This window comes from Mustela lutreola, chromosome 6, assembly GCF_030435805.1.
Source record: "Mustela lutreola isolate mMusLut2 chromosome 6, mMusLut2.pri, whole genome shotgun sequence".
Taxonomy (NCBI): Eukaryota; Metazoa; Chordata; class Mammalia; order Carnivora; family Mustelidae; genus Mustela; species Mustela lutreola.
Window position 1 is genome coordinate 138,960,802 of NC_081295.1, and position 245,524 is coordinate 139,206,325.

The 245,524-nt window shown below is 47.2% G+C and overlaps 1 protein-coding gene and 1 long non-coding RNA gene across 12 annotated transcripts; one reads left to right on the forward strand and one right to left on the reverse strand.

Moving 5' to 3' along the window:
• The first annotated feature begins 67,592 nt into the window (after positions 1-67,592).
• Positions 67,593-242,813, forward strand: RREB1 (ras responsive element binding protein 1). Of its 11 annotated transcripts, none has more exons than XM_059179186.1 (13): positions 67,593-67,742; positions 173,769-173,888; positions 176,928-177,054; positions 177,688-177,900; positions 183,190-183,279; positions 184,561-184,724; positions 205,702-205,846; positions 206,374-206,507; positions 220,442-220,631; positions 221,662-224,557; positions 231,900-232,064; positions 236,938-237,768; positions 239,331-242,813. In XM_059179186.1, exons 4-13 carry the CDS (start codon positions 177,730-177,732, stop codon positions 239,846-239,848), a joined length of 5,304 nt encoding a protein of 1,767 aa, XP_059035169.1. In that variant the 5' UTR covers positions 67,593-67,742; positions 173,769-173,888; positions 176,928-177,054; positions 177,688-177,729; the 3' UTR covers positions 239,849-242,813. The 11 variants fall into 11 exon arrangements, with proteins under 11 accessions (XP_059035169.1, XP_059035172.1, XP_059035168.1 ...); XM_059179189.1 differs by lacking the exon at positions 67,593-67,742 and adding an exon at positions 114,359-114,661; XM_059179185.1 differs by lacking the exon at positions 67,593-67,742 and adding an exon at positions 114,359-114,657.
• LOC131834497 (uncharacterized) lies at positions 157,672-167,560 on the reverse strand. The gene is made up of 4 exons (XR_009354917.1): positions 167,447-167,560; positions 160,651-166,516; positions 159,636-160,173; positions 157,672-158,001 (listed from the first exon to the last, which is right to left on the reverse strand). It is a non-coding gene; the product is annotated as an uncharacterized LOC131834497 (long non-coding RNA).
• Positions 242,814-245,524: the final 2,711 nt, after the last annotated feature.

Sequence of the window (245,524 nt, forward strand, 5' to 3'; positions counted from 1 at the left end):
AGGGCAAAGAATTTGCCTTCTTCTTCTTATGCCGCTGGAACGTAATAGGACAGCAGGGTCTCAGGGAATGACAGGCAAAGGGAGACCTGAGTCTGATCCAGGCCATGAAGTATTGTATAATGCACTGAGAATAATATCTATCCCACCTCCCCCAAGAGTCCTATCATCTCTTCTTTATGCCACCATTAGTGGTATTTGACATATAAATAGCACAGTGTGCTAAGTATCACGGAGAAGTAGAATGTAGACATGGGTTTTTTGTTTTGTTTTGTTTCTGCTTCAGCTTACACAATAAAATTTGCTGGCAAACCAGTGCATCAAGGTCAAGAGAGTATTTTAAACACCAACAATTACTCTCAAGCAATCACAAAAATATATACATGTGCACTCTGGGTCCATGGGCTGCCTTCTGGAAAGTGAAGAAGTAGAAGAGGGAACATCAGTCGGAAGAATAAAGTCCTGGAGAGATCGTAAAAAAAAAAAAAAAAAAAAAAAAGGCCTTAGAACCCCAGGAGTTACGACCCTTCTTCTGGGCCACAGAGCTGTGCCCACTTAGGTCTAAAATGTGTGGAAAGAAAAAGGCAAAATCTCCTTCGAGCAGAGTTTCTCCACACAGCTAACTCACCCAGATTCCAGAGAGCTAATCAAAGGCAGTTGGTAGAAAAGCAAGTATGTGAAAAAGCAAGGAAAACATTCTTAAAAATCTGCTCTGGGCCCACCCAGCTCAACCAAGCGTCTTCAGGGTGCCAAGCTCAAGGTTGCCCAAGATGTGGGCCTCCATGTACCCCCATCACAGATACAGTCAGTGTCAGAAGGTTGTTTTTCCAAGAGTTGGGCGACCGTTCCGCCCACTGGAGGAATGGGGCTCACAATAAGAAAATATATTAATATCAAATGTGAAAAAGAAAAAGAAACCAGATTCAATGCCAGAGAAACTCATTGGAGACCATGGACCCCTCAACGTCACCACACATGGATTGCCTGTTCTGTTTGCAAAGGGGTCAAGAAAGGGGTCCATGCCGTAAGTGTGTGTGTCGAGAGCCTCAGGGTCTCTGCTGACCCCGAGCAGCCCACTTGGCAGCACAGAGAAGGGCAATGAGTGGAGACATATGCTCTCCTCCCTGAGGAAGGCAGCTTCATCACAGAACTCTGCTCCTATGGTAACTGCCAGAGGCTACCAGGAGTCCCTCCTAGATGAGTGGATGTGTTAGCAAGAGATTGATGTTGTGCTGGGACTATTGTGTGGGTTAGGGTCACACAGGAAGACTGTGTCAGATAAGAATATGCCCTGTGGATTAAGATCGTAAAGGAGCAGGGCTGCACCCAGCATCAGGGTTGCATGGAGAACAAGCCCAGTGCCCAGTGCCCGGGGAGGGGGGCAGCAGGTGTGGGGAAGGGTCTCCCCTGCTCCTTCTCCCCAGCAAGCCCAGGGTTAGTGTTTGCTCCTCGTCCCCTCCTGCTGGCTTCTAGACTATCTTGTCAGGGTACAGAAGGGACCCTCTTAGGAGCTGGGCCTCCCAGAACCTCCCCACCCTCAGCCAGACAGGACCTGTCAATCTCCAGCAAGTCCAGGAGGAAAGTCAGCTGCTGCTTGGACCATAAACACAGTCCACGCTGTGGGCAAAGCATGGACAAGTGTTCTGCTTCTCCCTGGCAAGTATGACAGCAACCACACTTCAAAATCTAAAACAACACACGAAAGTAAAGTCTCCCACCCCACACTCTGCCTGGAGTTTTAGGGGGAGAGAGTAGCTGATACGCCAGTGGTTGTCAAACGTACCTGGAATACATCTGTTTCATTCCAGAAAACACTTACCAAGCATCTTCTACACGCTACTCTCCAAATGTCTGCACAGTTTATAGAATTTTAAGCCAAAGAAAAAGGATATACTTATTTGATTCTAAGTACGAAGAGAAAAAAAAAAACTTAGGATTGAGGAAGAATTTTCCCTAATAGGCTCCACAAACTCTTGTGGAATAAGTCAGGAAATAACAGATTTTGTTCCTGGATGTGTAAATGGAATATCATGCTTGGGCCTAAGAACGCGGTCCTTCCTTACCGGAAGAGAAGCTCACTTCCACAGAGCTTGAAGAGGGTGGTTGTCTTTGATCAAAATTTTTTCATTTAAACTCAATTCGCCAACGTATAGGACATCACGAGTGTCAGGTGTAGTGTGCGATGATACATTAGTTGCGTATAACACCCAGTGCTCCTCACATCATGGGGTCTCCTTGATGCCCATCCCCCATTACCCCATCCCCCAACCCACCTCCCTTTCTGCAGCTCTCAGTTTGTTTTCCAGAGTTAAGAGTCTCTTATGGTTTGTCTCCCTCTCTTACTTCCTCCCATTCAGCTTTCCCTCCCTTCCCCTATGGTCCTCTGCACCATTCCTTATGTTCCACATATGAGTGAAACTAGATGGTAATCGTCTTTCTCTGTGGATATATTTCACCTAACACAATCCCTTCCAGTTCCATCCGTGTCAATGTAAATATATATAAGGATATATAAATATAGATATAGAATTATAAAGATCTATATAGATATAAAGATATATCTATATAAAAATATGGATATAAAGATGTATATATTCACATATGTATATCATTTATGCATTTGACTTCCTAAACCCAAAACTATTTTACTTCCTATCAGGTTGGATGTGAAAACATGAAGAAAATACCTCTTTCAGGGCTCCTGGGTGGCTCAGTGGTTAAGCATCTGCCTTCAGCTCAGGTCATGATCCCAGGGTCTAGGGATCCAGTCCTGAGTTGGGCTCCCTGCTCAGCGGGGAGCATGCTTCTCCCTCTCCCTCTGTCTGCTACTCCCCCTGCTTGTGTGCTCTCTCTCTCTCTCTCTCTCTCTCTCTCTCTCCTGTCAAATAAATAAACAAAATCTTTTTTTTAAAAAATCACTCTAGATAGGTGACAGGTCGATGCTCAAAAGAGGGTGAGATCTTACCCCAGCTCGTCCAGATTAACATATTTCATAATGGAAAGAGAAAAAAACAGAAGAGGGCTCATTTTCCACCACTGAATTAATAACCCCAGCAGCGCTGGTAGAAGCCAAAGGGCTTGAATACCTAGTAGAGACAACCTCCAGGACAAAGGGGATGCTCTCCTCATGTCTTCTCAAGGCCTTTCCAGGTTAAAAAAACAGGAGACAGTCCCTCTTGACGCCAATTGTTAAAATTACTGGGGAGAGGCGGGGGTGTTGGTGTGGGGCTGGGAGAGAAAAGCGGTTAGCAGAGAGCAAAGAGGAGAGGCAGAAGGACAGATAAACCCATATCAACCCCTAAGAACAACAAACTAAAAGCAGACCATAGCCATTGTGTCCATGACTCACTGCTCCAAGAAGTCAGGGATGCAGGAAGGAAGGAGAGCATTCGTGTTTCTTCGAATCCTTTCCACAAAATTGTAACCTCTTATCTTCCACCAGCATTGTATACCACTTATCACAGCTGGGAGGGAAAAAAAAGTTTATATTGGCTCTAAAGGCTATAACAACATATAGGGAGAAAGGAGGGGGAAGTTTAGTATGAGAAGTGCAAGAAGTTTTTTCCAAGGAATACCTATTGTTCTGCACTTGTAGCCGTTCTACTGAACTGTCAGACATTCCCACCTGCTTCCAGAATGCAAAGCAGCAGGAAGACAAGACCCAAGCTTATTCTCTACATTTGATGACACAAACAAATGCATGCACTTAATTAAAACCAATGTCCTCACACTGCTTGGGAGTGTTTTTACTCCTTCAACAAAAAATAAAAATGTGAAACAAGAAGATGCCCAAGAAAGCGTTCTCTAAATTGCATACTGCCATGGAAACCTTGATTTTTTGTATTGGTCTGCTACGGCTGCTGTAACAAAATACCGCAGACCAGATAACTTACACAACAGACATTCCTTTTTTCTGCAGTTCTGGAAGGCAAACAGCAAGGAGTCAGCAGGTTTGGTTTCCCATGAGGGCTCTCTTCCTGGCTTGCAGACGGTCACCTTCTCGCTCTGTGCTTCCCAAGGCTTTTCTTCATGCTCGTGCAGAGTGGGAGAGAGGTCTCTGATGGCTCTCCCTCTTCTTATAAGGACTAGTCCTATGGAATTAGGGCCCACCCTGATGACCCCATTTGATGTTGATGACCTCCTTAAAGGACGTATGTCCCAATACAGTCACACTGGGGGTTAGGGCTTCAACATCTGAATTGTCGAACATAATTCAGTCCAAAACCTCTTGCTACCCCACGTGCACAGAAGTCCACCACTTTCAAAGCACTTTTGTGTACATCCTCATGTTTAACCCTCACCGCAAACCTGGAGATAGGCAAGGCAGGTGTCACCCCATGGTACAGTGGAGGAAGCTGGGTGTTGGGGGTTCCACACCTCACCTGGGGACACAAAACTGCTAATGGCAGAGCTAGAATTCAAGACCAGGCCTGCAGAACTCCGGAGTCCTTAACAGAAGTGAAGAATTTCTCTGGTTCAGTTAAAAACATATATATTTAGTGCTTTCTATGACACTTTGTTGGGGCAAAGTCCCAACACAAGAGGCCCCTCATAGAGAGAAAAGCACATGGCCTTGGAAGACAGAAATGTGCACCTGTGCACGTCATCCAAGGTGTATTTCACTTTCCTGCCCAGTTACCTCCATTCATATATTACTTTTCCTTCTGTACCTCATTTAGGTAACTTCCCCCCAAAGCCTTGAGCCCACACTGAACTTACTCTCCTCTCAGACATTGGTCTCTAACACTCTTTGGAGAACAAATCCCTTTCTGTGTAGAAAGGGATTCTAATTTTCATATCTTTATAGCCCATTTCCCCAGCCTCAGCCATTTCCGCCTGTATGTAAGCCTGACTTTGCTCCACAGCTTGCCAGATCACAACAGTTCAGATTTGTTTTTAAAAGTTTTCTCTGAGGGCACGAGGATGGCTCCATGGGTTAAGCACCTGCCTTCAGTTCAGGCCATGATCCCAGGGTCCTGGCATCCATTTACCGGGGCCATGCTAATCTTCTCTACATCTTTTCAATTTTTTTTAAGATTTTTATTTATTTATTTGACAGACAGAGATCACAAGTAGGCAGAGAGGCAGGCAAAGAGAGAGAGGAGAAAGCAGGATCCTTGCGGAGCAGAGAGCCTGATGCGGGGCTCGAACCCAGGACCCTGGATCATGACCCGAGCCGAAGGCAGAGGCTTTAACCACTGAGCAACCCAGGTGCCCCCATCATTCCAATTTTAATATATGTTCTGCCGAAGTGAGCACGGGGGTCCTGGGATCCAATCCAGCATCAGGCTCCTTGCTCAGTAGGGAGCCTACTTCTCCCTCTCCCTCTGTGTGCTCACTCTCTCTCTCTCAAATAAATAAATCTTTCAAAAAATCCCCCCCCCGAATCTCAGATATTTGCTGAGAATAAATTATTTTATTGCAAACAGCCTAAATCTCAGTGACATAACAATGTCCTTCTCCCAAGGTCATAAAAATGCAAAACAAAGAGCTATAAATCCCCACTGTCCCTGAGTCGGGATGCCACCTCCTCCACTGTCCATGACATGCACTCCCGTATGAGAAGGGCCGAGAGCGTTCCTTCTCCTTGTTTTTGTTTTCTTCTAAGAGCTTTTCCAGAATGAAGAGTTCCTGTAAGCTGGCAGCCCTTGAGTGGCAGGAGGCAGGGTCAATGTCCCCTCCCATAGTGCATCACTGTGTGATTTTATACAGTCCAGGAACAGAGTGTCTGAGCATTAGTGATCTGACAGTGTGTTCAATCCAGAGTATGCAAATCCCTGCTCTCCTCCAGGGAGGTAAGCCCTGTGTGTGTGTCCTCATTCTAGCCTCTACCAAACACTGGAGGACTGAAGAAACAGATGTGCAGTTAGCGAATACTGGAGATTGGCACGCTCTGTCAAAACTATCTCTAAAAGTTTATCTCCTTTGGGTTAATAAATGCTCTTGGAGATTAAGACATTGTCAGGTAAATGAAAGGCAACAGGTCCTTCTGATTAAGTATTAGATAAAGCAACTCTCCTGATGGGCCTACAACCGTGGAGCACCCAGGATGCAGGAATTCCAGTGTTAAAACTTGGGAGAGGGAATGCCTGGGTGGCTCAGTCAGTTAAGCAACTGCCTTCAGCTCAGGTCATGATCCCAGCGTCCTGGGATCAAGTCCCACATCAGGCTCCTTGCTCAGTGGAGAGTCTGCATCTCCTTCTGCTCTGCCTGCCATTCCCCCTACTTGTGCTCTGACCCATAAATAAATAAAATCTTAAAAAAAAAAAAAAAAAAAAAAACTTGGGAGAGTCCTGGGCAAATCGGAATTGTGGATCACCCTGCTAAATCATATGAGGCCGGGAACCTATTATGGAAAGCATAATCTTTGTGTGTGGTCGGCAGGAGTAGGGGGAGTCCTTTGTGGTTATTTCATTTTTCTGTACTCATTCCTATGTTCATCCTAAGACAGGGACAGTATCACCGGCTTCAAAGCTCTGTAATGAGAGTTTAAGGATTCAGTGTGAGTGTATAGTCAATGCAGTATTAAGAGGGACAACAGGCAGGTGTGATGAATAAGTGAATAAGGGTGCCCTTGGCTGTTCCCAGTGTTCATAACCTGGCACCTCTGTAGTTTCTATGTGAAAGGTGTCAATGGCAAGCGGGTCTATGTAATATGATAAGCAATAAAGGCAAAGCTGAGGTCAGGGTCCATGACACAAAGCTGGGCTCAGAGACACACATACAAGTTGCAGGTAAGAGGTTGGGGTCAGTGTTGAGCATTCTAAGCAAGAGGGTCATAGGCCGTTCATTATAAGCATACAGGCTGGGACTAGTACATAGAGATGCAAGCCAGACAGAGAGCACAAGATCCTATGGTTAGAGCAGAGAGAAATCTGGAGCCCAGAGACCCAAACTTTGCCAGAGAGTACAAGCCAGGAGCAACTCCACCATCTGGAACATAACTGAGAAGCTAGAAATATGGAGGGAAATAAAAGACCTCAGGGAAGCCAAAATCAGTATCACAGTCCCGCATGAGAGAGCTCCCGCCAGACCCTTCCTTAGAAATGATTCCAAGACAATTGGTTTATCTATGTTCCACTGCAACACAGAACCCAAAATCAGCAACAGAAATGCCACAGGCAGGCACAAAGTTAGCAGAAAGATGGGTCAACCATCAGTCCAATGGCAATAGAGAGAACGAAACAACAAAGAGAAAGGATCAGTCTGGTGTCATGTACCATAAGTAACACCTAGACCTTGTGGATCCCTGATAAGAGCCCAATATTCTGCTCTCACAGATACCACCCTCCAAGGTCACAGGACGCTATAATGTCTCTCAGATTTTCAAGGTCACTCACTCATACTTAGAGAATGGTTGTATGAATTGTCCTGTATTGGAATACTTCTGAGCCACGAAAGGAACAATCCATTGCTAAGTGGGTCAATCTCAAAAACATTATGATATGAGGGCGAAGGCAGCTACTGAAGAATTCATACTGTATGATTTCTTTTATATGAACTTCTAGAACAGGCAAACTTAACCCATGATGATAAAAATCACAAAGTGGGTCATCCTTAAAGGCAATGGGTCTTTCTTTGACTGGAAAGAAGACATGAAGACTCTTTCTGAGGTGGCAGAAATATTCTGTCTTGGTTGGAGAGGTGGTTACACAGGTGTATACCAATGGTCTAATGTATCAACCTAAACATTTCAGACCTGCACATTTTATAGCTTATTAAGTATACACCATTTAAAAATAGTTTGTAAAACACATTTATTGGTAGTACTTTTTTCTAAATCAAAAGTAACACATAACATGTCAATTATCTGTTTAAAAAGTCAAAAATCAAAATAGTTTTTTAAAACAGTACATTGGGGCGCCTGGGTGGCTCAATCGGTTAAGTGTTCGACTCTTGATTTCAGCTCAGGTCACGATCTCAGGGTTGTGACATCAGCCCCCACATCAGGCTCCATGCTGAGTGTGGAGCCCGCTTGAGATTTTCTCTCTCCTTCTCCCTCTGACCCTCTCCCCACTTGTTCTTTCTCTCTCTCTCTCTTTCCTTGAAAAAAAATAAACAAAGATAATACCATCACTCAAGGTTTATTCCCACACACACAGTATGTCTCATTCCCTCCTACATGCCTGGCATTGGGCTTGTCCCTGGGATACAAAGAGGAATAAATATTGCTCCTGCCTTCCTACTACTGACAGGCCAATGCATGGCCAAATGCTCCCAATATAGCATGATAAGGTGTGAATAAGAAGAGAGAGATCGGGAAAGGAGTAGCTGGAGTCTGGGAAGACTTACTAGCACCAGCGACACTGGAGCCACAGTGTAGAGAATGCAGGTACCACGAAGAGGATGGGGAAGGGCGGGGTGAAGAATTGCAGGCAGAAACAGCATTTGCAAGAAGAGTCACAAAGGGTCGTGGTTTTTTTGGAGAACAGAGAGCCCAGAGCAGCTGGTGCATGGAGTACAGGAGAGAAACAAAAGATGAAATTGAGAAGACACAAGGGGGCCAGACCGTGAGAGGGGTTAGGACTTTATCCGATGGCCACCAGGGAGCCTGTGACAGCGCATGATCGGGATGGTTTTATCATTAGGTAACTCTCTGCGGCAATGTGGAAACTCGTCTGGAAGGGGCCAATGATAAGGTAAAGAGACCAGTCGCCCTGTGCCAGGTGACAGATATTAACTAGAGTAATTACTGCAATCATTCCAGGTGTAGACAATATTGACTCGTTATGTTGTACACCTGAAACTAATATAATATCACATGTCAATTTTACCTCAATTAAAAATAAAGATAAGATGATAAAGGTCCCCCCTTTTTAACACACCAATTAAACTTCATAAATATGACTATGAGAGTGTTACTAACTGAAAATGACAGAGACACAGAGAGGGTGAGTGTGTGTGTGTGCCCAGTTAGCGCAGCTCTAAACTCCCGGAGAGAGAACTGAGGAACACACCAGGGCAGTAGTTAAGGGGATGGGCCTTTTCTGGCAGAAAACAAAAACCCATAGGATTTAGTGGCATCGAGAATACGAAAAGGGAAAGAGCTGGTGACAACTTCAAGACACTCAGCTAGGGTGTTTAGCCCAGAGGTGACTTCTTTTTTTTTTTTTTTTTTAAGATTTTATATATTATTTATCAGAGAGAGAGAAAGAGATTGAGCACAAGCAGGGGGGCAGCAGAGGGACAAGCAGGCTCCCCAATGAGCAGGAAGCCTGATGCAGGGCTTGATCCCACGACCTGGAGATCATGACCTGAGCCAAAGGCAGATTGTTAACTGAGTCAGCCAGGCACCCCAGCCAGTGATCATGACTGTGAACAGAAAGGTACTCCGTGAGAGTGAGGAGGGCTTGAAGTGCCTGCCGGACTCTAGCTGCCCCTGTCTGGCTGGTGTCCAGAATAACCATCGGAAGGCAGTCACGGACCAGACAGAGAAGCTGGAGATTCATCCCCGAAATGCCACCTAGTCCAGCCGGAACTCAAAATGTTGATGGGAGTGGGGTGAGTCTGGCCTCATCAAAGTCAGTCTGGGGGCACCTGGGTGGCTCAGTGGGTTAAGCATCCGCCTTCTGCTCAGGTCATGATCCCAGGGTCCTGGGATCGAGTCCTGCATCGGGCTCCCTGCTCAGTGGGGAGCCTGCTTCCCCCTCTGTCTTGTCTCCCCCAGCTTGTGTGGTCACTCTCTCTCTCTCTCTCTGACAAATACATAAACAAAATCTTTTTAAAAAAGAAAAAGAAAACAACTTGCTGAAGTATTTGGAACTGAGAAGGACACTTGTACCATGAAGGCTAGCAGAATGGGGGAGGAAGGGAAGAACAGACAGAAGAAAGGAGAGGGGGTAAAGCCAGCCCCAGGAGCAAAGCTCCTTCCACTGCCTTCCTCCACCTGTAGTCACTCCTCCGGATCCAGGAAACACAGCAGAGCTGCCCGGAGCTTGGTGAGCACTAGGGGAGTGGAGGGCAGCCATGGGCCCAATAAAAAGAGACACAGGCATTTCATAAGTCCAAGCAACTGCACAGACTACACACCCATGAACTTGGACAGTTTAATCTCTCTGAACTTTAAAACCCCCCCTCTCTACAGCAAAGATAATAGCACTCACTGCGCTATGTGCTTGGGGGATTCAACGTCAACTATGTGTGTGAGACACACCTGACCCAGTCAGCGCTCAGTTCTTTTATGTATTTTGGTCATTTGCCCTAGTAGGATTTTTCACACCCTTGCTCGGTTCCATTTGCCCTCAGATGTAACAGTGGTCTCTAGTCAGCAGGCTTCCTCGGGCAGTTACCCAACAGCTCCTTAGAAAGTAGCCAGTGGTAGTCCTGGCTGGTCTGGGGGAAAAAAAGTTTTCAGACAAGGGCCTCATTAAATGATACGCTTCAGACACTCTTTGCAAATATAGCTGCAAAAACAGGAAACAAGGCAATGTTCAGGGAAGCTTCCCTCCCCGAGGAGACACCTCCTTTTGCCATGTTTCATCGCCCACACTGTATTGCCAGGTCCTTGTATGTCATGCTATAAATAACATATTCTACCAGGAACCCTTGGCTGAGACAGAAATGAGGAGCCCGTTTACCGAGAAGAGCAGTCAGGTGCCGTCCACCGCGAATTGTCCCCTTCTGCTGATTTAACTCCCGTGGGACCTGGGCCATTGCAGCTAGAGAATGAAAAAGAACGGTGTTGTTTTTTTAGGTTTGTTTATGTTTATCATCTAGAAGTTTTATTGTCTTGTCTTTAACACTTGGGATTTTTTTTGTATGGCAAAGCGGGGATGTAAATTACATTTTTTCTGCGTAGATATCTTGCAGACCCAACCCTATTGATTAAAAAGATGGTCTTCCCCTGCCCGGCAGGAATCCCAGTTTTCTAAATTTGAGTATTAACTGAACCCTGAGTTTGATGTGCTAATATATTTTTCTCCTGGGAACTTCCAGGAGTTTTATAGTTTCCCATTTCACATTTAGTCTGTGATCCATTTAGAGTTCATTTTGGGGAAAGGGTATAAGATGAAGTCTGTGTCTACATTCATTTTTTCTTTCTTTCTTTCTTTTTCTTTCTTTTTTGTATGTGGATGTTCAGTTGCTTCAGCACCATTTGTTGAAGCTAATTTGTTTTTGTAATATATGTTAAAATAAACATATTCTTGTGGAAACAAGACACTTTCAATCAGCATTAAGCCACCAAAAATCATGTCACATTCCAGGCTTTCGGATCCCCATAGTGGTACAGCAAGGGAACAGCAGTGGATAAGGGAGGTTTTTCTGAAGGAGTGAGTTTTCTTTAAAAATCTTCAAGAATTTATTGTATAAGAAGTTTATAGGGGCGCCTGGGTGGCTCAGTCAGTTAGGTGTCTTCCTTCAGCTCAGGTCATGATCCCAGGATCCTGAAATTGACCCCCGTATCAGGTGCCCTGCTCAGCGGAGAGTCTGCTTCTCCATCTTCTTCTGCCTCTCTCTCTCTCTCTCTCTCTCTGTCTCTCATGAATAAATAAATTCCTTTAAAAAAAGATTTATTAAAAAATAAAATAAAATAGGGGCGCCTGGGTGGCTCAGTGGGTTAAAGCCTCTGCCTTCGGCTCAGGTCGTGATCCCAGGGTCCTGGGATCCAGCCCCGCATCGGGCTCTCTGCTCAGCGGGGAGCCTGCTTTCTCCTCTCTCTCTGCCTGCCTCTCTGTCTACTTGTGATCTCTGCCAAATAAATAAATAAAATCTTTTAAAAGTAAATAAATAAATAAATAAAATAAAATAATAATTCTGTTTTGTACTTTTAATTCTTACTTGGTATGTTCCTAACAGTTCTTCATGTCAATAAGTCGTATTTTTGTATAATCCTCTTGAGGGAGTGCGACCCATGATATGCTAACTGGCTTGCACCTTCTTCCCTTCCTGAACATAGATTCTCTCCACCTCTTCAAGCTTCTGCCTTCCAGCTTCCTGTTTCAATGGTACTCCCCACTGTGGCTTAAGAAATAAGTCCAAAGTCCTCCCTCCGTGTTTCTTTTCCTAATCCCATTTCCTTTCCTACCTCTGAGTAACCATTACTCTAAAGTTAGTGCTTCTCACTCCCCATGGAATCTACCCCCATGACTCTCCCAACTGTATCCATTTAACAATGTCTCATACATACCTACTTTGTGGGCTTTAAATCTATCCTACCATATACATTCTTCTGCAGGTTGCTTCTTCACTCACAATGATGTTGCTAAATTTTATCCATGCTGTTATACGTAACTTTCATTAATTCATTTTTAACCTTTCTTCGGTATTTCATTATGAGTACACCACAATTGACTCATCCCTTTCTTACTGATAGTAAGAATAAAGAATGATGTTGTCTTCTGGTGTAACCTGTAAGAATTCCTCTAAAGTCCATACCCAGGACCAGAATTGCAGGGTTGAGCCGTATATGGATCTTTTTCATTATTCAATTTAAACTAAAACTAAGACAGGGATGCCTGGGTGGCTCAGTTGGTTAAGCAGCTGCCTTCGGCTCAGGTCATGATCCCAGAGTCCTGGGATCGAGTATCGCATCGGGCTCCTTGCTCAGCAGGGAGCCTGCTTTTCCCTCTGCCTCTCTACCTGCCATTCTGTCTGCCTGTGCTCACGCTCTCCCCTTCTCTCTCTCTGATAAATAAATAAAATCTTTAAAAAAAATTAAAAAATAAACTAAAACTAAAACAAAACAAAACCAGTTCACCCATTTCTCCCACCCCAATCTTGTGCCTCTGACAACCACTCATCTGTTCTCTGTTAATCTATGAGCTTAGTTTCTACAGACATATTTTTTTCTAGATTCCACATAAAAGAGAGATATATGGTATTTGTCTTTTTCTGTGTGAGTTATTTCACTTAGCATAATGCCCTTAAGGTCTATCCATGTTGTCACAAATGTTGTCACAAGATTCCAGCTTTGTTTTATGGCTGAATAACATTTCATTACATATAGATATGCCACAAATTGTTTTATCAATTCATTAATCAGTAGACACTTGGGCTGGGGTGGGGGGGCCGCCTGGGTGGCTCAGTCTGACTCTTGATTTCAGCTTAGGTCATGATCTCAGAGTCATGAGATGGAGCCCTGCATTGGGCTCCGTGCTCAGCGGGGAGTTTGCTTGAGACTATCTCACTCCTTCTGCACCTCTCCTATTCGCTAAAGTAAATAAATAAATCTTTAAACAAATGGATACTTAGGCTGTTTGCACATCTTGGCTACTCTAAGTAAGGCTGCAGTGAACATGGGGGGAGCATATACCTTTTGGAGTCAGCATTTTCCTTTTCTTTGGATAAATACCCAATGGTGGAATTTTTGGATCATATGGTAGTTCTATTTTTAATTTTTTGAGGAAGCTCCATACTGTTTTTCATAGTGTCTGCCCCAATTTACCTTCCCACCAACGGTGCACAAGGGTTCCCTTTATTCCATACCCCCTCCAGCATTTGTGATTATTCTAGACTTTCTGATTCTAGCCATTCTGAGAGATGTGTGGCGATATCTCTCACTGTGGTTGATTTGCATTTCCCTCATAATTCGTGATGCTGAGCATCTTTTCATAGCCTACTGGCCGTCTGTATTCTTCTTTGGGAAAATGTTTATTTAGATCTTCCACCCACTCTTTAATCAGATTGGCTTTTTGTCAGGGGGTTGCATGAGTTCTTTTATTTATTTATTTATTTATTTATTTAGGTTATTTGCCCTTTATGAGATATACAAGTCACAAATATTTTCTCTCATTCAGTATGTTGCCTTTTCATTTTGCCAATGGTTTTCTTTACTGTGCAGAAGGCTTCCAGTCTGATACAGTCCCACCTGTGGACTTCTGCTTTTGTTGCTTTTACTTTTGGTGTCAGATTCAAAAAATCATTGCCTAGAACTATGTCAAGGAGTTTAATTGTCTATGTTTTCTTCTAGGGATTATATGGATTTGGGCCTTGCTCTCAAACCTTTAACAATTTTCAGTTAATTTTGTGTAGGTGGTGTAAGAGTGTGGATTACATACTAACCCACTATACTTTCTCTTGCAAGCAGCTGTCCCAATTTTCCCAACACTATTAAAGAGACTGTCTTTTCCCCATAGCTGTAAATTAACTGGCCTTCTTTGGGCTTCTTTGTTGTAAGTTAATTGGCCATATATGTGTGGGCTTAGTTCTGGGCTCTCTGTTCTATTCCATTGATCTATGTATCTGTTTCTATGCCAGTATCACACTGTTTAAATGCTATAGTTTTGCAATGTAGTTAGAAATCAGAAAGCATGATAGTTCCAGTTTTGTTCTTCTTTTTCAAGATTGCTTTGGCTATTCAGAATCTTTTATGGTTCTGTACATATTTGGGAATTGCTTCTTCTATTTCTTTGAAGAAATGCCACTGGAATTTTTATAGAGATTTCACTGAACCTGTATATATTGCTTCAGGTAGTATGGAACATTTTAACAATATTAATTCTTCCAACCATGACCGTGGAATATCTTTCCATGTATTTGTGTCTTCTTCAGTTTCTTTCAATAATGTCTTATAGTTTTCAATATACAAGCCTTTTACCCTCTTGGTTAAATTTTTCCTACATATGTTATTCCTTCTGATGCAATTGTAAATGGGATTGTTTTCTTAATTTCTCTTCCTGATAGTTCATTTCTACTCTGTAGAAATGCAAGAGATTTGGTTTATTGATTTATTGATTTTGTATCCTGTAACTTCACTGAATTTATTAGTTTCAACAGTTTTTTATAGAATATTTAGGATTTTTTTGTATATAATATAATGACATTTGCAAATAGTGATAGTTTTATTCCTTCCTTTCTCATTTGGATGACTTTTATTTCTTTTTCTTGTCTAATTGCTTTGGCTAAGACTTCCAATACTATGAATAAAAGTGATAGGAGTGGGCATCCTTGTCTTGCACAAGGAAAGCTTTCATTGAGTATAATGTTAGCTGTGGACTTATCATATATGGTCTTTATTATATTGAGGTATGTTCCCTCTATACCTGCTTTATTGAGAGTTTTATCATAAATTGATGGAGACAGGCACCTGGGTGACTCAGTCAGTTGAGTGTCTGGCTCTTTATTTTGGCTCAAGTCATGATCTCAGGGTCATAATATCAAATCCCACATTGGGCTCTACACTGGACATGGAATATGCTTGAGATTCTCTCTCTCTTCCTCTGCTATTCTTCCCACTCACTCTCTCTCTCTCTCTCTAAAGTAAATAGATCTTTTTAAAAAATTGGTGTTAAGTTTTGTAAAATGCTTTTTCTGAATCTATTGAGATGATCATAGATTTTTGTCCTCCATTTTGTTTATGTGATGTATCACATTGACTGATTTGCAAATATTGAATCATCCCTGAATCCCCAGAATAAACCCCACTTGATCATGGTGTATGATCCTTTAATGTATTGTTGAATTCAGCTTGCTAATATTTTGCTAAGGAACTATATTATTTAATTAAAGGGCAGACATTTAAAGATTTTAAAGCTGACTTGTTTTGTTTTGTTTTTTCCCCAAATGCCTTGGTTTACAAGCTGTAAGAGTTTCCTCCAAAGCATGCATCCTCTGTTGCAGCCATGAAAGAAGGTAAACAAGTTGGGATATGCCAGAAAAGGGTCAAAATCAATTGAACTGTAGTCATACCACAAAAAATGGTGCTCGACAGCATAATACATAACACACTAAGGAAGGTAGCAACAAGTATTCTTCTCACTCTATAAACATATCCAAATGGCTCAACAGTAAATTTGGGGTGCTTCTGCTGAGCTCTTGAATCAAAAGCTCTACGCACACACACTGCCAGTTCATGATGATTAAATGAATCCAGAAAAATCAGTCATTCAAATGACTGGTTTGTGAGATAAAACAACCAGTTGTCCAGTTCTCTGATCAGATAAATCAAACTAAAACTGCAGCGTGTCAGAATTTTATGGTTAAAATGAAATTTGGAGTCTTTAATAAACAATATCTTTATCTTAAAAGTAACTCTAATGCCCCTCAATTCTGGCAAGTCATTATGATAAATATTTCAGGCTGTTGAGACCTTTGAAGCCCTTGAAATGACATTGCAAAGGCATCAGCCTGGCTTATCTGTGTAAAAGCCAGGCTTTAGCATGGAGATCCGTGATGGGTATAGTTCATGCATTTTCAACATCCTTCCTGTGTTAGGGCATTTGCAATCTTACAAGTTTGACGTCCCCAGATGGAAGTCAGCAACTACTTTCCCAGCCTCTTCTGCAACGTGTGACTTAACCCCAACCAATCATGTACAGCTGCATGAGATTGTTTTTTTCAATTGTGCTAGGAAAAGTCTCAAAAAAGAGTATGTGTAGAGGGAATTCTAGAAAGATGGAGGCAGGGGCCTAGTTCTTTAATCCCTCTGAATTCTCATGTAAAAAGACAAAGGGATGAGACCGCAAAACCAAATTGTCATGGACGTTTAAATAAAACTCGGTGACAAATACAAGATCATCAACTGTCTGTGTGGTCTCAACACCTATGCAGGAGGAAGCAGATTGAAGCAAAAGGGTGTCTGCTGGACTTGAGAGTTGGAAAATTCCCCAATACCCAACACGTATGCAAAGGAGAGCGCGGTGGGACAACTTGAGAACAGCAGCTGAAACCAGAAGGGTTTTGCCCCATCCAATAGTGAGTGAGTACAAGAGGCTTTTGGTAAGGACTAATGGGTCTGGAGAAGGCAAGCTCCTGTGAATTCCTGAAGCCATTAAGGTGGGGCTTCCTTTCAGACAGGCCTCCCCACTGAGGAGAAGCTTCTGGAAAATGAATCAAAATTGAGGTGGATAGAGAAAAAGGGAAGAGACAGTCCAGTTAAAAGTGAGAGTCAGGAACATTACATGAAAACAACAGAAGATAAAAATTAGAAGCAACACTGTCAACCATGCCTCCTTCTAAAAGTTCAGCAGAATTGATTTTTCAAATCGACAACATAAAAATATCAAGATTAAATCCGACATGAAGCTATTATAAGAAAAAAGAGATAAAGAACCTGAAAAAAGCCTCTATAAAGAATGAACACCCACCAGAAGGCATGTGTAAAACTTCTAACCTTCTATTTAATAAAATAAAATAAGTTTTTAAAGGATACAAGCCATAAAAGAACAACATACATCAAAACTAAGAAAAACTCAGAATGAAATACCAGAACTCTGGAAAAACTATATAGAGAGGAAAACATCATTTCAAAATTTGGAAATAAAGAGAAAATTAAAATGAATAAATACAATAGCTAATGCCTTAAGAGAAATAGAAAATGTCTTAAAAGGAAATTTTAAAATAAAAAAGAAAAGAGGCATCCAGGTGGCTCAGTAAGTTGAGTGTCTGACTCTTGATTTGGCTCAGGTCATGATTTCAGGGTCCTGAGATTGAGCCGTGCATCAGGCTCTGCATTCAGCAGGGAGTTTGCTTGAGGATTCCCTCTCCTGCTCCTTCCACTCCTCCCCCCACTCTCTCTCTCTCTCTCTCTCTCTCTCTCTCTAAAAATTAATTAATTAAAAAGGAATGAAGAAAAATAAAGAGTATATGAAAGTACTTAACAAATATGGACAATAGGCAAAGTAGATCCAACACAAAATAAGGAGAAAACCAGAGCAAACACTAAGAACTTTATTTCAAAAACTATTCAAGAAAGAGGAAAAAGTCGTGTAAATAGCATACTGAAAAAGCACACAGAGTAGCTAAAAACACCAACCCAGGGGACACCTGGTTGGCTCAGTGTGTTAAAGCCTCTGCCTTCGGCTCAGATCATGATCCCAGGGTCCTCGGATGGAGCCCCTCATGGGACTCTCTGCTCAGCAGGGAGCCTGCTTCCCCCTGCCTCTCTGCCTACTTGTGATCTCTCTCTGTCAAATAAATAAATAAAATCTTTTTAAAAAGTAAAAATAGGGGCGCCTGGGTGGCTCAGTGGGTTAAAGCCTCTGCCTTCGGCTCAGGTCATGATCCCAGGGTCCTGGGATCGAGCCCCGCGTCGGGCTGTCTGCTCTGCAGGGAGCCTGCTTCCTCCTCTCTCTCTCTCTGCCTGTCTCTCTGCCTACTTGTGATCTCTGTCTGTCAAATAAATAAATAAAATCTTTAAAAAAAAAAAATAAATAAATAAAAATAAAATAAAAAGTAAAAATAAAAATAAAATAAAAAATAAAAACACCATCCCAGAATGACCAACACCAAAATAAATGCTAGAAAAAGTTACTGAAGATGAATGAGTGTTGATCTTTATGATAAGGAAATTAACTTCTCATCAGACTTTTTGACAGCAAGACATTATTCCAGAAGAAAATAAAATCATGTATTAATAATATAATAATTAATGTATTTAAAACTGACTTTAAGGTAAAGAGGCCAAAAACTCTCAACATGCCAGAAATCGGGGAATATCATTGCCATCCATAGCCCTTTCCAAAGAATCTGTTAGAGAACAAGTTTCAGACAATCAAAAGACAGAGACATTGGCCTAAGGATTGGTGAAGGGCATCTGACATACTGATATTTGTAGAACTAAAACTAAGGGAAGAGAGTAGACTATTCAATGGGAATTCTTACTAAAGGGAAGAGAGTAGACTATTCGATGACTAGATGCTCGGGTCAAGTGGATAGCACAGCACAACTATTTAAATGGGGCAATGAGCACATCTGAGAAAGTAGTTGCCCTTGTTCACAGTAATTCCATTTGTGGTGGTAGTAGTAGTAATGTCAGTCTGAGACTTTATGTGAGATAAAAGAAACAGGTAACTATAAGATATTCTGATTATTTAATCCAGTGTATTTAAGGATTAAGATCATCAGTAGGAAAGAAAGGACCTACAGATTTAACAAACAAAAGGTTAAGTTTAAGAAAAGCCTAGTCAGGGGCACCTGGATGGCTCAGTAAGTTGGGCTTCTGCCTTTGGCTCACGTCATGATCCCAGGGTCCTGGGATGGAGCCTCACCTCCGGCTCTCTGCTCAGTGGTGAATCTACTTCTCCCTCTCCCTCTGCCCAGCACTCTGCCTACTTGAGATCCCTCTCTCTCTCTCTCTCTGTTAAATAAATAAATCTTAAAAAAAAAAAAAAAAAAAAAGAGAGAGAGAGAGAGAGAGAGAGGCACCTGGGTGGCTCACGGGGGTAAGCCTCTGCCTTCGGCTCAGGTCATGATCTCAGGGTCCTGGGATTGAGCCCCACATCCAGCCAACTCTCTGCTCAGTGGGGAACCTGCTCCCGCCCAACGCCTTCTTCTTCCCCTCTGCCTACTTGTGATCTCTCTCTGTCAAATAAATAAAGTCTTAAAGAAAGAAAAAAAGAAAGAAAGCCAGCCAGCCTAGTCAGAAATTTGAATTGAAAGTACCAGTTATAAATTCATGAAGTACTTTTTCTCATTTGTCTTAAAAACACATATAATAGTACATAAATATTTATATATATATATATATATATATATATATATATATATATATCCTAGTTCTATCCACTGACAAGACCTAGAAACAGTGGCTGACACAGTAGCAACAAACACCATTAGTGGCCAGATTCTTGTCTTGAAATGCCATTTCACACTAAAAGAAGCCAAGGCTTCTTGGAGACATGACAGATTCTGGTCTGAGGCACAAAATGCACAAATGAGCCTGACATACCGGCCATTGAGGAAATTATTAAAGACCACAAGGCTCATGTCAAAGGACTCAGGGACCAAACCAAAGAGACTTCCACTAGCAAAAGACAGAACAATTTGAGCTTTGAAAATGGTGTCTGCAAATGACTGAAACAACATTCATGTTTTAATCAAATATGTTTTGATCCAGGAAATCATGATAATATATACATTTTATAACTAATGGGTCACCTTTAAAGAATGATAGAGTAACAGGAATTAGTTTATGGTCTTGAAAACTACTAAATAAAGGGAAAGGAAAATATCAAGCAGTTATCTTGTCTTTCTGATGTGAGCATTTAAGGGTAACCCAGAAGTAGATAAGGGAAAGAGTATATCTTGATTAAATTATTCCAACTAAACATTTTTAGAGAAACAGTAAAATGAGAAAAATCACCATTTTCCATCCCCAGTGAATTGATCTAGGCAATAACTACTAATAGCTGCTATCATCTCAGAAATAAAGACACTTAGACAATATGTGCATCCCAATAAAAGAATTATCTCATAGATGACATGGTGTATGTCATAAGGTATCCCATGTTACAACAAACCTTTCACTATTGGGATCCAAAATTCGATCACTTGGTGAAGAGGTGTAGGCATGAGATTTTGATTTGGAAAATAAGGTTTAAAAAAAATTAAAATTAAGAAAGAGGAGGAAGTCACCCGGTATTCACTGAGGCAAGGGGGCAGAGCACAGAGAAGCATCTAGCCTTTATGAGCAACTTGGCGGGGGTTCTAGGAACCAGACCTCAAACCGCATGTTGGCAGCAGTCAATTTCCTACTGGAACCATCCAGCAACATAATCAAGGCAATTCAGCCATCTTTTCTCAGTGCAAAACTCTTCTTGGAATCCTCTGAACTATCTAATTGCCATGACTAGAATCCCCAACCCCCTGAATGGATTTTGTTGTTTACAATTAAAGGGCTCTGACTGATACAGGAGCCAAAGGGTTGACAATAGTGTGTTGTGTGTGTGTGTGTGTGTGTGTGTGTTTCAATTAATGAGGCTCCATGCATAGCCATTAATTTCTCAAAATTCATTTTAAAAGCCTAGAGTGGCTGACAAAAAGGAGCTATTTGCTTTGATCAGTGTTTGCCTCTAAAAGCCTTCAAGAAGATAAGCAGAGCCTTGGCTTTCATAGAACTCTGTGTATTTGACAGCTGTTGGGAGTGTATGTACAGTAATCTTGGGTTTTATATAAACCTGACAAGAGAGTGACAATGACAAGCCTTTCTCAGAAAATTCTGAAAGAATCGTTTATGCTAGAAGCAATTAAGCCTGAAAGCACACCCCGTGTTCATGTTTATTCAACATCTACGTGTCTTTTCCGTACCACACTTTCTGGTGCTTCCAAAGGTTATTTTGCATATGTATTGTGGTAAACTGTAATAGAGTTCAGAAATTCTCCCTGCCCCTGTCTAGCAGAGAATAAGAGTTTCTCTTCCTAATCATGTTGGGCTTGGCCAGGCGACCTGATTTGGCCAACAGGAGGTGACAAGTAATGTAGGTCAGGTCCAGCTCAAAGAGCCAGTGTGGGTTTTGCCAAGCTCTCTTTTTCTTCTGCCCCAGTGTTCCAGATAGAAGCTTCTCGAAGTCATCCTGAGTCCCAGGGAAAGACAACAGGGCACTGAGCCACAGCTCACCCACCAGGAACACAGCACATAGATACGTGAAGACTAAGTGTTAAGACTCTGAGACCAGGAGCCCTTTTGCTCCAGTGGAAGCTGGCTTTTGTATTAATTGCTTTATTATTGATTCCAGGTATGATTTCTCTGCCCTGTTGGCAGGCTAGACACCTGCATTCTCAAATCATTATGAGGTAGGTACTCATTTCTCCACTTGGCAGATGAGGAGACAAGACCTGTGGCGGTTAGATAACCTGACACCTGACTAGAGCCAGCCTTGAGATCTAGGGCTGAGTCGGGTTAATGTCAGAGGCTTCTGCTCTTTTTTTTTCTTTTTTTTTTTAAGGATATATTTATTTATTTTGGAGAGGCAAGAGTTGCAGAAGGAGAGAGAGAGAATCTCAAGCAGACTCCCCACTGAGTTGTAGAGCCAGACTCAGGGCTCAATCTCATGACCAATGAGATCATGACCTGAGCGGGAATCAAAGTCACACTTGACCAAGTGAGCTACCCTCGCACCCCCGGGGGCTCCCTGCTCTTAAAACTACCCCCAAACTGGGTTAAGGAGTGTACTATTGTGATGAGCACCAGGTGTTCTGTGGAAGTGTTGAATCCCTGTATTGTACACCTGAAACTCATTACACTGTATATTAACTAAAGGAAATGTAAACAAAAACTTAAAGCAAAAGAAAAAAAAAGTGTTCCCATGTTGAAAATCTCCTGTCAGGGGCACCTGGGTGGCTCAGTGGGTTAAGCCTCTGCCTTCAGCTCAGATCATGATCCCAGGGTCCTGGGATTGAGCCCCACATTGGGCTCTCTGCTCAGCAGGGAGCCTGCTTCCCTCTCCCTCTGCTTGCCTCTCTATTTGTGATCTCTGTCTGTCAAATAAATAAACAAATCTTTAAAAAAAAAGAAAATCTCATGTCAGACACAGCCATCCGCATCCTCCATAGCATTTTTGGCATCATCCCTGGGCTCATGGAAGCATTTGGCAAATGCTAATAGCAGGCTGACTAAGGGTAGCCATGAGCGACAGTTTCTGAATTGTCTGACCAAAGGAATCAAAATTTATTGAAGGCCAATTGATGAATTGCATTGCAAAAAGTTGGTCAGGATCACTCACAGAACTGAAAAAAGTGCAGACTGTGGTTTCAGCACATACATGATGAAGGAGCCAAGTGGACACAATGTAAGATTTATTTTTTTAAAGATTTTATTTATTTATTTGAGAGAGAGATAGAGGGAAAGAGAGGGGAGGGTCAGAGAGAGAAGCAGACTCCCCGCTGAGTGGGGACCCCCCCCCCACATCCCTGCTCAATATGGAACTCAATGCCAGGACCTTGCAGTCATGACCTGAGCCTAAGGCAGACATTTCACTGACTGAGCCACCCAGGCATCCCCAAATTTAAAATTTAGAAGCAGTGTTGGAAGTCGTCTGTGCAGCAGACAGAGCACGAGACCTGGAGTCCAGGGGTGTACATCCCAGTTTCCCTGCCATCATCTGTGTCGTTGGCCATCACCTCAACCTCTCTGAGCCCAGATCCTTGTATAAAGAGATACTAATAAAACTGGTCCTGGGTGTCAAATGAAAGAAACCATGTAAATCACTTTGAATTCTAGAACAAGTTAAAATGTCCAAGCATGGGACCTGGCTGGACAGGGATGTGAGTGAGCCCGGAAGTCTAGAAAGATGTCTCATCCCAGGGCCGCAGCCCCTGGACTTTCGTGGCGGGCATTTGGAGATCATAGGATTTTTGAGTCATTGAAATGTCTTGTACAGAATATATAAAATGGTCTACAAATTTCTGAATGGCTAAGGAGTTACTAAATGGAGACATTCTGTGTACAACCTAAAATTCAGGACCTCTCATAGATAGACATGGTGAGTGGTAACAGTCTCCCTGTTGTCATGGAGAGGCATGGAACCCTCTGTGAGCATAAAAGCCCTATGCACACCTATGTACATTTGCAATTAGGGCAAAGACAATGCTGAAGTTGGCCTGAAAGTTTTCATGACAGAATTGAACTTTGCTCTCTGGGTTAGTGAATTCCAGTCTTGGAAAGATCCTTAAGGGAAAGACAAACAGACTAACACATATTGAGTGCCCTTTGCATGTCGGAAACTTTACATATGTTATCTCTAATTTTCACAACACTGCTAGATCTGAAGTTGAAGAGGGTTGTATAACCTGACCAGTTCACACAGCCAGCCAGTGACAAAAGGAGCTCCAGCTCTTATCTGTCTGACCCCAGAGTTCAGTCTCTTTCCACTGGACCCATGGGCCAAAGCCAGCCTGCCATTTTTATTTTTGTACTACCTGTGCATCAAGAGGCTTTTTATATTTTTAAATTGCTAAAAATATAATAATAATAATAAAATCTGTGACACGAAAAAACAATATGGACTTCAAATTTTAGTGTCCATAAATAAAAGTGTTACTGAACCATAACCACACCTATTTATTTACATGTTGTCTGTCTATGGCCCCCCTCATGCTCGATGGCAGAGTTAAGTGGTTGTGAAGAAACTGTATGGCCCCCGAAGTCTAGAATATTTACTTCCCAGCCTTTTACAGAGAAGGTTTGCCCACCCCTGCCTAGACCATAGCCTTGTAGATGCTCCAGCCTTCTCCTTTTATACATGAGAAAGCAGAAGTCCATAAAGATTATATAAATGTGCCCAAAGCAACAATATTAAGAGAAACACAGATCTGGAAAATAAGAAATGCCAAGTGGTTAGTGTGGCAGGTGAAGAGGAACAGCAGACTGATCAGTCCGTATGACTTGCCATGACAGGGAGGGGACACAGGGAGAGCACAGAGGAGCCAGCCATCTCAAGAGGATGTGAAGTTACACTGGACATTTAGATCCTGGTGAAGAAAGATAGAATCATTTTGGGAAAACAGAATGACAAGGAGGCAGGATATTCAGGAGAGACAATGTCATCTATAGCAAGGAGATTGGACTGAAGGAGGTAGCTAAGGGCAGGGAGAATCACCAAACAGGGCAGAGAAATTAGCTTTCACTCTGTGAGATTATAATAGGGGCACCTGGGTGGCTCAGTGGGTTTGGCCTCTGCCTACAGCTCGGGTCATGATCTCAGGGTCCTGGGATCAAGCCCTGCTCAGTGGGGGACCTGCTTCCCCCCCCTCTCTCTGCCTGCCTCTGTGCCTACTTGTGATCTCTCTTTCTGTCAAATAAATAAATAAAGTCTTTAAAAAAATAAAATATTTTTAAAAATAAGATGATAATAAATGAAAATGTGTTATGGCCACTGAGTGATGTTTATAACATATTAATGAGAAAAAAATGGTTTATAAAATATGATTTTCTAAAGAAGTTACATATTATGGTTGTATATAAATTTAGTATATGTATATGGATACATATTCATTTTTTTTCTTTTCTTTTTTTAATACTTTATTTATTTATTGGAGAAAGAGAGAGAGAGCACAAGCAGATGGGAGGGGCAGAGACAGAAGGAAAAGCAGACTCTCCACTGGGCAAGGAGCCCAATGTGGGGCTTGATCCCAAGACCCTGGGATCATGACCCAACCTGAAGGCAGATGTTTAACCATCTCAGGTGCCCCTGGATACATATTCAACATAAAGAACGTAAAGAAAGAATCATGTCAAACTTCTAACAGTAAGTACTTCTGTGTGAGAGAGGCTTTCATACCCTGCACAACTATCCATAATTTTCTTGCCTGAATTTCTATCTTAAGAATATGATAATTACAAAAACATCAAAATAAAATGAAAGCCTTATCATCTATAAGGTAAATAGATCCTAAGAGCTTGCTAAATGTGTAACCATGGAAATAATTAGGAATAGCCCCCAAAAGCTATTACATTGGTAAAATTCAAGTATGGCCTGTAAACTAGTCAGCGGTGTGCTGCCAATATCAATTTTCTCGTTTTAACAGTGAGCACTGTGATATAAGATGCCAGCCCCAGGAGAAGCTGGACAATAAATACAGGAGACCTCTATTTTTGCAACTTCTTGATTGTCTATAACTAAATTTCAAAGTTGAAAAACCTATTAGATTGAACTACACGAATTTGCCGATACTGGACTGTTTTTGACCCAAAAAAACAATTGATAGAACTTAACTGTGTTATTAATCCAAAGAAAAAATTTACCTAATCAAATGTACTTGAGCCTATCCAAAAAACCCTAGTCACAGATACTGGGAGGTGTGAGCATATGAGGACTCAGGGTCTCTGTGGGGCAGGAGTGGTCAACAGGCTTTGTCCAAGACACCAGCTCCCTCTGGTCTGACTCCACCCTCACAAAGCAGAGCTAGGAACATAGAGACCCTGATTACCAGAAAGATACACCGCTCTTGACAGGCAGGCTTACCCATCACTCCTCTAAGAGTTTCATTCTCACAAAGCAATCAGAACAGTTCTGGGTGAGGAGACAAAATTAAGTTTCAGGCTCTACAAAGGTATGGATAGCCCTTATGTGTGATGGGCTCATGCTGGTCCACCCCTTTGAGGACATGGCTGCTGAGGGGACAGCTCAACTCTCTCTGTGACACAGCTTCTGAGTGACCAAGGACAAAGTAGGAGAGCAGACTTCAAAGGGATCCACAACAAGAAAGGGGACTTTTTAGTAACCATGCCACAGAACAAAGGATTCTGGTGCTCAGGTCACCCTTCTGACATTGTTAGGAAGTGTGGGCAAGATTTAGGCCAAGGAAAAACAGCATATTCTCTGCTAGGTAGCATTTGACACAAATCTCACAAACAGCATAAAGTCTGGGACTGGAGTGAGGGTTAAATGCTCCCAAGTTAGTAGCCTAAACAGTAGAATGCCTATCAAGTCCTTGAGAAAAACTGTCAAATTATTTTAGAAAGTGTTTGTTCATTTTGTGTCCAAAAACAAACAAACAAAAAGCAGCAAACCAGCAACAACATCAACAAAAGCCCCACCGAACTAAAAATCTTAAAATTAAATAGGGTACTTACTTTTTCCTTAACATTTTTCCCTGTTACCACACTCTCTACAGTACTAAAAAAAAACAAAACAAAACAAAACAAAAAAACAACAAAGAAATTGCTTTAGAGAATATTAAGTTGTGTTAAGAGAACACAATGTGTTCAACACAATGTGTTGAGAGAAAAAAACTGGCAAAAGCCAATGGTAGACACCAGCAAGGGGTCACCTGAGAGGACACGAAGAGGAAGATATGTATCAGTCAGCTACAGCTGCCATAACAAAGTGCTCCAGTGAGCTTCAACCACAGAAATTTATTTCCTCACAGTTCTGGAGGCCAGAGGTCCAAAACTGAGGTGTCAGCCGGGTTATTTCCTTCTGAGGACTGGAAGGGAGAATCTGCCCCAGGCCTCTCTCCAAGCTTCTGGTGGTTTGCCAGCAATCTCTGCCTTCATTGTCACATGACGTTCTCCTGTATCTGTGTGTCTACATCTGTGTTTGTCTTCTCTTCTTAAAGGACACCAATAATGTTGAATTAAGGGCCACCCCCAGTCCAATATGACCTCATCAGAGCCAATCCCATCTACCATGACCCTCTTTCTAAACAAGGTCATATTCTGAGGGGCTGGGGAGTGAAGACTTCAGGATACGAATGGTGGGGGACACAAGTCAGCCTCTAAGAAAATTCACACTGAAATCTCCTGAAATCCCTCTCTGGTTTTTGCTCTTTTTGCAGTTGCCCCAGTGGTGCCTCTTTCATTCCATATGAAATAATGCCTGACACACCAGGAAAGCCACCAAAAGAGTAGAGAAAATTTGAGAGAGAATCCCCAAAATCAAGTGATTTTGAGTAATAGGAGGTGGCCTGGCCTGGACATCGAAACACGTGGCTCTGATTCCAATTAGCAGGAGAAATGTCAGCAAGCACGTGGTGGCTAGTCTGCGGTTTCCCGCACTGTGCGACAGAGGGGCTCCGCACCAGCTACACGGAGCCCCCCACACCCAGACACTAGCTGTGTCCGAACCAGAACCAGAGCCCAGGGCTCTTTTTGCCTGGATTCTTCTCCATGTTCTCTCTCTCTCTCCCTCCTCTCAGACTCCAGGCTCTGTCTATCTTCTTAACTCTAACTACATGCTTTAAATCTAACCTTCCCTCAAAACCCCTGACCCACCTAAAGATCAGTAAGTCACCCCATAATCTTTTTAGAGGGCCTGGTAACTGGGCAGCCTATAATTTCCTGGACTCGCATCACCCAGCCCCACAGAGCACAGCACTGTTCCCGGTGGGACAATTGCTGGTATTGAGTAGACTCTGGATTGGCTCATCTCAGCCGATGGTTTGCCACAGCCACAGTCCACACAAGGCTGTCTGGACATCTCACACTGAAACCAAGGTTAGACAGTATTACAGGTTTGCATGAAATCAGATCCAGCACACCAAATTTGGTTTCCTCCCACTCCCGGGCCTAGCAAAGACCTCCACCGGGGAGCCACACGTCTAAAAATGGAAAAAGCACTAAAACCTTCACCATTTACCTTTCCTCCAACTGTCTGCCATTTTCCATTCACGAAGAGCGTACATAAGAAGTCCTTTCTCTTCCTGCCTGTGAGAAGAGTCTGAAAGTGGCTAACACAGATTGCTAGGTAGCATGAACCACAGTGAGGCGAAGATGTAAGAGAGTAATGTCACTTTTTTATACGGCAGCATGAGCGTTTCAGGGTAATAATAAAGTCTTGTTTACGGGGTCAAACACCACAATATGTACATATCAGTCACATGTGTTTGCCAACAGGCCATGACAGCTCTAAATATTCCGTCTCAGAGTGACTAATAAATAATGAGCATCTTGTCTTCAAAATTAACAACAGAAAAGAAACGTGTTATTTGGGGCCGCGAAGGCAGGAGGAGCCTCCCCCGGGCAGGATGGAGGCTGCAGCAGGTGCGCCAGACTCAGTTCTTGTCCTCACGTTCCTTCCGGTGCAGCAAGGTGGCAGGGTCACCGAAAACAGTGGCAAGAGCCAGAGCGGCAGGGTCAACATGGCTTGAGGAAGTGACATCAGAAAACTTCAGAATCTAGACCTGCAAAGAAGTTTTGTGCCCCTCACACTCCAGCCTGCCTGGTCCTCTGTGTTCAATAGCTTGCCCAAGTTCACGCAAGGAAATACCCACAGAATCTTCTCGTCTGAGGCCCTTCTGATCTCGGGGGTTGGTACACATACACTTCAGCCCCTGTGCTGCTTTGTGTGACCAGGGACAAAGCACTGAAACCTCATGGGACACCATGTTCCTCTGTATTAGAAGGGGCAGCGGCTAGTTCATGGGGAAGCTGAAGGGATTAAATGAGATAGCGTATATACCAGAAGTGTGTAAATGAAAAGATGTAGATGAAATGCATCCAGCAACAGTATGAGTAAGAAATGCTGTATTTCTTAAAACAAGACTATATGACAATAATAAACTCTGAGGGAGCCGGTTGCTTTCAAAGTTGACAAACGCCGCCATCTTTGCAACACTACAGTTTACCCCTGGACTAATAATAACACCGGGTATTTATTTATTCAGATCTTTAGTGGTTTCCAAATCCCCTTAATACAGTCATTTGAATTGATTCTCACTGAGGAAACCAATATGGAAACCAAAGTTCAGAGATGCCAGAAACTTCCCCAAGGTCATGGAGTCAATGAATGGTAGAGCTAGACTTCCAGTGCTACATGACGTCCTCCATCAATAAAACCACATTGCCTCTGGACAGAAACTGGCTAGTGGGCAGACCAGTATTGCCCATTGTTGACAAAGACTCATCAGGACCAGGAGTGTTGTTGGGCTTGTTTGTAACATCAGATGGAGAGTTCTGGAGGGTAGGGCAGGTGCCCAGGCTTCTCCCCATGAAGAGCACACTTCACACCAATCACCCAAGTGGGAGACACTCCATTTCAACTTCACTCTCAAGGCAACAGGAAGTGAGGTTAGACCCAGCCCGTGTGATGTCCCAGATCTCACATCCCCCCTCTGCCTGTCATCACTTCATGTAATTCAGTACAAATCCCAGAGTCCTTCCTTGTCTCTGATCCCAGATCCCACCCAGACCTGCACATAAAAACAGTAATTTTATGCCTGGATAAAGAGAAATGTTCATGGAACCAAATCTCTCATAGATCATAGGGTAAAGTAATCAATCAAGTATCTAGATATTTTATTTGTTTGGTACTAATTGTAGGCATGTGAGAAATTACTTATTTGAATGTGTAAATTTGTTATTTTTTTTTTAATCAGAATATTTTTCACTTTAGAGAGAGCCACAGACGCAAAGGAAGGCTTTCTGCTCCTCAGTCTCCTCGTGTTTAAATTACAGTTACTTCTAGAAAGCGTTTCGGTATTATCCATCAAGCACTTTAAAAAAGTGTCCGCCCACTGACCCCGCGATTGCCTTTCTAAGAAACATTATCAGAAATTCAGACAGAGGGTACCTGGGTGGTTCAGTGGGTTGAGCCTCTGCCCTTGGCTCAGGTCATGATCTCAGGGTCCTGGGATCGAGCCTCACATTGGGCTCTCTGCTCAGCGGGAAGCCTGCTTCCTCTCTCTCTCTGCCTGCCTCTCTGCCTACGTGATTTCTCTGTCAAATAAATAAATAGAATCTTTAAAAAGAAAGAAAGAAACAAAGAAAGAAATTCAGACAGAGAGACCTGCTTGAAGATATCGTCCCTTACAACTGGGAAGAGTTTATCATAAATGTCAGTGTTCACCACTAAGAGGAAATGTGCCGAATGTTAATAATGACTGCCTGGGGTGCCTGGTTAGCTCAGTGGGTTAAGCCTCTGCCTTCGGCTCAGGTCATGATCTCAGGGTCTCTGCTCAGCAGGGAGCCTGCTTCCCTCTCTCTCTGCTGCCTCTCTGCCTGCTTGTGATCTCTGTCTGTCAAAAAGGAAATAAAATCTTAAAAAAAAATAATGACTGCCTCTTGGCAATGGGATTGTGAGAGAATTTTATTTACTTTGAATATGTCTCTGTACTTTCCCAAATTATCTCTAATGAGAAACAACTCAAATATCCATGAAAAGAGGAGTGGATAAACGAAATATGGTCAATGCATACAATGGAATAGGACTCAGCCTTAAAAAGGAAGGACATTCTAACATGTGCTACAACATGGATGAACCTGGAGGACATTGATGCATATTTTACCAAAACTGTAATTTTTAAAGAAAAAAACCATAATAAGAATGTGTTTTACTCTGATACTTGGTGGGGTTGGGTAGGGGGAGGGGAGTAAAGGGAAAATTAAATTAAATACTGATTTTCACTAGATGATCTCCCTTCCAGCTTTACCCATCCATGACTTGATGCCACGTTCAACATTCAGTCTCAGTATCAATGTGGTGAATGCTCAGAAGAGATCTCCAGACTCAAAACCCAGATGCATGGAGAGGGCTTGTTTAGGCAGAAGGAATTAAGCCTAGTTATTTCCTTTTAATCAGTGGCTTTGTGTTTTATATGCAGTATAAACCAGAGAGAGAGAGAGAGAAGCAGGAGGAGGAAGAGTGGAGAAGGCCAGGAGGACGTGGAGGGGCAGGAGGAAGAGGTGAGGAGAAAAGAGAAGAAAGTCCAAATGGAAACTCAGCATTTTGCAGTTACAAGATATACTTGCCTTTGGGGGGGGGGTTGTTTTCCATAATCACAAGAAACAGAATTGAGGCTAGTGTCCCATTACCTGTAAATTTCTTGTGTTTTGTCACCTTTGTTCCATTTAGATGAGAGATAATACTTGGCAAACTGTGCTACACCTTCCTATTCAATGAGCTTCAAAACAGAGATGTGCTAGAGTCCTGACTGTGTTTCTAGCCATGTCTTTCTTAAATCAACCATGGCTAGAGTCGTGGTTGTTTACAAACTAACCAGGGAGCTGTGGTATTGTCATTCACCTCCTGTTAGCAGGTAGGATCCAATAGAGTAAAAATAAAATGACTACAAATTGAGGTATGATGCACATGTTCAAGTGCGGATACATTATCCAGCGCTGTGTCCTCTAAGTGCCATGCAAATTTTTTATTGTGGTCCGATACATAACATAAAATGTATCACTGTAATCATTTTTAAGTGTACAGTTCACTCCATTGTGCAACCATCACCACCATCAACTTCCAGAATTTTCTGTCTTCCTAAACTGAAACTCTCTACCCATTACGTAACTCCCCATTGCTCCCCTTCTCCTCAGCCCCTGGCAACTACCATTCTACTTTCTGTTTCTCTGAATTTGGCTACTCTAGGGACCTCTTATAAGTGGAATCATGCAGTGTCCTTTATGACTGGCTTATTTCACCAAGCATAATGTCCTCAACGGTTGTCCATGTTGCAGCCTGGGTTAGAAGCTCCTCCTTTCTAAGGCTGAATAGCAGTCCATTATATGTTTGGACCACATTTTGTGTATCCATTTCTCTGCCCATGGTGGGTGCTTCCACCTCTTGGCTATTCCAAATAATGCTGCTGTGAACAGGGTTGTACAAATATTCAACTCAAGTTTTAAGAATTGGTGAGGAAAACGTGTCCAGGAAAGTTAAGTAGGTGACCTCTATCTCACTGGCGCCCGGAAATCACTCATTTCGTAGAATCAGAAAATGGTAGAGCAGGAAACACTACAAAATCATCATTGATGTCTATTTATAGATGAGGAAATGGACACGAAATGACTTAACGGGGATGGTTTATAAAAAACTGTACAGTTCCTACATTTGGGGAGGAGCAGTACCCTTCTCCCAGGCAAAAATATCTACCCAACTTGTCATGCCACATACCTCAAATTCCCAACACCAGAGATTTATTTAGTTAGATGAAGGCGCTGGTACTTTTACCAGGAATCTCCTAGTAAAATTAAAATAGCTCTGAGGGAGAGTCACTATTGACCCACAGCCCTTGTCTCAAAAACTGGTTTTCCGCAGGACAAGAAGCTCACGGTGGGGTTCTTAGGGATAGGAGATGGCTGCAGGGTCCTGAGGAATTTAAGCACAGATACTCCACAGGGAGAGAATCATCTCTTGAGGAGCTCTGGGCACCCAGGGGTAGGCAATACGGGTGTTGAGAGTCTGAAGACCCAGAAAACTCAAGTTAGAGAGTATAAAGACCAACTCAAGCAACATGCAATTTTTTCTCTCTGGCTAGCTGGTCACTGCATCTTGTCCTTCGTGCCAAAGTTGAGGTCGTCTATAAATGACTTGAAGACATGACTCAGTTCTGGATATTAATGAAATATTTTGCTAGGTTTTTCTCAGCCATATAAGGAAAGAGTCCTCTTCTTTTCAGCAAGAATGGAAAATGCCCAAATGTATCACCCACCGAGGAAGTCAATTTGTATCAACAGGTTTCAATCTCTCCAGCTGTCAGATGTGTTTCTTGATAGAGTTGAGGTAGTTCCGTCAGTAAAGGTGGTGTTTGAAGACTGGGAGTACTCCATTACAACTCAGCTCATTAGCACAAGCATCTGAACATTCCAGGGGTCAGAAAGTGTCTTCTAGAAACACAGTAACTCTACTGGCCCCATAATAACCAGGTTGATTCTTAAGGGGAGTGTTACTTCTCCCTCTACTTCCAACACGGCAATGGGATTCCACTATGTCAGTGGAAGAATGATGAGGTTTGAAAGAGAATTATGGACCCAAGGAAAACATACACTTATAAATGTATTTGACAATAAACCCAAATAATGTATAGGGCTTTCTGTAGTCCTAAACATCAAGGCCAATGACACCAGAAAGCCTTCTATTTATTAAAATAACAACAACTAACTAAGCAATAAGGCATGAAATTTACTAATATATCTGCAAAGATGTCCAGAGGATGTGGAAATTGAGTACTTAAAACAGAGCCAGGTATCAGTAATTAAGGAAGTTTACACATATTTTATACAGTTTATGAAACCAGGAATCCATCATGCTCTGGGGAAAATCCAGAAGACCATGTTTCCAGGATCCTGCCACTGTGATGTGCCCAGCATCTGATAAGTCAAGTCCACAAGAACAAAAGAAGTTCACACCAAATTAACCCAAACAATAAAAATAAAACAGGAACGCTAATCCAGTTCCCACTGTGGTGATGTTTGGTTTGCTTCGCTGGCAAGTTAACTGAGTCAACATCTGTTTTATTCCCTCAGGTGTCTCAGGAGGCCAAGCTCACATTATGTATTAAATCCTTCCCAGAGGTCTTCTCATCCTCAGACTCACACAGCCCAAGGAAGCACCCCTCACGGACAGGGCCCAGAGTGCAACTCGCTACGGATCCCGTCATGGTGGTTATGGTCACCAAGAACTGTCAGCCCACTGGTGGGCTGGGTTGTATTTTTCCACTTAAGAAAAAATAATGTACTGGATGTGGCGCATAAACAATGAAGTTTGGAACACTGAAAAAAATAAAATAAAATAAAATTTCAAAAAAAAAGAAAAAAGAATGCATGCAAAACACGTTCTTTTAGTACATTGTTGTTTTAAAAAACTAGAAAAAAGAGCTGGGGAGCCTGGGCAGCTCAGTCATTAAGCGTCTGCCTTCGGCTCTGGTCATGATCCCAGGGTCCTGAGATCAAGCCCCACATTGGGCTCCCAGCTCAGTGGGAAGCCTGTATCTCCCTTTCCCACTCCTCCTGCTTGTGTTCCCTCTCTTGCTGGTGCTTTCTATCAAGTAAGTAAATAAAAATCATTTAAAAACAAAAAATAAAAAATAAATAAAAGTCTAGAAAAAAGCATAGAGTAAGTCCTTTTATCAGTTTGGGATATATTCTAGCTCCTTTTCTAAACATTTATACATGTCTTACTCACTGCTCACCGTGTAGTGTGTTTTGTTTAACAAATAGGGCTCGGATCATAGGTCTCCGGTAGTTTCCCTGTAGGCTTTTTAGCAGAAATGTGAGAGGGGGGGTTGGCCTCTGTGGTGCCCTTGAGCACCTGTTCTTTCAATCTGGCTCCTCTCACTTGAGGAAGTCACATAAAAGTGAAGGAACTGTCTTTCTCTACAAAAGGCTGTGCCAGGACGAATGCACTCTGGCCAGACCAGAAACCATGCTGGAGGCCAGAAATCAATATAAAAGTAGCAAGTGGGAGCCAGTGCCACATCTAGGGATGCTGGAGGGGGTAGGTGGTGTAGACCAAGCTGGAGGACAATGCCAAGGGCTCAGAACCAAAAGGAGAGATGGAATCCAAACATACAAGCAGGGGTACGATGCGTGAGCTGCTCTGCCAGATGGGGTCCAGGATGGGGCAGACCCATGAGCCAGCCCCGGAAAGCTGAAGATGGGGGTCCCTGAGCGATAAAGCAGAGAAGTGAGGAAAGAAGACAGGTGTGAGAAACGATCTCCTGGAGCTGTCCCAGTGGGCTCCAGGGCAGTGAGGGTGGCAGAGTCCCAGCTGACCCACAGCACAGAGGAAGGGATGCAGTTACAGAGATGGGAGGGGGGGCCGAGAGATGGGTTTGGGGCGATGGGGGAGATGAACACACCGGATGGGGAAGATCATGGTAGATTTTTCCTTCTCATTCCTTCTCCCTCCTCGATTTTATTTATTATAATGAGTCCATGAAGGCAAGTGGTGTCTAAGTGAGAAAGTAAGTCACTTGTACCTCTTTAAATCACCTTGATCCTTCAACCCCTTTCTTTGGGGTATCACCCTTGCTTAACTTTCCATATCCCAAAAGGGCTCTGTGCTCCCTAAGGGAAACCCACTCTCTTCGTCACCCCCATAGCTCTTTACAGAGTACCCACAGGGATTTCAGTTTTGGGGAAACAGCCAGCAACATCTTCCCTACTTCACTTTCAGAGTCTCGGCATGGTTGAGGTCAGAAGACCACAGGCTCTGAAGCCAACCTAAGCATTCCATGGGCCACTCACTCAGGAAAGGTAAGTGGCAGGCTGCTGGGAGATGTAGCTAGCAATGATCAGAGTGGTGGAATCTGTCCACGATGTCCTGGTGACAGTTGAGCCCCAGGAGGGAAGAGGGAACAAAAGAGAAAAGATGGGAGAAAGCTACATACAAGAGACAGAAATAGGAAATCCTAGGCCATCTTCATGGACTTACAAACATCTTGCATTTGTCTCTTACGAAGAAAAGAAATGAGGAACAAAACCCCAGAGCTTAGAAGTATTAGAAGCCACATGAAAACATTTGGGAACACCATGTCTTCTTTTTGGCATGGGAGCAAATATGAGAGTAGGTAGAGTAAATTAGGATCATGAGTGCCATGATGCATACACAACTCTGAAAGAATCTTCTACAGTGTCCCTCAAGGTCAACCAGGTGACCCATCTGACTAGTTGGGGTCATTTCCCAGCAGAAGTCAGGGAGGACATCCATTTCAGCCAAGATCTGGGACAGAAATAATCAGAAGCAAAGATGAACTCAGTTGGTTAAGCATCTGCCTTCAGTTCAGGTCATGATTCCAGAGACCCCGGATGGAACCCTGGGTCAGGCACCCTGCTCAGCAGGAAATCTGCTTCTCCCTCTGCCCCTCATCCCATTCAGGCTCTCTCTCAAATAAATAAATAAAATCTTTAAAAAAAAAAAAATGCTTGTCCAGGAAAAAGCAGGCTCTGCCAGGGGTGGGGATTAAGTCCTCCGAGAACCCTGGTCTAACCCAATCTTTCAAAAAAAAAAAAAAAAGATACTAAAGCAAGTTTCTCAAAAACAAACAAGTAAAACATAAAGGGGGGAGGGGCAATGTTGGAAGTACTTCATGATGTAAAAATAATAAAATAATAATCATCACAAGGATACTTCTGATGCCTACACTTTGGGAAATGCGTTGAGGAGTCATCCCAGGACGACCTTTAGGGGACCAGCAGCCAGTCCCCTGGAGTTCTGGGACACCCTGTCCCTCCCGCACTTCAGCCAAATGCGATGGCGGAGGGCCTTCTCGGCTGGAGGGTTAGCTGGTCCCCGGCCAGTTGTTTGCTTGTACACAGTACTAGATAAATAAGAAGCCTATCTTATTTCATGGTGGTTCTCTCTCCCCGCCCCTGCGCACCGCAGACTTTTTTTTCCCCTTGCTTCTGTCACAGTGCGACTCACAACCTGAATTCCAGCTTCCCGAGGCCATGCCCCTGGCACTAATTTTGAACAAGGAAGTGTAACTTGGAATCCAGCTCTTCGGGAGGCTTTGGAGGTGAAGCAGGGGTGGAGGAGGGTTAGGACAAGGGATAGAGAAGTTCAGAAATGAGCGTGTAAGGACAGTGCAAGGACAAAGGCACAGGGACATTCATTTAATTGGATCAACTTTTCCTAATTTCCTATGCTCCTCTTAATCGCATTTCCCCTTAGTAATAAAAACCCAGTATCTCCCACCCCACCATTATTTAATTAATTTCTCCCTCCGGATTTTAGCACATTTATAAAAACACAATGGAGTTTATGACAAGAGTGCTTAAAAAAAATTTTCCCTAGACAGCAAAATTTTAGTGACATTTATTCACAATGTTTGGTGCTTAAATCAAAGGTTGTTTTTCTTTTTCTTAATTTTCATGATTACTTCACCAAAATCAAGTGGAGTGAAAACTGCTTTTCTTTAAGGGACCCCTGGGTGGCTCAGTCGGTTAAGCAGCTGCTTCAGCTCAGGTCAGGATCTCAGGGTCTTAGAATCGAGCCCTGCATTGGGCTCCCTGCTCATCGAGGAGCCTGGCTCTCCCTCTCCCTTTGTCTCTCCCTCCTACTCGTGCTCTCGCTAGCTCTCACTGTCTCTCTCAAATAAATAAAAAATCTTTAAAAATAAGTAAAATACCAAAATGAAGCCAGCGAGGGAGACAAGCCCTAAGAGGCTCTTAATCTCAGGAAACAAACTGAGAGTTGCTAGGGAGTTGTAGGGAAGGACTGGGTGATGGACACAGGGGAGGGTATGTGTTGTGGGGAAAGTTGTGAATTGTGTTAGACCGATGAATCACAGACCTGTACCCTGGAAACAGATAATACATTATACTTTAATAATAATAAAACAGGGGGTGCCTGGGTGGCTCCGTGGGTTAAGCTTTTGCCTTCGGCTCAGGTCATGGACTCAGGGTCCTGGGATGGAGCCCCGCATCGGGCTCTCTGCTCAGCGGGGAGCCTGCTTCCCCCCCCCCCTCTCTCTGCCTGTCTCTCTGCCTACTTGTGATCTCTCTCTGTCAAATAAGGAAATAAAAATCTTTCAATATAAAATAATAAAAATAACAATAATAATAATAAAGATAATGCACATTAAAAAATAAATAAAGTAAAATAGTTTCACAGATAGTGATCAATTAAGCAACTGAATGGTTACATTTTGTACTACACAATATCACCAAAAAGCAGATGGATAGAAAATCAGCTAGGCCAGTATCTGGACATCTATTTCTTTCTTCTAAGCTTCCAGAGTAATCTCACTCTTTCAGCTTCTCCCCGCAGGCACACTCCAGCTACCCTGAAGATTCACGGGCATTTGCCTGGAGCAGATAAACCAGGACATATCCACGGGTGCAGGCGGGGCCTTCACTTTGGAAGAACGGCTGCCTCCTGCTTCAGCGGGACCAAACTTTCCCGGAGTCGCAGGGAGAAGGGACTCCTCTCTGAGCTGCTCTCACTTCCCCTTCCTCCTTCAATCAACGTCCAGCAAACATCCGCTGCAGGTCTGTTCCAGGCGAAGAGTTCTGCTGCACGCTGGGAATACCAACCAGCAGGAAGGCAGTTACAACCCGGTGTAGAAAGTGCTGGACCCAAGAGAAGCCCAGATTCCACGTGAGCACATCTGATCAGAGCCTAAGCCGGGCTGGGTGAGGCAGGAGTCAGGGAAGTCTGCCTGGAGGAGGTGACCTACCGCTTCCACCCATTGAACTGATACTGAGTGCTTATCACATGCTTCCACTGCTCTGAGTGCTAACGTCGAGCCGTGGACCAACACATGCGGTCTTCCTCACCAGAAGCTCACATTCTGGGAGGAAGGAACCGCTAACGGGCAGAGGCCTGTGACAGAGTGAGCACATGACCAGGGAGGCCTGAGGAAGTCATGTTTAAGCTGAGACCTTAATGATAACATGGAGGGGAGAGTTTTTCAAGCAGAGGAAATGGCCTGCAGTAACAGGCTTAGTAGGCTGCTGGAGGAGGGGGGAAAGACCCGTGTGGCTAGAATTGAGTCGGCAAGAGATAGAGTGAAGGGACTGAAGTGAGAGAGATAAGCAAAGACCAGATCCCACATGGCCTTTTAGATTACGGTTACGAGTTTGCATTCTGTGGTAGGCATCCCGGGAAATCACTAAAGGGTTTCAAGCTGGAAAATGATATGCACGCCCAGCCTGCTTGGGCAGGTGAGGAAGAGGGGAGGAGAGAAGGCGGGAAAGAAGCAGGACACGCAAAAGCCGCTGCAGAGCTGGCCTCCTGCGTGGCGGGGCACAGAGCGCCACGCAGGATGTAAGGAGGTGAGGCTGGAAAGGCAGGCCCTCACCAGACTGCCATGGCTCCCGCGTGCCCCTGGACGCCTCCCAGCAGGACTGATGTCATCTGGACTCACGAACCTCGACGCAGTGGCTTTTGGACTGGTCGGTGGTGTTCAAGCCCTGCGTTCCCCTCCCCAGACAACAAGGACCCAATTCTCTCTTCAAAAACCCAAAACACACAGTCTGTCCAAGTTATGAAAATGCATTGCTAATCTTCCTAGTCTTACACACGACACAATGGTTTTCTCATCCTCCAAATTCCACGGGGGAAGTAGAGGAGCATCGATCTACGCATCTCACACTGATCACTCACTTTCTTCCTCCAGCTCGAGACTCCCCTGATTGTCCCACTTCTCCCTTGGCTGCTCCTTTCCAGACTGTTGTCCTGCTGCTGCTGCTGCTGCTGCTTCCTCCCCACATACTCCTTCCAGTTTCTCAAAGGACTGGCCGTTCCTTGCCTCGGCAGCCCCACCCCTGTGGCTGTGTCTGGCTATTACTTCTCTATGGAGAAGTCCCGAAGCCTCTTCCGTGCTTCTGTCTGTGTGCTGAGCTCCACACACCCCTGCTCCATTAGATGTCACACCCGCGTCCCACACTCCACGGGGTCACACTGCTCATCATCATCCCCAAAGGCTTTCCTGCTTCTAAAGTTCTCCTACAAAATGCAGTCCCTGTTCACCTTAACTAGTGTCCTGAGTCCTTCTCAACTCCTCCCTCTGCCTCATTCTCCATACGCTATTGACCAATCAAGGCTCTTCTGTGTTGTTTCCTCCATGTCCTTGGAATATATCGCCTCCTTTCCTCTTGTAAGAACGCCTTCCTTGTGACAGTGATCATTTGGCTAGACCACTGCAAGGAATGCACAGCTGATTTCTTCCTTCCTGTCTGCAGTGGCTCTTGACTTTCTCTGGGTGCTCTCCTCAGGGCCCAGACGCCATCTTTAAAACTGGCTTTATACTGTTCAGAGTACAAAGAGGCCACTAGATTTCAATTTCCTCAGCTTCCCATGAAAACAAAACATGACAAGCAGAGATGAAAATGTGGAGTATGAGAAACAGTGGCATGCAAAACAATAGTAAACATAGAGTCTGGGTTTTGTAACTTGTAATTATATGTAAACATAAAGTCCAAGTATGCACTGTCCAACAGAGTGGACAACAGCCACCTGAAGCCATTAAGCACTGGGCTTGTTACTATTCTAGGGGTGCCTGGGTGGCTCAGTGGGTTAAGCCTCTGCCTTCGGTTCAGGTCATGATCTCAGGGTCCTGGGATCGAGTCCCGCATCGGGCTCTCTGCTCAGCAGGGAGTCTGCTTCCCCCCTCCTCTCTCTCTGCCTGCTTCTCTGTCTACTCGTGATCTCTGTCTGTAAAATAAATAAATAAAATCTAAAAAAAAAAAAATTGGTATGATTCTAAACTGAGATGTGCTACAAATGTAAAAATACACCCTTAGAAGTCTTTCTACCAAGAAAAAAGGAATGTAATGAATTTTGGTATAGAGTACACATAAGAAATGATACTACTCTGGGTGTTTTAGGTTAAATAATATATTTTGTCAAGCAAAACCTACCATTAAAATAAATTTCATTTGTTTCTTCTTGCTGATTTTAATGTGGCTATGAGAAAACTTTAAATTACATATGGATTCTATAGCAGTGTATTTCAACAGTGCTGGCCTAAATAAGTAGGACAGTGGCAGTGAAATTTAATGCAACTGGCAAGATAGTCTTCCTTAAGAAGGCAACAGAATGCAACAATGAAAAGACAAATAACTCCATGGAAAAATGGGCACAGAATCTGGATGTACATTTCTCCAAAGATACACAAATGATCAGTGCTCAACAACATAAAATGTAAATCAAAATCACAGTTTTATCCCACTTCATTCCCACCAGGAATGCCATAATTTTTAAACTGGGACATTACAAGTGTTGGTGAAGAGGTGAAGAAATTGGCACCCTTGACATTGGTGGTAGGAATTCACAACAGTGCAGCCACTGTGGAAAACAATTGGCAGGTCCTCAAAATGTTAAACATGGAGCTACCACAGGACCCAGCCATTCCATTCCCAGGGAAATGAAAACATACTCACGCAAAAAGTTGTTCACGGCAGCATTGTTCATAATAGCTGAAAAGTGGAAACAACCAAATATCCATCCATTGACAAAGGGGTAGAGGCGCCTGGGTGGCTCAGTCGGTTAAGTGCCTGCCTTTGGCTCAGGTCATGAACTGGGATCGAGACCCACATCAGGCTCCCTGCTCAGTGAGGAGTGTGTTTCTCCTTCTGCCTCTGTCCCTGCCCCTGGCTCATTCTTTCTCTTTCTCTCTCTGTCTCTCAAATAAATAAAAATATATATTTTTTAATTGACAAATGGGCAAACACAATGCGGTACATCCACACAATGGAATAGTATTGGACAATTTTTAAAAAAAAAGTACTGGGGTGCCTGGTAGCTCAGTTGGTTAAGCCTTTGGCTCAGGTCATGATCCCGGAGTCCTAGGATCAAGTCCCCCATCAGGCTTCACTTCTCTATGGGGAGACTCTTCTCCCTCTGACCTTCTTCCCTCTCATGCTCTCTCTCACTCTCTCTGTCTCCTGCAAATAAATAAATAAAATCTTTAAAAAAAAAAAAAAAAGTACTGATATGTCCTCCAATACAGATGAAACGTTGAAAACATTACACTAAGTAAAAAAGGCCAATCCCCAAAGACCACATAATCATGATACCTTTTATATAAAATGTGCCCAAGGGACAAATCAGGAAACAGAAAGTAGACTGATGGTTGCCTCGGGCTGGAGGGGGCTAGAGGGAAATGGGGAGTGACAGCTGAGGGGCACCAGGGGTTCTTTGTGGGATGATGAAAATGTTCTAAAATCAATTGTGGTAGAGGTTGCACAAGAAACAGATTACAGTTGTTTCTGGGAAGGGAACTTGACAGCTGGGGGACAAGGGTGTCCCTGTATATATGTTTTTTTACTATATATCCTACGTGTCTACTGAATTTTGTATCCCATGTATCATAACCTTTCCATCAACAAATAAATAAAATAAATAAATTTTATTTATGATATTTATTTATTTATGATATTAAGAATGACAATAGAGTTATAGGTACTGGTTCAATAAAAATTCAAAATGTATTAAGAAACTCACTTAAATGTTTATACCAATACATATGCAAATCTAAATGAAAATCTAGATGTTTATGAAAACATAAAGGTCAAAATTGATTTTGAAAAAGGTAGAAAAGAGGCCCAGGCTAATCACCAGATAAGAAATTTAAAAGACAGCCATAAACATACCTTTCCCCTTTAAAAAAAAAAAAGTGTCAAATTCAGATAGACTTATAAGTCAGTTCTTCCAATTCTTCAAAGGTAATTCTTACCTATAAAACTTTTTGCAGACATAGGAAAATGGCCAAGACGTCCCCACTCATTTAATAGGGATCAATGTCAATGTACTAAGAAAGGAATAAGGGTAACGTAATGGACAAGAGAGGCTTCACACTAGGGGTTTTCTGGGACGCACACTACTGCGTCAACCTACGGATTTTATTTTTTTTTTTTAAAGATTTTATTTATTTATTTGACAGACAGAGATCACAAGCAGGCAGAGAGGCAGGCAGAGAGAGAGGAGGAAGCAGGCTCCCTGCTGAGCAGAGAGCCCGATGCGGGACTCGATCCCAGGACCCTGAGATCACGACCTGAGCCGAAGGCAGCGGCTTAACCCTCTGAGCCATCCAGGTGCCCCAACCTATGGATTTTAATTGGTAGGATTTGTTGTCAACATTTAAAAACTGGGGCATTTTGTGGGCGGGATGGTGCTTGGGTTGCTCAGTTGTTTGAGCTTTCAACTCCTAATCTCAGCTCAGATCTTCATCTCAGGGTGGTGAGTTCAAGCCCCGCATTGGGCTTCATGATGGGTGTGGAGCCTATTTAAAAAAAAAAATTGGGGGGGGGGGCACCTGGGTGGCTCAGTGGATTAAGCCTCTGCCTTCGGCTCAGGTCACGATCTCAGGGTCCTGGGATCGAGCCCTACATCGGGCTCTCTGCTCAGCGGGGAGCCCACTTCTTCCTCTCTCTTTCTCTCTGCCTGCCTCTCTGCTTACTTGTGATCTCTGTCTGTCAAATAAATAAATAAAATCTTTAAAAAAAAAAAAATTGGGGGGGCGCCTGGGTGGCTCAGTGGGTTAAGCCTCTGACTTTGGCTCAGGTCATGATCTCAGGCTCCTGGGATCGAGTCCCACATCGGGCTCTCTGCTCAGCAGGGTGCCTGCTTCCTCCTCTCTCTCTGCCTGCCTCTCTGCCTACTTGTGATCTCTCTCTGTCAAATAAATAAAATCTTTAAAAAAAAAAAATTGGGATTTTTTTTTTAGAAAAATTGGATTGACATAAAACATATGCCACAGTTCTAATACAGATGTGTTGAATGGTTATGTGTTTAATTCCTTTAAATCACTCATGATCACTAACATTTATCAAGGCACTTAACACATACCAGGAAATTTTCAAACTTTTTATTTTCACAGAAGAAACACACAAACTTAACAGGGTATAAAGCAAGAGATATGAGTAGCCAAATATAAAGGTAGATGGACAGATTGATAGACACCCAAAAGATGCACTTTCTAACAAAGATGGAATATCATTTTTACCTATCAGACAGCCAAAATGTAAAACACTGATAATCAGTGACAGCATAAGAAAACAAATACTTTTATTTTCCACTGGTGGGAATATAAAGTTGGTACAACCCTTTTGGAAACAATTTGAAAATACTTATTAAAATTTTAAATGAGGGGTGCCTGGGTCGCTCAGGCAGTTAAGCATTTGACTCTTGATTTCAGCTCAGGTCATGATCTCATGGTGGTGAGATCAACCCCCATATGGGACTCCACACCCAGCGTGGAATCTGGAGATTTTCTCTCTCTCCCTCTGCCCTTCCTCTCACCTGTGTGCCCATGTGCACACCTCTCCCTAAGATAAATAAAAATAAGGGGCACCTGGGTGACTCAGTCATTAAGCGTCTGCCTTCAGCTCAGGTCATGATCCCAGGGTCCTGGGATCGAGCCCCACATCGGGCTCCCTGCTCAGCGATGAGCCTGCTTCTTCATTTCCTACTCCCCCTGCTTGTGTTCCCTCTCTTGCTGTCTCTCTCTTTCTCTCTCATTCGCTCTGTCAAATAAATAAATAAATAAATAAAATAGGTAGGTAAATAAAATTTTTTTTTAATTTAAATGAGCACACCTTCAAACTCCAGGCAATTCATTTTTCTATGTCTATCCTATAAAAACACTGGAAAATGCATTCAGATAGTCATGATACTGGTTTCCTATTGAGCCAAACAAGTTCCCACGAACCAAACACGTTAACCCAGCACAAAATTGTTATCTCAGTTTCTGAGGGCCAGGGGTCAGGTCCATTTTTGTTGGGTCCTCGACTCTCGATCTCCCAAGATTAGTCAAGATGTTTCCCCTTGTGTTTTCATCTGGAGGTTCAGCTCAGGCAAGATCTGCTTCCAGGCTCCCTCGGGGTGTTAACAGAACTCAGTTCCTTGGAATTGTAGGAGGGAGGTCCTGTTTTCTCCCTAGCTGTCAGAGACGACCCACTCCCAACAACTAGAGGTCATTCTCAGATCCTTGGGGGGAGGGGGTCATGTGACTTTGCCACCCCACCCTCCATCAGCACCCTCACATTTCAAATCTCTCCCTTCAGACATCCCCTGTTAAGGGGATGCTTAGACAGGCCCACCGGAATATTCCAAATCCATTAGGTCAGTCGCAGGAGTTTTAGCCCATCCTCTTCACGGGTCTCGCCCACACTGCAGGGGAGGGGATCCCAACAGAGCTCGCCCAACAGGGGTGGGAATCTTGGGACTATCTCAGCATTCCACCTGCCACACCCAAGCTCAAGGACGTTCCTACCAGTAGTTAGTGAAAATGAAAGCGGAGAAGCAATTTAGAAATAAACTATGAATCATGACATAGCCTATCCATCTGTACTACGAAATACTGGGCTGGCTGCATTGTTCAGTTGAATGAGAGAGATCAGGGTGACATAAGTTTAAAAAAAAAAAAAAAAAAAAAAAGCCAAGTTACAGAACAATACATACAATAGGATCCCATGATGTATAAATAAATAAATACTGATTTCCTGTCTCTATATTTGTTCTCTCTAATCCTCTCTTCTACTGCCAGAGAGGCCTTTTCAAAATTCAGATCTGATCCTGTCACCAGCCTTGCGCCCACCCTGCCCCCTGGTTAAAACCCGACCTGGGACTCCAATCGAACTGAGGCTAAAGGCTCCATAAATCCTCACCCGTCCTTCCTGCATCTCCCCCTCCAGCTGTGCTCTGAGACCCACCGCTTCTGCACCAGATGTCTCAGTGGCCAATTTCACCTGGCTAACTCGGGTCCGTTGTTCAAAACCAAGTCAAAGGACACTGTCCTTGCCTCAGTCCTCTTCCACACCCCCCACACCCCCCACACCCCCACACACCCCCAGAGCAGCCAGGTGGCTTGTTACAAGCTTTCTTCATGCTCCCTCATTCTTCCCACCGTTTGTAAGTATGCATTCATTGTTGTGCTTATTTGATCGGTAACTCTCTCCCCCAACAGACACTAAACCACGCAAAGGCAGGACCTACGAGGGTGTTGCTTATCACCGTACGGCCCCAGCGCCTGGTACACTGCCTGGCATGAAGTAGCAGCCCAACCAATCTGGGCATCAAGAAACAGCCAATGAACTCCCTTCTCAATCCTCCAGATGCCTCTTCGAGAAGCTTCGCCTTCTGTGTGTGTCCCTCTGACATCTCCTCCCCTGTGTGCATCTGTCTCCTAGCGCTCCGCGTCCTGTAGCAGACGGTTGCTCACAGACCAAGCTTCCCTCCCAGACTGTGAGCTCCTCCCCATGGCAACCAGCCCAGAGACGAGCCCAGTAACCTAGCGATGGGTGAATGGGAGGATGACAGCTCTGCCTCTCTCTTCTCTCCATTACTCCTCCACGGGTGTCCTGTTTGGGGGTGGCCTGGGTTGGTGAGGCTCAGTGAAGCCGGCCGGCACCCTTCCAGCAGGGGGCTGGCGCTCTTCAGCAGGGCTCTGGGAGAGGCAGGCTCTGTGGTGGCTGGGGGGAGGGGGAGCGAGTCCCACTCGAGAGGAAGAAGATGGTCAGTGGCAAGTGTGGCAACAGGCAATGGGAAGTGTAGTCAGCCTGGAGGAGGCCCAGTGCAAAGGGCAGAGCATCTCACCAGGCAAGAAGGGGCCTGAGAGCAGACCCTGCTCTGAGTAAGAGATCAGAGAGGGACTGCCACGGCACCCATTTCAAGACAGGGCCCTGCCCCGCTGCCCAGCTGGATCACAGGCCAAAACCCAATCCCCCCCAGCGCCACCTGGACAAACACGGAAGTGTCCTCTGCTTCTGAAACGGTGCTCCACATACCCAAATGGGTGACCTTCAGGAAAGGGTTCTGGGGTCCAGTCCACTGAGGAGTCTTGTTTTCCCAAGATAGTCAGAGGGAGGAGAAGCCTACTCCAGCTAAACAGAAGACCAACATCGGTCCCCACACGCTGAGTTATCCTGTCCCGAGGATTAGGCTGCAATGCTGAGCTAGAAACAAGGAAAGGGTAGAGTGGGGCACCTGGGTGGCTCAGTCGGCTAAGCGTCTGCCTTTGGCTCAGGTCATGATTCCAGACGCCATGTTCCCAGGGTCCTGGGACTGAGCCCGACACTGGGCTCCCTGCTTAGTGGGGAGCCTGCTTCTCCTTCTGCCTCTGCCTGCTGGCCCCCCTGCTTGTGTTCTTTCTCTCTCTCAAATAAATAAATAAAATCAAAAGAAGAAGGAGGAGGAGGAGGAGGAAGGAAGGTAGGTAGAAAAGGGTAGAGCCAGAAATCCAGGGGGCATACTTAAGGACCGGACCTTCTGCCATGGTGGGCAGCCTCCCTTCTATTAAGCCTCCCCGATTCCCAGCAAGAAACCTCTCCCTCCTGTCTGCTCTAACCAGGTCAAACCATATGAAACTGCCAACAGTCCGCTGTGTTTGTCCGACAAGAATGGCAATTTCATATGATTCGATGTAACAGAACACGGGCTTTTAGCAGCAGAACCTCTGTTGTTTCCCTGCAAGTTTTGCTGTGTGGTAGATAAAATATATATGAACAGAAAACGTTGTGGGTTATGTATTTGATTTTTCTCTGCCATGTAAGTAAGTCACTGGTAATTCCTTAGAGAGAAAGCCTAAAGCCCTTAAAAGAAAATCAGTGTGTATACAGCCCTTCATTGTGTACAGTGGGGCGCACCTGCAGTCAGGTATAATCAACACAAAGAGAAAGAGAACTGAGATCAGCTAAGAACCTGTTAGTGCTTCTCACTGTCCTTTTATTCCACCATTGATACACAATGGTGATCTTGAAAAGGAGATTGTTGGTCCCATTTCAAAATTAGGGAATGAGTCTTACTGACCCATCTTTTTTTTAATACTTTATTTGAGAGAGAGAAGGAGAGTGAGTGAGTGAGAAACACAGGGCAAGAGGGAGCACAAGCAGGAGGAGTGGGAGAAAGAGAGGCAGACTCCCGCTGAGCAGGAGCCCCAGGTGGGGCTCGATCCCAAGACCCTGGGATCATGACCTGAGCCAAGACAGATACTTAACTAACTGAACCAGCCACCCAGGCACCCTGTGAAAGCAATTTTAAATATATAAATAAATAAATAAACACATGCCATTTAAAAAAACAGGGACCACGGGATGCCTGGGTGGCTCAGTGGGTTAAGCCTCTGCCTTTGGCTCAGGTCATGATCTCAGCGCTCGGGATCGAGCCCCGAATCAGGCTCTCCACTCAGCAGGAGCCTGCTTCTCCCTCTCTCTCTGCCTGCCTCTCTGCCTACTTGTGATTTCTCTCTCTCTCTCTGTCAAATAAATAAATAATCTTAAATAAAAAATCTTAAATCTTAATAATAAGGACCCAAGTGTCCCAAATGTCAAAGAAATGTATCAGACATCACATAACTAGTATAAATGATGGCTCTAACTCTGGTCTACATGGCTCTAAGGCAAAGAGATGATCTTCCCACCTTGCCACTTAAGGAAATTTTCTTACAAAGCATTTTATTCATAGGCAGTGAATGAACACACCCTGAAAAAGAGGAGCTCTTGTGGGGGGAAACAAACACACAAACACAAAGCTGGCAGTGAAGAAATTACAGAAAAGTTACAAGATGCCTCTTCAAAGCTTCTCAGGTATTACAGTTTCTTTACTTTTGTAAAAATAGCCCATTCGGATGTAAAACGTGCCTGACCCCCATGTACCTCTGTCAAGGTGTCGTTCCTCCACACCTGTCCTATGGGCTCCAATTTCATTTCCCTTGCCTTTCTTTCTCTGGTCCTTGGGAATCACAGTCTTGTCATCTTTCTTTGGAAAGGAGGCACCTTTCGGGGCACGTCTAATAACGCCATATGGATTAAGGTGCTAGAAACACTACTGATGAGTTTCCACAAGGGCCTTGTGTCTGAGATAGTCCACATTTCTGCACAGATTAATGGTAAAAAATATTCTTTCCTACCCCCTGCACCCAGCAAACAGCGCTCTTGTGCTAGATATCGCCTGTCTGGGAAGGAATCCGGACCCTGACTCTCAGCCCCGGAGGCCAGTGTTTTCTGAGCAGTTTCCCCTGCTCCTGCCTGGTTTTGCATCCTTGTCCTCCTCGGCTGCCGGAGTCTGAAACTGAAGAGCTGTGGTCATGATGTGGGGCAGGAACGAAAAGGAAAAATGAGCAGTTGCAGAGCAGAAAAGTCAAGAAATGAAAAGCTCGAGGATAGGCAATGACTCATGTCACGCAAACTGCTGAGACCCACCCCGGACCCTCCAGTAAGGACAGGCAGGTCAGGGGAGTCGTCATACCCAAGTGACTTCAAACATTCAATGGGCACCATGTGCCACGTCCACCAGCCCAAATTCTAGGCATCTGATCATGCTGTTCCTCTCTTAAAATCCATTCTTCTCCATTGTACTTTCATTCCAGTAGATCAGACTCCTGGAATCTAGACCCAGAGTTCACAAGATGAAGGCAAAAACGCTAAGAAAACACAACTAAGATTATGCAAAGGAACTTTCAAAGTAAGAACGCCTCCTTAGGAAGCCCATGGGGGTTTTCAAGAACATGAGCCTTGCCCTTACTGCCCTTACTGGACGAAAGGGATGTGATCTTCCCACCTTGCCACTTAAGGAAATTTTCTTAAAATTGAGGTTGACTAAGAATAATTTTATTTGAGGGGCTCCTTGGTCGGAATTGTTGACTGGTATTGTGGCTCTCTCCTCGGACGCTGATATCCACCTAGAAAAATTCCCTTCTCCCTTCTCTCCTTATCCAAAGAGTTCAGGAGAACATGCCCCATCGGGGAGGCACTGCGAGTGGCGAGGCTCCCCAGGATTGCAAAAGAAAAGTTACTGCCAAGTGATAAAGGGGAAGGAGAGGGGAAAAGAGCATTTCAGCACTTTAAAAGAAGAAAAACAAAGCCCTGTCCCCACCCTCCTTGCTCCGTCTCTCAATTTCCTGGTAAATATTGGTATTACCGTTGGTACCAAAAAACCAATAAAACAAAAGTGGAATTGGAATTAAATACAGCCACCCAAGTTCCTCCTGGGACTCAGTCTATGCCACAAATAATCTATTTGCTGTCTGGGACCTTATCTGAAGTTTCTGTCTTCAGTTATCTGAGCACGGATAAGAGAATCAAAGAAGTTTTCCTTACCTGTTTCAGCCACTGGGCTCAGGTAGAGAGTTGGGACTCCATTTCAGCAGAATAAAAGAGCTACTTTATTTTCTAAGGGGAAATTTCCCTTTGGAATAATTAGAAGTTGGGGGGGGGGGGAGGTGGCAGCAGGGGGAACCACCAAGGCTTTAGAAAATCACAAAGCACAAGAAAGAACATGGGGACTGCAGGGTGACAGGTGAGTCCATGAGGGTGCCTATCTCTGCCCCAAGGGAGATAACACACGCAGAGAAAGTTGCCCAGGGATTCCTGCGTCTCATTCAAATAAATCTCAGTATTTCAATCATCATCTTAGAGAACTGTAAGCTAGTTCTATCCTCAAATAAAATTATTCTTCCATTACCGTCTCTTTTTTTCTTTTTTAACTAAGCTCCCACCCAACGCAAAGCCCAACAAGGGGCCTGAACTCACGACCCTGAGATCAAGACCACAGCTTAGATCGAAAGTCAGACACTTAACCGACCAAGGAGCACCTCAAATAAAATTATTCTTAGTCAACCTCAATTTTAAGAAGATACCAGCAGAGACAAAGTCATTAATTAAACAGAGAGCAAGGTGAGAAAGAAACCTCAGAAAATTTGGAAATTGTTGACTGGTTTTGTGGCTCTCTCCTCGGACGCTGATATCCACCTAGAAAAATTCCCTTCTCCCTTCTCTCCTTATCCAAAGAGTTCAGGAGAACATGCCCCATTCTTTCACCTTTCACTCTCCATGACTCATGCAACAAATATCCAATCTCTGTCCCAGCCTAAGTTCTTTGCCAGTGCCAGACAAAATCTAAAAGAATCCACCTCTCTTTGTCTCTGTCTCCCTATATCTCAGTTGTCTTAGGTATGGGCCAGGAGCCTCCCTCCCGTCAGCCCAACCTCATGGAATAGCTTCCCCAACACAGTCTTACTACTAAACACTTCCAGGAAGGAGCTTTCTGCAAAATATCAAGTAAATAGTACACACCACACACACACACCCCATAATCTCAAACTGTCGGAACTGCTCCTAGCAAGCGTTCTACTTCCAGGAAACAAACAATTGAATTCTGTAGGATAGGAGAAGCGGCTGGCCTTATCTGGTTGTTGAAGACGTTGGATACTGGAGAAACACCTTCTGAGATCCAAGTGTCAAAATAACACCTCATCAGAACCACCACATTCATTGTTCAGCTGTATTGTGACTTAATTTTTAAAACTGTTAGAACCTTAAGTGCATTGCGTGGCCTAATGCATATAAACACCACTTTATCTACTTAAAGCAAAAGTTTCCTTTCCTGGGGGTGCCCAAGTGGCTCAATGGGTTAAGCCTCTGCCTTCAGCTCAAGTTATGGTCTCAGGGTCCTGGGATCAAGCCCCACACTGGGCTTTCTGCTCAGCTGGGAGCCTGCTTCCCCCTCTCTCTCTGCCTACTTGTGATCTCTCTCTCTCTCTGTGTCAATAAATAAGTAAAATCTTAAAAAAAAAAAAAAAAAGTTTCCATTCCTGGATGACTTTTTCCTTGAGGTGGATTTTTGGTAAGAACTTGGAAAAATGTGCTTTTAGACATCTTGCTGATGATCAGGAGCAACGGTTATCCACAAAAAGTTATTGCAAACGAAGATGAGGTCTTTAGCACTGTAGCGCAGGGGACCTGTTTTTGTTGAAAAGTTACAGGCTACTGTAAATTGAGAATCTAGTTTCCTTAAGAATTTGCCATACTGTACCAGAAAACAAACAAACATTTAAAGTTGCTGATTTAGGATACAAGAATGAGGAAACGCAGATCCACACGGACATGGCTAATAAGGAATCTTTTCTATTTGCCTTCCCCACACTCAATAAAATGTAGGCAAGGATAGTGTCATAATTGCTAATATTTATGAAGCACTTGTCATAATGCAAACACTATGTGGACTGTTTCTTTTAGACCTCACAATGATCCTACGAGGTCAGTACCATTATTATTCCCATTTTACAGATGATCCGATGAGGCTTACAGTGTCTAGGAGGGGGCAGCATGCTGTCTTCCCACAGGACCCATATTCTTTTTTTTTTTTTTTAAGATTTTATGTATTTATTAGGGAGAAAGAGAGAGAGAGAGAGAGAGAGCATGTGCCCGTGCACACACGCATGAGTAGGGGGAGGGGCAGAGGGAGAAGCAGACTCCCTAATGAGCTGGGAGACAGATGTAGGGCTCAATCCCAGGACCCTGGGATCATGACCCGAGCTGAAAACAGATGCTTAACTAACTGAGCCAACCAGGTGGCCCCAAGACCCATATTCATTTTTTCAAATTTTTAATTATTAACCTAAAATATATTATTCATTTCAGGGGTATAAGTCTGTGTTTCATCAGTTTTACACAATACACAATGGTCCCCACAACACATGTCCTCCCCCATATCCATCCCCCAGCCACCCCATTCCTCCAACCACCCTCCACTCCAGCAACCCTCAGTTTGTTTCTTGAGATTAAGTCTCATGACTTGTCTCCCTACCTGGTTTCATCTTGTTTCATTTTTCCTCACTTCACTTATGATTCTCTGCCTTGTTTCTCAAATTCCTCATATCCGTGAGATCATATGATAATTGTCTTTCTCTGATTGACTTATTTTGCTTAGCATAATACCCTCTAGGTCCAACCAGTCATTGCAAATGGCAAGATTTCATTTTTTGATGGCTGCATAATATTCCATTGTGTATATATATATATATATATATATATATATATATATCTTCTTTTTCCATTCATCTGTTGGTGGACATCTGGGCTCCTTCCACAGTTTAGCTATTGTGGACATTGTGCTATAAACATTGGGGTACGGGTGCCCCTTCAGATCACTACATTTGTATCTTTGGGGTAAATACCATACTAATGCAATTGCTGGGTCATAGGGTAGTTCTATACTATTTTCCAGAGTGGCTGCACCAGCTTGCATTCCCACCGACAGGATAGGAGGGCTCCCCTTTCTCTGCCTCCTCGCCAACATCTGTCATTTCCTGACTTGTTAATTTTAGTCATTCTGACTAGTGTGAGGTGGTATCTCATTGTGATTTTGATTTGTATTTCCCTGATGCCGAGTGATGTTGAGGACTTTTTCATGTCCCAGGACCCATATTCTTAACCTCTAAGTTCTAATGTCCCCTGTTGACTGGCAGGGACAGAGCACAGGCTAGGACTCAGGAGACTGACCTGGCCTCAAGTCTTACTTGTTAGTTACCTTGTTACAACTACATTGTTGTATGACATTGAGCAAAATGGAGGAGAATTTGAAGACGTTTGGCCACATGATTTTTGTTCCACTGATAGTTTCTAGCCCTTCCATTCAGATTTTGCAGAAACTCAAGTCAGACTTCACTGAGTCTTCAGGATTGCTGAAGGAGGGTTAAAAAGTAGAAGAGGAGGGAGGGGTGGGCAAAATAGTTGAGGAGGAGTGGAGATACAGTCTTCCAGTTACGGCTGACTATGTCATGGGAATAAAAGGTCCAACACAGAGAATGTCGTCGTGATGGTATAATAGCTTTATATCGTGAAGATGGGAGCTACCCTTGGGGTGAGCACAGCATGGTGTCAAGATGTCAAATCGCTGTGTTGTGCACCCAAAACTAAGGTAACATTGTGTGTCAGCTATGCTCAAATTGATTTAAAATTTAAAAAAAAAAGACTCAGGGGAAAAGGTACCATAATGGTGACAAGGACAGACTTCAATTCAAAGTGCCTGTGTTAGAATCTGACATGCATATTTATTAGCTGTACAGGAGTGGGCAAGTTTCTTTACTTGTCCACACATTATTTTTCTCATCTATCATGTTAGAGTTGCTCTGAGACAAAACACTGACATGTTTAAAATTAGCAACTGGGAAATAATAAGCGTTCAGTAAATGTCAGATATTAGCTACACTAATGTTGTTCCCATTTTTTTGTTAATATATCCTTTGAAAGACTTTTCAAAAACTTCCTCTTTGCAAATATTTTAACTGGCAAAAAATGTTTGACGGTATTTAATTTGTCATGACATGCAGAAACAGAGAAAAATTTAAATTACCTGGATTATTAGAAATAGTAACATTTCAAAAATTGTAATGGGGAAAAAGGTAGAAAAAGCTATGTCAGGGGCATCTGGATGGCTCAGTGAAGCGTCTGCCTCAGCTCAGGTCATGACCCCAAGGTCCTGGGATCGAGCCTCACACGGGGCTCCCCACTCAACAATGGTGTCTCCTGCACCCTCTTCCTCTGCTCCTCTTCCTGCTTGTGCTCTCTCTCTCTCAAATAAATAAATAAAATCTTTAAAAATAACAACAACAACAGAAGGGCTATGCAGAAGTGGACAAGCTTTCAAAGCACGAAGTCAAGGTTCTGACACTTCACACAAGGCTTGAGGAACCGGAGTAGGGATGGGAGAAGGACCATGGGGGGTTTCCTCAACTCTCCCACCAACGAGAACAGCGGCAGATAGGTACTGAAGATACTCCTCAGGGCACCTGCTCGTGCCTGATGTGTGAGGCACACACACTCATGCATGACAGGTTGCACCTATACAGTCTGAGAAAGCTTTATTCCAAGACCAAGGTGCACAAGTTCGTGCTAAAGACGATACGCTTCAGCTTTGTCTCCCAAAAGCTGATGATCTATGGAGACATGAGATAAATAATCATGAAAAGGGCTCCAAAAAACACATTAGAAAAGAAAAACAAGGAAGAGCTGGTATTCAAAGCTCAGGGATAATGGGCAGGAGACGGGGGAGGTGGGTGAAGCCACTAGGGTTTGGGGTACCCTTGAAGCAGCAGTGACAGGTCTCCTGGGGTAGAGCGGCCTTTCAGTCTTTGTCCCACGCATGTTTGAGGGATGAAGCGGCAGTGCCACCTCTGTTTTTATGCTTTCCACTCTCGTGGGGGGAATTTTCAGCCGCGTTCTACCCAAGGCAAGTCCCATAGGAATAGGTGTCCAGTAAACAGCTGACTGAATCAATAAATGGGAAAGGCTTAGGTTGGTGCATTTATTCCAAATGCTTTTGTTTATTCAATAAGCCCTGTGGTGGTTTTAAAGTATGTCCATAAATTCTCTTATGCTCTTCGCTTCAGAGAATGGAGCCTAATTCCCCTCCCCATTAAGTGTGACTACATTTAATCACTTCTAATGAATACGATGCAGCCGATATAGCTGAAAGAATGGCCCTCCTGAGATTAGGACATATAAGCCATAGCAGTTTCCTTGCTCTTTCTCCTGAATTACCTTCTCTGAGGGAAATCAGCTGCCATGTCGTGAGGGTAGCCAAACAGGCATCTGGGGATGTTCATGTGGGGTGAGCAGCAAAGGCCTCCCACCAACAGCAATGGAAGGGAGCCATCTTGGAAGAAGAACCTCTACCCAGTCAAGCCTTCAGATAACTGGGTGACATATGGCCTGCAACCTCACAAGAGAAGCAGCCAGCTAAGCTATTCCAGATTTCCTGACCCACAAAAACTGTAACATAAAAATGTTTATTGCCTTGGGGCACCTGGGTGGCTCAGTTGGTTAAGTGTCCAACTCAGTTGGTTAAGTGTCCATGATCTCAGGGTCCTAGGATCGAGCCCTACATCGGGAGTCTGCTTGTCCCTCTCCTCTGCTCTTCCCCACCCAACCCGGCTCTCTCCCTCTCCCTTGAATAAATAAAAATAAAATCTTTCCAAACAGTGTTTGTTGTCTTAAGCTATTAAGTTGTGGGGCCATTTGTTATGCAGCAATGGATACCTAATACAGGACTCTACCCGACTAGGTGTAAGACACAATGATATGTAAGGTGTGTCTGTCCCACCCTTATAGAGCTCTACCTATCAGGCAGCACAGACAAAAAACAATTAATACAGAGTGACACATGCTCTCATAGAAAGAATGAGGGGCTGATGAGCAGGAGATTCAGGGAAGCACACAAGAAGGTCATCCAGCCCAGTCTAGGAGGGCAGGGTTAGGTGATACCTAGGCTTTAGACTAAAAGATAAGCAGGAATTATCCAGCTATATCAGTCTTCTAGGGCTACCATAACCAAATACAACAGACCGGGTGGCTCAAACAATGGAAATTTATTGTCTCTCAGTTCTGGAGCCAGTAAGTGCAAGATCAAGGTGTCGACAGAATTGTGAGGCTAGGAGGTTGTAAGGCTGTGAGGTAGGGATCTGTTCCAGGCCTTTCTCCTTGGTTTATAGATGGCCATCTCCTCCCTGTGTGTCTTCATATCATCTTCTCTTTATGGATCTCTGTGTCCAAATTTTCCCTTTGTATAAGGACACTAGTCATAAGCTCATCCCAATGACCTCACCTTAACTTGACTACCTTTGTAAAGACCTGATCTCCAAATAAGCTCACACTCTGAAGTACTAGGGGTTAAGAATTCAACATATGGGTTGGGGGACACAGTTCAGCCCATAACACCAGGTAAAAGCATACGAGGCCATGGGAGAACAGTCTGAGCAGATGAATTAGCATGTTGTAAAGACTCCAGAGGCAAGACATAGCATGTTAAGTTGGGGAATTATGAGTGTAAAGTGAGGAAATCTAGCAAAAGCTGGGGTCAGATCATATAGGGTCTTACAAACCATATGAAAGCATTTACATTCTATCCTAAGAGCAGTAGCCACCATTGAAGAGTTTTATGTAATCGAGTCATATCACCAGATTTGTGTCCAAGGAAATTCATTCTTGCTGCCTGGCTGAGAACAGATTAGCAGGAGCAGGAATCCCCACAGGGAAGAGCAGTTAGGTTACTGCAGGCAGCTGGCAAATGGGGATGGTGGCAGTGGTGGCGGAAAAGGTAGAAGATTCAAACAATTGCCGAGTGAAAGACGACAGCACTTATTGAATGAAGACCTGTGGTGGCAGTGGGGCAGGGAAGAATCAGGGATGATGCCAAGTCCCCTGGCTGGGGCAAATGGATGGCTGGCCCACGGTAGCCTTCCCAGAGAGGGGATGCAAGAAGAGGGTTTGGGATAAAGAGGACAAGTTCAATGTTAGACCTTTTGGGTTTCAGGTTACTGTGAGCCCCACAAACCAGCTGGGTTCCAAATCGTAGAAGAAAGAGCTGGTCTGGAGATAGATACTTGGGAGCCATTCACATCAAGCCAGTAACTGAAGCTCTAATAATGAGTGATAGCTGTGAAAATGAGAGTGCTTGGGTGAAAGAATCTATCTTTGGAGAGCACCAACACGGAAAGACATAGCCCAAAGGGATAGGAAGGAAACCAGGTAATCAAGAGAATAGGTTCTTTCAAAAGATGGCAGTCAGCAGCAAATTATGCCAAAAGTCAAATAGTAAGAACTGAGATGTGCCCCTTGAATACACTGACCAGTGACAAGGACATTGTTGATGACCTTGGCAAGCACATCAACCTCAGTGATGCTCATCTGGGGTCTATAATCTTAATAGTCTTAAATGTATTAGAAAGATCCTTCCTTCTTTATATAGATACAAGGGAAGCTTCTCGGCCACCAGTATCAGCCCCCAAATCCCTCTCCAAGCAGGTACCCCACAATGGAGTGGCAGAATGGCTCCAGTTTTTCCTAAATCCAATGGAAAGCTCACAAAGACAGCCCTGAGGAAGGACTATATTAAAAGGAACCTACTACTAAAGGCAAAGGCGAGCTTAACTCCTCCCAATGTCCTCCTAGAACACAAGGAACAAATCCTTTTTCAGGGAAATGTGGGGAGAGGACTTAATGTCTAGTGCTGTCCCAGTATAGGCAGGAGGACCCTGCCAAAAGGGGCCTGGCAAGCTTCTAAAGAGAAGCTTGGACAGCAAATAGCCAGCAAGCTTCAAGACAGCTTGAAATTTCTGACAACCCTGTCCTCACTGCTTAGCCTCTCCTGTGTCTCATCCCTCATCTGGAAAATAAGGGTGTTAAGACAACTCAGCACAAAGGGCAAAGCAAGGATCAAATGAGGTTACTTAGCACAGTGCGCGGTTCATAGTAAGAGCTCGGGGAAATATTTTTGTTGTAACAAATAATATACTGTGGAGAGTATAAATATTATTAGTCCTAGATCCCAGGGACCCTCAGAAATCCTCCTTTTTTGCATTGCAACTTTTTAGCCTGTGGATCATTCTCACCCTCCCCTTCACCACCTGCACCTCTGCCACCCTGCCCTGCCTACACACTGCTCTCCAAGAACAGGAACTCAGTCTCCCAATTCCTATCACACACCCAGCGTCCCGTGTGCCTGGCACATGGCGGTAAGTAAATAATGCTTATGGAATGAGTTAATAAATTCCAAGTGTATCTACTAAAATGTACTTATGGGAGTGGAGAAACACTGCTTCCAGGAATGGAAAAAAGTCATATATGAGAAGTCTCGGAAAGGCTGGCAAGTCTGAAGGGGAAAAGCTCTGGGGCTCGCACCATATCCTGGATGAGAGGCATGGAGATCCACTCTTCAGCAAAGTTCAGATAATGAGCAAAGCAAGAGAGCAACCTGACCGCACAGCAGGAAGAAAAGATAACAGCAGTGTGGGGTTTTGTTGGTTTTTTGCCCTGGCGGGGGAACTCCCTTTGTAGGCAACAGAACTAAGAGAGCAGTTACAGACAAATGCGTATCTGTTGGTAAATGCCGAGGCGGGGGGAGTGGTGCAAATTTCTACCACATCATTAATCAGGAGGTAGAAGTGGCAAGGGTCTGGTGAAACAGTGACGATTTGGGAACACCAAAAAAACAAACAAACCCCCAACATAAGCTAGCAAAACCCAACAAATGACATGACATTTCAGACCCAGCAGGAGACAAAACACAGACCCCCAAAGAGGAAGTGATGTATTCACCCTAGCCAAACAATGAAGTCAACACTTTGAAAGGAGAAAAGAAAATCAAGCACAAAGGGACAGCTCAAACTCCTTAAAAGAACATGGAGGGCTGTGTCTGAAAAGGCTGCTGTTCACAGAATCCTCTCTCTCTCTCTCTCTCTCTCCCTCCCATCAGCCCTTGTTGGTAGACATTTAAGGGAAGGAGCAGAAAGAAGTTAAAGTCTCCCTCCCTTTACTAACCGAAGGTCAGGCAAGTGACACAACCCGAGGTAAATGTGGAAAACAATGGAAGGAGAGAGGGAGGGATGTCGCAGAGCGCGACAGCGGAACGATGGCCCAACGACTCCGAATGCTAGTCATTCAGTGGACGCCTCAAGTTGACGCTAAGATGTAATCTTCCACGTAATGATGCTTTGCCGTAATAGTACCTCTTAATTCCAGTTATCTCAGAGAAACATAAACATTAATTAGGTGTTCCCAACGCCTCAAGGGGAATTCCATTTTCATCTTTCATTTAACTGAGAAACTGAGGTACAGAGAGATGAAGGAGATGGCCCGAAGGATGGCTGTGTGAGTCAGCCGCCGGACCAGGAAGCCGGGGCTGTGACTCCTCACTTCCTGCTTTCCTCTCTAAATATGAGAGCACATTCCCTTCTAGAGGCAGCTTTCCAGGACAGAAGGCAAAGGAGATTCAGGTCATCCTGGGGAGGGGCAAGGAGCCTGACAGCAGGCAGGTCAGCAGATCCTGCAAGTTTTTCTTCCAAGATGGGGCTTTCCCTTCCCTTTCCCAGTATTGCTCAGCCTGGATCGTCCATTTATGCCACGTCCTGACTTTGGGCTCCTTCAACAGGCCGGGTCGCGGAGCACCATTCTCAAGCAGCAGCCGCACAAATTAGCGGTGCTCTTTGTCCCTAGAGCCCCAGAACCTAACTGTGCCCCAGGGTGTCCTGAAAGCTCCCCGTGTGTGCTGTGCATTGCAAAACACTGGCTCGTACTTCGGTCAAGGATCTTGTCCTTCTGAACGGCCACCGAAAGTTTGTTTGGCGATCTGTCCCTCTAAAGCAAAAAAGGGAAAGAAGGCAAAGAAAAGGCTCTAACTGCTTCTTACAAGTCTCCGAAGCTGAGTGGAAGTTGAACTGTCTTCAAGGGAGGTACACACACGCTGCAACCCTCACAGTTTGAGGACTTTCCGCTTTGTAAGGCACCAGAGCAAATTCTCGAAGCTGTACCATTGACGGTGTAACATTACCTTCTGCCCAATGGGCTCTCTCATCAGCCATGTGTGCCTGGTCTATTTTGAGACCCATCTGAGCCCGCTACCTGGGGCAGGGGTGGTGGTAACAAAACAACGTTCAGCTGACCCAGGTTTAACCCACCTCCTCTGGTCAAGAACAACAGTAAGAGCAAACCATCTCGGCAGCTGACTTTGTGGTTTGAAAGGTGGCTTTTCCTGCAACAGAAAACTTAAAAGGCAAGTGTAAACTACAACTGTAACTGAAATCAACCAACTCTGGGGAGAAAAACACAGACACACCTTTTACTTGGATTTCTTTGTGATTCAGAGGAGAGGGTAAACAGTATCAGAAAGCTGAACTCTTTCCCAAAGGCAGGGCTGAGAGCCAGAGTCCCAGGCAGGCGAGTATAACAGGTCCCGGGTGTGCAAAAGCCCTGTTCATTGTCTTGGATTTACATATGGGAGATGCGGGCCACTGGAAGGTGACTAGTTCTTTCTTTTTTTTTTTTTTTAAGATTATTTATTTATTTATTTGACAGACAGAGATCACAAGTAGGTAGAGAAACAGGCAGAGAGAGAGGAGGAAGCAGTCTCCTTGTTGCGGAGAGAGCCTGATGCGGGGCTCGATCCCAGGACCCTGAGATCATGACGTGAGCCGAAGGCAGAGGCTTTAACCCACTGAGCCACCCAGGCACACAAGTGATTAGTTCTTAAGGCCTAACGTCACACTCTATCTTCAGCTATTTCTACAAAGTAGACAGCTCCCTGGTCTCCCTGGGGGGTGGTAGCTGCTTGAAAAGGCAGTGCTCTAGTCGTCTCGCTGTCCTATCCCCCACTGCCCACGGCCAGCCACGGTGCTTGCTATCTGCCCTTAGCGTGCTACCTCACTGCATTGGACCCTGAAACCACTGTTTCCAGCTCTGCTAACACATACCCCTTCCTCCCAACTCCCAAATGGAAGTGGCTCCCTCTCACTTCTGTACCAAGGGAGTGCTGAGGACTTACGCAGGGCCTGAGGGATATTTTCAGAGATCAGCGCATCTGACTGCCTACATTTGGTTTTTGTCTTCCTAATAAGAGAGGGGGAAGTGTTTATCTCTGGCAGACCATCCTCTTATATTTTAAGGAGGGGTGATTGGAAAGGCCTCATCTCCTTCTATCTCAAAATGAGAGGGACACTGAGGAAGATGACCAGGTAAGTCCCCAGCTAATGGCAAAATGGGCAGAGGTCCCAAAAAGAGTTTACTGATGAGAGTGAATCCAGATCCAAGCACTCAAGAGAGGCTAGTGGTGAAATCAAACCAAGAAGATGCCCCATTTTTTCTTAGCTGCCATGTGTATCCAATAGTGAAATCTTTCAGCTTCCATATGTCATTACTGACTTAATAGCTATTGTGTGCAATATCCTCTTAATTAACTTCTACTTAGACAAATAATAAATCATCTCCCTTTCTATAGGAAAGCTAGGACTCATTTGCCTCAAAAATAATTTCTCCTCTTCTTTAAGGTAGTAAGATCTAAATAAGTCTTTCAAAATCTCCCCCATTATTTTTGATGCCTATCTCTAGAAGGAAAAAGATAGAAAGTCAGAATAATTAGGGTAAGTTATAACTAGCCCAGTGCCATCTGTACGTTAAATGTGTGCACGATCTTGGTAACAGTTAAGCCACTTACTAACCTAGTACTCACTGGGAAGCCATAAAGGAAAAAGTGACTAATGATGGATGGTCTGAGGAAACAGCTGTCATTATTTTGGTTCAGTTTACACAATTCTCGCCTTTCCAAAGATAAGAATAGGCAGGTGCTTAAGTCATTAGACCCTAGGGCTGCTCTCCGAGAAGTCTCTGCTGGTGGAGGATTTAGAGTCAACCCTGGGTTCAAATCCCCATTCTGTTGCTTCCCGGCTACAGGACCTTAGGTAAACTTAACCTCTTAAAGCATCAAGTTCCTTGAAATTCTTCATAGGTCAAATGGAAGAATAATAAGTATTCACCTCATAGGACTGTTGGAAGATTAGCATAACATGCCAGGTGCAGGGGGCGCCTGGGTGGCTCAGTGCGTTAAAGCCTCTGCCTTCAGCTGAGGTCATAATCTTAGGGTCCTGGGATCAAACCCCACATAGGACTCTCTGCTCAGCAGGGAGCCTGCTTCCTCCTCTCTCTCTCTGCCTGCCTCTCTGCCAACTTGTGATCTCTGTCCGTCAAGTAAATAAATTTTAAAAATCTTTAAAAAAAAAAAAAACATGCCAGGTGCAGAATAAGGGCTTAATTAGTGGCAAATAATTACTGGAGAGCAAATAAAGTGAAGAGGATTTGTTAATGAACACGACTCTTCCGACTAATCCCATCTCCAATTATGATTTGAGAGCTCAGCGTCGTCCCTCACCCAGAACCCCACTTCAGCAATGATACCATATGCTTGCTTATTTGCTGTAAGAATCCAAGACCAGCATCCCTTAAAACAAAACAAAACAAAACAAAACACCCTGCTGAAGGGAGAGTGTATAGAGAGCAAGTAGAGAAACTTCAGGAAGCAAAATGTACTCTGTATGAAGAGCCTTCTGAGACATTTTGAACCATATTTGCATTTCTGACAAGGTTCACCCAATTTTAAGTTTCCGTTGTGGTAAAAAAAAAAAAAAAAAAAAAGTTCCCGAAGAGGTTTCTATCCTGGATATTACAGGTCTGATAGTGCGCATAGTTTGGGAAAAGTCCTCTTGGCTTGGAGCACCAAAGTGAATATAGTAAGTATAAAAAAGTGGCAAAGAGGGTGCCTGGGTGGCTCAGTGGGTTAAAGCTCCTGCCTTCAGCTCAGGTCATCATCGGGCTATCTGCTCAGCAGGAAACCTGCTTCCCCCTTCCTCTCTCTGCCTGACTCTCTGCCTACTAGTGGTCTCTGTCTGTCAAATAAATGAATAAAATCTTAAAAAAAAAAAAAAAAAAAAAAAAGACGGCAAAGAAGGGATGCCTAGAACTTCCAGTCCTGAGAGCCAAATGATAAAAGAAATCCACGAGGGCACTGAATTTTTCCTGGCCCCATGCTATCTCCTGTGGCATATACTATGTAATGAAACCAAGAAATCATTACGTGCTTCATAGAATAAGGCTAAAAAGAGAGAGAACGGGCTTTACCAAATGTAGGAACAAGAACTTCTCACCTCGGCCCCCAGCCTGTGTAAGAAAGTAGCTATATTCTTAGTCCTCATTGATGTAAAAGATACATGAGAACAGAGTGATTGTTTACATTTAGAAAAGCTTTTCAATGCTTCCCCGTGTATTCGTGAATGACAAACACATGCATTTGGACCATACATTTCTACACCATTTTATGATTCAATCTACAGAAATTCTGGATGCACCATACAGCGTCTCTGACCCCTTGCAATAACCCGAGGACGTATTCAGCCACCAACTGGGGCCACAGACTCCAACACAAACATGATGGGAAGCCAGGAAGGGATGCTCAACATACACGTTTTCTTGTTTCTTGTTTTTAAACAAGGTGAGAGAATACTGCTTTCCCCTAAACATCTGACCGTAAGCGGTTATTCTCATTTGGAAACTAGTTTCATTTCTGTGTGCTTGGAAATCCCACCCATGTTACAGTTTCCCAGCTCCCTACAAAACAATAAGTATTGCCAATAAAATATTTATTGAATGATAAAGACCTTGCTTATAATGTCCGTGGTGTCTATCCTTTTAATTAACTACATTCATGGTGTTGTCTTTGTGATATTTTGATAATTTCCAGATGCAGGTATACCATATAGGAATAGAAAGTGGGGGGGGGGGGGCAAAGTCACTTAAAAATAGAACCAGAACTGTAGCTACCACATATGTTTTAAATATATTGCCCATACAATTAGGAATACAGTATTATAAACCAGCTCTATAAATCTTATAATAAAAACAGTAACACACCAACTATTCTTAGCCACAAAGAGGCCCTTAATACTATTATAGATTCCATGATAATGTGGCTTTGGGATTGGCTTAATATTTTGTAGTAAGAATGTTGACTAGCTGAGATAAATCATAACACATCCTCTTGTGTGGACCTAAAATGCCGGGAGTGGTAATCTACTTGCAAGGCAGAAGCAAGCTCAGTGTGTGCCTGCCTTCAGTATTCCTGGAAATCCTTGGGAGTTTTACTACCATTTAAAAGTGCTAAGAAAACTTAATTTTCAGACAGGGCTTCAGGCATTGTTCTGCAGACAACACAATTGAGATCCTTTGCCTTCAACTTCAGACCAAAACTAATCCAGAAGAGTGAGGAAAGGTCTGTGTTGGTGTGAATACAGTTTGTAAATTATAAGGTGCTAGCCTATGCAAATGTCAGCAATTAAAATTACTGATTACACTTCTCCCTGACCTTGACTCAACTGGGTAGGAAAAAACTTTCTGAAACTTCCAACAAGAAGGTATTTCCACATCATGAAGTGACCTTTTTCCCTGGGAATATGCCTCCTAGTTTTGGTGTATATATAGCAACTCATGATCATTTACAATCCTTATTCCCCCCACACCGCCCCTTAAAAAAAAAAAAAAAAAAAGCTGATTATTTTAGTACAGGACACCATATAATTTCAATGCAAATATTCCACTAGATATGTCAAAGTCATGAGAATTCCTTTTTAAAAACAGCATTAATCGCAAATCTACTTACTTAAACTAGTGACAATGATTCTTTAATAGTCTCTAACATGTAGTGTTCAAATTTCCCCCAAAGTCCCATATTTGTTTTTCACCAAACCTATCTTCAACTTTTAAGGATAGTAGCCAGTTTTAAGGAACTCAGCTGAAATCCCCTGGCAGTTCCTCTTAGAAATATTTCTTTAAATAAGTGCTTAGTCATGGGTCATTTTATCGCCCATTCAACAATTGCCTTAGGCCTTTACTGTGATGGGCCCACACTGCTCCTCAGTAGAAGGATAGTCTGCTGAGGCCTTCCTGACTCTCTCTTCCCGTAGGGCAGCCCTTTACTGTGCAAAGAGCTGAGAGTCAACAAACCTTGATTCTAATCTTAATTCAGTCATTAGATAGCTGTATAACCTTGAGCAAATCCATTTTCTTCTGTCTCAGTTTCCAGGCTTGTAAAATAAGGGGGTCGGCCTGGGTCATCTCTCCATTTCTCTCTGGCCCTTGAGGTTCAGTACATTTGATTTTGTTTAATTAATTTCAAGTTCTATATCTTCATGATGTTATCTGCGAAGATGGGGAGCAAGTCTATTAGAGAAGAGAGTAGGGTATTTGAAGTCATCATACCAGTCAAATCCTGACTTGAGTTCCTTTGGGGAAGTAGTTAACCTTGCTAAGCCTCAATGTCACATTGTGTTACAAGTTATACTTATCTGTCTCACCTACCAGATGCAAACTTTTAGGGAGCAGAATGTTCTGATTCGTCTTAGTATCATCAAAGCCTAGTGTCCTGTCTAGAACCTGGTAGGTACTTGATACACACTCTGATACAGCGAATATTAAAAATTTTATTCACTTATTATAAAAATCCAACTTTGCCTGTAACCTTTGGTAAGAGGTGAAAGACTTTTTTTCTTTTTTTATTTTTTATTTTTTATTTTTTTTTTTAAAGATTTTATTTATTTATTTGACAGAGAGAGATCACAGGTAGGTAGAGAGGCTGGCAGAGAGAGAGAGGGAAGCAGGCTCCCTGCTGAGCAGAGAGCCCGATGTGGGACTCGATCCCAGGACTCTGAGATCATGACCTGAGCTGAAGGCAGCGGCTTAACCCACTGAGCCACCCAGGCGCCCAAGACTTTTTTTTCGCTATGCTAAATTTCATCCCTCTTTGGGCTTGCTTGCTGCTTCTCCTATTTTCTGTGGGGGGGGGGAGGGCAGAGGCAGAAGGAGAGAGAATCTTAAGCAGGCTCCACGCCCAGGGTGGAGCCCAATGCCAGGCCTGATCTTACCACCCTGAGATCAAGATCTGGGCCTAAATTAAGAGTCAGACAGGTAACCCCCTTAGCCACCTAGGTGCCCCTCCTTCTTTCTTAAAATGTATTTCTATATACTTACCATCAATTTTATTTTTCTGTAGTGAGTTTTGGGGTCATTCTTTGGAGTTGTTGGTTAGTAGCTTGGTGCCAGTCTAAATAAAGCATTTTTACAAACGTATACAAATCAAAATAATGCAGGAGGTAGTGTAACAGCAACAGTATATATAAGATACATGAATTTTCTGATGAACAGAATGTTCACTGGAACTAGTTCCCTAAATCAGTTTCTAATAGAGTTGAATTGAACAGCTGTAAATATTTCCTCAAATGGTCTCTATCTTTTGTGTAAAGACACTCAATTTAGTTTATCATTTCATGACCCCTGATCGCACGCTGTTACTATTTTGAAATGTGAACATTTTCCTTAACTGTGTTCGAATCTGGCGTAACCCCTAGAGCAGCATTTCCTGGAAGGAATATTAATCCTTAATAATCATGGTCTCAAAAACCAGTGACTGGACAGACCCATTTGGGAAAGCTGGCATGTGATAATTTCTTGGCGATTCACAAACACCTCAGCACACAGAATATTCTGGAAAGTCATAATAAAGATATTTGTTGCATTTCTGTGTTGTATAACAAACTTGTTTATCTCAGCATTTCTCAAACTTCCTTATTCCATGTACATTGAAAAAGAAAAGTAGGACTCAAAGCTAAGATACCATCAAGTATGACATCAGTGATGTTAAAATTCAAAAACATGCCTCTTGGGATAGATGAAGTGTGGTAGTATGAACCACAGAACTTTTGGTCGGACATCACCTACTACCTCCTGAGGACCTACTGTTCTCCAGAACACCACTCTGGACCACGATGCTCTAGCCTAGAACTTTCACAATTATTTTAGAGGAAGCAGGTCAAATACTATTCTTTCCTAATATGAAGTAAAAGAATAAGAATTTTGGAGTTAAAAAAAAAAAAGAAATACTGGCCACCCATTTTAAGGGTGAACCAGACCTCGTTCAGTTAAAAATTGCTAGGTCCACATCAACATGTAACTGTCCAGCTGTCCTCAATGAGCATAGAAATCTCTTTAAATTAAGATGGCATGTAATTAAATCATTCAGCGTGTTGATGGGCTTCTCCACACAGGTAGTTAACTTTCACTTGACATAACCCATTTACCTCTGCAGAGCCCCGTAGTGACTCAACTTCATAACACCACCATTAAAACCTCCAGCCCTTTACAGGCTAGGCTAGGGCGTAAAGCATCAGTAACTCTAGAGTGAGAACGATGAAGTATGTGAGTGCGGGAGGAAGGTTAGAGGGACTCCTAAAATCTGCCTCCAGGGAAAGGGCTCCACGGGCTCCCCTCTGCATCTCCCACAGGCCTGGGCCAGGCCACCCGCTTCCATCCTTCTCCGTCTTGCCAATCCGACCGCTGAGGGGTGCGGGAAGACTACTTCGGGGACAGCGTGTCCCTCCCAGACTGGCCCAGGTTCCCCATCTTCCCCCGCACCCTCGGGGGTGCTTCTGAATGTTTGAACTGCGCGAATCCATCTTTCTGGCCCCGGATCTGGGGGTTTCCCCGGGCTCCCCCCGCTGGCAGGACCGGCCAGGGCCTCGAGCCATCCTTCGGGCCGGAACAAACAGCCCATGACCCCGGGAGGCCCGGGTCACCTTCACACTCGCCTCCGCCCCGCACCTCCCCCGGGGCCGGGGCCTGCCTCCCGCGGCGGCGCCCCCCTGGCCCTGCCCGGAGCCGCGGGGCACGGGGTGTGGGGAATTGTGCGGGCTCGGCCGCGCTTCGCGGGGCGCCGCATCCGCCGCCGAGATGCTGGCAGCCTGGGGGGACGGCCTCGCGCGGCCCTCTCCTTATTTATCCACCCGGCAGTTTCCATGGCTCCGCCGCCATCCTCCGCCCCTTCCTTGAGCAGAGCCCGGCAGCCGGCACGGGCCCGGCCCGGAGGGGGCCGCGGGGGGCGGTTGCGGCGCGGGGCCCCAGGGCCCCAGGGCCCCGGGGCGGGGGCCACGAGTCGTTTCCAAGCCCCGGGGCGCGCGGAGGCGCACCCCCAGTCTCACCCGCTCCCCCCTCCCCCAGCAGCTGTGCCACTTCTGCAGCCCCGGCCCGTCCCCCACCCCCCGCCGCGCTCGCCCGCACCCCAGGTCTGTCCCCCACCGGGTCCGGCGCCGGGGCCCCAGAGCGCAGCGCAGCCCCCGGCCCGGCCGGGCGGCGCGGGGGAGGGGCGCGGCGCAGGCAAAGTTGCTGAGTTGCTTTGCACGCTCAGAAGTTGCAGCTGAGACGGCAGCTTCCCGCCCCCTTCCTGGACTCGGCGGCTCGGAACACACACCCACCAGTCACCACCCGCTACCTGCCCTCGCCCCTGCGGCCCCGGCCCGGACTCGGCAGCATCCCCTCCCGGCGCCCGCGGAGAGCCCAGGTTTCCAGCGGAGTCGGTCGGGGGGGCGGGTGCACCCCACCTCCCCGCTCGGCCAGGGGTGGGGGGGGGCCGGGGCGGGGAGAAGGCTCCCCTCCACCCAGTCGCCTCGCGGCCGTGGGGCTTTGCACTCTGCAAAACTGAGCGGCCGGGAAGGCGTCGCCCACCAGCCCCCGCGTCCTCGTCTACCCGGGCGGGGCTTGCGGAACGTGCCCGGGTCAGCGTTCGCATCCCCTCCCGAAGTGGGCTTCGCCGGGGGCAGCGGAAGGGGCTCCGCTGGGGGGCTAAGGTCGCCAACAGGTGCTCGCGAGCCCATGTGACCAGGGAGGGGCCGAGCGGGGGAAGCCAGGGGTGGGGGCGGGGGCGGGCTCCCTCCGGGTCCCCCGCAGAGCCCGACGCCGGGTGCACCCCGCCCGCGCCGGCTTAGGGAGGGCTCGAGGGCGACTCTACCGAGCGCCGGTGCCCTCGCAGCCTGCCCGGGAGGAGGAGGAGGAGCCGGAGGGGGAGGGAGGGATGCGAAAGTGGGTCAGGAATGTAACTGGACGCTGCGCACCCCCACGCAGAACCCCCCCCCCCCGCCCCGTTGCCGGCAGAGGCGGCCAGCGCCAGCCTTGGAAAGAGAGTCTTTTGCTGTTGTGGTTCCCCAGCATTATCAGTGGACGGTTACCAGGGGATCCCGGGGGATGTGTTTCCCGGTGACCCTTTGGGAAGAAAAAGTTAGTTGCCTCAGTAACCGAGTTTGGCTTGGATGCAATGATGCAATGAATGTTCTAGGTGAGCCTGACCAGGACGAGGAGGCTGGGGCGGTGCTTGGGGGATGGATTAACTTTTCTCATTACTGAACCAAGACATGAAAGCTGGGGAGGAGGTGGGCTTTTGCCCTGTTTCGTGTTTGTTTTTTTACTGTTGCAGAGAACATAAATTAGACGTTTTTGCCTTAGAGTTGGAGTCTCCCAGATGTAGACGCCCTTGCTGCCATAAATTTCCCAAAATTCTTAACAAACGCTGACTTAGTTGATACAAAGGTTTGAAGCTGATACCCTAGAGTTTGGAAGGACTAGAGGACAGTGACAGTTTTGTATTTGGAGAAGGCTGGAGAAGCAAACATGAAAAGGCCTTTATTAAAAGGAGAAGAAGAAGAAAAACCCCCAAAACCCAGCCCTTCTCAAAGCAGAAGCAGTGAGAGCAGCCCAGTTAGTTCCCTCCTGAGCACCACCAGGGCACCTCACACCCCAAGCATGTGATTAGGGGAGGGAGGAATCCAGATTTAAAAGTGATGGGCTTTGGGTTTGAATGCTGGTGACAGAAGCAGAGTCAAGGAAAAAAAAAATCTTAATAACAGAAGAGACAACAAAAGGAAGGCTTAGAGCTCGAAGCTCTGCTTGAGCACCCTTCCTGAGTTTTGTCCTATTTTTCCTTCTGGTTTTGTTCGGGGGACCTTAGTCCCAGAAGATGGGACAGGGCTGTAGAAGCAAGGCCCAAAGCACCATAAACCATAATGTCACAAACCCAGAAGAAATGTGCACCTGCTTGGAGTTTTATTCAGAAGCGAAATGGGGGTGTGTTACCCTCTAAAGAGATCTTAAGAGTTACCTGAAAAGCTGACTTAGGAATTAGTGTAAATTTCTGTTTCCAAGGCAACCCTAGATAAAGTAACCTAAATTGAGGTGTACTCTGCATTAAAGAGTGTGTGTTCATAGAAAGCAAAAACTGGTAATTTTTGTAAATTGAATCATTCTGAATATGTAAAAGAAGAGGTTATTTTGTAGTGAAAACTCTGCTGGACATCTAACCACCCCCATGTTACTTTTTTTTTTAGACTTCACTGAGATGTCTTGCCAGTTAAATGGGAATAATAATCATTAATAATAGCTGGTCTGCTTTGGGTTGAGAGACTTGGCCTTCTCACATGACTTTCTACACAGAGGCTCTTCAGTTCCACTGGTGAAAGTCTTCATTCTCACTTAAAGAGGTGGCCTAAACTGTAGACCAACTACATTGGAATCTGGCAAATCCCTTACATGGAATTCTCTTCCAATTCTGAATGTAAAGGGCAGAATTACACGACGTTTTCTGGAAACTTGAAAAAAAAAAGAATACTTTAATGATCTTATATTTTGTCACTTTGTTAAGGAGCATGGTTTCCTTCTGCGTGAAATAAGTAGATTTTAAAACCTTGTGGAGATGAATTGAAAATTTAAGTTAAACATGAAGTGGTGGGGCACCTGGGTGGCTCAGTGGGTTAAGCATCTGACTTCGGCTCAGGTCATGATGCCAGGTCCTGGGATCGAGCCCCACATCGTGCTCTCTGCTCACTGTGAGTCTGCTTCCTCCTCTTCTCCCCGCTCATTATCTCTCTCTAATAAATAATTTAAAATTATTTTCTTAAAAAAAAGAAGTGACACACTTCCTACTCCCCACACCCCAAATTTCATCTGAGTTCATGAAACATTTGTACGTAGGACGGTCTTCATTTTAGTTGTAAGTCTGATGTATATAACAATTAAATGAAGGAGTGAGTATTTCTTAAGAAAGGCTTAACAATAGGATCCTTAGGGTTGTGAAGTGTCCTTATGTATTGAAAACATTTAGTTACATAAATTTGGGGGCACTTTCCCAGAAACCATCCATGTGCAGCACTTTCCCCCAGAGATTATTTGGGCCATGCGTTTGTAAGCATGTACCAACTGCCACCACCACCACCCCCACTGAAATATTTTTTTTGAATGAACACAAATATTTTTTTGAATGAACCAACTGCTTTGGTACAGAACTGTGTGATGTATTGTGGAAATTACAGAGAAGCATATGCATGTTCCTAAAGGAGTCAAATCTGTGGTTGAGTTGGGGACTACAGCTGGATGACAAATAAAAGAAATTTAACTGTTCAGGAGTTAAGTAAAAATATATACCTATATGCCTAAGAAGAGATGAAGGAGTCATAGATAAAAGGTACCAGGAGTTGAGAAATGGAATGAGAAATTCAACATGTCAGGGGCACCTGGGTGGTTCAGTGGGTTAAAGCCTCTGCCTTTGGCTCAGGTCATGATCCCAGGGTCCTGGGATTGAGCCCCACATCGGCCTCTCTGCTCAGCAGGGAGCCTGCTTCCTCTTCTCTCTCTGCCTACTTGTGATCTCTGTCAAGTAAATAAATTTTAAAAATCTTAAAAAAAAAAAAAAAAGGAAATTAAACATTTCAGCAGGGGGTGGGGTGGGTGCCTGGCTGTCTCTGTTAAGTGTCTGCCTTCATCTCAGTCAGGATCCCAGGGTCCTGGGATTGAGTCTGGCATCAGATTCCCTGCTCAGCAGGGGAGACAGCTTCTCCCTCTCCCTCTGCTGCTCTCCTGCTTGTGCTCTCTCTCCCTTTGTCAACTAAATAAATAACTTCTTTACAAAAAACCAAACATCTTTTTCTTTTTCTATTTATTCTCTAAGATGTTAGTGGTGAACCTAAGTTGCTTCTCTCTGTAAGAATGAAGGTTTGCTCTTTTTAGGGGGATGTCTGGCAATCCAGACAGCCAGTGTGTGATTGACTATCTGTGAGAAGTCAATCTTAAAGGGCCCTGGGAGCTTCCAGGGGGTCAGAGAGCAGAGGGTGTGAGGGACTGTGAAAGGGAGAGGTCACACCCTTCCTTGGGAAGGGCTCAGATGTTGCCCGGTGCTGGGTGTGTTCTGGGAAGGGTTGCTGTCAGGGCAGCCATCAGGAAGTTCTCCAGAGGGAGTTGGTAGAACTTGAACTTAGGCCTTCAAGGATGTAGACGATTTTTATAGCTAGGAAGAAAAAGTGGTAGAAATGAGATAGGCCGAGAGGCAGGAAGTCACAGGGCACATTAGGGGAATTTCAATCAATCAGCTTTGTTGCAGGAGATGGGTCAAACATGAAATCTGTCATTTGACTGGTAGGTTAGGGACAAACCAGTTAGGGACCATGAGTGCCTGTCCAAGGTTGGCGGAAGGACTTTATCTGCAGGTAAGAGGGAATTATGACATGATTTTGAGTAAGGGAAATGCATGGTCACCATTGCATTTGGGGGCTAATCTTGTGAGTTAGATTGGAGTGGGGGTGTAGGGACTGAGAGGACCTATTGAAGGGATCCAAGGCAGACTGGTCACATATAGTATTGATAGAAGTGATTGCTAGAAGGCAATGCTTTGTGAGTTGTTCTAAAAGGAAAACTGGTAATATTTTATAGTATGAGGATGTGGAGGGCAGTGGATAAGAATTTAAATCTAGAAGCTGTGAGAAGGTGGCACTATGAGCAGAAATGGGAACAGGAGGCCAGTATCCAAGGTAAATTGAAGAGCTGATCTGAGAAATGGAATCTGAAGCTGTGATTGGCAGCTGGGGTAAGGGAAACCGGATGAGTCTTGGCTGGAGGTGGAGATGTGAGTCACCTGCTTAGAAGTAGGTGATCATTGGCCAGAGGTGTGGAATGAACTTGAACTTGGTGGCAAAAGGACCAGTGTGAGGGAACATTCCCAATTAGAATTTATATGTGTATAAAAAAACATACAAAGACATATATATGTTTTTTCAAAATTCTCCTCCTTCCTCATAAAGCACAACAAAGTGGTCATTCCCGGGGCTGTCATTAGAGCCCATGTACTGACCCAGCCCTGTTCCAGACCAAGTGGTTTCCCTGCACGGCTCTTGAACCTGGCTCATGAGATTCCAGGTCCCACCCCACGGCACGGAATCACCATCTCCTGACCCCCCGACTCGCTATTCTTAATAAGCTTTCCAGGCCACTCTGGTATGGGTTCCCTTGGGGGAAACAGTGCCTTAGCCAGTTCATTCTACCGGTTCTGAGACCTTCCCCAGCCTCCTGTCTGCCCTTGGGTGAGAGCAAGAGTTCTTCCTTTGCCCGTATTCGTTTCAGCCTGTCCTTTTGCTTTTGTTTCTAATGGACAGTCATTGATAGGCAGGGCTGGAAGTTGTTTTTATCCAGATGACCTGCTGCTTTCCAAATTTAGCACTGGTTGGAAGCGGGGATGGATGTGTCAGAAGTCCTCTGCCCTGCTAGGTAGGAAGGGGATTTGGGTTGACCCGCGGTGCAGGGTGCTGAGTGACTCACAGTTCGTCCATCAAGCCTGCGGGAGATGATGCAATAAGCCAGGCCCTGGGCAGACCACTTCCTGTACCTTTGGAGGCACAGACCCAGGGTGTGGTATTTGGCAGTTTTCTCAGGAGGAGACTATTTGGCTGATCCTTTCCAAGGGAAGAGGCAGAGGTAAGGCAGGGAGAAGCTGTCGGCTCTACACACCACAGGTCCTCCAGTTTAGAAAGGAGCAGTCAGAAATCCAGGGCTGGTTTTCTAAAAGGCGACGACTATGAACACCATTTTCAAAGAACACCTGTCTACCCAAGGCTCTGTTTCTTTCTATCTTGTCAGAAAAACAAACGTCTGTCCTGTTAAACAGTAGCAAACATTCCATCACGGCCAACTTTCAGTTAACCTGATGCTACAAATTATTATCTGGCTACAAATTATCATTTGCCCTTCCTTTTCTTTTCTCGTTTATAAACGATCAGGAGACAAATCGACCATCTGATGTTATGGCCTGCGGGACTAGCAGGCAGAAACTAAGGATTAAAGTGGTTGAGGGAGGCTGGGCGGGCAGCATCGTCTTCCCCCTCCCCAAAGAGAGATTGAACTGTCCATTTTTCTAGGTTTCTAACTATTGAGGCCAAGGGTGGTTTTTTATTGTTGAGCTTTTTCTTTTTTTTTTTTTTTTAATCCCCACTGAAGAACAGTAAAAGATGATAAAATCTAGGTTTGGCTTTTCTTCCTTTCTTCCTTTCTTTCTTTTTTTCTTTCTTCCTTTCTTTTTGAAACTGTGGTAAAATACACATCACATAAAATATACCATCTTTACACTTTTTTAAGTGTACATTTAGTACTGTGAAGTACATTCACGTTGCTAGGCACTAGAATCTAGGTTTTTTAACTCATTTACAGTATGAGGGACTATTCCAAAAATGTCAGGAAATGAATCCTAGGTTACACACTAAAACTATGAATGAGAGGGAATGGCATTAATGCTGGCTTAGAGCTTTCAGACAATCTCCTGAGGGAAGGAGCTTGTAGGATGGGCCTGCCTGGGGACAGCTTTTCACAGCAGCTAATGGCAAAGTTAATTAGTATGGAGGGAAAAGGCTATTTTATGCTTGAGGTTTCTTTAAGATACCAGAAATAGTACTAGCACCTTGATACCAATTATAAAGTTTTCTGGAAGCTCCAAGAGTAGGAGAGAAGGTGTTCAGTCAAACATGAACTTAGAGAATTTGATTTACACACTTGCCTAGAGTTTCCAGAGTTTATTTTTGTATACTCTGTGGAAATATTCTCTCGATGGACACGGAGGGGTAGGTCATATTTGCCACCGTTATCCTATTTTTTCTAGTGAAATCTTACAGATTTATGAAAATAGAGCTATCAACAACCAAAAAAAATTCAAAATGAGCAAGGACCTGTGAACTTAATATCAGGTAAAGCATCACGGAACAAATAAAACAACTTCTAAGGTTAAATAGTCGAGTAAGATTTGCAAGAAAGATTGGAGGCATTGTTGCTGTTTGTCAGAGTTCTTGGTCAACCAAAATCTATTACAGTTCACTTTTTTTTTTTTTTTAACATTAGAAAATTTATTTTCACAACCCTTTACTGTTTGCACTCAGTCATTCAGAATACCCACAAAACAGGTTTGGAGCCAGTCACTCCAACAGGATGTCAGCTGCAGTCACAGAGAATGGTGTGTTCATGTTCTACCAAAGGAGAAATGCCTTCGCTTATCTCTCGTGGCTTTGGAAATTTATAGCTTCTCGAACAACCCATTTAAAAAGTGCTGCCAACTTTGAGAAAACTTATAGAATCGTTCAGAGTTTATCTTATTCAAGACGGCTTTAGTCAACTTTTGCTTATCAGTCCTGAGAAGATGTGTTAAAACCAGTCTGGCCACTTTTTTTTAATATAGCATGTGAGAAGGCCCTTAGAAAAGAGTTTTGAAACAGTATCAGTGTTGGAACTAAAATGGAACACCTTTTTAAAAAACATTTAAAAAATCGAAATATAGTTGACATACAGTATTATATTTGTTTCAGGTGTACAACATAGTGATCAGACAGTTCTGTACCGCATACTATGCTCATTGTGGAAAGTGTAATTATCATCTGTCACCATGCCACATTATTACAATATTATTATTTTCATTATTACAGTGTTATTGACTATGTTCCTCATTCTGTACTCTTTCTTGCCCTGACTTTTTTTTTTTTTTTTTAAATAACTGGAAGTTTTTAACCTTTTAATCCCATCTACCTTTTTGGGTCACCGTCCCCTCCCCCAACCATCAGTTTGTTCTCGGGATTCATTATTCTGTTTCTGTTTGTTTGCTCATTTGTTTCGTTTCACACAGACGTAAAATCAAATGGTATTTCTCTTTCCCTGTCCGACTTATCTCATAGTATCGTTAGCATGGTACCCTCTAGGTCCGTCCATGTCGTCGCAAACGGAAAGAGCTCATTCTGTTTTATGCGGAGTAATATTCCATTGTATGTATGTAACGCATCTTCTTGAGAATTCTGCCACTGAACCACCAATGCGAGCTACCACATCTTCTTTATCTGTGCATCTATCAGTGGACACTTGGGTTGCTTCCATAACTTGGGTGTTGTAAATAATGCTGCGGTAGACATAGTGGTGAGAGGCCCCTGGGTGGCTCAGTTGGTTAGGCATCAGACTGTTGATAGAGACGTGGGTCATGATCTTGGGGTGCTGGGATGGAGCCCCTCCTCATGCTCCAATGTTCTCATGGAGCCTGTGTTGGATTCTCCTTCTCCCCCTCCCTGTGCCCCTCCCCCCTGCGTGTGTGCACCTGCGCTCTCTCTTTTTCTCACTCACTCTCTAAATGAATAAATACAATATTTAAAAATAAATATAGGCGTGCGTATATCTTTTCGAGTTAGTGTTTTCATAAAACTGAATGCTTTTAATTTAGAATATTTATGATCTGTGTATGTCTCTTAGTTTGGAGGACTCATAATTTAATAGCCAAGATTTCGTGGTAGGAACTTAATCACTAGTGGAAGCATTTCCATTGATAGCTCTACCAGGCATAGGCAGTTTAGAATTTCACCAAGAACTTGGAATACCTATGTCTTCACAGTCCTGTGTGCAGGGCATGCACACACATGTGCACCCAGTATAATTCACTGAATTCTGTTTAGAAGCAGACTTTATATAGGTATTTGAATCAACTGGGTTTTTTCTTTTCTTTTTTTTTTTTTTAAAGATTTAATTTATTTATTTGTCAGAGAGGAAGAGAGCAGCAGGCAGAAAGAGAAGCAGCCTCCCAGCTGAGCAAGGAGCCCAATGTGGGACTGGAACCCAGGCTTCTGGGATTGTCACCTGAGCAGAAGGCAGGCACTTAAGCGACTCAGCCCTCAGGCATCGCATATTAATTGCTGTGTATTGCAATTTTAGGAGATGTTTGTCCTTCCCAAAACAGCATAGTCATGGGTTTCAGCTAATTGCAAAAAGAAATTCATATCGCCGCATCACAGATCTTATAGATGCAAGCTCAGGTGGTCCTGGGAGTCTCACGTATTTCAATTTTGACTTTTATTTTTTATTTTTAAAAAAGATTTCATTTATTTTTTTGAGAGAAAGAGAGAGCGCATGGGCATGGGGAAGAGAAGGAGAGGGAGAAGCAGACTCTCTGCTTAGCAGGGAGCCTGATACTGGACTCGATTCCAGAACCCTGGGTTCATGATCTGAGCCAAAGGCAGATGCTTAACTGACTGAACCACCCAGGCACCCCAACTTTTCTCTTAAGGCTGAATTCTTACATTTTACTAGAAAAATACTCCAGCTTTTAAGACTGAACAATCCCACAATGTACATGAGCCTATTTTACAGTGAAATTCTTTGATGGTAAATGCTGGAAATTTCTATACTGCGTGTTCATATGGAAATATTTTGTTCAATGGCCGTGCCCCTTTGCTTTGTCATTTCTGTGTTTAACAGAGCCTTCTGCCTCCTGAAATGTCAGCCTAGCCCTCAAACTCATGTGTATTTTACTTCTGATTATCTTGGTCCTCGGCCAGCCTCCTATTTGACACTTTCCGCACAGGCCTATGGGTGCTTCTGGATGTTGAGCTGTTAATCTTTTTACTGTTTCCTGTCACTTTTCCCTGTGATTGATGCTTGTGAGCCCAAGGGGGGGAAAGTGATGAAAATGACTTTGAAAACAGCTTTGAAGAGGAGTATTTTAAGTTGGACTTGGGTCTTACCTAAGACCATAAAATGACTGAAAAAGCGCACAGTCTGTTTTGTAAGGCAGTACCTCGGCCCTTGCAGGGAATAAGCTGGCATTCTAAGGAACACTTTGTAGTAGAAGCGAAGAGGGTTTTCCTGGTGCTTTTCCAGGGATTTAGATATCCGGGTCTGTGGTGTGAGGTAGGGCAGGAATTCGGAGATGATCTGTATTCAGTTCTAGGCAAAGGTTACAGACAGGCATCCTTACCAAAACTCAGACCCTATTATCTCCCCAATATTTCCTCTACCCCATACCCAATCCATTTCACTAATTCTGGGTTTGACTTTGGAGGCCCCCACCCCCACTTGCCACCAGGCCCCACTGGGTGCAGAGAATGTGAGAAGAAAATATTCAAACCTCTATTGTAGTTTTCAGCTCGCCTGATGTTTTTCAGTTTGTTAAAATTGTGCTAAAATAGATGTTGCATAAAATGTGCTGTTGTAACTCTTCCTAAGTGTACAGCTCAGTGGCATGAATTACATTCACCTTGCTATGTGACCGTCACCACTGTCCATTTCCAGAATTATACATCACCCCAAAGAGAAACCCGGTAGCCATTAGGCGGTCACTTCCTAAGTCTCGTTCACCCTCTACTCTACTTTCTGTCTTTTATGGCCATTCTAGATATTTTGTGTCCTTATATGGCAGTCCTCCCCTCACCCAGGGTTTCACTTTCTGAGCCTCCAGTTATCCGCGGTGAAGCAGGGTCCAGAAGCAAACAGAGCCTCGTTTGGAGGTATCCTCAGAAGGTCAGTAGCCGCCTAACACTGCATGATGGCGCCTACGTCACACACCTCACTTCCTCCCATTACGCAGATATTTTATCATCTCATACCAATGCAAGAGGAAGCAGGGTGCGTAGAGCCCAAGAAGGTATTTTGAGAGAGTGACCACATTCACATAACTTTTATTGCAGAATATTGTTTCAGTTCTATTTTTTTTAGTACTGTTAATTCTTACTTTGTCTAATTTATAAATTAAACTTGATCATACATATGCATGAATAGGAAAAACATAGTATATATAGGGTTCGATGCTGTCTGTGGTCTTAGGCATCCACTGGGGTTCTTGGAATGCATCCCCCACAGATAAGGGGGGGAGCTGTGTGTCCTTTTGGGTCTGGCTTATATTTTCAGAGTCTACCTGTGTTGTAGCATGTTATCATTCTTCATTCCTTTTGACGGCTGAGTCATATTCCACTGTCGTACCTAGATAGACCACATTCTGTTTATCCGTCTGTGGATGGACATCTGTGTTGTTTCCACACTTGGGCTATTTTGAATAATGCTGCTCTGAACATGGGCGTACAAGTATCAGTTCAGATCTCTGTTTTCAGTTCTTTTGGGTAGAGACCTCGGAGTAGAATTACTCATGTGTTAACTCCAGGCTTGACATGGTTTGAGGAACCACCGGGCTGTTTTCCACAGTGGCTGCACCAATTTCGCTTTCCCACCAACAACGTAGGAGGGTCCTAGTCTCCACCTCTTTGCAGCCCCCCCCCCTTTTTTTTCCGTATTATAGCCATCCTAGTAGATGTGAAGTGGTATCTTGTGGCTTTGATTTTCATTTCCCTGGTGACTAAGAATGTTTAGCATCTTCTGTGCTCATCGGTCAGCTGTACGTCTTCTCTGAAGAAATGTCTGTTAAGTCCTCTGCATGGTCCATTCTTGTGTATGATCTATGATGTCTAATAGCTGTGTGTAGATGATACATACAACATGCATATACTTGGATATAGGCAATCTGTGTTTTAAATATGGGAGATGTACTTTTAAACAGTTTGGAGACCATTATTATGGTCTATAATAATGATCTGCTTTATTTCCTATTGCCTGACATTAGCAGGAAACTACTGATAAAAATTCTCCAGCTTTTATCAGTGAGAGTCTTACTTGGTTAAAAGTGATGTGTTTATTGGAGATTTCCTATGAAAGCAACCACAGGGTCCCAGGGCTATCCTTCAGGATGTTCCCCTGTTACCTAAGAAAGTAAATTTCCTTGGATGGGTTTCAGGTTAGACATGCCTCATGTTCAATTGTATTTTGTGGTTAATAATGGCATTTTTTTTTAAGTTTCTATTTAAACCCCAGGTAGTTCATGTACAATGGAATATTAGTTGCAGGTGTATCATTTAATGATTCGACACTAAATTATATTGTGTTTACAGTCACTAAATTTAACGAGACACCCGGTGCCATCCCAACAAGTGCCTTTCATGATTTTAGTGTATCTTATTAAGAGATAGAAATGGTCTTTCAGGGGCATCTGGGTGACTCAGTCGTTAAGCGTCTCTGCCTTTGGCTCGGGTCATGATCCCAGGGTTCTGGGATCAAGGCCCACATGGGACGGGCTCCCTCCTCAGTGGTGAGCCTTCTTCTCCCTCTTCCGCTCCCCCTGCTTATGTTCCTCTCGCTAACTCTCTCTCTATCAAATAAAGAAATAAAATTTAAAAAAGAAAAGAAATGGTCTTTAATGCCCAGTCACATAGGAGAGCCAGAAGGCATAGAATAAATCTAAAGGAGAGGCTTGGCTCCATGATCATCATCATCATCTTCATCATCATTATTATTATTTTATTATTTCATTCATAAACCTTGATTATAAAGAGATTAACTTTGAGGCCTATATAATGACGCAAGAGCATTTTAGGCCTTAGGGTTTTTTTTTTTCTTTTGTTTTGTTTTTTAACAGATTGGCTTTTCCCATTGTGGTTCTCTTCTCTGAGGGTAACCTTTGTGAAGTTACCCCAAAACGCCAGCCTCGGTCCAGGGTGAGACATCACCATGCTAGCAATCCTAGCACATCATGGTGTATTTTTTGGAAAGTGTCCACACTGGCAGGCGTTTTCCAAATAAAACATTTGTTTCAGTAAACAAGTGTTTTATCCAGCAGCCCAAGTGGAGAATTTTTAAAACCAGTGTTTGTTTTGCCAGCAAACATTTTGTTTCAATCCTTGCAGCTAAACAAGTGGGTAGGATTTAAGTATCTCCCAGTAAAAACAAATGCAGAGCCATTTTCAGAAAGCGCTGGCAGAGAGAAATCCATTTGCTGTCAGAGTGTGAGTTGAGACATCCGGGGAAATATATTGTACTTTCTTTATTTTTCTTTTTTCTTTTTTTTTTTTTTTTAAAGATTTTATTTATTTGTTTGACAGAGAGGTAGAGCACAAATAGTCAGAGAAACAGGCAAAGGGAGAGGGAGAAGCAGGCTCTCGACTGAGCAGGGAGCTCCCTATGGGGCTCAATCTCAGGACCCCAGAATCACAATTCAAACCCAAGGCAGATGCTTAACCGACTGAGCCACCCAGGAGCCCCTATATTGTACTTTCTGTATAGCTCTGTACTTGGTTGCGGTCAGAATGGAAAGTCTTACGTTTGGGTAAGGACTGATAACTCTGTTTGAAGGCAAAAGATGAAGAGATATAAAAGAAGTGTTGAAAAGTATTGTTATGTTGCTGTGTATCAATCTTAGATCGTGGCTTTGAAATGGGACTCAAGAATCCAGGATTTGCTCTGCTCTGCATTTCTTACCTCTTTTCTAATTATTTTTATGGTAATCCACCCCCAGTGGATAATGCAACCCAATGTCCATGTGAATAACCAGACTTTCGTCTTCTCACTTGTGTAAAAATGGTAGTAAAATCAGATTTGGGGGAGCTCGTTGTTGCTTTCATTTAGGTTTCCGTGTAATTGACCACTTTTTCTGTCTCCCGTGGATTATTTTCTGAAATAGATCTTTGAATGTTTTTGTTTGAAAGTACATGGTGTGCTTTTCTTTTTGAAAAGCAAACCTCTCTCCTATTCAGGAAGATGAATTGTGCTTTCTTAAGAGGATAATCAGAAATTATGAAATACAGCATATAGGCAGAATAGTGTAGAGAGTAGATAGATGTGGTTTAAAGAATAATGAACACGTGGCTTCCATAACCCCCGTCCAGATGAATACAGCACTGCCTTAGAAATCGACTTCAAGGGGCTCCTGGGTGGCTCAGTGGATTAAGCCTCTGCCTTCAGCTCAGGTCATGATCTCAGGGTCCTGGGATCGAGCCCCGCATCGGGCTCTCTGCTCAGCAGGGAGCCTGCTTCCCTTCCTCTCTTTCTGCCTGCCTCTCTGCCTCCTTGTGATCTGTCTGTCAAATAAATAAATAAAATCTTAAAAAAAGGAAAAAAGAAATCTATTTCAAAGGGCAGCTGGGTGGCTCAGCCACTTAAGCACCCAGCTCTTGATTTCTGCTCAGGTCATAATCTCAGGGTCTCGATCTTAGGGTCCAAAGATCGAAGATCGCCCCTACTTGGGCTCTGCGCTTAGCGGGGAGTCTGCTTGAGATTCTTTCTCTCTACTCTCCCTCTCCTCACCCCACGTGTAGGTGTGCTCTCTTGCTCTCAAATAAATAAATAAATCTTTAAAAATCTACTTCAAAACCACCTTCCACTTACCCCACGGGAAGTTTACAATTATGTAGGTCTCCTTAAATGTCATCACTTAGTTTTGCAAGTGTTGGACATATATTACTTTTTACTTGTTCACTTTATTAACAATAGGCTTGCCGTATTGTTGATGCCGGTTGATGTCTAGATCTGCGGTTCGTTCATTTTCCTCGTTTAGTGTTTCTATGTACTACGACGCTGCGTTTCTCTACTTTGCTGTTGACGGACATTTGAACTGCTTGCAGCTTCTGAGTCTGATGAAAAAGGCTGTTGAGAACATTCTTGTATGTGTGCAAATTCCGTAATCCAGTTGTGCAATGGAGAGGTGGATTGTTGGGTGGTAGGGTGTTTGTATTTTTAACGTTACACTGTAATTCCAAACTCTTTTCCAAGAGTGTTGGCTCCAGTTTACACTCCCTGTAACAGTGAACGAGAGTTCTCGTTGCTCGACATCTTCGCCAGAACTTGGCATCACCAGACTTTTGAATTTTTGCCAAGCCAGTGAATATGAAATGAGGCCTCATTGTGGTTTTAATCTGCTTTTCCTTGGTCCATAAGGTCTATTGGCCATTTGGATATCCTTTTTTCTCTAGTGTTTTAAACTTTTTGCCCATTTTCCTATAGATTGTCTTCTTCTTCCTGATTTGTTGCCGACTGGTAGGCTTCTTTTCTATATTTTTTTAAATTATTATTTTTTTAAGATTTTATTTATTTATTTGAAAGAGAGAATAAGAGAGAGAGAGAGAAAGAGCATGAGAAAGGGGAGAGTCTGAGGGAGAAGCAGGATCCCTGCTGAGCAGGGATCGCGATGCAGGACTCGATCCTGGGACTCTAGGAACATGACCTGAGCCGAAGGCAGTCACTTAACCAACTGAGCCACCCAGCTGCCCCTAAAAGATCACTTTATTTTTCAAAGACATTATGTTTTATTTATTTATTTGAGAGAGAGAGAGCACAAGCCAGGAGAAGAGTCAGAGGAAGAAGCAGACTCCCCACTGAGCCGAGAGTGGGGCTCAGTCCCAGGACCCTGGGATCAGGACCTGAGCGAAAGACAGACGTTTAACTGACTGAGCCACCCAGGCGTCCCCCCTTTATATATTTTGATAGGGATATTTCGTCAATTATATGTGTTGCAAATATCTGACCACTCTGTGACTTTTCTTTTTCCTCTGTTTATGATGCCTTTGGTGGCACACAAACTCTTTAATCTCAATATTGTTGGGTTTAACGATTGATTTCTTTGCAGTCCATACTTTCTAATCTAGTTTAAGAAATTCTTCCTTATCTTCAGTTCAGGAAGATATTCTCGTTTATTCTTTGTAATTTTGCCTTTCACATGTGATTTTACTGTATTTTATTTATCTGAAACTGGCTTTGCAAATGAGGTAAGGTAGGGATCTATTTTCATTTTTTGTCTAAATGAGTATTTGTTGTCCAACCATGACTTAATACTACCTGTGTCATATGTCAAATGGCCATTTGTGCAACAGACCTTGTTAATCAGTTTCTGCCTTCCCTATTCTATTCCACTGGTCTCGACCAATGCTTGATCCAACCCTGCACTGTCTTCATTACCATAGCCAAAAGTGAATCAGGATGTTTGGGAGGGCGTGTTCTTCCACCTCTTGGCTTTTTGCCCTTCTACATAAATTTTAGAAGCAGCACAGAGTCCCTAACAGGACCTGTTGGAGTTTTGTTGGGACTGCATGGAATCTGTGGACCAGTTTGGGGGGGAACTGACATGTTTACAGTAGGGACTCTACCCTATTGAATGGCAGTATGCAGAGTCTTTAAAAGGATGGTGTCCAACTTCCTGGGGCTCAGATCCTGGCTTTGCTCTTCATTGGCCACATCACCCCGGCGAATGTACTTAACCTTGATGGACCTCCATTTCCTTATGTATTAATAGGGATCGTGAGAGTACCTCCCTTAGAGGATTAAATGATTAAATGTGTTGCATATAATATGTGTAAAGCACATAGTAATCGTTATGTAAGTGCACAGACACTGAGTGCTCTGTGTTTATTTATATCCTTTTCAATGTCAAAAATTTTTATAATTTTCTTTGTAAAACTATATATAACCTATATAAAACTTATTGCTGCATATACCTGGAGAAATATAAATGATATATATTCCTAGGAATGCTAAAATTTTTGGTGCTGTGATAAATGATATTTTTAAAGATTTTTGGAGGGTATACAATATGATATCTTTATTTAGTATCTTTTATGAGCTGATTATAGTCATCTTTGATTAATACTTATGAAGTGCTTATACTGTTAATAGATACTGCTTAGAGCAGGCAGGAAATACGGATGCTTCCTTCTAGGTAATTGTCCCTCACAATTACTGCTCTGGTCTCATGGGATTGAATGTTTGATCCATCTTGCGTAATTTTAAACTGTTGTATCCCCTTGACTTCTGTTGTTGAAACCTGCCTGAGAGCTTGGCAGTCTGGTTCATTAAGCTGTATATTAGGTTGCTTTCTGTCCATTGTTTCTTTTAAATTTATGAGATCATTATATTTTAATCCTTTCTTTTCTTTTTTTAAAATATTTTTTTTTATTTATCTGACAGAGAGACACAGTGAGAGAGGGAACACAAGCAGAGGGAGGGGCAGAGGGAGAAGCAGACTCTTCTCTGAGCAGGGAGCCTGATGCGGGGCTCGATCCCAGGACCCTGAAATCATAACCTGACCCGAAGGCAGACACTTAACGACTGAGCCACCCAGGCACCCTGTTTTAATCCTTTCTTATAGACCAACCACAGTGTGCCTGAGACCCTGTTATGTTTTATTTCTAATGCTCTGATCACTCCCTAAATTAAGTACTGTAAAGATGAGATTAGCGTTACAGCTTCATACATAGACTTGAATTCAGTGTTCAATAAGCTTGGTCTGGGCAACAACTAAAATTGTTTTTTTTCCATTTGTCCGTGTGTCACACATGTCTCAGTGGAGTTACAGACTTTTTTTTTTTTAATTTTTTTTTAAACTTATTTGACAGAGATCACAAGTAGGCAGAGAGGCAGGCAGAGAGAGGAGGAAGCAGACTTCCTGCTGAGCAGAGAGCCCAATGTGGGATTAGATCCCAGGACCCTGGAATCATGACCTGAGCTGAAAGCAGAGGCTTTAACCCACTGAGCCACCCAGGCGCCCCCAGGCTTTTTTTTTTTTTTTAAGATTTTATTTATTTATCAGAGAGAGAGAGTATGTGCGCACACAAGCAGGCAGAGTGGCAGGCAGAAGGAGAAAGAGAAGCAGGCTCCCCGCCGAGCAAGGAGTCCGATGCAGGACTCGATCCCAGGACCCCGAAATCATGACCTGAGCCGAAGGCAGCGGCTTAACTGACTGAGCCACCCAGGTGTCCCGAGTTATAAGTTTTTTAAAAAAGCAAAAAGGAAGCCAGTATGGGAACCAATATATATTTATATGCATATAAATATATATTGGTTCCCATTGACTTGTGTTTCAGTTCTAAGCTTTCTGGTCATGTGGGACTCCACCTCACGTGGGAGGTGAGGACCCATGCCGCGAGCCTCCCTAGGATTTCATTTTGCATCACAGGAGGCAGAAACTCAAAGTGAAACCAATGAAAAAACCAATGTATTCTTAATGGTTTTTACCCAAACCATAAATCCGTCTCTTGGAGGGAGAGGGGAATCACCCAACATTTGATCTGGTTTCTTCTGCATGTCCCAGCCAGTATTTGCCAGTTCAGTGACCATCTGCTGGGGCTCCCTCAACGAATTTATTGAAAATTCAGATTCCTGGGTCTGACCTACACCAAGGGAATAAGACAAGGGGGGAGGAGGAGGCAGGGACTTGAATATTTTTGAAGATTCCCTGGTGGTACTGACAGTCACACAGGACCTGGTAACAGGTGGGCTTTTGTTTTCATTGTTCACACATCACCTGCCGGGAAAAATTCCCAGGAGGTTTGATACAATGTAGCTAACACCTAGTAAGCACCATGTGTCAGGCACTTCACGTTCCACCCTGTGAGTAGACTACTATTAATTATTATTAGCCCCATTTTATGGAAGAGGAAGCTGAGGCACTCAGAGGTTAACTAACTTGCCCTGAGTTGAACAGCTGATGCAGAAGGTCCTTGTCTTTGTGGAGCCTAAAAACAAAGTCCTGACTTTTGTTAATTACAAAATGGACTGGTTTCCAGCAGAAGTGGACCCAGAGTGTCCACTTGGATCATAATCGTGTCTTGGTATTGTATTATGTGCCTTGTAAGTTATTAATTCCTTTAGCAAGTCTTTACTGGGCATTTAGTGTCCCCAGAGGTTGGGTAAAGATTCTACAAAAGGAAGGCACAGGAAACTGGTGTACCAGGCAGAGTAGTGACTTCTTAGCAGATGCCTGTGAGGAGATAAGAGGATTTCAGGGTGGGTTAGAGGAAGTCTAGAGCTCTCTCCTTGCATCAGGCTGTAGGCCAAGGGTTTGGGGTGTATTCTCCCATTTATTCCTTACAAGAGCCCTCTTTGAGACCTAAGGAAACTTGCCTGTAGTCAGACAGCCTCTCCGTCCTCGTTGTGATCATGAAAATAATGTCTACCTCTCTCCAGAACCTCGCTTTGAGCCACTGGATTTTCTGCTTTCAACTACATAAATAAATAGGATTTTTCTGTTTTCTAGAGATGCTATGCATCTGATAGTCCAGTCACTAAGATCACTCGGGGGTTTGAAGAGATCTTTTCAATGGCTTCTAATATCATTCATCATTTGCTTAGCCTCCTCATTTTGTCCCCTGGTTCTGCTGTCCTTGGCTGGCCTTGGAGTCAGGTAAGAATCCTTCACAGCTATTATCATGGCCAGGTTCATGGCTATACAGGATTAACAGATGTCTAGGGACTAGAGGAAGCCCAGGCTGTGTTTTAAAGGACCATCATAGCTTTTGCTCACTGCCTTACAGAAGTGGGGTGGCCTCCCGTGCCCTCATTGGACCCCATAAATTTCATGAGAAGATGGTTAATGTCTGTTAACATGACATATTCGGGTGGAAATCCAGTATGCTTATTTCCCAGCCACTTCAGAATTGTGGAGTGTTTGGTCACGAAGGAATCTTAGAAATCATCTTGCTCCATTACTCCATCTTCCTGAGAAGGGAAGGAGAAACCTACATTTTCAGTGACTTGTTGAATGTGATTAGTTTATTGGCAAGACCAGAACCTGGTTCCTGACACAGCATAGTCCTCTTCTTTCCTTTTCATCTGATTTTGTGCTGGCACAGCCATAATCAAGCTGAATCATGACATGATAAGCCATAAGGATTTTAATCTCAAAATGATTCATATGGTAAGGCTTTCCTTTTTTTTTTCTTTTTTCTTTTTTTTAAGATTTTACTAATTTATTTATTTGAGAGAGAGAGAGAAAACACGGGAACAGGGGGAGGGTCAGAGGGAGAGGGAGAGAGAACCTCAGGCAGACTCCATGCTGAGCAGGGAGCCAGATAAAGGGCTCCATTGCATGACCCTGAGATCCCGACTTGAGCTGAAAACAAGAGTCTGACACTTAGCCCACTGAGCGACTCAGGCACCCCAGGGCTTTCTTTTTAAAGGCAGATTTACCATCCTTATTATGTATTATTTAGGCTAGTGATAAAGTTATTTTACATTTCTAAATATACAAGGGTAGGTGACAGGAGAGACTCTTCTAAAATATTATCAGGCCTGCTGGAGAGCTTCTTATCCAGCAAAGTGGAAAACCCACTTACGGATATTGTGTTTGTACATGTTTTCAATGGAGAAGAAGAAAGCCTACCAAAAAGAGAACCAAAGAAGAGATACATATTGTTATCACCATTATGACTTTTTCATCTATTTTAGACTTCCTGCCTTACTGTCATGGCCTTGGACACACTAGCATGGGCTGTGCCTTAGACCATCCCTCTGAACACATTGTCTTTGACCAATGGCCCATAGTTGGAGAAACCTCATGATTCATACATTCATTAAATTTACTGTTTCATTCATAAAAAATAATGCCATCAGTGTTGACCAGTGAATGCAGTAACATCACAGCCCATGCCTCTTCTCCATGTGAATTTTGTCACATTGACTTACACTGAGAGACAGAAGACCCCATGGCCTTTTTCTTTCCTGGTTAACATTCTACTGAAGTGTAGCATCCACACAGAAAAGGATACACGTCATAAATGTATAACTCCCTGAATTTTCACAAAATGAACACAGCCCAGAGCTCTTGAACACCACAGACCTGGTTTCATCATCTGGCTTCATCATTTCTATTTGTGTAACTTTAGGCAAATTAATTCACCTTTTTGAGCCTCAATTTTCTCAACTGTTAATAACATTTCATAGGTATTTGTGGAGAGAAAAGATAATATATATGTAACTGACCTGATATGTTCCCGCTTCTTCTTCCTGTCCTTAATTCCAGGACAGCTTCTGCAAATGAGCCCCCTCAAAGTGATTTAGACCAGTGGTAATGGAAAGTTTGGAACATTAAGTAACAGGTCTTGTGGTTCTGGAAATGTACATGATAATATGGGCCACAGCTGCCTTTGACCAGTTCTCTTCAAGGGCTCATCTCAGAATCTTGGCTTGAAGTAGATTAAAGTTTCACCCCATTTACTTATTCTTATATGCCCTACTCTATCCTCAAAAGGGATTATGGAAATATACATAGGACGACAGTATTTAAAGTAAGTATGTGAGGGGTGCCTGTCTGGCTCAGATGGTTAGGCGTCTGCCTTTGGCTTAGGTTATGATGGCTAGGTCCTGGGATCGAACCCCACTTTAGGCTCCCAGCTCACCAGGGAGTCTGCTTCTCCCTCTCCCCCTGCCTCTCCCCTTGCTTGAGCTCTTTCTGTCTCTGTCTCTTTATCTCTCTCAAATGAATAAATAAAAAGTCTATATAAAAAAAGAAATGCATCTAAACTCTTAAAAAATAAAAATAAAATAAGTAAGTGAATCAAAGCTGAATAAAATAAGTGAATCAAAGCTGAAGTAGAAATGTACACGTTGTGTCCTGAAACCCAGATCACCTGTTAGTTGTGGGGTTCAAAGTTGGTTTTGAGCTGCCTAACGGTCGAAACAAATAAGGTAAATGATTAGTAATAAGATTTAGAGGATGCTTATAATAAGAAACCAAACCAATTACGCAGGAGAAACAGTTTTTTCTTGGCACCAAGACCTTCTTTCTGTCGATCTTCGCAAAGACAGCTGGATGGAAAGTGGTAGGATTCCCTGTAATAGAGAAAATTATCTGATTTATAATGCTGTGTCTTGGGCTCTGCCTCTGCTTGGCCATATGCAGGTGGCACAAAGCCAATGCCTAATTTAGTAAAAATTGTTCTATAAATAACCATCAACTGATGAAATTCTATCCTTGATTGTATTTTAGTGATACAATCAAAATTAATATAGGCTGATTACATGTAACCGATAAATCCATTTATGAAGGTTCTAAATCCATCAGTCAGTGGCATGGTGAATGGGAATTCTGTGTTTAGGCTGGATAGGGAAGAAGAATTTTCAACTGTTCTTCTAAAGAAGACTCTAAGGAGGAAGCATGCTCTTTAGGAAGTGAGGTCAGGGGAAGCAAAGTGGGCTTTTCCCAGTAAACTGCAATCTGAAGGATAAGTCATAAAGGGCTTGACTTTGGGGAGGTACAAAATATCTTCGTTGGAAACATTGGAGTACCCTCTCCCATGAGGAGCAGATTTGGGGTAGGATAAAGAGGTCAGTTTTTGACATGGTGGGTTTGCAGCCTTCCTGCATGGAAAGTTGTATTTTGTGCACACATACATGTGCACACACACACACACACACACACAGGCGCATGCATCCTTGTCTTATATTGGGTAGAGTCTCTAGCAGATTCCAGCTAAATTGAATCAATGAATATATATATATATATGCAAATCAATGTGTGTATATACACATACATATATATGTGTGTACACACACACACACACACACACAAATGATTTAAAATGGGGCTGGGGGGCACCTGGGTGGCTCACTGGGTTAAAGCCTTTGCCTTCAGCTCAGGTAATGATCCTAGAGTCCTGGGATCGAGCCCCGCATTGGGCTCTCTGCTCAGCGGGAAGCCTGTTTCCCTTCCTCTGTCTCTGCCTGCCTCTCTGCCTACTTGTGATCTCTGTCAAATAAATAAATAAAAATCTTAAAAAAAAATAAAATGGGGTTAGGTTTTAAAGTTTGAAATTCAGATGTTCATAAAATAAAAACACCCCTAATAGTAGAAGCAAACATGGTGTTTTCTTGTTATCACTGGTCAAGCAGTGGGCCTCCAGGTCTGGCTTAGAGAACCCTAGGAATCCCTGATTATCTTTTCAATGGGTCCAGGAGGTCAAAACTAATTTTTTTTTTAAAGATTGTATTTTTTTGACAGAGAGAGATCACAAGTAGGCAGAGAGAGAAGGGGAAGCAGCCTCCCCGCTGAGCAGAGAACTTGATGCAGGGCTTGATCTCAGAACCCTGAGATCATGACCTGAGCTGAAGGTAGAGGGTTAACCTACACTGAGCCACCCAGGCGCCCCGGTCAAAACTATTTTTATGGCAATAGGATTTGCTTTTTTTTTTCTTTATCTTTTTTTTTTTTTTTACTATTTTTTCTTTCTGGACTTACCCAGAGGATGCTTGATGTATGTAGTGCACAGACTGCAGAGAATCTAGTCATCTGTAAAGCCAGGCATTGAAAGAAATTTGCAAAAATGTAAAGCAGTGTACTCTTCTCATTAAATTTTGTTTTGAAAATATAGTTATTTTTCGTAAAAGTATGCTATTTGTGTTAATGTGTGATGGCTTTATTGTTGTTCTTTTAGATAATACATTTAATTTATTCTTAGTTTTAATTCCGTATATGGAAAATCCTGAGAGATATCATCTACATAAGCAAAAGCTCCTTGGGGTCATCAGTCATTTTAAGTGTTTAAAAGAGTCCTGAAGGGGCGCCTGGGTGGCTCAGTCGCTAAGCATCTGCCTTCAGCTCAGGTCATGATCCTAGGGTCCTGGGATCGAGCCCCACATCAGGCTCCCTGCTCTGTGGGAGGCCTGCTTCTCCCTCTCTCACTCTCCCTGCTTGTGTTCCCTCTCTCGCTGTGTCTCTATCAAATAAATAAATAAAATCTAAAAAATATAAAAATAAAAAAAAATAAAGGAGTCCTGAAACCAGAGTTTGAGAACCCCCATGTTAGACATTTACTGTAGACTTTGCTATGCACTAATAATGGTACACAGGGCAGCATAGGCCCTAGGGTCTAAGAAATGCTCCTCTAACCTCACTGCGAACCTGCCCCTCCCCTTTCTCCTGCTCTCTCTCTCAAATAAATAAAATCTTTAAAGAAAAGTGTCAAGAAATCAGACTCATTAAGGAAGCAGTTTTCAGTGTATAAAAGACCAAGACATACAGTTGGTGTATCGTTGTGACTCTGGAATTGGTAGAAAGTGGCCCTGTGAGCGAATGAATGCCACTGTTCACTGTGCACAAGGCTCTGGGCTGAGTCCTTGCAGGCATCCTATTTTATAGCAATCCTGGATAGTATCTAATATTGTGGGTCTTTATAGGCAAAGAAACTGAACCTCAGAGAGACTAGATAATTTGTCTAAGTTGTTAGCTAGTAAGGGGGAGAACCAGGATTTGTGTGTGTGTAACCTCTTTGCTGTAGGTAGTCTTTCTCTTTTAAGGAAACTAGGGACTTGCCCTTGAGCAATCCCAGGTCCCCGTGAAGGGCGGGTCTTGCCCTGCCGTTGGCGGCGTATCTTTTGAACCATGTTCTCGCACACACGTGGGGAGGGCGGTGGTGAAGAAACCTTCACAGCCAGGCTGGGAATCTTCCATCACAAAAGCAGTCAGGTAAATCTGACTGATGTTATCACCGAAGGAGTTTCAACCAGTGGGGGAACCTTGGTTAACCAGGAGAGCCCACCCACCGGGTCCTGACCACCCATAAAATAACCATGATGAGGTCTGTGCTTTTATACCGTCTTTCTGGCACAGCCAGTGAAGGTTTCAAATCACTTCTGTCTTGGCCAAGTTAGATTATTGTGACACATCCCCTAGAGGGGACCCTTCTGGGTCCGTAGGAGCCCAATGGGTGCGGTGGGCCCATCTAGGAGCCCCTTTAAATTCAAAGCCAGTAATTCTCAGCCACTTGGGGTCTTCATGGCCACTGCCATGATAGGACTCTCTGGTTCCAGAGGTGCCTTCTCTAAGCTGAGGCACTACCTGCCCTCCCCCTTGCAACCTCTCCCAGAAAGACATGGTGACCTGCGATCAGAGCCCAGGGTAAGGACCGCTTCATGGATCAGCCCCTCCAGAAAGCAGTCGAAACCCTGTGCACAACTCTGGAATCTTTCCAGAATCTCGGAAACTGGAAACCAGTCCCTTCTAAATGGAGAGCACCCACGCATACCCCCAACTAATCTTCTTCTCGGGATGGAATGAGGGCCTCTACTTGCCAGATTTTGGAGCTCTGTACTAGCTCTACCCCTGTCTTTCTATTCTTTGAAACCCCTGTTGCAAGTACAGCCACAGAAGCACGAGGAGGGAGCCAGTGATGGTAGACTCTGCTGACAGCAGCGACTGTTGTCATACATCTGAGTTCCAAACACTCTGCTCCGTCTTACCAGTGTCCTCCGGATGGTTTCTTTGGTGGAAAAACTGCTTGCTGTAGTTAGCTGGCCAGCAGAGCTCTCTCCAGGCGTGGGTGCCACATCTCCCGTTCCTCCTTCCTGGGGCTGCCCTAGCAGCACGAACTGCTTGCAACAGCTCGCACCCAGCCTCCAGACCGCTTGCTAACCTTTGTCCCGGTAGCTCGGTGAAATGCAGTGCGTGCGTGGGGCAGGCAGAAAAACAGCATGTCTGTGCTCAGAACAGGTTTTTTTTTCCCCCTTTCAACCCAAAGTCTTCCTTACCATCTGTCATTCTTTTGATCGTGGGTTACATAAGGGCCCTTCCCCAGCTTCGCTTTGGGGACAGCAGGAGTAACTGTTCCCCGGGAGGAGACTTAGGACAGAGTGAGTTTTGGGCCGAGAAGGAGTAAAGGCCTCCCTCTCTACCATCTCAGGAAACGGGTCATACGCGCTTCCCTCCCGCCTGGCAGTGCAGCAGCTCTGTTCCTTCCCGTTGTCGAGGTGACGCTCCCTGACTCGGAGGGTGGTGGTCAGCAGCCTGCAGCATTCAGAGTTGTCTGGACAAAGTGTGAGACTTGTTGGTCTGTTTTAATCACACCTCTTCGAAGAGAGTCAGCATCCTTATTTCAAGTAGGGGTCAGGCAGGTCGGAGGGGCCCTCCCGGGTGTGACTTCTGGAACGGCAGAGGTAAAGCCTGTGCTTCGGTGTGACACAGGGTTGCTCTGACCTTGAGCAGCTTAACCCCTCTGAACTTCCCTTCTACAAAAGGGGAGCCTATCTCTGCCTCCAAGGGTCGTGGCCAGGGTCAGAAGAGAGTGTGTAGGCAAATCCCTGGGCTCAAGATGGAGTCAGGGCTCTTGGTACGCATGAGAGCTTCTGTTTGTATCCAAATTCGTGGTCCAGACCTGTTTACAGGGCGGGTTTTGGTGGCTCTGACCCCCCCCCCCCCACAACTGGCATCAGTAAAACCAAAGGAGACCGTGCCTGCGGGGAAATCCATAGCTGCTTTGGACCATGGAAGGGAAAGAGAATAGAGTGGCTTCAGGCTCCTTGAGTCACCAGGGCCAAGGGCAAGGCCCAGGGCAGATGAAAGGCCCCAAGGGATACCCAGACTGAGGAAGGGTGGGTTTGCACCCCAGCCTGCTGGCCGTGTGGGTGCTTTTCCCTCTTTCCCTGCTTGCTTTTCCTCTTAGACGGCCTGCTGCCAGACAACTGGGGAGCTTGGCAGGGTTCCGGCAATCTGTACCAGCGCCACGCCTCCTGATGACATCGCAGACCCTGGTGCTGCTTGCCCACAGCGGCAACGTGGCCTTGTCAGGCCACCATCCCACAGATGTCTTCAGGTTTCCAGTAGTGAGAAGACACTGGATGCTGGGGAATCAGGAGTCCCGAACCCAAGTCCCAGGCTTACGTGGCTCTGGACCTTTGCAAGTCCCGTTGGCTCTCCGAACCCACTTCCTCCTACGTAGATGAGTGTCGTGAGTCTGGAGACATGGGTCACAGGAGGCCCTGAGATCTTCTCACGCACACATGTGTGTTCTCACTGCCCTCTCCCGAGAGGCAGCCCAACTCTTGGCGATTAGCCTCTGAGGCACAGTCTGTAACCACCAGGACCTCTCAAACCTCGATCCGTTTTTGAGAAATTGCAGTGTGGGGGCCCTGGGATACGCATCCGTGAGCAGGGGTGCTGGACCAGCACGTGGGTTCCCAGCACACCCTCCAGCTACACCACCACTTCCCCTCAGCCCTGCCCTTCTCAGCTCTTACCTTGAACCTGCTTCTCCTCCACCACGGCCTGAGAGCTAGAGACATCAATGAATCTTTCACTTTCAGTGTGTTCTTCCTGAATGAGTCGTAACTTCTATTTTTTTCTAGCTTTGCTCTCTGATCTTAAGGGTCACATCTAACAGAATGCTCACGCTTAAAAAAAAAAAAAAAAAAGAATATTTAAAAGAAAACTCCATCTCTTTCTCTGTTAATCAAAATGACTTCGGTTTAAGTTAAATGCCTTAACAGAGAACTCATTGAGGGGACTGGGGCTGTTCGTTAGAAAGTGAAAGTAGCTGGTAATCTTTTTTCTATATGTGAAAAAACTGACAAGTCATTTAAACCTTTTTTCCTCCTGGTATCTTAGCAAAATAAGCAAAAGTATTTGAATTTTGTCACCTTTTTTTTTTTTTTCCTTCCTTGGGCCCGGGATAAAGATGTCAGAAGCTTTTGCGTTTCACACTCCTGCTAAACTCTTTAGGTAGGGGAAAATAATTGGCTTCTTCCTTGAGAGGAGGGTAGTAACAGACTGTGTCTGAGCTATTCTCTTGCAAATCCCCGTGGGTTCTGAATAATAAAGTCTGTCTAGCTTCTAGTCTGTAACTCGCTTTCCTTTGAACAAGGGCAGTAAGTTGCTCTTTTTCTGCCCAGCTCTCGAGCTGAAAAAATCCAGTAGGTGGCCAGAGACTCTTTAGAAGACTAAAGACAGCTTCAGAGAGCCATTGGACCAGGTTTTAAAAAGAAAAGTGTGCTTGTATCTTTGTACAGCAAACAATGCCGATGGAGTTGAATGATGCTTCAGGACCCGAGCTTAGGGACAGGTGACTTATTTAGGCAAGTTACAAATTGACATGTTTGACTTCAGCTAAATTGAGTTCTCGAAATAATCCCAGAAACTGAAGCTCAGACGGTCAAAGCACATACTCACTCCCAGCCACCCTCATTTTTAGCTTGAAATTCAGGACGTGATATCGTCCTTTGCAGCTTCACAGAAGACCCCGTCAAGTATTGTCTCTGCAACACGCAAGAACTCTGGGCGATACACAAGCCCGGGGGTGCCGGTGGCTGAGAACTTTGCCCTTTGTAAATTACTTTTGTGAAATATTCTACACTGAGGAGATGCCAGTAAGGAAATTGCTCTGCATCGTTCTATGGTTCCAATGCTCGGTTTCCTGTGGGGTGCCATGTTCTTCTTTGATTTGAGTCATGTGATGCCTAAGACACACGCGTGACCCTCCTCTCGGTTGCCTAGAACTGGTGTGCGAGAGCCTCTGTTTGTGTCCAACTTCGTGGTCCAGACCTGTTTACAGGGCAGGTGTTGGTGGCTCTGAACCATGACAATTGGCATTAGTAAGAGCAAAGGAGACGGTGTCCGTGGGGATATCTTAGAACTTGCCACGGCTCAGTGTACATCCCATTCACCAAGCCACGGGTGCATTTTGTGTCACTGGGACATTCCTAGGAGTGATCTGCATCTTTGAAGAAAATATACAGTGAACGTGGCTGGTGCCTTTAGCATTTATGTGGCAATGGTGTCTCTCCCTCTCTCTCTACACAAACACATACACATACACATATAATGGTAAAATATAGATTACATAAAATTTACCATTTTAACCATTTATAAATGTACAGGTCAGTGGCATTAAGTACATTCACACTGTTGTGTGACCATCACCACTGTCCACTTCCAGAGCTTTCCCTCTTCCCGGACTGAAACTCCGCACCCATGAAACACTAACTGCCCATTTTTCCCCGCTCAGCCCCTGGGCAGCCACCCTTCTACTTTCTGTCCCAGTGAATCCGACAACTCTAGGGATGTCCTACGAGTAGAATCCTACCGTGTTTGTCCTTTCGGGACTAGCTCGTTTTCCTCAAGGTTCATCCATGCTGTAACCTGTGTCGGCGCGTCCTTCATAAAGATTCACTAATATGTCTTGGTTTGTTTACCCATTCGACATCTGTGAGCACTGCTCCCACTTTGGGGCTGTTGTGAATAATGGGGGGTGTCAATATGTGTGAGACCCCAAGTTCAATTCTTTTGGGTCTGTATGCAGAAGTGGAATTGCTGGATCAGAGGGCAATTCCAGTTTTAATTTTTTGAGGAACTTCATACTGTTTCCACGGGGGCTGCCTTAGTTGACATTCCCACCAGCCATGCTCCAGGACTCCATTCTCTCCACATCCTCACCAACATGTGTTTTCTGGCCTTGGGACTCTAACTCACCATGGACAGATTTATTTATTTATCTATTTATTTATTTATTTTTAGTTTTACAAAGATATGCTCCTCTTCCTGCTGCTTTTAGGAAGACACTTACTGCAAAGCATTAATTGTCCAGGGTAAATGGAAAAATGCAAGACCCAAATAAGCTCCATTTCCATCCCTCTGATGTTATTTCTTTATCATTTTGGTAAATTTCTTTCCAGTCCTTTTTTACTTTAAAAAATAATTGCAATAATATGTATATAATTGCATAATTGCAATACTATGTATATAAAGTATATAAATAAGGCCTTATGCCTTAAGTGATACAGGATATGAAAGTATATCCACTCATTATGTCCTGGAACTTTGGGCATATTTTTTTTCTAATTTCATAGAGAAAAATGAACTACTTTGCTAAATTTTTCTTTTGTAATTTTTGCTACAAATATCTTTTTTCCCATTTGCTTTTTTGCTTTTCTGTTTTTGATATAGAGACAGTTCACACCTCTAGGTGGCCAGGTTATTTATGGTCTTTTTTTTTTTTTTTAATGCCCCTTTAATTCTGAATTTTATGTATGTCTATTCCTTATTTGCATCAAGTTTTAAAATTTCTTTCTCCTCTAGTGGTAGGATACATTTTTTTTTCTCTCCAGGAATATGACAGATTCTGTTTTTTAAGATTTATTTATTTGAGAGAGAGGGCATGAGTGGGAGGGATAAAGGGAAAGGGAGACAGAATCTGAAGCAAACTCCACGTGAGTGTGGAACCTGACGCAGGATTCGATTTCATGACCCTGAGATCACTACCTGAGATGAGACCAAGAATCACACACAATCAGCTGCACCACCAGGCACTGTGGCAAACTTTGTTTTGTTTTTTTTTAAAGATTTTATTTATTTATTTGAGAGAGAGACAGTGAGAGAGAGCGTGAGTGAGGAGAAGGTCAGAGGGAGAAGCAGACTCCCCATGGAGCTGGGAGCCTGATGCGGGACTCGATCCCGGGACTCCGGGATCATGACCTGAGCCGAAGGCAGTCATCCAACCAACTGAGCCACCCAGGCATCCCGCAAATTTTGTTTTTATCTTATATTTCTGTTTTATAAAAAAATCTCTATTTAATTAGATTTTATTAATCTATAAGGAGTTTATTTGGGTGCATGGTGTGTGGTAACAATTTACCTTGATATTTTTCCCCAAATTGGTAATGAGTATTCCAACAATAACTCATTCTGAATAATTCTTTCCCTCTCTAATGACTAGTGGTGTTTCCTTTATCATAAACAGACTTCCAGTAAGTGTATAAACATAATTTTTTAATAACTAGTACCCCTTTTCCTTATAGATTTTTAGTAAAATTTTCTTTACTGTTCTCACCTCTTTCTTTTCTTTTAGATGCATGTGGGAATTCTTTTGGTACATTTCTCCCTATAAAATATGTTATCCAGTTGGAATTTTGATTAGAATTGTATTTAATGTAAAAATTCATTTAGAATGTATATTTTGAAAATTAAATTTTAGTTTTCCTATCTAAATCTTGTTTCATCTTTTTTACTTCATATATATATACATATTTATATATATATAGATAGATACATTCATACATATATACACAGACACATATACATATATAACCATGGAGAGAGAGATACATATCTCCATTGAAATTATGTCTAGGTGGATTTTTTTTTCTTTCATTGGTTATACACAAACCTTTTTGAATTTTTTGTGAATGGGGTTTTTTAAACTGTACTGTTGTGATGGTTTTTCTTTCTGTATGTGTGGGTGTGAGAGTGAGTGCTTGTACATTATAACTATATACTTTACAGAGCAAAGCAGTAACATAGTGAAAAGAACACCAGGCTGGCTCAGTTGATGGAGCCTACAACGCTTGATATTGCGGTTGTGAGTTCAAGTCCCATGTTGGGTGCAGATATTACTTAAAAATAAAATCTTAAACACACACACACACACAGTCTTTGAAGTCTTTGGGAATCAATCAGGCTTGGGTGTGAATCCCAGTTCTGATTCTTTTTTGTTTTTTAAGATTGATTTATTTATTTGAGACAGAGAGAGAGGTGTGTGTGGTGGGGAAGGGGCAGAGGGAGAGAATATTCAAAAGAAGGCACCCACTGAGTGTGGAGCCCAGCATGGGGCTCTGTCTCATGACCCTGAGATCATGATCTGAGCTGAATCCAAGAGTCAGATGCTTAACTGACTGAACCAGCCAGGCATCCTGCTGGTTGTACTTCTTACCTGATACATGACTCTGGGAAAACAGTGCTGCACTGTTAGACAAATAGGAATTCAATCAATGATAGCTGTTATGATTGGATTTCTCTTGAATCTAATTTTCCATTCATTTCTTTGGGTTTTCATTTCACAATGATATCATCTGTAAGTAATGATAATAATGTTAATTTTTTTTCTTTCCTGTATTTAAATCTCTTTATATGTTTCATGTCTTATTGCATTGGCCAGAAAAACTTGCAGGGGAACACTACATAATTTTTTTTTTCTGTCTGGGTTTTTAAAATTCTTATTTCTAAAGGAATTTCTTTAGTTTTTCACAATGAAGTATAATATTGGCTATTGTTTGAAATAGATACTCTTCATATATGGAAGATGTGTATTTCAATTCTTACTTTTTAAGTGTTCTTAAATAAGAAATCAGTTAGCTTGGAAGATTCATACAATTTGAGCAACTTTATAAGTTAATATTAGTTTTACCTAAGAGGAAAGAGAAATTAAAGATCAATTCTATCTTGAATATACAGGTTATTATTTCCTCTAAAAATATTTGTCTCTGCAGGAGATCTTTATGAGTCCTCCTATGGATTTGAATACTGAAAATCAGTTAAGCCCCTTGGGGGTAAGGTGTGGGAGTAAGGGTGTACATCTTCATTTTAGTGGCCTAACCACCAGTTTCTTTATATATTATAAATCTGTATCTTGCTTTTATATCTAGTGTGGGTTTCACAGGAACCTTATAGTCTTTGATTCTGATTTTGAATTCCCATATTTGCCAATACTTAGAACATTTAACTTTTAAGTAGAAACCGTATTTTAAGTTCTGTAATCTTAAATTACTTATGCTTCTGGTTCAAGTTTATTGGTACTTTGATAACAGTTGTTTTCCTGATGTAAAATTAACATATATTCATTGGAGAAAATTTGAAAATTGTAAATTAGCAGAAAAACAAAACTTAAAAATAGCATATATAGGGTGGCTTGGTCAGTTAAGCATCCAACTCTTGATTTTGGCTCAGGTCATGACCTCAGGGTCATGAGATGAGCCCCATGCCAGGGTCTGTGCTGGGCATGGAGTTTGCCTAAGATTCTCAGTCTCCCTCTCTCACTGCCTCTCTCTCTCTCAAACAAAACAAAACAAAGAAAAACACATACAGTTTTGTAAGATTTGTTCCTTACACATTATATTTCGTACATTTCCCAAGTAGCTTTAAGCAACTTTATACTTCATGATTGCTAATGGTTAACGTGTTACTCCATCATGTGAATGTTTTACCATTCATGTACCAAAGTCCTATTAGTAGACTTTTGCTTGTTTCCAGTTTTTTATAACAACGAATAATCTATGACAACCATCCTTATACAAATAACTTTGTGTGTATCTCTTTAGCAAAATTTCTAGAAGTCCTTTTTTTTTTTCTTGGAAGTGGAATGGTGGGCTGAAAGAGCCATTTTTAAGAACAAAATACTTTAAATGTCTAATTTTTGTTTAAGGTGATCGAAAACAATACCATTTCTACAACAACAACATATATCTTTTCTCCTCAGCTTTGCCAAAATTAGATGTTGACATTTTAAAATATTTTTTGACAATCTTTTTGACAATTTTGAGGGAAAAAAAATCTCACCACATGTTTTAATTTGCATTTCTTGTAGTACTACTGATGTTGAACATGAAAAATGTGTTCATTAGGTATTTATATGTTTTCTTTTGTGGATTTCTTCTCCACATCCTTTGCCTTTGAAGGTGTTCTTTCGATACTGATTTAGAAGAGCCTATAGTGTATAAAAATTAAGAGGAAAAGCTTGGAACTCAGAGTTCTACATCCACATCTCTGTTTTGCTACTTATTAGCTATGAGTCCTTGGGCATGATACTTCTTAGCCATTCCGTGTCTCCATTTCTTTATTTTAAAGGTAGAACTAATTGTATCTCCCTTATAAGATTATGGCAAGATATGGTATGCAGAGAACTTAGCATGTCTTAAGCCTAATAAAGGCTCAATAAAGTGTAACTTTTATTATATTAAGTCTCTTAACCAACTCTGCCTGTAAGTAATGCTTTTTTTCCTAGCCTGTAATTTCCCTTTCCGTTTGGCCTATAGTGGGCTTTTTTTTTTTTTTTTTTAATGTGTTTAAACTTAAATTGTTATGTGACTGGAAATGCATGTCCTCTCCTTTATGGTTTATTCCTTCTCCCTAAAAAAACCCTTCTACACTCTCAAAGATCAGATTAATATTTACCTATTTCTCTTCTGTTCTTTTAAGATTTTATAATTTGCATTTAATTCTTCAATCCACTTGTAATAAATTTTTGCTTTGGTGTAAAGTTAGCATGAAGTTGGTATTTGGTGTGACTTTTTTTCCCTTTCCATTGTTCAACCAGGATGACTGATCTATCTTCCTCCTCCAGTGATTTGAAGTGCCATCTTTATCATAGATCAAATACTTCTAAGTTTTCTGTTTGATACCGTTGATAACACATCCCTGCATTGGCACTAGAGTGTAGTGTATAGTATATGCACATTGTGTCCATTCTAGATTTATTGCGTGTTTAGTATCTGCATGCACTCATCCCCTCTCCCTCCTGCTTTTTTTTCCTTAATTGCAAGTTTGTTTCTGTGTGTGACTACAGACTTATAGCCTACCCAAGATAGAAATTTTCCTCTCATTCTCTATAGTGCAATACAGAGAACTTGAGCCATAGACAGAGGGCTTGGATTCCAAACCTGTCTCTACCACCTATTAGCTCTTTGGGTTGGATGTGTTTTGTACTCTCTGTGTGCCTCTGGTTCTCTGATGGAGTAATTGTATGAAAATCAGCACTTATCCCAAAGTCATCTGAAATAACAGGACCAACTTCACCAATCATAGAGACACATCGCTCAAGTCTGTCCCTTTCTATAAAATAAGCCATCTTTTCTGAGGACTGCAGAGGATTTCCAACTCAGTGTTTCAGTTATAACTGCCTTATCTTGTCCACCATCACCATGATGTAATTTAAATAAAATTAAAAATGATTATGAGCAGCTTGACATTATAAGCATCTTCTATGTATGCACATATATATAAATCCAGCTGTCCATACATACTCATAAATGGATGATTATCTCATAGCAGTTAAGAAATAATGACCTTGATGTGGCATTATTCTATTTGTTTTTGGTTTTTTTCTTTTCTTTTTTTTTTTTTTTTTAAAGATCACATAGGCAGGGTGAGTGGGTGGTGCAGTCAGTTAAGCACCTGACTCTTGGTTTCGGCTCTGGTCGGGATCTCAGGGTCCTGAGATTGAGTTCTGCATCAGGCTCCATGCTCATGGTGGAGTCTGCTTGGGGATCTGTCTCCCTCTCCTTCTGCTCCTCCTGCTCATGTACGCACTCTCTCTTTCTCTAAAATAAATAAATAAATCTTAAAGGGAAAAAGATTACATAGGGAATTTGGTATAACCTTAATGCTTTTATTGGAATAAGATATATGTGTTTGATTGCAAAATGTGCGTAGTAAGCACCAACGTTTTATATATAATAAGAGCTGTAGTTTTTTTTTTTTTAATAGATTTTATTTATTTCTTTGACAGCATTCACAAGTAGGCAGAGAGGCTGGCAGAGGAGGCAGGGGAAGCAGCCTCCCTGCTGAGCAGAGAGCCCGATGCAGGGTTCGATCTCAGGATCGTGGGATCATGACCCGAGCTGCAGGCAGAGGCTTTAACCAATTGAGCCATGCAGGTGCCCCATAAGAGCTGTAGTTTACTGCACACCTACCATGGCTAGATGCCTTTTTTGGAATGCATTTTTATTTTGATTTTTTAAGATTTTTTATTCATGTATTTGACAGAGAAAGATCACAAGTAGGCAGAGGCAGGCAGAGAGAGAGAGAGAAGCAGGCGGCCAACCTGAGCAAAGAGCCTGATATGGACTCGATCCCAGGACCCTGAGATCATGATCCCAGCCGAAGGCTGCGGCTCAACCCCCTGAGCCACCCAGGGGCCCCTTTTTTGGAATGCTTTATGCAGGTTATCTTTTTTAATCCTCATGACAGTGCCCAGATGGTTATTACATCTGCTTTATTGTTGAAGGAACTGATGTTTTCCAGAGTTAGACACACCTGAACTACCAACAGCTGGTAAGTAATAGAGCTGGAGAGGATAGGACCCAGGGCTGTCTCTGTCCCAGGACTTGCTCTTTTTTCTGTAATCTGGCACTTCCAAGGATATTGCCATCCTCGTATTGCTTTATGAAACCCAATTTCTGAGAAACCTGGGGAGAAAGAAACACTCTTCTTTTAGCAGGAGAATGAAATGTACACTTCAATTTAGGAACTATCCACGATCTGATTACATTATGGCTGTAATTCGTAGGAAACATGGAGAAGTGGTGGAATTATTCCATAAAGATAAGTGGTGAGAAGAGGAACGGATTTGATGTGGGAAGAGCCGTGTGTTGTAGGATGTGAACTACTTAGTTGTCTAGGACATTCTGTAGATAATTGCTTCAAATCCTTGAGTCTGATGGAGATACTATGACATCAAAGACAGTCGTTTCATGTAATGGACTTAATGATACTATTTAATTTTTTCCCCTTGCAACAAAATCATTCCACGTTTATTGTAAAGAAAACAGAGAGAAGCAGAATGACAAAAGATAAAATATTCCCTTTACCTAGAAATAAGCACTGTTTTAACTTTTCCATGTCCACTCCTTCTTCTGTCTTTTTGAGTTTATATGTGAGTAAAAGTTTTCATCATTGTTTACAAAACTAGGGCTCCCTATTTGTAGCCAGATTTTTTTTCCACTTAAAAAAATACATCATGGGGGCGCCTGGGTGGCTCAGTGGGTTAAAGCCTCTGCCTTCGGCTCAGATCATGATCCCAGGGTCCTGGGATCTAGCCCTGTATCGGGCTCTCTGCTCAGCAGGGAGCCTGCTTCCCCTTCTCTCTCCGCCTGCCTCTCTGCCTACTTGTGATCTCTGTCAAATAAATAAATAATATCTTTAAAAAAAATACATCATGAACTTTCAAAATGAAATCAAGTATTATTCTGCAGGAGCATTTAAAAAGGTGTGAAGTATTTGTTTCATGGACATGGGATGGTTTTAGTAGTTAGTTTTAGATTCTTGAACAGATTGCTATCCGGTTGGCTTCATTTTTAGGATTATCACAAATTTGTTTTACCATAATATCATCTGATCCTGTTTGCTCCTTTAAGGTCTCCTTCCATTGGGTCTACACTTAGACACTTGTACCCCACCCTCCTCGCTTACAGTTCTGGTGAAATTGTCCTAACTCGCAGATATTCCCAACACTTGGGCAGATAAGGTTTAGGCTTTGAAGGCTCTATTAGCTTACTAGGGCTGCATAACAAAATGCTACAGAATGGGTGGCTTAGACAGCAGGCACTTATTTTCTCCTAGTTCTGGAGGCTAAAAGTTCAAGATCAGGGTGTGGACAGGGTTAGTTTCTCCTGAGGCCTCTCTCCTTAGCTTGCAGATGGCCGTCTTCTCCCTGTGTCTTCACATGGTCTTCCGTGTGCATGTCTGTGTCTTAGTCTTCTGTGCTTCCAGGGACACCGGGACACCGGCCATATTCAGGGCCCCCCTAAATGATCTCATCACTTTACCTTAATTACCCCTGTAAGGTAACATGATGACATGTTACACAATTATTTCTCATTCGCCTCCTGAGGTCCTGGGGGTTACAACTTCAACATATGAATTGGACACAATTCAGCCCACCACAGAGGCATACACTGGCATTATTGCAAAAGTTCCTACGGAAGAAGCAACTGGTAGTAGACCTGTTAAAATTTGCATGATAGTTCGTTGTTTAAAACATAACACATCGTTAGTCCCTATGACTCACTAGGACAGAGACAGCTTGCCTGCTTTGTTTACTGTTGTATATAGAGCCTGGGACATTGTTGTTGTCTTCTCGTTGTCGGATGAATGAGTAAATGAATGTCAAGTTTCTTTAGTCCCATGAGAAGTCACATCAGATCAGTCTACATGCTTCAGAATACCTGATTTTGTGAGCACGTACTCCACTCTTTACCTAAAGGTATGCATTTAAAGTGCCTGAAATTGCTAAGTCCGTTGCCTTATAGAAGTCAGAAGCAGCAGCTAGAATCAGCCCAATTCCCCATTCACCGTGAAACGACATAGAGGTATTGGCTCAGACTTTCTTCCTTTCTGAGGGAAAGAGAGTTTTCTGTCCATTGGGATACATACATTGTTGTTTTCAGGTTACAACTTTTCATGGCAGGGCTTTTCATGGCTGTCTAGTTGTGTGATTTTCTGCAATTTCTGCATCCCTTTATACTTGAAAACTCTGGTCTGCTCCTTGGACCTGGGGATGTGGGCACTTATCTCGTGAGTGAGCGGACCCGTGGCCGGGCAAGGCAGATGGAACCATCGGGAATACTATAGCACTGTTGGTGGTCTCTACTTACAAGTGCCATTTGGGGCTCTGCTTAAGAGAAACTGCAGAAATTTTACTTTGGTTTGTGCGTTCTCAGTTAAACACACAGGTACACAGTCACATGCCTTATTGAAGAAGTATTTATTTTACTTACTTACACTCGGTTCATAATTGAAGAGCTCTCTCCCACAGAGAACAAATATTGAATCATAAGTCCATGTCTTAAAGGCAAAGAAAGACTCTTCATCCGATGAAAGGACAGCAGGTTTTCAAATACCTGCCATCTCTTCTGGAGGCAGAAGGAGGGACAACTGGCCCTTTTGTAGGAAGCCCCTGAGGTTCAATCATTTTAAAATTCTAGTAAGCAATGCACTCTCATCACGGAGGGCAAGTTGGCTTAGAAGAGTTATTTATCCTTCCCTGTATGCTGATATCTTTCTTTTTTTTTTTTAATTTATTCATTTGAGAGAGAGGGCTTGAACAGGGAAAGGCAGGGGAGAGGGAGAGATAATCTCAGGCAAACTCAACACTAAGCATAGAGCCCAATGCTGGGCTCGATCCCAGGATGCTGAGACCATGACCTGAGCAGAAACCAAGAGTGGGACACTCAGCAAACTGAGCTACCCAGGCACGTCTCTGTTGCTATCTTTAAAACAACTTTTATAATTTAGAAATACGCTAGGAACTCATCAATCTAAAACCCAAATGATCATCAGGAAATGAACCACTCTTGGCTACTGGGCAGCAGACGGAGGCGCTGGTCCCCAGGCTTACTTTTGACACATTTCTTAACAGTGTTAGTGATGCAGTTTCCTAACCACTGTGCATTCAAATTGAGATCAATGAGAAAGGGAAGGGGAGGTCGCTATGGACACATGGAGTTCAGAAAGAAGGGACAAGAGATAGCCAGATAACAGGGGAGGGAGAGGAACAAAAGCAGGCCAAAACTCCAATTGGAATTTAGTGGAGTCTCAGCGTAGGCTAGGAAATAGCTATTTTTTACCTTGAGGATGAATAGTTTCTTGAGGATATGATCCCTTGGTGGCCTAGCACAAATCTTACTTATCAAACGTTACCTTTGTGCGACAATCCAATATAATATAGGAAGTTTACAGTACTATCGTTTTGTTCATATCTTAACTTTCCAATATTTTTTCGAGAAGGGAGAAAAGGCGAGCAGGACATAAAATGCATTTTAGGAAAAAATTCTACTCGAAATGGTTCACATTTAAAGGGAAAACCGTCCGCCACCAGAAATAGCGCATTCCTCGCGTTATCTGAGTAGCGAAAGGAATAATGTGTTCAGGACAGCGGCGGTTGCATAAAGGTTCTCAGTAGCCCATCCTAGTGACTCTGCCCTGCTTATCTGGGAGGGGGATTTGGAAATTGTAAAGGACCCTCTCCACCTGCCTCTCAGCCTTCTTTGCCACTCCTGGGCAAACCCCCATTCCTGGCTTCTCTGCCATCTCCGGGCAAACCCGCTTCCTCTGTGCCCCCAACTCTCTCAAGTTCATCCCTACCCCTCCACCTCCCCACACTTTGCAAAGCAGATTCCTGTAGCACCTGCAATATGGCTGCCCTGGGCTAGCGCGGGCGTGGAGAAATCGTTCGCGGGACTAGGCCCCACTTTCAAGAAGTGTGCAATTCACTGAGGACACAGATCCCCTTGTTCTAAGACAGATTTCTCCACAGTACTTCCCCTATCTCTGCAGCACCTCGATGGACGTTTGGTTTGTCTTCAGAGAGACCACTTCTCTTGAAAGTCTTTCCTCAAGACCCGTTCTCCCACTCGCGGGAGGCTGTGGAGTCTGCAAACGTGCTTCCTGCTGTCCCTTACGCACCAGACTCCACATGTCTTCACATCCCCTCTTCCTGTAGCAGACAGCTTAGGCTACCCTATCAGACTACCGTGCACTGGGGCCTTACACAACAGAAATGTATCTCACAAGGGTCTGGAGGCCAGAAGTTGGAGATCAAGGCGCCATCCAGGTTGGTGTCTCCCGAGGCCTCTCTCCTTGGCACATAGATGACGCCTTCTCCCTGTGTCCCCACACGGTCTTCCCTCTGTGTGTATCAGTGTCCTAATCTCTTCTTACAAGGTCACCAGCCCTATTGGATCAGGGCCCATTCCTCCGGCCTCATTTAAGCTTCATTATTTCAGTAAAGGCCATACGTATCTCCAAATAGAGTCACATTCTGAGGTACTGGGAGGCTGGGATCTCACCATATGAATAGCCCGCAGGACCTCCTCTGACACCAGTACCGTCTGTTCATGCCCACCTCTTCTCATCTGGGCCAGTCACTGACTGACCTCTCAGACACACTTCCCTCAAGATGGCCTGAGGGACCGACTCCACATTTTTCCTCTTGAGCCTGTCTCCTCCTTCCTTTTCAGTGACAGCACCGTCCATGTCAAGGACTCGTGTCCTGCCCCTTCTTCGTAGCTTTCTCTGTGTCCTCACCCCACAGTCGTAACTTCTGCTCTGTCTCACGAAAGTCATTTCGTTCTCTTCCTCCCCCGAGCCTCTCTCTGCTTCCTGGGTCACAGCCCAGCTTGTCTCTTGCACCGTCCTCTCCCTCCCAGGCCCCCAGCCTGGTTTTCCTCCTCATCTCCGTGCCCCCAACCACTCCTGGCTCTCAGGCTCAGTCCCTTCAGTGTCATCCCCCTTATGAGGGATTTTACTCACTTCAGTTTCCAACTGTCCATAATCCCTACCATATGTTTTCTCTCTTCTGTGGCTTCATGGCATTGAAGCTAAAACAGCAGAATTTTTCTGCCACCAACTCCTACATTTCTTCTCTCCTTAAGCCTCAGCGCCATGTTGCTCCCCTCACTGGTTCTGCTGCTTTTCCATATTCAAAACCATCAGATGTGAAGTCCCACAACTTGCCTGCTTCCCACCAGTATCTCTCCGTGTGTCCCTACTGTTCTTTTCCTTTTTCCTCCTGTCATAGAATAAGAAGTATCCCTCTTTCCCTCCAATGCTGATCTCTCTGCCATAAGCAAGACAGAGAGATACACACTTTCCTTCAAAAGCTGTTTTCTGTTTCATTTATCCATATTCTCTCCCTCTCTGGATCCACATTCCTTTCCTGTTGACATCAGTGGTCTGGGTGGTTTACCCATTCTGAAACCTCTTTCCTGGATGCTAATATTCCTAGAGATCATTTTCAAGACACCACCAGGCAGGGTTTCTCAATCTTGACACTATTGCCCTTTGGGATGACGTATTTTCTGTTGTGGCTGCTGTCTTGTGCCTTTTTTTTTTTTTTAATTTTTAGAAAAAGATTTTATTTATTTGAGAGTGAGCAAGGGGAGAGGTAGAAGCAGACTCCCTGCTGAGCAGGGAGCCCAATGTGGGGCTCGAATCCAGGACCCTGAGGTCATGACCTGAGCCAAAGGCAGACACATAACTGACTGAGCCCCCAGGCGCCCCTGTCCTGTGCCTCATGAGATGCTAAGTACTATTCCTGGCCTCTACCCGTAGATATTAGCGGTACACTTCTCCCATCTTGTGACAACTAAAAATGTCTCCAGACATTGCTGAACATCCCCTAGGGGTGGGGAGTCAGAATCACCCCAAATGAGAACTAGTGGTATAGACAGTAAGAGTGTGGACTCTGCTAGGTCGTCTTCAGCCTCCTGTCCTGGGTATACACAGCTTCTGGCTACAGCTTTACAATGTAGTTGTACATACAGAACATAATACTTAGAGAACAGAAAGAGTTTGTATTTTAGGCTCCTGTGGGGGGGGGGGTTCCTGGTTACAAACCAAATCAGCACAACTTAAGCTAATTAAATCCTTGTAAAAACAGTGCATGGACAGTGGTTCTTCTGCACAACCCCAGTCAAGAGCATTTTATCAAGATGAAGTCTGACCAGGTAGGTTTTGTTTTGTTTTGTTTTTAGCACACTGCTTAATTCTAAACTGAATGAAAACTACAATAAAAAGGTGGGTTCTGGGGTTGGGCTGTGTGGTGTGCATCTCAGTCCTGCCAGCCCGTGACGCTGGGACTTGACTTCAGTTTTGTCAGTTGCAGAACAGGGATGATAACAGCACCTCCCCGACGGGAGGGCGGAGGGGGAAGCCCTCACTCCTCTGGGGGCCCTTTGCCTTGATGTCTCTGTATTTGAACACTGTCGACCATCTTTTTCCTTGACAGCCCCCACTTCCTTGGCTGTTTTGCTCCTTTGGGAGAAAAAGAGAGCGCACTGGTCACTCCCTCGTCACCCGCCTAACTGCAGCATCCCCCTGGGTTCAACGTCCCATTCTCTCTATCCCTGAGATGTCTCTCCGGACCTTCTCCCTGGCTCCAGCCTCCTCCCATCTCCCACACACCACCTGCCTCTCCCCAACAGGTGAGAGGACCCACTACCCACCCCTGTACCCAACCTGAGCTCAGGGAAGCAGCCTTCTTTAATTCTCCCTTCTTCTCCTCATGCCCCAACCAGCTGGGCCTAAGCCCAGTGGATTCCATCTCTGTGACGTCTCCCACCTGGTCTAGTCCCTCCACCTGTCCCACTGCTTTTGCTCTAACCCCTGCCTTATCTGTCCTTTGTCACTCCAAGATGGCTCCTGTGGTGGTTTCCCTTCTTTTGGTGCCACACCCTTGGGTCAGGACTCCAGAGGGATTGTTTTCCTTTCTCTCTCATCCCATTGGTCAAGTTCTATGGAATCTACATCCTAATGATCTTTCCAGGCAATCCATTCTTTCCTGCCTCTCCAGCCGGGGCTTCCTAGGTCCTCATTATTTCTTAGATGGGCTGTTCTGTTAATCCCTAACTAGCCTTCTTGTCTCAAATCTTCCAGAACCTTCTCTACAGTCCCACGAAGGAAGCTCTGTCTACCTTCCTCCTTCAGCCTTTCTGGGCCTCAGCACTGGATGAAGTCCAAGTCAGCGCTGAGGAGCGCGGAGCTCTGAGCGGGCTGGCCCACTGGCTGTTTCTCCAGCTCCATCCCTTACTATCTCCCCTCCCCCTGCTCTGGCCACAGAGCCACAGAGCGAGGTATTTGCCGTTCAGGAAACTGACCTTGTTTTCCGCCTCTGTGCCCTTGTGCTTACTACTCACTGCTCCCTGTGTCTGGAGTGCCCTGCCCCCTCATCTCTTCCCCGGGGGACACCTTACACATCTTGGGAGGTTCCACAAATGTCACCTCATGCACACAGCCTCCTCCAATCCTGTTTCTTCTTGATTCTCTCCCCTGGCATAGCAGTATGATGTTTTTTCCGTTTATTTCCACCTCCAGCTCCCTACCACCTATTTGGTCATCTTCTACCTCTGACTTTCTCATTTTGTCAGATCCCCGATCGCTCTTACTAGAAGTGCTCATTCCTACAGCCACTTGGCAAAGAGCCAGGCCTCCTCTGGGCCCTCACTCCTTTCCACCCCCGTCTCTGGCGCACCAGTTGCTCTTCTGGCCTTCCTCTGAAGTGGTTCCTGATCTTCTGTCCTCCAGTCCCTCTACCTCTCCCCTAGTTCAGGCTCTTATACCGGAGGTTTTCCATGGATGGTATTCAGAATTCTTGGTGGTAGAGCCTCAGCTTGTTTACCTTTTGGTCGTGTCACCTGCATATTCCTGTATATGTCCTAATCCGGCCATACTAGATTCCATCCTGATTTGTGAATAGGACCCATGACTTGCTACAATCATGCCTTTGCATCTGCTGATTCTAATCCCAGTCTCCATCTACAAACTTTCTATCAGGTCTCCAGGGCTCAACTCCATTGGCTTTCTCATCCAAGAAGCTTTTCCCGATCGCTCTTACTAGAAGTGCTGTCTTTTCTTGGAAGCCCTGAATCATGCAACCAATTTAATGGTTCTTAAAATGGTTGTCTGCATTTCATGATTACTTCATGTGGATGCAGAGATTAGACTATAAATTCTTTCCAGGCATGGACATAAATTACCATTTTTGTATCACTTCTCTGCTAGAGAACCTAGCACAGCTTCTTGATGTACAAACGTATCAGCTTGATTGAACTATAACTTACCTACCATACATATTACTCACTTGAAGTGTACAATTCAGTGGTTTTTAGTATATTCAGAATGTGTAGTCATCACCACTATCACTTTTAGAACATTTGCATCACCCCAGAAAGAAACCCCATGCATATTATGTAGCCAATCCTTGGATCCCCCTAAATTGTCAAACCCTAGGCAAACTATTAACCTACTTTCTATTTCTATAGATTGGCCTATTCTGGATATTTCTTCTAAACAGAAGCATATGATATTTGTCTTTTTGGCTCTGGCTTCTCTAGCATGTTTTCAACGTTGATGCTCTGTAGCATGTCTCACTGCTTCATTCCTTTTGAGTAGTAATACTTAATAATACTTAGACGGGGTATGGATATACCACATTTTTGTATTAATCCATCAACTGATGGTTATTCTGGGTTGTTTCCACTTTGAACATTAGCGTACGAGTTCTTTGTGTGGGCATGTGTTTTTGTTTCTTGTGTGTGTACCTAGAAGTGGAATGGCTGGACCATATGGCGACACTATGGTCAGCATTCTGAGGAACTGCCAAGCTGTTTTTTTAAAAGCAGCCACACCAGGCTGCCTGGGTGGCTCAGTGGGTTAAAGCTTCTGCCTTCAGCTCAGGTCATAATCCCAGAGTCCTGGGATCAAGCCCTACATCAGACTCTCTGCTCAGCAGGGAGCCCGCTTCCCCCTCTTTCTGCCTGCCTCTCTGCCTACTTGTGATCTCTCCCTCTGTCAAATAAATAAATAAAATCTTAAAAAAAAAAAATAGGGGCACCTGGGTTCCTCAGTGGTCCTGGGTCGAGCCCCGCATCAGGCCCTTAGTACTCAGGGTCCCGTATCAGGCTCTCTGCTCAGCAGGGAGCCTGCTTCTCTCTCTCTCTCTCTCTCTGTCTGCCTCTCTGCCTACTGGTGATCTCTGTTAAATAAATAAATAAGATCTTAAAAAAAAAAAAAAAGCGGCTATACCATTTTACATGCCCACCAGCCATGTATGAGGGTTTCAGTTTCTCCACATTCTTATTGATACTTGTTAGCATTTGTCTTTTTTACTCTATCCATCCTAACTGGGTGTGGAGAGGCGTGTGTCTCTGTTTTCCATAGCATGACTCTTTTAACCTATTAGATGTCCAATAAATATTTGTTGGAGAAATGATATTTATATGAGTACGAACAAACAGAACTTGGAACAATTCGTTGGACTCCCAAGTTTACTAATTAGCTAGAAGAGATGAACACAGAGCCCTGTGTCATAAGAATTAAATTTTTATTTTTATTTTTATATTTTTAAGTAGAACTCCATGCCTGAAGTGGGGCTTGAACTCCTGACCCTGAAATCCAAGAGTCACATGCTCCACCGACAGAGCCAGCCAGCCAGGCGTCCCTAAAATTCAGTTTTTAAAAGTTATTTTTAAATTATTTTCTTTTTAGTTGCCAGTATTATCTAGACCATATTATAAAAGGTGGTGATTTGTTATGAAAATTCATGTCGCTTTGCGAGTTTCAGTGTATTTTACAGAATAAGCTAAAATGACAAGCAAAATTCCAACTTTGATGCTGGTCCTATTCCAAACCGACCACTTGCTAGGGAGAACAGGAATGGCTAATAATTCTTGAATCTTGAAGCAAGGCAACTAAAGAAACTAGCATTCCCTACCTGGCCCTTCTTTTGACTTCTCACTGGACCATGTTACAACTCAGAAGCTCCAGACACCAGTTCTAGGGTGAGCGTGTGAACTATTACTCCTGCTTAGAGACCTGCCCATTCCCTCCTCTGGCATGCCTGTCTTCACAAATGCACTTGATAACACTCTTGGGGACATGGGGTGGGGTGGGGGCATAGGAAAATGCAAGTGCAGAAGTTCCTCTGACTAGTTTTCCTCAGTAAACAGTCGACCCTGGGAAACCTAACAGGTTCTGAAAACTTAATGTTGATGATTCTGGATGTCAGAGAAATAAGCAGCTGAATCAGTTCCCTCTTGGGGAACTGGGGTTTAGCTTACTTATCTCCAGTAAGAGGTAATGGCCTAACTGCTTTTGCTTGGCTCTATAAAGTTCTGTCTTGGCCAGAATCCATTCATTTCATCCATACCTACATAGACACTTGTCCCTATCTGTAGCCCTGAAACCCAGAGCTCCATGGAAGTCTGCAAATTAGAGGGCCATGAATGTACTTACAGCTTTGTAGGGCAAAGTTGGTGTGGTAGGGCCACAAAGGTCAAAGGTCATAGTAAGTAGAGAGAGTGCTCCAGGTTTCTGTACCTATGACATCATCTTGCCTAACTCCTCTCCAAAGCATAATTCTACTCTAGTATTCTCTACAACTGTTTAGGAGGCACATTTAGCCTCAAACTGGGGGAGTGAGGTGGTGTTTATTTTCCCAAACCACAGTCATCCCCTATCTGTCTAAAGATGTTTCCAAAGGCCAAGAGCAGGCCCCTCGTAGAACCCCGGTAGGAGAAGTATTAGCAGTGGGAAACTTGTCAGCTGCTTGTTGGAGGAAGCACAGCCCAGGCCTGGTTTCTCTGGGGCTCAGTGATAACTTGGGCCGCCAAAGCTGGTGGCAGCCGCCTTGGGGATGGAGAACAAACAGACAGCTCCAAGGAGGGCCCCTGCGTTTCAGCGTTGAAACAGGAGCCCTCTGAAAGAAAGAGATATTGCGTGTGGCTTCCCTGGTGCCTCGGAGGGCGACGTGGATGACACAGCATCAGCAGCGCTGTCGCAGGGTGGGGACACAGGCGGTAGGAGCCTGTGCCATCCTCAGCCCCTTGGGGGCGAGGTAGCCCCCGCTAAAGCATCAGTTGTGGAGTGTGGGGAAGGGAAGGTGACAAAAGCCGAGTCAGTCTGGAATTTGTTGGACAGAGAGGACGCTCCGGGCCCTAGAGCTAGAAGGACCGAACCCTGGGAGAGAAACAGCCCTAAGTTGGGGGCGGGGTGAAGCGCTGGTTCCTTAATCTCCTGCCCCATCATCTACTCGCCCCACCTGGATGCAGAGCGAGGACCGCGTGCGTGCAGAGGCAACCGCGCGGGTGGGGCTCACCCTCGCGTTTGCCTTCGACACCCAGCGGGGCGGTGCCGGGCCAGGGAACCCGACCCCCACGCCACCCCCTCCCGGCCTCCGGGGCGCCCCTCTCGCGCCTCCCGGGCATCGCTGCCTCTCCCTCTCCTCCGTTAAAATAGTGAAACAAACCCTGGAGTGAAGTGATGGAAAGCCGGGGGCGGGGAGTTGCCCGCAAGTGAGGGGCTGGAAGGGAGGGGGCGCGGTGGTCCTAGAGGGTGGCCGGCCGGCCGGCAAGCGCTGGGCTGATCGTGATCGCGCTCAGCTGCGGCGGCCGAGACCCTTCCCCCGGGGCGGCCCGGCCCTCCCGTGCCCCGGGGCGCCAGCGGAGGGCGTGGGGCAAACCTGGGGCTGCGGTGGGGGTGGGGTGGGGGACTCCACCTCCATCCATCCCAGGATGGAAACTGCGGTCGCCCAGCTAAAATCGGGGCGGGGGCGGCGGTGGGGACCCGCGAGTACTGCGGCTCCCCCCCACCCCCCAGCCCGAGCCGCCGCCGCAGCCGCCGCTCAGTAACACGTCCCCAGGAGACTGGCAGGAGCAACACGTGATGTGTCTACTTATCAGGGGGAGAGGGGGAGAGCGAGTCTCCGAGCGTGCGGGCGAGGAAGCGGGGCGGGGGGCCGAGGCGGGGGCCGGGACGACGGCTGGGGCGCCGGGGTCGCCAGCTCCTCGCCCACCTCCCTCCCCGTGGGAGAAGAGGAGGAGGGGAAGTGACTGCGGAGTTGATGAACTTTGCACATCCAGAAACGCCATTTTGATTCCTTTTCCGGAACAAGTTTGCATCTCTCCTCTCTCTCTCCCTGAAGCCCACCGGTCCCCACTGCATCATGCCTGGGAGCCAAGAGCCCTGCCGGGCCGTAAGTACGCGCCCGGGGTTCCGGCTCCCGGGAGTCGGGTGGCAGCGAGATGTCTAGGGCTGAAGGGGAGCGACCTTTTAAAGAACTTTTGGGGATGGGGAGGGTGAAGTGTGCGGAGCGCGTTGTACTTTTTAAACTCGGCGTTTCCCGGAGCCGAGGACCCGAGCGCCCCACGCCGCGCTACGTGCGCTCGGGGCGGTGGGGCCGGCCGGGGATGAGCCGGGCAGCCCTCTCCCCTCGGGCTGCGCGCCGGGCCGCTCCTCCTCCTCCCCTCCTCCCCCTCCTCCTCCTCCTCCTCCCCTTCCTCCGCTCCTTTTCCCCTTCCCGAGCTGCCGGCTCTGCCAACCAGCTCCCAGCGCGAGCCGCCGCGGCCGCCGCAGCGCCCCGCCGCCAGGACCTGATGCGCATCCATATTAGCCGTCCGAGCGCAGGAATCCGGCCCGACCCGCGCCGCCGCGCCCGCCGCGGAATTTATTTTTAACCAGCACCGCCGGGACTCGGATGGTGCGCGCACCGCGGGCCAGAAACATCTTCCCAGCGCTGCTCTCCATCTTCCGCCCTCTCTCCCCCGACATCCTCCCCCCCATGTGGGAGGGGAAACTTTTCTCCTACATACTTTCGAGTCCCACTCGGGCCGAGAAGCGCGGAGATGACGGCGCCCGTCCGCCGCCGCAAGGTATCCGGGGGGTGCCCGCCTGGGGTGCTCGCTCGGGGGTGCCCGCTCGGGGCTGCGCGGTGGGAGCATCCGCCGCGCCCTGCTCGGCGGACTTTGATCCTCCCCGGCGGACGGCGCCGGCCGGGAGGGGGCCGCGGGCAACCCTGCGCCCTCCCCTGTCCCCGGCTCCTGGCTGGGGGGGTTACACCGACCACCGCCCCCGGGTGACCGGGGGAGGAGGGGGCCGGAGCCGTGTCCGCGCGTATTGTTCCCTTGCCCTTCCGTTGGCGGTGTACGTGTTTTCGTGGGAGCCATCGGTGTGGAGCGGAGCCTGCATCGCGGGTGGGGGGGGGGGGAACCTCGGCACCCGGCGCCGTCACGAGCACAGGAAGGAGGCCGGGAGCATCCGAGGCGGGGCCGGCCGCCGGGCCCGCTTCGCCGCCCAGCTGTGGAGCGCGCTCGGAAACTTTTGTCCGCCGCCCGCTGGACCAATTTTTCCCGAGTTCTGGGGCTTCCCTTTCTCCTCCCATCTCGGCCCGTAGCGCCGAGCCGGGGCGGCGGTTGCGGGGGCGGGGGGGGGCGGCTGGCGTCGAGGGGCAGGGGATCCAGTTGCGGGGGGGCGCACCCGGCCTCGGGCCCGTCCCCCCGCGCCCCCTTCCCACTCGCGGTCTCTTAGGAAACTGCGACCTTAATGGTTGCTAAGGAGCAGGGGAGGTCCTTCCCGTCGCCGGCCCCCTCCCTGGGTAGCGGCGTGTTTTCTGGAAGGGCCGAGGGTCGCGTCGAGGATGTGGTGACTCGCTCCCTGGTCGCTCGTGGGGCCGGGCCAGGCGCGTGAGTGCGGGGCGCGGCGACGGAGCCCACTTCTGTGCGGGGCCACTTTCTTTTTCGGGCGGGCGGCGGGGGGGCGGGGGTTGGCCTCGGGCAGAGCAGGGGCGCAGGGGGCACGAGGACCCGGGGGTCGCGGGGACCGAGCAGCGGGCGGGCGGGTTGACAGGCGCCGCGTGCAGCTCGCGTCCAGCGTCCGCGGTGCATCGGTGATGGGTTATAAAAGAGGAGGAAAGTGTTTCTCCTTGCTCAGCAGATTTGCCCTCCCTCGCTCCTTACTGGTTAGAAGATAGAACGTGAGCCCAGATCCGGACGAGCAGTTCACATTCCATTACGAAATTCTACACGGCTTCAGAGCCAGCAGCAGCGCACATTCGGGGCACTTTGGAGTTTTTTCTTTTTTGGGGGGGATGGTGGGTGGTGGTGCAGAGAAATAGAAAGGTGAATTAAAAAATATAACTTTTTTGGTATGCTGAAAAACCTGTCTGAGGGTTTTCATCAGTAGAAAAATTACGCCTCGTGCTTGTTGTAGAGTTTAGATTCAAGCCCAGCCTTTTTAAAAGTCAGTGGAAATAAAGTTTGTCTGTTGGATGGGGATGCTGGAAATAGCGAGGTATTTTGGTCTCAACGACGAGACTTGAGATGATTTCTGCAAAGGCTGAGTTGCTAATGTGCATCCCATATTTTGGAGATCTTTTTCTCTTTTAGACGCGAAGTGGTCTGTGCATGTGCGCATGAATGTAGTCTGAAATAAGTTTAGTTGAAGTGGAAGGTGGAGAAAAGGGAACTGCAGAGCAAAGAATGGTTTTTGTTAGTTTTAGGTTGGTTGGTTGGTTTCCCTTCTCCCCATAGCCCTTAAAAGCATCCTCTCGACCTGGTGCTTTTCCGAGTAGGCAGGTACGGTTCTAAGACATAGTGTAACCCGGAAGTCTAAGTTAGAGGCTGGAGTCCTGGCTGAAACTTTTTTTTTTTTTTCTTAAGCATTTAGCTCTGTGCTTCCTTCAAGAGTCACACAGAACTTTTGAAGAAATGGGTTCGAAATTAGCCTTCTAAATAATTTATGCAGCGGTGAGCCACTAATGTTCCGGGGTTTTTTGTTGTTGTTGTTTGTTTGTTTGTTTGTTTGTGTTTTACCTCTGCATTTTGGAGGGAGCTTTCTGGGTGGGTACCCGCTGATGGATCTTGCTTTGATGTGTTTTTGAGCTTTGGTTACACTGATGAATTAAACATTTGAATGTCTTTTATCAAGTTTTAAATGTGTGAAAAAACACCTTCTCTCCCACCCACCCCCACTTTTACAAAAGAAAGGGAGAGCCCTTTGATTCGGTTATTTGTTTAGCTTGTGCTCCATTTTAGGCTGTTAATGAACTTGCACTGTTTCATCATTCTTAAAAATACTGCTAAGCAGGTTGCGTGGGGGGATGTTTTGTTTTTAGAGGATTTGCTGGTTCTGTGGTACCTGCTGCTGGTGCTAACTATTACAGGGCACATCATTCTCGGGGTGTTTCCGGATAACTATTGAATTTCTCATCGGAAATTCAGAGCCTCAGCCCTTATGGCAGACAGAGTTTGTTCTGTGATGGGGAGGATGGGGCTGACTCAGTTGGCACAGGTGATGCATCCATTCCTAACTGTTTACATCTTCCAACAAGTGACCTTTTGATTGCAGGGTCTTTTATTTGAGATAGCTTCAGGCAGAGACTCCTGAGATCTTCCTTGCTTCCAGCACAGGTATAGGGTATAGAACGTTGAAGAAGGAAAACAAACCTACCCTGTTAGTGTGCGTCTGATCAGGTGGTTTATTGGTTATCTGCTGTCTTGTCAGGCAACAGCTAGATGCCATGATGTGGTTTGCATTTTCACTCTTCAGTTTTAAACAGCTCTGTTGATCCACTTCCTAAGGTCAGTTTGGAAATCTTCGCTTGCCGTCCTTATCCTTAGTTGTTAACACCATTTATTGCCTTCAGCAAGGAAAAGTTCCTGGGTAAGGACGTCAAAAAATTCTACCCTTTTAGGATTCTGTATGATATAATTAATGTAAATTTAACTTCTCCAAAAATTGGTTAAGCATGCTCACTAGAAACAGAAGTGAATCCTTTTGATGTTTCTATTCATTATCCTTTTGAAAAGTAGGTGGTGCTTAAAAGGTCATAGGATAAGGGTTGCTAAGCAGCTAAACAGAAGGATGCTAAAATTAACCAAAGCATTTTTGAAAGGGAGTTCTTCCCTGTTTTACATTATTTACTAGATTTAATTAATTTCAGAATCCTCCGCGTCCTCTGACCAAGGAAGGTAGGCTGTTAGGTTTGTTTTGTTTTTGTTATCATATTTAAATAATCTCTCTCTCTTTTGTAAGTGTCTTTTAATTGAAGTTAAGGCTCTCTGACCAACTCTGGTGTCAGATGGCAGCTGGGCTGGGCAGACTTCTTGTCTGATACCCATGTGTTCAGGTTAAACCTCCCCTTCCTGAGGGTACACGAGCAACATCACCTTTGTCCATCTCTTTATTGCAGGTTGTTTGGTTGTTTTGGAAAATCTAGCTCATCCACAAATTGATGTCTTCCTTTACTCTTTATTGAGCAGATTTGCATCCAAAAGATAGAAGTGTAATATAGTATCAATAGTGTGCAGTAGAGTCCCTCCTGATAGCAGGACCATCATCTTTCCCCCCCTTTCCTGAGATTAGATTAGGCTTTCCTAGGAGGCCCCCCCACCCCCAGTTTTTCATATTGTTTAGAAAATAATCGCATTAGGTGTGGAATATCTTTGGAAGGGTGACCAAATGTAAAAATAAATAAATACGTAAAAAGTGTGACTTACTTACCTAACATTTCTGCTGAGAGTAGGTGTAATAAGGGTCTTGAACTTCTGCAGTGAGAGAAATGGTTGAAATGTTAACTGAAGTCCGGTTGGTAAGCATCCTCTCTTGGCTGAAAGGCAAGCCTGCTGTTCTAAGTTAGAAGTTTCCCCCTCACAGTTGCTTCTGGATGTCTGACCTACTGAAAAGGCAGAGTTGAGTAACATTTTTTATATCCAAGTATAATTAAGAAATTGGATGGGTTTTTGGGAGGGGGCAGGGTACATGAGCTCTCTTCCTCGCTCTCTCTTTCAGACTTAGTGATTTTTGAGTAGAAAGAGGCACAGCCCTCTTCAAAAAGCAGGGGTCAGATTGTGTTTTCCATGCCCCGGGGGGCCTCCCCATAAATCAGAGTAAAAGGTGTACCGTATGAAACAGAGGGAGGCATACAGTGTGCTTTCTGAAATGCATCACTTATTTTTAATTTCCCCACTCCCATAGAAGGCAGGGTAGAGAGGAAAACCATCTGCTGTGTTTGTACCACGACTGAGGTAGCAGAACAGGGAAGGTGGGGAGTCAGGGAGACAGACTACGTTGGCTGCCCTGGGGCGCGGTGTCACCGCCGACCGTGCTGGTCTCGGGGGGGGTCTCTGGTCACCTTTGGGGTGCTCTCCGTTCTTGTGAAGGGAAGGCAGTGTGGAGTGCAGCCGGGGATTGTGGTCCCTGTGGGTTGGTGGAGACCGAGCACAGCCTAGGAGGAGGGCTCCGGGAGCTGTTCCTGCCAGTTCCTGGTGCATCTTGTTTCTAAGGGTACTCCGGGTACAGGTGAGCCCTTCGGCCCCTTGGTGAAGGTGGTGGCCTGTGAATAAGGTGCTTCAGACAAAAGAAGTGGGAGAGGGTGGAGATGTTTGCTCAGTGTGATTCAAGCAAGTAATGCTAAGAGAATTTGAAAGCCTCTGTAAAGTCCCCAAGACTGGGGAGACTGGGTGCTGCCTGCCCTTGCAGGATTCACCTCAGGCCTTTCAGACTCCCCGAGGGTGGGTGGTCTTGATAAAGTAGAGATGGCCCAGGGAGCACCCCCCACCCCCATTTCTTTGTCAGCTGGCCTGACTGCTGTGAAAAAGTCACAGTGGGGGTAATTAGATAAAGCTTTTAAATGGCTTTATTTGTTTTTCCCCTGGCTTGCTTAGTATCTCTTTTCCCCTTCCTTTTTCAGAGGCCAGTGGGGTAGGATGGTCAAAAGAATGTGTGAGGCTTACTGGCGTAATGACTTTTTTAAAATTTCAGCTTTCAGGAGAGTGTACCTTGCACAGAGTCTTCATCCTGCTCTTGTGAAGGCCTTGAACAAAGATTCAAATTTTATCCTCAGAGCAACAGACACAGCGAGGGTTAGGCAGGTGTATTAACCCATTTTACAGCTGTGCCGGTTTCCAAGCTGGCTGGTAGTGAGCCTAATCCCAGTCTAGCTCCATACCACACCTGCTTTTCAAAATCCGCCTTGCCTGCGAACACGGAGCATCAAATATGAGCCTGCATGTGTGTTTTAAATGAGACCAGACCCTTTTCACAATAATTCTGTGTTGAATTTGAAGACGTAAGGCAATTAAAAAGAAACTTTTTAGCCTTTATCTCTGTGGATGAACGTGATGATACACTTTTAATTTTTCTTCAGTAGGTTTTCTACCTCCTGGAATTGTTGTAAGGATAATAAATGTTCCCGAAACTCAAACTCTATATATGGAAGAAAGTAGTATATTTTGAGCTCAGGAAACTTTGTGGGTATCCACTCTGGATTTCCTTTCCAGAATTGTGCACAACTCCGGGACTTGAGGCAAAACTCGCCTGGGGTTTCTGATCCAGTCGAGGAAATGCAGCACTTTCTTTTTGCCTTGGGTGCTGAGGGACAAACAGAACGAGTCAGTTTTCTTAATGAAGTTCACTTGGGGTGGATTTTAAGGACAAGGCACGTAGTAAGCTTTGGACTCATCCTTTAAAGCAGTGGTTCTCAGAGTTGGCGGTTTGCCCCCAGGGGCATTTGGCAATGTCTGGAGACATTTTTGATTGCCCTGCTTGGGGGAGGGGTGCCACCGGCCTCGAGTGGGTAGAGGCCCAGGATGCTGTTACCCATCCCACAGTGCAGCGGCTGGCCTCACAACAAAGAATTACCCAGTCCAGAATGTCAGTAGGTGGAGGTTGAGAAAGCCTGCATTAAAGGTACGGCCGGCGTGGCCCGTGTCCTGTGCACCAGTAGCCCGGGTGTACTCCGCGGAGGCCATATGACCTATTTGCAGATCTGAAATTTCATAAAGCGAGTGAGCTCCCATTACATGCCTGTAAGGTACCACGGTTGGCACATTCAGGGTTTCACAGAAAATTCAGGGTTGGGGAAAACATTAAGTGGCGTTAAATGTATTTAAAAGCCCCATAGTAAATAAAAGTTCTAGAACTCATCTGCTCCTAAAGCAAACCAGATTCGTTGGCACTGGGAAGCTGCTCAGAGTCACTTCAGTTATTGGGAAACTCGCTTTGGTGCTGTCATCTGCCAGTTCTTCCTCATGTTTTAAGTTATGAGGAGAGTATCTCTCCCCGCCCCCCCACCCCATGTGTTTGAACTAGCCTTTACTCGCTTGACAGTCTGTGTCTTTGCACTCGCAAGTGCAAAAGAAGTCTCCCTTTGTTTTGTTTTGTCAAGTTTTTGCAAAATTCTTACATAACTATCCACCCTTTTGACAGGGCAGCGTTTGGGAACCGGTCTTCTGTCCCTACATCTCCTCTTGAGGGGGTGGTTGGCAGGCTGCTGCCCTAGCTGGAAGGGATGGGGAGGGAACGTGGGGGAAGACACAGTGATTATTTTGGTGTTCTCAGGACTGCTGGATCTCACATATGTGAAAAGGTAGTTGATTTAAAGAAACCGAATGTGGTGTGTGAACTTGAAACTGAATTTCCTCAGGCCCAGGAAGGTCTAGGATAGTGACAGGAGTGATCTTGAAGCCACAGGTGCTACTTCCCTGACCTTGTTCCCTGTCTCCACCCGCCCCCCCCCCAACCCCAGGCCTCTGTCACAGGGGCTGGAGGTGAGGAGCTGAGAAGGAGGCAGGAAGAGAGGGAGAGTGAATTCCAGAAAGGGAAGGGCTGGATGCCTGTGCTGGGAAGTAGCAGTTAGCCCTGAGATGGCCTGGGCTCCCTCTGACCTTAGAGAAACATGTGGCTCTTGAAGCTAGCTTTTTTTTTTTTTTTTTTTTTTTAAAAAAAAAAAAACATCCTAAACCCGTGGGTAGACAATAAGCATCGGTCCACATCTGTTTATGCTGTTTTTGCTCAGGGACCTGCTCTGAAGTCACTTGACCATCCTGTCCCAAGTAGCAGGAGCCATGGACTCTCGTGCTTTTCTGCCCTCTCCCCTAGCTTCTAATCAGGCAGCTCCCTGCCCTCTGTCTCCATTTACAGCTCTTCCCAAGCCCAGACCTTTGGTCTCCCAGCTCTCCTGCAGGTGCCCCAGAAGTCACTTGTAAAAATAAAAGCCCTCCCCCTCCCTTCTAGAAGGTGGTCTGAAACACACCATCCACCCAGTCTTCGGGCCAGGAAGCACTTGGCCATCCTGGCTTGCATCTGTCTCCGTCCTGAAGTCCAGTGACCAGACCGTCCTGGAAACTTCTCGCAGGTCGGACTCCAATCTCAGCTCTGCCAGGCCCCTGACCTCGGGTCCTCATCATGTCGCAAACAGCTCTTCAGTTAGCTTCCCGCCACCCATGTCTCCCTGCTGTCTCTCATCTTTTGCTCTGCGCAGAAACTCAAGCTGTACATGGTGTTTGCCTGCTGAAAAACATCTCTTGGCTCCCTGTTGTCTACAGGAAGAAATCCAAACTCCTCAGCTTGGCACCCGAGGACCTTCATCATCAGCTTCCAGGCTGTCTGACTAGTTCAGCTCCTGCCACTTCTGGGCACCCCTGACGCACTGAATGGTTTCTGACTGTCTCTGTGTTCGCGTGTCCTTCACTCGAGCTTTCCCCATCTGCTTCTAGAACAGTGTCTTCCATCTTCCTTCGAGACCACTCTCAGAAACCGCCTCTTCCAGGGAGACTCCGGGCCTCCGTCCAGAGTAACTCTTAGCCCCATCCGTCTGGTCTGTCGTAATTTACCTGTTGACGTGTTTTCGCCACCTCAGGAACAGGGAGGGACTTTGACTCTTGTTTTTCCACTAGGAATTGCATCGTATGCCGATTGGACCCATTTTCCAATACAGAAGCGAGATTTTCTGGAGAAGAGCACATATAATTTGGTAGCTAAGTCCTAAATATCAGTACAGATCGAGAGAAGGAAACAAAAGTAAACTTGAGTTTTCAGCAAACCCATCAACGCAGAGACGGGGTGCTAAGTGAACGCCGGTAGAAAAGGATTTTGACTTACAGAAACTTTAAAATAAAACTTCGCTCAGCTTAATTTACTCGAAATTAAAGAGGAAAAAAAATCTTTGTTAATGCCTGATTGCACTAAAAGCTGTCTCACTAGGGCCCTTACTAATTATAACCACTTTTCATGGCTCTCGGTTTGAAGTTTATATTAAATAGGAGAGATGGGCACACAGATCAAAGACCAAAATCATTTCAGAGCTCCAACGTGTGGGCCCATTTTCTCTGCTTAGTTAGATTTTTGTTTCATTAGTGGTATGAGTTAATAGGCGTGTTGGTCTGTGTATAATTTAACTTTTCTTTTTTCCGTTACTCCTTGGATTTAAAGCAAAATACTGAACAGAAACCTACAGGGCATAGATCTTGCTTTATTTGTGTGTATGTGTACACGCAATATCCGTACTTGATAGAAGTTAGAGAGATAGATCATACTTATAGAAAGAATCATTTCACTGTTTTAGGGGAACTTTCTTTATTATTAAAAAAAAACCCCACTTCTGCATATACAGAATCATCTCAAATTGTTTAAGTTTCTTTTAAGAGAGGTGTATATAGCTTCAGAAATAAGGGAGATACCAGAGAGGTTGGGTCAGAGAGAAGCATTTTGCTTATGGACCCTTTTGTACCTAAAAGTTTTTTTAGAACTGCATGTTGGAAGATCTTGGTATCCTTTATATAAGATGAAATCCTAGCTGATTAAAAATATATTCCTGCCTTTAAATAGTTCTTGTGCTTACCTGATAACTAGAGTTTAGGCCCAGATCTAGCAAATACATTCAGATCTAATAGTCTAACTCTGTTGTATTTCTGAGGAGGCTTGTGTATTTTCCTCTGTTGTGGAAAACAGATTTCTTAAAAGTCATTTCTCTTCCACTTAAGGGCTTTAATTGTTTTGAGGAATAATTATATAAAACTGTTTAGTGAACATCTCAAGCAGGTTTCCCATGACTTGGTTAATTAATCCTGTATTGGATCAAAGTATTCTTCTTAAAATTTTAAACTGAGTATAACTTAAAAGAGGCTTACCTTGTACATCTCTAAACTTAATTTGTATTTAAATCATGAAAATAAGGTTTCTAAGAACTGTTTGTTGTTCAGGAGCTCAGTAAAGCTTTACAAGCCCCTTTTCCTAAATATATTTTAATCACGATTTACTATCAGACCCCATCTGCTTTTAGAAAACCGTTTTTCACCCCCACATTTGCCGACCTCATAATGTTAAATTGTTTTTAACATTTACATATCTTTATTTGATTTTTATTTAGTATTTGAATATATGCCATGTGAAGGCTGCAGTAAACACCAGGAGTGCTGGTAGGAGAAGGAGACAGTTGCTAGCTTCATGGAGGTTGGAAAACACCCATTCAACCACTAAGTCGTGTACTTCTGTGCCAAGTGCTAACAGTGGAGTGTAGAACAGGAACCTACAAAGTTTAGCTTCTGTGTGGGGGAGGATAGAGGATACTGGGAGGAAGGTTAAGGGAGGCGTCCCGTGGAGCTAATACCTGAAGGATGGTGGAGGGAAGGAAAGTGTGTTGGAGAACAGTTTATACAAAGGCCCTGAGGTTGGAGGGGAAGGTGGTGTTACCCACCGAATTGAGAGAGGCAGTGTGTGTGTGTGTGTGTGTGTGTAGGGAAAAAAAGACACAAGAACTGAATGACAGCCCAGGGAGGTAGGTGGGGGCTTTAGCACACTGTTTGCAACCCAATTTGTCTTAGAAACTTAGAGGGTGTTAGGCCAAGGAATGGCACAATGAGATTTGCATTTTCAAAGATTATTCCTGCTCAGAGTGGAGAATAGACTAGACGACAAGGAAGCTACTAGTTGCTTTCTGTTTGCAAGATCCCTTAGGAGCCTAGTTTTTCAAAATTTTGAAAACGAGTGGTGGCTTGGCTGTGGTGGCCATAGAGGTGGGGAGCCCTTAAAGGCTTTGATAGAGATCTAAGCGGTGGCAAGGACTAGCTCCTGGGTGGGGTTAGGATGGTTAGGGAGAGGGAGAGATGGCTTCCAGGACTCTGGCTTTTATTGTGGGCGAATGGGGGTGCCTTTCCCTGAGATTAGCATGCTGGATGAAGCAAGGTTTGTAAACACAGTATGTCTCCTGTTCCTTAAAGAGGGATTTTTATGGTCTTCAATACTTACAGGATCTTCTCTACTTGTATGTACTGTTTTCATTGGTTAAAACGTGCATGCCTGGCCTGGCTAAAAGCATGGAAAGTACAACAACAACAACAACAACAAAAAGTGAGAAAAGGAATCAGACGACTTGCTTCCTCCTTCCCTCTTCCTTCTTTCCTTTTAATTTCCTGACACCAGAAAGAGATGGCAGATTTTCCTGTAGATGGCCCGAGCTTCTGAATGCTTTTCAGATGAGATCTACAATGAAATTTTGAGAGCATTTAAGTTTCTGCTTGTTTTAGTGATGCTTGGTGTGTTTGACTTACGAGCATGGGGCTCAGGGGAGGAGGCTTTGGGTGCGAACCAAGGTAGGACTCGCAAAACTGCCCAAGCCTTTTGACTTAGGAGTGTCAGAACTCCTTCACGACCAGATTTTCCAATGTGTTTCTTCATTTCTCAGTGGTCACCTGACGCTCTGCGTGTCTCAGAACTCCATCAGCATTTTGCTTGACCGGTAATCTGTGTGAAAACAAAGTTCATTCAGTAAACAAAACTTGCTATTATATCTCCTGTTATATCTACTGGGCTTTACACTCAATCTGTGGGTGTCAAAGGAAAGGGTTTAATCCCTGCCACAAGGAGTGGATCTTGTTCCCACTGAGCGATGGTCTAGCCTGTATTTGAACACCTCTGGCGATGGCAGCCTCGCTCCCCCCAGGCAGACCTTGGGTTTTTACTGCGTTAATTAACTTTTTTTTTTTTTTTTCCAACGCAAACAAATCTTTGTAGAACCAGATAGAAAGCGACGTGTTTTCCACTGAGTTGGTAAAAACTAGAAGCTGGAGTATAGGCACGCTGCCTCTTACAGCCTGACCCTCAGAGCTCTGTCCCTGAGTGCTGCCCTCAGTGACTTTCTCCTGCACTGGAAATCCTGCTTCCTGCGGGGTGGGGTGCTATATGCCTCACCTGCCTGCACAGCCATCCCCTTGTGGGTGAGCAGGGACCCCATCCCTGAAGGTGATCTCACAAGAAAGCATTAGCCGTGCTCCTAGTTCGGGTGAGTGCTTTCCCTGACGTTCTGCAAATGACTCATTAGAGCCTCAGGTGAGCCCCGGCGCATCCCAGAGATGCTTCTCTTTTATGGTATCGATCCTCACCAAGCTAGCGTGAACATCCTGCGGTGCCCCAGGAAGTGCCGTTTGTTCGCCCACCTTGGGATCAACATGATTTTCCATTTCTAGCTCAGGAGCTTGGGTGTCCTGGCGTCGCTGCGACCATCAGCCCCATTAGAACAGACACCACACGTTATTCCAGCCTGGTATTTGGTAAGATGAACCATTTAGGATTAAAAAAAGAAAGAAAGAAAGAAAGAAAGAAAGAAACTCCACAGAGACCTCGTCCTGTCCTACTTCTTTCTAATTGGCATAGCTTGGTCAGGAGATGCTGAAAATTTAAAAGCCCGGGTGTAAGCATTTTTTTCTTTTTTTTTTTTTTGAAAATTGAAATTATAAGGCGCTATGCAAACAACTCAGTCTTCCAGCCTGAGGTGTGGATTTGGGGGTTCTGACAAGAAGTTTGTTGCAAATACAGCTTACTAGATAGGGGCCTTATGAATATCCAAACTAGCCCTCAGTAGTATATTCATAGCCAATTATCGGGTGACAAACACACGTAATCTCACTTTCGGATAACCCTTCCATAGCTGCAGACAGTGGTGACGACACACACTATCTCTCGGGTCATTTATTTTTCTCCGGACAGTTGTGTTTTTACACCCGGCTGCCCCTTAAGTGGATGAAAGTTTAATATATTTTATGTAAAGCTCCTGAAGAGGTTAGTGAAACAAGTTAATAAAGAAATATATGCTTTGGGGATTTCATGCGCTTTCTTGAGAGAATTTCATAGTGCTGTCGGGAAGGCCTGGCTGTGGGGTGTTCTTCTGGCTGATCTGTGACATGCCCCTTCGTTGTGAACCCAGAGCCATTGCTGTCTGGCGAAGGATGTGGCGTTAGGATAGGTGCAGGGAAGATGACTGTTTCCTCGGGGAAGTGGCTGCCCTGCCTTGGGAGTGGGGGGGAGTCCCAGGCACACGTGGTCAGTCATGGCAGTAAGCGCTGAGAACCCAGATGGTGGTTACTGTTCTTCTCGTTTTCATTGTTGTTCTTGTTTCCTTCTCTGCGCGGGGCCTGATGTTGATGGGGGTGATGACCGTGGCATGTGGGCTGAAGCTCGCTCTTTAGCAGTCCACTGGAGAGTCCGTGGGGCGCACGCATGTTCCATGCTGTGGTTATCCTCAGGAAAAAGCGTGGGGGAGCGTATGTGTCTCGGGGAGGGAGTGTGGTCAAATCATGATATTTGGAGGATGTGATCAAAATGGCCCAGCACTTTTATTTCACGGCTGACTTGATAGTCCCTGGAAATCCCTGGAATTTCGGAAGGGCTCCTGTGGGCCGGCCCGTCCTGGGGCCAGTCCTGCCAGTAGCTAGTTCTTGTCTCCCCAGAAAGCTACATGCAGAGAAACCCACCCTTAGACAGCAGGAACTGGGATGTGGTCATTCATAGTACAGGGGAGTCTACTGAGGGTGCATTTTAAAAAGTTCAGCAGACCGCATTTGGGTTTATAGATCACCTTTGGTGAGAAACATCACCAGTCAGGGCCCACCCATGTTTGCTTTAAGTCAGCTAAACGAGAAGGTAAGTCTTTCGGTTTCTCTTCTGCCCTTGCTAGACTTAATCAATGACTCCAGTCTGATAACAGAATTCTCAAGTGCTTCCACTTTAATTTTCACCCTTTTCTGATAGTTAGGCTTTTCATGTGGAATAACTCTTCAGCATGGGTACTGGGAGCCGCAGTAACAACATCTAACGTTTATTGAGCTTGTACTAGTAACCGTTATCCTGGATTCTTGACACGGATCATCTCCTCCATTCCTTGCAAAGACTCTTGGACGCAGTGATGTCGTCAGGCACCCTCATTATTCAGATGAGGAAATGGAGACCCAGAGTGGCCACAGCTAGTGGGGATCAAACAGGGCACCCTGAGTCCAGAACCCAGGCTTGTAGTTGCTACTCAGTGACCTCCCGTAATGACACAGTACATTCATCAAGTAAATATTGCCTGAAACCTGCCATGTACAGCCCTTTGGTGCCCATCAAGGGGAAGCGTGTGTAAGAATAGACACGCAACAGGGTTGCTGGCTTCCGGGAAGCAGGTTATCTGGCGTGTGACGAGATGAGTTCAATAGACCGTGACTTCGGTGGAAGATCAGGAGGGGAGAAGCGTGATTGCTGGAGTGAGAGGCTTGCAGAGACCGTGCTGGTTCGCAGATCAGCTGGAGGGAAGGGGCTGTCTCCTGAGCCTTGGGCTGGCCTGTAGGAAAGACCCAGGGGTGAAGCCTTGAACAGACCTTTCTAGAAGATAAAATTTCCCCTAAGTCTCCATCAGAGAGGTTCTAGTGGATCGGAGGTTGTCTTCCACATGGTGAGGGATGCCCCACAAAGTGAAACCGCACGGGCGTGGACTTGGGGCTTCTGCTGGTGCCCTGTGCGATGGATGGTGGGGTGCGTGCCTGTCTCTCGGGTTCTTCCTTGTGGACATCCACTTTCAACCTCACTGGAAGTGCTTGAGCTCTGCTTCAAAGTAAGAATCGTACGTGGGCCACTTTGGAGAGTCTGGAAACTGCCGGCTCTGTAATCAATTGGGTGTTGCTTTGGGTTTTTTTCAGGGGCCAGTGCCTTGGAAACAGTTCCCTTATTTTATGTTTTAATGGGTTGTCATTTAATAGATAAATTCAATATTTTGCCTCAAGGTGTTGGGGTTCAGGTCCGGTGACCTAAGAGGCCTGTGGTAACTAGCGAAGTGGGTGCAGCAATTGGTCTCATTACTGACCTGATCTTAAAATTTGTCCATATTCAAGGGGAAGTATCATTCTTTGGTTGTTTTGCTTTTTAAGCAGTGGGAACCCTGTGGACTGGAGGGCAGTGATAGAAGGATGTCCTGTCTGCCTTCAGATGTTTTTGGGAGGGAGGTCACCATTGTGCATTGATCCTGCCCTTTTTGGGGGCTGCCTGAGCAAGTTATGGGAACGGGCAGATCTTGAATTGCAGTGAGCACTTGATGGTCTGTTTCCTGTTTCCGGTGGGTCTGTGGAGAAGGACTGTTTTGAAATTGGTAACAAATAGAAAATTTCAGCCTTGTGTGCCACCAGCTCAGTTATAACTGAGCTGTCTGCTGTTCAGTGCTCCCATCCTCCTCCTCGTGGTCCTTTTGCCCATGGCAGTTCAAGTTTCAGGAGGACTAGTGACAGGAACTCTGGATTGGGAGACCAGCCGTTTGCTCCTTTGCTCATCTGTGGGGTACCACCATCATCTTCCCGGCCTTGGGAGTGGGAATCACTTCTGGGACACTCTCCCTGGATACGGTTCTGGGGGGAGGGGCGCAAGGAGGAGTAAAACAAGCGCTAACACTCAGCAGTGCATCCCAGCCAGTGGGGACCCTGGGGCAGGCAGGACACCGGGAGTGGGAAGTGGTGGGGGAAAGAGGAAGTGATGTCTTCAGATGCAAAAGGCTGGCCACGGGGAGAACCGGGGCGCAGGGAGGGGGTGGGGTGGGGAACTGACTTCTAGGCAGAAGAGCCCTGTTCAGTCCTGGCCCCAGAGTACAGAAGTACGGGGTTTCTTTGGGGCCGGGGTAGGGCAGGAAGTGGAGTGTGGCTGGAGGAGAGCGTTTGGGGTGTTGAGATGAGTTAGGCACGAGGGCACGAGTCAGGTATTCAGATGGGATTCTGGAAAAATAGACGGGCTAGGGTGTGTGGGCAGTGGTGAGCCCTCACAGGCTTGGAAGCGGGGCCGTGATGTGAGCGGCCTGTCCCGATTGGGAGGTGCAACACAACACAGATGGTAACGTTAATCATTTCTGTCACAGAAAACTGATTGTCTAGGTTACGATGCCGTGAGCTGGGGCTACCTCCTATGTTGAATTTTTGTCTCTGAACAGAGAAAGAGGATTGCTAACCCTAGAAAAAGGAGGCCGTGGAGGAGACGGCATGTCCAGCAAGATGCAAAATGAGCTTGGAATTTGGTGCTGCGTTTAATAGAATAATATATCCCCACCCCTAGCCCCTCTCTCCCTGAGAGATTTTTCTGCCCAGGGTGTTGCGTGGGCTGCCCTCTGAAGGCTGAAGTGGCTTGAGAGAGGTGGGATCCTTGTTCAGCAGCTAGAGCTCTCAGTCAGCGATGTGTCACCTCGCTCAGTTGTATTTTACTCATGGGTGCTTATTTGAGGTCATCAGCCGAATTAGTTAGAGGAGAGAGACTCCTCTCTTTTCCCTCTGAGGGTAGACCTGGGGAGTCCAAGGGGACTATTTATGCTAATTATGATCACCAGTTTGCCAGCTGGGAGGAAGGAACGGGCTGGCAGAGGGAGCAGACAGAGGGCTGGCTCATGTGCAGTCCCGGCTGACCTGGGGGTGAGGGCACTGCTGGAGAGGGGGTGTTCCCGAGGAGGAAGCGGGGTGGGCTAGTGGGTCCTTCTGTTCATGGGAGCATGTATGTGCCTGCACCCAGGGGTCGGCTCTGCCCCTCCTGCTCCACACCCTCTGCCCTCTGGTTACGCCTCCCTCTCTGAGGATGACATCAGCCGGGAAGGGGGGGATGCCCAGGTCTTAACACCCCCCACCTCCGTGTGTATGTGTGTGTGTGTGTGTGTGTGTGTAGGGAGTCAGATAGTAGGCCCCAAAGACCGCCAGTGGTTTATTCACTGTAGTACGGACACGATATTGCCTTTATTCTCAGGGCCTTTATTCTCAGGTTTCACCCTCCGGGGAGGACATGTCCGATTCTGTACCTGTGGCTTGATGCATTTCAAAGCCGGTACTCCCGGACTGAGGGAGCTGACTACAAGGGTTGTGAAAAATGTGGGGAGGCCCCCTTGATCCGGGAGGTGGGGCACAACACAGATGGTGACGTTAATAATTTCTGTCACCTAAAACTGATTGTTGGGGTTACAATGCCGTGAGCTGGAGGCCAACTCCTGTGTTGGATTTCTGTCTCTGAACATGGTCTCTCATTTGCACTAGATGTGGGGTGGAGGAACTGGGGTGCTGGTCCGCTCTAATGGGGCTTTGGGGGACCAACCAGGGGATGGGGCGGGAGGCATCTTCCTTGGTGCTTGTTTGACGGAATGTACCGGTTCCAGAGGGAATGCCCCTGGTCTGCCCCGAGCCTTGTGCTGGGTGGTCGCCTGCCTTACTCCAGTGGAGGCAGTACTCCCCTCTTTTTAGAGACAGGAAGCTGAGACTTAGTGGTGCCCCTGTTTCTGAGGTCATGCAGCCAGTGTCAGACTGCTGGGAAGCTTTCTGTCCTGGCCACCTTAAGGGACGTTCTTTTGTTACACAAAATTGCGTTACACCTTGGTACCTGGAGAGCTCCTAGCCGGCATTTCTGAACCTGATTTGGTTTATTTGTCTTGACTCCTGAACAGTTTGTTCGGATTGGAGTAGAACACGGTATTTGAATGCCTCAAAATTTGCCTGAAATGCCCCTCACCGAGCCACCTCCCTGCGAGTAGGACACTGGCTTGAGGCATGGTGGAGCATGGCGGTTCTTGCCTTCGGTTTTCGCTCTGAAAGGAATTCGCACTGCAGTGTGGACCCCAGGCCAAGTACCCATGGGAGGCTGAAGGCCAACAGAAGAAGCCGAAGTGTGGGCTGCGGTCCAGGCAGGAAAGGGCAGGTGGGGTTTGGAGTTTTGGGTGATAATTTGGGGTTGAGGACCGCGTACTGGACGATGGTAGGATTGGAGGGCTGTCTGGGGTGGGGTGGGGCGAGGCGGATTTGGAGCTTTCCTTCCTTCCGTAAGGGCGGAGGGAGTCCTAAGGTTTTGAGCAGAGACCTAACAGGTTGGCCTGAGCTTTGGAGACGTCCTGGGAAGGAGGGGCGTGGTGTGTCTGTGCATTGGGTGGCTGCTGTGGCTGCTTCTCTGTTCCCTGGTGGCCCCAGGCAGAGTGCCTCCATGTCAGCTGGTACAGGCTGAACCAAGCGGTGCTCATGATCTCTGGGGCGCCTGAAGCCACTGGCGGGATGTATACACACAGGGAGGCTTTATTTCTTTACAGCCATAGATTTGTTTAAAAGCTGAATCACATACCCTGGCTTCGTACTTGACTTCTGAGTTACCGGCTCCAGATGAGCTGCCCTCAGGAGGGCGATGGGTGGAAGGGCGGGTGCCCTGGGCAGCAGGAGACCTGGTTCGTAGAAGGGCTGGCTTCAGATTCTTCCCGTCTCCTCTCCCCCTTGGGGGCTCGATTGCCGAAATTCTGTGTCATCTTTCTAATGTTGGCATATGGGTTTGTTCGTTCCTAGCTGGTTTATTGAAGGTGGGGCCGGAAGGCTTTCTTGGCACATGTGTGTCCTGAGCCTTGTGTGGACGCCTGGCCTGGAGCACTGGGAATGTCTGTGCGCCTGTGGCCCCGGGGACCAGAGCCAGTCTGCCAGCCCCACCCCGCCAACCTGGTTTTCAGGTCTGCGGCTGTCTTCGGTGGTGATGGGTGACAGAAACTGGTGTTGTCTGCCACAGCCCACGGAGAGCAGAGATGCTCTCACCTGCCCGAACTGGGAGGAGCAGAGACGGCCTGGATGGAGGAGCTTTACGGAGGACTCCCCCGGGTCGTCTCTACCCCTCGCCACCAGGCTGCCTTCTCGGAGAATCCTGCCAGGCCGAACGCCCTTTCCAGCCTCTCCTTTGCTCTTTGGCCCTTGGGTGAGGCTGGAAGTGCCAGAGAGAGAGGCATCTGGGAGCCAGGGCCGCATAACTCCCACACACCAGATGCCACCCCAGGGACGCAGACCTGGACCCGTGGAGCTGGCCCATCGCAGCCCCCCGGGTCCGATCCCGCTACGGGGACACGCTGCATACCTGTGTGCCGAGTGCCCGTTCCCTGCCTGCGTGGGGCCTCCCAGCCCTTTCTCTTCAGAGCTCGGACCCTGGGCTTGCCACTTTTTGCCCCCTTCCCGTTCCTTTGTAGCCCTAGTCATTTTCAAGAAGCAGATGCATACTGTTCTGGGCCAGTGGGGGTGCCTGGTTTTCTTGCATTGTCTCCACAGTCCTCGCAACAGCCATGCCACACGGGGGTCATTGTTCATAGCTTGCCCGTAGGGAAAATGGGGTTTGAGGAGAAGGTCCCAGTCATACGAGGTACGCTCAGTATACAGGACACTCTGTGCTCCCCAGCTTTTGGTGCTCTGTCTCATGTAATTTGTTTGTTGACTTGTGAGGTTGTTGTTATCTCCATTTTTACAGATGGGGAAGCTGAGGCTGAGAGCATTTAAAGCACTTGCCTGGGGTCCCTCCAGCCCTAAGTGACAGGGTCACAATTTGAGCCCCAGCCACTGTCCTCCAGGACACGCACACTTGATCTTGGCTCTTCTGTAGTTGTTCAAGTAGAAATTTCTCCTTTGCGGCTGATGTAAAGCTGAGTGTTTTCCAACACTCGCCATTTCTAAAAGGGGGAGAGAGGGAGCGATGGGTATCATGCACCCACTATAGTTTTAGGCGCATAGGCTGTGTTTTCCTTACACTAGAGGGTAAGCTCCTTGAGGATTTTTTGTTCCTTTTTATCTGTTTTCTCCATCCATGTCTGGGTGTTCAGTCAGTACTCCATGAATGAATGAATGAATGAACAAATGAACGAATGAACAAGGCAGAGAAACGTGTGACTTGCCCATAGGCACACACCACAGTTGAGAACAACTTTTGCCCTTCACACCACAGATCTTTTTTTTTTTTTTTTTTTTTTTTTTTTTTTTTTTTTTTTAGCAGATGTTTTTTACGCACATAAAATTTCGGGAGTAATCAGATCTATGTCATGGGATTGTAGGGCATGATATAAAACACTATAAATACTTACCCAGTATCTGGCACGGAGTAGACATGGGATGAGCGGCGTTGCGTTTGCTGTGTTTCCCATCGTTTGTCTGCATATGTCTTCCTTTGGGGCAGGGTTGCTGTGCCCATCAGCCAAGCTGACAGTTTGCTAGCCCCTGAAACTTTTAATTTTATTAATCGAATGTTCCTATCTCTGCTGTACTCTCTGTCAAGCCATAACAAGTAGTGAAATTGGTGAAATCCGTTTAAACCTACCCCAGGCAAGGGGCTATGACTAGCAGGAGCTGATTCAATTATATTGGTGTCTGCTTTGTTTCCAGTCCGAATGCTGCACTGGAGGGGCCTGGGGGATCAGTGTTCGGTTATTCCCCTCACACCCCCTGAATTTACAGGTGAGGAACCTGAGGCCTGGGGAGCTATGGGGGCAGAGCTGGGGGTATCTCAGGCTTGTGTGTTAGGTTGTCTTCAACGTCAGTAACCCCGCCACGTCCAGAGTCCCAGAGGTTTGTCCTCGGTGGGATTGTCTGAACGTTTCTGTAGGAGCTGCCATTATACCTGCTAAGGATGTTAGTGAGTAGATCTGACCAAGAGCTGGTGAATCAGAACCACAGTCCTCCGTGACTGTTTCTCATGAATAAAATGTTCATATTTAATGTAGGTAACACGAGGGAGGGCGAAGAACGTAAAACCTGTCATCCTGTCACTCCGATGGCAAAGGAAATATTCCAAAGTCTTAAAAAATGGTTTTCCCCCATTAGATTGCTGTTGTTTTGTTGCCGATTGTACTCCTACACACCTTAGAAACTTCTATATGAACAAAAAGGAAGAAAAGTCTAGTAAAGCGCAAAGGAAAAGAAAGTAAAATGATTTACTTTTACAAGTCATAACTTTCATTATGTCCTTCCAGCTGGCTGATGTGGATACACACACTTACTGTAAAATTGGCATTCATTACGTTTGTGGACAATAAGCCCATTTTTGTACATGCCTTTATACCAATCTATTAAAGATTTAATGTGATATGATAAGTATTTGCTGATGTACTTAAATATCCTTTGACATGAAAATCATGTCATTTGGATGTGGCATAATTTGGTGGGAGGGCCAAAGGCTAATGTTTTCTTTCATTAGGCTCTTTTCCTAGGTTAAATGAAACCAATCTAGGATTAAAATATTTACATACATTAATCAGAGATTGATATATACTAAGGAGGAAAACGCTGAACAGAATAAAATATATTTATTTTTTGGTTAGTGTATGATCTGTCCTCTTATTACTCTAAACAAATTAGTCACTGACGAAAAGCCTATTGAGCAGTTCAAAAAATCCTTCTAAAGGGTCAGAGTGTCTTAAGGTGTTTTCCATCCTGTATAGGACACTGTGTTGTGAATGTCCCATATGATGTGATATGTAATTTACCTGTGATTGTGTTTTTAATTGGGCATTTTGTTTTCATCAGTGTCATGTTACATGGATATTTTAGAGCAGTTATTTCCAATTTTTTCCCAATGTAAGGGCCTGTTTTCATGTAAAAACTTTCTCTAGAGCAAGCATAATTTCAATTACAGATTCTGTTGGCAGGCTCTGATAGAAAATTCCTAAAAACAGGGTACATAGGTGGCTCAGCCGGTTCAGGGTCTGCCTTCAGCTGGGGTCATGATCTCAGGGTCCTGGGATTAAGTCCCGTATCGGGCTCCCAGCTTAGGCGGGGAGTCTGCTTCTCCCTCTGCCTCTGCCTCTCTCCCGGTTAGTTCTGTCTCTCTCTCCCTCTCAAATGAATAAATAAAATCTTCCAAAAAAAAAAAAAAAAAAGACTCTTAAAAAAATTCCTAAAAACAACAGGGTTTGTGGAATTTATCTTTATTAATTACAAGAGCATCTTCATACCCTTACCAAATAATAGTACATATATGTGTACTGTTGATTTGGTTTGTAGATGCTTGATGAGCATATGAGTAAGTCCGACCCCCAAACAGCTCCCTGGAGGCACCTGCCCTAGAGGAAGATAGAGCCTACATATGAATAACTCTAAGGTTGAAGGTGAGGAAAATAACAATTAGATCAGTCCTGAAGGGCATGTGGGAGTCCCCAACTCCAGGAACAGCTGTGTAGGTGGCAGATCTGGGGGCTGTTCTGTGGCAGGTTAGGAGCATGCATTTTGTTCCTCCTGCTCACTCCTGAAGCTTCCCGAGGTGCCCGCCCAGCCTCGATGTCATTATTTCAAAGGAAGGAATGTTGTTGGAGGAGCAAATTGAATCAGAAATACTTCAGCAGACTTTATGGCTTATCTGCCATAGCCCTTTTAATTCATTTCATATGATCTAGTAGAGAGTGGACTGGATTGCTAGGCTAGGTGACTAGTCGGGTTCTAAACCCAGCCCAGCTTGATTATGGTTGAAGGGAAGATACTATATTGTGGACCTCGGTTTCTCCATCTGTGAAATGGGCAGAATCTCTTTCCTTTATCATATGCTTAGGAGGTGACTTTAAGGATGCTCCAGGCCGTGTTTTCTTTCTTTTTAATCAATAGAAGCAAACAGAAAAGCCCTTGTGAGGCTAGACTTTATTGTCCTTTCATATCAAGGATAAGTACCATAAAACTAGGGGAATTCTGAGTATCCTGAAAGCTTCTTTAAGGTAGAGCCACAGCCCGAGGACCTGCCAGTGGAGTGGGACCCTCCTCAAGAATCTTCTGTCTCCATGCTCCTGAGTTTCCTTTTTCTGCTCTTTAAAAATGAGAGGTTAGTGGCTTCATAATTGTGCAGCAGTGATACCTCTTAAAAACACTATTCTTGGGGTCTGACAACAAAGTCCTTGCACTACTTCTCCCTGCAAATGCGGGTAGGAGAAGAAACTTCCTTCTTTTCTGATGTTGCTATATGAGCAGAAGGACAGTCATCCCCATGTTTTTCTAGGAGTCAGGACTGGGAGCAGGGATTCTATTTCAGGTTTATGTGCTATGTGGGCATTTGCAAAAAAATGTCAAGTGGAATCGTTCTTTCATGCCGGCATAGCCGTTTCAAGTTGTTCCATGGAATCTTCAGGAATGTCTTAGCAAAAGAGGGTGTCCAACCCGCCCATACTGGCTGAGCCTGGGAAGGAGCAGGGTTGGGGCAGTGACTGCCCAGAAAAGACCGTGTGGGGTGGATTTTCTGCAGACAGTAAAACTGGATTTTTACAAAGGAGGCAGGAAGAATTACTTTCTTGAGGCAGACTTGAGGTGGCACGTGGCTAGAGTCGTGTGAACTCAAGTGACAGGGCTGTGGCTGGTTGTATGGTGGGACCAGCGCCTCCCCCGACAGGCACATCTAGCTGTGGTGGAGGCTTCCCCAGAACGCATCTGAGGCCGTGGTTACTTTTGACGAACAATGACCTCACAAAGGTTTCCAGGGGAAAACCCCTCCAAACGTAATTTCCAGAGTTCCAAAGCAGTGTTACCATCTGATTCTAAGAGAGGTTGGCTTGGAAAGGAGACTGCCATCAGCACCTTCTCTTCTCTTTGTTTTACAGATGTTAGGAGTGATCTTTAAAAAAAAAAAAAAAGGAAAAAGGAAATGAGTTATAAATGATAACGGAAGGATTTTCGTTGAATTTATTTTGAAGTAGTTTCTTCAGGTTTCAATGACTTAGTGATAGGGAGGGAATAGTAACTAAGCCTTTCCTAAGAGATGTTATTCAAGGAGGGGTTACAAACACAAAGTCAACTTAGGAATGCAGAAGTAATGTTTTCTCTGAACTTACCTTACTTTTTGACCAGGAGGAGAGAGGATTTTTTAGGCCTAAGAGTGCACTAAGTAATGACTAACAGTCTCTAAAGACATTTAACTCTATGAACAGAGCGTATATATCTTGATTCAAAATGGATTGAGTTCTGAACCGAAGTTGTCAAGAGTGCTTTATTATCAGGTAGCTTGAAACGACACGTCATTAATCAAACCTGTTGTGTTTCTCACAGAATTTCATTAAAAAGGTTCCCATACCCCTCAGACAAGGGGGCAGTGAAACAGAAACTTGATAGAAATACTAGGGAGGGGAAAGATAAAGCCACCGTGGCACCTGGGCCTCCTTTCACTTCCTTTCCTGCTTGAGATGCCTTCGAGAAGATGGAGGAAGCCGCTTGCCGTTGGGAGCATCACCCTGGCTGGGGCCCCTCCTCTGGATTTGCGGACGGGAGTGGCTCAGCCCTGGGAGTTCCTGCCCTAAAGCCCCTGGCTCTTCACACTCAGCCCTGTCCCCGGGGCTTTCTGGCCAGGCCTGGGACTTGGCAGGGGCAGGGGGGGACAGAGAAGGTGCCTCCCTTGGGGCCTTGCCTCCTGCTGCCCGCTGGGCCACCTGGGAAGGAGCCTCCTAGCCTTCTAGAATGGGGTGCAGGCCAGGGACAGTTGAAAACCGGAGCAGAGAGTGGAGGGGCTGCTGGCAGTTCGTGCCCCTGTGTGCAGACCGATCCGCCCAGGCTGCGGCGCGGACGGGCTTGTCTGACTGTCGGCTCTTCTTCACGTTTTGGCATTCAGTGATCGCATTTGCTGCATTTCTGGTTTGCAAATGTGAGTAAGATGGCCATGTACATATTTTTGGGTGTTGACTAGGCAATAAAACTGAGAGGCCCAAATGCTGAGAGAGTTGCTGTTGGGCTGGTTGAAAACTAGCCTAAGTTGGCCAAACTGTGGGAGTCCTTTGCCCAGAGTACTCCGGGTCCTGATTTCTGCTCGGTCCGCTAAAAAACATTTCTTGCAAAGGCACCCCATCAGCTAGAGGAGCGGAAGGCTCGGGTTCTGCTTTCACTGATGCTGGCAGGAGAGGATGGGAGATGCTAGGCGCTTCTCTCCGCTGCCTCCCTGACTCCTCCTCTTCCTCTCCGGGGCCCTGGAGCCCCAGCTCCAGTTTTTAGAGCATGGGGCCTGGTGCTACACCCAGCGGTGGTATTTTCAAGCATTTCTCAGTAGTTTTTAGGATTATCAGTCATCACTTGCAGGGTTCTTTCTCATTTTCAAGGGCACCCAGTATAACCGTTTAGTTCCCTCTCAATAGCCCTCTTCACTCACTCGGGGCCCAGTCAGGAAGATTAATAATGTTCACTGATTTACTGTCGCTGCAAAAAAAGCATTAGTTAATTAGACTTTTACACCTCAGTCAGATGGCATTAGACACCCTTTGTGCACTTTAACTCAAGGATGTTAAAGACCTAAATCTCGGAGAAAAAAGAAAAGAAAGAAAAAGGACAGGCACTTTTCCAGTTTAAGCTGCATGTTGGTCCATGTTAATTAGGCATTTGTCCCTTAGTCTGGAGGTGATAGAAAATGCCAGTTACTGCGGTATTTAACTGACATCAAACTCCTGTCCAAATAATTCAGTTGGGCCCAGCCTTCTCTCTTAATTGGTGGGAAGGAAAACTCCGGCACACACCCAGAATGAGGAGGAAACTGTTACTTTAACATTTAAAAATTTCATTCTGGAGGATCTGAAGAACACTTGTGTATTTTTTGCCGTTGTCGGTGTTCACTACGCAGTGGAGCTTTTTTTTTAAAATGGTAACAGAATCTCGTCTAACACTTCAGCTTACCTCCAAACGATTAGCTCTTGTCAGTCTTCAGCAAATGAAAGTTTAATAACCGTTGTTCTCCCAAGGTCAGGAAGTTATCCGGGGCCCTTCCAGATTTTTATAGATCTGTTTGGCACCGTTTTTTAAAAAGAACTTTAGTTTTCCTACACAGTTTGATCTTTGTCAATACTAGAAATTAATTAGTGGGTCACAGTGCCAAGCAGTATATGTTTTAAAAACCAATATATGGCGGCATATTATTAAGAGGATGGTTTTGTAGGAATAATTAGATGAAACATGCTATTTGGAAAGATTTTTAAGCAACTTCTTCCTGGTTGCTGGAGAAGGTAATTCTCAGTGACAGGAGTTTAGTTTACCTTATTCATAAGCTATGTAAAACAATTCCAAAAATAATGAAAAAGATTTTTTTTTCCTAACTAGAGGTAGCCTTATTTGACTTTAAACCTTACTTGCTTTGTCTATGGTTTCTAGCCAAAAGTTCACACGTTGGAGGGCACTTCATTTTCAGTACTGAACTACTTTTTCGTGCACTGAATGAATGCAATATGTTAACACTCCTGTCCGGCCCAGAATTGCTCGCTGCCCCTTTGGCCTGCCTGCCTGGTACTGGCTGAAAAGGTACCATTGTTTGTTCTGCAAACACTGGGTGATGTTTGTTTCCAAGGTGACTGGTTCTATTGCTGCCCTTTAAGCAAGGGGGGGGATGGGGGAGAGAGAAAGTTGGCTTTAAACACCTGAGAGCATCCTGTTCTGGATACAGTCTGTGTGTGTGTATGTGTGTAAGTTGAAATATTATTTTAACTGAGTTAATGGGAGAAAAAAAGGATAATGTGGAAATGTGAGAAAAAGATTATCAGTAAGTTAAAAAGATAAGTAAGTTCTGATATTGAACTTTGTCCTTAGAAGTGAATATAATGGTAAGAAATGTTAGAATTAAAGGTCTGATCAGACAGAAATGAAACGAAGAGTTTTTACATTTGAAAAAGTGAATAGTCAGGGAAGAAAAGATATTTTAGATGATAGCTGTGGAAATGATAGCTTTATGTTTGCATGAAATAGTTCTTTAGCTGTCATCTGTAAGCCGCTCTGCAGATGAATTAAGCGTATAAGGAAAACTGGTTATTGACCAGGTAGATTGGCCTTCGGAAACAAGTAAGACAATAGGAGATATAAAGTGGTTGGTTTCAGTTTTAAGTTCTGAAAAAAAAAAAAGAAAGAAAGAAAGAAAGAAAAGAAAAACAAGAACATTGAATAGTTGGTTTATTTGTAACAGAAATTTCCCAAGAAGGTAGTAGATTAAAAGCATCTTCTGTGGCATGTTATTGACTTATTCATCAGTGAGACATTTTTAGTTCAAATTGGAAGGAAAAGAAAATGATTCCTCCTTTACTGGTCCCCCACCCCCCACTTTTTTGTTTTATTGTACATGGATGCTGTTAACAGAACTTTGCCTTTTCCCTCCTATCGGGTTTAGTACAGTTCATGCGCAGGTTTCAGTAAACATTAACTACTTTTATCAGGACTTGCAGTGTGCTGAATGGTTAGCAAAGAGAATGTACTGCAAGAGACAGATGAAAATGAGAGAGTCCAAGGTCACATGGATGTTGAATTTTTAGCAATTATTGAGAATTTAGGGAGAAGACCTCCAGTTTCACATTTTAAATATCCTGTAGTTATGTGGACCTAAGATAAGGCTACTTTGCCCAGCATTTCTATGTACTAGGGTTAAAACAGATTTCTTCAGATGCTCCCCTGACTGGCAGACAAATGATTTTTAAAACATTGTTTTTACTTTCATTAAATTAAAAAAAAAAAAAAAAAAAAAAAAAGAGAAACTCTTACTGATTCAGGACTGTCTTCTAGAATGAAAGTGTTTCAAGGTCCCAGTACTCTTTAACATTTATCACGGTGATTCTTAAGATCTTTCGATTTTACAGGGGTTTCTTTTTTCCTTTCTCAAAGATTCTTTGGGATTGATTGCTCTCATAGATAACCAGTTTCGTTCCCGGAGTTAGCACATTAAGTCATAAACCAAGTGCTAGGATGAAATACTGCCAACCAAATAGAGAATAAACATATCGTTTTCAGAAATCATGTATTGTAGAACTTGTGCCTCCCTGCATCCTTTTCAAAAACAGGAACGTGACTTGTGCTTTTCTAAAGGACATGCATGTTTTTAAGATCACAGTAGGAATTGTCTCCCTTGCCCCTCAGTGCAGCGTGCATGGAAGCAGCCCAGTAAAGTTTGTCCCCGGGGCTTCGTGTCCAGCTGCGTCGCGGCGCTGTGGTCTCAGTCCGCCCGGACCGCGACGACGAGAGCCGGGTGCAGGGTAGGGCTGCGAGGAGAGCACCCGGGCCGCCCGCCCCTCGGGCTCTGGTTCCCCGCCCCCGGCGGCCAGCCGGCCGCCCGAAGACTCGAGGCCCTGCGGCCGGGTGTAGACTGAGCTCCCGCGGCGGGCGGCGGCCGGCGTGCGGCGGGTGGGCGGCCGGCTGGGGGCCAGGGAGGGGCCTGGGAGGACGCGCGGGCGGAAGGCGGCCTGGGCACGCCGCCCCTTCCCTCGGCGGGCGAGCTTTTGTGCGCCGGAGAAGCCGTCTAAGCCGAAGGGTGTTCTCACGGCCGAAAACGTGTCCGCGGTCGTCCCGGGGGACCCGCCCGTGCCCTTCCCTGCTGAGTGCCTCGAGTGGGAAGCGGACGGGGGCCGGCGGGGGTGACCCCGCGAGGGCGCGGGTCCAGCCCGGGACCTCTCGGGGCGCCCGCCCCACCTCGGCGCCCGCGCTGGGCGGCCCTGTGAGCGGGTCGCGCAGCCGTCAATCAGGGCGATGGGCGCCGATTGGCCGGCCGGCGGGCGGGGGCGGGGGCGGGGGGCGGGGCTCAGCCCGGCCTTCCCGGTGGGCGGTGCCGGCGTCGCTTCCAAGAAGACCTTGACGCGTTCTCCTCGGCCCGCGACGGCCGGAGCCGCAATTTAATGAACAACCAGAGATCTTCAAAGAGCCGGTTTAGTAATTGAGCTCTTTTTTGAAAAGTGAATTCCTCTCAGGAACAGATTAGAAAGTGTGTGCGCTCTGTGGAAGTCCTCTCTCTTTTTCCTGCTAATTTGAGGCCATGTAGCCTGTGACCACTTTAAATTTTCAGAAGTTTTGCATAGGTGTGAGCTTGCTGCGTTGCATTTTGTGCTTACTTCCCAGAGGAAGCGCACGTTAACACGTTTGGTATACCTGATGACTCTGGAAATGAAAGCGGCAGGTAGCTGGAAGATGATCTGTGGACCGTTTTTTACAAAGACGTGGGTGCGGACGTTATAGGCCCAGACCTGGATCTGGGAGAAGAACCCTGTGGAGGAGACGGGAGAGGCTCGAGAACGTCCGCTGAGCTTGCAAGCACGGTCGCTCCTGGTCCTTTGTGCCCTTTCCCGCTGAGTGCTGGGCAACTGTTCCCTCCAGTGTGACCTGTCTTCTGCGAATGGAGGCGGAGGGGCAAAGTGCAAGCAAACTGGACAAGTGGCCTCAGGTTTTAATACTCCAGTTATTTCGCACAGTGCAGTCAGACCTGCACGTCTCCTGGGAGTGGGGTGTCCCTCTCTCCTCCTCCCTTCATAATCAGCCTGTCAATAATAGGCCCTTCAGCTGGGATGCAGTTTCTCGATGTTCTGTACTCCAAGTGCATGACCGCTGACGACAACAGGTGGTTTGGTGGCCATCAACCTCACTTCTGATGGCTGAGGGCCTCCTGCCGCCAAGGCGCCCTGCTGAGTGTGCCCTGAGCTGGCACAGTCGGTGATGCCCTGCCTGCTCCTATGTGTCCTGTGGCTGGGCAGAGCCTGGAGTGGCCAGCTCGCTGCCCCAGGGGCACTGCTGCCCACACCCCAGCAGCAGCATGGAGTCCCTAGTGACTCACATTGCTCCATCTCTCCACTTGGTGACTTGTCTCGTTTGTAGTGCGATCCCTCTTCACTGGGCTGCAGCGTCCAACACAGTGATTCCTAAACTGGAGGGAAAACTTTTCCCTAACATGCCAGGGCCCCACTGGCGCCCAGTCTATGGTAAGGCTGCGGCTTGGCTGGTGTAAAGGCTTCCTAGGTGATTCTTATGAATTCCCCCTCATAATTAGCATTCAGCACTGTATTTATAAACAAGTTGCTTTTAAATTTATGGCCAGTGAGACAGCTGAATACATTTGAGCCACTGGGAATTAAAAAAAAAAAAAGGAAACGTGTATATATAAACCTTGAAATTCTCCCATCTGATGCTTGCTTGTTGCATCCCTTAGTTTCCTATTAAGGCAGATATTGTGGTACCTGTGCTAGAACCCTGATAGGCTGTCTGCACTGGCAGGTGTAAATGCTACTAATTAATTTTTTAAGAACTTGGCACTCTGACAATTATCAGGGATGCTGAGTAGCTGGTACCAGATGTTTCTTTTGTTAAGGGCAGGGAGAGGTATTGGCACAGGTAATAGGCTCTGGACGTTTAATCCCTTGGTCTGAGGCTGTGGATTTGGGAATGCTGACTGTTTTCTTTAAAAACAGTGGCGGAGGATGTACGGTCTGGTTTCTACTCAGCCTCCCCCCCCCCAACAGTTGTGGTAGATTATCTTATGTAGAGGTGTTTACTCAATTATCATTAGGCCCAGCTCTTTTTTGAAGAGAGTAAATGGTATTTGGGGCCTTTTTATCTAGACCCTCTCGCTCACCATTTTGCCACAGCTGAAGGGACAGCCTGTGCCTCTAACTGAATTCAGTCCTCCTTCAGTCTTTTAACTGTGGAACAACAGGAAAGTCGGCCGCTCATCATTTCGTGTGCAGACTTTACAGCCTCTGAACAGCCTCTGCTTACGCAGCTCATGAATGCACCATTTGTTGTTTCGAGCACAACTGTTAAATCCAGCAACTGGCCTTGCAGCCCACTCTGCCCGGGATCAGAGTGCATCACTGCGGCCTTTTTTTCCCTCCCTTTTCTCCCCCCCCCCATCTTTTTTTGTTGTTGTTCTTCGTTTCTGCATAAGCCAGATTTTTGCTTTAAATACCACCATTTTGTCCACAGTACCCTTTTCTCTGACCCAGCTTACATTTTGCAAATGTAAGTTTGAGAAATAAGGTTTAATTTGCCCAGGCTGTTTAAGTATAGGGGTTCTGAATAAGTGCAAGTGTTTTACTTTATTAATGGAGGAGGTTATTTTTGTGGCTTGGTTTAACATAGATGCTTTTAAAAAAATAATCTCAAAGAAGCATGTCACTTGGAAATGTTATTTTAAATTGCACTGAAGTTAGAAAGTTTAGGGTTTTTTCCTAGGTCATTATGGTTCCTTCTCTTTAAGCCTTATACACAGTCTCTTTGTCATCAGCTGTTGTCTTCAGTTGTGAATTTAAGAGACACTGTCAAAACCAAACTCTACCATGTGGTTTTTAAAGTATTGGAGTGTCATCATTACAGATGACTGTGTATCATTCTTTTCTCCTCTTGAAACTGGGTCCCATCCAAAAAATGATACCATAAATGTTAAAATTTTCATTTTTGTTTTATTTTTCTCACAAAGGGATTCTTTGGCCCTGTAATTATGTATGTGTTAGACTGTGTACATACATATGTTGATGTTATTCCTTCTTTATATTTTATTGAATTGGATTTGAGTTAGGAGTGTGCCTTGACATATTTTTCTGCTATGCTTTACCTATTTAACTGGGTCAGACTGTTACTTCTGACTGCTGTTAGGCCCAGCTCTGGCTGAGGAGACAAGTATCTGTTAAAACAGCAAACATCCTACAGCAACCAGCTCTCCAAGCCTCTGCATCCTGGAGCTCCCCAAAATGAAAGTCATTTGCTGAAAACGAAGAAGCTTTTTGTAGTAGTATTTAAAGTAGATGTGTAGGTTTCAAGGGATATAGCTGGTTGTTGTCTTTTTGAAGAGGTTATGGCAGCCCAAGATTGTGTTTGTGTTTTTGTTAAAATCGAGACCTACAAACATGTTTAAGGGAAACAGTGTAATCTTTTGTGAGATTCATGCTTTCCTTTTCACACCACTGTTTAGAAGGGGGCGATCTACCCCTTTGTGAAAATTGTAAGTCCACCACCTGAAGAGCCCTTACTGTCCCTTGATGTAAAAACTAAGCAGTAACAAGTTCTGGGGAAAGTGAGCCCTGGCTTTTGCAGCTTCCAAGAACAGTTCCCTCAACGCTGCCTCTGCCTTTAACTTTCAGAGCACTTTCCATATGCTGTCTGGCCTTTTCCAAGCTTGGTTGTGATCTGCACCTTTAAGCTGGGTAAACGCTCATTGGGCTTTTCTGCCGGTACCGCAGTTTCTTGACTGCTCCTCTTCTATGATTAATATGTCTGTTGCTTAAAATGGCATCTGAAACATCATCAGGTAGTTTCACCAGGTAGAAACTGCTTTTCCTGTGTCAAAACAACCAGTGTGGCTTAGTTGATGCTTCTGTTGCTAAGCAGGTAAATTTCTGGTCTGCAGGCTGTCTGTTAACCCTGTAAATGCCGAATGTCAACCAAAAAAACAAGAAGAGGGAAAACCAAGGAGGTGATGCTTCCTTGTTATGTAGGGCTTTGTTTGGGGGCAGGACATCTAGGCCTGACTCACCCCGGCCTCCCCTTGGGGTTATCAAGGACCCCACCTCGACTTTCGTGTATTGGAGGGGAGGAGGAGAGTAGGAGGAGGTGGAGAGGGCTGCAAAGTTGGTGGTATCCAGGGAGCCCAAGGAGCTGGTAGTGAAGGTGTCAGGGTGTCTGATAAAAATGACTTCAGTCCAGTTGGTAATGGCTTTAGCCTTTTTCTTTGGGACTTTTCTCTACACGTCTGCCTTAAATTGCAGTGTGGCTGTGAGGAAAGGAGGACAGAAAGGGGTTGCTGTGTGCATCCATTTGCCAGAAAGGAGTTAACAGAACATACCGCAGAACAGGTTGGGCAAGACTGTTAAAGCCAGTGATGAAGCCTTCCTCTCTCTCTCTCTCTCTCTCTCTCTCAGTTCCAACCCCCTCTCCCTCCCTCTCTCCTTCTTTCTCCCTCTCTCTCTTGTTCCAACCCTGTTCTCCTTTCCTCTCCCAGGACTTTAAAACATCTTCAGATTATCGCCTACCCCCCACCCCCACTACCTTTCCCCACGTCAGCGTCTGGCTTTCCCTCTCCAGGGCAGAACATTTGATGTGATGAAAATACTTTGTGGAGATGAGGAGCCTGTGGGAGAGGCCTCAGCCATGCCAGCTGTTTCTTGAGAAACCGATGGCTTGCTTGTCTGTGCCCTTCGCCATGTAACATAGGCCCCATTCAGCAGAGACATTCTTCTGTGTGCATTTATGCCTCTGTGGGACTTGTGGGGTGGGGGCAAGGGGGGTGCGGGGGTGGGGGATGGGGATGAGGTCGGATTGGAGATGTGGGAGATGTGAGGGCTGAGAGGGAGGGTCCCTGTGCTCTCTGAGTGCCAGGAAGTCATGAGACATTGCTTCTGGAAGCATCCCGAAGTTTGCTTGGACTTAGGGGATGGGATTGCCTGTGGCCGAAAATGCAGAGAAGCCGTACTCTTGCAAGGCCAGTTCTGGTCTGATATAAGTTCTGCATGGTGTTTGTATCTAATCGCTCTGTAAACATACCATATATAGTCATGCTTGAGCTCACTATAACACACATCACACATCGCGGGGGAACCTCTCCGAATGCACAGATCCCCAGGCACTTAAAGCAGGCTCAGGCTATTTCTGGCCGTGTGGCTTTTTTTTGGGGGGGGGGGGTGGAGAAGAAAAAGGGAGCTTTTTTCCCTTCTTCACACTGTCTAAAACATGTTTCTGATCCTAGTTTGTCTCGCACCCTGAACACTGAAGAAACTGTACTGTCACACGAGGAGAGACGGAATTCGCTTTGTACATCTGTTTTAGCACAAAAACCTGGCTTTTCCTATATCTTTAACTCCACACACATTTTGTGTTTAATGGGCCCCGGTCTTCAGCAGTTTGTTTTGCGAGCTTCTTGTAACACCGTGAGGGGCAGGCTCTCCCCTATAACAGGTTACTTGGTTGTCCTCAGAGAAGGTGCTTGGGAGCCCTCCTGTTTCCTGTCCTGGTCGTCCTGGGTTCCAACCTTGGATGGCCAGGGCTATGCATCAGCTCTCCGGGGAATTCATGGCAGATGTTTCCCTCTTGGCAGGGCCGGCTCTGTGAAGCAGAGCAGAGAGGAGCTGGGAAGAAGAAATACAGTGGGGTTTTTTTGTTGTGTTTGTTTTTTGTTTTGCCCCTTGGAATATCTAGGACACAGCCCTCCAGCTTGTGGGAAGTGAGTAGTGGGAGGCATCTGTGGTTCAGACAAGAGATCTCTTCCTTTTCCTCTTCTTTTCTTTTACTTCCTTCCCTCTCCTTCCAAAGGCCTGTTGCTTTTCTTCTCGGGCCACGTGTGTAGAGCACCCGTGAAGGAAAGCTGTTTTGCCACACTGGGATATTTGGGTATTCTGCGCAAAGAGACAAGATGGGCATTTTCTTTGCCTTGTTTTCTGTCATTGGCCTCGTCACAGTGAATTCTATCTGACTGTGTGACAGTTAATTGTACCATCCTTCCCGTTTCTTAAGCTGATAAGCCCCTTTCTGTCTGTCTCCATCAAGCCTCTTTGTTTGAGAAGTTCCTAATGCGGAGAGGAACAAAGTGATGGTTTTCTTATTTACTGAAGTCTCTAACGTGCATGCATTATGCTCTTTATCATATCTTTTTTTTAGAACTGTATTCCTTTAGCTTCTACAATTGAATTGTTCCAAGCAGGACAAGTGACTGATAAATTGAAACTTCCTTAAAAATTTCAGTGAGTCCAGAAAAAATTAAAAAAAAAAAAAAAAATATATATATATATATATATATATTTAAGCTACGTGTATTTACTTCAGACTGTTAACGGTGCTTGGTAGATAATGTTCAGAGTAAGACAGAGGTTCTGCCAGAGTTTCAGTTGCCCATGGGGAAATGGTAGTTGATTAGCTAGTATTCAGTCAGCTGAAAAGTAATATATCACCTAGATAGAGGTCATGTATTTGGCATCCATAAGTCCAGAATATTTAGCATGTGAGTGACGGAGAACAAGGGGAGGTATGGGTTATGCAAAATAAAACTTTCAAAGCCATGCAGGTGTATGAAGTCATGGTACTAACACTCACTACCCTTGAATCATGATGATTCTCCAGGTCTGCACCTTAGCACCATTTATTTCTAATATATATATGCACCTGGAGCACCGGGGTGGCTCAGATGGTTGGGCGTCTGCCTTTGGCTCAGGTCATGATCTCCAGGTCCTGGGATCAAGCCCCATGTTGGGCTCCCAGCTCAGTGGGAAGTCTGCTTCTCCTTCTCCCACTTCCTCTCCCCCTGCTTGTGCTCTTTCTCTCTCTCTAATGAATGAATAAAATCTTTTAAAATATATATATTATACACATATGTGTGTGTGTGTATGTATGTGTGTATATATATATAATATATATATAAACATATATAAAAACCTGGCCACCGTGTCTCCAATTTTCTCCCATTTTCAAGTCCATAACAAATTAGAGGCCAAAGTTGGTGCTTGTGGGTGGAGAAAAACCTTCAGGAAGAGACACATTGACCGTAGCAAGAAAGGATTTCAGCAGTGGAGCAAAAGAATTCAAACAGCATGGCTGGTTACCCTTGGGGGAATGGGGGTCACGAACAGGAGAGAGTCCTCTGTGTTGTTTCTTACAACTACGTGCACATCCACAGTGATCTCAGTAAAAAGTTCAGTTAAGAAAAAAGCATGGCCGACCAAGGCCCTGTGGTACGGGGCAGAACTGAAATAGGGGGATGTTACACTAGTTTCCGAAGGCACCTTGTGTAATGGTTGTTCACTGTTAATGATCCTGAGTCATCGCCCAAAAAAGATTAATCATAACGTTGATTCACCATGCTCTGCTTAAGGAGATGGGGAAGTTTGAAAGATAGTCTAGAGTGATTTACACCCAGGAGTTTTATATGGAAAATTAATTTCTGAATATACCAACCCCCTACAACTACCCTCAGTGATGTGCAGCTGCTTTATGAATTAACGTGAAGTGTTAGGATGAAGCTTCTAGTATATTCATGGATACACTAAAACAGTATTTATTTTGCTCAAATATTGGGGGGGGCATGATGCATTGGCAGAATCAGATGATGTCCAAATACCATTACCAGGTTGCTTATCTGTATTCTTACTGTGAATTGTTCTCTTGTATTTTTAGCTAAAATAATACAGAAAACATCATGAATTTTTAAAAGCTGGTGATAGAAAAGAACCCTTTCTCTGGTGGGTACCAGAGCAGTCCTAGGTACTTGGGAAGAGTCGTAGTTTCTGTAAAAAAGGAGTTCCTGTCACTTTTTGTTTTTATGAATCTGCTTTCTATGTATTCATTATTCTTTCACAGTTCATGTCTGTGCCCAGCAATGACCATGTCCCCCAGTGTAGTGTCTGCATGGCTCTTTGGGCCAAGAGGAACAATCCTAATTTGAAAAACGAAGTGCTCACTGGCCAGTGATTATTCTGTCTTTTAGGTTACTTGTTAATTTCCTTCCTCTCCAAAGTGCCATTTTGCAGATGGAGACTACTGTGGCACTTAGTATTGTTAAGAATTTGGGAGCTATTTTCACGGAAATCCCAGGATTGAAAAGCCCCCAGGGCAGCGAATTCCTAGAAGTGGTTCTCAGGAATTTTGATTTTTATCTGCATATGTAGGTTCTTGAGGTTTCCGTCTTTATAATCATACTCCTAAGTGCATTTAAATTAGCTTCTATTAGTAGTAGATTCGGTGTTAAGTCTCTGGGGCATTCAGATGTGCTGCGGTGCCTTAACCTGAGTAGAGGTTGGTGTAACCTTTTCTGCTTCTGAATCAAATAGGCTTCCTGTGTATTGTTTTGCCAAGAGAAATTATTCCCTTTGAAAATGTAATTAGTTTTGCAATTTGGTCTTCTGAGGATCCCTGGAAACTGTACCTCCTGATAGCCACGCTGAAGGTGGAAAGTATTATGGGTGGATATTGGCGACTCTGTCAGGGAAGGGAAATAACATGTACGTGAACTTCACAGAGTAAGAATTAGTTCTCTGGATGTGAGACGCTCACAGCAGATGGAAAAGTAATAAAAAGCATTACTTCCCAGGAAGCAAGGAACAGGTCTTTGTGCTGACTTTTTGGGGTGGAGACAGAGCAGGAGGGGTGTGGCACAGGGTGGAAGGGCTTGTGTCTTGTTCTGTGCCCGTGGAACCTGTGAAGGGACCCCCAGCTCCCCTAGCTCCCGGCAGGGCTTAGTTGGAGATGATGTGCTCACAGCATCCTCTGAGTGGACGGGCCTCAAGGACAGCGGTAGAGAGCTGGGGCAGTGGAGTTGTGCCAGGGAGGGAAGCATGGAGGCCTGGATTTGAACAGCTGCTGGCTGCCTACAGATCAGCCTTGCACGAATCATAGGCTCACAGCACTCATCCGTGGGTCTGGGGGCTGATTCGAAGAAGGAAGGGGGCAGCTCTCACTTAATACTCCAGTGCCCCCAGACACGTCAAAGGCCTAACCAAAATGTGAGCAGTTACTAACATCTGAGTCTAGAATGTTTGTTGTTTGTTTAAAAGCCTTGTCCCTGCACGTGATCTTAATCTTTTATTTAAAGTAAGCGCTGGGAGGGTGGGCAGGGGTCTGCTTTAAAAGCTGGCTAACATGGCTTTTGTTGGACATCCAGTATTTATAAGGGAGGGGTGGTGAGACCCAAAGAGAAGAATTTGATCAATTGATTTAAAGGTTGTGGAGGATTGAAATGTGACTTGATTGCGGTCTTATCCAGGATTTCCAGATTTCAAGGGAAAGTGGACAATGCCTGCTTTGATCCAAGGGATTTGAGTAGTCATATGATCAGCCAGCCAGCGCTCTGCTGGTTTTGGAGACTTTTAGCCAAGACTGGCTTGCATCATGGCCTAAGGCGCTCATAAAAGTTGAACACCATAGGGATGTGCGTTTGTATAGCCCAAGGTTTCTTGGGGTGCCAGTTGGAGAGACAACAGCTGTGAGAGCAGAGGGGAGCAAGCTTTGCTGGGGAGCACCCTGCAGTTCCTGTGTGTAGGGGAAGGTGGCCGCCAGGCTGGGCCAGCAGGATGGGGAGAACTGTCTTGTTAGGCCAGTAGCACTCACAGTCCTTACTTGGGGACAGCATGTTCTAAGGGACTGGAAAGGGGCGTCTGGCTGTACGAAGCATCATGTTTATAAACACCGTGGGAATAGTCTTGGAGTTGATTCCCTCAGCTCAAGCCTGACTGTGGAAGAAAGGTGCTGAGCGAATTAGACTCCAAAAATCATTTGAGGTCGCTTTTATACGGCTTTCATTTGCTAAACGTGGATGTTCCCATTATGTTTCTCTGTAGATGTGCACACAGTAACTCTGATTTGAGGTCATGGAGGGAGCGTCAGAAAATGAACTTGCTTAATTAATAGGGGTTTCCAGGGGTCTTCCAGAGGAGTACTGGCCAGATGCAATGCTGAGTTTCTTTAGTTATGTGATTATTAGTAAATCCACCTGTCATCGAATTGCACATTATTCCTGTTCTCTCTGATGTCCTAACGGAGTGTCCTCCACTGTTGGCTCCTTAATGAAAAGTGCAGAAGTAACCCTGTTTTAAAACAGGGTCTGTGTGAGACTTTTATTGGTTTCTCTAATGCCTTAAAGGTAATGTGTGATACAGTTTTGTTTTGTTTTTTTAAAGATCTTTAAGTTTGCAGGTTTTCATTTTTTTTTAAATGACTTTTTCATACCTCCTGAGAGAAATACCCAACCATTTGCTGAATAGCTTTGAGTGTTGGGGCCTTTTTTATTATTTTCAACTCTTGAGTTTAAAGCTGAGTGATAATATGTGGCCAAATGCATTATATGAGTGTTTACCCCCCCATTTTGGCCGCGTAGAAGTACCCAAAGAGATGGAATGTGCCACACCCCAAGAATGAGGCACTCTAGGGGCCTCGGAACTTGGAACTCAAAAAGGCCAGAAGCAGGCCAGAAGCGGCAGATCTGTTCATTTCTAGCTTCGCCTCGCCGGTGCTAAGTGGGGAACAGAGAGCCACTGAGCTCCTTTGGGATGAGTTTTAAAATGTATGTGTGTGTGTGCCCAGCCTCTGCCAGAAAGAGCGAGGGAGAATTGTAGCCAGAAGTCCCCCCACCGTTGAGATCAGTGGTAGAGCCCACCCAGCTGAGCTACTCCTCACAGAGGACCCTCCACATTAGGGCTCTTCTGCTCTTTAGACCAGGAAGGCTGTTATGTGATCTATTACCTATTTTTAAATTCTCTCTCCCCCATTTTTTTTTTTTTTTTTAAGTTTGTGTATTTCAAAATGGTCTAGCTTTTGTTGTTGAGATCTGGATTTTGCTTTGTTTCAGCTGTGTATATGTCTGGCGTTTTTTAGGAGATGAGAATTTTCATGATGTTTTATTCCACATCACCCAAAAGGTTGTATGTGATGGCAGCTCATTACCTGCCTGTTAAGTTGCACATTTTCCTAGGTTGATTAGAAATTCCCTTTTTTTCTTTTAAGGAGTCGTTTTGTGGTTCAGTGGTGACGCTTTTACCTTAAAGACATCACCTTCTTTGATTTGGACAAGATATGTTATCAGTTCACAGATGATTTAATAAATAAAATTGAAACCCTTTCCTCTTGGCCTGCCGTTTCTCCAGGGTTTCCAGGAGTGGAAGTGTGTGTGTATGTGTGTTTCATGGGGCTCTGGGTCCAAAGCCTGCAGTGTATTTACTGTCCACATTTTCAGTACTTCTTCGCATACTTAGCTTTCTGAATTGTTGGCAACTGTTATGTAATCATGTTGCGATGAAGAATTTTTAAATTTGGTGAGAAGGAGATCCCAAATGGGAGGTTAAAAAAAAAAAAGGCAAAACAAAACTCCCCTCTTTTGATGAATTGAAGCGAATGACAATAAGGTAGAAATCCACGCTGACGGACTTTATTATAAAAGACCTCACATCTGTGTTTGATGGGTGGTACTTAATAAGATGGATGTGAAGGTTCTTTTCATAACGACTTGTCTTAGGTTACTCTCAGCTGTGCTGAAGCATGAAACAAACTTTAAAATCTCAGCGGCTCAACCCCGTGTACTGTTGTTTCTCGTTCGTGGGAGATGGGTGCAGGTCTAGCCGCTCGCTCCTGTGGCTCCCTTCAGGTTGGTGGCCCCAGGGATCCAGGCCGTGCTCATCTTCTAGCTGCCCTGGCATCACATACACTTCCCCGCAGCTCTGGGAAGGCCGGAGCTCGCCGCTCACATGGCTGGCCATGTTAAAGAGCTTCAGGCTGGAAGGCATCTTGGCTTCCCGCCCATTGGCCGGAACTCGTCATGGGGTCTGCCCCCTGCCCTGCAGAGGTGTAGGGGTGCGGGGTGTGGAAGAGCACATGGCCACAGGCGTGTGGCCACTCTCCTTTCTCATTTTATCTCCTTAAACCTTACTGTGCCCATAAATAGGTAAGGCTTAGGCCCCGAAACACGGAGCGGTGACTCTCCAAGTGTGATCCCCAGGACAGCGGCATCAGCATGGCCTGGGAACTTGTTCGACATGCAGATTCTCAGGCCCTGCCCCAGACCTTGTGAATCAGAAATTCTGGAGCGGGTCCCCAGACCTCTGTGACAGTAAGCTGTGTGGGTTCTTGCTCAAGTTTGAGGACCATGGCTCTTCATGAATGGAGTATCTTTGGCACCTGTTGAACCAGTAATTAGTGGATCAAGGCTGACGTGCTGATGTGCCCTTGCTACTTAGTGTGTTTGCTGCAGTAAACGTGTGCTCAGGGGTGCGCACCTATATAACAATGGCAAGCACTGAGAGGGTTGGCAGGCTGTGCCCCAGACCCTGTTAAAGCCCTTAGCAGATTTAACTGTGGCCTTCCTCCCAACAGCCATCAGCTGAGGAGACTGAGGGAGGGATAACCGGCCTAGCGCAGTGTCACAAGGTCAAGCCACACAGCACGGTGGGCAAGCGAAAGAGGCGGGATTTGAACCCAGGAAGCGTGGCTGGCGAGTCCACTCCTTACGTGCTGTGCAGTTCTGTTGGCTCATCTCCGGCCCTGCGGTGGCTCTTCTCTTTTTCTTGGAGACAGTGTGTCAGAACTAACAGGAAGTGTGGCGTGTCGCTGGCTGTTCCCCATTGCAAGTGTGAAGCCCCCCTCACCCGGCAGCTTGGGTCGTTGGTGGTTTAGGCATGTGGCAGGCTGCGGGCAGCGAGGGCCCGTGCTCGAGACGCATGGCTGGGCAGCAGAACGGGGTTGTTGGGGCTAGAACCCGCTGGCTGCTGGGAAGCGTCTTCTCAGTGTGGTCGCACCACGAGAACATTCTCTCCAGCCAGCCCTTGCATCAGCTTCGGGCGTAGGAGGGCTTCTCCTTGGGTGCCTTTTCCATCATCATCTGCTCTCCTAGACGCTCCTCTGGGGCTTCGCTCCACAGCGTGGTCTGGAGAGGTTTCTGTTGTTTCAGGATCAGGGCTTGAGTTTTAATAGAGGAGATGGTGTTTCTCCTTCCTAGGAAAAACGGGGAAGATTCAGGAAGCGTTAGATGGATGAATCTTTCCAATTTGGAACCAATGAAAAGGATTTTCCAAATGTCCTTGGAAGCTGCTTCCCCAGCCGAGCTGTTTCCTTGCATCCCCTCAAAGTTGTTAATGATTAACTGCATTTTCTCTCTTCCAGGTGGGTCTGTTGTTTGTCTTGTTTGGGTGGACTTTGCCAGCCCCTGTACTTCGTTGCCGTCTTTGTCTCGTGTGCTCAGCAGGCTAGAACCCAGCCGGCTCTTGGGCAGCCCTGCCCAGGCTGGTACCAGCTTTGAGTCTAGGTAGAGGATAAAGATAGCATCACCCCTTTCGGTTTTCGTGTTGGCTGCGAACAGCTGCTACACTCTGTATAGCTCTGAACATAGCATTTCATTCCAGAATTGCTGAAATTTTTAGTTTTCTGCAAGCCAGGGCTTAACCACGGAGTTTTTCACATTCAGACTTAAGAGTCTAGAATCTTCCTTTGAGAAACAGTTGCTGGTCCAGGAGGTTGGTAATGTTAGAGAACAGAGATGGGGGGCAGGGGCTGTTTTGCTTATGTTGTTTTAGTAAAGATCCCGACCCTTCCTTCCCTCTCCCTCACTTGAGATGGTTGAATTTGCCTGGGTGCCCTAACAGACGTGTCGATAATTGAAGTAAATCTTGAGTCAGATCTAAACAAAAGAAGAAAGAACTGACCTAAAAAGAGCAACTCAACTCAGGCTAATTGAATCACAGGCAGAGTTGTCCAGGCCAGCTTACTGTGGGAGAAGTGATGGCGGACCCCTGAGCTGGTGGTGGAAGGCTGCGTCCTTAATGATCAACTCCTGCAGGTCCCTGGCGATTTCCCAGCCGTATTCCGCACTGAGGCGCATCTGGGTTAGAAGTTTAGCTGGGAAGGCGGGGGGGGGGGGGGGGCGGGGAGCGGGGGGAGGACCTGTGAAAGCCATTTTGGGTTGGGCGTTCTCTCTCCCCGGCAGAGACCTGGTGCCCTTGGTATTTGTAGGTAGAATCCCACTTGTTTCCCGTTCAGGAGAGCAGCTGCGTGTGTGAATTGGGCATCTGTTGAGATGAAACCTGACAGGCTTGCTTCAGATAGCCGGAGTAAAAGATGCCACCGTTTGAAATAACACGGGTTTTCCTTCCTTCTCTTTAGCCAGCTGTCCGGAGTAGGAAACAGGATGCCAGACTCACCCTGAGTGGGAGGCTGGGGTTCCAGGGATCAAACTCCCTGCTCCCCTGAGCCTGTTCTTAATCACAGTACCTCCAGTTCGGGATCACCCTTCAGCATCATTGTTCCTGGCTGTTCCCGGGGGCCTGCCGGTTTAGCCGCTGGGGAGGCCTTTATTGATCTCTGCCACTGTGGTCCCTCCCACGGCTCCCTGGGGCCCTCTGCTCCTTAAACCATCAATTCCCCTTTTCTGTTCCTCCTCCACACAGCATATGACCCCCTGCCTGTTTTCTTGAGATTACTAATCAGTAGAATACTTGAGTGCCTACTGTGTGTTCAGGATGAAGCTTATCCAGCTGGGAGCTTCTGGAGCAGCCCCTGGGATGGTTCCTTTCAGTGCTTTTGCGTCTTCCCAGGTGCTGAAGGGTCCTGCGCCTTCATTGCTGCTGCTTTCACATGGATGCAGACGCCACGCCACACCCTGCTCCTTCCTGGGGGAACCTCATTCCTGCCAGCCCTGTTTCCTACCTTCGTAGGCCAGACCCTCTTGGCTCTGTCTCGGGGCTCCCCCAGCACCGGCCCCGCCTCTCCTGGAGGGATGGATCCCCTGTGCCCTCAGAAGCTCCCGTTCTCACCTCTGTGCTAATCCCAGAGTACCCAGACCTGCCCTTCTATTCTTGTCATTTCTTCACTTTCCAGCTGTCGAAAAAAGCACTTAGCCTGACCACCTTCACCCTCAGAAACTTCTTCCCAGTCACCCTCCTGGGGCGGCAGGAAATCTAGCCCGTGACTCTTGCCACGTCCTCCCCCGCCCCCCGCCCCTTCTCCCTCTGCTCCTCCATTGTATATCCAGCCTGCCTGCCTCTGTGTTTCCTTTGTTCCCATTTCTCATCAGGCCTCCCTCCCCTGCAGTCGCGTTCCGTGTTCCAACAGGTTCTCCGAACACTGACATCATCTTCTCTGCCTACAGCGAGCCCGCAGCCCCGCTGCCCCAGCTCCCCGCACCTCACCCCCACGCATGCCCGTCAGCAGGCCCCAGCCCCAGGGGCTCCTCGGGGTCCCTTGCAGCCTTGCTTCACGCCTCACGCCCCTCCACTCACGCGCCCCAGTATTTCCCCTGGACGTTAACTTAGGATGGCCTAGACCTTACCTTCTTGTCGCTGCTGCTTTCCCTCACCCAGGTGGTGAGCTTCTAGAACACCCCCCCCACACACACCCCAGGTCTAGCGCTGGAGCCATAGTTAGCAGCTGAGGTGACCAACAAAAGCATTTTTATCATCACACCGTGTTTGAGGGCCTCGGGTGAAATATAGTTCCCTCCGAGTCAGTTGAAGGGTGATGGCTGCTCCCGTCGGTTAATTTTTTCAAACAAGTTTGTTTCGTTTCGTTTTAACCTCTGACAGCTGGAAGGCCAGAAAAAAAAAAAAATTGGTTCATTTTCACCTTCAAAGACTACATTGAGGGAACAAGGACCAAGCCAGCCCCCTTGGCCCCGCACCTTTCGTCACTTTTCCCACTCCCCTGGTTGTGACTCTGGAATTTTGTAGTTGATATAATCCTCCCTCTTATAGCCACTTTATTTTATTTATGCATGGGCAGTTTAAGTAAGGACTGTTTGGTGCATAGAGGGACCCAGTTTTAATTCTGGGCTTCTATTTAAAAGACTCACGAATGCCATTACCTTTTGTTAATTGCAACATAAACATTCTCCCCCGGACCACCCTCTGTTCTGGGACCCCTCTGAGAGTCCCAGGAATTGCTAGAGTGCAGGCCACATTTACACCTCTCCGTGGATCTTACAGAAATCCTCCTCCGTGCCTTTGATGGCCCAGAGGGGGTGGTAACGGGCCCTCAGAAAGTTTTAACATAATAGCACCAGGAACTAACTTGGCTCTAGCAGCGTGGTTCCTGGAGTACCTGGGTTGGGTAGGGGGAGGACAAAACCACAGAAACGGTGACAGAAATGGGGATCCCCATGATCTCCCCCACTTCCTGTAGGATGAATTCTGTCCTAAAATTGTAGCTGTTTGTAGTAGGCATTGGGGGATTGATTGATTTCACTCAGTTAATTATTAAGTCACTGCCATGTAGGACATGACTGATCTCATCCTCACAAGAGAAAGGAGCATTTGAAAATCAGAACAAATTTATGGACTCTTCCCCCAAAAATGAATACTGCAAATTTTAGACACCGTTTCGAGGGCATATGAATTTTTATTTAAATTCAGTTGGTGGGGCGCCTGGGTGGCTCAGTGGGTTAGGCCGCTGCCTTCGGCTTGGGTCATGATCTCGGGGTCCTGGGATCGAGTCCCATGTCGGGCTCTCTGCTCAGCGGGGAGCCTGCTTCCCTCTCTCTCTGCCTGTCTCTCTGTCTACTTGTGATCTCTCTGTCAAATAAATAAATAAATCTTTAAAAAAAAAATAAATTCAGTTGGTAATTTGATTAACATATACTGTACTATTAGCTTCAGAGGGAGGCTTCGGTGATTCCGCAGTGGCTTACAACACCCAGTGCTCTTTTCGTCATGTCTCCTTCGAGGGTATGAATCTTGTACTTGTCTGTAGAATGAGGCTGCCAACCCGAGCATCTCACCCCTTCATCAGCCCATGTTTAACTTAGAGTGAACTGAACAGGCGCCTACTGTGTGCCAGGCACAGGCTAGAGATACTTAAATTGAGAGAGGAAGGCAGGGCAACCGTTTCATATCTTAAGGAGTGCTGTGTGACTGTTTTCTTTTTTTGTGTATTAAATTTTTTTAAATTAGAAAATCAAGTTTATGATGATACTAAATTACACCTTTCTTTTAAACATCACTGTATTCCCATGACCCATATCTCATTTCTGGTTGCATCGTCCAGGCTTTGTCCATAAGTACTTGCTCATAACATAGAATGCTCAAAGGCACTGACTTGCTTTTTAAACTTGATCTGATTTTGTAACCATTTTCCCTTGTTTGTACACATTGACCTTCATGTCAGAGGTGGGACCAGGTCTGAGCAGGTTTGGGGTAGATGGGGCAGGGTGGTGATGACTCACCAAGAAGAAATCAGTCTGGCTTAGGAGATGTCCCTCTGTTGTTGGTTTCATGGGTGATTTCCCTTTATGCATTGAAACTCTGGTAAACTCTGGGAAGAAAGAAAACTCATAGCAAAGTGTATTACTTCTGGGATCAGCTCACTTCTTTCTCATGCCTGCAGGTAAAACCATGCCAGATCATCCTTACTCCTGCTCCAGGGCTTAAAAACCCCAGGAAGCAAACAAATGAAGGACAGCAGTCTAGTAACCCAAGATTACTGGAGGAAAAAAAAAAATACCATAAACCTACACTATCCAGTACAACAGCTGGTAGCCACATGTGGCTATTTAAATTTAAATTAAACTTAAGTAAAATTTTTAAATGGAGTTCCTTAGTTCCATTAGTCTCCGTTCAGGTGCTCAGTGGCCACGCGTGGTTAGCGGTTACCATATTGGGCTGCCCAGACAGAGGCCATTTTCATTGTTGGAGAACTTTCACCTGGACTTCGCTGTTCTAGATGCTGTCAGTTCCCGCAGACCGGGAGTTTTATAGGATAGGCTGTTTGAAAAGAGAGAGGAGGATGGATTTTGTTTTACATGTGGTACAGTTCTGGGTAGACTTGTAACCTGGGAGTTCGGCTCTGTGCCCTTCCCCCAACATCAGCAGTTTACGTCAGTGTTCATTAGCAGAGTCAGTGTGACAACGAATACTTCTGTTTACATGGCTACATATGTTATGTATTCCATTCAAGCAGCGTGTTTCATCTTCCCGCGCCTGGTAGCCCTCTGCCCTCCTTTTCCACCTCCTCCAGAACCTTCTTTATTCCCATCTGCTCCTTTTCTGGCTCTGGGCATGGGAGGTTTTCTCTGGGGCAGAACTTTTCTCTTAATCCTGCTGCGGGATAACCAGTCCCTTCCTGCTGTGCTCTCTTTATGCTCTCCTTGTACTGGGAATTTTTTTTTCTGTATCTCTGTTAACTGCCTTGCCACCCACTCTTTTGCCCAAGCAGAAGCCCAGTATCCGCCTCGTCCTCACCCTCATTCCATGGCGAGGTCCGGCCCTTGGTGATGTCTTCGTGGATCCCACAGTCCTACTGTCTGTCCCTCATACGGCAGTGGCCTCCTAACTGGGTTACGTGCCTTAATTGTCCATTTCTTTAACTGCCGCCAAGAACTTTTTAAAAATGTGGGTCGTATTACTTCGTCTCACAAGTTTTTGTTTTTTCTGAAAGGGAAGTGGTGGACCTTCAGTGGGTTCTCATAGCCGCAGGATGAAGTCCGTCCCCGTGGATGGAACTTTGACACCAGCATAGTTTGGCCACCCCATCCCTGCCCTTCGCCCTGCTCCACTCTCCCTCCTTTCAGATGTCACATGGCATATAGCCTGATGGCTCCCAAGGGTTTTGTTTTTAGGGTCTAGAAACTCAAGGCAATACTTCTGCAGGTAGACTCAAGGGGTGGCTTTATTTTTTTTTCTTTTGCCATAAAGAAATCACCATTAATAACCAGTCTCAACCATCTCATTGTAAAAGGGGGCACCTGAACCTCAGAAAAGAATGCATTCAGCATTGTGAGTATCCCAGCAAACTGTCTGTTTTTCCTTATTTTACTCGAGGAGGGTGAAAATGTAGGCACGCAGCAGCCTGCGCTTTCGTGACGCCACGACCGGTCCAGACCTCTTGGGTGGCTGTACATTTCCTTCTAACTGGAACGCCCTGTCTTCTGAAAGCCAGATCTTTTCTGTAAGCTCATCTTTGCTTCTGCCCTACTGCCCTCATGCTCGATGACTTACACCTTGGGAACCTGTCAGCCCTAAAGTGCTTGGCTCATGATTTACTTTCCCATGGATTGAAATGTACCTCCTTGTGCCCTGTCTCCTCAATTTCCAGGCCAGGGGGCTCTGTCCTACAGCTCCTGGTGGCTTTCATCTCTGGGAGGTCCGTACACTAACGTCTCAGAATGGCCACCACGCTGTCTCAGGTTTTCCAGACTGATACCAAAAATCACCCTGCTTCAAGGGCACAAAGAAAGTACAGAACATCTTCAGCAATGCATTTTAACCCTTTGCCGAGAATGCACATTTTCTGTGCACTCTTCCTGGACTTTGGCTTGAATTCACAGAAAGCAGCAAGGATGGGCCTGGAAGTCAGACCCCAGGAGACTAAGGAGACTCCGTTTTTAAAGTGAAATCTGCCTAGTGGCTAAAGCCATAGTAAATAAAGTAGGGAGAAGCTGTGAAAGTCGTGAGCCTGGCAGATCTGGCGGATTAACGTGTCCCTCGGTTTTCTGTTTCTCCAAGCTAAAAAAATTTAAAGGAGCATTTGCCTCATGTGAATAATCACATTTGATTATAAATTCGGGTTGTGCAGAATACATGACTCCTACCAGTAGCATGGTCCTTTCGAGATCTTTATATCAGATAGAACTGGAATTACTTTGCCTGTCTTCCAAACTCTAGTCCTGTTGAATGAATCTCAGCCGATAGGGTTTAAAAAAAAAAAAAAAAAGTTATCACAATTAGTAGCTTCTTGTGGGTGAAACCCTAAAAGGATTATTCTTGCCTTGGCTAGAGCATAATGTTAGGGTTAACTACAAGGAATAAAGAGACAGTAGAGACTTTCTCCCCCCACATCTCTTTCTTGCAAACAGCATTTTTTTCTGTAGTCAGGTAGCAGATCATTGTATAATCTCTTAGGCCTTTCTCCCTTCCCGGCCTTAGGAAGACTCTGTTTCCAGATTGGGAACATGCCAGGATGTCACCGGCCTCTACAGAGTTTATGGAAAAGTGTCAGTTACAATTCCAAATCCGTTAAGTAACCGGGGGCCATGCTCTGGAGTTCTGGTTTGACTTCTGCATTGCAGTGGTGGGCCCGGCAGAGCATGAAATTGGGTTTGTGTGAACATGTGCGTGCCTGGGTGTAGGGGACTGCCTTTTCTTTCCAGAATTGCAGTGAAGCATCTGAAAAGGTCTCTGAGAAAGTCTCCTCGGGCACATTCAGTGAGCAGGGTAGGTGCCCTTGTTTCGCAAGTTTTCGCTTCTCTTTGTCTGTACAGGTTGTTCTGACTTCATGGCTGGGAGGAAACGGAGGACGTTGCAGAGCGCCTGCTGTTTGGCCCGTGAGGCCGAGCCAGGGAGCTGGCTCCTGTTCAGTGACAGGCCAGCGACAGGGCCGAGCCCCATGGCAGCAGGAGAAGGGCCACACAGAGTGCAGCCTCCTGCGTTTTACGTGGGGACCATGTGGCTGAGCTGGTCTTTCTATGCTCTTGTTTATTATCTGGGCCTCATAAAGAGGGATCCTAAAAACACTGGCTCCGTCTTGGAGTGATGGCACAGAAATTTGTGTTGCAAATGTCACCTATGGCCTGGTTTGGCCTGGTTTCCGTTACTCGTTTGCCTCGGGTCTAACCTATGGCCTTGCCTACTGCCATCACTCCGCCGCCTGGCCCCCCTCCCTCCCCCCAACCCTGAACCCTCTTCCTTGGGAGATTGTGAGGGGCTAAGGGGGACGTAGACAAGGAAGTTTTTCTTCTTTTTATTTGACTTTGTGAAGACTTTTTTCTTCTACTCCGGGAACTCTGGTGGACTGTTTGAAACATCTGATCGTGTCGTTCTCTGAGACCATTTACCTCACATACGCTGGTGTGATGCCAAGAAGATGGAACTCACAGCCTCGAATGGCAGGGAGTTGGGGTCCTCTGTGCTCTGATGGGTGAACTCCTGGTTGTCCCATCACATAAGTGGCATGGCTGTCCCATAGTAGCCTTGGTCCGCCACAAAAATAGGAGTTTGCCGTCATGGCCAACCTTGATGTTCGCAGGAATGCTTGTGGTGTTCAGAGCAGGTGAGAGTTTGAGCTGGGGACCTATGCCTTCTAGCATAGCCAAGTCTCATACACAGAGCTTGGCCTGTGGTCAGAGGTCAGCGTATCCTCACGCTGCAGATGATGGGTGCTGTGTGTTCCCAGGCTTCTGTGAGAAAGCACATGGCATACTGCTCTGTGTTCCAGCGGCTAAAGGATGGGATTCAGTGCCTCTGAGTTACTATAATAATAATAGTGGAAACTCAGAGTTTAACTTGAGCTACTGTAGGTAGCATCTAAGGTTTCTGGACATTGACGAAGGTGGCCCTTACATTGGGGGCCGACTGGAAAGTGAGTTCTCTTGCTCGGAGGCAGTAAGCCTCCCACACCGAGGCACTAGGAGTCCTGGTACGTTGGACTTGGAGGCTTTCAAGGCTGGAGCTGAAATGGATGCTGGGTAGGTGTTGCTCAGGCATTGTTCCAAGGTTCTGGAGGCCAGTCATATTTTAAACAAGTCCAACAGCCCCTCGGAGGGCGCTGCAGGAAATCCAGCCCTTGGCTTGGTGTAGTTGCGTGGTCAGCCGGAGATAAAAGGGCGGACTGTTGGAGGCGAGGCCCCTCCTATCACTGGATGGCAAACTGTTAAGTGAAGATAAAAGGAAAGGGTAGGGATGTTCTTTTCCAACGCCACGAGGGTGCCTTTATCACAGGCATTCAAGTAAAATGAAGGGGGTGAGCTGAGGGAGTGTTACGACTGCAGGTGGTCTCAAGAACTTCATTCGAGAAACAGGACGTGGTTACACGCGGAGACAATTTTGTGTCAAAATATGGGTAGAGGCCGGTCTTTTTTCAGCTGAGATCCCCACTTGACTGGGGATGTTTGTAATACACTGCTTAAGTTAATTTGGCATGCACCAGGGTTTCTAAACTTTGTGCTCCAAAAATTTCCCTTCTGGGGGCTCTCTCGAGACGCGTCAGGCCCTTCCGGGGCTGGGCAGATGTCTGGAATGGTCCCGGTCTGCCATTGAGGCCCCAGGGGCCAGGACCTATGATCTCTAACCACTGAGTCTCCTCTTAGGCTCCCTGCTGGTACTGGCCCAGTGCTCAGTCAGCTGGTGTTCATCTCCCCCTTGGAGGTCTTCCTTCCTGTTCTTTGTCACTCAGGAGGGAAGTTGAGGGGCTTGCAAAAGGTTCTCAGGGGTCAGGATGGGACTTGTCCTGTGATCCCGCACTGAAGGGCCTGGGCAAGCTCGGTGCCCCGTGTACGCTCAGTTAGACGCAAACCAACAGTGGGCTTGGGGCGCTCTATGGTCCTTTGGGACCCTGCTGGGGCTGTGGGGCTCTGCCCTTTGTGCAGGGGCCACAGCAATGCAGTTAGATACCCCAGGGGAGTGCAGTTGTCGGGAACTGATCACCTTCTTAGAGGCTCAGGGCAGAAACGCCAGGGGGGCCTCTATGGCTCATACTTCCTCCAGGACCCTGTGCTCATCTCCCCGCAGAGAAGCCAGCCTCCCGAGCTGCCTCTGCTGGCCGGCTTCTTAGGGCTGGGGCTCGGAGACCGGTGCCATGTGGCACCTGCCTTCCTGGTGCCCCGTCCTGCCCCCAGAGTAGCTTCTTGGTTTGGGCTCAGTGTTAAAGGAAAACCACTTGCTTGCTGATGTTTTTGGCTGGTTGGCTGGCGATAAACACTTGTCAGCTGCTTATATCTCAGAGTATTTGTTTTTCTTCGTAGATATAGGGGTGAATACTTTTCTTAGAGGCAAAAGCTAGGGGAAGAGGTCATCCATTAGAGGGCATAGCAGGCAGGCCATGGAACACCTGGTGGCCTGGGCATGGTGCAGTCATTCTCAGCTGACCGTTTGTAATGTCTGATCGCCCACTGTGAGATGTTGCCCAGAGCCAACCCTTTTTCCAGTGGGCAAGGGAAGAGGGGCTCTCCTTCCACTGCCTTCTCTGAAGCATTTCGGAACAATACATCTGTCTCCCAGAAAGCAATTTTGGTTTTATAAGGGCTGTCCCCCTGAAATGGCCCTAAGTTCTGGGAGCTGGAAGGCCAGATCCGAGGTTACCCATCTGCCTGGAGTGGGGGGTGGGGGTGGTCAGCTTGCATCCAGCTTCTCGAGTCGGGGAGAGAGTGGAGAATCCTGTTTCTGCAGCCCCTTTACCCAAGCGTGTCTGAAAGGCCAGCCCCGCAACCTCAGGGCCTGTGAAAGAGTTGCAGGATATTGCCTAAAACTCTCTGCAAACGGCTGCTGAACTTTACCCCAGCCTCCTCCTCCTCCAAGCTGTAAATGTGATTAAAGGCACCCAGACCCACTTCAGGGAGGGTCTGGGGCCAGTGGCTGGTTGTCAGCCGCCCTGCAGTCAGGTGGCACAGCTGAGAGGGAGAGGTGCTCAAGCACTGGGGAGGAGTGAACCAGAGCCCGCAGCAGCCCGCAGCAGCCCGCAGCGCCCGCTTCCTTGATTAAGCAAATGCCGAGCTGCCCAGGATTTGTTTCCCCTGCGAACTGAAGCTGGAGGGGTTTTATTTCCTGCTCTCCCTGCAACATTGGAGTGAGCCAGCCAGCGGGGCAGCAGCTGCTCTGCCCCTTGTCCTTAATGAGATTGCATTCGTGATAAGCTCAATTATCTTTCAGGGTTAAACTGGGGGGCTGGAATGGAAAATTCTAAAGATCCTCAAACTGACCCCTCCCCTGAAAGCGTTGGCAATAGGGGAAGCCCTTGGAGGAGTCTAGGAGTTGGGGGGGGGGGGTGGCTCAGGGGCTGGGGAAGCTGGGACGCTGGGAGCTCAATGGTGTGACACGGGCAGCTGGTGTTGGCAGGTGCTGTACCTGGAAAGGGTCTTCGGGAGTATTCCTTGGATTGCTTTCTGTGCTGTGAAAGCAGCATGACTAGCTTCGTTTTCTGGACGTGAGCTGAGTGAGGTTCACGTACCTGGCGCCGCTGGCGGTAAGCAAAGCTTTTATTTCAGTTCAACAAGACTTCAGACTCCGCACCTTACGCTCTTTTAAATACTACTTCTGGAGTTGATTCTCCTCGCTCCTGCTTCTGAATCTGATGGGATTAGGAGAGAGGGAAGGTCCTCTTCCCCTGTATAGAAATCTGAAAGTCAAAAGGATGATCGGATACAGTCACCGGATCATCCTCTGTTATTCAGCCTCTGTTTGCCTGCTTCCAGGGACAGCAGGCTCCTTACTGCGCCTCATTCTGTCTGTGATCAGGGCTAGTTCAGAGCTCTGGCGTAAAGGATTATGGGGTCCCAGGCCTGCTTCTTTGTACAGATATCATTCATGCTGTGGGGGCACGTGAGGAGAGGGTGAGCTGCCTACCCCCACCCCGCTTGGGAAGCCTTCAAGGTGTCTCACGTTCTTTCTCTTTGATGGGCTGAACATGTCTGGTTCCTTCAGGCATTTCTTGTTTTCCCCCTAACTTGATTTCCCAGTGCTCATGGCTCTTGGAATGGTCTTTCCATGATCATCATCGTGGTACAGAGGAAGGTGTAACAATTTTGGAGTTGGCAACCCTGGGCTAGATAAAATCCCGGCCCTGCTCCCTAGGAGCTGCTTAATAGCTGGCAAGTAACCTCACCATTGCCTCACAAGGTTTGGGGAAGGAGTCACATAAAGTACCTAACAAATTTTCTAGCCCAGAGTCTGTGTCACAAAGGGTCAGTGCCCCCCCTAGTTACTGGGGAAGGAGGTGCTCTGAAAGACAGTCATTGGAGGTACACCAGACCTCTGACAGACCCTTACTTAAATCCTGTTTTCTATTATAGCAATAGTCTTCTCTTTTTAAACTCCTCAGCGGAGGTGTGATGTGCAGGCCTCTCCCCACCCTTTCCTGATAAGGCGGAGGCACATCTTAGGGTGGGGTAGGGTGCGGGCTTCTCAGCTCAGTCCCCCGAAGGGAGACTTGTTCTGGCTCAGGCCAGAAGAGCCTTTTGTGCCCTGGGGGTAGGTGATGCTTCCCACGCCCAGCTTGAGTGCTCCCTTAGTTAGGCCCCCCTGGCCTGCCCACCGCGGTCCTTCTCACCTGCTTCCTCAGGCCCAGTAGGGAACCAGGCTCACTTCTGCTAAGTTGGGCAAGGAGGTGATGAAATACCAGATCCCAGCAGCCAGTTTCGAGAAAGCCCAGCTCACCTGGAGAGAGAAGGGACAGGGCCGGGCCCCATGGGCCGCAGGGAGGGTGGGGGGTGGGGTGGAAGGGGCCTCCCGGACGGCCAGGGCACTGGGGAGCAAATGGCTGCCGTGTGGCAGCTGTGACTTGGCTTCGCATGTCTGGCGGGAGTTCGATCCTGTCAGTGAGACGTGCTTCCGGGAGAAGAGTTGTAAAGCACGCCTCCGGCTGCTTCCCGGGCTCAGTGACGACCCAGAAGCTTAGACGCCGCACTTTGCCCCACTTCCTCCGAAGAAGCCAAGAGCCCTGTGGAGACATACAGGAAGAAGAGTAGGGTCCCACGGACAGTTTCATAAACCAGCGGGCGCAGAAATCAGCCCGTCTTTCCAGGGGTTGGTATTTCGGAGAGGAAATTTCATCGGTGAAGTTTGGTCAGCAAGAAGCCTGCCTTCCAGTCAGCGCTTGGCTCCCTGCTGAAGTGTGTGTGTGTCCCGTAACCATCAAAATGTCCGCAAGTGACTTTTATTTTTATGAGAGAAACTGCTTCCAGCATGGGACCTGTCACTCCCCTGAGCTGCCCCTCTCTGTCTCCGTGCCCCCCACCCGGACATAACCGAATATTGAAATGCTCCTTTACCCGAGGATAGTGAACCTTCCTTGTGGAGAGCCAGCAGCCTGTGGTAATCCTGGCACCCATGGGGGCTCCTGAGACCTTATTGGTGCGGGGCAGCCGCTCTAGGCTGGAGGAGTGGCCTCTGCTCCATTTGTCCCTCTCCATCCGAGAGTCCCATTAAGAGACACAGCGCAGGAGACCCTGAGCTCCCTCTGAGGCGGATGGGGCTTCTTCCGGTTTGCCTTCCCTCAGCGCTCTCCTCCCTGAGTGTTTTTCTCATCTGTCCTCTTTGGGGCGCACATACTCCCGTGAGCAGCAGAGAAATTTGTGGGGCCCGCGAGGGTGTCCAGGGCCACCAGAAATCCTGGCGGCTGGCTTTGACTGTGGAGAACATCCCAGAGCAGACTTCCCAGGAATGACAGCTTGGTGGATGCCATTTGCTGTAGAGATGGCTCTGAAGGTCCAGAGTCTCCCCGAGGCGCAGCACTGCAGGCTGGCCCTGCCTTGTCTGGAGTTCACATCTGACATGTCCCCATTCCTGAGCGGCTGAAATAGGCCCTGCATAAATTAACCCCCCCCCCATACACACTACATTCCTTCCTTTCTTTCTTTTCACTCATTAATGCATTCATTCATTCATCCTGGTGGGTACACCTAAAATTAGAACTGAGATCCGAGTTTCTAGCACCTTGGTTTTTGTAACAGTGGCTCCTTCCAAATTCTCACAGAAGGAAAGTTTCTCAGGGAGATCCTTGGTTTTGTGTCAGCCTTCTTGTAGAATTCTCTGTAAAGATGAACGCTGGTTCCGAAGGCTTCGCCAGAATCCCCTGAGAGCTAACATACAGACTCACAGGGCCCATCCCTGGAGGTGTTTCTGATGTAGACATTCTGGAGTGGGGCCTGAGCATCTTTATTTCTTTTTCTTGCTCTTGGTCTTAGTGCACAATCCTTGATACAAGTGCTGTGTAAGTCAGTTTCAGGTGTACAGCATAGCGACCTGACTGACCTACATTGAGAGTCTGCATTTCTAGCAAAGGTCCTCTGATGCTCCCTCGTGGGGACCATACTTTGGGGTGGCCTGTGTGGCAGGATCAGTAGTAGTTAAATTCTCACTGGCTGGATGAGACTGACATTCCCTTCACGTGGTGTTTACGTCATTTTTGCTCCGTGCCGTTGTGCCTGCACCCTCCCAAGCTTCTGTGTTCCCTATCTCTTGCCCTCCCCCACTACTTCCCCCCACAGACACCTTGTTGGAACCCCAGGACCTGCGTGTGTAGGCTTCCTGCCAGAGCTCCTTCCTTTCATTCCAGGCCTGCATTTCCATATGCATGGAAGCGGAAGTGGCCTAGGGGACATAGATGGCCTCTGAGGTCACACTGGTGGATCAGTTGGATCCAGCCACTCGGGCAGAACTGGGCTGTTCAGGATTTCAGGCAGAGCCTGGTGGCTTCCTTCCAATTTCCTTCTCCTTCTAGAATTCAAGGGTGTAGAATGTGGAGGTACCCCCCCGCCCCCATCCCCCATCTCTTTGCACAGCAAGGGCAGTGAGTGCTTGCAGACTCTTGCCCTGTGCAGTGAACTTTCCAGTCTGAGGTAGAAGTCCAGCCATGCATCCTGCCAGAGAGAGGAAGGCAGAGGTGAAGGTGTGAGAGAGGTCCTTTCCCTGCCTAGAAACAGGCAGAAATGCAAGGCCAGGTGCCGAGCAGTCCGGAAGGGCAGAAGTGACTCAGAATATGATTGTGACGAGTCAGAGAATGTGATTGAGGGAGTGCATCTGTTCTCTCCAGCCCTGTGCCAGGACGCAGATTTTGTCCAGAAGAAACTCAGCAGTGTTTAGAAGCTGGATACGCTTTTGCTTTGCTGCCGGATCTTCGGCGCAGGTTGCTTAACCCTCTGCACCTTAGTTTTCTCATCTGTATAGGGGGACCAGGGCTCCTCGGGTGTGGCTGGGAGGATGCCGTGAGATACTGTACTTAGCGTGTGGCAAGTAGTGTTCAAGACCCAGCAGCTGCCATCATCATCAGTAGTGTTGGTATTAATATTTGCAGAGTCAGAGTTTTATAACAAAGAGCTTCGGGAATTCTCTCAGTGGGAATGAAGTGTGAAAGGTAGCCCCTGAGAGATAGGAGTGGAGGGGGCTGGCATGCAGAGGTGCATTCTGGGAGAAGAAACTGAACAGAGAGGTCACCCCCGGCAGGAAGGCCAGAAGGTAAAGGAAGGCCAGAGCATAGGGAGCTTTGAATGGCAGGTTAGAAGGTCTCACTACTTCCTGTCATCTTGAGGGAATGTTTTGGAGGCAGACCTCAGAAGCCAGCCCCGTGGGAGGGCCCACATACATGGTCTTCACCGTCCCCCCCCGCCCCCCAAGCGGGGAGAATGCAGAACTGGCCAGAGCAGCTCGCGTTGCTGTTGCCGAGTTGGGCCCAGCCTGCTGGAGCATTCCATGGGACACTCCAAGGCCTCATCTGACCAAAGCCCATGCCAATGAGGGAGACGGTGACTTGCCTGGGTTGCCGCCCCGTGCAAGGCATAGACCGAGCCCATCGCCAAGAAACACATCAACGTCCTGGAACTCAGAGCCGTCATCACAGCTGTCAGCCTTCACAGCACACACAAGGCTGTCCTGGTTAGAGGAGACAGTCTTGCCCCACGCTTTGCAGGCCAGGGAGAACGGGCATTGCCGTGGTGCGACACCTCATCTGGTTCGGTTTTGTCCCCAGCCTAGACAAGAGGGACGGAAGAGTATTTTCCTTTCTGACGGAGCTCGGTCTAAGAGAGACGTCCTTGCGGCTTATAAAGCCCCCTATTAGAGCATCCATGGGCCTCTCCTGTCATCCTAGGCATCTGACTTACCCCATCTGTCCCGCAGGCCTTTAGGAGAGATTTTAGATTTCACTTAAGAATCCTTTGGGTTTTCAGAAGCTGAGAAGCTTTGTTTCTAGACGATCTTCCCTTTTATCTTTCATCTCTCCTTTGCTATCTCATTGGACCTGGAGACAGGCTCCTTAATCTTTTCTTTCTGGCTTTACATAGCATTGTCCCTTATCTCCTCGGGGGCCTGTGGGCTGGAGGCCAGCCTTCCCTGCCCCCTCATCCTCACAGATGGGCCTCTGCCCTCTCCAAGTCATCCTGCTTCCAGTGGATCAGGACAGAGCCCGTGTGGGAATGCAAACTCAGCGTCCCCCCGCAGGAGCCCCGAGAGCCTCCCCTCCAGATTCCCAGCCTGTGCTCCTCAAGTTCTCCTGCTCGAGTCACCTTCTAGGACACAGGCTCTCCTCACCTGGTTTTTTCTGCCCTCTTTTTCCTCCTCCTCTCGCCACCCCGCCCCACCCAGGCGATGGTGATAGAGGTGAAGGGTATCTTGAATTTTCTTCCAAGAACTGTCCTGGGCTTATCCACTTGCTGAGTTCTGTGAATACCTCAGGCCTGATGGAACCCCAGTAACCCCTTGTCCCTCAGCTTTATTGCAAGATGTCTTCAGTATTCAGATCCTTTACATCCAAGATCAGAAGATAGAAGTTTCAGGGTCAAGTGTGTCAGGTCGCCGTGCTCCCATTCTGGGTCCCTGTGTGTACTGAGGAGATTCCTTGGTGGACTTTTTTAAAGTATCTTTTTTAAATGAGCGGGGAGGGTAAGTTCAAAAGTTAATGAGAGTCGTAGTTATATTTTGGAAAGTTTAAATTCCAGAGGCTCATCTCTGTGATGGTGGCTTTTTAATAATTATACATTGAACTATAATTCACTTTATTTGGAGATGGTGGTAGTTTCTAGAAAACAACCATGGAGCTGTTGCGCTCGACTTTCTTCCTATTAAAATTTACTGTGAGGGGCGTCTGGGTGGCTCAGTCAGTTAAGTGTCTGACTTTGACTTAAGTCATGATTTTGGGGTCCTTCGGTCTGGCCCCTTGTCGGCCGCCCTGCTCAGTGGGGAGCCTGCTTCTCCCTCTCTTTCCGCTCTTCCCCCCATTCGTGTTCCTTCTCTTTCTTGCTCACTCTCTCAAATAAATAAAATCCTGAAAAAATTGGCTTGAAATTTGCTGTGAATTAAGAAATGAATAAAAAGGGAGGAAAATCTGGCTTGTTTTTTGTGGTGGTGTTTTGTTTTTTTCTTCTCCCACAGTGTTTCACTTTACCCTAGACATCTTTAAGTTTGGGTGGGGGTGATCTGCAAGGATGATTTTGCATTTCTAAAACCTGATGAGAATTTTAATAAGCTTGACCTGATTCATAGTTTAAAGGAAGGTGAGTTGTCAAGTAAAAGCAGGATTCTTACCCTGCTTACCCCCAGGATGAGTTTCTGAGCTCCCTAAACTCTTGATGCTGAAGGGAAATGTTGAGACTATAGCCTCATGTGCATCGTTCTCTGGGAAGGTCTTAATTTTTTTGTCAGACCCTTAAAGAGGTTCTTGCCGCCACCAAACCATTGAGAATCACTAAGGTAGTAATAAGGATTCCTCGGGGCTTACGGGGTCTCTATCCCACTGGGGGGCTGTCCCTATGAGTTACTCCTAGTTTCTTGATACTTGGCTCAAGATCCAAAGAACTTTTCAGAAGGAGAAGGGGCAAAGAGAAAAGTTGGAGAGTTGCCAACAGTGAGGTGTAGTTCACATGTCAGCAGTCTCCACGGAGCGGCTTGCAGCCCGGTTGGTGGCACTTTGTCCCCCAACTGGCCAGTCCAGCAGGGGGCTTGCCTGTCGGAGGTGCTCAGGAACCTGTCGCGGGCAGAGTGAGTGCCGTTCAAGATGATTACTGGGCGTGTGGCCTCACAGAGCCGCTTTCCTCCAGACGCTTGGAGAGGGGATAAAAATCAGAAAGTGGGCCAAGCAGGTGTTTCTCGACAGCGTTGGTCTGTGTGGCGGTTTGGTGTACATCCTTCCATCTCCCGCTTGGGCACTCCCCAGTTCAGCTTTGGGATGCTGTTCTCAGAAACGGGATGTGGCTGAACGCTGCAGCTCTGGGGGAGGCTGCGGAAGGCCGCATTCTGGGGCTCCCGGACTTTGCAGAGGGCCAGCTTTCTCCCAGGACAGGGTTTGGAGGCCCCTGGCACCCCAGAGCACATGTGCTCAAACTCTTGGCTGGGGGGTGGGGTGGGGGGTGGGGATGCGTGTCACTGGAGCTGTATCCTCCCTACAGCAAGGAGAGGCTTGGTCCTGTCTGAACTGTCGGGGGCACTTCCCCTGTCACTCAGGAGAAGGTGTACTCATCTGTCCTTACGTTAAAGGATTGTTTGGTTCCATGTTGTCTACTCTCTCCAGCTGTCCTCTTGCCACTCAGTTGCTGATAGCACTTAGTGTGGTCTTGTTCTCTCTGCCCTTGAAACCGGAAGTCCGTTCGCATGGGCTGTTAACGCGCTGCTGGGATGCCTGGAGCTCCCCCCGCCCCCACGCCGGGGCCAGCGGTCCTAGCTGCTGTCATGCGATGTTGCCCCTAATGCACCCGACATGGGGGCGTGCCTGGGGGGGGGGATTCCTGTCTGTCCCAGGCATACTGGGAGCCGGAAGCTTGCTTATGCAAGCGTATGTCCTTACCTTGTGACTCCCGCTGCTAAGTGGAGAAAAGGATGCAGAGAAGGGACCTTTTCTGGTCTTGACTCCCCCTTCATGTCACCTTTTCTCATTTGTGCAGGCTGCTCCGACTCTGCACGCCAGAGGTGGTGGCTTTGAGGTGTGACCCTGCCCGCGTCTGGGCTCCGCCAGTGCCAGCCTCTCAGTAAGGAGGGCCAGCTTGATAAGACGAGGAAAACAGGTCAGTTAAACTGGATCGACTTTCCTGGAGTCACAATAACTTGGAGTGTTGAGTCTTCTCTCCCCTCCCCACATTCCCTTTGAGTTGCTCTTTCTCTACCCCCGGGTCCTCCTGAGGCCTTGCTGCAAAACCTGTGAAATTGTGACCCTGAGTTGCTAGCTCCTGATCCAGTGGGCCTGAAGTGTGGGAGGAGAAATCTGGGGTGTCGAGTGTCAGTCTCATAGGAAGTAGTGCTTCAGACACCCCTCTTCCCTGCCCAGCGCCCCCCACCATTCAGACCGTTTCAACTAACAGACGCCTGGCAAGTCTACTTGGCCCTGTCGATGAAGATGAAGACTTGACTTCTTATCTGTGATGTGGGAACTTCATCGGAGCTCCCAGTCCTCTCTGGTTCCAGTTGGAGCACATTGCATTAGAATGGGGCCAGTGATTTTTTATTTTGTTCATTGTCAGTATTTTATTGCTGTTATTTGCTCTCCCCAGTAGCAGGCCTGATGCATAGGATGGTGTCAGGGAGCAAAGGGAAGCATGAAGATGCCAAGACTATTAATATCCCTAAAGAAAAACACGCTTTGTAAATGGACCTTAAGCTGTACGGTTCCACTTTCATCCCTCAGATCAAATCTCGGAAGGTTTAGGTTTTTCAGTTTGGGTTATTGCCCCAGTGTAGTCCAGCGTCGGGCATGGGTCCGGGCCATCTGGCCTCTGGTTAAATCCGTGCACAGATGTGCCTTAATGCTAACGTGGATTTTTTCCCATAACCTGGAACAATGAGCTCCCTTATTTTACACCAGGTCCTTTCCCTTCTTCCCTGTTCCATCCTCCCAGAACCAGAAAGAACTCAAGTATAAGACTCAAGAGCAAACAGGAGTAAAAACCAAAGCTTCTTGGGTTGCTTCTGAAACAGCTTTTCAGGGATGAGTCTAATAACTGGGCTCTTCTTTTCAAACAATGTAGCTGCAGGTTTGTTTTTGCTAACTGCATTTTCCGACCAGAGATGAGAAGTCTCATCTCTCATATTGCTACTTACTTACGTGTAAACTAGGTAAAGGAAGTAAATGTAGCATATGTTTTCCTGTCCAGACAAAATGGGAAACAACAAGTGTGTGTTTCTTCTTTTCCAATAGGGTTAAACCCTTACAATGTTCAGCCCCGGTGTTGTTTAGCTCTCATGGCTATGGGTAGAGATTGTATATTGAAGACACTTAGAGTGTTTGTAAGAATTTATGTTTGATGTTATAATGACTGTAACAAAAATTCTTACTAGCAATCTGGCTCTGTTACTTGAATATATTTTTTTATTTTATATTTATAATTTTAATTTTTCATGTTGACTGTCTTCGCTGTGCATTTTCCTTTCCCTGTTCAATGATAGGATATAGTTTTCACAACTTACAATTTTACATTGAGTCCTAGAGGTGTTTAACCTATTCCCAGATTTCAGTAAATGACCACATTTTTCTTTCCTAAGTGTATATTGGGCCAAAAGCAAGATTATCTCCTAAACTGCTCTTGTAGAGCACTAGAAAGGTTAACTTTCTTTTTACTGCCATAATGTAAGTCCAATAAAGAGTTATGGTCAGCTATTTCATAATTTGCTGTAGATAAAACTAAGGAGGAAATATATTTGAAAGAACAAGATGGTTTTAAGATTGAAGGCATCCACTTATTTGAGTCAAACAGACAAGTATACGCTGATTGATTATAACAGTTCTAGGGAACTGACGATACTTTTAGAAATGCAGTAGGAAAAAAATCGGGTGTGCCCCTGTGTATGCACACTTACGTGCATGTGCTTGTGTCTCACGATTTTTCCTAGACAGAAAAATCCCAAGTGAATTTTCAAACACCATCAAAAACAGTTAGTTTGAAGCGCAGTTCTAAAAGGCCTAGCATGGAGAAACTTCACAGGACAGCAGTTTGGTTTTTTCATTAATTTGGGATGTAGCTCTTCTCCCTTTGTGGGAAAGATGTGCGGGGGACCACTCCACCAAGTTATCTTAGTAGTTGCACGTTTCTGCAGCTCGTCCTTTTACTTACACCATTTGGAAACCCATTACAACCCTATCTTCAAAATGTCTGTCCACAAGGAAGGCACATTTCGTCTCTTGACGAGAAAAGTACGGTTCCTAAGACTCTCTTTGGCTCCTCTGGTAAGATTTTAGCTCAAGACTTCTGAGCTGATGGCACCATCACTTACTAAAGTTATATCCCCAAGTTCTTCTTGCTGTGCTGCTGGACACATTTGTAGCCACTCTGCATGTTACCATTTGTCATATCCTAGGTCACATCCCCTGAAGTTGGAGGAGGAAGCCATAAGAAATCATGTTCTTTCTGGTGGTGGTTCTAAGCCTTCACTTGGCTGCTGAGATAAGGAGCTTGATCTTTGACTAAAGTCCTGTTGAGGCCCACTATGGGATAATAGGATGTGTGGCTTACTGACAGGGCTCTCGCTCTAGAATATCTTCCCAGAGAAAATGAGGAAAGTAGTTTACCGGCAGACTTACTTCTGGCTGTACCTACTGCCGTGGTATGGAACTAGAAGGGGCTGAATGGCCACGAGCCATGGTGTTCCATTTGGTCATTCTGTTCGTATTACCACTTTTCTTTTTAGATCTGACCTAATACCTTCTAGACCATGAGATTTTCGTGAGTTCTTTTCCTGCCAGCCTTACCTTTGGTCAGTTTTAGGCAGAGACAGGTCAAGAAGGAGTCTGAGTGTGGGGGACTGGGGTATAGGGTATGAAGGAAAATTCAATGTGGGTATAAATGGGAACCCCAGAAAGTAAAATACCACAAAATTGTTTCGGCTGTTGAGAGTGAGGGTGACAGCACTATAGGGAACATCAGTTAGAGGTTGAAAAAGCAAACACAGAAGGTGGTTTTGGAAGAAAAGGATGACTTAAATATCACCTCCTCCCTTTTGTGTATTCTCGTGAATAGAGTGGCCTGAGATTACGACAAATACGTGGTTTCAGTTTTTTCATCCCTGGGTCAAAAGGCATTCACTGAATCTTTTTGCCTTTGCTTCCCTTCCAGTGTCAACAAGTGATAGAAGAGAAGAAAAAAAAAAAGAAGCGAACGCAGACCCCTTTCCTACTCCACGTGGATGATAGCTATAGCAGGGGAAGGTCTCATAGTATATGAGTTGGGGCAGAAAATGGAGGTAATTGACAGTGGGGGCCGGTTGGTTCTTCTTTCCACTCTCTGGGGTATAGGTACATGACATACTTGTATATTTGAAGCAACAGTCTTTTTTTGTGTTGATATGAAATTTGGTTATAAATCTGGTAGGATTGGCTTCTCAGTTGTCCTCCACAGTTCGGGCTCCCCTGTTAAAAACACTGTATTGTGGAAGTGGAGTTAAGTGAGACCTGATAGCCTTCATCATTAGTTGTTAAGTCTAGAACGTTTATGTAGTAGCATATGTGTTAGGGTTATGAGGAGGGTGCTGGCCAAACATTAGCTCCCTGGGCTTTCCTACTTGTTGGCCAAGCCTTTCCCATTCTGCCTAATGAAAGAATAGGGAAAGCCAAGAGACCTGTGTCTGCTGCTGTTGGGGGTTGTGTCGGTGTGTCCGCTCAGAAAGGAGGAAGCAAGGTTATCAGTCTCTGGCATGACAGAGCCTCATTCACGTGAAAGCTTAAGTCATTTTGGAGCATGAGTGTCAGCTTGAACAAAGGAGGGTTTTAGGTGTTTTGACCTGACTTAACAGTTACGGGAGCCCTGGCTGCCGCCCCCTGGCTCTGACAGACGCCAAATCTCACAGTGACCAACAGCAGCGATTTCCGATTTTCAGTTCTATGGCAGAGGCTTCTTAGAAGCTTAAACCCTTGACCCAATGACGTCAAGTCCGCCCATTGGCTTGGAAGGTTCAGACTTGTCTTCTGTCAACACCATGATGTCAACGGTAATGAGTGTAGGGAAGGTCGCCGAGAATGGCGGGAGCCCCCAGAGCGCCAAGTCCCCCACGAAGCCTCCGGGACCAAATCGGATTGGCAGAAGGAACCAGGTAAGCTTTTGTGCACTAGCTGTGGCATCTGGTGGCTTTAGTCTGTGAAGACGCTGGGAGAAGGATGTTCGCTTGAGCCCTAGCTTCCTAAGCTGAAACCCTGGACGTGTTCGGAACTTAGCACATACCGAGAGGCTTCGAAAGGGCATTTTTTTCAGGGCACATGTCAGTTTCCTCATGGAGAAAATTTTCTCTGCTCTGGTGTCAATATTGGTGGAAGCATCCTTTATTCTCTGTCCTGTAATTTGATTTGATTGCAAGCTTTCTTCACATGCTGTCTAAGGCAAAGAACTTGACGTACTCCTCCGCGGTTTCATGGTTCATTTCTTTCTTTATGCAGATGGTTAATTGGGTTTTCGAAGCCTCCTTCTTGATTTATTTTATTATTATCGTTTTTAGCTGTCTTCACATTAGGTAGCAAATAAGTACTGGTTTTGCTGAATCTCCCATTCCACTTTCCTTCCTTGACAAAGCACAGAATTTGACTCCAGAGAATTCTACTTTAGTCCTCTTGAATTTTTAGTGGGCATCAGGTCAGGAGGCGTGGGAAAGAGTAAGTGGGTGGGCCAGGATTGGAAGGACTAATTAATGTGTTAACAAAAGTCTGTGTCTCCTCCTTTGGGAAGTAAGGTGGATCTTTTAATTAACGTACCCATGGGGGCATGTGAAAAGTTGTGTCTCTTCTGTTAGCAACACATTCAGCGAAACTCGAGGAGTGAGGCAGAAGGTGAGTAGTTTTGTTCTTCTCTGAATCCACGTAATCCCAACTGATGAACTCCACGCTGAATTTTTGGTTAAACGTACTTAATGGGCTTATACCAAATCCTCGGGGGAAGAGGCAATCTTCCCAGTTAGCCTCTATTACCAGGGATGGCCTAGAAAGTAAACCCGTTGGGCTTCTGTGAATTTGTTTTCTATTTCGTTAATAATCGTCCAGTGACTCTCCTTCTACAGAATTGTCTGAGCACCATCTATGATGGTTTTCTATAAATTCTTAGAACATTAGTCCAGGCTTCTGATAGAAGCTGTCCTCCAGGAAGGGTCTTACCAGCCTAAAATCCCTCCAGCAACATAGGAGAAGGGTCCGTTTGCTCATGTCTTCCCCGCGGCTGAAGACTTGCAGGGCTCCGTGATGACGTAGGGTCAGAGCACTGATACCTTTTTCTCTCTTTTTTCCCTTGTCTCTGCCTGCCTCTCTTCCTATGGGTACCTGAGAAAATACTCAGCCTGTATGACTGTGGCCTGAGTCAAGAAGGAGCGCTAGCTCTGGGAAGAAAAGGTTTATTTCCACTCTCACATGACTGTCCATCCATCCATCTGTCCGTCCATCTCTCCATCCACCCACCCATTTCACAGTATATACTTCCGGCCAGGAACTGCCCCAGGTGCCAGGCATTTTGGGATGAACGAGATACAAAAAGTCACTGTCTCCTCATCCTTCTGTGTTCGACCAAGACTAAGTGGCATGGGTAGTGACGAGCGCACCGTTTCCCCGGCATAGGTGGGGTTGACCCAAGTCTAGGCTCTGGTCCCTTCCTGGTGCTTCAGAGACCGTGCGGGTAGAACTGTAGAGCATGGCCAGCAGCTCCTCCATCCCTGTGGAGGGGACTCTGCGGGCAAATGGTGCAAGTGTCCCTGAGCCTTTCTCGTCTGCTTCCGATGTCCTCCAGGGTTCCTTGGGTCACTGGCTTAGTGTTTGAGAGGGGGGTCTGGGCCCAGGGACTGTGGAAAGACAGTGCATGCAAAACCCCAGAGCACAGCTGGTGAGAGGGAATACGTCACCCTTACCTGTGAGCACACGGGCACGGCTGAGAGCAGGCGCCCAGAGAGAGAAGTCCCATCAGCACTAGCACTGAGTTCCAGGACAGATTAGCCACAGCCGGACGCTGACGAGGGTGCCAGATTGTTTCATTAGGGAATGGTTAGTTATCACATTAGCTGCTAATTTTATCTGTCAGCTCAGGAAGTCTGCTCCTTCCAGCAGCACAGCCGCAAGAACTGGATTCACAGGGCTCCGGCTGGGCTGCTCTCTTTTCTCTTGGGTTGCTTTGCAAAAATTAAATCTGAATCCAGGGATCTATATTTCTCCCAGACTGTTGTGGATTCTGTAGATCTGCTTTAGGGTCTGCGGCGGGCCGCAGCCAAGCCTCAGAGAAGGTCTGGGTTCCGGTTTGTGATAAACCCTGGACTCTGTGCTAGACAGTCCAGGGAGCTGCTCAGTATGTCTAGTATCTGCCTCGAGATGAACACAGAATGATGGTTTTTTTGTTTAGTTTTGTTTTTTAAGATTTTATTTATTAATTTGAGATAGCGTGATGCGGGGGGGGGGGTTGGTGGGGAGCGGCAGGGAGAGGGAGGAGCAGAATCCCCGCTGAGTAGGGAGCCCGACACAGGGCTTTAGCCCAGGACCCTGAGATCACGACCTGAGCCCAAGGTAGATGTCTAACCCACTGAGCTACCCAGGTGCCCTCCGCAAGATGGTTTTTTTAAAAATGTGCTGCCTCAGGAGCTTGGCCACAGGGATGCCTGCTTTTTACATTTATTGACATCCTACCCATGAATTTTTCTTTAAAAAATGTTTTTATATATTTATAATATATAATTATTAATCATTATATGTGTATAAATATAAATTTATATATTATTTTTTAATCTACTAATTGAACAAAAATACCCCAGAGACTGAGTTTTGGCCCAGCGATGAGACCACCCTCGTTATTATAGTGAGTGCTCATATTTTGTTGGGAATACTTGTGTTTCTGGTGTTTCTGTTTGCTGGTCAGCTCCGTGCTCATGGGAGTCGGAAGGGCCGAGGACGAGCGACCTCACACGACCTCACGCACCTCACGCCCCTGGAGGATGGAAGGGCACGGGTGACGGGATGAGACTATGGTGGCTCTTTTTCAGCATCTCTGGGTTAATCAACTTCCTTAGACTAAACATCCTTTTTTTTTTTTTAATTTGCAAACAAAAAAACGTGCAGCATACCTCATCCTCAGAGCCAGTGCCACAGGTTAGAAAAGCATTTGTATGGCTTCAGATGAGGCCTGTTGGACTTCGCAGAGGGAGGGAACTGCTGCGCGCAGGGCCATCCTGGACATCCCCATGTGTCCCCTCCACCCTGTCTGCCCTGTGGTGCCATTTGTGTTCAGAGTCTTCAGGGTGACTTGTATTTTCATCACATCTCACGAGCCAGCCACACGGGTGTTTCCTCTCTGGGCCTTGGAGTTAATCCTTTTTTGTTCAGACTTCCAGAGCGCAGTGGTCTACTGTCCCGGCTGTGGAGCTGCTGGCCCGAGTTCGACTGCAGGGTCTGCTACCCCACGGTTCTCTCCTTTGGGACAGCTTACTTGCCTCTCTCTACCTGTTTCCTCATCCAGAAAATGGGATCTATAATGGTGATTGTGGGGAAAAAAAAAAAAAAACACGACGTTTTCATGGGTGGAGTTGAGCGTGTAGTTAAGTGTTCAAGGGTGGCTTTTGTTGGCAGAGAACAAAAACTCATTCAAATGAATACAAGGAAAAAGAGGTCTGTTGAAGGAAGCCTAAGGGTCCAGCCTTAGAGACGGACGTCCCCTGTCTTTGGCTCCCTAGTCTCACGCTTCCATGAGGACTGATGGCCTCCCTAGCTGCATTCTCAGCTTGGGCTTGCCACGTTGCTCAGCCCAGGCCTCGGGCTACAGGAACTGTCTTCCTTTCCTTTTAAAGATTTTTTTATTTGTTCATTTGAGAGAGAGAGAGTGAAAGTGCACAAGCAAGGGAGGGGCAGAGGGAGAAGCAGGCCTCCCCGATGAGCAGAGAGTCTGACTCTGGGCATGATCCCAGGATCCTGAGATCATGACCTGAGCCGAAGGTAGACGCTTAACCGGCTGAGCCACCCAGGCGCCCCTACATGAACTTTCAATTCAGGGGTTCATGGTTACCTAAGAGGGTAACTTAGTGACCCCCCCAAACCTGGATATGTATGAGCAACTCCTGGGGAGCTTATGAAACAAGTTGATTTCTGGGGTACAACCCCCAACCCCCAATTGGATTTAGCAAGTCATGTGAGTTTGGGTTAGAATTCTAGTTCAGAAAAGCTTCCAGGTGATTCTACTGACCAGGGAAACCCTCTGATCTCGGTCCCTAAGCATCTGAATTTCAGATTCCTGGGACAGGTGTCCGAGCCTGGACTCTGTTGGTGTGGGTATGAGGACGGACAGGTGGTGGTGCTTAGGGGCTGTGTGGGTGAGGAGGCACATCTGGAAAGAGGGACCATAGCATATGGCTAGTGAAGGAGCACGTCCTTTTCCTTAAAAAGGTAAAAATCTGTTGCTTGCAGGAAGCCTGTCCCATGTGTTTTGAGGGAACAACAGATGAGCCATCTCGGCAAGTTGTGAGCTGGTTCTTTTGTTCTTTTGTCACCCTCTGTGGGGGTCTTCATTTTGGGTTGTCTGTCGTTCCCTATCTCGGTGGTTTGGGCAGCATTCTTTTTTTTTTTTTTTTTTTTTTTTTTTTTAAATTTTATTTGGCAGAGAGAGAAAGCAGGGGAAGGGGCGGAGGGAGAAGCAGACTCTCCGCTGAGCAGGGAGGCCCATGCGGGACTTGATCCCAGGACCCTGAGGTCATGATCTGAGTGGAAGGCAGACACTTAACTGACTGAGCCACCCAGGAACCCAGGGTTTTTTGTTTTTTGTTTAAGGGCAGCATTCTTATTCTTAGTGCTTATGAGCATTGTCAGGCAGGTGCAGACAGCAAATAAGAGGCTCGAGTTGATGCCTGTTGGGTGCACAGCTGGGCACTGAAGCCTCGCCCTTTTGGATCTATGGGGTTTTCTTAGGAAAACTGTGCTTGGGGCCCTCAAGACCAGGTAGAAGATTGTGACAGGAGCTGCCTAGATAGGGCTTGGGGAGAAGTGTATTCTGTTTCTAGCTCTGCTGTGACTTGATCCTTGATTTTTGGGTCCTCGCTGATGATTAATGGGATGGCGTTTGGTAAAAACACAACTATTTGTTGAGGTACTTACCCTGTACCGGGCACCGTTCCAGCCTTTTGTGTGTGTTCATTGATGGACTCCTCATCACCCTGCAGTGTGGTAGATGCTATTATTTTTCCCATTTGACCCCCGAGGAAACAGGGCAGACAGGAGCGGGACTTCCCCAAGCTCATACCCAACAGCTCTGGAGCCCGTGCTCTCAGCTCATTCATTGCTCTGGCTTTTGAGACCCAGGTACTTAACTCATGTCAGCCACTCTGCATTGGCTCAACTCTGCATTGAACTTGATTTTCCCTTGTGTTATGTCTTTGCAGGAAACGAAAGAGGAGAAGTCTTCCTATAACTGTCCCCTGTGTGAAAAGATTTGCACTACCCAGCATCAGCTAACCATGCACATTCGTCAGGTTTGCTGCCGATTTTCTATGTGTTTGAAAGCATTCTTCGTTAAGAGAAGGCAGTTTGATCTCTGCAGATGAACTGCGTCTCTGCTCCATTTAGATTTAATATGTGAACAGTCTTGAGGGTCGGTTATGAAATAAGTCTTGTGTGTCCAGGTTCCTGTGACCAAAATCCCAGGTCAATGTAGAATTACCTTTTCAGACTTGGACAAATATTTTGCTAACGGACCACATACAACAGAAGACCATTCGTCATACATGTCGTGTCAGTTTGAACTAAGTCTCTTCCTAGTACAGTGAGATCGTAGATGGGTCCTTTATACTGCTACAGGCTTCTGTTGTGCAGCAGGGAATTGGGGATTTCTTTTGCCTTCTATAATGGGACATTTATCCTTCTTCCTTACCTGCTGTGGGAGAAGACACATGATGAAGCATGGATGAATCTAGAACAATGGACTGACAACATGTGTAATACATGTATTTGGAGTGGGACTGGATGATTTTGTTCTCATCATGTTAGTGCCGTCTTTGGTCCCCTCCTCTGTTTCCCTACCCCCCACGTGCCTCCCCCTGGTAACCATCAGTTTGTTCTCTAGAATCAAGAGTCTGCTTCTTGGTTTGTCTCTCTCTCTCTCTCTCTCTCTTTGTTCCCTTTGCTCGTTTGTTTTGTTTCTTATATCCTGCCTATGAGCGAGAAGAATTGATGATACTAAAATCATAGCACAGTACTGAGTAATACCATCATTTAATAACTTGGGTTTGGGCAGAAATGTTCCTTCTTAACATCTCCCAGAGGCCAGAACTCCGAACTGTGCAGGTTTCAGTTCTCTTTCCCTGACAGCAGGACTGAGTCAGCAAACTGGAAGAAGGGATGTGGCCTTGCTGTGAATAGTGCAGGGTCCTTCTGCTCCTGTGAATACATGGGCTCCCTTAACCTCTCTGTGTCTCCAAGAAGGACCTGCAAAGGCTCCACTTCTCTCGGAGCCTTGCAGATGCGTTTTTCAAAACCGGAACATGAAAGCAGTAGAAGATCATAGATAATAGTCACTGGCCTGACAGACTTTTTGACATTTGGGAGGATATTCCAAATGACATTTAAAAAACATATATATAGATAGATAGATAGATAGATAGATAGATATCTATATATATATCTCAGAGAAGCTGTCCTGGGTATTTTCTTGTTTTGGGTTTTCTGTTCTGTATAAAGCTCTGACTTTGCCTTTCATAATAGCCCAGCTTTGACCCATCCTCCTAAGTGACCGCTGTGACGATTGCTTTCCGCAGCATAACACGGACACTGGAGGGGCAGACCATTCGTGCAGCATCTGCGGGAAGTCGCTGAGCTCGGCCAGCTCCCTGGACCGCCACATGCTGGTGCACTCTGGCGAGAGGCCCTACAAATGTACCGTGTGTGGCCAGTCGTTCACCACCAATGGGAACATGCACAGGTGCGTGAGGGCAGCTTTCGCCCAGTGGCTGCCGGCTACAGGGGGACGGAAAGCACAGTGGCCTCGGGGCGGTCTGGGGACTTGCCTAGAGGCCTGAGAGCTCTTGGGATCTGTGTGCTGGATGGAGAAGTCAGAGCTGGTCTTGCTGGCTCCTGCCTGGTGTCTCCCGTGTATTTGGATGGGTCTCTAGCCGTGGGAAGCAGAAGTACCTGGGCAAGGTCTTTAGCCTTTGGGGATCTTCAGGACGAGACACAGAGTCCTTCCCCCTCTGCCAGCTGCAGTTTCTTTGTTTGGGTGCCAGAGGTGGGCAGCCCATCAGATGCAGAGGAAGCCTCAGGGAGTAGCAGAGTAACCCTTCCCTCTGGAAAAACCGTTTGCGTATGCCTACCAGATTCCCTGTAGCCCTTCTCCTTGCAAAAAGTTTCTGAGGCCTTGGAATAAATAGACAGGTGGCCTGGTCTTGGAACTTCAGGATAAGATAGGATAAAATGAAGGAAAAGAGATCTGATAAGTGCCAGGAATTTTCTTCCTGAGAGAAGAAGCAGCTCACTCCAGAGTGGGAGAGAGCTCAGTGGTGGGCATATTAAAATTCTGTGGGACAAATAGAAAATATACTCTATAGAAAAATGACCTAGGTTTTGAGGGATTAGAACAAAAAGACTTTTTTTTTTTTTTTAAAGATTTTATTTATTTATTTGTAAGAGAGAGAGTGAGAGCGAGCACAGGCAGACAGAGTGGCAGGCAGAGTCAGAGGGAGAAGCAGGCCCCCTGCGGAGCAAGGAGCCCGATGTGGGACTCGATCCCAGGACGCTGGGATCATGACCTGAGCCGAAGGCAGCTGCTTAACCAACTGAGCCACCCAGGCGTCCCAAAAAGACTTTTTTTTTTAATGCTCATTTTATTCTTTCTACAAACATTTTAGGAACATCAGGACTCTAGGGAAGATTTTTAAAGGAACTGAAAAATATTTCACCTTCTTGGAAAATCAGACTATTTTTATTTTTCTATAACCCCTTCCAGGGGTTATGCTGCTTTCTTTTTAAAAAAGTGACTTTTTTTTTTTTTTACATTTTTGTTTCAAAAAAAGCTTTATGTAGTTACTGTGAAATTGATAACTTTGCTATCCGGTAATACTAAAATGGGGCGGGAGCAGTTCATTCCACCTAAAATCATGTTGTGAACCGCGGACATATTGCTGGGACACGCTGCAGTCGTGGGCAGATCTCAGGCTCTTGGAATTAGGCACCTGATGTCAAATCTCAACTCTACCACTTATAAGTTTTCCGTCCTTGAGCAAGTTACTTAACCTTTCGTGCCTCATTTTCCTCCTCACTGGAACGAGATTTTTAAAGAGGAATCCACTTCATTGGAGAGGGATGAGGGTTAGGGGATAATGAGTTTTGCACACAGTCGAGCCCCACTGTAAGCGCTCGGTGAATGTTATCTGTCCTTACTGTTTGCCTTTCGGAGTGATGTCGCAATCATCCAAAGCCTGTGGATTTCTCACTCCTGGAAGTAAGTAAGGTGCAGGGTGACTTTATGAAAGGTATCAATATGTTCAAGATTTTTTACAAAGTATTTTACTTTTTTTTCTCTTTGCGTATACATTTCAGTCCTCTTCGCCCCTCCCCTCCTCCTAGGAGTGTTTTGAGGCATGAAGAAGGAAGTCAGTAAATGCCATCACCATGGTTTAATATCCTATTTTACAGTCTAGCTTTTTGCTTTTTTACCAGCATGGTCAGCCCAATAGTATCATTTTACCTTCTGTTTGCCATTTTGTTTTGTTTTTCCTGGTCCTTCCCTCTGCGTATGCTTACATATTTGCCCTCTCCCCAATCTGGTCCTGGAGGCATGGCCTAGTCCCTTCTTGGGTGGTTTCCCTGCTTTCTCTTCCTGAGACCCATGCTCCATGGAGCTCCCCACGGGCCAGCTCTAACTCGTGGGAGGGCAGTGGCCTCATTAGTGAGGTGTACCCTCCTTGGGGCTGCTCTGGCCCTGCTCGTGATCGTCCATGAGCCATCTCTGGTCTCGGGCCCAGTTACTCCCAATTGGGAACATTTCCGTTTGGGGACTGCGTCTGTGATTGAACAGGACACGTGTGTAGCGCCTCTGTAAAGGGCACAGTTACTCCTTCTCCAGTGATGTAACAGACTGGGCTTCTTAAAAAGAACCGCAGCTAAAACCGTGGTGTACTGTGCATCGGGCACTGGGCTCAATACTTTGTTTTGTTTTTTGTCACCTTTATGAGCTACGATCCATATGCCATGGATTTCACCCACTTGAAGGGTCCAGTTCAGCGGGTTTTAGTTTATGCACAGAGTTCTGCAGCCATGACAACAGTGTTAGGTCATTTTCATCACCCCAGAAAGAAACTCCATTCCCATCAAGCGGCCCCTTCCCATTACTTTCCTGCCTTCCAGCCCTAGGAAAACACTAATCTACTTCGGGTCTCTGGATTTGCCTGTTCTCTCTGGTCCCTCTGTGACTCGTTTCCTCACTGACCATTATGTTTTCAAGAGGCCTCTGTGTGGTAGCATGGCTCATCACCCCATTCTTTTTTATTGTCAAATATTAGTCCATTGTGGGGATCTGCCCTATTTACCCATCTCTTTCATCAGCTGGTGGACATTTGGGTCCTTTCCACTCTTAGGCTGTCACGTGTAATGCTCCTGTGAATGTTCTGGTCCATCTTTCGGGTGGACGCGTGGTTTCATTTCTCTCGGGAGGATACTTGAGAGTGCCGTGGCTGGGTCACGTGGTACCTCCATGTTTACCATTGTGAGGACCGGCCAGACTGTTCTCCAGAGCGGCTGCATCAGCTTACAAACCCCCCATTGGCGTGGGGGGTGGATCGAGGGTTTCCACGTCCTTGCCAGCACCTGTTCCCGTCTGTCTTCTTCATGACAGCCGTCCGATGAGGTGTGAAGTGGAATCCCATGACTTTTGTAACTGTAGTTCTTCCATTTAAGTCTGTGATCCGTTTTGAGTTCATACTTGGGTATCCAGTGAGGAAGGGGTCCAGCTTCAGTCTTCGTCACTTTGCTGAAAAGACTTTTTTCTTTTCCCCCATTGAATGGTCAGGCCATTCTTGTCAAAATTCAGTTGACCATAAATGCAAGGATTTCTCTCTCTGCTAGTTCTTTTCCATTAATCCATCCTCGGGCCTCTCGTGGCATTGACTTACTCCAGCTTTTTGTCTCAAGTTTTGAAACTGGGAGGTGCGAGTCCTCCAATGGCGGTCATTTTCAAGATTGTCTTGGCTACTCTGGATTGCTTGCATTTCCATATGAATTTTAGGATCCGTTTGTCAAGATCTGCAAAAAGGCAGCTGGCATAATTACAGGGTTTATAAAGTGCATAGATCAGTTTGGGGCATTGCCACCTTACCAGTATTAAATCTTTGAACATGGGGTATTGTCCATTTATGTCCATTACATCTGAATGGATTTCTTTCAACTGTGTTTTAAATCATTTTCAAAGTGTAATTTATTTATTTAGAGGAAATTGGCAGAAGACTTTTTAAAAACATATATTTATTCTAGAAAGAGTAGCATGGGGGAAGGGACAGAGGGAGAAGGAGAGAGAATCTCAAGCAGATCCAGGCTGAGCACGGAGCCTGACCCGGGGCTCCATCTCACCACCGAAATCATCATCTGAGCCGAAATCAAGAGTTGGGTGCTCAACCGGCTGAGCCACCCAGGCACCCCAAGTTTTATATTTATTTTGTTAATTTATTCCTAAATGTCTTATTCTTTTGGGCTATATTTGAAGTGGAATTACTTTTTTGATTGTTCGTTGAGGGTATATAGAAATACAAGTCACATTGTGTACTGACCTTGTTTCTGGCAGCCTTGCTGACCTGTTTAGAAACGATTATTTCGTGGATTCTGTAGGATTTTCTACGTATGCGGTCATATCGTCTGTGAATAGAGATAGTTGTGCTTCTTGCTTTGAAACTAATCTGAATGCTTTTTCCCCCTGCCTGCAAGCCCTGGCCAGCCCTTCCAGCAGGTGTTAAATAGAAGCAAAGAGAACAGACGCCCCGATCTTATTGCTAATGTTAGGTAGAAAGCATTCCCGCTTTCTTAATTAAGTATGATGCTGATTATGGGTTTTCATAAATGTCCTTTATTGGTTTGAGGAAATGCTTTTTAGCCTGCTGACTGTTTTCATCGGGGAAGGTTGTTAGATGGTGTCAAACGCCATTTTGGCATTTATTGAGATGGTCCGGCTGTTTTGTCCTGTCCTCCATTCTGTTTTGGATGTTAAATCAACCCTCTTCCTGGGGCACCTGGGTGGCTCAGTAGGTTAAGCATCTGCCTTCAGCTCAGGTCATGATCCCAGGGTCCTGGGATCCAGCCCCAGGTTGGGCTCCTGCTCGGCAAGGAGCCTGCTTCCCCCTCTCCTCCCTATCTGTGCTCTCTCTCTCTCACTCTGTTGCTATCTCTGTCTTTCTCTCTAAAATAAATAAATAAGATCTTTGAAAAAATAAAAAATCAATCAATCAACCCCGTTCCTGGGATGAATCCCACTTGGTCATACTGTACAATCACTTTCCTATGTTGACAGACGTGGTTTGCTGGTATTTCATTAAAGAGTTTGCCTGTCTTCGTAAGAGATACTGGTCTGTCGTTTTCTACTCAGTCCTCATCCGGTTTTCATGCCAGAGTAATTCTGCCAGCCTCATACACTGAGGCTGGGAACTGGTCGGTCCACCTCTGTGTTTTGGATGAGTTTGTTGGTGTTAATTCTCTTTATGTATTTGGTAGAATTCACCAACAAAGCCACCTGGGCTGTTCTTTCTGAGACGTTTTCAAACTACTAACCCAGTGTCTTGGGACAGGTCTCTCCGCATTTCTGTTTCTTGTTGAGTTCCTTTCCTTCATTTGTGTCTGTTCCAGGAATTTGGCCATTTTCTGTAAATTATCTAATTGGTCGGCTTACAGGTTATTCGGTTTCCCTTTCTAGTCCTTTCTGTCTCGTGGTGAGTAGTTCTGTCCCCTGTTTGATTCCTGATGGGAAGCATTTGAATCTTCTTTATTTTTCCCTCAGGCAGTCTAGCTAAACATTTGTCAGTTTTATTGATATTTTCAAAGAAACAGTGTTTGGTTTTGTAGGTTTTCCTCTGTTGGGTTTTCTGCTGTTCATTTATTTCCCACTCTACATTATTATTTCCCTCCTACTTGCTTTAGGGTTAGCTTGCTGTTCCTTCTCCAGCTTTTTAAGGCAGATGGTGAGAATATTGATTGGAGAACTTTGTTCGTACTACAGGCGTTTACAGCTAGAAATCTCCTTTGAGGCATTTGCTTTAGTTGCAGCCTATAAATTTTTGTATGTTGTGTTTTCTTGTTCATTCGTCTCACAGTATTTCTTTATTTCCTGTGTGACTTCTTTGACCCGCTGGTTATTTCACACTGTATTGTTCAGTTTCTGCGTATTTGTGAATTCCCAAATTTCTTGCCGCTGTTAATTTCCAATATCGTTTTGTCATAGTTAGGGAACATACTTTGTATGATTTCAATCCTTTGAAATTTCTGGAAGCTTGTTTTATGGCCGAGCATATGGCATGTCCTGGAGGACGTCCCATGTTTGTTGGAGAAGAATGTGTGAGCTGCTGCCATTGGCGTGTTCTTTAGAGGTGCTTTGAGGTCGAGCTGCTTGGTCTGTTGTTCACATCTCCTATTTCTTTATTGACCTCTGTTTATTTTTATGGGCTCTGCCTCTAAGGTTTGGGGAATTATTATCCCATTTTGCAGATGAGGGAACTTGCAAAAGTTTCTTTGGGGGGGTGTTTCTGGCTTTGTATTGTTGGCGCTAAAAGCACCCTTGTGATACTCTGAGCTGTGTGACCTTAGAGAAGTTGTTTGACCTCTCTGTGTCTCAGCTACTTCATCTGCAGGAAGAAGTGCTCTCTGACCGGTGTTGTGGCAGCATGGCGGTGGTTCATGAATTAATACATGTGAAGCGCTTTGGAGAATGTTTGTTAAATCAGCGGTCACCAATATTGCTATCACATGTGCCACTGAGGGACAGTATACCAAGGAAACATTCCTCTAATACCAGAAAATAAATCAAGAGGTTGCTTTTACTTTTGTTTTCTTTTTGCTATACTCAGTCTCTTCGTCTGAAGAGCCATTAGGATGTTCGAGTTTATCACATGACGTTGACTTGGCCTTTTCTGCAAAATTGCAAATAATGAGTTGAAAGAGCATTCAGGTTTTGGTCATCATTCACAGTCATTACCACCTTCATTTGTTGGTGAAACTGTACTTTTGGGAAAAAAAAATTATAAAAATGTGAATACACCTACAGAAATGTACTAGAGAGAGTGGAGTTAGATTTATTTGTCCCAGCGGATCTGTTCCAGAACCTGGGACTCCAATGGTGAGCTGCGATCCCTCCTAAGCACATGCCTGTGTTTCATTAATCAGGGGCCGGAGCGGCCCGGGGACGTGTGTGTGCAGGAGTTAGAAAGAACTGTGAAAACCCAAGTTCTGATGAGCTGCGTCCTCTCCGGGTTTTCAGAGCATGGAAGGAAGCTGGTCGACTGTGAGTTTGCTGCTCAAGATGGAAGTTTGCTCTTTCTCCTTTCTTATTTTCCTTCTGCCGCTGCTGCTGCTGCTTCTGCTTTCCCAGGTCTGTGGCACCAGCTGGGATCAGGAGAGCCGGGAGCTCCCCTGGGGCGGCGTTTGGGGGTGGGGGTGGTGACCAGAGACCCCGTGCGTCTGGGGAACATACATGCCCCACCCCTCCCTTCATCTCTGGCACTGATCTTCCCTCTCTCCCCCGAGGGGTGCAGATCCCTGTGGTGTGGCTCTCTAGAGCCATTTCCCCAAGGCTTGATTCCACAAGGCTGGTGTGGCACCCAGTGTCACTTAGGAACACACAGGTGACCTTCCTTGGGCGTCCCGCTCAGCCCTGCTACTAGGAAAGGCCTGTGCACATGCAGAGGTGATGGTTATCTCTGCGTTCTTCTGGCACGTTCTTCCAGATAAGTCCTGCCTTCTCGAGCAGCATGCTGTGGGGGGCCGATCTGGGCTCCGCCCCCACACTCCTGTTGGCTTCAAACCTCTTGCAACCCAGACCCCAGGAACTAGATCTTTTTCAGTTTCAGGTGGTTCTTAACTGACATTGAGGTACTCTGTCGCCACACACTTTATGAAGCAACTCCATCTCTTTCCTTGTGTGGCGAGTCATCATATGAGGATACAGTAGTTATCTCTGTTTATAAGGGGACTGAGTCCTTTTATCTAGTTTTCTTTATCTTAGTGGTAGGACAGGAAGGACCCTCAGCACCCAGGCAAAAAGGCCTTCTCGATCTCTTAGCAGACCTTGTACAATTGTTCAAGCTGCCACTTCCCTGTCTGCAGACTCTCGTGTTTTTGAGTTTTGGAAATCTTTCATCCCAAACCACTCTGACCGCAGCCGAGTTCCTGGGCAGAATAATATGCTTCATCAAGTGCAAAACATGTATCACGGAAACATCACCGTGCCTCCAGCTTTTAACTTCCCAGAATTCTTTATCAGCTGCTCCCACGTTGAAAATTTGGATTGAGCGGTGCTTGTCTTCCAAAACAAACTTGGGAAACTGAGCCAGAGCACACCCGCTGGGAGAGCTCAATGTAGGAAAAAGGGCATTGAGCTTTGCAATTAGCAAAACTTTCCAGAAAGTGCTGGACTTCAGAGCTGTGAAGAAGTGATGGTGTTTGAAAGAGAAGATTGAAACGGATCTCCTCTGGAAGAAATCTTACCTCTGAGATGGCTGTCTGTCTTTTGCCCCTCCATAATTGCCTTGGGAAAATAGGAAATTAATTTCTACTTTGCTCCTCATTTTACAAACTATGGACCTTTAAGCTGACAAAGAGAGTTGTGGAGTGTGTGTTGCGTTTCAGACACACCGAACACCGTGGCAGGAGCAGGCTTTCCTAAGTGGCTTCGCCATTCATTCTCCAAAGAGCAGGATTGTGTGCTCCTTTCGGCCGTGTCGCAGAAGGGCGAACATGAGGCAGGGAAATCCCGAGAACGTCATCTAGTTGTCTGGCATGGGCTTTCTTCCCTGCTGCAACAGGCATGACTTTTTCTGTTGCTAGGTACAGGAGACAGAGCCTGAGGATGCCACTGGACAGCAGTCTTCAGGAACAGAGGCTTATGTGTTCCTATTATGCTGGAAGAAAACGTTCACTGCGCAGAAATGTGACCTGCTCCATGACAGATGAGACCACAGAGGCTCTGAATTTAGCTCACTACTCTCAGATGCTGAGGCGGAGCCAACCCTTGGCATGCACAAGTGAACTTGGGTATCTGAACAGGTGGCCAGCAGTGGAGGACAGAAGGAGCAGGGGTCGGACAGTGTCTTGGAAGGGGACAATCCCTTCTTTACCCTCAGAGCCCAGCAAGGGGAAGGGCCCTGTGAACTTCGCTCATGGTAATAATGCGTTTCTGAGGATGACCTGGAACTAGTTTGGGGACTTGCTCTTTCTCCAGAGTCGGGGTGGGTGCTCAGGTTCAGCTAGGCACATCTTGAAACAAGTCTAAATCACCAGGTACACACTTCCCTGATGTATCCCTGTGAAGGAAGAAAGGTATCAGGTCCCACGGGAGGAAGTAATTCGGAGGATAAAAATCTGTGGGTCACCCTACTCAGAACTATGTGCATTTTTTTTTCTACTAAAAAGGAGGAAATGGGGCATCTGGGTGGCCCTGTCAGTTGAGCAATCAACTCCTGATTTTGGCTCAAATTGTGATCTTTCGGTGTTAAGGGACGGAGCCCCATGTTAGGCTCCGTACTGGGCATAGAGCCTGCTTAGGAATCTCTCTCTGTCCCTCCCCCTTCTCTAAGAAGGAAGCAGGGAGGGAGGGAAAGAAGGAAGAAATGATTATATAATGACTTTTCGGTTATCTACAACTTAAGTGTCTTTCCCTGGAGGGAAAGACCAATCAGAAGAAAATCTCTTTAGGTGACTCGCAGAAACCTTAACACATTGGGTTGCACTTAGAAGATGGTAAATGTCCTGTGACCATGTGTGCAGCTCTTAAAAGGTGGTTGAGGGGTTTGTGGGGAGTTTCATGGTGTGTGTGCAGTCAGTGCGATGGGAACATGTGGTATTGCTGGACTCAGGACTGCATACATTTGGTGGTGTTTGGTGACTCCCTGGTGGTTTTTGATGGTTGTACTTGGGTATCGAGGCAGTTCTCATCTGTCTTAGTACAATGGATACTGAAATAGTCATATTTCAAGTACAATCTTAGAAAGCTTTTCATTTCTTTTTTTATTAAAAATTTTTAAAATTTATTTGACACAGAGAGATATCACAAGTAGGCAGAGAGGCAGGCAGAGAGAAGGGGAAGCAGGCTCCCTGCTGGGCAGTGGAACTCGATGTGGAACTTGATGTGGAACTCGATCCCAGGACCCTGAGATCATGACCTGAGCAAAAGGCAGACACATAACCCACTGAGCCACCCAGGTGCCCTTAGAAAGCTTTTCTTTAACAGAATTGCCACTTTTTTCTTTTTAACTAGGAAAAAAAAACCCCCGTCATATAAATGTCATACTTCATTCTGTGAACATGCCTCTTAATATGCTTTTCATTCTCTTTGAGAGTCCACATCATTAAAAGGCCCAGGATTTTCCCCCTGAGCATCAGCATTGACAAATCTATGTATCACAGCAAGTTGTCTGACTTCCTAGTTTCCCCCAGTAGCATTATTAAGCTTTCACCAAGTGAGTTTATTGTGTGATTATATTTAAACGCTCTTCGCCTTCTCTTTACATCTCATCAGCTGAAAATGAAACCCGTGTGCCTGTATTTTAAGTGCAGTAGTGGTTTGTGTAAAGGCGGCCTCTCTGTGTGTCCTCTGAGAGCTCTTCCTTCCTCTCTGGCCAAGGCCGATAAGGATGCTCCTTCATCTGTCATGGGGCTGCGTTCTGCTCCCAAGAGTTGGACAGCGTGAGTGTTAAAGGCTGTAATACACACCCAAGCCCCTGGCTCACATAAATGTTCAGCAAATTGTGGTTCCCTTCCTTTCCCTTCTCTCCTGGGACACTTAACCCCCCAGTTCCTTCCACGTGTTCATAAGCACGTGTGTTTACAAAACTGAGAAAAGAGACTGTGACCTTCAACCACGAGGGTGCCCTAAGCTGCCATCTAAGAACCTGGCAATCTGAAAGGGGTATTTTGTAGACAGGCTGTGTGCCATAGGCCTGAATTTTCTTTTCTGAAAATCCTCATTGTTAGTCAAACCCTTCTTTTTTGGGGGGGGGGATTGCTTGTTTTGAGGCGCTGGTCTGTTTCACGTGTGGGTTTGCATTTATACTATTTGATGAGAGCCTGTGGTTCTTTTCTGAATTCTGACTTTTACATTTTAGAAATCTGCAAATAGCAGAAGGCTACCACTAAGAGAAAAAGAACAGGTCAGAGTGATTGGTCACAGAATTTCATTTTTCAGATGAAGTAAAAAACATAAGACCAAAGCTGGAAGTTGACCCATTTCAGTTGATAGTCTCTCGCGAAGCCCGTTTTATGTTTGACGTTCTCTAAAACATTTTCCCTTCTACTTTGTATTTGTTTTTTCTTTCCTAGTACCCCTCACGGTGAGCATAGCTTACTTTTCTGAAATGATATTTGAAAAATGGCCTTGCTGCCTGTGCCCATATTTTATTCAGCATTTTCCTCCTGAGGACCAGGTCAAGTTCAGAGGGCAGACCAGAAGTCTGCAGGTGCGGGGATGTGAAGGCCTTTTCATTCCATCACCGTTTCTCACATTTACAAACTGCTTCATCATGAAGGAGTTCATCATCATTTAGCCCCCGGGATGCTAAAGCTCATAAGTTGGGTTTGCTCCTCTCTTGGCTGAGCAGGTATTTGTTTTTGGAGATTGGAGCAGACGCAAAAGATGTTTCTTTCAAATGCAAGCATTATGGTATTTTTTTTTCCTTTTAAGATTTTATTTATTTATTTGACAGAGAGAGACACAGCGGAGAGAGGAACACAGCAGGGGGAGGGGGACAGGGAGAAGCAGGCTTCCCGCTGAGCAGGGAGCCTGATGCGGGGCTCGATCTTAGGACCCTGGGATCATGACCCGAGCCCAAGGCAGCTGCTTAACAACTGAGCCACCCAGGTGCCCCGGCACCATGGCATTTCTGATCTGTCTTGTTGAAATATTCCGAAAGCTCAGTTACACCAGGTAAGAGCAGTGAATTCACGGCACCAATATCTGGAGCATCCATGCTTGCCCACACTTGAACGGCGTGGCAGTTGTGAGAGCTAGAAATTAGGTCACAGAAGGTAAGGTATGTGTTTGCTGGGGTAGGATGAGGACCGAGGGCCCGCCCCTGCTCCAGACCCCGCCGCACGCCCTCCTCCTCTCCTACCCTGCCCTCTGCCCATGTCCCTGCAACTTCAAACAGATCCTGAGCCTGTGTCCCCCTTCGTCCTATACTATCAAAGTAGCAAACAGGGGAGGAAGGGGAGGAGGAGAGCGAGCCTGCCTGCCAGCGTTAGATCACAAACTTAAGCCCGCAGCTCTACACCTCGTGCTTTATACCTTGGATTTTTCCACCTTTGTTTAAATATTCAACCTGTCCGACCTGTTTGGGCTGGACAAGCTGGTGCTAGCAAACATCAAAACGTGCCCACTCACTGTCAACGTTTTTCTGATTTGTTAAGGAAGGTGATTAGCAGCAAATTCTGTCTCCCACCGCCACCCCCCCACTAAAAAGTAAGCAGGCAGCCCAGAAAGCTTAGCAGAGGTCCTCATCACAGTGAAGCCCTGCTCCCCGCCCTGGGCATGAGTGTGTGCTAGAGGGCCTTGCTGCTCGGCCGCCTGCGGGGCTTAGGGCTGGTAGAGAGCTTGTTGGTCTTCAGTCGGGAGAGATTTTGTGTTGCTTTACACCAGATTCGGTTGCATAAGAGGTATCAGTATGTAGTGTCAACCCTTAGTCCTTACTCTCCGCGCTTATGTAACCCCGCTCTCTGGAGAGGACTGTTGCAGATTTACAGGTGGGAAGACGGAGTTCCACAATGCTACAGGTTCAGCTGAGATTGGAAGAAAATCCTGGCCCTCTCTTCCCGGGTTCCTGTGGGTAGAGCAGTGTCCCACTTTCCCCTGCAGCCCATCGTTTGGGGATTCGGGTCCCCTCAGGCAAGCACATGCCTGTGTGTACCACATCCATCCCATTGGAGGTGCAAGGGGGTTGGGAACCAATGCCCTCACAGAGAAGGAGCCCTGTTTGCCTAGCTGGGTTTTAGCAGGCGATCTTTTTTTTTTTTTTTTTTTTTTTTTTAATTCATTTGTGTTCATCTTTTTTTCCCCTCTTACATCAGACACATGACCTTGGTCCCCCTTTCCTTCCTGGCTGTGTCTCCCTTGCCCCTGCAGAATACAGTGTGGCATCCCCAGAGTGGTGGTGACTTTCCTTTTGCCCGTGCCCCTTCTCTGCAACCAGCACCCACACCTTCCATTTCCCTCTGTGGCATGTGGCGGGCCATCACGACCAGCTCAGCCTGAGCGTTTCCTGTTCCTCTTTTGGAAGAGGCTGAGGAGTAGCCAGCAGTGAGTTGGCACTGCCTTACTGGGGAGATAGTCATCTCTTCCTCCTCTGCAGAAAGAAAAAGGATGTGAGTAACTAGGTGCTACTGTCTTTAAGAAAGCAAGCTAAAGCCAACTGCCTTCGGGGCTGAAGTTAGGAAAGGGTCTGGGAGACCACCTTTCCAGTCTGCCGTGACGGTCAGGACTGGGGATTGGCTTGATTGTAGATACTCAGCCGTCCGCTGGGGTTTGAGGTGGTACTGATTGCTTCCCTCAGAGCTAATGGCTCTGGGCTGCACTTCCGGAATGTTAACTTCCGGTGGGCTCCATCATCAAAGGCTGCAGCTCCGGGAGTCCCTCCTGGGTTTGGGGCCTTGGGCTGTCTAGGAGGGCGGTTAGCCCAAACAAGGGGAAGAGTCCATTTTTTTACAAAACGTGGCCACCTGAGAAGATCTAAGGGACCATCAGGTGGGAAAGTGGTAATGTTCTACTTACTGTTTCCTGGTTTAGCACAGGGACAGTCCAGGCAGGCCAATTTTAGCTCTGCGTGAATGAGAGTTCTCTGTGGGTCAGAGAGCTCAACACATTGAACCTCTGATGTCTTTTGTTTGTTATTTAGGAATCTGTGATTTTATAGGGAAATACATACTGTGTGTCTTTGTGGGTATTGTACACAGGTATCCAGGGAGCCAAATAACGTACAGAGAGTGTTCTGGCAGATTACTTTAGCAAAACAAGGGCAGGCAAAGGAAGGAGAAAAAGTGCAAGAGGGTTTAAGGTGTACCAATCCAAAGAACCTGTTTAGGAACAGGGTCTAGAATAAAGCTTTTGCAAAGGTTGATATTTATTGACATGGGCCAACAGCCAGGCCTCCCCTACACTGTATTTGAACACCGAGAGAGGAGGAAGGAGCTTTAGAATGAGCCGTGAAGGGCCCTCTGTTTTCTAAGTAAACCATCAATAACTGGAGAATGTTGTACTCCAGGATCAGTTCAGAAGGCAGGGGAAAGGACTGTAAGAGCCAGAAGGTTGCCTTTCTCCTCTTACAGGACAGCAGGGAGAGCGGGGCCTGCAAGGGACACCTGCTGCTCAGGCGTCATAACCCAGCTCTGTCCATCAGGGAGGAAGTGTGTGTGCTGGGGTTTTGCATGAGAGCAGGATAGAGAAGGAAGTGCCTTCACTACTGCAGGGGACCCCAGAGACAGAGGGCAGAATGGGGGGTCAGCCAGGATTGTACCCCGGAGTTAGCTGTGGGCCAAGGAGCGGTGGAGAGGGAGAAGCTTGGAAGGCAGCTGTCTTCAGCAACAGGGACCAGGACTCCTGGTACCCCACACTTCCAGCTGATTCTTTGTCTTGGCATCCTGGTCTGATCTGTGCCTCCACCGGCACCACCAGCATGCCAGGCTGTGGTCCACAGGAGGGGAGACATTCTGTACCCTTGGGGTGTGTCTCCCTGTCTTGCAGGGAAGGAGGAGCTTATGGAGAAAAGCTGATGGGGGATATGGTCTTTAAAGTCAGAAGACTTGGAGTGTCGCCGGCCTGTGGGGGCAGGGCTGGGGGGTGGTGTATAATATCCGGGTGCTTGAGCAGAAGCGTTCTGAGAGCTCTGGGAGCAATCTGCAACAGCCATCCTGAGGACGGTATGGAGACGCCTCTCTGAGGCACACACCTCACCACAGGCTGACTTCTAGAGCTTTCCGAGAGCGCTGTCTTCAGTCATCGAGGCTGCTTACATCCACCGATGTCGTCGTCCGACCTTCCTCCACACCCAGGCACAGCTGGCGTGACCTGCCTTCTGGATCAGCATGATTGAGCGTGAACAACACCCGAATTACTAGAAGGTGGCTCTGAGCGCAGAGGTGGAACCACACTGGGAGTCAGATGCTTGAAGCCTTGCCAGCCTCTCCCCGGCCCCTTGTCCGCCTCTGTCTTCACTGCTCTCCCCACCCCTCGGGTGCTGGCATAGGCCTGGACTGACGTGCAGGTATCACTCCTGGCTCTCCGCCTCCAAACCCCTTCCCTGTACGTCTGTTACACAGACGGACAGGAATCTTTCTGGAGGCTGACTTCTTTTTGGCCCGAGATGCAGGTTGTGGAGCGGTGGTGCTTGTTAATCTGATTCATTCCCTCTTTTGGCTATCACAAGACTTTGTTGGAAAAGCAAAGCGAGCACCGGTAGGAATGGGGCTAGATCTCTCATCAGGCTGCAGAAACCTGTCGGAGCCTGTCGACTTCAGTTTGGCGCACACCCCGCCCCCCCAAGCAGAACCGAGTGCTATTTGTGTATGGTTTGTGTCCTGTGTGCTGAAAGAGTGACCTTCCTTATAATGCTGTTCGCTCAGAGGATCAAACAATTCAGCTCCTAGGTTAATAAAACCTATGAAGAAATGAAACAAGCAGGAAAAGTTAGCAAATACCAGAAGGGTCTAGATCTTGCCTGAACTTTGACCTGCTCAGGTAAACGGGGTTTGAGAATATTATATTTCATCACCATTTTGGTGACATACTTACGCCCACTAAACGCATACAGCGCCTGCTGGTATATTACAGAGTGAGCCTTGGGAGTGGCCGCGTGTTCGTATCCCCCAAAATGGCGACACTCCAGTCCGGTGGGTAACCGAGCCTGTGACCAGGATGAAGAGTTGAAGAAGTGAACTGTGGTGCAGAGGGTCTCTTAGCTGAGCAGGCAGGAGTGTCACCTGGAGGGCTTGTGGAAATCCAGCGTGCTGGGCCCTGGCCTCGAGTCTCTGAGTCTGCAGGCCTGAGAACTGGCATTTGTGACAAGCTCCGGGCTGGAGGACCGCAGCTTGAGACTGGCAGTTTGGTCCCCGTTTCACTTTGGAAACTGAAGGTGAGGTAGTCTAGGGAGCTTGTGTCTCCCCGGTGCTGAGTGGTAGAACTGGGATATGTCTGTACTGTCTCGGTTCTCAAGACCACCCCCAAGACTTCTCCGCCATCACATGGTCTCTGTTCTACGCTGTTGTCTTACCCAGATTTGCTTTGTCGGCTACCCAAATTCCCACTCGCTTCTCTTGAGCCAGTGCTCAAGTGTAAGAGTTTGCCTTTCTTTCCAAACCTGCAGCCTTACCTGCCAAAGAGAGGTAAGCAGAAGGTTCCTGTATGTGGAGAGCCGGAGGTGAGGGAGTTCAGGGAGGAAGAAAAGGATATGCTTCAGAGGTTGGTGGGTCTCTGCTGAGTAACTAGACTGGCATTCAGCTCTTGTACAAGATGTGTTTGTGTAGCCAGGGTGTGTTTGGTGTCCTTAAGAACAGCCCCCCGTAGCTAAACTGGGTGTTTTTTACATTTTAGAAAATAAAGGATTACATTGACAAGAGGAAAATTTGAGTTGAAAAATCAGCATCCATGCCAAAATCCAACGTAGACCCCTATCAGTACTAAAAAGTACTTGGATTTAGAATTTTTTTCCACTTTATTTGTTTTGTTCATTACTATGGAGACCTGCCTTCTTCCCCAACCCCCCCTGCCAGACAGACACCACCAGGCCCCCAGCCCGGGTGTTACGAATGGGAGAAAACTTCACTTGAATCCTCAAAGAGTTCTGATAACATTCCTTCCTTAGGCCATGGTGTGGCAGGATTTCTATGACTGAAGTGACATGCCTCTGAAGGAAAGTTCTAGAATTTTGTGCCAAAAGCAGCTTACTGTGAACATAGGTGGAGTTTTGAATATATGAACACAGATTTGTACCGATAATGGGAGAAATTCGCCTGGGTCCTCAGTATTCATTTTTTGGTGTTTTTCATTCAAGTCCCTTTACCACAGCAGTGTTTATAGTCTCCTGTCGAGTTTCCCCACATTAAACCCTAGGAAGGGCATTAATCATGAGGTTTCTTGGAGGCTGAGGACATGGCTGTAGAGAGATGGCAGGTGGACAGGTTTTCTGCACGTCCTTCATCCGTCCGTCAGTCCGGCCATTCAGCCGTCTGGCAGTCGACCACCCACCAGGTGCCGAGGGCCAGTGCTATGATGAAACTTATTTTTGGTTGAGGCTGAGGAAATAGTCAAACGAGTGAAATACACTGTATTTTCAGTTTCTGGTATGTTCTTTGAGGAAGGTGAAACAGGGTCATGGATATGAGAGCCTCTGTGTGAGATGGTGGGATGCTTGTCATGGAGTCTGAATCAGGATAGGGGTGTCAACAGATGAGGCCTGAGAAATGGGCCAAGGCTCGCTCAGTTCTGGGAAGGGAGCCGTTGGAGGCATTTAACGAGCAGGGGAGTGGTGTGATGTGAGTGGTGCTTTAGAAGCTCCGCCTTGCTGCGGTGTCCGGAAGCAGGGCAAGAGGGAGATCAAGGAGGTCATTTGAAATGTTAAGAGCGGCCCATTGAAAACGGGTGTTTCTGCAGCGTACCATCGTGAGTTCTCATGGTACCTCAGTCCTTGTGCATAAGTCCCTGCACATTTGTTCAGCTCTGGATCTTCAAGACCAAGTCCTCGGAGTGGAATTGCTGGAATAAAGGGCATACATATTTAAAATCCTGCTCCCTGTTGCTCAGCCGCGTTGCAGAAAGGTCCGTTCCATTTTTGCTCCCATCAACAGTGCGTGAGAGCAGCACCAACGCCGCTCATGTCTCAGCCCTGCCAGTCTGGCAAATGAAAAGGTGGAAAGGGCTCAAGTGTAGAGTGGACGAGACGGGGCTCGATGGCTGTTGGAGCGAAGAAGTCACGGGGATCTTAGTTGGAGCTGAGGGTGTGACATCACCGTTGAACACACACAAGGGAACCCCAGCTCTGTTTACACCACCTGCAGAGGTGGTCACCCCAGTCCTGTGCCCTGTACCCTCAGACCACAGCCAGATGGCCAGTCGTTCTGATCCAGCATGGCCGAAGAGAGAGCCATGCACTGGGGCACATCTCAAGGTTAGGAATCACCGGTATGATTTGGCAGAGCCTGAGGGGGCTGGCTGGAGGAGTTGGAGTTGCCTAACTCCGCGAAGAGAAACTTTGGAGAAACGCAGTAGTCCTCTTGAATTAATGGAAGAGCTGCCCTCTAGGAGATAATGTAGACTTGATTCGACATTGCCCCCGAGGACAGATATGCATTTAAAGGAAGGATGGGATTTTTGGCTCAACACGGAAAAGATGGTTTTAATAATTAGCATTGTTGAAAATGGAAACGTGTTCGAGCATCATAAAATGCCAATCTGTCTGGTACGCTGGGGGCTTTCTGTGCTGGGGGGAGGCTGGCTAGCATCTCAGCTCCCTGCCAGATCTGAGGCTCACTGAAGTGGACGGGTGCTTAGGGTATGTAGAACCGAGAAGCATTCGTCCTTGAAATAAAACCTGAGAGAAAAACAGATGCAAGCCTTCTAAAGAAGAGACAGAATTGCCCGCCCCTCCAGCCTTCCTGTCTGCATTGGCCACACTCTGGGGGGGGAAGAGGCCATTACTCGCTCATTTTGGTGGCACGCCCCACTTCCTGTGAGCGTTCGGGAGGAAGTGGACAGTTAGTGTTGCCACTCCTGCTGTCGGAGCCTAGGGAAGAAGGGAAGGGGCCAGGTTACACGATGTCTCAACTACACATCATATCCAGCTTCAGAAACAGCTGAAGCCCCCAGACCCTCGCAGCCGGACTCTGGACTGAGTTGAGTTTATGAACCTGCAGCTGTTGGTCACCATGTTGCCGAAGGGACAGACTGGAAACTCCCCAATCGGAGATTGAACCCCAAAAGGGAGCAGCACGCTGGAGCTTTGAACCTGAAGTTCCAAAGGGCTCAGCCGGAGAACTAGAGTGCCTTGACATGCTTGCCACCAAGCCCTCTGAGACTGCTTTGATCTGGTCTCCTTTTTCTGCCTTTAGCAATGATGCAGCTCAAGGGCAGCCCAGATTTTCAAAAGAAGACAGAGGCAGAACTGGGGGTGGAGAGTGATCTCTTTCGTTCTCTTGACATTGGGCTAGAGCTTGGTACCAGGTGCGAGGTCTTGGACCACAGTCATTTGGAGAGGAAGTGTCCAGGGTCGGGCTGGAGCCCTGAGGTTCCTGCCAGTGATCCAGAACACAGATCGAAGGCTTGGCTTGAGGCAGTCTGGGGGGAGAGCCCAAACGCAACAGTGGGCACACTTGGGTCCATCCTGGCTGTGAGGGCCCGGGCGTGTCAGCCTCTCCTCTTGCGCGGCCTCGTCTGCAGAGTGGGCATGAGGATCCGTAAATCCCCACCAGGTCCTCACTGTGTGCTTTCTGCTGTCCTTCCTCGTCCTCTGCTCTGTGGAAACCGCTTCCAACACACCCCAGAACTAGGTGATAAAGGTGTAGCTTGAGTGAGTGAGTCCCTTCTGGTTGTCAGAGGTGGTTTGTGGCCTCGTGTTCATGGGCACAGGTCACCTGTTGGCCGCAGAGAAGGCATTCGTCTCTCACTTGATGTTTTAGTGATTAGCTGAGAGGGTTGGTGCTAACTTACATCCCATGGTATTTTTCTTACTTCCTGAGTTCTTAGGTGCTTTAAAACATTTTATTTTTACATTTCTAAAACTAAACTATGCGATACAATAAATAATCAACCTTGCTAGCCTTTTCCTTTTTCCTTCTAAACACTGATAGTAAGTCATGTTCTCTAAATCCCAATCAGCTTGGAATAGAGAGGGTACTTAGAATGAGGCTCTTGGTTCCCAAGACCTTTCCTGGGGCTTTAGATGGCCAAGAAGTTGTAATAAAGCATTCTTCCCTGATAATCTCAGCAAAAAATTAGGTGGGCATGGGCTTGGTGGTTCTCTTCCATTTTCTCCTTTAGGTTTTCCTGCACCACCACACTGACCTGCCCTCCACTCCCCACCCCGAGCCCCCCAACCTGGAGAACAGAGGTTTGGCCTGAGGCCGGTCCCCTCCAGGGCAAGGCCACATCCCACCTACTGGTGGCTTTGCTGGGCTGGTGCTTTGTGAGCCAGGGCAGATAGTCAGGGCTGGTGTGGGGGCCCTCTGCCTCCTAAAATATGTCTATACAATGGAATAGGAGATGCCCAGGGTCTGAGCCCCGCACACCCGTGGGTAGCACAGGGCAGGATTGTCAGGGAGGAAAGGACTTATCGCAACTGTCTCTTTGCACCATTGGCCCACGCACCTGAATTGTCCTGCTTGCCAATTACAGGCTTCTTAGCCTTGTCAACCCTGGCCTTTCCCCTCTAAAGAAGGAGCTGAGCTGAGTTGCGCTTCTTTCTGGAAGTGTGACAGGACCGCCTGGAAGTGGGACTGAACGCCTTGCAGTCTCTCCCCTTTCCTATGTACTTCCCCAGTGAGATAATCCAATGAAAGAGTTCTTTCTAAGAAACTGAGACTTTGTTCCTACATCTGGCACAGTTTAACCCCCAAAGACTATGATGGTGATGACGATTGTCATTAGGAAAACCAAACTTTTTATGTCACAAAGGAAGGAAATTGAGACTGACCATCATTTTTGTAATACCTCTCCCTCCTTACGGGCCTTGGGACCGTGGACTTAGGGTGTTTGCTTTAGAACGTTCCAGTAAGGCCACTTAAATCAGGCCACCCGTTAAGCTTTCTTTGCAGAGCAGACAGACAGACTGTATGTAATGCTTTCTCACACGTGTGTTCCCGGCCCTGCAGATGTCAGGGTCGCGGCGTGCAGCTTACTCATTGCCTTGCCCCCGCTCCGCGCACCATCTGTAAATCCGCGTAACACCGTGAACAACACGGAAAGCCTTTCAGGTTCACTCCAGACATGGGCTGCGTTAGCACTTGTCAGATTCGACCCCCAGCGTGCCTTCTCCGAAAGCAGAGGAGAGCGAGCACGTAGTGCCGGCGTGTGCAAGGTGGGTTCTGGGGGCGAGTGCAGAGTGATCGCTCGATGTGTGAGCGGGCCGTGTCTGGGGATCCCTTGTCCTGTAGAGTCGTGTGTCCTGAAGTAGTACCTCTCATCTGAATACGTACAAGAGGCAATCAGATGGTTTTTTCATCTCACTGGTGTCAGTGAAATTCAGAATGTCTTCCAACAGACAGCAAAGCGTTGAGCGACATTTTTGGATAACACCTGTGAGAGCTTTGTGGAGAGTTTCAGGGAGATCATAGAAGGCTTTATTTATTCTTTTTTCTTAGAATGAGAGGTTAAGCAGTGACTTTTTTTTTTTAAGATTTTTAAAAAATTTATTTGATAAAGATCACAAGTAAGCAGAGAGGCAGGCAGAGAGAGAGGGGGAAGCAGCTCCCCACTGAGCAGAGAGCCCGATGCGGGGCTCAATCCCAGGACCCCGGGACCATGACCTGAGCCGAAGGCAGAGGCTTAACCCACTGAGCCACCCAGGCGCCCCCTAGAAGGCTTTAAAAAGAGAGTGTATAAATCGTACTGTCTGTCTTAAAGAAAATTCAGCCAACACCTAAACATATTATACAAAAAACATGAAAAATTTAGAAGAAACCAACCAACTCAGTTTTTTGCCAAATCACAGTGTGTGTGTATGTGTGTGTGTTCTTTCCAGACATATGAAGATTCACGAGAAGGACCCTAACAGTGCTACAGCTACGGCCCCCCCATCCCCACTGAAGCGTCGGCGGCTGCCCTCCAAGAGGAAACTGAGTCACGATGCCGAGTCAGAGAAAGAAGACCCAGCACCTGCTAAAAAGGTTCTTGCCACGACTACCACGCCCCTCACCGACTTTCACCGATGTGCCTAACCACGGGACTCCTGGCAGAAATACCTCTAGTCTTTATTCTCACAGTCTGGGGACTTGGCAGACATCCTGCGCTTTTAATCTATGTCTTCTGACACTGTTTTTGCAAGGTGTCTGCAGGAAAGCATTCTCTGTGTGCACTTCCTCTGTGGGCCCCGCACGCTGAGCCCCGCGACGGGAGGAGCTAGTTTCGTTGCTCTGTGCTGTTTGGTTTCTCCAGCTGGAGGGGAAGCTTATGCCGTTAGGGACTCCTGTTGTTCTCTGTCCCTGCCAGACACCGGGTGCTCCCTAAGCGTGGTTGGAATGAATGAGTGGGTTGAAGGTGGGGGGTGGAAGTGTTGGGGGAGGATTTGCTGCGTGGATGAAAGACTGGTGTGTGGCCTCCCTGTAGATCTGGACTGAGTATTGGGCTTCTCTGCTGAAGCAGACCCGTATGGGAGACCTCCTTCATGACTTCACTTTTTTCCTTTCCCCCCAAGATGGTGGAAGATGGGCAGCCGGGGGACTTGGAGAAAGCTGAAGAAGTGTTTCACTGCCCCATATGCTTTAAGGAGTTCGTTTGCAAGTATGGACTGGAGACCCACATGGAAACCCACTCAGATAACCCACTAAGGTAGGAGAGGGGCTGGAACGCATCTGTCGTCTGGAAAGCTTTTTTTCATTCCGGTGCCCTCAGACATAGGGCCGATCCTCACTCCCTCGTCCTCCAGACTGAGCTGAAGGGATTTGACTTGGGTTTGGTGACAGGCCAGGCCCTCGGAGCAGTTGTGAGGGCCCGGTGCATGGGGCATCCCCTGTGACAGGGGACTTTGGGGCAGCAAGCATATTTTCTGTGACACAAGAGGTGTTGCAGCCCAGGTGACTGTTAGTTGTGCAGGAGCGTGTGGTAAGGACGGGAGGGCATACCAGCTGCTCGTTAGTGTTTTGCCTGGATCAGACTGGTAACACAGAAACCTTACAAAAGCCTTGAGGGGTAAGAAGGCTTCTGCTTCCTGCAAGGCCCTCGACCGAACATGAAGCCCGACACAGGCAGACAGCGAGAGGTGCAGGTTCTGTTGGTCTGGGTTGCTGGCTCCAGGTTTGGGGCTCCTTCCCCTGCCCAGGCAGAGACGGTGGCTGGCAAGGACTCTCCAGCGGTGCTCAGGGCCAGGCTGCGGACGGGGTCCCCTCAGCTTTCCTTCCCCATCTCGCAGAACTTTCTCATCGAGCAGCAAGTCCCGTGTTCTTAGTGACAGACAGGCTTGGAACGGTTTTGGCAGAATTGCCACTTTTAAAAAGGCTACTGCTGTGGTTTTAAAGCACCAAGAAGAACCAAAGGCCACAGGGGAGCGACCGGATCGGAAGGTGATGTCCTGCAAGGCGTGGCTGAGGCTTCTCTCAGAACAGGGCAAGCGCGTGCACGCTCGCGGGGCTGGGTTTCAGGAGACAGCTTGGGAGCCAGAGTCTGGACGCCTGTCAGACTCACCGATGTCTGGACCCGCTCTCCCTCTCAGGACACGTGTTAGGTTGTGACTTGGGAGTGAAGAATCAGGGGAAAAGCCTCACCGTGTGGTAATGAAATCCGCCTCAGATAGCATTATACTTCCTCACGTTCGCTGGATATTTTTCCATTAGGAGAAGAAAGAATGAAGAGTTTAAACTGCTGAGCCATTGAGGTGCTACAGAATGTCTTTTCATCACTCCCCCATCTCGGGAAAGTGCCTGCTGGCCGCATAGCAGAGGCTGGTGGTCAGAACTCCCGGATCCCACCCTACTCTCGAGGGACCTCTGCCAGCTGGCCGTGACCCTCGCGCCACGTAATCCCCGTGTTCCTTTTCAGGCCTTAGATTCCTTCTGTCCATCAGGAAAAGGCACTTGGCCCTTCCTTTTGCAGGCCCTGTCCTGAGAGATGCAGGAATATTCACGGTCTCGTGAATGTCCACAGCATCCCCAGGATGTGGGGTTGTGGTGGGCAGCGAATGTTGATGGCTTTCTCAGCTGAGAGCCTGAGCAGACAGAGGTGAGGCTTCACGGGGTAAGTTGTGGGCACAACCCACAATCGCACGTGGGACCCCAGCCACCACCCTGTGCCCCTGCCAGTCAGCCATGGGACCGGGCACTACAGAGTGGGAATGCACTGCGCGTCTCGGAGCTCCTCTAGGTGTTCTATTTCACTTGGGATCACATACCATCTTAGAAACAATCCATTTGCCCCTTCTAGAGAGTCCCATCCTACAGAGAGAATAATCAGACTCTCGCGAGAGAGATGGGGGCCGCCAGCGTGTGTACAGCACGGCATATAGCAGTGAGAGCAGAAGCTCAAGCCTGGAGGAGGGGCTGGCTTCCCCTGGAGCAGGGCCTCCCAGACCAGCACCTGCCCCAGGGATGGGCTGGCCTTGCTGCTCTGAGGTGGGGATGGGAAGTGCATTGGATGCTGCTCGTCCTGCTCTGCACGCCTTAGTGGGTAATTCATGTGCCGTGTCCCCAAGGCTGTGGCGAGGCAGATGCACCGTGAAGTCCTGCCTATTCTCCTTGCCTGCTCGGGAATGATGGCTTCTGTCTGGTGAGGGGTTGCCCAGAACAGTGTTGTAGCGGGCTGGGGACTCGGCCCCGACCAGCCGTCTTCCACCCTGCTGGAGCCCCTGGATGCTGTGCCCGCAGCCCATCCGTTGTTGGGGGGCGAGCCAGCCGTCCCCTGTCTAGTGGCTGCTGCGATGTGGGGTGGGGCTTGCATCTGGAAACCAAAGGGACTTGATTATAGAACATAGTTAATTCCCCTCTTGTCCTCTCTGCTCCGCTGTTCCACATAATAGCCTGCTATCAGAGGAGGCCGTGGGGGCAGGCAGGAGCCGGCGGGGCCCAGCCAGCCAGTGAACTGTGACAGGAGCCGGTGGGAGAGACTGCTTGTTAACCCAGAGCTAAAATAGACACCGACTCCATTTGCAAACCCCAGCGGCAGCAGAACCACAGTGGGATGCTACCGGCTTAAACAGAAAGTTTGTAACTCAAAACAGCTGTTGGCTTCTCACTCTCCTGCTCTGACCACCCCCTGCTCCGTCCCCAAAGCTGGCAAAGTGCCTATTGTCCCTTAATAGAAATTGTTGGAAGTCCAAATGGGTGTAAATGCCGAGTCTGTTCCCCATTCCTTTTGCAAGTTCACGAAGCTGAGTGTAGAGCGAAAGGCAGGCAGGAAGCTGCTCGTGGTGGCTGTAGCTCTTCGTGCTGGGTGTTGCTTGGGCCCTGACATGACCAGCACTAAATCCGCAGCCCCCTAGACAAGGGGGAGCGGCAGAGAGCTGGCGTTTGGAATCAGACGGTGATGGGCAGAGTGTTTTAAATGTTCTACTGGTCACCTTTTAGAAAAGAAAAAGAAATAGGCAGAACTGATCATGCTCATAGCAACAATACCAAAAATAGAGTGTCAGCGTACAATCAGTGTAAAAACTGTTGGTGATGCGTTTCGCATTCCTGGCTACACACAGTCCGGGTGTGGGGTACAGTCACGGCCCCTCTGAGTCTGAGCCAGCCACGGTTCAGGTGTGCAGAGCCCACTGCACAGACGCAGGCCAGGACAAGTTGCCTATAGCGGGGGTAGGAGGTGCCTGGAGAGGCCCCTGGTCTTGCGTGTGAATGACTAGTCTAAGGCTAGCGGGGTTGGGGGGTGGGGTGGGTGCTGGGCCAGGAGGGGGTGACAGCTGGCGGGTTTCTTGGCTCTGGGGCTGCTGCTGAGGGCAGAATTCAGCAGAAGTTATTGTCTGATGTTACATGGCTTCTTGATGAAAGAAATGCAGATAATAAATAATTTTTAAATTATTTCCATTAAAATGGATCCAAATGATTGAGTGCTGACTGTGTGTCAGGCACTTCACCAGACTTGAAGGGAAAAAACAGTGATGTTGGAGCCAGGGCCCCTCGAGGGCTAGTCAGAAAACAAGGAAGTGGGCAGTTACAAAACACGGCAAAAGGGACATGTTCGGGGCCAGGAAGGACACCAGGAAGGTTTGCAGAGGGAGCCTGAGCAGTCAGTGTAAAGCTTCCCTTGACGTTTTCCACGGGACGAGCTGGGGTGGTACCTCACGGTTTCCTCCAGGTGGAGGCTGTCCTCCGTCTGATCAAGTTCTTGATCTCGGTTATCTGGAATCTAGGTCAGGAATCAGTCTTCGGGGAACACGAGTAAGCTCTCAAGGGTACAGCCTCCCTGCTGTAGGTGGGCCTGTCCTGCACAGTGAGGGTACGTGTTGTCACAGGCGTGCGGGCCAGGCCAAAGGCCACCCCCTCGTCCTAGTGGTGGAGCAAGGTACCAGAACCTTCTTTCTTCTGCGTTCTCAAGTGTTCCAAGGAATGCTTGGCTCCCTTTGCTGTAGCCCCTCCCCTGCACGCCCCATCACCTACAGGGAGCCTCTCAGACTCATTGACATGGTATTGGTGCCACACTTAAATGTCATCCTAGAAATAAGGAAAGAATATAGAAAATAGTCATTAACATCTTGTATTGAAGAGTCCCAGCGGTCGGTGGCTTGACCAGGTGGAGGCAGGTTTGAAACAGTGTTGGGAGCTAAAAAAGGGCCCGGGGTGGGGGGAGGTGACGCACGTGTGTGTCTGTGTCTGTGTGTGGTGTCATCATTGTTGCCCCCTTGCCCCCACGGCCAACCTGGAAGTTGGAGACAACATTGTCATGATGTCCCCTTTCCTCCCTGCCCGAGGGCCTCTCCCGGGGCTCAGGCTATTGAGAGCCAAGGTGGCCCCCAGCTTCTGTGCTCACCCCAGCCTGTCCGCTGTGAAGTGCCTCGGACCTGCCCTGACTTCACGCCACACTGGTTGGTTGAACAGTCTGGCCAGGGTGTCAGGACGCGGTGTGCAGTCTGGTGGATTCCTGGGCGTGGGGAGGGCAAGCTGCCTCCCGCCACTGGCCAGGGCCCTGTCACAGGGCCCTCTCTGTTGCTCCCAGCAACTGAGAGAGATTAGTGCAGCTGTTGGATGTCAGTTCTCGGGCTGGGAGGGGAGGGGAGGGGAGGGTGGGCACCAGGGCAGGAATGTCTGAGCCGGGTGGGGCTCCCAGGAGAGGTTGTTTGCACTTACCCCTTTCTGCCTCTGGAGACTGAGCAGGAGAAAAATGAAGCATGAAATCCCTTTAAAAAAGGAATGTCAGTCTCTGGATTAAAACTCTGTAATGAGCAAGAAATTCAGTATCTCAAGGAAGTAGCCCGGTGAGCTCAGCTTTCCCAGGAAGGTATCTCCTGGGTTCTGATGACAGGGTCCCGGCCTGCTGGCTGCTCAGGGAGTAGGAGTGTGAGCCACTGTCCGGTGTCCAGCCATTAAGAGTGTGCCGTGGGTTGGAGAAGGAACTGGGCATCTGCCAGTCATTGTCCTCTGAACAGAGTCGTGGAATCAGGGTTCTGCCGGCCAGCCCCATCCCAGCCGGCCACCTAGTGTGTCCCTGGCCCCCAGGCGAGTCGAGCTGGTTCCTCGGCTGGAAAATGCATCTGTGGTCTGTGGTGAGGAGGAAGGGAGCAGTGCAGCCCTCGGATGGGTATCCTATTTCAGGGAAACTGAGGCGTCCCATTCAGGGGCTTCTCCCAGATACTTTGTATTTGACAAGAGAACATGAAAGCAGTCTGCCCTTGAGTCCTCCTTGTCATCAACAGCCCCTTTCATCTAGCTTTGCTTCTGTAAAGGTTGGGAAGCTGAAGAACCGTTTAAATTTGGTTTGAGTCCTGCCCACCGCATTTTGTAATCCAGCTGTGAATGCTGGATAGTTAGAAGCTTGAAGGGGCTGGATAGCTTTTAAATAGTAGAACCACACATCCTTTTCTTAGATGTTTAGGGAAACTGGAGGTTCTAAAGGGATGTTTCCTAATGTTTGAAATTTGCCAAAGCAGGCTTTCAAAAATTAAATATATTTAGCATAGGAAAATATATATAATTTAAATAAAAACCGTTCTTGATGGAGGTCCCCTGCCCCTTAATTGCCATCCTGGTGGATATGACATGGCCATAAAGGTGAGCCACCTGACGGGAAGGTTCTGGTTCTCTCTTCAGTCTGCTCTTAAGCTTTTGCGTGGACGTCCGAGTTTTCTTCTTGTTCTGGAGCGCTGAGGTCACCAGATGAGTACAGTAGGACTGTGGCACACACCTGGAGGAGCTCATAATCCCCAAATCTATTTATCCACAGGGTTTTCATTTTAAAGCCTTTTGGTGGCCTTGCTTTCCCACTTCAGTAAAGCCCGTTGCTCGTAACTTTGTCTTCAGGTTTCCCTGGGCTTGACTCTCTGTCTTGGATGTGTTTGCAGGCTTCCTTCCCATCGTAGGTCCTCTGGGAAGGCTGTCTGGGGAACCCGCTCCTGTCGCTGGGGACACATGTCTCATTGCAGGGCTGGTGTCCCGAAGGGTGACGGCAGTTCCTGGTAGGGTAACTGTTTGCTCTCCTTTGAGCCTTCAGAAGTGCTGGCTTTGTGCCAGGCTTCCTTGGACCCTCACCCCGTGCACCCCTACGGGAAGAGCACGTTCGTCCCAGTGCACGTTTCCGCCCCAGCGCAGGGTTCTGTAGTTCTCTTGGGAGAAATCAGTGAGAAGGCAGGATGTGAAGGATGCAGCGTCTTCGCACAAGGGCACCGGTTACAAGAGAACTGATGCCCGGTGCCCGGTCCCATCGTCACAGGCACGCTGTGGGACGCGTGCATCCGCCCTCGATTTGCGACTTTAAAATTTTATCTTTTGTCTTTGGAAGACTAGTGGTGGATCTGGGTATGCGTAGGGACATCATTCATTGTCACTCGGGTCCTTGGAGAGTTGAAAGGACAGGGCCCTCAGCTAAGGAAGGAGAGGATCCCCTTGATAGGCTGGAGCTGGCTTCTTCCCGCCCTTGCCCTTGTCTGTGGGCCTGTGACAGCCAGCGGCGGAGGCTGAGCCGCAGCTGGCGGGGTCGGGTCTCTCTGTGGCTTCAAACCAGCGTAGGTCCCCGTGCCTGTGAGAACTGGGCTTCTCCTCCAGGCCAGCCCACGTCAAACCTGGGGCCCCTCTGCTGTGTGATTTTGTTTATTTCTGCAGAAGGGACAGCAAGGACCATGCGTAAAGTGTATATATTGGTGGTGGTGGTGTGTCCCTGTGTTGGTGTGTGTCCCTCCAGCCCCAGGGGCCGCAGTGGAAACTCGGCTCATCCCCCCTGCATGCTGCTGGGAGGCATTTCCCTCCCCTGACACCCCCACCCCAGGCCTCTCCTATCTGAGCTTCACACCTACCCATACCCTTTCCATGACACCGCAGGCAGTGCTAAGAGAGGCGGGGGTGGGGGGCAGATAAGCTGGAGGCAGCTGCTTCACCCCTTTGCTATTAGGACAGCCCTGACTTCATGCCCCAAGACCATCCCTCCTGCCTTCCCACACACCCCTAACCCAACTGCAGAGCCCTGGGCCCCGGAACAGGAGCCACCATGACGAAGCCAGCTCTGCGGGAGGCTGGGATGTCACTGGGGGCCGGGGGTGGGGGGCGAGGCATGGTAAGATCTCCAGGACTCTACATGAAGTTCTCTTTCTGCTAGAAGCATTTTGTAACATGTGCTGGGATTCAGGTGTTTTCTGGGTGAAACAGGCTCTGGTGGACTGTCTTGGGGTCCGGAAACACTGTTTCTATGAGCAGAATGATTTGGAGCTCATGCATACACAGGTGTGTGTGTGTGTAAGTTGAGGACAAGCCAAATGTCCCCGGTAGTATTCATCCCTGTGTTTGATTTGTAACCTCACCTTGTCTTCGCAGAGTTTTTCCCGCTGATGAATTGTTTCCCTTCGAGTGATTAACATTATAGGCGATGTAAAAAAAAAAATTTTTTTTTTTTTTTTTTAAAGAAGAGTTCTGTTGGCATCTGTAAACCCCATGGCTGGCATTCACTAGTTGAACGCTTTCCCCCAAAAGCACTGATCTTAACTGACGGTGAAGTTCTCCATGTGGGAAAGCTGCCCTCCTCTTGTATTCCCTCAGTATCGGAAAGCAATCTCTTGCGTTTGTAAGATTTCCCTCTGGCACACTCTTAGGTTCACAGGCAAGATGCAATCGCCCTCCAGCGCTCCGCGGTCCCACGACTTCTAAAGGGAGGTCCTGCTCCTTCGGCGTGTCCTGCAGTGGTGCCGCCCGTGGGTCCCTGGAGTGGCTGGCATCCGGGGCGTGCTGGAGAGATCCCACAAGCCCAGAGGGGAGGGGAAAGCGGTGGGGCCCACCTGACCCTTAGCCACGGTCTTCATGAAGACTGACAAGCCCAAGTGAGGTTAGCAAACACCCCTAGGTCAGGGCCCTCAGGGAGCAGTGTCGCCCACAGATGAACAATGATCTCCATTGTCCTTGAAGAGCTCTTTAGAAACAGTTGCAAAGTGTTCTTCCCCGGGCCTTGGGAAGGCTGGTCAAACCGGAGTGTCTCTGGCTGACAAAGCCTGGCCAACATTTCTGGGTGATGGTTTTCCACACTGGTTTTATTTAAAGTCTGCCAACAGGTGCCGAGTGGGAGATGGGAAGCAGCATTTTTCTGTGGTGTTTCATTTTCTTTCTTGTAACCATCCCTGCGCTGTGCTTCTGGTTTCAAAGCAGGTTTTTATCCCCCCTCCCCCCCCACCACTTTGGAGCAGCTTATGAGATGACATTCTGCAGCTTTTCAGAAGTGAAATAGGAACACACTGATTGAATCCCAGGAATGGAGAGGCGTGAAGTCGTGGCTCTGGGCCTCATTCAGATTTTATTAGGAGGCTCTGAGGGCATGTGCAGGCCAGGATGGCATGTGCTTCTCTTCTGAGCTGTGGCCCCAGGACCAGGGATGGGGGCAGGGGTGTGGGGTGGTGCAGGGAAGCAGGTGGTACAGGACAGAGGGCGACCAGAAAGAATGCACATTTCTTCTGTGCGTCTCCAGATGAAACAGAAACAGTGGAGACTATGGTAAAGTTCTTAAGAATGAAGAGAGAGAGCACGTCCTTTCGAAATTCATTTTCCCTGCGTTTTCACGTTGGCTCCCATGGCCAGGAAATGGGCTATTCCTGATGGTTTTTGTTCCGAGCCGTAGGATCTCGTGGTTAAGTTTGGAGTAGCCCCTCGTAGCTTTCCAAGCATTTTCTTCTCCGTCGCTGACTGTAACTCTAAGAATCCCCATGTTACAGATAGGGGAGCAGTCAGGGGCCCAGGGAAGGTTGGGGAAGAGCTCTCCCAGGCCTGGGAGATTTGAGGACAGATTTGAGGACCTGTCACTTAATTCTCACTATATAAGTAAGGAGGTCATGGAGGGAGCGATTCCTGTCTCAGGCCTGTTTGGGAAGTTGCCCAGCAGGCAATCAGAATACAGAAGAAATAAGTTGTCCAAGATCGCCACAACCTCCGCTTCCCTCCTGCCGTCTCTGGTCCCTGAGCCCATCCCACACCGCTCCCCGGCTGCCTTCCAGGGGGCACACACAGCTTGTGGCTGGTGCGGTTAATGCAGCCGTGTGTTTACGGAGCACCTACTATGAGTGAAATTCTCCTGGGTGCCAGAAACGGGAGGGGTTTGGAGATAAACAAGAGGATGGAGGGGACAGACATGTCCGAGAGAAGTGAAGGAAACCGTGTCAGTAGGAACTTGCGGCTGCGACAGCTGCCATCAGCTCTCACTGCCGTTTCTTGAGATGCTGTCCTCCCTCTCAGAACACCGACTTGTGACACCCCTCACCCCGAGTCGTCTTACTAGCCCGCCGGCTGTGCACCAGTGGAGTAGACTTGGGGATGGTGTTCCGAAAGGTCTCTAGGGTACAAGAGAAAAAGAAGAGGAACTTTCCTTATCGGGACACCAGGGTGGCTCAGTGGGTTAAGCCTCTGCCTTCGGCTCAGGTCATGATCTCAGGGTCTGGGGATTGAGCCCCGCGTCGGGCTCTCTGCTCAGCGGGGAGCCTGCTTCTCTGTCTGCCTGCCTCTCCCCCTCCCTGCTTGTGCTCTCTCTCAAATAAAATCTTAAACGAACAAACGCAGTGTAAAACTGCAAATAAAGATGTCCATGCAGTGACTCGGACGTGGATCTGCTCTCAGTGCCCTGAGAGTCCAGTGTAAGTCCTCGGGGAGTGAACCCGCCGTCACTTACTGTTACTCCCAGTTGCTCTGTCCCCAGGGACTGCAGCAACACAGAATTAGTGAATAGGAAACCGTCGTTCCTAGAGGAAACAGGGTTACTGTCTTGGGAACCCCTGCTACATTGTCATCACCTAATCAACACAGACTCTGGTTTTACATTTGTTTCTGTTTAAAGAAATCTTAGTTGATGAATGGCATGGACCGGAGAACAGTGAAGTCCCGCCCCCTGGCACCGCAACTCGCTTGAACAGAGCTCGTGTGACACACGCACTTCTACCAGTCGCATATCGCAGCTCCTCGCGCTCACGCACGGGGTTCGGCGCTCTGCTTGGAGCGGTCTCAAACCATGGTCTCACCGGCAGAAAGCACAGAAAGGCTGGAACTATGGCCCTAAGTAGACTGTAGAAGGGACACTGGTTTGTAGTAGGAGCTGTGGCGAGGCGGCGGGCTGCGTGGCCTCCTTCAGCCGCGGCCGGGGATGCGCGCGTCGGGTGACAGCATTCCCTGCTTTGCTGTGCGTGTCCTTGGATGCGGGGCAGGCACCGTCTGGGGGTAGCAAGTCAGCAAATGGACGGGTACAGAATCTGCCCGTAATGAGGCTCAGCTGTGTGTGTTTTAGGGTTAGATAAAATAGTTCACATCCACGTGGCTTCTTTTTAATGCACGCCTCACCCAAGCCCGTTCCCTGACTTTATCGGCGAGCCCCTCCCCCACGAGGTGCAGTAACCCTGCTGTCTTCACCGGGACAGCGGAGCAAGGGGCCGGGGCCAGCCCCCTGGTGTGGCTGATCGATCACACACTCACCCTCATTGACTCTTACTAGCGCTGTCTGTGTCCAAGGTTGTCAGAATGAATGAGCTCAGGTATTGGTTGTGACTCTGTAGCATTCAGGACAGGACAGCACCTGACACCAATAAAGATGAGTTTCAGACACTCTGCAGGGGGCATCTGGGTGGCTCAGTCGGTAAAGCGGCTGCCTTTGGCTCAGGTCATGATCCGGGGGTCCTGGGATCGAGTCCGGCATCTGGCTCCCTGCTCAGTGGGGAGTCTACTCTGTCTTCCTCTGCCTACTGCTCTCCCTGCTTGTGCTCACTCTCTGTCAAATAAATAAATAAAAATCTTTAAAAATAAATAAATAAACAAAATCCTCTTCAAATGTCCTACACAAAATGTCCGTAGTCAGTGCTCACTCTTAATTTGGAAAGAGCAAGTGCAGACCTCAGGGGCAAGGTGCCCACGAAGGGCAGCCCTCAGATGAGTCTGCCTTCGACTTCATCACCTCCTCTTGTTCTCACCTTCCACGGAAGGCACAGACCAGCTGCCATTTCCTGCAGCTTCCCAAACCTCACCTTCCTCTGGCCAAGCCAAGACAGAGGGGAAAAGGCAGGGAGAGAGAAAATTGGAACCATCTCCAGTTCACAACAGGCCATGCCAAATGAGGCCAGAGCCTTGACCACCCAGCACGCCGAGTGTGGCTCGCTCTGCCTGCACCTTAATGCAGCTGCCTTCCTCCCACCCCCGACCCCGGCCGCCTTTCTCCCAGAGGTCTGACTGTCCCATGAGTTTGCTGGGGAAACAGTCTCCTTCCTTCACCCATGCCTGAGTGAGACTCTGTTGAGGGCTTCTCTCTTTTGTAAACTGGACCCCCCTATCCACATCTGCCACAAATAGTGCTTTGGGTGTTGTGGAAGCTTCGAAAAACAGACGGAGAATCAGCCCTCTCTCATTAGCTATTTGTAATTAGATGTTTCTCTTCCTCCCATTTTTTATTTATTTATTTGGGGGGGGTGTTACTCTCTTTTACAGGTATTAGGGGGTCATGTTAAACATATGCGCAGATAGCACAGTGTGATGACCCTTCCTTCCCCCAGTTTCAGCAATTCCCTGCCCGTCACGATTCATCTCTTCCCCCATCCCCGACAACTTCAGAACAAGCCCTGGGCATCACATTTCACTTAGTAGTATCTCATCACGTATCTGTAAAGGGAAGGGACTTAAAACACACACACACACACACAACCAAAATATTACAACTTTAAAAGTAACAGCAATTTCTGTCGCCCACTGTCTGGTCAGCGTCAAATGTCCCCAGTCCAGACGTTTCTCTCCAGGTTGGGGGATGGCTTCCAGCTGACCGCTGGGGTGGTGACAAGGAGTGTACAGTTGAACTTTAAGCTAGGGAGACTGCAGTCCACGTGGTGGAAGAGAGCAGCGTTGTTTCCATGGCAGCAGGACAGGACAGAGCTGCCATGGGGCCTCGGGGTCACAGCCCCTCCACACGGGCCATGTGGCCCTTGATGAGACCGTCATCTGGGCAGCTGCAGCCAGGCTGCTGCCCTCCTTCAGTTCCTCACGGCGTAGCCCTCTGGGTACTTTGGCCAGGGTTCCCTGTAGTTGGGGGGCCACCCTGAACCTGAGCATGGGCCATGTGCCTATGACGAGTTCCCGGGGATCAGGGCCAGGGAGTGAGGAGGAAGTGGCACCGTGTGGGCCCACAGCTGTGAGAAGTGTCGGTACCTAAAGACAGCCCCGGTTCACTGTGGCTCTGCTTTCCCTCGAGCCTTCATCACACCGGGTTCCCATGAGCCACTCAAAACACAAGAGTCATCCTGAAGGAACCCGGGATTCTAAATTTAATGGAATGATGATAGGAATCTGATAGTAAGATGCGGCCGGGGTGGCCCCGGAGATGGGAGAGGCGGACACACAGTAGGACCTCGCTTGCCATGGCCGGCCACGGTGTGATAGGACAGCGGACCCGCACATACTTGGCACCTCTTTCTTTCAGCACGAGAGGAGAGGAGCTCAGCTGCTTCCCGGGTGATTTACTGTCTCTTTATTAACAGAGAAGAATTTCAGAGCAAAGGAAGTTCCTGCTAAAGTCTGTGTGGTGTAAACTCGGTCGAGCGATGTCGCATGTGCCTTCCTGTGGAGCACTGACAACACCTGCTTTAGGGGCTTTGTGAGAGACAAATGCATGTGTACACACAAATACTTGGAAAGGTGCTAGGCCCATAGCCCCGTCCACCAGAACTTTCTGTGGTCATAGAAACACACAAGTGTGTTAGGTCAGCGCTACCTGAGGCCACTGTTGAAGTGAGAGTAATGTGAGGAAATTTTAATTAATTTAAGTAGTCACGTGTGGTTGCGGTGGCTACTATATTCGGTACGGGTCTAGGGGTGGTTGATGATCGGGCTGTTGTCAGGGTGGTTCTCAGTGAAGACTCAGATGGTGACACGAGTGTGGAGAGTGGAGGAAGTGTCATAAAATGCGTTTGGGGCCACCTGGCTGGCTCAGGTCAGTTCAGCATGAGACTCTGAATTTCGGCTCAGGTCATGATCTCAAGATTGTGAGATCGGGCCCTGCATCAGGCTCCATCCATGCTGGGCATGGAAGATTTTCTCTCTTTCGGGGCACCTGGGTGGGTTAAGCCTCTGCCTTCAGCTCAGCTCATGGTCTCGGGGTCCTGGGCTCAAGCCCCGTATCAGGCTTTCTGCTCAGCGGGGAGCCTGCTTCCCCCTCTCTCTCTGCCTGCCTCTGCCTGCTTATGGTCTCTCTCTCTGTCAAGTAAATAAATACAATCTTAAAAAAAAAAAAGATTTTCTCTTTTTCCTCTTTCTCTGCCCACCCCCCAACTTCCCTCTTGTCTCTGTCTCTCTCCCTGTCCCCCCTTCCCCTCTAAAAAAATAAAAGTAAACAATAATAATAAAGTACGTTTGTTTCACATCTGTGTGGCCCAGGACGCTTAAGGTGTAGGTCATCTCTGAAGTGGAGGGTACTCACCTTTAGAGGGACTGCATCGTGGGAGTCTTTCAGGGAAAAGGCGACAGCATCCTAACAGGTGTGGGCAGGAGGACGAACGAGGCTCATATTTTATCTTTGCTCCATACTTGGCTGTGTGACCTCGGCCTCGTTATATAAGGTTTTTAAGAACCTCAGTGTTATCATGGATACAATGAAAGTCAGGATACCCACCCGCGTATCAGGGCCGTGCTCCCTGCCCCTGCAGGATGCCTGGCTCCTAGTGTAGGAGCCACGATTGTCTTTCAGATAATGTTGGTGTTAATATCAGAATTGAATACGTAGTCACTGTTGCATGCTGTGAATTCACTTGGAAAATTTGATTATCATTTCATCCTGATCATTTCATCCCCATCAGAGACAGGGGTTTTTCTAGATTGTATGCAAATGTATGCTATTAGACTTTTAAATATTTATGATAATTAGAATCCATTGAGTCGAGGGAGGGAGCAAAGCCTTTCAAATGATCACTTTGTCAGCAGAAATTGGTCAAATACTATTTTTTGTTTTTTGTTTTTTGTTTTTTTAGAGGAAGAGTTTTCTTGGTCCTAACCGTGAGCAGAGTAGCTCCTTGACATTGTATTATTTTTACTTCTGTTGAAATGAAGCAACAAAAAAATACCATAATACACTACTGGGCAAGTGGAGACTCGGACTTGGCTGCTCCCTCATATCCTGTCCCTCTTTTCTGCCAGATGTGACATTTGCTGCGTTACCTTTCGAACACACCGAGGATTGCTGCGCCACAACGCGCTCGTCCACAAACAACTTCCCAGGGACGCGATGGGAAGGCCTTTCATTCAGAACAACCCTTCCATTCCTGCTGGCTTCCATGACTTAGGTTTCACTGACTTCTCCTGTCGGAAGTTTCCTCGAATTTCTCAGGTATTTTGCTCGGCCTGTGGACCCAGCAGCCACCTCCGCGGCCGTGTCGTTGGACTAGCCCCCCCACCCCCACCCCCAACCTTGATGCTTTCCTTCCTTAAAACGTTGTCAGTTGGGTTTTGTCTCTTTTTCTTTTTTTTATCACGACCTTTCTTCTTGAAATTCAGCTTGATCCTTTCAGTCTTCAGTGAGTGGGTCATTGAGCTGAGAAGGATAGGTGAGCTTTTATTTTGCGTTGAATTTCTTATGAATTTGTATGTGTCTAGCTCACCTGTGCTTTTTGCCCATTCCTGGGGCATTTGGATTTAAAGTTGCAAATTGCTCACCACCCCTACCCCAGCCCTATCTGAACTGAATTTGTATTTTTAATATTTCTTTAATACCCATATTATAGGTATTTCTAGTGTTGAAGTTTCAATGAAAAATGTTTTGGATCATTAGTAACCATACTTGTTCTCTGCCTATAAAACAGTGCTGAAATTACTTTGACACTTTTTAAAATAATTGAGGTAGAGGATATCAACAGGGCAACTCTCGAGGCACAGAAGCCTCAAGTTCAGTGAATTATTCCCTGTGTGTACACATAGATGCACATACCCGCATGTATGCACTCCCATAACGCTCCCCCAGATGGCGCTGCCCCGCGCCCCTTCCCCCAGCAATGCCCTTTCTCCCAGTCAGGAAGGTAGCCAGTTCTCCACTGGTGGTGGGAAGTACCCAGCCCATCCGTTTTCCAGGACACCGTTTCTAAGAAGAGGGTTAATCCCATCTTTGTGATGTTACTACTTAACCATATTTCATTGCTTCCCTGAGATACCCTAGAGACTGATGTCCTTCATGAAGCGAAATGATGCTTCAGGTGCTTTGGGGGTGTTCCTTACTCAGTCCGGAGCAGGCATTAGCAAGCAGGGGGAGGCCAGGGCTGGGGCCTGGGGCAGCTTACCCAACAGATACCTCCTGCATCTCAGGGTGGTGATTACGTTTAAATCCTCTTTATTCCCTTGCTGTTGCTGACCCGGCTTCCACGCAGGCCTGGTGTGAGACAAACCTGCGAAGGTGCATCAGTGATCAGCACCGTTTCGTCTGCGAGACCTGCGACAAGGCGTTCCCCATGCGCTCCTCCCTCGCCCTGCACAGGCAGACCCACGTCGCCACGGACCAGGGACGGGAAAGGCTGCAGGCCAGGACCCTGCCCGGTGACGCCCCGGACCAGAAGGTCTTCCTGGCCTTCCTGGGCCTGCAGCACACCAAAGACGTCAGGCCTGCCCCCGCTGAGGAGCCGTTGCCGGATGACAACCAAGCAATACAGCTCCAGACACTCAGATGTCAGCTACCTCAGGACCCCGGCTGCACCAGCATGCTGAGTCTATCTCCTTTCGAAGCTGCTTCCCTGGGCGGCTCTCTCACGGTCCTCCCGGCTACCAAGGAGAACATGAAGCACCTGTCCCTGCAGCCCTTCCAGAAGGGCTTCATCATACAGCCTGACAGCAGCATCGTGGTCAAGCCCATCTCCGGCGAGTCCGCCATCGAGCTGGCCGACATCCAGCAGATTCTGAAGATGGCAGCCTCCGCTCCCCCGCAGATCAGTCTTCCGCCTCTATCCAAGGCCCCCGCCGCCCCTCTGCAGGCTATCTTCAAACACATGCCCCCTCTGAAGCCAAAGCCCCTGGTCACCCCGCGGACGGTGGTGGCCACGTCCACGCCCCCGCCTCTCCTCAATGCCCAGCAGGCCTCCCCCGGCTGCATCAGCCCCAGCCTCCCCCCGCCACCCCTGAAGCTCCTCAAAAGCCCCATGGAGGCAGCTTCCAGTGCCCACCTGCTGCCGTCCCAGGCAGGAGCCCAGCCAGACACCGCAGCGCAGCTCTTCCTGCAGCAGCCACGGGCGGACCTGCCGGGCCAGGCCGAGATGAAGACGCAGCTGGAACAAGACAGCATCATCGAGGCCCTGCTGCCCCTGAGCATGGAGGCCAAGATCAAGCAGGAGATAACGGAGGGGGACCTCAAGGCCATCATGACGGGGCCCGGTGGCAAGAAGACGCCAGCCATGCGCAAGGTGCTCTACCCCTGCCGCTTCTGCAACCAGGTGTTCGCCTTCTCCGGGGTGCTGCGCGCGCACGTGCGCTCCCACCTGGGCATCTCGCCGTACCAGTGCAACATCTGCGACTACATCGCCGCCGACAAGGCCGCGCTCATCCGCCACCTGCGCACGCACAGCGGCGAGCGGCCCTACATCTGCAAGATCTGCCACTACCCCTTCACCGTCAAGGCCAACTGCGAGCGGCACCTGCGCAAGAAGCACCTCAAGGCCACGCGCAAGGACATCGAGAAGAACATCGAGTACGTGACCAGCAGCGCCGCGGAGATGGTGGATGCCTTCTGCGCCCCGGACACGGTGTGCCGGCTGTGCGGCGAGGACCTGAAGCACTACCGCGCGCTGCGGATCCACATGCGCACACACTGCGGCCGCGGCCTGGGCGGCTGCCCCAAGGGCCGCAAGCCCTTTGAGTGCAAGGAGTGCAGTGCCGCCTTCTCAGCCAAGCGCAACTGCGTCCACCACATCCTCAAGCAGCACCTGCACGTGCCCGAGCATGACATCGAGAGTTACGTCCTGGCGGCCGATGGCCTGAGCCATGCTGACGCGGCTGCCGAGGCCGCGGGGAGGATGGAGGACGGTGGCGGGACCTTCGGCGACCGGAAGCCCCTGGCTGCCTTCCTGGAGCCGCAGAACGGCTTTCTTCACGGGGCGCCGCAGCCGCTGCCACCCCACATCTCCGTCAAGCTGGAGCCCGCCGGCAACTTCCCGGTGGACTTCAACGAGCCCCTGGACTTTTCCCAGAAGGGCCTGGCCCTGGTCCAGGTGAAGCAGGAGAACATCGCTGGCTTCCTGAGCCCCTCCTCCTCGGCGCCCTATGACTGCTCCCTGGAGCCCATCGACCTGTCCATCCCCAAGAACTTCAGGAAAGGAGACAAGGATACCACCGCTCCCGGGGAAGCCAAGAAGCCAGAGCAGGAACCAGGGAACGGCGAGCAGCCCACTCCCTGTCCTCCACCATGCCCTACCCTGCCAGTGACCTTGGGGCCCAGTGGGATCCTGGAAAAGCCCGGGGCCTCTGCAGCCAGCATTCTGGAAGCCCACGCTCAGCCCTTGCAGGGCTCAGTTCAGCTTGCTGTCCCCATCTACTCCTCCACTCTGGTCAACAGCCCCCCCATCTTGGGCAGTTCCACGCTCATCAGCAGCCCTGCACTGCTGCGGCCGCTGCGCCCCAAGCCCCCACTGCTCTTGCCAAAGCCCCCTGTGACAGAAGAGCTGCCCCCGCTGGCCTCCATCGCCCAGATCATCTCATCGGTGTCCTCAGCCCCCACTTTGCTGAAAGCGAAGGTGGCCGACCTGGGGCCCACGAGCACGGGCAGTAACAGCACAGCCCCAGACGGCTTGGGGAGCACTGTCCCCAGAGCTGCCGCTGCCCCCGCCAACACCACCAGCCCAAAAGAATCCAGCGACCCATCCCCTCCTGCCAACAGCCCGGAGGCGGCCTCACCCACGGAGCAGGGGCCAGTGGGCTTGTCCAAGAAGAGGGGTCGGAAAAAGAGCATGAGGAGCCGGCCCCGCTCCAGCAGCGGCGGGGTGGACCTGGACTCCAGCGGGGAATTTGCCAGCATCGAGAAGATGCTGGCCACGACGGATACCAACAAGTTCAGTCCGTTTCTACAGACTGCAGAGGACAATTCTCAGGATGAGGTGGCCGGAGCCCCCGCAGACCCCCACGGGCCCAGTGACGAGGAGCAGGGCAGCCCTCCTGAAGACAAGCTGCTGAGGGCCAAGCGGAACTCCTACGCCAACTGCCTGCAGAAGATCAACTGTCCCCACTGCCCCCGGGTCTTCCCCTGGGCCAGCTCCCTCCAGAGGCACATGCTCACGCACACTGGTAAGAGGGCCCGCCAGGCCAGGAGCACTACCGCCCAGAGGGGAGGCTGTAGCGTGGCTGGCCTGGGAGAGGGGGACACGGGAGGGGGGCAGGCTCAGAAGCATGGGACCCTTTCCCCACAACCCCATTTCTAGCTTCTCCCTCAGTCTCGGAAGCAGGGGGCTTGCCCGGTGGTGCTGAGAGTTCTTCCCTTTGTGCCCTTGTCACCAGAATCACCTGTCCCCACTGTCTCAGCCTCCGAAGGGCTGCTGGTGAAGGCAGGCATTGCACATCGGTGTTTGGGGATGAAAATGGTCCTGGGCCCGTTGGATCACTGATGTTCACCCGCCTCTTCCCTTAAAGCAGGGTGTAGCAGGATTACCCAGTGACCCACAGGAGCCAGTGAGGGAGAAGTAGAAGTTGGTGTTAAGGGATCAGCCACGGTGGCCTCGCTGCTTTGGCGGCAAAAACTGCTTATCTATTCTGCAGAGCAGCTTTGAACACTGAACGTTCCATGAAGTTCATTTGACTCCATATATTCTTAAAGGGAATACTGTAGGTTTCAGAGTTCTTTTTCATTTCACTAAGGCAATCCCGCCTTCCCAATTATGGGGAAGATCGGTGACAAATAGTGATAGGTTTTTTTTCAAATTTTATTTATACTAAAATCATCAGCTGTTCTTGGAGAAACAGCCAATGTTCAGACGTGGATTGCCGGAAGTATTTTTCAAGTGTTAGTTTCTATATGTTGATTTTTTAAGAGAGCTTGAAGAGGATACATTTTAAGTAATACTTAAAATGTACTGTTCCAGGTGTTTGGAATAGTCACATGACCATACACTCTCCTCTTAATTCTGATTTATTGAATATTTATACAGGGTTTATATCCTTGAACTGAAGGTAAATTGGGTGAGGTCCTTAGTCTTTTGGAGATTACCACATGAATACTAATGTGTAGGACCTGAAACCCAAGAGAGAATTGTATGATACAGGTTTGCCAGATAAAATACTGGATGCCAGTTAACTTTAAATTTCAGATAAAATGCAAATAATTTTTAGGGTAGGTATTTTTCTGTGCAGTATTGGAGATAGACTAAATACTGAATTGTCATTTATCTGAAATTGAGACTGGAGTGTTTTTAGTTGCTAAATCTGGCAACCGTAGTCAGTTACAGGGCGGACCTAGTCAGTTGCAAGGGTTACAAGGCAGATACTGGGAATGAGGTGTGAGCCACGCTCAGTCCCCAAGTGCAAAGGCTTCATTCAGAAGTGGGGGTGTTCATCTCAGAAGCTTCCAAGAAGCCCATAGCAGGCTATTTCTACTAATGAGGGAGGGAGGTCGCCGAGCAGTCCCTGAGAACCGGGGAGGGGAGAGCAAGTGGCAGCGGGGGTCTCTCTGGTCTGGTGGGGCCTCGAATCCAGGACTCTGGTGGCAGCAAGCCAGAAGTGCCTGTCCACAAAAGACTCTACTCTTAAACGGAATTTCTAGATTGGGGAAGTGTATGCTGCATTTTTAGACTGTCCTTTTCATTTGAAACCCTGTAAGCCTGACAAAGTCAAGTCACAGTTCCCCGAAGGAAGCGGTTCAGAAAAGAAAATGCGTGGTAAACAGGCGGTGCCCCTTTCTTGGGGGACCTTGTTTGTCACCTGTAGAGCCTTTGGAGAAGTGAGTAATGGTGTTACCACTCTTCAGAAAGCAGATGGCTCAGTCTGACGGGGCATTTGGCTCTTGCCATGCCCAACCCTCTGCACGCCCTCCCCGCAGCTGGGAGTCCTGTGCTTAGCAGAAAGCGTGCACATTGTCCGTGGGTGAGGCCGCCTACTCCTGGACTTTGTCCTCCCAGCAAACCACCAGTCTCCCTAGGAGGACCGGAGCACCTGGCATTTCCTTCCCAGAGTTGTGTCCACGTCTTGCACGTGTCTGCTGGAAGTTCCCACTTGTGAATGCAATCATTTCAGTCGCCTGGCTTTTGAATGCGTTTAACATCTCGTAGCTTCTGAAAGCAGGCAAGGAACGTGGGAGGTTTGTTGAAGATGGAGTAGGTTGGGGTGGGCGTACATGTCAGCGCATTCTGCCACTTCTTCCTAAGCAGTTCCTGAGCCCTTGGTGACAGGCTGATCTGTGACCCCCTGTCCAACCTTTTCTTATTTCCATGTCTTCCTGCTGCGGGTTTCTGGCTTTGACTTGAGGGGAGCACTCAGGGTTGGTAGAGAGACCTTCCAGAGCTAGTCTTCATGACTGTCCCATGAGGGCGATGTTGTCCACGTCTTGAAGCAAGGAGATGAAGGCTGGGTGACACTGAGTAACAGCGCGTAGTCCTTTGCTGGGTCACGAGTTGGTTGAGCCCAAGTTCAAAGCCAGGGTCACGTTCCCTACAGCTGCCCCACAGTTGGGGAGTGTGGCTGCTGCTTTTCTGTTAGCAGGTACACAGGGCATGTGTCTCCTGCTCTCACGACCTGTCCTGACATGGTCCAGTGCAGAAGGCTGGCGGGGGGGTGGAAAGGAGATGAACATGGAAAAAGCCCCAAATCTTAGCAGTCAGCCCTGATGGTGGCCTCAGGATGGTATTAGCCGCACGCATAGATGCTGTCTTAGCTGGTGCCCCCTGGGCTTCGAGAACTGCCTTTGCTGTCCTCCTGCTTCAGATATCACGGACAGCCTCGGGATCACCTCCATTAAATAATTTTATAGAGCACTTGGCCGTGCCTGGTGCTGTGTTAGAATGTTTCCATCCTCGAGTGTCACGTCTGGACGCAGCCTGGGAAACCATCTGACCTACCCACACTTCCCACAGACTGGTAGAGGCTCTGCTGTTGAAGAATCCCTTAGCTGTGCTTGGGTCCCTGGCTGGCTGGGACGCGTTCCTTCCAGAAACCTTGGAATAAGCCCGGAGGCCCATGTGTTACGCGCCTGGGAGTTAAACAAGCTTCTGAAATGGCCCTGTAAACAAAAAGCATTTTACAGGGAAAAGGCTGCCTTTTTCTTTTTCTTTTCTTTTTTTTTTTTTTGGCAGGGCGTGAGGATAGTGCTAAAGTCTAGCTGTGTTCCAGCCCGAAGCTTCGAGCAGCATCTGGGTTTAGATCACTGTTAGGCAAACCGCGTCTGTGTCTCAAGAGTCCCCTTCCTCCTGACCTCATAGCGGATGCACAGAAGGATCGTAACATCCGTCTGTTGTCTCCTAGACAGGCAGCTCGAGGAGACCGGTGGGGTTGCTGCGGCCCAGGGGCCCATGGCTCAGGTTCTTGGGATCATGTCCGGGAGGAGGCTGGCATCTCCATCCTCTTTCATCGCCCGTGGTGAGCTCTCTCTGCGTGGCTGAGCTCCCTCATTGCGCTCTCTTCCTGGCCTATGTCCTAGTGAGCAAGGACGGTTCCTGGTTCCTTGGCTCCTCTGCCTGAACAGGGTTGCCCTTGAGGAGAGGACAGTCTACTGTCCCTCCCTTGTACCCCTCATTTCGGCCCCAGGCCCAGAGAGTACAGAAAATGCAGTCAGCCCGTTTCCGTTCCTCCTCACCCTCCTCCTCACCTTCCTCCTCACCCTCCTCCTCACCCTCCTCCTCACCCTCCTCCTCATCTTCCTCCTCACCCTCCTCCTCACCTTCCTCCTCACCCTCCTCCTCACCCTCCTCCTCACCTTCCTCCTCACCCTCCTCCTCACCTTCCTCCTCACCCTCCTCCTCACCTTCCTCCTCACCCTCCTCCTCACCCTCCTCCTCACCCTCCTCCTCACCCTCCTCCTCACCTTCCTCCTCACCTTCCTCCTCACCCTCCTCCTCACCCTCCTCCTCACCCTCCTCCTCACCCTCCTCCTCACCCTCCTCCTCACCCTCCTCCTCACCCTCCTCCTCACCTTCCTCCTCACCCTCCTCCTCACCCTCCTCCTCACCCTCCTCCTCACCCTCCTCCTCACCTTCCTCCTCACCCTCCTCCTCACCCTCCTCCTCACCCTCCTCCTCACCCTCCTCCTCACCCTCCTCCTCACCCTCCTCCTCACCTTCCTCCTCACCCTCCTCCTCACCCTCCTCCTCACCCTCCTCCTCACCCTCCTCCTCACCCTCCTCCTCACCCTCCTCCTCACCTTCCTCCTCACCCTCCTCCTCACCCTCCTCCTCACCCTCCTCCTCACCCTCCTCCTCACCCTCCTCCTCACCCTCCTCCTCACCCTCCTCCTCACCCTCCTCCTCACCTTCCTCCTCACCCTCCTCCTCACCCTCCTCCTCACCCTCCTCCTCACCCTCCTCCTCACCCTCCTCCTCACCTTCCTCCTCACCCTCCTCCTCACCCTCCTCCTCACCCTCCTCCTCACCCTCCTCCTCACCCTCCTCCTCACCCTCCTCCTCCTCTACTCCCTTTTCTCCCAAAGTGAAGGGCTCCGGACCCTGGGGTGGCTGAGCCTCCTGCTTCTCCCGCCCCCAGCTCTGACATCTTGGGATTGTCCTGCTTGGTTTTAGTGGCCCTTCTCTGCTAGCCTGCAGTCTTCTGCACCCGTCCTGCCCCTCACCCCGTGGCACATAGGCAGCCGGCGTCCAAGTGTGCAGACGTCCGTGTGGAAAGTGTTCTGGATACCAGTGCTATTTGGCTGCTTCCAGCTTTCTGGAGGGACGGCCTTGGCGGTCTTCGCCCAGCCAGCGAGCGAGAAGCCATCGGAAAGATGTCTGCCGGTGGGAAGCCGAGCGTCGCGCTTCTTCTCGCTGTTTGTTCTTCTGCTCCCGGTGGCCCCAGCGCCTGCCAGTATCAAGAAGTACAGGGTTTCTCTCTTCTCCTGCCTGCTCTCTGGAAGGGAAACTGTCCAGCTGGTGGTTTTCACGGCTCCTGTTGGAGGCGGAGGGGGCGGCCGTAGGTGCAAAAGGACACTCCCCTGGCTATGGGTACATTTAGAAATAAACCCGTGCCAGAGCATGACCTGTGGCAGTGACCCACATAAATGAATTGTGTGTGATACTTTCCATGTAGATTGCCAGTCCCCACGTTTTGGGGAAACCTTTCCGATTAAGAAACACTGGAAGGACTCGTGTTTTCTCTGTGCCTGCATTCCAGAGAGCACACTGCTCTTTAAAATGTGAGACTTAGATGCCAGTCATACGTCCGTGAAAAGAAACGAGTGAGTGAATGAGTGCATACGTGTCAGGCTTTTGCAGTGCGAGGGGATTTCTAAGGGGTTCCTGTTAGTTGTCACTTTGAGAACTCTTCTGACATCATTGGGTTATGATCTGAATTTAGCACAAGAATCTGAATCTTCATCGCGGTGCGTGAACCAGGCTGTCTGAACCCCACTGTAAAATCACAGAGCGCACCATGCAGTGGCAAGGAGCACGGAACCAGTGGTTTTACTTAAAATCAAGAATCCTCCAGTTCCTCGGCAGCCCGGCTTCTGACTGGTCTTGCTCCCAGCTGGGTCTCCCTCTCGTCTGGCCTGACTCAGAAGCTATATGGTACTGGATCTTTGGACGATAAAGTGTTATTTTTTCATGCTTAAAATAAAGACCAAATAATTATGAAAGGTTATGTTTAATTTTTAGAGAAAAGCAAGAATAATTTGAAGTGTACACTGGAAAAAAAAAAAACAAAACCCCAAAACACAACCAGTCTTCATCCAAAAGTGTGACTTTTCTTTCCCCCCCCCAAATGTCATTTGTAAGACTTAGCAGAAAACACTCCCTGAGCTTCATGGAGGGCAACTTGAAAGCAGGCAGTGGGTTCTCCACTTGCTCCTGTAGGTCCCCTGTGGAGTCCTTCAGAGGACAAGTGCCAGGCTTCTGGGTGTCTCCTTCCATGGGCTTTCATGGGCCGGTTCCAGGCATCTGTGTTTGTAAAAGGTTCCAGGGGTGATTTCGAAGCCTCACCCGAAAGGGTCTTGCTGCTTGGAAGGGAAGGGATGGCCCCATGGCCCCCCCCTTTGACGGTTCCTGATGCTGGAACTCCGCGGCAGGTGATGCTGGCAGTGCTGGGCTGCACACCAGCGTGCTCCGTGCGAATGGCGCCCCCTGGAGTTGTGTGGTGCACAGTGCTGCTTTCTTCCTCCCCCTTGTGCTGATAAGGCCCCGCCCCGGGCCCAGGCAGTCCGCTCACAGTGAATGCCGGGCTGGTCACCTGCACACGATGTGGCACCCGTGGGTCGTCCTGGAAGCTGAAGGGCCCTGTGATTGGTGTTCCCGGGGGTTGTGCTGGCTGACTTTGCTGCCAGGTCGTGACTCGTGTTTGCGAGTGGCCATCTCAAGGTTACGAGACTCGCGGGCCGCGCTGCCGCTCGGACGCTGTGTTTGTTAGTACACAGAACCTGTTCCCTGTAAGAGCAGAAACTGGGACCTTAGCACTTGGGGGAAACAGAAGAATCCAGTGATAGGGTGAATGATTTACTGCCGCCTTCTCTTTCCAGAACTTGGGCTCCCCCGATCCCTTGCCTTGGCTCCCACCAGCCCTTCTCCGCCTTCCCTCCTCACCCCTGCTTTCCCTGCACCTCCAGCCACACAAGCACAGGACCAGCTACAGAGGAGGCGGGTCTGTGTTTTGACGTATTATCTGTACAGTACAAAAGGAATCAAAATGGAAGGTTAAGACAGGCAGGGCAGAGCAGAGAACCCCTCTCTCAAGAGTTGCCCCATGGTGGGGTAGGGCTGAACCTAGGCCCTGCTCAGCCACGTCTCTGCAGGCAGGTGTGTGGCCCGGAGCCCCTCATCTCCTAACACAGACTCGGTCCTGTGTGGGTCACGAGGAACCTTTAATGGAAGGAGCAGGCCTCCTCCACCTTACCGCTGGGACTGCAGTGAGCTCGGGCAGAGGTCCCCGTAGGACTGTGTCAGCAAGTCAGACAGGAAAGCACGTTTCCCTGCTTTGGGGCCACTGCAGGCAGCCACATCCCCCTGGGCCGGGGATAGGGGAATGGCTCCCAGGGACATCCCGGGCTTCCAGACACCAGTTGAATTTCCCAGCGTCAGAAGTCCTTGCCATGCCAGAAATGACCGAGAGGTGGCTTCTCTTTGTGACAGATCAGACGTTCTCTCAAATCCCTTTCCTCTCTCTTTTTTGTTACTATTATTAAGATTTTGAATGGTAATACTGTTGTTTTAAACGTCTTGGTTTCATTGTTAATGTTTAGCATTTTGAAGACAAAACCTTCATTCCACTTCATTCAGGATAAGAGAAGATACCACTTGAGCTGTTACTATTACCAGTGGTTTTTTTTTTTTTTTAGAGAGAGAGAGTGTGTGTGTGTGTGTGTGTGTGTGTGTGTGTGTTGAAAGGAAGGGGTGGACTGGGGATGGGGAACAAATGCCAGTTATCCCAGGAGAATGAATGGAAAGCGACTTTCCTTTTTCGTTGCAGTAGAAAGCCAGATAAATATATATTTTTTTTCCTGCTTCAGGTCAGAAACCCTTCCCTTGTCAAAAATGCGATGCCTTCTTTTCTACCAAATCTAACTGTGAACGCCACCAGTTGCGCAAACACGGAGTTACCAACTGTTCCCTGAGAAGAAACGGGCTTATCCCCCAGTCAAAAGAGAGTGATGTTGGACCCCATGATAGCACAGGTAGTGCTTCCGGGTGACGGAGAGAAGAGGGACAGAGGAGGGCCGCTCCCAGAGCTCTGGCAGCGTGGTAGCGAGCCCCAGCCGTGCAAGCGTCGGGGGCTGCCTTTCCCATTTCTCTGTAGGACTCGGCTGGCCGTCCCCAGCGGCGGGCCCCACGGAGGACTGGGAGCCGGCAGTAGGCGGGGGCCTGGGGAGACATGGACATGCCCCAGATCGCTTTCCTGGGCCACTAGGGAAGATCTGTGGCCCTCCCAGCAGACCCCCCTGTTCCTGCCGTGGGGCCCCTCCGGAGGTGGGAGCTCAGCTTTGGGGGTGCAGCTCTAGCTCTCGGTAGGATCAAATTTAAAAAGGATATGAAACCCTACTGGCTTTGGGTGTTGTTTCCTCAAAGCCCAGCCTCTGCCGCATCCTACAGAGTGGGGGACGGGCTCCTGCTGCTGTCAGGGTATTCCAGGAAGTAGTGATGCCAGCCCTCCGCAGGGGAGGGGCGAGTGGGGAGGGGGTGTTTTTCTCTTCAGTAACTCTCCTGCCAGTAAAAAACTTTGTCTTGTTTGAAAAAGCACTCTGCATGTCCTTTCTTTAATCACATCTCTGCTTGACCTGAATCCGGGTATTATTCTCGTGTGCTGATATGTGCTTCCTTCCTCCAGCCCCTACAGAGCAATTAACGGCTGCTCAATGCGTCTCCTGGCACCTTTTTTTTTTCCTTACAGCTTTTGTATTCACTCCTGTCCTCTATTCAGTACATTTTGGCATCTCCAAGTGCTAGGGTTCTGCGTCTCCCACCACCCCCCAAACAGATCAGAAAATCGGCTGCTGTGGGTTCCCTGTATACATGACTAGTTAGCTGGCTGTGGGTTCGTTACAGCTATGGATTCAGTTCTGCAGATCTCGAAAGCTTGACATTTCCCCATTTCTCGAGGCCAGAGTGGGTCTCCCCAGAGGCTTTGGTCCAGGGGGATCATTGTATCCTGTGCTTCTTTCCCTCAGATATGGGTGAGGGTGGGGAGCTATGTTGTCTGGGGGCCCCCTCCTTTTTCCCCAGCCCCCTTGTCCTTATCTGAGTTCCAGGGGGAGAGGGACGCATCTGAATGGGTAGCATTTCCAGGAAGAGCAATTGATTCCAGACCCTCTGCTTTTCCGCCGTGCCTTCCCCCAAGCCCTTGTGAAACAAGCCAGTCCCTGAACTGCCAGGCCCTTTGGTTAAGATCAAACCCTCTGAGGGTGTAAAAATGTAAGCCAGTTTGCCACTTCCTCCCCCCAGCTTCCATTTCTACATAATTGGCCGGCATCTTTGGGTAAAGAAAGATACGGAACCTTGGAGCCCCGTGAGCCAGAGATCAACTGTTCCATCCCCAGGAAACCCACAGCGATCCTGGCGGAACTCGAATTTGCTGCAGACGATCACTCTTAGTGTTTAACAGCTGGCTGCTGTAGTCACCTGGTAGCCCCAGACACTTCCTCGAAGCCTGGCTTAAGAAGCAGCTGTGTGATTTTACCCGTAGTGGTCCCAAAAGAGAGAAAGCAGTGGATAACTGAGGGCAAGGGGCACCCAGCGGAAGTTTCCCAGGGTGGCCGGCAAGTAAGTACCAAGTGATGAATGCTCATTTTGCATTCAGCTTCTTGAGCCTATGGAAGAGCCCAGAACCAGGCCTCCTGCCAACATCTGGGGGTGCGGGCAACTGTGGGAGCCTGCAGACACAAAAAGCTAATCAGAACATACATCTTAGCTTCAGTTCACCAGATTTTACATTGTGGGTGTATTTGTTTTTTAAATTTGCAGTTACATGAGTTCTGTTTTGCCAAACCCTGTCAGAGCCCCACCGCTGCCCGGTCCTGGACGTTATATAGGGTTTCTTTAAGGACAAAGCCTCTGGAAAAAGAAAATTCACTGAAAGCTGTAATGTGAAACCAGTGAAGAGAAAATAAATGTTTGGTTTCGTTGTGGTCACAATTCATACATAGTAAGGAAGCGGGGGACAAAGAGGTCAGGGAGGTTCAGTGCTTTCAGGGAGAGTCGCACACCCAAGTGAGCATGGCAGGGGTGTGGGGTGAAGCTTGCTTTCAGGGCTCCCTCCCATAAAAGTGAGGCTTTAGAGGAAGACCATTTAAAAAAGGGGGGGGGGGCAGGAAATGACCAAGGAAGTTCTTGAGGGGTATTTTAGGTTTATATGCCTAGCTTCGAGTCCCTAGACATGTTTTTATAATGTAAGTCTGACTTTTTTAATCATGTAAGTTCTTTAAAGAAAATACACCCTGGATTTCCCCCCCTCCACCCAGAGGAATGCCAGCAGTGCTACGAAGAGGCAGCTTGGGCTTAAAGGGGCACATTGGTCCTTGAACTAAAGCTCTCTGTTCACTTTCTCGTGGGCAGAGAGGTTCCCTGGCCCACTTTGTCTTTGGGGGTCCTTGTGGTTCTTCAGGTGATGCCTGTGAGAGCCTTCCTATCTGTGGGCACCTGCGCTTGACCTTCTAAGTCAGCGGAAACGTGGACGTTTTTATATTGCTCCTCAAGGGTGGCTGGCCTTACCAGCCAGGAGCCCCCTGCCTGCGCGCACAGGAAATGCTTCTGGGGAGGCCAGACGCAGACAGTAGCTTCCTCAACAGCTGTGCCCCTGGCCAGGCCGATTGGGTGTTTAGATTGGTAGTTGGTCACATCAGCTGAGGAACATGGAACTGCTAGGAAGCAACAGGTAGTTCTTTGTCAAGCTGACCGGAGAGTCTCCACTCTCCCTGTAGGAGCAGCGGTGGGTTTATTACAGTGGTGCACGCTGGATTCCTGCCTCCTCACACAGTTTTTCTTAGGTGTAGCATCACGAATGAGGGGATGGCTAGGGACAGAGAGGTTACCAGTTAAGATAGGTGGCATTGCTCAGAAAAACCATCTGTTGTACTACCTGCATTCGAAGGTGTAGGCGGTTGAAGAAGGTGGGAACGAAATAGGACCTGGCGTTAGAAGTTGGATATTCATGAAAGGAGAAGAGACTAAGTCTACAGTTGCCAAGAGTCCCTTAATAAAAATTGGTTGGAGTTGCTAGAACGTCAAGGGTGCAGGCTGCCCTGTTAAAAGTCTCCCCCTAGTGGAAGTTTGGTAGAGCACAGCCAAGCCCTCTTTTGTTCACCAGAGGAAGTGAGCTGGCCTTTTATGCGATTGAGGGTGAGCTCTCCATTATCCACGCTGAGGAGGGGCCCAAATGTGAGAACAATCTGATATTAGCGTATATACTTGGGTTGAGTTTCAGAATTCATCACGATTTTTTTTAAGATGTCTTAAATATGTTCTGCTATGGTGAACTTGAAAACCCATGTTCTTTGGTGAAAAAAAAAAAAGAAAAATAGCCTGGAATATACTGGGACAAATAGGAAGTAATCAGAGATTAAGATTTTTCTTTTAAGAAACTGAGCATTCTATCCTTTTTTTTTTTTAATGGACTTTATGCCAAAATTCATTTAGTAGATGCTCCCTTTTGGGATGATTCAAGAAAATGAATGTATAGTTTTTTTGTAGAGTAAGGCGTAGATGTTGGTGTGTATATCTCAGGAGTCTTCTTTAAACTTTTTGGATAATTTATAAAAATCATTTATTAACACATGGAAGTGTAGATGGTTGTGGATAAGCCCAAAGCGCCAGACAGGTATGGCCATGGCCACGGGACGGCCAGCTCCTTCACCCCCAGCTGCAGGACCGCCTTGATGGCAAAGAATCGATCAGGTGACTCAGACTGATGGGCACAGGCGGACATGGTGACCTGTCCAATCCCATATGTGAGGGGCCGCTTAGGTGCCCAGATCCGCTGGCTTGGGGACTGTAATCAGAGATCCGCACAAGGAGGGAGGTACATCCGACCTAAGTGTCTCGAAACCATGGGTTTTGCCAGCCCGATGTGGGAAGAGTTTCTGATCCCTGCAGTAGTAAGTTGGCCATTGGCTCGATAATTAAATAGTTCTCAGCAGAGAGCTTCAGGGCCTTAGCATGTAATGAAGAAGCTGTTAAGACCTCATTCAACCTGAGTGAAGAGAAGACGGTGCTTCTGATAAATTCTGTTGTCCGTTCTGCGTCACTGGTGCTGCCACAGTGCCATCCCTTAAGGTCATTAAAAACTGGCAGACTTTCCGCATTTCATTTTGCTGTGGAGCGTGGACAGGTAGGAGCAGATGGAGAGCTAGGAGAGGGTTCCCTTCTCTTCGTGGGGTCCTCACGGGAGTGAGGAGGCCCGCAGGTGTGCACTCAGCTCCTTTTATGCCTTGGAACTCTGGGAATTAGCCGGCAGGCAAGAGCGCCTCTACCATTGCACAGAATCCATGCTTTGGGCCAGATTCTGTGAGACGCTCATCAGGTACTGTGTTCTGGGAGTGGGCCTATGTATGTTGCATGTTTGTATGATCTCTCTGCACTGGAAAAATAACTTTGACAGCTCCGCTTCCTCAATCTTCCTAGTGCTGCGAGCCTCTTGAATGCACCAGCTGTCCTCTCTCGCAGGTCCTTCTGTCTGTGCTGCCCTGAGTCGCTCACACCTTCCTGGGGGCCTGAGCATCCCTGTGTGTGGCAGTGGAGGGCTCTGGGCACTGCTACTGGGACGGGGGGGGGGGGGGGGGGAATAGCGGGGGAGGGCCCAGCTCTGAGAACAGCTGGTCTCTCGACTCTAACACGTGTGTATGTGGAGGGTCCTTTTGCCTTTTGTAAATAAACCCAGGCTCACCACGACCTTCCAGGGATGTGAGTGGGAACAAGGATTGGGGGGAAGAGGCATCCTTGCTGGGGTTGGCACACGGGCTTGGGGGCCGGGTCCAGCTGAGAGTCCCGATGGGGCTCCTGGAAGGGAGTATTGGGTGTCCTCGGCCTCAGCCTGTGCCCCTGTGCTCGCTCCCGCAGATAGCCAGTCGGACGCAGAGACACCAGCGGCGGGCGGTGAAGTGCTGGACCTCACCTCCCGCGAGAAAGAGCAGCCTGCGGCCGACGGAGCCCCTGCGCCCGACGAGGTCCAGGAGGAGCTCCGCGCAGAGGAAGTGCCGCAGGGCCCGGCCGCACTGCCCGGGGTGGGGGATGAGCAGGACGTGGGGGAGAGCCAGGAGCACGAGGACAAGCACGGTGTGGAGGAGAGGGATGACGCAGACGGCCCGGAGGAAGACACCGTGAGCAACAAGAGCCTGGACCTCAACCTCGCCAGTCGGCTGATGGGCTTCAAGCTGGCCGAGGGCGACGCGGGCGCCGCGGGCAGCGGGGGCCCCACCCAGCAGGACCAGAAGCACTCCTGCGACGTCTGCGGCAAGAGCTTCAAGTTCCAGGGGACCCTGAGCCGCCACAGGAAGGCCCACGGCCGCGAGGAGCCCCGGGAGGATGGCCCAGGCACCAGCGGAGCAGGGGCTGCCGAGGACCCGCTGCCCGGCCCGGCCGCTGCCCCCGCGCCCGAGCCGGAGGAGAAGCCCGCTCACCCCTCGGAGGAGCCCCCTGCGGAGGGGGTGGCCTCGTCGTCATCAGAAGCCTCAGGGGACAGGCAGGGCGAGGAGGCGGAGGGCACCTCGGACGGGGAGAGCGTGGCCGAGAAGAAGTCCTCGGAGAAGAGTGACGACGACAAGAAGCCAAAGACAGACTCCCCGAGAAGCGCGGCCAGCAAGGCCGACAAGAGGAAGAAGGTGTGCAGCGTGTGCAACAAGAGGTTCTGGTCCCTGCAGGACCTGACGCGGCACATGAGGTCCCACACAGGTGAGGGCACGGGGCAGGGGTCGGGGGCGCTTTGCTGGTTTGGGCTCGGCCTGTAGGCTCCGCTTCCCCCGAAGCAGCGAGACCGAGGCCTGGCCGCAGCGTGCGCGTGGGCCGATGAAGCCACGTGAACTCGGAATTGAGCGGGGGTTCTCTTCCAGTCGGAGTACACTAGCGGCAGGGCGGCCCCTCAGCAGGGGTCGTTTGAGAGCCTTTTGGGCAGTCCTTTAAGCCATCTTCCTAGCTCTGGACCGGGGATGAGGGTTGCCCTGTCCCATAGAAGCATCTAGAAGAACATGGGCGTTGGGCGTTTGGGGCCCATGCTGGGAAGGACTGGGGGTGTGGCCTGGGGAGTGGGCAGTGGGGACCGGGGCTCAGCGGTGCTGTGCGGGAGGCTCCCGGGCTTGGCTCTCAGCAGGTGGAAGTTGGCTGCGCATGCGCACAGCAAGGGCCTTCGCCTTTCCCGGCTGTGCGGCAGCCGGTCTGACTGACGTCACTGAACTGGAGCTACACGGGCGTGTCAGGGCGGCCGTGTTCCACGCGTGTCCTCGCCCCTTCTGGAGCTCGCCGTCTACAGTCCCTGAAGTGGGGCCATTTTTTTGGTAGAAAGGACAAGACCTGGATATTACTAACAAAACCAAAAGATTTAAACCTATCCCACCCGCCCCCTCCAAAAAGAAGCCCCTAGAGCCTGCACCCTGGTCTGGGCTTTCCTCCTGCCCCTCCCCAGGCAGCCACGGTGCGCACATTCTTCCGGCTCGCTGCTCCAGCCGCCGCTGGGGGATTTGGAGGGCTCCGTGCTTGGCTCCTAGCGGAGAGATATTCTTGGGCCCCTGGCAGGTGGTACTCTCAGCTGCTCTCAGCGCAGTATTTGTGAGCAAGAGGGAAAGCCCCAGCTGCTCTAGATCAGAACACAGAGTATCTGGTGCCTTTGACTGGGGAGGTGCCGCTGTCATGTGCAAGCCACAGAAGTGGTGCCCTCTCCCCGCAAGAGGGACCCCGCTGCTGTCCTCCCCCGAGATTCTTTTCAGGCCAGTCTGGGTGTCCAGGAGGCTTCCCCCTGGGGACCTTGGTTCCTGCATCAGTATGTTAATGACCTAGTTAGATGGAGCACCTGGGTGGCTCAATTGTTAAGCGTCTGCCTTTGGCTCAGGTCATGATCCCAGAGTCCTGGGATCCAGCCCAGCCTCAGGCTCCCTGCTCAGTGGGAAGCCTGCTTCTCCCTCTCTTACTTTCCCTGCTTGTATTTCCTTTCTTGCTGTGTTTCTTTCTGTCAAATAAATAAAATCTTAAAAAATAAAAAAATAAAAAAAATTTAAACCTAGTGGAAAAGGTGGAAGGGAGAGAGAAGCTGAGGGTGGCCCCTTGCATTTCTGCTTCCTTATTTTCCAGTTCAGAAAAAGAGAATGGTTTCCCCTGGGCCAGGGGGTGAGGGGTGGTGGTGCCTCCTGCTGCCCGCTGCTCCCGTGCCTGCTTACATGGCTGCTGCTCTCATGTAGGACAGAGAGCTGGATTCTGCTAGCCTTACTATTAACAGACACCACTTCTTTCTCCCACCGCTCCAGGAGAAAGGCCATACAAGTGTCAGACCTGTGAGCGAACCTTCACCCTGAAGCATAGCCTGGTTCGCCATCAGCGGGTCCACCAGAAAGCCAGGCACGCCAAGCAGCACGGGAAGGACAGCGACAAGGAGGAGCGGGGTGAGGAGGACAGTGAGAGCGAGTCTACCCACAGCGGCAACAACCCCGTCTCAGAAAACGAGGCTGACTCGGGTCCACCGGCCAGCAACCACGTGGCTGTCACCCGGAGCCGAAAGGAGAGTCTGGCCAGTGCCACCAAGGATCCCAGCCGCAGGGAGGAACGGGCAGCAGGTCGGACGGCAGGTGCCTGCCAGGCTGAAGCTGGCAGGAGTGCTCCCAAGGCCGCTCCAGGGGGCAGCCCCAAGGGGCAAGCGTCTCTGGGTGACCCTGACCCAGAGAGCCCAGCGGCCCTCGTGGAGGCCCTGCCAGAGCTACAAGGCAAGGGGCCCGCCCACCCCACCCTGGCCGCCGACGGTGCCTCGCCACTCCTGGGGATAGAATGACAGCCCATCACGTCCCCCCACCAGCACACAGACGAAAGCCAGCAGAGCAAAGTGTCCTGAATCTGTATTTCATGAGGTTTCCTCAGTGCCCTTCAGCTGTCGGGGAGTGAGAGAGAGAAAGAGAGAGACAGACAGACAGACGGACGAGAGGGAGTGGGCCGTCTTGGCCGGTGCCATAGCCTTACATCTCCGTGCAAGAGACTCCGCACGCACACTTCCGGTGCCTTAAGTACTCACCAGTCCTTCAGTGTCAGCCTGGGCGTGTGTGTCTCCAAAATGACTTTTTGAAACAAAGCATATATTTTAATGAATTTCTTGGAGAGGACCTTTTCATTTAAGCATTAACGTTACCTTCTGTATTGGTGTGTGTGAGCTTGTTCTTGCAAATCTGTGATAGTAACGTACGTTCTGTGAGCTGGAAACAGAAGAAAAAAAATTTGTCCTTGGATACCCATAACCAATAACTGGAAGAAGATGATGTGAATTTCATGTAAATTGCCAGAGGATATGTGGATAAGATGTTCCTTTTTTCTCAAATAGACCTTTTTCTCGTTCTGTTTGCTACATGGTGGAGCTGTAATTTGGGCCTCCATATGGCGGGATGTGGTTGATGAAGGTTTCCAGTTGAGCGCCAGCCAGAACCGGGGAAGATTCTAGCCTCAACCTTGTACGTGTTTTCAGCGTTAGACATGGTATTACTGTTCAAGTTTCAAGACCTCTGTTCTTAACTTCCAGAGGAGAGTTACGCTGGCAACTTTAACCTATGGAGAACGTGCACAGATGTCCTGTATCTGATTTCCCCCATGTTTGGTATATGTATTATTAATATTATTATTATTATTATTATTATTTCATCAGTTTGCTGGTCTCTGCAGTCAGCAGAAACAAATGGGCAATATTTGTCCGGGGAGACCTGGGCTGCCCCTGGGTCCCGGTGTGGGCATCTGCCCGCAGCTTTCCTTGCCCCCCCCCCCCCCCCCCGCCGGGTGGTAGCTCTTCTACTGTACTTAGACAAGCCTTTCTTCCGTGACTGCAGAGTCCAGCGGGGGCCGGGAGCGGTCCTCCCGCACGGGCCGGCCGGAGAGCAGCTCAGAGAGGGGAGAGCGAGGGGGCACGTGCCCGGGGCTTCCAAGGAAGCCAGGCAGCAAGGAGACCCGTCCCTCCCCGGTCTCCCTGCCAAACTGGGCCGAAGCCTTACCCGCCTGTGCTACTGTCGTTTGCAAAGCGAGGAAGTACTTCTACTACTACTGGTAATAAAACTGCACGTGCAAGATTGGAAGATGAAAAATAGATTTGTATTTACCTTCCTGTGACGTGGGGTTGGTGCTTGAAGCGAAACATGCTATTTCTGGTGTTCCTGAAATAGCGTGAACCCTGGGTGCGAAAAGGCAGGATTTTTTTTTTTTTCCACGAGCATCCCATGCGGGCCATAGAATTCCCTCACTGTAGCCGCCAGCAGTGATGAGAGACGTTTCCCTACTGTAGCTGATTTTGTGTTCAGCGTCCTGCCCCTCCGCCAAGACCTCTAGGGCGCCCGACCCACTAGCCCTCCCCTGGCCACCCCTGCCCCCGCACCCCAGCCCCTTCTGATCCCCGAGGAGTCTTCCCCCTCCGCTTCCACTCACCAACGCAGACACACACACCTTTATCTCCTCCGCTTCCTTCCCAACTCCTCCATTTTGGGGGGCCAAAATCCCAACTGCCCAGACTTCAAAGGAAGCTATTTTTCTCTTGGGATTATTACTTGTGATCTCTTTGCATGTGAAAGGAAAAAGGTCGAGGTATCTATGACTTGTAACTGTACTGGGGATGCCTGAACCCGAGGTGTGACTGACTCTAGAGGGCCACAGATCAGAACCAAGGATCTCCCGTTACCCCTTCACACCCAGTGTGGTTTGCGTAGTTCCAATGCCTGTTCACGCATCCCTTCATTTTTTTTTTTTTTTAAATGACCATTGTTATTGTTACCGTTGTTGTCACTATTTGGGGTATCTCGTGTTTTGTTTCTCTCTGCAACTCTCCACACTAAAACTCGCGACTCTGTGGAGGGAAGCCATGACTGAGCGCTACGCTGTGGTGAGATGTAGCAGGAATGGGCCCGGCCGCGCAGCCGGGGGCCACAGCTCGCAATAATCACTATTGATTTAAAGCTTTATTTAGCCTCCATCTGTACCCTCGTAGTCGATAAGGTCTTGCCACATTTTATTAGTGAGATTGAGAAGTGTATTATTTGTTTGTTTTGCTCTCCCCTCCCCCAATATTAAACTGTGAAATTTGTGATTTGTTTAAACTCTGGGTGAATCATAGTTTAGTTTGCATGTCCAGTTAATTTGTTTCTATACAATTTGTTTGATTCTCTTTCTCCTTCTCTCAGGGCTTTTACAAAAAAAAAAAATAGTATATATATATATATATATATATATATCTCCATATATATATATATGGATCTTCTGAAAAGTTTTTTGAGGTGCAAGTTTTTCTCTTGTTTTTCTCTTTGATTTATGGACACAATGCTGAGATTCAATCACTACATGAAACTCCCGGCTGTGAAAACAGAATATAAAACCTAGGGCTGTTTCCCACACGGCCCCGGGGGGAAGCTATGCGACAGTCGGGGGCCGGTTTCAGAAAGATGCACCATCCCTTCCACCTGTCCGTCTCTGTCCTCTCTTTCCTCAAGAAGGAAGTTGATCCCAGTGATTTCAGCCCATGCATTAAACAGGAAACAATAATAAATGTGTAGAATTCATATTTTTCTAAAGGGAACTTAACTGCTGCTCCGTGTTATGTACAAAACCGGTTTATGCCACAGGAACAGAATCACAAGTTTGGTTTTGGTACTTTTTGTTCCTCTTTGTATTCAGTTGTATAGTACTTCCAAATTCAGAATGAGAAGAAAAGCTGTTCTGTATCAAACCATCTAAGCAATAAATGTTATATTTTAAAAATGGCAGATTGCCGGTCACATGGCCGTCCTGTGATTTGCTGTCACCCTGCCAGCGTGTCCTTGCCTCTTGCCCGTGCGGGACAGGCCACTGACCTCTGGGGCCATCAGGGGAACCGCGTGCCTGCTCCCTGACCCAGGAGGTGACGAGACTGCTGCTTTAGCGACGGCTAAAGCCAGGAAATGGGTCTTCTGGGCCGCACCTCCTGGGGTGTCCACACCAGGTAGAAGGGGTTGCATTGCCCCCGGGCGCAGGAGAACCCACGCAGATGGGAGGTCTGTCGTTGTAAAGTCACAAATGGGCAAAGGCTCGAAACTTCAAAGCCGGGACTCAGCAGCTCCGGAGGGAGCTGTGTTTGGGGCGAGGTAACTGTAGACAGGGCTTCAAATGCACTGACTGCGCTGTGGGTCTAAGCCCCAGGTCACGGCAGAATGAGTTACAGTGCTCTGGTCTGTAAGGACTCCCTCACCTCCACGCTGAGCCCAACCCACCGAGCTGCCCAGGCGTCCCTCTGAAACTCAGTTCCTTTCATTCCCCCTTCAACTAGGGAAAGTAAACATCCAGAAGACGGTTGAAAGGGAGTAAGCCACATGGGGTGCTCGGCCTCTGGCTAAGACAGCCCTTGGCATGTACCTAAGGGCTACCTGTGCTGGCCCAGAGTTCTTTGAAGGCACAATGAAAGAAAAAACCCACACCCAACTTCTTCCCTAATAAACAGACTACTGTTAAAGAAGCTCATATAGATTTCTTTGGAAGCCCCAAAATAAATTCTGTAAAAAAATGTCCAGGGTACAAGTGGTAACTCACTTGCTTTTCCAGAATAGCGGCCTGGAAACCTGGCCCCCACCCGGGACATGGGCTGCGCGGGCCTGCACTGGGCTCCCCACCCACGACCAGGAACACGAGTCGTGCTGTCACTGTCTCTCAAATAATTAATTTTCTTTGAAAATAAAATCAGCTTCACTTTTGTAGTTGTCCCTACGTGGCTACCCTGAGCTTGGGGACATGTTTTAGTTGTTCATCCCTTGCCGGAACCTGGTTAACATTGACGATGCATTTGGTCAACAAAGCTGTTCCTGGGCAGGCAGTGTATGCCCGGCACTGTCCTGGGCACGAAGAATACAGCAGGAACAAAACACATTTCTTGGTGGAACTTGGGTCTTGACAGTGGCAGACAATACAGACTGGCCGAGGACAGTGCAGAGTTCATACGAGGGTCTGGGGAGGGCCCCAGAGAGAAAGGCCTTTGGGGGGTGGGTGTTACCCGGCCCTGCAGAAGCCATGTGACCGGTGTGGGGTGGCAAGGGGTGGGGCAGCGGGGGACAAGGGTTGCGAGGCTTGCTGGCTACGTGTGGACTGGGGGTTGACGGGACCGGGGTGGACACAGGGAGGCCATCAGGAGGCAGCCAGAGTGATGTAGGTCGGACATGGTAGCAGCTTGGAGCAAAGCGGTGAGGTAGAGACACTGAGAAGAGGTTGGGGTCAGGGTGTATTTTCAAGGGTTGCTACCAGCATTGGATGACCCATCAGATGCAGGAGCTACAGAGAAGTCGAAGCTTGGAGAGTCCCCCCAGAACACAAGGGCTCACAGCTTGGCTGTGATGTCCAGGTGTCCAGAATTCATTTTTTTTTAAAAGATTTTATTTATTTGACAGAAACACAGTAAGAGGGAATACAAGCAGGGGGAGTGGGAGAGGGAGATACAGGCTTCCCGCGGAGCAGGGAGCCCAATATGGGGCTCCATCCCAGGACCCTGGGATCGTGACCAGAGCCAAAGGCACATGCTTAACTGAGATGTCGTTTATTTATTTGAGAGAGAGCAGGAGTGGCGGGGGGGGTGCAGAGGGAAAGGAAGAAGCAGCCTCCCCCCAGGACCCCACAGATCCTGACCGGAGCCGAAGGCAGAGGCTTAACCGATTCAACCACCAGTGTCCCCCAGAATTCACCTTTAGAAGAGGGGGCTTCACAAGCATCCATCAACAGATAAATTGATAAGGAAGATGTATGTGTGTGTGTATATATATTATATATATATAGGTAATATGTATAATACATAATAAATAACATATAATGGAATATTATTCAGCCATAAAAAGTACGAAACCTTGCCATTTACAACATGAATGGAACTAGAGAGTATCATACTAAGTAAAATAAGTCAGTCAGAGAAAGACAATTATCCTACAATTTCACTCATATGTGGAATTTAAGAAACAAAGCAAAGGAAAAAGGAGAGGGACAGAGAGAGAGAGAGAGAGAGAGAGAGAGAGAGATGGAGGCAAACCAAGCTCTTAACTACAGAGAACAACCAGATGGTTATCAGAGGGAAGTAGGTGGGGTGGGGATTTGGGCCCCACTTCTTGTGATGGGCACCGGGTGACGGATGGAAGTGCTGAACCACTATATTGTACACCTGGAACTAATACTACGTATAACACTGTATATTAACTATACTGGAATTGAATAAAAATTTAATTATACAAATAAAAAGGGACAACTGGGTGGCTCAGAGGGTTAAACCTCTGCCTTCGGCTCAGGTCATGGTCCCAGGGTCCTGGGATCGAGCCCCGCATCAGGCTCTCTGCTCTGTGGGGAGCCTGCTTCCTCCTCTCTCTCTCTTTCTCTCTCTGCCTGCCTCTCTGCCTGCTTGAGATCTCTGTCAAATAAATAAATTAAATAAATAAATAAATAAAAAGAAGGGGCTTCAGTCCTGAGAATTAACCTTGGTAGA

Bases quoted from the DNA above. Each gene is read 5' to 3' on its own strand.
- RREB1 (XM_059179186.1), top strand. From the start codon at position 177,730: ATGACGTCAAGTCCGCCCATTGGCTTGGAAGGTTCAGACTTGTCTTCT. The intron at 205,847-206,373 runs GTTCTTGCCACG...TTTCCCCCCAAG, and splicing joins ACCCAGCACCTGCTAAAAAG to ATGGTGGAAGATGGGCAGCC. The intron at 232,065-236,937 runs GTAGTGCTTCCG...TCGCTCCCGCAG, and splicing joins TGGACCCCATGATAGCACAG to ATAGCCAGTCGGACGCAGAG.